General features: G+C 42.6%; 8 protein-coding genes and 1 pseudogene across 17 annotated transcripts; 3 read left to right on the top strand and 6 right to left on the bottom strand.

Annotated features, from left to right (window-relative positions):
• Nucleotides 1-6,852: 6,852 nt before the first annotated feature.
• On the bottom strand, nt 6,853-29,595 carry LOC115166303 (5'-nucleotidase domain-containing protein 2-like). The gene is made up of 14 exons (XM_029720185.1): nt 29,088-29,595; nt 28,384-28,568; nt 28,196-28,270; nt 28,008-28,063; nt 27,780-27,873; nt 27,139-27,267; nt 15,714-15,774; nt 14,907-15,009; nt 12,252-12,353; nt 12,022-12,103; nt 8,869-8,955; nt 8,528-8,668; nt 8,187-8,251; nt 6,853-8,034 (listed from the first exon to the last, which is right to left on the bottom strand). The coding sequence occupies exons 1-14, from the start codon at nt 29,437-29,439 to the stop codon at nt 7,773-7,775; spliced, it is 1,794 nt and encodes a 597-aa protein (XP_029576045.1). The 5' UTR covers nt 29,440-29,595; the 3' UTR covers nt 6,853-7,772.
• Nucleotides 29,596-30,366: 771 nt separating this feature from the next.
• LOC115166302 (coiled-coil domain-containing protein 22) lies at nt 30,367-38,922 on the bottom strand. Its single transcript, XM_029720184.1, has 15 exons — nt 38,520-38,922; nt 37,829-38,006; nt 37,070-37,202; nt 36,767-36,873; nt 36,360-36,444; nt 34,531-34,700; nt 34,201-34,413; nt 33,870-34,061; nt 33,496-33,732; nt 33,268-33,369; nt 33,043-33,150; nt 32,814-32,909; nt 32,612-32,671; nt 32,400-32,474; nt 30,367-32,254 (listed from the first exon to the last, which is right to left on the bottom strand). Exons 1-15 carry the CDS (start codon nt 38,567-38,569, stop codon nt 32,141-32,143), a joined length of 1,920 nt encoding a protein of 639 aa, XP_029576044.1. The 5' UTR covers nt 38,570-38,922; the 3' UTR covers nt 30,367-32,140.
• A 4,051-nt stretch (nt 38,923-42,973) lies between these two features.
• On the top strand, nt 42,974-72,071 carry LOC115166301 (sodium-coupled neutral amino acid transporter 3). Its single transcript, XM_029720183.1, has 16 exons — nt 42,974-43,173; nt 47,185-47,307; nt 48,544-48,619; nt 48,750-48,865; nt 49,768-49,841; nt 51,827-51,919; nt 52,493-52,574; nt 62,756-62,838; nt 63,006-63,064; nt 64,538-64,663; nt 68,212-68,291; nt 68,517-68,617; nt 68,776-68,900; nt 69,690-69,834; nt 70,086-70,189; nt 70,434-72,071. Exons 2-16 carry the CDS (start codon nt 47,249-47,251, stop codon nt 70,536-70,538), a joined length of 1,428 nt encoding a protein of 475 aa, XP_029576043.1. The 5' UTR covers nt 42,974-43,173; nt 47,185-47,248; the 3' UTR covers nt 70,539-72,071.
• Nucleotides 72,072-89,388: 17,317 nt separating this feature from the next.
• On the bottom strand, nt 89,389-195,879 carry LOC115166300 (semaphorin-3F). 2 transcript variants are annotated; one of them, XM_029720181.1, is made up of 18 exons: nt 195,507-195,879; nt 142,196-142,329; nt 112,113-112,273; nt 111,683-111,745; nt 111,416-111,535; nt 109,346-109,439; nt 109,114-109,233; nt 108,626-108,771; nt 105,610-105,724; nt 105,355-105,424; nt 103,712-103,856; nt 103,062-103,284; nt 97,445-97,533; nt 97,267-97,308; nt 97,003-97,160; nt 92,039-92,106; nt 91,657-91,787; nt 89,389-91,539 (listed from the first exon to the last, which is right to left on the bottom strand). In XM_029720181.1, the coding sequence occupies exons 2-18, from the start codon at nt 142,296-142,298 to the stop codon at nt 91,138-91,140; spliced, it is 2,250 nt and encodes a 749-aa protein (XP_029576041.1). In that variant the 5' UTR covers nt 142,299-142,329; nt 195,507-195,879; the 3' UTR covers nt 89,389-91,137. The 2 variants fall into 2 exon arrangements, with proteins under 2 accessions (XP_029576041.1, XP_029576042.1); XM_029720182.1 differs by lacking the exon at nt 142,196-142,329 and having other exon boundaries at nt 195,507-195,878.
• Nucleotides 195,880-201,553: 5,674 nt separating this feature from the next.
• Nucleotides 201,554-213,384, bottom strand: LOC115166299 (forkhead box protein P1-B). Of its 5 annotated transcripts, none has more exons than XM_029720178.1 (14): nt 213,219-213,384; nt 212,541-212,600; nt 206,656-206,831; nt 205,905-205,982; nt 205,591-205,711; nt 204,404-204,590; nt 204,137-204,241; nt 203,950-204,037; nt 203,734-203,808; nt 203,405-203,570; nt 203,136-203,212; nt 202,752-202,853; nt 202,516-202,637; nt 201,554-202,338 (listed from the first exon to the last, which is right to left on the bottom strand). In XM_029720178.1, the coding sequence occupies exons 3-14, from the start codon at nt 206,818-206,820 to the stop codon at nt 202,281-202,283; spliced, it is 1,344 nt and encodes a 447-aa protein (XP_029576038.1). In that variant the 5' UTR covers nt 206,821-206,831; nt 212,541-212,600; nt 213,219-213,384; the 3' UTR covers nt 201,554-202,280. The 5 variants fall into 5 exon arrangements, with proteins under 5 accessions (XP_029576038.1, XP_029576035.1, XP_029576039.1 ...); XM_029720175.1 differs by having other exon boundaries at nt 203,405-203,573; nt 213,219-213,383; XM_029720179.1 differs by lacking the exon at nt 205,905-205,982 and having other exon boundaries at nt 203,405-203,573; nt 213,219-213,383.
• A 5,804-nt stretch (nt 213,385-219,188) lies between these two features.
• LOC115166298 (probable G-protein coupled receptor 173) lies at nt 219,189-233,612 on the top strand. The gene is made up of 2 exons (XM_029720174.1): nt 219,189-220,508; nt 228,627-233,612. The coding sequence occupies exon 2, from the start codon at nt 228,870-228,872 to the stop codon at nt 230,031-230,033; it is 1,164 nt and encodes a 387-aa protein (XP_029576034.1). The 5' UTR covers nt 219,189-220,508; nt 228,627-228,869; the 3' UTR covers nt 230,034-233,612.
• Nucleotides 233,613-238,272: 4,660 nt separating this feature from the next.
• LOC115166297 (histone-lysine N-methyltransferase SUV39H1) lies at nt 238,273-248,933 on the bottom strand. Of its 5 annotated transcripts, XM_029720173.1 has the most exons (8): nt 248,843-248,932; nt 247,815-247,960; nt 247,646-247,703; nt 247,354-247,363; nt 241,204-241,866; nt 240,389-240,535; nt 239,698-239,827; nt 238,273-238,692 (listed from the first exon to the last, which is right to left on the bottom strand). In XM_029720173.1, the coding sequence occupies exons 4-8, from the start codon at nt 247,354-247,356 to the stop codon at nt 238,559-238,561; spliced, it is 1,077 nt and encodes a 358-aa protein (XP_029576033.1). In that variant the 5' UTR covers nt 247,357-247,363; nt 247,646-247,703; nt 247,815-247,960; nt 248,843-248,932; the 3' UTR covers nt 238,273-238,558. The 5 variants fall into 5 exon arrangements, with proteins under 5 accessions (XP_029576033.1, XP_029576031.1, XP_029576028.1 ...); XM_029720171.1 differs by having other exon boundaries at nt 247,354-247,703; nt 248,843-248,933; XM_029720168.1 differs by lacking the exons at nt 247,354-247,363; nt 247,646-247,703.
• An 11,316-nt stretch (nt 248,934-260,249) lies between these two features.
• On the bottom strand, nt 260,250-270,296 carry LOC115166391 (protein-serine O-palmitoleoyltransferase porcupine-like; annotated as a pseudogene).
• Nucleotides 270,297-275,049: 4,753 nt separating this feature from the next.
• On the top strand, nt 275,050-287,482 carry LOC115166390 (myelin transcription factor 1-like). The gene is made up of 7 exons (XM_029720297.1): nt 275,050-275,180; nt 275,543-275,611; nt 276,090-276,152; nt 276,275-276,358; nt 276,530-276,754; nt 277,841-278,101; nt 287,380-287,482. Exons 2-7 carry the CDS (start codon nt 275,586-275,588, stop codon nt 287,480-287,482), a joined length of 762 nt encoding a protein of 253 aa, XP_029576157.1. The 5' UTR covers nt 275,050-275,180; nt 275,543-275,585.
• Nucleotides 287,483-288,358: the final 876 nt, after the last annotated feature.

Genomic DNA, 288,358 nt, shown 5'->3' with positions numbered 1-288,358 from the left:
CATGTTGCCATATCTGATGTTTGCCATTAGAGAGGTTCCTCAAGCCTCGCTGGGGTTTTCTCCCTTCGAGCTGGTATATGGGAGGCACCCCCGGGGAATCTTAGACATTGCCCGGGAAACCTGGGAACACCAATCCACCCCGTATACTAGTGTCATAGAGCACGTCACGGCAATGCAAAACAGGATAGCCACAGTCATGCCCATCGTCAGAGAGCACATGAGACAAGCACAAGAGCACCAGCGGCACACTTATAACCGGCAGGCTACCCTGAGGGAATTTCAACCGGGAGATAAGGTGTTAGTGCTGATCCCCACGGTAGAGTGCAAACTACTAGCCACATGGAAAGGACCATATGAAGTACTGGAGAGAATAGGAGAAGTTAATTATCGGATCCGACAGCCAGGTCGACGGCCCCAGGAACAGATCTATCACATAAACCTGTTAAAAGCATGGAGAGAGAGAGAAACACTAATGGTCACGTACCCCACACACACTCAGGAGACAGCTGAAGTAAATATTTCACCTACTTTGTCCCCAGCACAAGTACAGGAAGTAAAGACCCTGATCCAGAAAAACAGAGATGTGTTTTCAGAAGTACCCGGCCGAACTGAGGTTACAGCTCATGATATCGTTTCCCTACCAGGGAGAAAAGTGAGCATGAGGCCATATCGGGTACCCGAGGCTCGACAGGCAGCGATTAGAGCAGAGACGGAGAAAATGTTGACAGCTGGAGTGATCGAAGAGTCACATAGTGAGTGGTCTAGCCCAATTGTGATGGTCTCCAAGCCCGATGGGTCTTTGCGGTTCTGTAACGACTTTCGGAAGGTAAATGAAATCTCCAAGTTTGATGCCTACCCCATGCCCAGAGTAGACGAACTACTGGAGAAAATTGGTAAAGCTCGGTACATTACGACCCTGGACCTGACAAAAGGGTACTGGCAAATTCCTCTGACCCCCAGGGCCAAAGAAAAGACAGCATTTGCAACCCCTGACGGTTTGTTTCAATACACCGTCATGCCATTCGGCCTACACGGGGCCCCAGCCACCTTTCAACGGCTCATGGACAAAGTCCTAAAACCGCACCAAGCATACGCCGCAGCTTATTTAGATGACGTGGGGATCTACAGCCCAGATTGGGAATCCCACTTACCCCGGGTACAGGCGGTGTTAGACGCCCTTAGAAAGGCAGGGCTCACGGCGAACCCTGCCAAGTGTTATGTGGGGTTAGAGGAAACGGAGTATCTGGGATACACCGTGGGAAGAGGATTAATCAAACCCCAACGTAAGAAGGTGGAGGCAATTAGAGAATGGCCGAAACCAGTAAATAAGAAGCAGGTTCGAGCCTTCCTAGGGCTGACCGGGTACTACCGGAAGTTCATCCCAAGTTATGCCACAGTGGCCGCCCCACTCACCGACATGACTAGAGCCAGAGGGCCAAACATGGTCAAGTGGGATGAAAGGGCCACCAAAGCATTTAGGACATTACAGGAGGCCCTCTGCTGTAATCCAGTGCTGGTGGTACCAGACTTTGAGAGAGAGTTTGTGGTTCAGACGGATGCTTCAGAGGTCGGCTTGGGAGCAGTGCTGTCCCAAGAGGTAGAAGGGGTGGAACACCCCATCCTGTTTTTAAGCAGGAAGCTGGAACCACGGGAAACCAACTACTCAGTTGTTGAGAAAGAGGCGCTGGCAGTAAAGTGGGCTCTGGAAAGCCTGAAATACTACCTGCTGGGGCGCCACTTCACCCTCATCAGTGACCATGCACCACTCACCTGGATGCATAGGGCTAAAGAGAAGAACGCTCGGGTGATGCGGTGGTTTTTGAGTCTCCAACCGTTTCACTTTGACTTGAAACACAGAGCAGGAAAGGAAATGGGAAATGTGGATGGGTTATCCCGCATGCACGCATATTTTGCTGCGGTAGCCCGACCTAGGGGGTCGGATCTAGGTGGGGAGATGTGTGGCAAAGAAGGGGGTCGAGTGATAAATGGCAGATATGTGAGGGCAGAACTAATAAACGGGCTCTGCCCGATCACTAAAATGGCCACCCCGATCAGAACTACAGATCACAAAATGGCCGACTGCCAAAACTACAATTCCCAGAAGCAAGGGGAACCCTCAGAAGGTGGAGCCGACCCACAGATAAAAGGTCAAGAAAAACCAGGAAGAGGGAGAGAGAGCGGGAAGGATCTATGAACCATAGAGAGAGAGACATTCTACATTGGCTGGATTTTACCGTGTACGAGCTGGACTGTTTTGGACTTACCTGTTGGCGTTTAGACCCGGACCTACCGAGAACCAGATTTGTGTACCGAACCCTGCTATCCTTGACCTTACCTGCGGCCTGGGTGGACCAGGACAGAGAAACAAACATACAGGTACTGTCATGTTCGAAAGAACTTTAATTCTGGGCTGACTTTGGTGACAGTTTCTCACTTAATTTGTGACAAACGCTCCTAGCTTTGAAGAGGTTTGCCACAATATATATATATATATATATTATAAAATTATTATATATATAAAAATATTTTTGCCTGTTTCAACATTTCCCTTAAATTCGCAAAAGGCTGAATGAATGTCACCAGAGAAAGCATCCAAGAGAGCAAAACAGCTCTACTCGTCTCTGTATGTGTTGGCCGTCTATCTAATGCTGTCTGGTCCAAAATAGTATTAGATTGTTGCCGCCCATAGCATTGAATGCAAGGGAAGCCTGTAAGCATTTGGCCTCCCTTGATAAAAAAAAACTTTAAAAAAATAGTAGCCAATCAGTGTTGAGCTAAACTGAGTTAGCTCAACTTTGAATGGTCCTGGCGCACCCAAAAAAAGTGTCTAGGGAAGCCAGTTTTGATTTGGCTTCACTCCAATCACATCACATAGATTGTATTGATAGAAACTCATTATGCATCTCTTTGTGTTGTTGTCCTCCGGTGGTTAGCTAGCTAAAATTGTCCCTTTCCTAAATTAGCCATGAATGGCGATGGGGATTTGGACTTGTAGTTTTACTTAATTCTCCGTACTGGCCAATGATTATAACAGCGATTCTGATCCAACCATGAATTCATACATTGTTGTTCTGCCCCTGGCCTGAGAGAGGATGGAAGTTCAATATGTAGCTAGATGTAGGCTAGAAGGCTCATGCTAGCTAATGTTTCCCTTGAAAGGAAGGTATATTAGCCAGGTAGTTTAGGACAACAAAAAAAGTGTGTACTGTATGACAGAGTGATATACTCTTTTGTCAACATGAAAGAGGAGGATGGCATTGACATTTCCCTACAAGTAGCATGAGTCAACATGTTGTTTTTCTACTTGCACGCTCACACACACACAAATCAGAACCATGGACAGCCACATCATATTTAGCTTACATTGACTGGAGTAAATTGTTTTTGGTATCTTTTAGTTGTCATTGTATTAGACTAAGCATAGGTGATTTGATGATATTGAAATGTTTAAGTTGAAATGGTGCTGGAATAGTGGAGGCAGCTCCTGTTTTCTATGCGACTTGCAGTAACTCTCTGTGGTTCTAAATCAATAGTTTAGTGGTCTGAAAATGTCGGAAACATTAACTTGCTTGACCATGCTGTAGGTTATGTAACGGTTTGTTACATGCAATATGCTTTGTGGACTTCACTGGACATAGGTTGCTCTCCGGTTTTGTATGAAACAAAGGTGTGGTTGAATTTATTCTGCCACTCTCTTCTTATTGTCTCTGCCTTAGGCTTATAGATCAGGGTCGCAATGCATATGAACTAACTTAGAGCAAACAACTCAATTATCACAACACATACAGTACCAGTCAAAAGTTTGGACACACCTACTCTGAAGGCAGTCATCAATGACCTTGAACCACAGAAGGTATTTGCATTATCTGGTGACAGACAATGCTGTGAACATGAAGGCTGCTTGGTCTAAACTGGAAGAGTCCTACCCTCACATCACACCCATTGGCTGTGCTGCTCATGCATTGAATCTGCTCCTCGAGGACATCATGGCACTGAAAACAATGAAAACACTCTACAAGAGAGACAAGGAAATGGTTAGGTATGTGAAGGGTCATCAAGTTATAGCAGCAATCTACCTCACCAAGCAAAGTGAGAAGAATAAGAGCACCACATTGAAGCTGCCCAGCAACACCCGTTGGGGTGGTGTTGTCATCATGTTTGACAGTCTCCTGGAAGGGAAAGAGTCTCTCCACAAAATGGCCATATCACAGTCTGCTTATATGGACAGACCCATCAAGAGGATCCTCCTGGATGATGTATTTTGGGAGAGAGGGGTAAGCAGCCTGAAACTCCTGAAACCTATAGCAGTAGCCATTGCATGGATTGAGGAAGACAATGCCATCCTGTCTGATGTTCAGACTCTGTTTGTAGATGTAAGAGAAGAAATCCATACTGCCCTGCCAACTTCACTGTTGCTCCAAGCAGAGGAAACTGCAGTTCTGAAATACATCAAAAAGTGTGAAGAATTCTGCCTGAAGCCCATACACGCCACAGCGTACATGTTGGACCCCAAGTATGCTGGCAAGAGCATCCTGTCTGGTGCAGAGATCAACAAGGCCTATGGTGTCATCACTTCTGTGTCTCACCACCTTGGCCTGGATGAATGCAAGGTTCTTGGCAGTCTGGCGAAGTACACTTCCAAGCAAGGGCTTTGGGATGGAGATGCAATATGGCAGTCATGCCAACATATCTCATCTGGTGGAAGGGACTTTGTGGATCTGAGGCTCTTTCCCCTGTTGCCTCCATCATCCTCCAAATCCCACCGACATCAGCCGCCTCAGAGCGCAACTGGTCCTTGTTTGGGAACATACACTCACATCAAAACACGCAACAGGCAGACCAATACAAGGGTTGAAAAATTGGTGGCCATCTGGGCAAAAAAATAAATTTTTTGAGCCTGACAATGAGCCATCCTCAAGGTTGGAAAGTGACAGTGAAGATGAGGCCTCAGAGTCTGATGTTTAAGAGGTGGACATTGAGGTCCAGGAGAAGACATGGAAGCCTGAGAGGAAGACAACCAAAGCTTTAGTTTCTAGACTATCATTTTATAGAGGTATGTTGAAAACATTTTTGGGAGATGCGATGGATCATTGGATCATTCAATATTCCCTTTTGTTGTTCAGTGAAATCATCCCATGTGAAGAGTCAACTCATTTAATTAAACTTCAATTCGTACCTAAAGTTTTATTTTATTTCTATTGTTAGGATTTAATCACTTGCAATTATGTCTACTGATAAGGTAAAAGGTTTACGTTTGTCTCCATATATGATAAATATATCCAATGCAAAAAACATCTACATTTAAATGGTATTAATAATAATTTGCATATATTCCCGTTAAGTCCCACGGAAAGTTTCCACCTCTGAATATTCCCCGAAATGTGCAACCTAGGTGGTATTAAGTCAGAACAGTAGGTAAAGTTATTACGGTGAGGCACCTGGGCTACTATCGTCTTACTACAGAACATTCACTTAGTATTACTTTCTTAGCTACAGTATACATATTATTACATAATTTGTGCAGCAGCATACAATACATTTTTTTGGACTCACCTTGTGCTGTGCTCATTTGAACAGGAAGGTGGAGCAGCAGTCCTTCGTGGGGAAATTTTGTCATCAAACTTTGTCATCAAAGTCTGGCATTCTCTGGATTTATGGTGCTTTCAAGACACAAAAACAAGGTTGAAAAAATTCCCGAGTTGGATGACCGTTCAAAACGTATTTTCCCAGTCAGAGCTCAAGTTCCCAGTTGTCTTGAACTCACTGAAGTTAGATTTCCCAGTTCCGAGTTTCAAGTTGAGCGCAGCAGAAGTCAGCACGGCCAATGTTGAATGTTTATCCTTTTAAGCTTGGAAAAGAGACCCTTAAACCCAAACTTGTGACCACACACCCACTCCACTGAATAGCAGACTAGTGATTGATTTGCAATGCTTGCAGTTCGCCACTGATTCTTTCCAAACCACTCATTGTTGAATTTGCGATTTCCAACTTGTGTAATGTTTATGTCCAATGGCCGATGACCACCAACACATTCTATTATTTATTTTCATATGACAAGGATTAAAGAGCTTTTGCCATTAGATTGTTGACTTGATTCATAATGACTGCTAGCTAAGATTTTGAAAGTATGATGTTGACATGATCAGTCCAATCAAAGTTACTGTAGATATAACGTGATTTGATGTAATTTTATCTGTGGCCAATGATCTATTTTATTTAACTATGCAAGTCAGTTAAGAAAAAAGTTCATATTTACAATGAAGGCCGACTCTTGTGATACAGCCTGGAATCGAACCGGGGTCTATAGTGATGCAGTGCCTTAGACCGCTGCGCCACTCGGGAGCCATGGGGCCTTCTTGGATGGGCACTTCTAATGTAACTATGGCAGCACCTAAGGGGCTTGAATTTTCAAGCTCCATCATTAGATATGGCAGAACACTGAGCCAATCACGGCGCAACTAGAAAACATTACCCAATCACGGCGCAACTCGAGAACATTACCCAATCACGGCGCTCCGTATTTTCCACTGGCTGCCCCACCACCACAGAAAGCACTATGCTGAAACACCTGTATTTGGGAGCTGCCTTACTCAAGAAAGCAAAAAATAGACCATGTTTGTATGCAGCTTTATTAACTCAATTATTATATATATATATATATATATATATATTTACAATGTTTGCAAAGTGATGTGACACGTATTATCAAAAATAACATGCAAAATAGGCAAAAAGGGTGGGTCTTAAACAGGTGGGGCTCTCACCTGCCCTGAATGACGGGTCGCCACTGGCTGTCCCACAGAGACAGACAGACTGACAGCCAGGAGCAAATATATAAACCATTACCACACATTTGTCAGCTAAATTACACTTTTATTTTGTATCACTTAACTCTCGTTCATAAGAGGGAGATACAACAATAAAAATAGGGTGTTTCAGCAGTCATATTTGGTACTCTTAACTTGTTTATTACTTTGAAGTGACACAAATGGATAATTAAGCTTTTAAGCAACAAAAGATGTGATATTTCATTTGAGACTTAAAGTTTTGTAGTATAAAGGACTTGCATTAGCCTATATTGTATTATTGACAAAGAAAAACATGTAACTATTTGTTATTTTAAAGTGTTAACTCATGGTTACAAAAATGCCACTGATTCAAGAATGACCCAAAATAGATGTCTAGTGACTGCAACAACTTAGCTTGCCCTGAACCATACTGCAGTGTGAATGGTCATACTCAAATACAATAACAGCCAGGACTATACACCAATAAACTTAAGATCCATTACTCATAACTCAAACTGATGTCATAAGATCAGTCTGTTACAGTGAAGAGGCTACATGGTTAAAATGAGAGAAAAAAAAGTGTAATCAAGTAACAGATATCCACACCATATACAAACAGTTATTGTTCAAATTGTTTTGGTTTTAATTACAAGTTGCAACCTCAACTTAACTAACCTAAAAAGTAACTAAACTATATTGGGTAACTTGAATAGCCAGATATTCAGTTATTTTACTATTACTGTATGCTGGTTCAGAGGGGTTGGGTTAAATACGGAAGACACATTTCGGGTTGAATGCATTCAGTTGTGACTGACTAGGTATCCCCTTTTCCCTTCCTTTTCACTTTACCTACTGGCATACAACAAACCAGGAGGTGGCACTCATGATCTGTGTACCATGCCCCAATTCTCCTTACTCCCGGCATAGCTTCAGTTCCTGCCCCTTTATATCAAGTTTGAGGTTTGTGAAACCTCGGAGCGGCCCTCAGCGGATGTGAGCCATCTCCTCCAGAAAGGGAGTCTTCATGCAGCCAGTGCAAAGCTGGTCCATCCACAGGGGCGCCTCGTGCTGCAGGGGGGTGCGACGAGGGTAGAAAGTGTAGGAGAGGTCGTAGTTGAGCAGACAGCTGATGGATGCCATGTAGAGGTCAGAGAAGCGACACAGGCGACGGGAGAAGAAGGTGGGGTTGTGGCAGGTGCGGAAAATGCTGCCAAAGTGAGGGTTGAACAGGTTCTTGGTCACAGCTCTGAGGGGGAAAATGAAAGAATGGGCTGAAGGAAGTTCATAGGTCTGTACGAAGCTTGCCAAGTCAAAATTACACTGAATCCTTAAGGTCTGACTAGCTGTCCGACGGTTTTGATAAATTATACTTAATTTATCTACTATAACTAGACTCACCGAAGCTCTTCTCTTTCCTTCAACCAATCCTGTAGAACTTCCTTTGACTTTGGATCTCGATGCATCTGCACAGGTTCAATAAAAAATGTTTTACTTTCATCTCAACATTCAAGAAAAACATGGTGTCAAGTGTCTCCATTCTCAATTGCATGGCTGGTGGGTAGCAAAATCATAATATTAGTTTGTTGTAGTCATGTTTTTTTGCGTGGGTACAATTGATTGGGAATACATCCCATAAAGGCAAGGGACCCGTCATGGTAAATGCAAGACGTGTAACTTAACCTATTGCTTTGATCTCACAGTTCGCTGAGTTCTATGTGGTAAAATGCCCAATAGTGTACCTGCATGCGTTCCAGCAGACCGGTGAGTGCCTGCAGCCAGGTGAGGCTTTGTGCATACTGCTCCGTATTCACCACCCTGGTCTCCATCTCCAGCTCTGGTACTATGGCCCCCGTCCGCCAGCCGTGACGCAGCATCAGGTCCTGCAGGAGAGCATGAGTAGTCAGCCCAGTACAACGATTAGCCACAGCATGCCACAAGTTATTACATTGTAAGCACAACAATGCGAGGCACAGTCCTTAAAACAAAATCAATTCATGTGTGCATTTCTTGTGTTCTGAAATCACATTTACACTGCCTGTATCAGTAACCAAAAATTCTGACATAATATAGTATGACTCACTGCCAAGTCACTGTACAGATGATCTCCAAAGTAGAGCACCTTGGATCCCCTCCATCCTGTGAGCCTGAGAAAGTCAAACAGGTTGCCCTACAACAAGGAGACAGCATAATAAATGTCACTAGGAAAGATGATTAAAAGGTCCAATGCAGCCGTTTTGATCTCAATATCAAATCATTTCTGGGTAGCAATTAAGTACCTTTCTGTGATTGTTAAAAAATAAAAATTGTAATTTTTTTATTTTTTTTTTAGCTTTTTAGCAAAGAGCAATTTCTCAAGAAAGAATTTAGATTGACCACTCCGAGACAGTCCTGAGTGGGGAGGGGAAAACGAGAAAATAAATTACGTATTGGCAGAAAGGTTTGGAACACATTCTAATTGGTATGAACTAATTTAAATCGCCTGGCCTACCAGGCAGGCCAAAACCCCATCCCACCAAAAACAGGCAAAAATTTCAGGTGGTCTTTTAAGACAGCTCTTACACTAAAAGGGCATTATCATAATAGTATTCCAATCTCATAGTGTGGACATATACACTGAGTGCAAAAAAACATTAAGGACACCTTCTCTATCGATGACAGACTGACCAAGTGAATCCAGGTGAAAGCTTTGATCCCTTATTGATGTCACTTGTTAAATCAACTTCTATCAGTGTAGATGAAGGGGAGGAGACAGGTTAAAGGATTGTTAATCCTTGAGACAATTGAGACATGGATTGTATGTGTGCCATTCAGTGGGTGAATGGGCAAGGCAAAAGATTTAAGTGCCGTCGAACGGGGTATGGTAGTTGGTGCCAGGTGCACTGGTTTGTGCTGTGTTATTCATAATTAACAGTTGTGTGTGTGTATCAAGAATGGTCCACCACCCAAAAGACATCCAGCCAACTTGACACAACTGTGGGAAGCATTGCAGTCAATATGGACCAGCATCTCTGTGGAACGCTTTCAACACCTTGTAGAGTCCATGCCCTGACAAAATGAGGCTGTTCTGAGGGCAAAAGGGTGGGGGGGTGGAACTCAATATTAGGAAGGTGTCCTTAAAATGTTTTGTACACTCAGTGTATATGAAACACGCATTTTTGACTACACTGGGCCTTTAAGTTGTAATGCTTGAAGTAAAAACAGAGGAGGAAATAAGGCAAAAAAAAGACTGTGGATTGGCAGAACTAATGACTAATGACAATTAATATAAAGATGTGTTCTTCCACCAAATTCTGCTGAGGCCTTAGCAGCGGACAACTATTGGCCTTGACTGTGGGTCAATCTGCCAATGATGTTGGCAGTGCTCTTAGGGAGAGAGGAAAAGTACTGCATGGTTACCATGTCCTACTGTGGCAATTAGGGTTGCAAAGCTACTGGTAATTTACCAAAGTTAACAGAATTAACAGGTAATCTATGTCAATCTATGGTAACTTCAGTAATTTATACTTGGAAAAACTAAAAAGTGTTCATATATAGTATAATTTTTTTTAATCTGTGTCCATGTGTTTCTAGTGGTATGGTTCAGGAGGAACTATTTATTTTTTTCCCAACTGCCACTAGTTTGGTGCAAAAACATTTACAACAAAGACATATTGACATAGTAAAATAAATGTGTGTAAAAAATTAAGGATATTTCATGCTGAAACCCTCATATTAAAACACCAATGGTATTCACTAAGTTGATAGTTTATATTTAGGATAATGCTTTACAGTTCTGTCATTCAAATGTTTAGTTTAAAATCATCTTATTTGGTTATTTTAGATTTACATGTGACAAGACCACACAGAGGGCCAGAGATAGTCTGAAGTACCCAAAAAGGCCACACAAGATATAATCTGATAAAAAACAAATAAAAACTTAAATGTCACCCAAATTCTGGTAGTTTACAGGTAAACTTTGTTATTGTCCAGTAATATACCCTCCATTTGCAACCCTAGAGGCAATACATGTCACAGCATCAAAATATAATCCACTTTTCACTAAACCTGATCCATTTTCAGCTACAACAGGGATCTAACTTCAAGGACTAACATCTTTGTGTAGACTTTGTAAGACCAGCATTACTCAGACTAGGGACATCTGATTCAGGTTTCAGGTTGATTAAATAGTAACTTGTGATGTGTGGAACTTTAGTCCAATAGTCTTGCAGCACCAAGGTTGTGGGTTCGATTCCCATGGGGGACCAGTGCGCAAAAGTACGTAAAATGTATGCACTCACTACTGTAAGTCGCGATGGATAAGAGCATCAGCTAAATGACTAAAATGTAATGCCATTCCATTCATGTCATTCATTTCCCACAGTAAAAGGATAAATGCGACATTGACATTGTGAATCTCACAAATTACCACTATCTGGAACGCAAGTAGTCAATGCTGGTAAGTCCTGCAACTGAGTTAGTCACTTTGCAATTCAAAGTTCATAATTTACAAGATGGCATAGAACTTTGGCCCACACTCTCATGTATCATTTTGTGTATATATACAGTGAATTTGAAAGTATTTAGACCCCATTACTTTCTCCACATTTTGTTACATTACAGTCTTATTCTAAAATGAAATAGTTTTTTTTCCTCATCAGCAGCACCATGCTGTGGGGAGGTTTTTCAGCGGCAGAGACCGGGAGACTAGTCAGGATTGAGGGAAAGATGAACAAAGCAAAGTACAGAGAGATCCTTGATGAAAACCTGCTCCAGAGCGCTCAGGACCTCAGACTGGGACCAAGGTTCACCTTCCAACAGGACAACGACCCTAAGCACACAGCCAAGACAACGCAGGAGTGGCTTCGCGTCAAGTCTCTGAATGTCTTTGAGTGGCCCAGCCAGAACCCGGACTTGATCGAAAATCTCTGGAGAGATGTAAAAACAGCTGTGCAGCGACGCTCCCCATCCAACCTAACAGAGCTTGAGGATCTGCAGAGAATGGGAGAAACTTCCCAAATACAGATGTGCCAAGCTTGTAGCGTCACACCTGATATTTCAGGGGGGTTTTCTTAATATATTTGCTAAAATCTAATTTATGCTTTGTCATTATGGGGTATTGTGTGTAGATTGAGGGAAACACATTTGATTTAATTCATTTTAGAATAAGGCTGTAACGTAACAAAATGTGGAAAAGGTCAAGAGGTCTGAATACACTGTATAAAGTAATATTTCTGGGTAATGTCTCCGCTCCTACCTGTTTGTAGATCTGGCCCTTATCCAAGCTCTTGATCTTGTCCCACTGAAGGTCCCCGTTGCCATCCAAACGTCTGAAAGGTCTGCAAGTAGAAAATATGATCAGGTCACACAATGACCTGAACAGTATGTAGAATGCTCTCATTTTCTGTACATTTGTGTAAAGACCAAGGTTATAGAATTTAGACACTTCTTGGTTGGGAGTATGAAGATATAGAGTATCAGGCTTACTTGCCACAGTTGTTGAAGAAGTGTGGTTTGTCAGCTTGAACAATGACAACATCAAAAAAGTCCCTCCAGTCCTTTCCTACCATGTATTTCATCCCTTTGTCTCTAAATAAAATCAGGAAAGCAGCTGGTTAGTGAACCATGGAATGTACAGTTACTGTTCAGAGCTGAAAGTGCCCACAGATGGCACATCAATAAGGTTAACAAATTTTACAAATAAAAGCAAAGCTTCCCCCGAAAGTCAATTGAATTAAAATGTCCAAAATTATATAACCTAATTAACCTACTCCTGTGTATGCAGAAATAAATAAAACCATTCAAAATAGGCTACTACACCAGAAAGCATGATTTGGCCACAGAGGAACATTAGCTTCTTTAAAATAAAAAAAAATAAGCTGTGGATTGTTTAAGTCACATTGCCTAAAGTCTTAAGGGCCCGCAATTTGGGCAGCGTGCGCGGCAAATACCAAATAGATGATTGTCGAGTTACAACTGTCAGTGAGAGGTAGAGAGCCCCAGCCAGGCATATCGCAATATTTCAAAATACAATCGTGAGAAAATATACTTTGGAAGGCAAATGGCTATATTGCTGTAAAGAAAAGACAATAAAAATCCTCATCTGTCTTTTAGTTATCAAAATTCTCAACTTAATTGAGCGACCAGTATAGCCTATTTTGTTGGCACCAGAAGAGAGCACAGGCCATATCCCCGGTGAGTGCGCATATTCACTCTTTATCATTGTTGCCACATGAGTTTGTTTTTGGACAATCATTTCCTCCTCCAGGTTAGATGGACATTATATTGTATTTGTGTCTCATAGGCCTATTATATGGATCAGGCAACGTTTTTATTGATCTGTTTGTCAGCAGAGTAGTACACTGTAAGTTGATGTATGAAAACATTCTGCTAATGCCTCCAGTCATATTTCATGCAATTCTACTACACTTTATATGTTTATAAAAAATTCCAAATTCTTCCCGTGCAAAGAAAGGATAATCTACTATAGCATAGATCTACTCTACAACGCGCTCAGCCTTGCATTGAACAGTATTTTTTGCAAACAGTGATCGAGTTATATCATTAGCCTAAATTATGACTACCCAATCTACTCATCACATTACGAATAGTAGGCTCTCTTACATAAGTCTGCAAATGCAATGATGCATGGAATGCTTTATTATAAAAGGTGCATTTTTATGGTGAACATGAGCTTCCCCAAACAACTTGAAAGCGCACGCCGCCGCCTTTGGCTGAATGTACAGCACCAGTCAAAGGTTTGGACAACACCTACTCATTCAAGGGTTTTTCTTTATTTTTATTTTTTCTACATTGTAGAATAATAGTGACGACATCAAAACAATTAAATAACACATATGGAATCATGTTGTAACCTAAAAGTGTTAAACAAATCAGAATATATTTTATATTTGTGATTCTAAGTAGCCACCCTTTGCCTTGACAGCTTTGCACACTCTTGGCATTCTCTCAACCAGCTTCATGAGGTGGTCACCTGGAATGCATTTCAATTAACAGGTGTGCCTTAAAAGTTAATTTGTGGAATTTCTTTCCTTCTTAATGCTTTTGAAACCATCAGTTGTATTGTGACAAGGTAGGGGTGGTATACAGAAGATAGCGCTTGGTGGCTATGATGAAACTGGCTCTCATGAGGACCGCCACAGGAAAGGAAGATCCAGAGTTAAGTGAATAAGTTCATTACAGTTACCAGCCTCAAATTGCAGCCCAAATAAATGCTTCAGAGTTCAGGTAACAGACATCTCAACATCAACTGTTGAGGAGACTTTGTGAATCAGGGCTTCATAGTCTAATTGCTGCAAAGAAACCACTGCTAAAGAACACCAATAAGAAGAGGAGACTTGCTTTGGCCAAGAAACATGAGCAATGGACATTAGACCGGTGGAAATCTGTCCTTTGGTCTAATGAGTCCAAATTTGAGATTTTTGGTTCCAACCACTGTGTCTTTGAGATGCAGAGTAGGTGAACAGATGATCTCTGCATGTGTGGTTCCCACCGTGAAGCATGGAGGTGGTGGTAATGGTGCTTTGCTGGTGATACGGTCAGTGATTTATTTAGAATTTAGAACACCATTTATTTAGAATGCCATCCCATCTAGTTTGTGCTTTGTTTTTCAACAGGACAATGACCCAACACATCTCCAGGCTGTGTAAGAGCTATTTGACCAAGAAGGAGTGATGCGTGATGCATCTGATGACCTGTCCTCCACAATCACCTGACCACAACCCAATTGAGATGGTTTGGGATGAGTTGGACCGCAGAGTGAAGGAAAAGCAGCCAACAAGTGCTCAGGATATGTGGGAACTCCTTCAAGACTGTTGGAAAAGCTTTCCAGGTGAAGCTGGTTGAGAGAATGCTAAGAGCAAAGCTGTCATCAATGCAAAGGGTGGCTACTTTGAAGAATCTAAAATAACATATTTTTGCTTAACACTTTTTGGTTACTACATGATTTCATATGTGTTATTTCCTAGTTCTAATGTCTTCACTATTTTTGTACAATGTAGAAAATAGTAAAAATAAAGAAAAACCCTTGAATGAGTAGCTGTGTGCAAACTTTTGACTGGTACTGTATATATCTCTGATTTATTTAACTGTCAGTTTGATTTGGTTGATGGTGACACTTACACAAAGCTAAATGGGCTGTTGGTTATAAGGAAGAGCTTCTTGCCATGGCTGGCCAGATGGTGCAGAACTGCATATGTCTCATCTCCTCTGAGAATATATTTCTCTGTGGGAGGGAGATGAAAGGGTCAATTCAGACGGGAATATCCCCTTCCCTTGAGTATTTCTGAAGTATGTAAATATTCCACTTCCGTCAGAACGCGTTGTCCCTTGGAAGAAACTGATAGCTTTGTCCATTGGGAAACAATCATGTAGCATTTAAGCAAAATACAAAGGCATTTAAAGTAATTGTGAGACTGTGGTACAGCAGAGTATAAAGAGACATATTATACTGTCTTGAAATGCCCTCTCCTCTCAATTCCTGACAAACATGAACTCCGTAAACACATCTTTAAACAAAACGTATTAACATTATAAATTGTCAAGTGTATTGTCATTTTTTTATACACTTTAAAGTGCAAAAATATGAACATACTTTTAAGTATGTTTGCAACATTTGATCAATTATCTTGACTTAACCTTAGCAATGGTTTTGGAAGAATCAGATTTAAAATACTTAAAAGATTAGTCCTTCTTAACCTATCATAACCCCAAAACTATTATCTGCAGGGCAGTTAAATTGCTCTCCTGTTTATGTTTTCGAATACAGAGAATGAACAGTGGATCAAGACAACACTGCTTTTTATTTAGGTGATTTTAACAATGTTCCTTTTAAAAGAACCTGCAAACTGGGCATGGGTGAGATGGGGAGCATCCAATACAAACATATGAGATGTAATGTCTAAAAAAAAAAAAAACTGTACATCTCACCCAAGTCTTGCATTATCCACTTGTACATGTAGCCTTTGATATGCACCATTCCAATGGCATCCTGAGGAAAATAAAAAGAGTGTGGATAAGCTCAACTTTCACTGAGAATGTTCGTATACAGTTGTCTTGCACAAGGTCTAAAAGACATTTTAGACCTTGAGGGCTTACTTTTGTGGGCTTACTACTCCTATCTAAAAAGGACATTTAACCAGCCACATTTTTCCTCTCTTAGGAGAGATCCATTGAATGTTTGCAGAATGTGCTGTAAAGATCTAGTTATGTTCGCTATATTCATTTATAGAAATGTTTTTTTTGTAGGGGTGGTCTTAGTCACACAATTTTACATATTGGTAAGGTGCTAGGTGCAGTACTTTCAAGTAGCTGCACTCAGGACTGATTTCTGAGAACATCGGCAAGCTGTAAAACTATCGTAAATAATGCACAAATTTGATTTGTCACATATGCCGAATACAACCTTAGTGAAATGCTTACAAGCCCTTAAATCAACAGTGCAGTTAAGAAAAATACCTAAGAAAAAAAAGTAACAAATAATTAAAGAGCAGCAGTAAAATAACAAGTACCGCTACAGAGTCAAAGTGCGGGGGCACCGGCTTCGAGGTAATATATACACGTGGGTAGAGTTATTAAAGTGATTTATGCATAACTAATAAGAGAGAGTAGCAGCAGTGTAAAAGGGGGGGGGGCAATGCAAGTAGTCTGGGTAGCCATTGATTACATGTTCAGAAGACTTCTGGCTTGGGGGTAGAAGCTGTTTAGAAGCCTCCTGGACCTAGACTTAGCGCTCCGGTACCTCTTGCCGAGCGGTAGCAGAGAGAACAGTCCATGACTAGGGTGGCTGACAAGTCTTTGACAATTTTACAGCCTTCCTCTGACACCGCCTGGTATAGAGGTCCTGGATGGCAGGAAGCTTGGCCACAGTGATCTACTGGGTCGTACGCACCACCCTCTGTAGTGCCTTGCGGTCGGAGGCCGAGCAGTTGCCATACCAAGCAGTGATGCAACCAGTCAGGATGCTCTCAGTGGTGCAGCTGTAGAACCTTTTGAGGATCTGAGGACCCATGCCAAATCTTTTCAGTCTCCTGAGGAGGAATCGGTTTGGTCATGCCCTCTTCACGACTGTCTTGGCGTGCTTGGACCATGTTCGTTTTAGATGTGGACACCAAGGAACTTGAAGCTCTCAACCTGCTACACAACAGCCTCATAGATGAGAATGGGGGCGCACTTGGTCCTTCTTTTCCTGTAGTCCACAATCGTCTCCTTTATCTTGATCACGTTGAGGGAGAGGTTGTTGTCCTGGCACCACATGACCAGGTCTCTGACCTCCTCCCTATATGCTGTCTCGTTGTTGTTGGTGATCAGGCCTACCACTGTTGTGTCATCTGCAAACTTAAATGGTGTTGGAGTCGTGCCTGGCCATGCAGTCATGATTGAACAGGGAGTACAGGAGGGGACTGAGCACGCACCCGAGGGCCCCCCGTGTAAAGGATCAGCATGGCGGATGTGTTGTTACCTACCCTAACTACCTGGGGGCGGCCCGTCAGGAAGTCCAGGACCCAGTTGCAAAGGGAGGTGTTTAGTCCCAGAGTCCTTTGCTTTGTGATGAGCTTTGAGGGCACTATGGTGTTGAACGCTGAGCTGTAGTCAAAGAATAGCATTCTCACATAGGCGTTCCAAGTGTGACAGGGCAGTGTGGAGTGCAATAGAGTTTGCATCATCTGTGGATCTGTTGGGGTGGTATGCAAATTGGAGTGGGTCTAGGGTTTCTGGGCTAATGGTGTTGTGAGCCATGACCACCCTTTCAAAGCACTTCATGGCTACATGGCTACAGACATTTAGGCAGGTTACCTTAGTGTTCTTGGGCACTGCTCTGCTTGAAACATGTTGGTTTATAGACTCAGACAGGGAGAGGTTGAAAATGTCAGTAAAGACAGCAGAGTACACATCCTGGTAATCCGCCTGGCCCTGAGGCCTTGTGAATGTTGACCTGTTTAAAGGTCTTACTCACGTCGGCTGCGGAGAGCATGATCACACAATCGTCCGGACCAGTTGGTGCTCTCATGCATGTTTCAATGTTACTTGCCTCAAAGCGAGCATAGAAGTAATTTAGCTCATCTGGTAGGCTTGTGTCACTGGGCAGCTCTCGGCTGTGCTTCCCTTTGTAGTCTGTAATAGTTTGCAAGCCTTGCCACATCCAACGCTTTGCCTGTTTGATGGTTCGTCGGAGGGCATAGCGGGATTTCTTATAAGCTTCCGGGTTAAAGTCCCGCTCCTTGAAAGCGGCAGCTCTACCCTTTAGCTCAGTGCGGATGTTGCCTGTAATCCATGGCTTCTGGTTGGGTTTGTACGTACAGTCACTGTGGGGACGACGTCATCGATGCACTTATTTATGAAATCAGTGACTGATGTGGTGTACTCCTCAATGCCATCGGAAGAATCCCTGAACATATTCCAGTCTGTGCTAACAAAGCAGTCCTGTAGTTTAGCATCTGCTTCATCTGACCACTTTTTTTATTGACCGAGTCACTGGTGCTTCCTGCTTAAATTCTTGCTTGAAAGCAGGAATCAGGAGGATAGAATTATGGTCAGATTTGCCAAATGGGGGGCGAGGGAGATCTTTGTACGCGTCTCTGTGTGTGGAGTAAAGGAGTCTAGAGTTTCTCTCTCTCTGGTTGCACATTTAACATGCTGATAGAAATGAGGTAAAACAGATTTAAGTTTCCCTGCATTTAAGTCCCCGGCCACTAGGAGCGCCACCTCTGGATGAGCGTTTTTGCTTATGGCGGTATACAACTCATTGAGTGCGGTTTTAGTGCCAGCATTGGTCTGTGGTGGTATGTAGACCGCTACAAAAATATACAGATGAAAACTGTTGGTAGATAGTGTGGTCTACAGGTTATCATGAGATGCTCTACCTCAGGCGAGCAAAACCTCGAGACTTCTTTAGATGTCGTTTACCAGCTGTTGTTTACAAATATACATGGACCGTCACCCCTTGTCTTACCAGAGGCTGCTTTTCTATCCTGCCAATACAGTGTATAACCCGCCATCTGTATGTTATTCATGTTGTCATTCAGCCACAACTCGGTGAAGCATAAGATTACAGTTTAATGTCCCGTTGGTAAGATATACGTCCTTTTAGTTCATCCAATTTATTTTCCAGCGATTGTATGTTGGCCAGTAGTACGGATGGCTAGGGCAGATAAGCCACTCGTCGGCAGATCCTCCAAGGCACCCCGATCTCTTTCCACGATATCTTTTCCGTCTCTTTCTCCTGCAAATGACAGGAATGAGGGCCTGTTCGGGTGTCTGGAGTAAATCCCTCTCGTCCGACTCACTGTTCTGATTTCTGGAAGCTCTTTTCGGTCATAAGAGACGGTAGCAGGAACTTTATGTACAAAATAAGTTACAAAAAATGAAAAAAATAGCACGTTTTTTTAAGAGCCCATGAAACGACAGCCATCCTCTCAGATGCCATCAAACCGTTATCAGCGCCCAAAACCACTAGCTAGCTAAGTTCCATCTGTGTTTGTCAATGAAGCTAGCTAGTACCTAGCAGGCACATTAAGCAGCAGGCCACGTTAGCTAAATCAGCTTATCATGTCACTGACGAGTGGCAAAGAGCTTCGGTGCCGTTTTGTTTTGAACTTTCTCACTATCTATTACCGGAGTGAGAGGCTGTCTGGCAGTGTTTAAAAGTAAATCATGTTACGAAACAGGTTGTGGTGGGACACAAGGGGGCCATACTTGCCAACATTAAAAAAGTTTAGGTTTAAACTTTCTCTCAGTCTCAAAATGGGCATCAGTCAATTAAAATCATCGACGTAGTTGCATGTGATTAAATGCTGTTCCCATTACATAACCTAGCACATTATAACCTAGCACATTTACATAACCTAGCACTGTCTAGGCCCCTTACTTTTTCAATCTTTACTAACACGCCACTGGCTTTGAATAACGAATAAGGCAACGAATAAGTTAGTCCTAAATATTTCAAAAATTAAAAGCATTGTATTTGGGACAAATCATTCACTAAACCCTAAACTTCAACTAAATATTGTAATAATAAGGTGGAAATTGAACAAGTTGAAGTGACTAAACTGCTTGGAGTAACTCTGGATTGTAAACTATCATGGTAAAAACATATTTATAGAATTGTAGCTAAGATAGGGAGAAGTCTGTCCATAATAAATCGCTGCTCTACCTTCTTAACAACACTATCAACAAGGCAGGTCCTACAGGCTCTAGTTGTCGCACCTGGACTACTGTTCTGTTGTGTGGTCAGGTGCCACAAAGAGGGACTTAGGAAAATTGCAATTGGCTTTAAACAGGGCAGCACGGCTTGCCCTTGGATGTACACAGAGAGCAAACATTAATAATATGCATGTCAATCTCTCCTGGCTCAAAGTGGAGGAGAGATTGACTTCATCACTACTTGTATTTGTGAGCGGTGTTGACATATTGAAAGCACCGAGCTGTCTGTTTAAACGCTTAGCACACAGCTCAGACACCCATGCATACTCCACAAGACATGCCACCAGAGGTCTCTTCACTGTCCACAACAGACTATGGGAGGCGCACATTACTGACTACATGGAACACTATTCCACATTAGGTAACCAATGCAAACAGTAGAAATACACTTTATGGAACTGCAGGGACTGTGAAGCAACCCAAACATAGGCACATGCATACATACAGTGAGGGGAAAAAAGTATTTGATCCTCTGCTGATTTTGTACGTTTGCCCACTGACAAAGAAATGATCAGTCTATAATTTTAATGGTAGGTTTATTTGAACAGTGAGAGACAGAATAACAACAACAAAAAATCCAGAAAAACGCATGTCAAAAATGTTATAAATTGATTTGCATTTTAATGGGGGAAATAAGTATTTGACCCCCTCTCAAATCAGAAAGATTTCTAGCTCTCAGGTGTCTTTTATACAGGTTACGAGTTGAGACTAGGAGCACACTCTTAAAGGGAGTGCTCCTAATCTCAGCTTGTTACCTGTATAAAAGACACCTGTCCACAGAAGCAATCAATCAAATTACAGACTCTCCACCATGGCCAAGACCAAAGAGCTCTCCAAGGATGTCAGGGACAAGATTGTAGACCTACACAAGGCTGGAATGGGCTACAAGACCATCGCCAAGCAGCTTGGTGAGAAGGTGACAACAGTTGGTGCGATTATTCGCAAAACGAAGAAACACAAAAAGAACTGTCAATCTCCCTCGGCCTGGGGCTCCATGCAAGATCTCACCTCGTGGAGTTGCAATGATCATGAGAACGGTGAGGAATCAGCCCAGAACTACACGGGAGGATCTTGTCAATGATCTCAAGGCAGCTGGGACCATAGTCACCAAGAAAACAATTGGTAACACACTACGCCGTGAAGGACTGAAATCCTGCAGCGCCCGCAAGGTCCCCCTGCTCAAGAATACATATACATGCCCGTCTGAAGTTTGGCAATGAACATCTGAATGATTCAGAGGACAACTGGGTGAAAGTGTTGTGGTCAGATGAGACCAAAATGGAGCTCTTTGGCATCAACTCAACTCGCCGTGTTTGGAGGAAGGAGGAATGCTGCCTATGACCCCAAGAACACCATCCCCACCGTCAAACATGAAGGTGGAAACATTATGCTTTGGGGGTGTTTTTCTGCTAAGGGGACAGGACAACTTCACCGCAACGATGGACGGGGCCATGTACCGTCAAATCTTGGGTGAGAACCTTCCTCCCTCAGCCAGGGCATTGAAAATGGGTCGTGGATGGGTATTCCAGCATGACAATGACCCAAAACACACAGCCAAGGTAACAAAGGAGTGGCTCAAGAAGAAGCACATTAAGGTCCTGGAGTGGCCTAGTCAGTCTCCAGACCTTAATCCCATAGAAAATCTGTGGAGGGAGCTGAAGGTTCGAGTTGCCAAACGTCAGCCTCGAAACCTTAATGACTTGGAGAAGATCTGCAAAGAGGAGTGGGACAAAATCCCTCCTGAGATGTGTTCAAACCTGGTGGCCAATTACAAGAAACGTCTGACCTCTTATTGCCAACAAGGGTTTTGCCACCAAGCACTAAGTCATGTTTTGCAGAGGGGTCAAATACTTATTTCCCCTCACTTTACGTACATACATACATACATACATACATACATACATACATACATACATACATACATACATACATACATACATACATACATACATACATACATACATACATGTATGTGTCGTGTCTTTGGGGCACCATTAAACTGAAGACATGTTTATCAAATAACTCCCTGTAATTATTATTACGCGATTAAACTGATTAATCGTTTAACTGTAATTAACTAGGAGATCGGGGCACCAAGGAAAATATTCAGATTACAAAGTTATAATTTTCCTAATATAAAACGTTCCTATATTATAACATTATATTATATTATAGTATCTGACCGATTATCTTCTGGTTGAAATGGTGTATTCTTTACCTCGTCAGTCTCATTCCAAACATCGTAAATTGTTGTTATCTGCACGAACCCAGTCTTCACTAAGTCATCCATACATCAATTGTCTTAATCATTTATTTACTCAACTAAGTAATTCACAGAAAGCATACAAACAGTAGTTATCGTCACAAAGCAATGGGAGCGAAATGTGCCCTAGTGGGCTAAACCGGCATGGCGGCTTGTTAAACAAACAAGGGGGTTGGGGGCAGCGGAGAAGGCACAACAGAGTTCATAAATATTAACAATTGATATGCTAATCCTTTGCACATGAACGCTCGCTAATGGGCCTGAGTAACTACAGGCCCATTAGTATACTACCTGTAGTGTCGAAGGTTGTTGAAAAGTGTGTAGCAGAACAACTGATTTCCCACCTCAACAACAGCCCCTTCACATTACACTCCATGCAGTTTGGCTTCAGAGCGAAACACTCCACAGAAACAGCCAACTGCTTTCTTCTGGAAAATGTGAAGTCCAAGATGGACAAAGGGGGCGTTGTTGGGGCTGTGTTTCTGGACCTAAGGAAGGCTTTCGATACTGTTAACCATGAGATTCTCATCACAAAATTGTCCAAGTTCAACTTTTCCCCCGATGCCTTGAGATGGATGAAATCATACCTTGAAGGCAGAACTCAGTGTGTCAGAGTGAGCAATGAGCTGTCGCCCACTCTAAGCTATGATGTGGGCGTGCCCCAAGGGTCAATACTGGGGCCCCTCTTGTTCAGCCTGTACATTAATGATCTGCCTTCCGTCTGCACTGGGTCTGAAGTTCCAATGTATGCAGATGATACAGTGATATATGTGCATGCAAAGAGCAAACAACAAGCTGCACAAGAACTCACTACTGTAATGGTCCAGGTTACAAAGTGGCTCAGTGACTCGTGTTTGCATCTCAATGTGAAAAAAACTGTTTGCAAAGAGGGCAACAGATGCTACTGAGCCAGATGTCTATGTGTCAGGGGAGAAGCTCCAGGTGGTATCTGATTTTAAGTACCTTGGAATCATACTTGATTCCAACCTCTCTTTTAAAAAGCATGTGAAAAAGGTAATTCAAATAATCAAATTCAAATTCAACCTAGCTAATTTCCAATTTATACGAAATTGTTTGACCACAGAGGTAGCAAGACTGTACTTCAAATCGATGATACTCCCCCACTTAACATACTGCTTGACTAGTTGGACCCAAGCTTGCTATACAACATTAAAACCTATTCAGTCTGTCTACAAACAGGCTCTCAAAGTGCTCGATAGGAAGCCCAATAGCCATCATCACTGTTACATCCTCAGAAAGCATGAGCTCCTGAGTTGGGAAAATCTGGTGCAATACAGCGACGCATGTCTTGTATTCAAGATCCTAAATGGCCTAGCTCCCCCTCCACTCAGTACTTTTGTTAAACAGAAAATCCAAACATATGGCAGCAGATCCACAAGGTCTGCCATGAGAGGTGACTGTATAGTTCCCTTAAGGAAAAGCACCTTTAGTAAATCCGCTTTCTCTGTGAGAGCGTCCCATGTCTGGAATACACTGCCATCAGACACACATAACTGCACCACATATCACACTTTCACAAAATGCATGAAGACATGGCTAAAGGTTAATCAGATTTGTGAACATAATCCTTAGCTGTGTATTGCCGCTTTCCATGTTGTCTGTAGCTTGTGAGGTGTGGAAACACTTTGTTTTTATGGATTTTGTCTTGTTGCTTTTTGTTCTATGTTGCTCTGTCTGTATGCTACATCTTGCTTGTCCTATGTTGCTCTGTCTGTATGCTATGTCTTGCTTGTCCTATGTTACTCTGCGTGTGCTCACTGTTCTATGATTGTCTATATTGTAATTGTTTTTAATAACCTGCCCAGGGACTGCGGTTGAAGATTAGCCGGCTGGCTAAAACCGGCACTTTTACTGAAACGTTGATTAATGTGCGCTGTCCCTGTAAAAATAAAATAAACTCAAACTCATTCGGGAACAATTGCAATCAATATATATTTACGCTCAGTGTGTCGTCGGGATCCTTGTTGGAGAGTTTGGTTCTGTTGGAGGGTTTTTGTCCGCGTTCTCTCTCTCGGTTAGAATGGATCTTTCAAAGCGACATTCATTAATGTCGTTATAGAATGGATCTTTCGTCGGTCTTCGCGTTCAACGACACCGAATTTCTAGCTGCAGACTAGTAATTAATATCAAAGACTTGTTATTATTCTGTCGGTATCGATAGTCTAAAAGTTTAACCACGTGGTATGGTTAAAGTTCAGTAGAGGAATGCATGGTCAAACCTTGGCTCTCTCTTCTGAGGTAAGCTGGTCTAAAGAAAGAAATTCTGGGTGGAGGTTTTATACTGAACATAGAAAAGGCTGTCACATGACGCCTTGTCCTGTCTGTGTCCCTGGGGGCGTGCCGATGACTTAGTTAAGCTTTGAACAGAAATACAATTCTCTCACATTAACATCAATACATAGCATCTCAACATATTCCAAATAGGTTTATCCTTATTCATTACTTGTATACAACCATTTAGATGTAAGTCTCATAGCTGAGGCTAATATATAAACATTATTATGGTAATATTGCAATATGGTCTCTCATGAGTTGTACCAAGCGGACCAGTTAGTAGCTGGATTCTTCACCGATCTTTTATACCTTCTCCAGAACATAAATGTCGTTCGGTTCGCCAGTCCTGTGAGGTGGTAGAATCCTTTGTTCTCTATACGAAACCCACTCGGTCTCAAAACTGTGGCCTGTAAGGCAGGACATTCCCTTTGGAATTTACGACCGCCTTCACACAGCCTTCTGTCAGAAGTATAGAGGTCGGGGGATGGTGCATAGAAAGCCCAGAGGGCAACGTCATGACATATGTATCAAATACTTTTTTCCCCTCACTGTACGTACATACATACAAAATCAGCAGGGGATCAAATACTTTTTTCACCTCACTGTACGTACGTACGTACGTACGATCCCCTGCTGATTTTGTATGTATTTATCAAATACTTTTTTCCCCTCACCGTACATACATACATACATACATACATACATACATACATACATACATACAAACGGATTTTGTGTTGTAGATATGTGGTAGTGGAGTAGGGGCCTGAGGGCACACACTTAGTGTGTTGTGAAATCTGTTATGAATGTATTGTAATGTTTTTAAAATTGTATAACTGCCTTAATTTTGCCGGACCCCAGGAAGAGTAGCTGCTGATGGGGATCCATAATAAACAAATACATTTAGTTAGCAGTACCAATAGCTTGTGCGTCAGCCTGCAAGAGGGACTCCAACAAGAAGCTCCTAATTAATTGTATTCATAATTTACAAGATTTTTGTTGCATTTCAACACACAAACATAATTCTACATTTCAACGGGGAAAACAACTCATGTAAAATTCGAACCCTTGCCACAATCTGCAACAATTACGTGAGGCTAAGCACTCTACACAGAAAGCTATTTGACTAGTCAGTCAAACACACATGATCTAGTTGCTTTGATTATCAGAATGTACCATTAGACTTCTGTTAAGGACGCTTCATGGGTAAGTATTTGATCACGTACAATTACGTCTACGATTTTAATTGGCTGATGCGTATTTTGAGACTGACAAAAAGTTTAAACTTTTTCTAATGTTTGCAAGTATGGCCCCATGATGCTCACAAATGGCTTTGGAATTTTGGAATGTTGACACGTGGCTGTTGGGATGCAAGTGCGCATCGTCTCAATTCTCATTTTGCCCAAAACTGTGAAAGACTCGAGTGATCACTATCAAACACATCAGCAAGAGGCCACTCGATAAAGGGCTTATGGGCCAAGTATTGTCTTATCGTCGCTGTCTGACGAAAACCTCATGTCCAAAACATTATCTTTTCAGGAAATTTTTAAAAAACGACCATATTTTCCCATTAACAAAAATACATGAAACTTTAGAAGCTATTTTGAATACATTTTCTTCCTAGAGTCAGCATACATTAAGGGGTTACTGATTTGAATAAATAACATTAAAAAGCTAAAATGTTATCAGACAGCGACGATATGTAAACAAGTCTGAGGCACTGCGTCATGTGGGCTCACTGTCTCACTGCCTGTTGGTTCTGCCACACAGTTGGATAAAGAGCATTCAGCGCAGTTTTTTCTCCATGCATGACAATTGTCCCTAGGTTTTACCATCCCGTGTTAGATGGCATGATCGAAATCAAAATACAACCCTCAAATATCCAATGAATCTAGGAATGTAACAGCTTCCCTAAATCTCACAAAAATGTTTTGGAAAATACTGACTATGACCAAATTGATGATATTTACAGTTTTTGTAATTTTTTACATTAAAATCAATGTTCATTACAAATATCGACTTCAGCAGCTATTTAAACTCAATGAGAAGATAAAATGGTATGCGACTTTTGGGTTCTCAGGACACAGATGGGGAACTTTTCACTATGTCTTGACAGCATTTGAACAGAGCCCAACACACTGGTAACGTGGCAGGCACCAAAAGCTACCTCACCGACATAGATTTGTCTTTCTTTAGTTCTGCCCAACATTTTCCATTTAGACACACTAAGCATTAGTAAGTGGCTCCACTTGAAGGGGAGGGAGGGAGAGGAGGAATAAAATAGCTTTTGGCACACTGACTGACCGACACAGCATGAAAAACAAAGTTAACCCACATTCTCAACTGCCATGCACAATGGTAGACAAAAGGAAAATTCACAGACATTGACTTCGGTGCAACAACTCAGGAGTCAGGTTGCAGCAATGAACTAAGTTAGACTTTTTAGTTAAAAGCCTTGTATTTTCGGAACCAGCTATTTGCCCACATTTTAAAAACTGGTCCCACTGAATGTCATAGTCTGAATTAAAATAAAGTATTATCTTTGGATTCAAGTGCATCAGAATGTGGCTGTGTTTTGTTGCTGAATGCACTCACCGAAACATCTTTGTAGAGATGACCAGGGTCATATTCAATGTCATTGGATATGAAGTAGTCATTGGCAGCTGCCAGGAGAGTCATCTCTGGGATGGAGAAAACATCCATGAACTGCTTCATCATTGGACCCTGTAAGATAACGTTAGCCCAACGGGATAGAAGACAAACCAAGTTATACATATTCGTGCACACCAGTCAGTTAATAGATTTGTATTCCCGTAGAATAGTATGAGAACACCGACCATTTGGTTTGGAGGGTATTTAATCAAGTGGGCAAATAAACTCAACTTCTCCCAAGGCACTGAGAGAACATAGCAATAAATGAGTCAGACCATGTCTATTTCTCCAGTAGCTGGCCTAAAGTCTCCATAGGATTCTTTGTGATTAAAAGAAAGAATGTGGTGTAGAGCAGGTCACGGACATGGTAAAACTTGTCTTATAGTTACTGCCATTGCAACTAGAATGAATTGCAATTGTGAACTATTGCACTTTAAAGCTCATCGCTTTTACATGCTTTTTCAACATTTAGGCCTATAGGTCAACTATGTTTATGCACAATCTCCGATCCTTGTCTTTCATCTAGCTCATCTGTTCAGGAAGATACAGGCAAGTGTTGTCGAAGAATGTGGTGAAGTAGTGACCTTTCCATAGAAGCCACTGACTTCCTGAAGAGGGACATGGTGAGTTCCACCGTAGAGCTCCAAAACCTCGTCATCTGGAACAGGCTTCAGACCCCTGTGGGAATTAACATCTCTTTCACTATGGTCTCTTGACTACAGTATTTAATCCATGACATAGCAATAGCAAAGAGTATTGTTATTAGAAAAAAAACGTTTGTTTTCTATATATTCACCTAGCAAGTAACTTACCTGTATACAGTCCCCAGCTGGATGTAATGGAAGGCATCTATTTTCATCAACAGTCCCTGCATGGAAAACCATTTTATTTGTTCAACTACCATTTCACTCTCGTAAAAAAAAAAATATTACAGCTAATTTCAAACTTTCCTGTTGAATGTTTATACTATAAGCTTTTATACAGCAAAAAAAGCACTTACCTTCTGAATGTCATAGTGGAGACCACGTGCAGCGAAGTTGGGAATATAGTCATACTTGCTAATGCCCTCTGGATACTGTTAGGGGAGTTAAAAGTAATCATTTAACAAATTCAAATCAAACAAATGTGCATCATGAACATTTGTATGAGAATATGAGGTAAACAGCATCGCATTTCAATCAAACAAACCTTGTAGTGTTTGACAAGGAAGTCTCGAGCTGTATTGTAGATCATTGTATCAAGAGTGTTGGAGTACAGAGCGAGTGTGTAATCATAATCAAAGCCATAGATGTCCACTTCATCCAAGTCAACCTCATTGTTGGCATAGATGGTGGAGGGGTTCAGTAAGTTACATACACCTGGAGGAATCAGATCTGCAGAAAAGGAGGGGGGAGACATTAAACAAAATACCAAATCTACCATGATCAGTCTTCATGAATAGTCTTCAATGCATTGTGTGGGTAAACTGAAGTCTGGACAATTTTGGGCAGTAGGGGCCTTTAGCTAAAAATGGCCAGATGTATTTCATTAGGTTATGAACATTTCACTCACAGTTAGCACATCCTTCAGAGATTATTACAGGCATAATAATTGGAATGGGAGGGGGGTGTTAATATAAAAGACTAGGTTATTGGTCAACCTTATTCTAATCGAGGGGGGAATTTTGTTACTAAAATGACAAATGAGAGGTTGAAAAGTTTCCAGAGTGTAGCAATAATAAGATGATATGGCAGGAGTCTAACATTTGTCAACTGACAACCAACAATCTATCTGGTATGGATGGAAAAACAGTATTGACAAAAGGGAAATGGGTTAGTGATTATACAGTTTCAGTTGGCAAAAAAACTAACATATTTTAGGCAAACTTTAACATTTACATAAAAACATCTTACCGTGCACAAGCCGTTTCATTTCATTATACCTTGACCAAAGGTAAGTCTTGGAGTCAATCTTGAGCCCTGTAGTGAATGCCCTTTCAGACAAGGTAGGCGACACCTTCTGTTTGTTGCCCGCTACGTGTCTGTGATTTGCGGGTGATGGAGAAGTTGGGATGGCTGTGGACCGTGCAGGCTGGATTAAATCTGATCCACAACTTTGTTCATTTTCGAAGCATTCACCTATTTGGGTGGTCGGACCTGTAGATGCCACGCTACCACAAGAAGCCACATAAACTTTGCAAAGCGACGTAGACTTACTTGTCTGCCATAACGCATGGCTAAACGTTCTTATTTTTTGACAGGACATGAGTACTTGGCATTTATCAGAGTATCTTTAGAACGTTATCTCACTCCAAAAAAAATATGTAATGGATAGCCTACAACAGCCAGAGTCTGGTGCACAAGTAAGATCCAGTGCATATTAGACACTCCCATTGCCGGACAGATGTTGGGGCGGAGTCAGCTCTCTCGCTTCGCCTCTTCCTCTGTGGTCTCAACATCCTCATCGAATCACGCGCCGTGAGACGATGACTGATTTCACGTTCAGCCTATGGTGGGAAAGAACGCAGTCTTCCCAAAATGTTTTTCCATATGCACAGTTCGACCTACGCCTGCTACGTGACTGATCTAAGCCTCCAGCTGGCAGAAATATCTCATGTTTTATTTCATGGATTAAATATTTATAAAACCTGGGAACCATAATTTGATTAAATCTAGGTTTTATTCTAATAATCGTATTTTAATAAAATTGTCTGTGGTGAAAAAGTTTGGTAAAAATTAGCGTTACATGTTATTAGACGCCAATGGATTCAGCAAGTGGTTTCCCGCATTAACAAGTTACACATTGTACGGTTGGTAGCCCATCTAGTGAATATTACGAGATCAACCATGTCCAGCAATGGCATGTGTCAATTGTAACTGCATGACTACAGTTTGGAACACATCAATTTATATTAAAATATGAAAAATATATTAATACATGCAACTCAATATTGCAAGTACATTCTTGAAAATAACAGTGTGATGGATCCAAGAGAGGTACATGTGTGGATATACTAATGATTGATAATGGATATTTGTGCCTGATGCAAATGTTCCAAAAACAAGAAGCCTTGTTTACATGTGTTATGTGAGTTTTGTGATCTGATCCAGGTGATGCATCTACCCAGCCACTGTCCACATTATGAACAGATTAGCTGGTGTCTCCCTGCATGCACATTTTTGACAGATATTCTTTCAAAACAATATGAATGTATTTATTTTAAGACAATTGCTGATGCCATAAGTCAATGGTGCTCAGTGTCAATGATCTTAGAGGCCAGTATGATGATTTAGTTTGACCATCAGGATCTGTTAACACTTGACTGATATCCAGACACAATGGCGGTGCTTACACAGGCAGCATAATTATTTTTTCCCTAATTGGCATTTTGACCAATCAGATGAGCTCTTTTGTTAATAAACGGGTAAAAGATCAGAATTGGACTGCCTGTGTGAACACAGCCAATGCGTGCCTGACCACCTCCTGAGGTGATCAGGAAGATCTGATCACAAAGAGATCACAATGTGTCTTTTAATCGTCTACACCCGTCAAAAAAATGTGGCACAATTAGAACGTTGACAAGATCCGGACAAAGGACACATGTTGGCACCAGGTATAAACAGAGCTAAAGAGCCAGTACAACAGGCATTCCCACAGAATACAAACGTGACGCAAAGGACATTTCAGCATTTCAACATTAACTAAACCTTAACGTGTGAAAGAAAACACAACATAGCGCAGGACTTTCATTTAAATGTTAATTTGCTGCTGACTAACATTTTTGTGTCATTTTTATACAAGTTTTGCATGAATCATTGTCAATCAATGTAGTTTATTTGTTATCTAATCTTGACCCTTTCAGGAGCTCAATGCCCAAAAGGTGAGGCAATTTACCCTAAGCCAAATAAGAGAGACAAAAGCAGCATTTGATTTCAAGGCATGAGAATTACCTAGAAAGGACAAACCTAGTAATCTCCTTATCGATTCCAGTTTGTAAGACAAAATATGACATGGATTTCTTTCTGCACAAGTCAACAGTATCATAGGCCATACCTAGCCCTTCATTTGTCTGTGGAATGGGAGGGGCAAAATGAAGAAATTCACCTTAACACATGGAACTGCATTGCATTTCAAAGTAGTATCAAGATTACTTGAAGTATTGTACATTTAAAAAAAAGCTTAAAGCTGGTCATTTGTACAGCAACCATTACTCAGGGGGATTGTGATGGTGCATGTTACTTCTGAAACATGGTGCACTTTGAGGGTACATAGGCCTGACATTTTCAAAGCACACTAACCTCACCAGAATCGCTTACAGGTTTACTAGTCTAGGACTGGATGACATTCAAACGACCTCGTGAGTTCTAAATCAATCATTCATTTCCAATGACTGGTCTAAGAATGTAGGTAATGATTGATGTACTCAAATGAATAGGGACGTAAATCAGTGCTTGTGTAATTGTACCTCGATCATCAAGACATTCACTTGATGGGTCAATCAGAACTACTGCAATTGAGATAAGATCTACTACACATTTCTAATAGAAAGTATGAGAGCATAATTTGTACAGAACCTATTTTTTGATTGTGTGGAATCAATATGGAACCAGTATGGGACACCAGGGATGCAAGGCAAGTATAATTAATTCATCACTGTTTTATGCATCACACATCTCTTTTCTACATCCTGCATGGATTTTGATCAGCCAAGGTTTGTGCATAAAAAATTAAGTATTTTCAGTACAAAATTCAATCTCCCCTCCCCCATATGCTGTCAGTGCTCCCAGAAGGCAAAACCAAAGGTGACGTTGGACGAAGGAAAGCGTTGAAAGTCTTGAGAAGAGATGGAGTGTGCTTTCTTGGTTCCACAGGACAGGCAGTCTCGAGGGCATGCTACCTACCGGTCAGTTTGACCAGCAGACAAGTCAGGAGGCCACTACGGTGCATCATGCTGAGGAGGGTCACGTCAGGCCTCTCTGATCTTGGCAGCCAGAGCAGAGTTCTCCTGGCGAATGGCTTTGTAGTCCTCCAGGATCTTCTCCAGGTTGCTTACAGTCTTTTTACCATTCTCTGTTTCAATCTATGGAGAGAAGGGAACTTTAAAAGTTTGCTATACCAAGTCAGACCTATATCGCTATGCCAAATAAAATCACAAACTATGACTTATGTTGTACAGTAGCAGTGCAAGTTAGTGGTTTGGTATAAAATAAGAGGTCCATATATACCAGTTCCTCCAGGTCTCTGATCTCTCTCATGATTGTGCCAGTGTCCTCAATAGTTTGGATCAACTGAGTGCAGTTCTATACCAGGAAAGAGAATCAAGTCACAACTAACCAATATAGTTATAAGGCCCTAAAATTACCACTCTGCACCACACCCAAGGATATACACATTGCTCTTCAGTTTCTAAAGTTATATTCTGCCAACAAGCTCTTACCTCATGCAAGGCTGCCAGGTACTTGTAGGATTTGCGGACAGACTCGTCTTTCTTCGCATCCTGCACAGTATGAGGAAAAGTATGATTAGACAATTGAAGAAAACTGTGGTATAGAGAACAATTGAAATAAAATTATCAGGTATTCCGTTGACCTCTAATTGAAAAAAGTAAAATCATGGAGTTCTCTTGCTAGGTGCTCTACCTTGAAGACCAGCTCATCAGTCACAGCGAACGTTCGGTCCAGTTTTCCAGTCAGGCTGTTAATCTCTTTCTGTAGCTCTTTAGTGTCAGACAGAGTCTACAGAGAAAAAGGGGACACACAAATACCATACTTATAATCACTCTGCTCAGATTAAAATTTAGTTTTAATTACTTTGTTTTTAAGGAGATACTCAGGACTGTATTGATGCGAGGTGTCTCAGACAGTGTACCTTTGTAATTTCTTCCTTCTGTTTCCGGATGTTGCCAACGATCTCCAGGATCCTCGCAGTGTATGCTGAGCGGGAGATATCTTTGGGGAGATTCTCAAACTCTGTTATCTGAAGGAGTAATCCAATTTCCCAAAGCTGGTGTTAGACATAATGTTTGGACAGGAACCAAATTAATACACATTGTGGAAGTAAATCATCGCAAATACATTTAATTAGTTCTAATACCAGTTGTTTATAGAGTCCCTCCTTCTTCTTGGCCTCCTCCGCAGATTGACTGATTTTTTCGTGAAGCTCTTTGATTTCAGATAGCTTTCGGGAGGACTCCACCTAGAGAAAAGAATGGAAGTTGAATTAAGAGTTTCTTTCTGTCACACACACACACACACACACACACACACACACACACACACACACACACACACACTTGGGGATATCTAAGGAGATGAACGCTACCTCTTGGTTGCTGCAGAGCTCCTTGAGCCTGCGGTGCTCGTCGATAAGTGGAGCTCTGTGTTTCTCCCACTGGGCGGCCAGGTTGACCACTCGCTCGGCACTTCCCTCCACTAGGGCCTGCAGCTTGGCCAGGTTGTTCTCCCCGTCTGGCAGCAGATATATGGTCTGCTTCTTTACCCGCACAGAGTCCTCCTCCTCCGTGTTGCTCAGCTCCTTCTGCTTCAGCTCATCTGACACCTGCACACAGACAAGAGACAAGTGTCGCAGGGTGACCACATTTTACACGTCATAGTTCATTCCACTGTGGTAACTCTGGTCCGAGGTCTACTTAAATACACAGTTTGTCTATTTTGAATAAGAGAGGCTCCAATTACCTGATGTATGGACACAGTGAGCTGCCTCATGTCTCCGCCCACCTCCTCTAGGCTGAGGGAGAGCTGCTGGAGCTGCTGCTGCAGGGAGGCCAGCTCCTCCTGCTGTCGGGCCTGCAAGTCCTCCTCCGACTGATGTGAGCTGGGGAGGGAGTTGGCCGCTGCTGCCATCTGCTTGGCAGCTTTCTCAGGCTCCTGACAAACACACACAGAGAGAGGCATGGACCGGTTAGAGAGAAACAAAGGCTGGATTCAGATTGGAAATCAAAAGGGGGAACATTTGGAGATCTTGCTCAATGTCTTTGGAGCAGGCTTTGTTTAACCCTTTATTCACCTCTGTGAAAGTTAATTTTTCAGTGTGGGTGAAGCGGGTGCCCTTGGCGAGGATGTCACCAATGAGGGGAGAGCCCCCGAAGGACTGCAGCAGCTCTGGGAGGTCAGAGCCCGACCCGTGGGCACCGAGGGTGTCCGGGCGGGTCTGGGCCGCAGTGCGCAGTTGCTCTTCGATGCGCTTCTGCAGACGGGCACGCTTCCTGGAGCGATATTCCTGGGTGGACACGAGGAGACAGGAGTTCACAGACGAAAACACTGCATTGAACACAGAAATATTATTATTGTTCTCAAATTCAAGTCAAAAACTTAAACTATCCCTTAAAGAGCATACCTCGGGTGTGAGGCGGGAGAGGAGGCCTTGGCTGTTCCACTCGTTCTCCCACTCCTGGGTGGCACTGAGCTCCCCTGCATGCTGCTCCAGCAGGGAGGCCGGCACGGAGGCATGCTGCGACGGCTGGGCAGTTACAGGGGGAAGGAAGTCCCTGTGGTAGTCATTTTCCTCTGAAGAGGGGGAGAAAAGAATGACGTGGTATACTGGTATTGAACTGTCACCATATGCTCTCATTTCAGTGGCAAAGAAGATCTTGTACCAAGCCTAATGGAACACCTGCTTATGTACAGTACCAGTCAAAGGTTTGGACACACCTACTCATTCAAGGTTTTTCTTTGTTTTTATTATTTTCTACATTGTAGAATAACAGTGAAGACATCAAAACTATGAAATAACACTTTGCACACTCTTGGCATTCTCTCAACCAGCTTCTTGAGGTAGTCACCTGGAATACTTTTCAATTAACAGGTATGCCTTGTTAAAAGTTCCTTTGTGGAATTTCTTTCCTTCTTAATGCGTTTGAGCCAATCAGTTGTTTTGTGACAAGGTAGGCATGGTATACAGAAGATGGTCTTTTACCAAATAGGGCTAAGTCCATATTATGACAAGAACAGCTCAAATAAGCAAAGAGAAATGACAGTCCATCATTACCTTAAAACATGAATGTCAGTCAATCCGGAAAATGTCAAGAACTTTGAAAGTTTCTTCAAGTGCAGTCAACAACAAAAAAAGTGCTATGATGAAACTGGCTCTCATGAGGACCGCTACAGGAAAGGAAGACCCAGAGTTACCTCTGCTGCAGAGGATAAGTTCATTAGAGCTACCAGCCTCAGAAATTTCAGCACAAATAAATGCCTTACAGAGTTCAAGTAAGATATCAACATCAACTGTTCAGAGGAGACTGCGGGAATCAGGCCTTCATGGTCTAATTGCTGCAAAGAAACCACTACTAAAGGACACCAATAAGAAGAAGAGACTTGCTTGGGCCAAGAAACACGAGCAATGGACATTAGACAGATGGAAATCTGTCCTTTGATCTGATGAGTCCAAATTTGAGATTTTTGGTTCCAACTGCCATGTCTTTGTGAGATGCAGATGATCTCCGCATGAGTGGTTCCCACCGTGAAGCATGGAGGAGGTGGTGTAATGGTGTGGGGTGCTTTGCTGGAGACACTGTCAGTGATTTATTTAGAATTCAAGGCACACAACTAGCATGACTACCACAGCATTCTGCAGCGATACGCCATCCCAACTGGTTTGCGCTTAGTGGGACTATCATTTGTCTTTCAACAGGACAATGACCCAACACGTCGCCAGGCTGTGTAAGGGCTATTTGACCAAGAAGGAGAGTGATGAGTGCTGCATCTGATGACCTGGCCTCCACAATCACCCAACCTCAACCCAATTGAGATGGTTTGGGATGAGTTGGACCGCAGTGTGAAGGAAAAGCAGCCAACAAGTGCTCAGCATGTGAGAACTCCTTCAAGACTGTTGGAAAAGCAGTCCAGGTGAAGCTGGTTGAGAGAATGCCAAGAGCAAAGCTGTCATCAAGGCAAAGGGTGGCTACTTCGAAGAATCTAAAATATGTTTAACACTTTGTTGGTTACTACATGATTCCACGTGTTATTTCATAGTTTTGATGTCTTCACTATTATTCTACAATGTAGAAAATAGTAAAAATGAAGAAAAACCCTTGAATGAGTAGGTGTGTCCAAACTGTTGACTTGTACTGTATATAGGCTACTCATTCAGAATCCTGGAAGAATTGGATTACAGAATGATATGCAATGACAGTAAGTTAAGAGGGCTCTGTGTATTCTGGGGTTTACCTTTCAATTGCTTTTTCCCAGGAACTTTGAGGCAGTGGGGTAAACTAAGGGTCTGAGAGTGGAAACTGTGGGACGGTCCTGGGTTCTAAAAAGAAACGTGAAGTGAGAACACATACAATAAGAGGGAACACTGTTGACACAAAGACGCATAAATTCAAATAGGAAGTGTGTATAGATTCAAATTGAAAGTTTGTAGTTCTGGGGAATATTGACTTGAGTAAATATCCATATAGTCATGAAAAACAGGATGAACATGAAAGTCATTATTGCCTCACTACTTTCACTAAACAGCCTTGAAATCTAGCTTACTTCATGATCTAGGAAACCCAAAGTTATTTGTCAGTGTATATTAAACTTAGCAGGCCACGTCATTGATAATTCTTTGTGGCATAGCTAGCAGGACGTACCTGTGTTTTACAGAGGAGGGGTAGTCTGCAGGATGGAGAGAGCCAGGGCAAGGCCAGCTGAGCTTTAATCTGGGCAGCTATGGATTTCTGGAGGAGGGCCGATTTACCTGTTAGGGGGTACAATGTATGAGACAAATACTTTCAGATAATTGTCATTTTAGAAGTTCAAACATTCAATGTCTTTTTATTGATCAGATTACAGTTCAGAAAATAAAACCAATTTATAAGGGGAGAACTAAAGCTAAGGGATGAATGGTATTTATTAATGACAAAAAGTACAATGGTGGGACATTGAGTACGTACCTGCTGGTTGGTCCGAGGCCTCAGCACTTTCTCTGGGCAGCTTCTCCACTAGGAACATGAGCAGGGAGCGGATCTCTGGCTCATTGCTGTACAGAAAGGTCTGGTAGCCAATCTCTCCCTTGTAGCCAAGGTCCTGCAAATAAACGCATGTCAACCTCGTTATGGAGTCTGTTCATACACAGGTCATTGACCTTAGCATAATGCCTCACCCTCACCCTTTAGAACATGAGGGTCATTCCAGGTAAGAAATGTCTGAGATTTCCATGAATCCAATGATGTAGCCTACTTCACAAAATGATCAAACCAAATGTATTCACACTTGGCAGATTCTAAACCTTGTAAGTAAACTGTTAATCTCAGGAGATCACGCAAGCAATTGGGATATTCAATAGAGTCAAGCAAGCGAGGAAACAAAAACAGTTCAAAACTATGCTCAATGAGATGGAATGGCATTAGTCTGTATGACATGATTTCACATTGTAGCAGGTCAAATTGGTTGCTGAATGACTTCTATTCAGACATCAGTGGTCCAGAATGCATGCATGTAGTTGGGACCATGAAAAACTGAGCTTGATCTAATGACAGTAAATTCATTTCAGAATACAAAAAAAACCCTGGATTGAGTGTCATGCAAAGGGAGTATAGGTCAAATGGGTACATCATTAAGTCATGCATGGTTATCCATTTACAGCCAACAAAAGTGAGCCCCATTTCACAACAGGAGGGGGAGCACTATGACTATCCCTTTCGACCTCTCACCTGACAGGCCTGTGCCAGGCTCATGCCCACACGGAAGCGGGCAGACATGCCTGGGGGTAAGGAGGGGGACAGTCCGCTTCCCAGGGCCGGGTCGATCACTCGCAGACATTTCACCACCGCCTCCACTATCAGCTCACTGGTGAAGTGCTTCACACTCTGCACATCCTTCCCCACGTCCCTGTGCAAACAGACACAGCATGAGGTGCAGGTGCACAGGGTTAACTTCCCACTTGTGTCACACACACTTCTCACTAGTCATGTGATCAGCCGGTTACAAATTTTCAAATTACATTCAACGTTCTGTGGTGTAACTAACATGCAAAAAAAGAAAGATATAGACGAATTCTGCTCATTACACTACCGAACATATTTTATTATTGGCAGAGTGAAAAGCAAACAACTAGCTGTTAGAACAAAATAAGCACATTTTAAACGTTTGGATGAATGTAGCCATGATTTGCGCTCTACACTTCAACACACGTTCACAAGGAAAATATTAGCTGATAACTTATTGGCTCTGGTGAGTGAATGTAGATCTGGGTATCAGCGGCTATCAAATCAAAGACAAGAGCTAGCTTAACTCACTACAGTAGACACATAAGCTAGCAAACGTCAGCTAACTAAATTGCTAGCTAGCAACAACAGGTTATTGATAATGTTAGAAACTAACTTTAGCTAGCTAGATACTTACGTGCCAGTCTGTCTAAGCGAGTGAATTAAAATCTTATCAACTTCATCCATCACTGTAAGAAGTGCCTTGCAATTCCTTTAGAAAAAAATCTTCCCCTAAATTACATATAATTAGGCTCTGTTGGCTAGCTAGAAAGCGGTTTAACAGGCTTTTCCATTGGAAAAAGCTAGCTAGCGAGCCTGTGTTAGCTGGCGAACTAGCTAAGCTAACGTTATCACTCCACAGCGCATGAACAAAAGGCACTGGCTATTTCAGCAACTGTTCCATTTAAAAAATGCTGTGTGTTTCCCTAAATGTCTCGCAAATTGCTTTTCATTTTACGAAAGCTAGCTAACTAACACATTCGTGTAATCTAAAAATGGTGCATCTCTAAACTAAAGGCAGGAAGTCGTATGGGAGGAGTACATGGTAGCAGTGCTTTATGGGATGCTGAGTTTCAACAATCTTCTGCAAGTGTTGGGACAAAAAACTGGAGAGCTGGGCAAGTAAAACTCTGATTCCCAGCAAGCCCCTTAAGCAAGTCGCTTACCGACAACCCATGACTGGCAACTGCCATTTGGCACGTGCATTTTAGAAATTGTATTATTTTAGACGTGTGCCTGTTTTCAATGGGATGTTTGTTAATAGGACTTGTCAATCACACTTTAAATATTGTACAACTTATTTCGGACGTATTATTATTTGATACAACATTTTTTGTACACTGTTTAAAGGGGCAATCTGCATATGCTACATCAATTTTTGTATTTATAAACTAATGATATGTACCAATTAATACTTGAAGAATATAATTTATAAATGCTTCATGAGCTTAGTTCAACTATCATAACCCATCATAACCCAAAATATAAGCTTGTTTTACTCCAAACTTTGTAAACAAAGTATACGTAAACAAACACTATACAGCCTCAAAACATGGTTAAAACTACAATTTTGATATCATGGATAGTCAGCCCTTACATCCATAGCTCTATCTATGAATTTGAGAGTGGTTACATTTCTCCAGCCCCATCCCTCAGCCTTTTACCGAAACAGGGGTGGGGAGATCACTTTGTTTGATATTGTTTCAGCTGCTGATTGCCCCTTTAAGATAGAAACATAATTCAAACTTTAAAATGTGTAGACTGGTCAGGACCAGTGTGCTTGTATACCATTTTTTGATAACATTCATACTTTTTGTCCTTCATCCACATTAATGGGATTTCTTTAACATTCTAAAGCTCCCATTGTTGAAAACTCCCGTGAATTCCAACATTCTATTTGACACAAATCAGCTACTTTGACCACTTTCCCAACAACTTATGAAATCTTGGTCTACTTCCTGCTTTTCAAATCTGAAATCAGAACAGTATACCAATCAAACGATGCAGCTGTTTTTGTAACCACATCAAATAGGGGCGTCAGGTAACATGGAGGTTAGGAGCGTTGGGCTAGTAACTGAAAGGTTGCTGGGTCCAATCCCTGAGCAAGGCAAATAACCGTAATTGCTCCATGGTCGCCATCAATAATGGCTGATCCCCTGGCTGTGACCCCAAAGGGGAAGTGGGATATGTAGAAACACATTTCCATTTCACACCTCACACTTGTACAGGTTACCCATTTGTACATACAGTGAAACAGGACTATATAAGCACACTCTAATTATATTTATTAGAACTACATTTCATCTCAACTTTTACAAACAACTGAACTTTCTTTCTTTCTCAACAACTTACATAAAAACCTACCTACCTATTCACTATTACACTATTACTGCTACAAGTACTTCTGGGCTACTTACTATTAAACAAGTCAACATTTTTCAACACTAACAAACTTCTAAACTTCTTCCACTATTGCTCTCCCCAAATAATAGCCAAAAACTTTTCTAATTCCTTGTTAGTAAAAGTCTACTAATCTGAACAGTTATTTGTGATGAAATATGGGATCTAACTGCCCCACACTCCTAAGTAATAAGGTTACTAAGTAGTCTATCAAAGTAATCAGACAAGCTATTTTAATATATTTAACTATGACTATATTTCACTGCTTCACTTAAAGGGGGCAATCTGTGATTGTTACATCCATTTTTGGACTTTTAAATTGGTGATATATACCCATTGATTCTTGAAGAATATAACTTATTAGTGCTGAGTGATTAGTGTTTTTTGAGGTCGGTTCTGTTTTGGAAAAATAATAAAACATTTGATTTCGGTTTCGATAATAAATACATTATGAAATTGAAATCATTTTAGAGCTATTTAATTTAAATTCCAAAGCCAAATATTGAGAACATTAATTTGCCAAACATTGAAAACATTCCATTGTCTAACAACACAAAATAAAACAATTATTAAAAGCCCAATGATGGTAGTGACTGTCCATTACTGCATACTTATTAACCATCATTTATTCACATTGCCATACTTTCATAAAATATTTCAGTTGTGTATATAACTTTTTCTTATTTGATGACATTATTATTTCATTTCCTAAAGTCATCATCTCATCTCTGCTCAGGCAGTAGCAGCCAGCCAGATAACCATATAACTGTAACGAGGGTCGTATAAAGGGGTCCAAGGCGCGGCGTGTAGAGTGCTCATATTTACTTTGATGAAGACACTAAACAGAAAACAACAAAAACGACAGCCAACAGTTCCGTCAGGTAATACTTACAAAACGGAAAACAACTACCCACAAAACCCCATAGACAAACCCCAACTTAAATATGATCTCCAATTAGAGACAACACGAACCAGCTGCCTCTAATTGGAGATCATCAAAACCTAGAACTAGAAAAACAAGAACAAAACATACAAACAAAAAACATAGACTGCCCACCCATATCACACCCTGACCTAAATAGAAAAACACAGCTCTCCTAGGTCAGAGCGTGACAGTAACGTTATCTCTGTTTCTCTCAATTGAGTCATCCTATTTAGCTAGGCTATTAGCTAGCTGGTAGATTCCTATGCTGCAGAGCCGTCTGACAAAATCAGTCTAGTAGTTCTTCAAAGTAGATAAAGCATGCTTTCAAGATTTGCTTATTACCAACTACTATTCAGTGTTTAATAGTCACATGTACCGGGTTGCAGGTGTGATTGCAGGGTACAGTGAAAATCTTATGCTTCGAACTCCAACATGCAGGACTAAGTTAAATACAATAATGAAAATGGTATTAAAAAACAACAATATACAAAGAAATAGCACTCTACACATAATAACAACTGTGGCAGTGATGAAAAAATACATGTCCATTGGGGTGGAGGTATACTACAACTATCAATCAGGTAGAGCTACCTCAGGAACTGTCTCTATCCATCCCTCATGTTGTTGTGTTGTGTACATTCTCCTCTCATGCTGTCTCATGTGGTCTGTGTCAAAGATTATGGATGTACTGACAAGATACATGTCTCTCTGCCCTAACAATGGGAGACTACAAAGCGGCTCGGTGGGCTGTCTAGCTCCCACCTATCCTTTCTTTGGATTGGTGGATACATGTTGACGTCAACTGCCTGTATTCAATGGAGAGCGATGCTGCGCTACTAGCCTCATGCCATGAATATGCATAGCCATCTCGAGACAAGTCCGATACAAAAATACATTCTCAAAGTTTCCCAGGATGTCACGTGTCCTACTTATATCAGTACACTCGCAACAACTTAAGCGTTACGACATATCTATTCGATCAAATAAACCTTACACAGCAAATAAGCCATACAGAATATGTTCTGTATACACTGCTTTATTGCACAGAAAAGGGGGGTCAGAGGGTGTTGTATGTGCTGCCATATACTTTCCCTTTTTTCAGGCACATTTGTTTCCCTCACTCACTCAGAAACTCAGCCTTGGTACAGTATCATATAAATAGCTTAATACTAGATACAGTAACAGAGGGAAGTTGCCACCATCGCAATTGGATGAATTAAAAAAATATATACAGAGCTATCTAGATAGATTCACATTCACACAAGACATAGTCAACATATGAATATGTCCCTCAAGGTTTTTAATTTGTACAAAGAGCCCTCTTATTGTTTCTCAGTTTTAGAAAGGCAATGTCTATCCACCTTTCCAACCCAGCGTCACATGTTGGCACTTATTTGTGGGTCGTCTGTTGGCCGAATGCACTGTTACTCTCATAGTGGTGCTTTGTGGGTTATCTTTCCCTTCCAATGTATTTCTCATGGGGGGCTGAACTCATTCCACTGAGCCAGGCTGAGATTGATCACATCACCATATTTATTTCAAATATTGCATTTTTTTTGAGGAGAGGGCATGTGAGAATACAGTCTTCTGATAAGACAAGTCAATGCCTCTTCCAAATGTGATGGAATCCCAATGGAGCAATTCGCCTGAGTTGTTGTGAGAATATGCCCCTGCATGCCTGTTTTTGACAGCAGAGAGGAGTGGCCATGTGTGACATCACAAGAAACTTGAGACCATCATTTTGAACAGCCCTCCCTTTCAGTGCTTTTTCCTATACATGTGCTCGCACCCAAACGTCTCCCTTTCCCCTAAGCAGACACCCTCTGTTCTTTCTTCTTGTCTCCAAACTCAGGCCAATTACAACTGAGAAAAACAACACCTTGGTCAAGAAAACATATATTTTTCTCAGGACACCCTTCACTATCTCTCTGTCGTCATTGAAACTATACATTTTCTGCATTAGAAGGTAAGAGAACCCAGTCCTTTTTTCTTCTCTATGTATTGCTATGCCACGTGTGGGTCATATGAAGTACTTTACAAGAAGGGTTAAATACTATGGGAATTTCCCTGATCCACATCAGTAAGGTTTGTTCTGAGGTAGCGTTTGTGGAATTTGTCATTATCAGTTGAACTACTTGATTTTCTTGACTTACACAACATATTGAAGTACTAAGTCTTTTTTTCATTATTCATGATTGGGAATGTTTTCCTGGCCAGTTTCATGTGTGGATTTTGACTGTTTTTGGTTGTCAGCTTTTGCAGCTTTCAAAAGCTCTTTTATTTCTACCAATATGGATTGAGTAGGTGGGTGGAAGACTGGTCTGAATATGCCCATTTGGAAAGGTTACAGACAGACACTGTGTGATAGGTCGAGTGAGCTCATGAGAGATCGGACACCAACTGACAGTCAATTCAGTGGCCACTGTCTCTTTCTTTGTGTGTCTGACACTGTATTCAGAAAATTGCTCAGAATAGCAGTTGACTGTTTTTTAATGTGAATCATACAACCCAACACAACAGTATCTTGGATCTTCGTCTGTAAATGCAAAACCCCTTTGACCGAAACGTCACAGAATGTTTTTAACTATGGATCTATAATAAACTCTATTGTTATAATGGAGAGAGTGTCTACTGGACACTAGTGTCTAATGGAGTGCCTTCGAATATAGTTGTTTGAGCACAAAACCCCCTTTTCCTCTTTGTCTATAAATACAAGAATCAGTTGATTCTACTGTACCATTGGAGACCTTAATTTATAGCTCTTCCTCAAATAGAATTGACAGAATCTCATACATTGTTTATTTACCCAGTCAATTTTCTTATCCACTAGCCTCGATGTCAAATGTACAACTACACCTAACTCCAGGACTATTGCTAAAGCATAACAACCTATTAATCGGCCAATGGAAAGCAAGAAAAAAGATTAAGGTTATTACATATTATGTAATGTATACACCGCTTTATTGCACAGAAAAGGGAGATCAGAGGGTGTTTTATGTGCTGCACTCTGCTGCCATATACTTTCCTTATTTGCAGGCACATTTGTTTCCCTCACTCACTCAGAAACTCAGCCTTGGTACAGTATCATATAAATAGTTTAATACTAGATGCAGTAACAGAGGGAAGTTGCCACCATCACAATTGGATGAAAAGCGACAGAGCTATCTAGATAGATTCACATTCACACAAGACATAGTCAACATATGAATATGTCCCTCAAGGTTTTTAATTTGTACAAAGAGCCCTCTTATTGTTTCTCAGTTTTAGAAAGGCAATGTCTATCCACCTTTCCAAACTAGCGTCACATGTTGGCACTTATTTGTGAGTCCTCTGTTGGCCGAATGCACGATTCAACAGGCTATACAGGACTTTTTCTTCCCATTACAGATTAGGCTATGTGTTTTCTGTTAGGTCAGTCAATAATAATAATACATCAGATCAGAAATCTAGCTAGTTTTCTTTTTTAGCGAAATCTTAAAACAGACATTTTATCGGAAATGATAGATGGTTTCCATACCACTCTAATTTTAGACCATTGCATTTTTTTTAACCTGAGATCACACAATTGATTTAAACTATCAGACATCTTTCTTCCCTCCGAGATGATTTCCTGGCTGTATTGGTGGCCGACCACTATGGCTTCCTAAAATATCCAACATAAACATCAGAAAAAGACTACATTTCAACGAAAGAGCCTTGCGATGTAAATAATGCATACAAAAATAGATGGTGTGTCTGCGCGCTTGCGTGTCTAGGTGTGTGTGCATGTGTGTGAATGGGTCACCAGTGCATGTATGTGTGTGTTTGTTTGTAGTTGTGGTCGTTGGGTGTTGATTTCAACAGAGACATTTTGTGTTGCTGCGAAGTGAGAACCGAGCAGAAAGGCATATTCTGGAGTTTGATTCCCAAAACACAATGCAAGTATGGGCTTGCCCGACAGTTCCCGTTCACTCGCAACAAGGTGCCTGTCATAAAAAAAGTATTTGGGTTACGTAAAAAAAAATGTTTCCAGGGGCTCTTAATGTATTGGAATAAATATAGGGAGTAGGGAGAGATTTAGCAAGGAGAAAAATCCCACACGTAACGTAGCAATGTCGAAATGTGAAAAGGAAGAGCGACAGAGAAAGGAATGTTTGTAGGAAATGATTGTAGGAATGGTTGTAGGAACAGCAGACCAACACCTACTGTACTCTAGTCTGCAGGAACCAATGGGAGCTGAACACTACCAGAATTTATGTTAGGGAGTTATTTCTTTCCACTGAACTGGTGTGATTTCACATGTGGCTTTTCTAAATGCTGTTGGGTATTATTGATATAGAAACTAGAGTTGGCCCAAAGGGTAGAATTTATGTACAATTTACCCATATCAAAGTACTGGACACTTAGTATGGGTCATTATCAGCAGGCACATTCTGAGGGATCATCCAATGTATTAGGGTATGTAGGGTGCCCGCTACCTGAACCACCTTTGAAAAGCGTGTGATGCATCATGTGATGTCAGAGTGAGTCGAACCATTATCAAAATCGCGTTTGACATGATCGGTTACAAGGCTGAGATCTCCAGCAACTGGTGGGGAGTTGCAGCTGGTAAAAACCTGGACTTGCTCCAAACTGCAACTTGGGAGCCAGTGAGCCACGTATCCATCTCAGGGGTTAGGAAAAATTCTGGCGTGCATATAAATGTGAATTCCAACGTCCCACATCACTTGTGTTATAAAACACACCTCCCTAGGGTCATTGGATTCAGCAGCGCAACACAGTTTGTAAGAAGCAGTAATGTTTTCTATGGTAAAGGTCAAACAGAAAAGCTTACTTTCAAAAGCACTATCCAAGATATTTAGGTTTTACTTTCATGCTGTAATAAAATAGACAGAAATGTTGTGTGGGGTAGCAAAGAACATTAGTTATGAGTTAATCATAGGACTACATTTTGAAAGTTTTGTTTTCTTTGGCTAGTCAGACCATATGTTTCTGAATGAAAAGACTATTGTCTGTAAATACAGCACACTGAGAACAAAAGTAGCCTAGCTATGAAATGATAAAATACAACATTGCCTCAGCTGTGAGCCAACACAACTCACTAGGCTTGATAAAGGGCCACATGCCTTATCTTCTTGTATAATTATTTTGTCAATGTATCAGAAGGCGATATGTAAGCAGCCTCGTATGACACTATTTGTTCAACAAATTGCAATATTTATTGTTTGCCAATTTCGTCTGCACTGACATCAAATCACAGCTGGTACCTTAGCATAGGGCTGGTATCTTACCCTATGGTAGCCCTGCAGTGGAGAGGGACAAGAGTGAAATGCAAATCGATTTAAAAAGAGACGAATGGCACTCTGGATAAATAAAATCTAGATAAATAACAGTGGACAACAAAGTCTGTGTTCACAACGAAGTCTGTGATGACAACACAGTGCTTCCAGGTGTTGGTAATGGATACTGTTATTACGTTTGTTAGCCTCTTCTATTGGAAGGAATTCTATTGGAAGGATTTCAAAAGTAGTCAGGCGTCTCATTACTGGCATTGCAACCTGAGCTGTCAAATGAAATGACACATGCAAGGAGAGAGTGGTGCTATAGATTCCACTGGTGGGAAGCAGACATGTGGTCCCATAGTGACAGCAGACACCTTGACAATTCCCACAGTTACCCTAGAGCAGGGCTCTCCAACCCTTTTCCTGGAGAGCTACCGTCCTGTAGGTTTTCGCTCCAACCCTAATTAGCTGGTTGATAAGCTGAATCAGAATAGTTACAACTGGGGTTGGAGTGAAAACCTACTCGAGGGTAGCTCTCCAGGAACAGGGTTGGAGAGCCCTGCACTAGAGTCTAGGCTTTGCGACGTGCAAATTCCCCAAACCGTTTTCATTGAAGGTCAAACCTGACTGTACATTTTTTTGTCTATCATCTTGAATGACATGCAAACAATAATTTGCTCATTTATCTAAGGTCCATCCTCTTCGCTTTGTTTCAGATTGGAATTCTAGCCAGTAAAGAACCATAAGTCACCCACCCGTCTTTGTATCAGCTAAAACAATATGGAACTCCAAAAGCTATCAAATGGCCTCCACCATGGCTTTGTCCCTTTCGAAGATGGGTATGTGTCCTCTTTGACTGCACATATTGCTACCTGGCATGCATGATAATATCTTTCCCCCAGTTGTGTGCATGATAGTATTTTTTTGTGTATTTGTGTTTGTTTTCTGACAAAGAAGACTATTACCACCCTATATTTACACTCAGTGGCCAGTTTATTAGGTACACCACCCATTCATGAAAATTGTTCGCTGCTACGGAGAGTGAGTCACATGGCCATGGCTTGCTATATAAAGCAGGCAGACATGCATCAAGGCATTCAGTTACTGTTCGATTGAACATTAGAATGGGTAAAACAAGTGACCTACGCGACATTGAGCGTGGTATGATTGTCGGTGCCAGGCGCGCCGGTTCCATTATCTCAGAAACAGCTGTCCTCCTGGGCTTTTCATGCATGAGAGTGTCTAGGGTTTACCAAGAATGGTGCGACAAACAAAAAACATCCAGTCAGCGGCAGTCCTGTGGGCGGAAACAGCTCGTTGATGAGAGGTTGGGGGAAAAGCATGCAAGCTAACAGGAGGGCCACAAACAGGCAAATAACGACGTAGTACAACAGCGGTGTGCAGAACGACAGGCTGGTCCTTGTCATGGATGGGCTATTGTAGCAGACGACCACACCGGGTTCCACTCCTATCAGCTAAAAACAAGAAGAAGTGGGTCCAGTGGGCACATGGTCACCAACACTGGACAATTGAGGAGTGGAAAAACATTGCCTGGTCCTATGAATCCCATTTCCTGTTGCGTCATGCTGATGATAGAGTCAGGATTTGGCTTAAGCTACACCAGTCCATGGCTCCATCCTGTCTGGTTTCAACGGTATAGGCTGGTGGTGATGGTGTAATGGTGTGGAGAATGTTTTCTGGCACACGTTAGGTCCCTTGATATCAATTGAGCAAAGTTTCCATGCCCCGAAGGATTCAGATTGTTCAGGAGACAAAGGGGGGTCCGACCCGGTACTAGATGGGTGTACCTAATAAACTGGCCTCGGAGTGTATATTATATAAACCTGGAAAAATGCCTGTGAAAATGTACTTTTTGTAAATATTTGTTTTTACATCTCACAGTTTTTACATTTATGCATTTTAAACATTTAAATGGATACAGTAGATTTTCATGGACGGCATTTTCAAGCACACCAATGGATTATAATGACGCTTGGCTGATTTTGGACATTTATAAAAATGAGTGTTATTTAACCTCAGTGTTTTCTATTTCCTTGGTTTGATTGACATAATAGCATCCCGCAGGCAGAAGAGGAAGAGGAGATGTTACCACGTAAGAGTGATGGGACCAAGAAGCCCCAGTTTACAGATGTGAGCATGAAGAACTATGGCCACAGCTCTGGAGCCGACAGTCATCGTTTTTATGCTGAGATGTCATGTCATGAAATGTCATTATGAGGAGTTATAACAACTGACATTCATGTATTTGTATCCTTGGCAGTTTGAGGGAAAAACCTCTTTCGGAATGTCCGTCTTTAACCTAAGTAACGCCATCATGGGAAGTGGAATTCTGGGATTGTCATACGCCATGTCAAACACAGGCATCGTTCTCTTTATGTGAGTACAGCAGCAGTGTGCCGTGTCCCTATGTGATTCACTGAAGTGACAACAGACAACCCACTGGGCAAAGACGTCAATTCAACGATTATTCCACGTCGGTTCAACGTAATTTGTTGAAATGACGTGGAAACAACGTTGATTCGACCAGTGTGTGCTCAGTGGGAAATTAGTACACACACACCCACCAAGTTAAATATTAACTTGCCAGGTAAAGATTTGGGGGGAAGGATTATTTATCTCGTGTTTCTTCTTGTCAAAAGGTCACAGATGCAGCTACTCCCACTATGGTTTGATACACACTGTTACTGCATAATGCGTTGCAACAATGTTACCAAAACAGTACAGTGGAAAGCTGACAAAAATGTAATAAAAAATAGTCAATATAATGTTTGACATTTATGGTCTTTGAATGGTTAAAATAACAGTGGAGAAGAGTGGTGTGTGTTGGTGTGTCCATATGTAATTTTGATGGTGAGATTTGAGACACATGCAACTTCTAAATCAAATTTCAGGAGTTAAATATAGCTTAGAGTTGGCAGATGAATCATAGCTTGAGTGTGGGCAAACCACATATATGGCTCCCAAGCATGCTTTGCACTTTGGGTTTCTCACATTCATGTCAGGGTCAGGCAGGAGTCAATTTTTTTTGGAATGCTTTTGAATAAGTAATTTGAGCATTGTCGTTATCAAGTTGCTATCACAGGAGGCCAGTTTCTTCTTCTTTTTTCTTCTTCTTTTTTCTTCTTCACTGTTTCATTTTGTTTACTTCGTAGTAAACTGTTTGATTCATCTGTGAAGAGGTCAGCTACTCATTATTTTAACATTGGATGAAACCACATGAAATCAATTATGTTGTTTACCATTCCAAAATGTCTAAGTCAGTTGTTTGTGCTCCGCAGAATCCTGTTGATATGTATCGCCTGTCTGTCCAGCTACTCGGTTCACCTTCTCCTTAAGAGTGCTGGAGTTGTGGGTGAGTATGTGTCACTAAGGACCAGCCCATGGAATCAAAGGCAAATTAGTAGCTGAATCATAGAGTGTATCATAACAAGATGAGAAAAGTAAACTTTCTGTGAACAAACTTTCCCTTCACATCTGGACCATTGAAAAACCTGTTGTTTTAACCCTTCACAAAAATACAGTGGGGGGAAAAAGTATTTGATCCCCTGCTGATTTTGTATGTTTGCCCACTGATAATGAAAGGATCAGTCTATAATTTTAATGGTAGGTTTATTTGAACAGTGAGAGACAGAATAACAACAAAAATGCAGAAAAACGCATTTCAAAAATGTTATAGACTGATTTGCATTTTAATGAGAAAAATAAGTATTTGACCCCCTCTCAATCAGAAAGATTTCTGGCTCCCAGGTGTCTTTTATACAGGTAACGAGCTGAGATTAGGAGCACACTCTTAAAGGGAGTGCTCCTAATCTCAGCTTGTTACCTGTATAAAAGACACCTGTCCACAGAAGCAATCAATCAATCAGATTCCAAACTCTCCACCATGGCCAAGACCAAAGAGCTCTCCAAGGATGTCAGAGACAAGATTGTAGACCTACACAAGGCTGGAATGGGCTACAAGACTATCGCCAAGCAGCTTGGTGAGAAGGTGACAACATTTGGTGCGATTATTCGCAAATGGAAGAAATACAAAAGAACTGTCAATATCCCTCGGCCTGGGGCTCCATGCAAGATCTCACCTTGTGGAGTTGCAATGATCATGAGAACGGTGAGGAATCAGCCCAGAACTACACAGGAGGATCTTGTCAATGATCTCAAGGCAGCTGGGACCATTGTCACCAAGAAAACTATTGGTAACACTACACTGTGAAGGACTGAAATCCTGCAGCGCCCGCAAGGTCCCCCTGCTCAAGAATACATATACATGCCCGTCTGAAGTTTGCCAATTAACATCTGAATGATTCAGAGGACAACTGGTGAAAGTGTTGTGGTCAGATGAGACCAAAATGGAGCTCTTTGGCATCAACTCAACTCGCCGTGTTTGGAGGAGGAGGAATGCTGCCTATGACCTCAAGAACACCATCTCCACCGTCAAACATGGAGGTGGAAACATTATGCTTTGGGGGTGTTTTTCTGCTAAGGGGACAGGACAACTTCACTGCATCATTTGACGGGGCCATGTACTGTCGAATCTTGGGTGAGAACCTCCTTCCCTCAGCCAGGGCATTGAAAATGGGTCGTGGATGGGTATTCCAGCATGACAATGACCCAAAACACACGGCCAAGGCAACAAAGGAGTAGCTCAAGAAGAAGCACATTAAGGTCCTGGAGTGGCCTAGCCAGTCTCCAGACCTTAATCCCATAGAAAATCTGTGGAGGGAGCTGAAGGTTCGAGTTGCCAAACGTCAGCCTCGAAACCTTAATGACTTGGAGAAGATCTGCAAAGAGGAGTGGGACAAAATCCCTCCTGAGATGTGTGCAAACCTGGTGGCCAACTACAAGAAACATCTGACCTCTGTGATTGTCAACAAGAGTTTTGCTACCAAGTACTAAGTCATGTTTTGCAGAGGGGTCAAATACTTATTTCCCTCATTAAAATGGAAATCATTTTGTAACATTTTTGACATGCGTTTTTCTGGATTTTTTTGTTGTTATTCTGTCTCTCACTGTTCATATAAACCTACCATTAAAATTATAGACTGATCATTTCTTTGTAAGTGGGCAAACGTACAAAATCAGCAGGGGATCAAATACTTTTTTCCCCCACTGTACATAGCTTTTTTATAGAGAAAACTATAGTAGGGATCCACTATATGAACCAAGCTGTCTGTAAATTACTAGTTGTGGGTTGGATTTCCTGCTGGGGTCACATATACTAAAATGTGTGCACTATCTGTTGTAAGTTGCTTTAGATGAAAGTGTATTCTTATGACATGACAGATAGATTCTGTTCCAATTCTACTCTTTCACAGACTAATGTCCCTTTTGTTGGTTCAGGTATTCGTGCGTATGAACAGCTGGGTTTCCGTGCTTTTGGACACCCGGGAAAAATAGCAGCGGGAGTCATTATAACCTTTCATAACATCGGCGGTAAGTGGATAGGGGGGCCATAGACTCATGCTGCTGACGCCAAATCCTGACTCTTCCATTAACATGACACAACAGGAATCGGAATTTGTCGGATCAGGCAATGTTTTTCCACTCCTTAATTGTCCAATGTTGGTGATCGTGTGCCCACTGGAGCTACTTGTTGTTTTTAGCTGATAGGAGTGGAAGGTGGTATGGTCGTTCAGTGGTGGAAAAATACCCAATTGTCATACTTGAGTAAAAGTAAAGATACCTTAATAGAAAATGTCTGTAGGAGCGAACCATTTGTGTGAACGGGTGATGTACCTAACATGGATATACACTGAGTGTATATCCATGTACAGTACTTCCACTAACACATAGTATCTGTTTTGAAAATAACCACAGTGACACATAGAAATGCACTCCTGGCTTTGCGACACTCATGGATTTCATGGCTCATAAAGTTTTAATGGTTCAGGACAGAACTTTTTCCTCCAATGTTTGTGTTTTACACACAGGTAAATGGGCTTTGTATGTCGGTTTTATTTTGAAAATAGAAGTTAACAACTCTGAAATATGTTTAATCCCCTCCAGCAATGTCCAGTTACCTCTTCATTGTGAAGTATGAGTTACCTCTGGTCATTCAAGCCTTCCTGGGCTTGTCATCGAACACTGGGTAAGTTGAGCAGCACATTTCTTTTTTTGTTTAAAAATAATCTTTATTTAAGTTTTTCAGCAATAAGGCCCGTGTGGTATATGGCCAATATACCATGACTAAGGGCTGTTCTTAGGCACGACCCATTGGCCATATACCACAAACCCCCAAGGTGCCTTATTGCTATTATAAACGAGTTACCAATGTAATTAGAGCAGTAAAAGAAATGTTTTGTCATACCCGTGGTATACAGACTGATATACCATGGCTGTCAGCCAATCAGCATTCAGGGCTTGAACCACCCAGTTTATAATCATAAATAATTCACACAAATTCAAATAAACTTTCACATCAATGCATTTGAGTTCATAATTACATAACGTGATGTACAGATTTAATGGAAGTTTTTTGGAGTCCATCGCATTTCTTATTTATTTATTCCATTTTTATTTGTAAAAAAATAAATATAAATAGTGTTTGAGCAAAAAAAAATGTTTTATAGACTTATAGGCATCTTGTCTTCCAAATTGTACTTTTCACAATGCATTGTCCACAATTATTGTCCACAATATTTGTTTAGTAATGTCAATGCATAATATTGTCCACCATACTTCTTTAGTAATGTCATCCATGTGAATATCGAAGACGGACTTGGGATTTATACATAGGCCTACATCATAATTCTCAACAGATTCCATATTTCTTTAGTTTTGTAGTATTTCACTAAAAGGTGTTACATTTTCTTCATCATGACAAAACAATTCCACTTTACTACAGCACGCACTGGTAAACGTCGTACTGAAATCAACCAGGCAGGATCACTGACATTTTCTGACAGTTGTGCACAGAGTAGATTTTTTAAGACATTATTTTGTATCTGCATGGAAGCCCATTCCCGCCACCCACATATATTTTATCTAACTACGAGTTATGAGATAGTAAGTCATAATTATGAGATAGTAAGTCATAATTATGAGATAGTAAGTCATAACTATGAGATAGTAAGTAATTATTATGAGATACAGTCGGAAGTTTACATACACTTAGGTTGGAGTCATTAAAACTAGTTTTTCAACCACTCCACAAATTTCTTGTTAACAAACTATAGTTTTGGAAAGTCGGTTAGGACATCTACTTTGTGCATGACATAAGTCATTTTTGCAACAATTGTTTACAGACAGATTATTTCACTTATAATTCGCTGTATCACAATTCTAGTGGGTCAGAAGTTTACATACACTAAGTTGACTGTGCCTTTAAACAGCTTGGAAAATTCCTGTCATGGCTTTAGAAGCTTCTGATAGGCTAATTGACATCATTTGAGTCAATTGGAGGTGTACCTGTGGATGTATTTCAAGGCCTACCTTCAAACTCAGTGCCTCTTGATTTTCCCATGATGTCAAGCAAAAAGAAATCAGCCAAGACCGCAGAAAAAAAATGTGTAGACCTCCACAAGTCTGGTTCATCCTTGGGAGCAATTTCCAAATGCCTGAAGGTACCACGTTCGTCTGTACAAACAATAGCACGCAACTATAAACAACTAACAACATGGGACCACACAGCTGTCATACCGCTCAGAATGTACTTTGGTGTGAAAAGTGCAAGTCAATCCCAGAACAACAGCAAAGGACCTTGAGGATGCTGGAGGAAACAGGTACAAACGTATCTATATCCACAGTAAAACAAGTCCTATATCGACATAACCTGACAGGCCACTCAGCAAGGAAGAAGCCTCTGCTCCAAAACCGCCATTAAAAAGCCAGACTACAGTTTGCAACTGCACATGGGGACAAAGATCATAATTTTTGGAGAAATGTCCTTTGGTCTGATGAAACAAAACAGAACTGTTTGGCCATAATGACCATCGTTATGTTTGGAGGAAAAAGGGGGTGGCTTGCAAGCCGAAGAACACCATCCCAGCTGTGAAGAACGGGGGTGAAAAACTGAGTTTAAATGTATTTAGCTAAGGTGTATGTAAACTTCCGACTTCAACTGTATGTAAGTCATAACAATGAGATGGTAAGTCATTATTATGGACATTGAATAGTCCTGTAGGTCGACTGCAGGGCAATCTGGGATTCAAACATGAACGGCATTATCATTAAAGCATTATCCCCACACTTTATTTGGTAAACAGCTGAGAAATGGGTCCGGAGAAATGTAACTACTCTCAAATACATAGACGCAAGGACTCTCTCATATGGATTTTGATTTCATGGACGGACCATCCATGAGATCCAAATGATAGTTTTAACAATGTTTTGAAGCTATACAGTGTTTGTTTACAATTACATGAAATGAAGTTAAAACAAGCTTATATTTTGGATTCTGATGGAGTAAGACCATTGCTCATGAGGGATTTCTAAATTGCTTTCTTCAAGAATCAATGTCTATATATAAGTCCAAAAATGGATGTACTAGTCCCAAATTGCCCCGTTAATGGATTGAATTGAATTAATGAATTAAATCTGATGTCAACCAGATATCATCAAACAGGCACCAACTCACATCAAAAAAAATTATTCAATCCATAATATTGAACATTATCACCACAAACTCGCTCAGTCTCTCTCACACGCACACGCACACATACACATGATTCATGTGATACTGATTGCCTAAACGTGTCTCATAATAATGACTTAGTAACTCATAATTATGACTTAGCATCTAATGATTATGAGTTACTATCTCATAATAATGACTTACTATCTTATAATTAAGACTTGCTATCTCATAACTCGTTCTTGTTTAGGTGGTGGGAACAGGCTTCCATATAGGTATGCCACTTCAGAACCATATAATTAATCAGATATCACTTTGTAAATGGACTGTTCAAGTTAATATTTAAATGTCTGAAATTGTCTGAGATATCCAATCAATACGTTCTGTCACCGTATTAAAATCACCACATATACTATAATTACTGAATCGAAATTGAGCTCATGTGCATCCTGTTTCCATTGATCATCCTTGAGATGTTTCTACAACTTGATTGGAGTCCACCTGTGGTACATTCAATTGATTGGACATGATCTGGAAAGGCACACACCTCTAAAAATAAGGTCATACAGTTGACAGTGAATGTCAGAGCAAAAACGAAGCCATGAGGATGAAGGAATTGTCCGTAGAGCTCCGAGACACGATTGTTTTGAGGCACAGATCTGGGGAAGGGTACCAAAACATTTCGGCAGCATTGAAGGTCCCCATGAACACAGTGGCCTCCATCATCCTTAAATGGAAGAAGTTTGGAACCACCAAGACTCTTCCTTGAGCCAAACTAAGCAATCGGGGGAGAAGGGCCTTGGTCAGGGAGGTGACCAAGAACCCAATGATCACTCATTGGGTTCACTCATTGAGTTCCTCTGTGGAGATGGGAGAACCTTCCAGAACCTTCCAGAAGGACAACCATCTCTGCAGCACTCCACCAATCAGGCCTTTATGGTTGAGTGGCCAGACGGAAGCCACTCCTCAGTAAAAGCCACATAACAGCCCGCTTGGAGTTTGCCAAAAGGCTCTAAAGGACTCTCAGACCATGAGAAACAAGATTCTCTGGTCTGATGAAACCAAGATTGAAGTCTTTGGCCTGAATGCCAAGCGTCACGTCTGGAGGAAACCTAGCACCATCCCTATGGTGAAGCATGGTTGTGGCAGCATCATCATGCTGTGGGGATGTTTTTCAGCAGCAGGGACTGGGAGACTAGTCAGAATCGAGGGGAAAGATGAACGGAGCAAAGTACAGAGAGATCCTTGATGAAAACCTGCTCCAGAGCTCTCAGGACCTCAGACTGGGGCGAAGGTTCACCTTCCAGCAGGACAACGACCCTAAGCACACAGCCAAGACAATGCAGAAGTGGTTTCGGGACAAGTCTCTGAATGTCCTTGACCACATGTCCTTGACCATGTCCTTGACCACTCCCAGCCATAGCCCGGACTTGAACCCGATCTAACATCTCTGGAGAGACCTGAAAAAAGCTGTGCAGTGACGCTACCCATCAAACCTGACAGAGCTTGAGGGGATCTGCAAAGAAGAATGGGAGAAACTCCCCAAATACAGGTGTGCCAAGCTTGTAGCGTCATACCCAAGAAGACTCAAGGCTGTAGTCGCTGCCAAAGGTGCTTCAACAAAGTACTGAGTAAAGGGTCTGAATACTTATGTAAATGTAATATTTCAGACTATTTGTTTTTATAAATTTGCTAACATTTCTAAAAACATGTTTTTGCTTTGTCATTATGGGGTATTGTGTGTAGATTGATGAGGGGGAAAAACATTTAATCAATTTTAGAATAAGGCTGTAACGTAACAAAATGTTGAAAAAAATGAATCTTATTTGCATCAGATGCTGTGTATACATTTATCACTCTTATTTTCGTTCCTCTAAAGAAGCACTCCAATATCAAATCATCACTGTCTGCAAAGTCTGTTTTTCTAAATTATTTTTGATTATTTACCTTCTACTGGGGACTTGGTTTCTCAGCCTGGTCTCATAGACTAGACGTAACATAGTAAATGTTAATCCAAGACACTGAAATTAGTATGAAACTGTGAGCTACGTTTGGTATGGTTACATAAGACAGAAGGTTATTAAAGGCAAAAAACGAAAGTAGGGTTATTGGTAGGGGTGGATAGCTAACATTAGCCACAACAAATTGTAATTCGTAACATATCATACATTTTGCAAATTTGTAACATATTGTACGTATTACAATTCACAACATATTGTACGAAGTGTAATTTGTAACATATCATACGAAATGGATGATGGACATCCACAAATTAATACAGACCATACGAAATGTAACATATTATACTAATTGGAGTGTCTCAGATTTACTTTTACTATGTTCCATCTACCCCTGAGTCCAGGTTGGGTTTCTCATCTTTCTTCTTAACTTGGTTTTAGATTGAGAAGTGAGAAGTGAGAACGGTGTTTGAGCGGTGTGGGGAACTAGCTCTGGGGGGGGAACTAGCTCTGGGGGGGGAGGGAGCTCTGGGGGGGGAACTAGCTCTGGGGGGGAACTAGCTCTGGGGGGGAACTAGCTCTGGGGGGGAACTAGCTCTGGGGGGGGAACTAGCTCTGGGGGGGGAACTAGCTCTGGGGGGGAACTAGCTCTGGGGGGGAACTAGCTCTGGGGGGGAACTAGCTCTGGGGGGGGAGGGAGCTCTGGGGGGGAACTAGCTCTGGGGGGGAACTAGCTCTGGGGGGGAACTAGCTCTGGGGGGGAGGGAGCTCTGGGGGGGAACTAGCTCTGGGGGGGGAACAAGCTCTGGGGGGGGGGGGAGCTCTGGGGGGGAGGGAGCTCGGGGGGGGAACTAGCTCTGGGGGGGGGAGGGAGCTCTGGGGGGGGAGGGAGCTCTGGGGGGGATCTAGCTCTGGGGGGGAACTAGCTCTGGGGGGGAGGGAGCTCTGGGGGGGAACTAGCTCTGGGGGGGGACTAGCTCTGGGGGGGAACTAGCTCTGGGGGGGGGAACTAGCTCTGGGGGGGGAGGGAGCTCTGGGGGGGAGGGAGCTCTGGGGGGGAACTAGCTCTGGGGGGGGAACTAGCTCTGGGGGGGGGAGGGAGCTCTGGGGGGGAACTAGCTCTGGGGGGGGAGGGAGCTCTGGGGGGGGAGGGAGCTCTGGGGGGGAGGGAGCTCTGGGGGGGAACTAGCTCTGGGGGGGAACTAGCTCTGGGGGGGAGGGAGCTCTGGGGGGGAACTAGCTCTGGGGGGGAGGGAGCTCTGGGGGGGGAACTAGCTCTGGGGGGGAACTAGCTCTGGGGGGGGGACTAGCTCTGGGGGGGGGAGGGAGCTCTGGGGGGGGAACTAGCTCTGGGGGGGGGAGGGAGCTCTGGGGGGGAACTAGCTCTGGGGGGGAGGGAGCTCTGGGGGGGAGGGGGCTCTGGGGGGGAACTAGCTCTGGGGGGGAACTAGCTCTGGGGGGGAACTAGCTCTGGGGGGGGGAGGGAGCTCTGGGGGGGAACTAGCTCTGGGGGGGAGGGAGCTCTGGGGGGGGAACTAGCTCTGGGGGGGAACTAGCTCTGGGGGGGGAGGGAGCTCTGGGGGGGGAGGGAGCTCTGGGGGGGAACTAGCTCTGGGGGGGGAGGGAGCTCTGGGGGGGAGGGAGCTCTGGGGGGGGAACTAGCTCTGGGGGGGAACTAGCTCTGGGGGGGAGGGAGCTCTGGGGGGGAACTAGCTCTGGGGGGGGACTAGCTCTGGGGGGGGAACTAGCTCTGGGGGGGAACTAGCTCTGGGGGGGGACTAGCTCTGGGGGGGGAACTAGCTCTGGGGGGGAACTAGCTCTGGGGGGGGGAACTAGCTCTGGGGGGGGAGGGAGCTCTGGGGGGGGGGGAGCTCTGGGGGGGAACTAGCTCTGGGGGGGGAACTAGCTCTGGGGGGGAACTAGCTCTGGGGGGGGAACTAGCTCTGGGGGGGAGGGAGCTCTGGGGGGGAACTAGCTCTGGGGGGGGAGGGAGCTCTGGGGGGGGGGGAGCTCTGGGGGGGGAACTAGCTCTGGGGGGGAACTAGCTCTGGGGGGGAGGGAGCTCTGGGGGGGAGGGAGCTCTGGGGGGGAACTAGCTCTGGGGGGGAGGGAGCTCTGGGGGGGGAACTAGCTCTGGGGGGGAACTAGCTCTGGGGGGGGAACTAGCTCTGGGGGGGGTAGGGAGCTCTGGGGGGGGAACTAGCTCTGGGGGGGGGGGGAACTAGCTCTGGGGGGGAACTAGCTCTGGGGGGGAGGGAGCTCTGGGGGGGAGGGAGCTCTGGGGGGAACTAGCTCTGGGGGGGAACTAGCTCTGGGTGGGGAACTAGCTCTGGGGGGGGGAGGGAGCTCTGGGGGGGGAGGGAGCTCTGGGGGGGAACTAGCTCTGGGGGGGGAGGGAGCTCTGGGGGGGGAGGGAGCTCTGGGGGGGGAGGGAGCTCTGGGGGGGGAACTAGCTCTGGGGGGGAACTAGCTCTGGGGGGGAGGGAGCTCTGGGGGGGAACTAGCTCTGGGGGGGAACTAGCTCTGGGGGGGGAACTAGCTCTGGGGGGGAACTAGCTCTGGGGGGGGAACTAGCTCTGGGGGGGAACTAGCTCTGGGGGGGGAGGGAGCTCTGGGGGGGGAACTAGCTCTGGGGGGGAACTAGCTCGGGGGGGGAGGGAGCTCTGGGGGGGAACTAGCTCTGGGGGGGAACTAGCTCTGGGGGGGGAACTAGCTCTGGGGGGAACTAGCTCTGGGGGGGGAACTAGCTCTGGGGGGGAACTAGCTCTGGGGGGGGAGGGAGCTCTGGGGGGGGGAGGGAGCTCTGGGGGGGGAGGGAGCTCTGGGGGGGGGAACTAGCTCTGGGGGGGAACTAGCTCTGGGGGGGAGGGAGCTCTGGGGGGGAACTAGCTCTGGGGGGGAACTAGCTCTGGGGGGGAACTAGCTCTGGGGGGGAGGGAGCTCTGGGGGGGGAACTAGCTCTGGGGGGGGAACTAGCTCTGGGGGGGGAACTAGCTCTGGGGGGGGGAGGGAGCTCTGGGGGGGGAACTAGCTCTGGGGGGGGGAGGGAGCTCTGGGGGGGAACTAGCTCTGGGGGGGAGGGAGCTCTGGGGGGGAACTAGCTCTGGGGGGGGAACTAGCTCTGGGGGGGGGATGGAGCTCTGGGGGGGAACTAGCTCTGGGGGGGGAGGGAGCTCTGGGGGGGGGAGGGAGCTCTGGGGGGGAACTAGCTCTGGGGGGGAGGGAGCTCTGGGGGGGGAGGGAGCTCTGGGGGGGGAGGGAGCTCTGGGGGGGAACTAGCTCTGGGGGGGAACTAGCTCTGGGGGGGGAGGGAGCTCTGGGGGGGAACTAGCTCTGGGGGGGAGGGAGCTCTGGGGGGGAACTAGCTCTGGGGGGGGAACTAGCTCTGGGGGGGAACTAGCTCTGGGGGGGGAACTAGCTCTGGGGGGGGAACTAGCTCTGGGGGGGGGGAGGGAGCTCTGGGGGGGGAACTAGCTCTGGGGGGGGGAGGGAGCTCTGGGGGGGAACTAGCTCTGGGGGGGGAGGGAGCTCTGGGGGGGGAACTAGCTCTGGGGGGGGAACTAGCTCTGGGGGGGAGGGAGCTCTGGGGGGGGAACTAGCTCTTGGGGGGGAACTAGCTCTGGGGGGGAGGGAGCTCTGGGGGGGAACTAGCTCTGGGGGGGGAACTAGCTCTGGGGGGGAGGGAGCTCGGGGGGGGGAACTAGCTCTGGGGGGGAACTAGCTCTGGGGGGGGAACTAGCTCTGGGGGGGAGGGAGCTCTGGGGGGGGACTAGCTCTGGGGGGGGACTAGCTCTGGGGGGGGAACTAGCTCTGGGGGAGAACTAGCTCTGGGGGGGAACTAGCTCTGGGGGGGAACTAGCTCTGGGGGGGAGGGAGCTCTGGGGGGGAACTAGCTCTGGGGGTGAGGGAGCTCTGGGGGGGGAACTAGCTCTGGGGGGGAACTAGCTCTGGGGGGGAGGGAGCTCTGGGGGGGGAACTAGCTCTGGGGGGGGAGGGAGCTCTGGGGGGGGAACTAGCTCTGGGGGGGAACTAGCTCTGGGGGGGAGGGAGCTCTGGGGGGGAACTAGCTCTGGGGGGGGAACTAGCTCTGGGGGGGGAGGGAGCTCTGGGGGGGAACTAGCTCTGGGGGGGGAGGGAGCTCTGGGGGGGAACTAGCTCTGGGGGGGAGGGAGCTCTGGGGGGGGAACTTGCTCTGGGGGGGAGGGAGCTCTGGGGGGGGGAGGGAGCTCTGGGGGGGGAACCAGCTCTGGGGGGGAACTAGCTCTGGGGGGGGAACTAGCTCTGGGGGGGGAACTAGCTCTGGGGGGGAGGGAGCTCTGGGGGGGAGGGATCGTCCTCTTCTCTCTCTCTTTTCGGGGGTTGGGTAATTAGTACTGAAGTCTGACTCGCTCGTGTCCTCAAAGGACTTCCTCACTCTCTCTATGGCTGAACTCGCCGACACCTTTCTCGTAGATCTGGTCGCCTTCACTCTTGGATTCAGCTCCCTCGGCTTCTCTCTCATTCACTGGCACCTGTCTCTCAGCTGCGCTCGGACCTGTCGAGCGATGGAACTCGTTGTCGGGGTCGGTGTCTCTGTCTCTAGTCTCCTCTTCTGGCTCTTCCTCTGGGCTGGATTGTGGACCAACCCTCACTTTGTAGGCATAAGACTGGGGACACGAAGAAGTCAAGGCCCTCTTTTACACACAGGGTGCACTTGCTTGTAGACTCCCTGGATTTGTGTCTAAGATCTCCACATCTCCAACACTTCACCTCTGGGCATTCCTTGCCCTGATGGTCTAGGGAGATTGAGTTACGGATTGTTATCAAATGCCCACTTGTTGTTTCGCGCACGCGCACTTTGTACTTGCGTACTCCATACCATATCCCAAACTTATCCACAGGTTTCAATGAAGGTTGTAAAACAGTGAAGTACCTGTTTAGAAACATTTCGACATTGTGATCTGGAACTCTTCCCGTCCAGAACTTTCAAAGACCATCTTGACGTCCAGCTCTTTCCATTTTGTGGCTGCCTCTTGGGCTGACTGGACTTCTAGAAAGCAACGTAATGGGGGTTGTTTCTCTAAATTTCTCCTGTTCGGCAGCGCAATGATATAGTAAATATTGAGATCAAATGTTTCAAATGTGGTGACAGTACAGAATGTCACCTTTTATTTGAGAGTATTTTCATACATATCTGTTTTACTGTTTAGAAATGAAAGCACTTTATGTATCTAGTCTGAAGGTGTCATAAGTATTTGGACAAAGTCACTTATATGTGTACTGGTATTAAAGTAGTAAAACGTTTAGCATTTGATCCCATATTCCTAGCACACAATGACTATATCAATCGTGTATTGTTTTGGTTGTGTTTCAGATTATGTTGTGCCCAATAGAAATTTATGGTAAATAATGTATTGTGTCATTTTGGAGTCACTTTTATTGTAAATAAGAATGTAATATATTTCTGAACACATCTACATTAATGTGGATGCTACCACGATTACGGATAATCTTGAATGAATCGTGAATAATGATGAGTGAGAAAGTTACAGAGGCATAAATATTATCCCCCCCCCCCCAAAAAATGCAAACCTCCCCTGTTATTGGTAATGGTGAGAGGTTAGTAAAAGCCAATCTATTTCTCCCTTAGATTAAATCAATTGCCCCTAAACAGTATGTTTTCTACATTGCCTTAATGAAACTAGAAGTAACTAACTTTTGTGTCTGGCTGTGTTTTTTCATTTTTATGTTTTAAACTAGAGAGTGGTTCCTGAACGGGAATTACCTCATCATCATCGTCAGTGTGTGCATCATCCTTCCACTTGCCCTGATGAGACAACTGGGTATGTGACTGATCTCATCATGACCTCAATGTCTGTCAGTCATTCAATCAGCACCTGTGTATCTGTTTAGGACCTATTTTATGTCAGGAACAGACGAAACCAAACGTTGTCAGCTGGGCTGTGGGATGGTTGTTGTTGTAGTAACAATCCTTGACGGCATCTTTCAGGGTATTTGGGTTACACCAGTGGCTTCTCCCTCACCTGCATGGTCTTCTTCCTTTCCTCGGTGAGTGACTTTTTGATGACATCTGACGACAGATGTCTATATTGTATTATTATATTACACTATATATTATACCAACAATCATACAGTTCAATGTTATATACTAATACTGCATATGCTTTTCACCATTTTGGGAAATTAAATTCCTCCTGGTGATTGTCTGTTTTTAGTGATTCTTTACCCTTGTTAATGTGCTAGATGTGTTCATAGCTTTTGTGTTCACAGCTTATCATAGGACATGACTAACGACTGTGATTCTAATGTGCCCTCGATAATTTATGAGGAGATATTTTTATCTTGCCACTCTACCTCACATGACATTTCATGTGAGCTCCTTTTTCCTATACTCACTGCCAGCCAGGCCTTGTTGGTTAAATTTGCTAACAACATAGATACAGGTGTAGGATCTTAATTTGAGCCAGTTTGCTACTGCTGGAAAATACTGCACCAACAGGAAATGTGAAGTATTAATGTGGATTATAGTGAATGAACATTTTTGTGGGAGTTGATACATTTTTCATAAGGGAAAATCTAGTCTGAAAATTCAAAGTGGAAGTTACAAATGTCAGAAGCCTTTTTAAACCTCAAGTTTTACATTTCCTGCATTGCAAATTGAGATCCTACATCTGTACGTTAACCTTCTGAAGTAGGTAATTATCTAATTATGTTGACATACAAGGAAAAAGGGGGGCAACATTATAAATGAACCATATTTGTCCCAATAATTATTTAGATATTGTCAAATGTAAAATCTATAGCTCAACAATTTGATACTATTCATGTAATGAAGGGAGAAAAAGTTGTAGATTCACACGAAGAGCGCAGTAGGTGTTTATTTCACCTTCGCAGAATACAGGAATCATGGCCATACACAGGTAGGTGAATCAAAACTAGGACAGAAGGCTGTAACTGGTTCTCACAAACGAGCTAGGGAAAAGGCTTAGTAGAGTCAAAATGAACAAGACCTCACAAAGGCACAAACAGAATGAACTGAACTAAATAAGGAGATGATGAGACCAGGTGAGTAACTAACACAGGTGAAATCAATGAACACAAATGAAAGACAGGGCTACGTTCAAGAACACAATGAAACAGAACACAAGGTTGACTAAGAAAATAAATACAGAACCTCACAATTCAAGGTTGCTTGAATAATTGAGCACAATCCTAGATTACACTATTGTGCATGTTGCTGGTGCAGTTCTGGGCATTAACAAGATACTTTTTAAAATGCCTTGCTGCAGAAAGGTACATTAATAATGTAACAAATTCGATTGTTGAACTTGGTACATTAATAATGTAACAAATTCTATCGTTGAACTTGATCAATTAGCAGAAGGAGGAATGAGGCTTGGGACAGGAATTCACAAATTAACCAGAGATATAGTATGTCATCATGGTTGTCAGCGATAGAGGGTCAAGCTGTTTCGCTGACTATCTTCTTTCTTTCTTTCTTTCTTTCTTTCTATCTCAAAGGTCATATACAAGAAGTTCAACATCCCCTGCCCCCTGGTGCCATATGGCAGAAATCACACAACAATCATCAACACCACCGTGGAAGAGGGACAGTGCGAAGGCAGAATGTTCACCATCAACCAGGAGGTTAGGAAATTAAGTGTTTACGGCACTGCTACACAAATATCAGTTCAAATATCATTTTTTGTGTTTATTCTAGAGGTCGACCGATTAATCTGAATGGCCGATTAATTAGGGCCGATTTCAAGTTTTCATAACAATCGGTAATCAGTATTTTTGGCCACCGATTTGCCAATAAAAAAATATATATATTATTACTATTATTTATTTTTTACACCTTTATTTACCTAGGCAAGTCAGATTAAGAACACATTCTTATTTTCAATGACGGCCTAGGAACGGGGGTTATCTGCCTTGTTCAGGGGGGATTCGGGGATTCGTTTTTGCAACCTTCTGGTTACTAGTCCAACGCTCTAACCACCTGCCTTACATTGCACTCCACGAGGAGCCTGCATGGCAGCTGACTAACTGTCACGCGAGGGCAGCAAGAAGCCAAGGTAAGTTGCTAGCTAGCATTAATCTTATAAAAAACTATCAGTCTTAACATAATCACTAGTTAACTACACATGGTTGATGATATTACTAGTTTATCTAACATGTCCTGCGTTGCATATAATCGATGTGGTGCCTGTTAATTTCTCATCGAATCACAGCCTACTTCGACAAACGGGTGATGATATAACAAGCGCATTTGCGAAAAAAGCACTGTCGTTGTACCAATGTAACTAACCATAAACATCAATGCCTTTCTTTAAAATCAATACACAAGTATATATTTTTAAACCTGCATATTTAGTTAATATTGCCTGCTAACATGAAATTGTGTCACTTCTCTTGCGTTCATTGCCTGGCTCATTGCGAACTAATTTGCCAGAATTGTACTTAATTATGACATAACATTGAAGGTTGTGCAATGTAACAGGAATATTTAGACTTAGGGATGCCACCCGTTAGATAAAATACGGACCGGTTCCGTATTTCACTGAAAGAAAAATACTTTTTTTTTTCAAGATGATAGTTTCCGGATTCGACCATATTAATGACCTAAGGCTCATATTTCTGTGTGTTTATTATATTATAATTAAGTCTATGATTTGATAGAGCAGTCTGACTGAGCGGTGGTAGGCACCAGCAGGCTCGTAAGCATTCATTCAAACAGCACTTTCGTGCATTTTGCCAGCAGCTCTTCGCAATGCATTGCGCTGTTTATGACTTCAAGCCTGTCAACTCCCGAGATTAGGCTGGTGTAACCGATGTGAAATGGCTAGCTAGTTAGCGGGTGCGCGCTAATAGCGTTTCAAATGTCACTCGCTCTGAGACTTGGAGTAGTTGTTCCCCTTGCTCTGCATGGGTAACGCTGCTTCGAGGGGTGGCTGTTGTCGATGTGTTCCTGGTTTGAGCCCAGGTAGGAGCGAGGAGAGGGACGGAAGCTATACTGTTACACTGGCAATACTAAAGTGCCTATAAGAACATCCAATAGTCAAAGGTATATGAAATACAAATCATATAGAGAGAAATAGTCCTATAATTCCTATAATAACTACAACCTAAACCTTCTTACCTGGGAATATTGAAGACTCATGTTAAAAAGAACCACCAGCTTTCATATGTTCCCATGTTCTGAGCAAGGCACTTAAACGTTAGCTTTCTTACATGGCACATATTGCACTTTTACTTTCTTCTCCAACACTTTGTTTTTGCATTATTTAAACCAAATTGAACATGTTTCATTATTTATTTGAGGCTAAATTGATTTTATTGGTGTATTATATTAAGTTAAAATAAGTGTTCATTCAGTATTGTTGTAATTGTCATTATTACAAATAAATAAATAAAAATCGGCCGATTAATCTGTATCGGCTTTCTGGCCCTCCAATAATCGGTATCGGTATCGGCGTTGAAAAATCATAATCGATCGACCTCTAGTTTATTCCACATCACCTCTGCTCTTAGGTTCTTACTGTGTTAAGACCACATAAGGTTAGGAGCTATTTGCAGTTGGAGCAGAGGTCATTCAATATTATAATGACATGATATCATTTTACTGCCAGGCAGGGCTGGGTAGGTTACTTTCTAAATTTAATCCATTAGTTACTTGTTACCTGTCCAAAATTGTAATCAGTAATGTAGCTTTTGGATTACCCAAACTCAGTATCGTAATCTGATTACATTCAGTTACTTTTAGATTACTTTCCCCTTTAGAAGAAGACAATTACAGTTGCCCATGCAGTATGTTACCAATTAAATGATATTTATTGCAGGATAAATCAATGTTAAAGTTTACATAGCTGGCCATATAGGGATGTTCAATTTTACTTTATGGGTTGATTATGTATGCTTATTCTAACCCATCGCTTTCTACTACATATAATACAGTAAAATTATATATTTACATTAAAAACCAAAGTCTATCAGAATTCCTGTCATTCCAATAAATGTTTTACCCCTTGATCTTCAAGAATAGGACTTGGAAATATGGAAGTATAGATTAGCCAAATGGTTTTACCTGAGCATGACCCCAAAACTAAGGACTTATTAGCCAGCCCTACTCTGTTGTTTATGATTGTGTTGTCATGGAGGACTGATTGGGCTCATTGATTCGAGTTGAAAAATAAATGCTGGAATGGCATGCTTTGAGCCATACTGAAAAGTGCTAATTACATGTGAAAAATGAATGCCATATGCTGCATTTGCTATAGGCCTATTGTTTACCTTTTTGGTGGTGACAATTTGATATCTTGATCATATGCAGCTGTTTAAATGGCAAATCCACAGATGAAACAATAACAAAACGGTCGCCCCGCCTCTGTTTTGGTAAAAAGCTGAGGGATGGGCCTGGAGAAATGTAACCACTCTCAGATTAATAGACAGAGCTATGGATGCAAGGACTGACCATCCATGATATAAAACATATTGTTTTAACCATGTTATGAGGCTATACAGTGTTTGTTTACATTTACAATGTTTACAAACATTGGAGTAATACAAGCTTATATTTTGGGTTCTCATGGAGTGTGACAGTTGAACTAAGCTACAGAGGCATTTATAAGTTATATTCTTCAAGAATCAATGGATATATATACAGTACCAGTCAAAAGTTTGGACACATCTACTCAATGAATGGTTTTTCTTTATTTTTACTATTTTCTACATTGTAGAATAATAGTGAAGACATCAAAACTATGAAATAACACATTTGGAATCATGTAGTAACCAAAAAAGTGTTAAACAAATTCTTCAAAGTAGCCACCCTTTGCCTTGATGACAGCTTTGCACACTCTTGGCATTCTTTCATTGAGAAAACAGAGAAGTGTCAAAGATTTTTTTCCACAAACATCCTTTCTGAATTTAAAAGTAATCCTTGAAGTAATCATCTAGTTTTTCCAAAAGTATCTGTAATTGGTGGTAACGTTGCTGGTAACGTAATGGATTACAGTTACCGTTTTTTGGTAATCCATTTCTCCCCAACCCTGCTGCCGGGACAAGTGCTTGTCCATGTGTTTTGAGGTGGAGCAGACCCAGTGTGGCACAATTATCCACACAGTCTTGTGAGTTTCCTCAAACACTCCTCATGCAACGCCTCTAATTTTAGTTACCCTTTATATGGTTTTCAGACGGCGTATACCATCCCCATCTTAGCGTTCGCCTTTGTTTGTCACCCCGAGGTGCTTCCCATCTACACTGAACTGAAAAAGTAAGTCGATAAAACTCCCAATTAGCTCCCTTCATAAACACCATAGCATGTTGGGATGACAGCCTTTATCTTTCTTTACTGATACTCATTTGCAGTACAATACATACGCATGTACCTACACCTGTTGGCTTTTGATTCAATCAAGGGTAATTTTTATGTAATAAATGTAATATCATTACTGTACCTCATTAATTGAAAAAGAAACTGCTTTCTTTTCCACCAAAGTGCCACCAAGCGGCGTATGCAGGATATTGCTAATGTGTCCATCATGGGCATGTTCGTCATGTACCTCCTCACCGCTGTTTTTGGTTACCTCACCTTCTACGGTAAGACCAGGGCTTTAAGAGGGCTTTAGTTGTATACAATCTACAGAAAAAAATTATTTTAGTATTTCAAATGATACTCAATTTGTGTGTGTGCATGTGTGCATGCGTGTTTGTGTGCGTGCGTGTGTATGCGTGTTTGCGTATATATGTTTATGTAGTGAACACAGAATCTGAGCTCCTGCACACCTACAGCAAAGTGGACCCTCTGGACACACTTATCCTGTGTGTGCGTGTGGCCGTACTGGTGGCAGTCACCCTTACTGTCCCTGTGGTTCTCTTCCCTGTAAGAGCCTCCTCTCATAAGCTCTAATTACATACTCAAATTACTGTATTTCTAAGGACACTTCAAGTGGTTTGCATTTCAAACATTGTTTGCATTTTAAAACCAACATAGCCTTGATATACAGGTAACTGCCAAAATAAAGGAAACACCAACATACATTGTCTTAGTAGGGTGTTGCCAGAACAGCTTCAATACGCATAGATTCCGCAACTGTCTGGAACTCTATTGAATGAGAAATTCCATAATTTGGTGTTTTGTTGATGGTGGTGGAAAACGCTGTCTCAGGCGCCGCTCCAGAATCTTTCATAAGAGTTCAATTTGATTGAGATCTAGTGACTGACGCGCGCGCGCACACACACACACACACACACACACACTCTCCCTATGCTCCTTTGAGACCCCTCTTTCAAAGTCACTGAGATCTCTTATTCTAGCTATGGTAGCCAAAATAATGGGCAACTAGGCATTTTTGAACATGACCCTAAGCATGATGGGATGTTAATATGCTTAATTAACTCAAGAACCACACCTGTGTGAAAGCACCTGCTTTTAATATAATTTGTATCCTTCATTTACTCAATTGTTTCCTTTATTTTGGCAGTTACTTTTATATCCATTTCCCTCTAAATGTTAACCTACTGTGTCACACAGAATTGCTGATGCCGGATTGTACATTCTACATTCTGTTCATTTAGATTGACTTTAAACATACCTCATAACTTGACAGCCATGTTTGAAGTTTTACCGTAGACACTCCTCTGAGTCTTCTCTGTTGTGTATGGTTTCCAGATTCGCAGAGCCATTCTCCAGCTCCTGTTCCCAGCGAAACCCTTCCACTGGGCACGCCACATCACCATCGCCCTGTGTCTCCTCTTCGTGGTCAATGTGCTCGTGATCCTTGTGCCCAACATCCGAGACATCTTTGGCATCATTGGTGAGACTTATATATTCATGAATATAGACTACTACAGTTCTTGCCGTCCAGCCTGCGATGCTCATTCTCTCCATACTCACAAACCAACCAGACACACTGTACCATGTTTCATCATCATCATCATCATCATCATCATCATCCTTATTAACACTATGGGAAGGAACACCTTCATATTGACATTATATATTACAAATGCCTCATACAAGAGTACTTACCAGTGGAACAACTCATTGTCTCCTTTATCTGTCCAGGGGCCACCACTGCACCTAGCCTGATCTTCATCCTCCCAGGATTATTCTACATTCGCATTGTTCCCACTGAACAAGAACCAATGAAGTCAAGACCAAAGATCACGGTAGGTCTTCACATCATTCATAAATTTTCCTTCCATTGTCTAGACACGTTTGTTAAAACTCTCCACACAATCCCCAGGTTTTGGCACCATATAGCATGACCTTTTTGCTACGGTTTGGAGTGGGTGGGTGGTATCACAATGGGTGCTAGTAAAAACATCCTAAACCCGGGTTTGGGTAGAGATTTTTAACAACATGAATGACTTTAAGGCGAATTCCAACAACTCTTTATCTGGCTGGTTTCAGGCTGCCTGTTTCACAGCCATGGGCTTCATCTTCATGTCTATGAGCCTGACGTTCATCATCATCGACTGGACAACCGGAGAGAAACGAGCTGGAGGTGGACATTAGACCACATCCATTGACGATAAGGGTCCGAACGCCACACAGCAGCACGCCCTGTCGCCGTGCCACTTCTCAATCCCGTCTGGATTGTAAGAAGGATCAAACACCGTCGAAAGGCTGGACCCACATGATCATGAGTCTTACCATACCACAACGCTGGTAAGACCATTTCCCCACCAATTCAAATCAAATGGACATGCTACACGTCAATGGAGGCAAGTCTTTGAGGAACCCAGCGATGTCACTTTCTTTGTGGTAGGAGTTCTAGGCAGTGTCGGAGGAGCTGACGAGGGTGTTGCCTGTGGAAACCCCTAAACCACTACTTTCTGCCTGTGTAAAAAGCCATTTAAAAAGTGACAGAGATAGAAGAGGGGAGGGGTTCATTTTCTCTATGCAAGGGGACTTGATCTCTTGAACAGTCAGTCCTTAGCTACCCAACTGCCAAACAATTCACCCCAGGTTCGTTTCTCGATCAAATATCGGTTTAATCAACCAGCTTTAAGGAGAAGAGAAGAAAATGTTCTTCTAAAAGGGATTTACTTTTATGACATTACCCTGTCTGTGAACCCCTAGATTTGGTTGTTGAACATCATTTCAGCAACATTTGTTGAGGTAATTGACCAAGTTGTGGGACTGGTAGTGTCCAGTTTTTTTCTCAGAAGCTGCAGACCATTATAAACCAAATGAGCCAAGAATTATAAATTAAACACTTTTCAGTATGGTTTACCTATTTATATTTTATCATGTTGCTTCGTGCCAAATAATGTATTTACTCAAATGTTCCAGTTATCATGGAGAAACCAGTCTTTTCTGTATCTCTATTAGAATGAGAAAGATATAGTTAATATTTTTAGCTATCTAATTTCATCATTCTGTAGAATCAGTCTCTTCAAGATATTGCAAGTTTGGCTTTGAAATCTTTTGGACACTATGTCTTCAATTTGGTATCCATCTAGTCTTCACCACAATATTCAGAACAATGCAATTACACGTTTCAAAACACATAATGAGCATACTGAACAAAACAACTGTGAACCCAAAATACTTTGTACAGTATAATTATCATACGTTCTCCTTTTGTGAAAAAGTTTTATGCTGGTGTTATGCAAATAGGGAATCCGCAATAATGTCTCTGTATATTTGACATCCAACAAAGCAATGAGGCAATAATGAAGAAGCGAGTGCCATACAAACTGAATGATGTCTAATTTGACATGTACAGTCTGTGCATATTTTCAGTTCATGTCCCTGCTTATAATGATTTATATAGTGGAGACTGAGGTAAAGCTATTGAATAAGGTCAAATATTGACAAACAAGCAATAGACAATGTGGAGCAAGAGGATCTCGGAGCCCATTTGGGTGGCTGAATGCTTGTTTAGGAAGGACAAGGCTGAGTGTCTTGGAGACATCGTTACAAAAAGGTGATAGCTTTTTGTAATGTCACCAGCCTACTATCTGTTGCTAAGCACATTTGTGTTTGACATGGCACCATTGTCAATTATATTCTATTTTCAATAAAGACGAATGGTTGTCAGTATTTATTGAGATGTCTTTACTGTGATCTGCATGCTCTATGTCTTTTGCTTTTCACAACATTCACAAATGATTGACAAATGAAATTGTAATTCTCATTCAGCATGCAGACAATAATAATTAAAGAGGAACTCCAACCACAATCAAGTATTTAAAGTTAGATTATTGGTTATAGACATGCTGATTGGTTTTGCTCTTAAGATTTACTGGTCAGTAAAACAAACTTTTAGAACTAGGCTGAAAGGAAGTGGTGAACATAATGAAATCAATGCTAAATGAAATTGATTCCTCATAAAGAACATGAGTGACATCATTCACACTAGATAACATATACCCATTTAATAAATATTCACAATATGACTACTTCTCACAAACCAGCCCCATATTTCAGAATTTCCTCAGGAAGTGTAGCAAAAATTAGAAAGTCTGGAGTTACTCTATGGTTTCCCATTTTTTGCCAATGCAATTAACTATGAAGTACAAAGAATAAGCCAGGCAGCCAACCAGGATAAATAGTGTACAGACACTTACTACTACATTTGTGTTTCTTGAGGAGCAGGTACTTTTCTGAGGCGGCTGGCGTGCCAGTGTGATCCATTGCTCAGGATGAAGGTGGCAGACCCCAGTCGTCGACTGACCTACATTGGGTCCGACCAGAATGAGGCCATTTTGTTGCACCGCTGAGGTCATCGGGCTCAGACCCAGTCTGACACTTCTTCACTCTGTGCGCCTTGTCGAAACGCTGTTTCATTGCTCTTTGGTGCCTGGTCACTGCCTGCTTTCCTTGGGTGCGCCTAGTCGCCGGTTCTGCTACTCTCTATGTTCTGAGTCTGTCCAGTGGCAGTTCCATCTCACGACCTAGCATGAGAATTGCCGAGGAGACCTGTGTTGTTGTTGTGTTTGCTTGCTCTGTAGTACATTAGCGTTTGGTTCAAAGCAGTTTGGAACGTGCACCCCTGGACCAGGTGCGCTCTGATGCTGTTCTTCAGCATTTGGTTGAAGCTTTCCAACCCTCCATTAACTTGTTGGTTGTGGTAGGCCGTGCGGATGTGTTTGATTCCCTTGTTGCTGAGATTGGAGGAGAACTCGACAGAGGTTAGCTGGGGTCCATTGTCCGTGGTGAGTGTGAGGGGTAGGCCCCACCTTGTGAACAGGCTGTTTAGGATGTCCACGATGGCCTGTGTTATGACAGTTCCGACAGGAACCACTTCTGGCCACTTAGAGTGGAGGTCATATGCCACCACCAGGAAGTCCTGACGGTGAGGGACTGCGTGCCCATGGATCTCGGCACAGATGTCCAGCTGGAGGGTGCGGACTTTCCTGTTTTCCCACTGAGGAGGCATGCAGCACAATCCCTGACCAAGGCTTCAATGTCGTGGTCGATGCCTGGCCACCACACAAGGTCTCAACATCCCTGCTTGACCTTCACTATGCCCAAGTGATCCTCATGCGCCATTGACAGAACACACACACGCAGGCCACTCGGGACAACAGTGCTAAACCCTCGAGAGACTTCTTCCCAGCAAGAAAGTTTGTGCTCACCCTGGCAAAAGTCGCCAGCTCTTCCGGCACACATGCTGGCCATCCAGTGCATATGTAGGTGTGCAGGGCAGACAGTGTGGGATCCTGTTCTGATGCTTGCTTCAGCTCCTCCAGTGAGATGGCTGACTGAAGGGGAGCGTAGAGCATTTGTACGAGCACTGTTTCATTGTCGTCTGGCAAGACAGTCGGAGTAGGAGCATCAAAGGAGCGTGAGAGGAGGTCTGCCACCACGTTATCCCTCCCCGGAGTGAACTTCAGCTGATGGTCATAGTGTCTGAGGCAGTCGGCCCATCTGTGCAGCCGAAGTGGCTTGTGGCCAGTTCCTGATGCTGACAATAGCGTTGTGAGGAACTGGTGGTCGGTTCGGAGCGTGAACAGCCGGCGGTATAGGTAGAGGTGCCACCTTTTGCACGCCCAGACACAGGCCAGTGCTTCTCGTTCGCCCACAGAGTACCGTTGTTCTGTGGGGCTCAGAGCCCTTGAGGCGAAAGTGACGGGCCTCTCAATGCCATTCTACAGCTGTGAGAGGACAGTTCCTAGTGCTCCAGTTGAGGCGTCACAGGTGACAGTGGTGGGGCAGACGGGGTCAAAGTGAGCCAAAACTGGGGCTGTGGTGAGCTGGCTTTTCAGTGAGTGGACCGCGTCTGAGCAGGCTGCTATCCAGGCCCATGGCTCGTCCTTCTTGAGGAGCTGGCACAGGGGCGCTGTGGTCTTAGAGTAGTGGGGCAGAAACCGGAGGTAGTAGGCTGTCATGCCCAAGAATGAGGCCACCTGGGAGGCTGAGGTCGGTTCTGGGCTGCGGAGGATGGGTTCAATGTTCAACATGAGTGGGGCAATACCTTTGGCCGAAAGGCAGAAACCCACAAACTCAACGGCTGGAGCTGCAAAGGTGCCCTTTCCACCATTCCGGGTCAGGTTGCTCCGCAGTAGAGCACTGAATACTCTCTGGAGTCGATGGTCATGGAGGTCAGGGCCGTGGACCACGATGTCATCCAGATAGACTGCCACCCTGGGTATTCCAGCGAGGATGGTGCTCATCACCTTCTGGAAGCAGCTGGGGGTGGAGCTAAGTCCAAAAGGCATGCGTGTATATCTGAACACACCAGCATGTGTGACAAAAGCTGTGAGGTCTCTGCTGGCTGGGTAGAGGGGCACCTGAAGATAACCCTGACGCAGGTCGAGCTTCGTGAAGACCGTGGAGCCATGAAATTGTGAGGTCAGCTCCTCAGCTGTAGGCAAGGGGTACTTATCCGGGACAACAGCCTTGTTCATAGCACGGAGATCCACACCGGTCCGGATTCCACCTGACTTTTTGGTTGCGATGACCAAGTTTGAAATCCAGGGGGCAGCGTTGACTGGCTCAATGATGCCTGCCTCCAACTGTGACTGGAGATCGTTTGTGATGTCATCATGCAGTGCAAAGGGAATGTGCCGCAGGGGCTGCATGACTGCGGTCACGTCCGGGTTCACTAGGGGCCTGTGAATAAAAGCTGTGAGGCAGTCCATCAAACAGAGTTGGCCAGTTCTGTAGCCATGTGCCGGTAACTTGGTGGATAGCTGACCCACTGTCATCTCTCAGTGTGAACCCCAAGCCTGTGAAGAGGTCGAGGCCCACAAGGTAGGCTCCCTGCTTTGCAACATGAAATGACAGGTGCTTGGCACCATAGTACACTGGGACCTGGAGGGTGCCTGCAATGTCTATCTTGAATCTACCATACCCACACAGGGCAGTGGAGGGCTGTTGGAGTGGTAGGTGACTGAAAAAATTGTAGTAGGTTTCAAGGTTGAGCAACGACACCGCAGCACCAGTATCCAGTAGCAAAGGCAAACCCTCCTCGCCCAGCTGCACGGTGCATGTCTTGAATGACACATGGTTAGTGGAGAAGGTAATGGATTTCAGTGTGTTCATGTTGAGAGCGAGATGAAAATAAGGGCCTGTTCTGGGTGGAACTAATAGCTGGGGCAGAACGACACACTTTAGCAAAGTGATTGTATTTTGAACAGTTCTTGCATATTTTCCCATGGGTTGGGCAGTTTGAAGCCCTTGAATTGTGAGAGCTAGCCCCACAGTTGCCACAGCTACTTCTGTTTGTTTGTCTGTGTGCCTGCTGCACGGGCATGCCGGTGTCTGTGTCCATGCAGCTATCGACGTGAGAGGGTGTGCGCAGCGCGTGATCGTTGTAGTGCACATGCTTGGGCTGAAGCTGCTGTGTGAGAATGGCTAGGGCCGAGTGTATGCTGCAGAGCTGTCTGTTGGCATAGTAGAGCATTCCAAAGCTGCTTCAACCTTGAGTGCTATTTTAATACCTCCGTCAAGTTGTAAATTATCCGATTCCAAAAGTAGTTTCTCCCTTGTCTTTTCCCATAAAGTCCCCTCTATCAGCTGTTCCCTGATGATCTCGTTCTGAAGTGTCCCGTAGTTACAAGAGCTAGCCAAATCCCTCAGATTAGCCACGTAGCTTTGAATGGACTCACCTGGGCGTTGGTGTCTTTTCCGTAACCGGTAGCGTCTGAGGAGCACTCGCTCTTTCCTGGCAAAGTGGTTCCGTAGGCTGACTGCAGCGGTGAATGTAGGAGCCAATCCAAGCGCTCTGAAAATCCTGTCTCTCTGTACCGAGGCAGTGACGGAGCAGTGCTGTCCTCCGCTAGTCGGAGACTGTGGAAAAGTCCATAGCTTCGAGATAAGTGTTAAAACTTTCAAGCCAGTTATTCCACGGGACTGGAGGTTCGCCAGGCATGTGTCGGAATGGTGCTGGTGGTGGTGAGCTGAATTCAGCCATCTTCGTCGCCAATGTTATATCTACCTTAGCTGTCAAAGAACGCACATCTGCACAGTTTCACATTGCAGATCACTTTCTCGTTTAATGACATGTGCCACTCATCCTGACAACCCATTAATCCGTAAAGCAGCACACTGTCGTAAAACCATAACAACCTACAGTATGACAAACAGCACGTCGTACCATACATAACACTGGACATGCAGATAAATTAAAGTCAGATCAATTAAAAGGATGTACAGTACAATGTCATCTCTTATATGCTCCCATTCAAGTCTGAGTGTGCCTTCAGTGTACAGGGGCAGTCAAAGAATCTATTTTTTCGAAATGATTTTTCCCCAACCAAAAGCAATGTTTGAGTGACAATCATACAATATGCAGGTATTACACCCCTGTAGTTGGAAATCAATCAATGGAGATGTTATGCTACAGGCCTGTCAGGTGGGCCTTAATCCTGCCAGTGAACACGAGGCCAAGACGTTCTGAGTCACTGTCAACCAGAGGGCTAATCGTCAAGGTTAGTTAGTTTAAAACCTAACTAATTCTATATCTAACTAATCTAACTAATATCTGCACCTTCAATAAATGCTGTTTTCCATGCAGATAGAAGAGGACTACCGCAATTACCTCCACAAAATAGTAAGTTATGCCAATTAAGTTACAATCAACATACACGCCCTCATCAACATCACCAACCACTACGTTTTACCATCTCCACATAAAATTTGTAAAATCGTAGAGGCAAAAAAACATTTATTTTAATTTATTTTTTAAATAGGTTGCCACTGCATAAGCTTTCCATAAGACTTTGTTTGTGGGCCACCAGCCCCTGCAATACATCCTGGGTGTCACGTATCCTCCCTCTCCGGTGCTCTAGGTTACCAGGCTGCTCATTATTACGCACAACTGTAACCATTGTTACACGCACCAGCGCCTCATTAGACTCACCTAGACTTCATCACCTTCCTGATTACCTTCCCTATAACTGGCACTCCCTTTGGTTCCTTCCCCAGGCGTTATTGTTTCTGTTTCATGTCTGCTCGTGTTTCTTGTTTGGGCCATGGAACACAGGAGTGATGGTTGCTGTTAATGGGCCTCTGTACGCCTATGTAGATATTCCATAAAATAATCTGCCGATTCCAGCTACAATAGTCATTTACAGCATTAACAATGTCTACACTTTATTTCTGATCAATTTGATGTTCTTTTAATGTACAAAAAAAATGTGCATACGAACATTAATCCTGAACCTGGGAACAGAGCAGGGGGACAGACAGATATAGGGGAGGTAATGCTGATGCGTGTGACGAGGGAAGGCAGGTGTGCGTAGTGATGGTGGCAGGAGTACGTAATGCTGGGGACCCTGGAGCCTTCGAGGGACAGGGAGGGGGAGCGGGAGCGGGAGCAGGCTTGACAAAAGTAGATGCTTTTTCAATTTGGAACCGGTAGGTTCGCTAGACCTTATTCATGGTTTGCACGTGTAACAGTGTAGGTTCCGTCCCTCTCTTCGCCCCAACCCGGGCTCGAACCAGGGACCCTTGCACACATCAACAACTGACACCCACCGAAGCACCGTTACCCATCGCGCCACAAAAGCCACGGCCCTTGCAACGCAAGGGGAAACCCTACTTCAAGTCTCAGAGCGAGTGACGTCACTGATTGAAACGCTATTAGCGCGCATCACCGCTAACTAACTAGCCATTTCACATCGGTTACACTCACCCCCCCCCTTGACCTCCTCCTTTTCAGCAGCAACCAATGATCCGGGTCAACAGCATCAATGTAACAGTGTAGGTTCCGTCCCTCTCTTCGCCCCAACCCGGGCTCGAACCATCAACAACTGACACCCACCGAAGCATCGTTACCCATCGCGCCACAAAAGCCGCGGCCCTTGTAACGCAAGGGGATACCCTACTTCAAGTCTCAGAGCGAGTGACGTCACCGATTGAAACGCTATTAGCGCGCACCACCGCTAACTAACTAGCCATTTCACATCGGTTACACACATAAACATAATGGAGTTATTAGGGAATTAAGTCAAGGTCAGAATATGGCGTATCTGTAGACACACCTCTGCCACACCTTCATTTATTTGATCTACATCCCAAATGAATAGCGAGTAAATAGCATGCTATTCTCATGCTTAAGTTCAAGGTTAAAGTACACGTAGAGAGAAAAGTCCATAAAAAAATTACGTTCCATTTACGCACGCTTAACTTTGGTCGGAATCGGGCACCTAAAGCATAAATTGTAGCATAGCTGAGAGGTTATCTACAGTAGGGCTGGGCAATATATCATATATACCGATATACATACTGTTATGGATTTTTACAATACCATCTTAAGGTATTTTTATACAGTGATAAATAAATGAAAAGTTCAACAAGTTGTCAGTTTTGTCCTAGTTTGGTTGAGAATAAACCAACAGAATGGAGAGAGTCTATTAAAATGGCTTAGAATTCATTTGCTGCCATTATAGGGTCATGCACTACTCATCAAACATATTAAGAACTTGTATTATTTAGAAACTGAATAATAAATACCGTCAAATACCGCCATACCTTCAAAAATGTATCTGATATATTGGCTATATCACCCAGCCCTAGTCTATAGCCATCAATGCCTGCTTTCTCTTGAAAACAAGAAGTAAAGTTAACCAACATTAACTCATAGGTCACTTCAATTGCAACTCAAAGTTATGAACACATGTATTCTACAGAAATACATTATGTCTTACAGGAATACATTAGAGCCATGAACATGTGTTGCTAACTGCTAATTATCTGATTGTAGACCCACAACCTGGACCCTGACCTGAAGAACTTGTTATCCAGCGCTGGGATCAGTGAAGACCACCTGATCAACGCAGAGATCTCCAGACTAATCTATGTTTCGATCAGTCTTGGGGGCTAGATGCCGTCAAAGAGGAGATGAGACAAGGTTGTAAACTAATGTATTCAAAGTATTCAAATATTGAAATAACTCAAATACACAGACAAGTGCATTTTCAAATATTTAAATACTTAATGCATTTGAATCCAGGTCTGTTTTGTCTTAGGGGTATTTGAAATGTATTTGGGAACAAGTGACTGAACATTTCAGGTAGTATTTATTGGAAATTATTAGAAAATACTTTCAAATACTTCAAATAAAAGATACCCTTTCAAATACGACATCATCCCAGACACACTAGACCCAATCCAATTCACATACCACGCATACAACAGATCCACAGATGATGCAATCTCAAGAGGGGAAATAACTATGTGAGAATGCTGTTCATAGACTACAGCTCAGCATTCAACACCATAGTCCCCTCCAAGCTCATCCGCCATGCTGACCCTCAACACAATCCCATCAGAGGTATGTACTTAGTCACCTCCTGTACTCCCTGTTCACCCACGACTGTGTGGCCAGGCACGACTTCAACACCATCATCAAGTTTGCTTACGACATGACGGTGGTAGGACTGATCGCCGATGCCGATGAGACAGTCTACAGGGAGGTCAGAGACGTAGCAGTGTGGTGCCAGGACAACAACCTCTTCCTCAACATCAGTAAGACCAAGGAGCTGATCGTGGACTATAAGAGAAAGAGGTGAGAGCACGGTCCCATCCACATCGAAAAGGCTATTGTGAAGTCGGTCGCGAGCTTCAAGTCCCTTGGTGTCCACACAGTGGAGGCTGCTGGGTGGATGACGGCTTATAATAATAGCTAGAACAGAGAAAATTAAATGGCATCAAACACATTGTGTTGTGTTGTGTAGTGGCTTTGCTGGCAAGCGCACCCCCCCCCCCCCCCCCCCCAATTTTCTTTTTGTTGCCCTACCAAGATTTACAAGCTAAAATCTCCACTGGTCATAGCAAGTTTGATTTCTAAAATGGTTATTATTGTAATTCTGGCTTCTCAAACCAATGTGGACGTTACTGAGACTCTGATGTGTCTCTGAATGGATATCATGTTTATAGATCTGACAGAGTTGGGGGTGTCACCATATTAATAAAGAACAACTTGAATGTTGCTGTGTGTATTACCACCTCTGTACTCAAGCAGAATGTCTTGTCCTAAATGTGGGCCTTGGTAATGATTCCCAACTAACATTAGTGGGAGTTTATCGCCCATCCTCGGCCCTCTCAATCGCTCTAAGCAAATTGTCTAACAATGCTGAATCTGAATGTTGATGCCAGATAGACTGAAATATATTTGTACTGAGCTAAATTTGACTCAACTGATAATTAAACCAACCCAACTTAAAACATGCTGAAAAATCTACTATTTTTGGATATTATTCTGACAAACGCCCCTAACAAGTATACAGACAATGACATCTTTGCTAACAAGCTCAGTGACCATTGTAAAATTGTCTGCATTAGAGATACTAGCTTACCTATATTGTATCCGCCCATTATTACAAAGATTATTTTTTAAATTACTTTCAATTAGCAATATTTCATATAGGACCTGGCGTTGTATGATTGGGAGGGTGTGTCCTTTATCTTTGATTCAGATCAGGCCCTTACATTTTTTTGTTCTTTGTTTAAGTCGGTTGCAGATAAGAATGCCCCATATAAAAGATTAAGGGAAAGGACAGATCTAACCCATGGTTCACGCATGAATTGTCTGAAAGAGTTCATGAAAAAATTTTAGCTTGGGCTAAGGCTAGATTGACTGATTCTAGATCTGACTGGCAGTCCTTCAGACATTTGAGAAATAGATGTCTTACTCTGGTTAGAAAATCAAAGTCAACATACAGTACTTCTTGAATTGTGTATATGAGAGTGCTGGAATTCCAGCTAAATTCTAGAAAGCGGTAAGATCTTTTAAACAAAACTCCACCCCCTCATTAACTGGCCCAGCAGGTTATGACAGCCTCTGGTCCCATAAGAGAAAAAAAGGACATTTGTGGTTCTTCTAATAACCATGTTGTCTCAGCTGGCCACCTATTTGAAAGAATAGTTTCCAAAAATACCTCAAGTTCTACTAGAGGGAGTCCTTTATTCACCTCTAAACATAGTAGAGAATAAGGCACTTCCAGACACTCACTTTTTTTTCTCCATTTCAACCATTTTATGTCAATGACATACTAAGTGCCTTGTAAAAAATGTATGTAAAAAAATCCACAGGAGTTGATACGTTTGGTCCCTTTCTACTGCAGATTTCTGACCCCATCATTGTAGACCTTTTCACCCACATTTTTTTATTTAACTATTTATTCTGGTCCCTAAGATCTAAAAGGCGGCGCATGTCCTCCCCATTCACAAAGGTGGGGTCTCTTCTAAACTACACTGAAAAATATAAACGCAACATGTAAAGTGCTGGTCCCATGTTTCATGAACTGGAATAAAAGATCACAGAAGTTTTCCATACACACAAAAAGCTTATTTCTCTCAAATTTTGGGAATAAATTTGTTTACATTCCTGTTAGTGAGCATTTTCTCCTTCCTCAAGATTATCCATCCACCTGACAGGTGTGGCATGTCGAGAAGCAGATTTAACAGCATGAACATTAAACAGGTGCAACTTGTGCTGGGGACAATAAAAGGCCACTCTAAACTTTGTCACACAACACAATGCCACAGACGTCTCAAGTTTTAAAAGGAGCATGCAATTGGCATACTGACTACAGGAATATCCACCAGAGCTGTTGCCCTCCGAGGCCCACCCATGGCTGCGCCCCTGCCCAGTCATGTGAAATCCATAGATTAGGGCCCAATGAATTTATATTGACTGATTTCCTTACATGAACTGTAACTCAGCAAAATCTTTGAAATTGTTGCATTCATATATTTGTACAGTATAAATAACTACCGCCAAATTTCTAAACTATCTTGCCTTGCAAAAATATTAGAATCACTGGCAAACTCAGCTAAGAATTATATTCTCAATGTGCACCAGCTTGGTTTTAGACATGGACATACAGTGCCTTCAGAAAGCATTAATTAGACAGGTGATGAGCTGTGCCTGGTTTTCTCCAGACATAGCGCTTTGCATACAGGCCAAAGAGTTCAATTTTTGTCTTATGGCTTATGCTCGCAGAGTCTTTCACGTGCCTATTTGCAAACTCCAGGTTGTGTTATCATGTGCCCTTTTCTCGAGAGTGATTTCCGTCTAGCCAATCACCCATAAAGCTCAAATTGGGGAAGTACTGTAGAGACTGCTGTCCTTCTGGCAGGTTCTCCCATCTCAGCCAAGGAACTCTGTAGTTCTGTCAGAGTGGTCATTGGGTTCTTGGTCACCTCCCTGACCAAGGTCCTTCTTGCCCGGTTGCTCAGTTTGGTCGGACGGCCAGCTCTAGGCAGTGTCTGGGTAGTTCCATATTTTCTATCTCTGCGATCTACGGCCAGTTCCTTGGACGCCATAGTATAGCCTAGTTTCTGCTCTGAAATGTACTGTCAAATGTGGGACCTTATATAGACAGGTGTGTTTCTTTCTAAATCATGTCCAAACAATTGAATTGGCCACAGGTGGACTCCAATCAAGTTGTAGCAACATCTCAAGGATGATAAAGGAAATTGGATGCATCTGAGCTCAATTTGGAGTGTTATACAGTAGCAAAGGGGTGTTGTGTGTTTCTAGGGTATTGTGGGGTACTGTGTGTAGATAGTTGAGAAAATAATCTATTTATTCAATTTTGAATTCAGGCTGTATGGCAACAAAATGTGGAATAAGTCAAGGGGTAGGAATATATTCATTTTTTATTAATTTGTAAACATTTCTAAAAACATAATTCCACTGACATAATGGGGTATTTTGTTAGGCCAGTGACACAAAATCTCTTAATCCATTTTAAATTCAGGCTGAAACACAACAAAATGTGGAATAAGTAAAAGGGTGTGAATACTTTCTGAAGGCACAGTAGCACAGTTTCAGCAGATTCACTTGTCTTAAATGATGTTAAATTGTTTAGATCCCTGTGCTGCCATATTTATAGGCCTATCCAAGGCCTTTCATACTGTCAAAGATTCCCTACTGATTCAAAGGCTGCCTGCAATGGGCCTCAACCAGGCGTCTTGCAAGTGGTTTGGGAACTATCTGTCAGACAGGACACAAAGTGTGCTTTCTGGTGGTGTCAAGTTACCTTGATATTACTGAAGGTGTCCCGCAGAGGTCGATTTTTGGACCTGTCCTCTTTACTATTTATATTAATAATATTTGACTATCTGCCAAAACCTGTAACATTCATCTGTATGCAGATGACACTTATGTAAGCTATTGCCCCTACTGCTGACCAGGCTACGCTAGAGCTGCAATTTGATTTTGTTGCCTTGCAGAAAGCCCTTTTGATTTAAAATTGGTACTTTTTATGTGAAGAGCTAAATGTATGTTTTCTAATTCTCGTAGGAATATTTCAGATGGTTTTATGCATAAGATGGGCCTCTCATCGAGCAGGTTCCTGCATATAAATATCTGGGCTTCTGGATTGACAATTATTATTTGTTTTAATTACATACGAATGAGCTAGTTAAAAAGCTGATATTTAAAGTACGCTTCTTTTATTGAATTATGTTGATTTGTGAATTGTTTGTTCTCAGGGCAGCATTGAGAATGAGACCCTGGTCTCAATTGGGCTCCTCTGAATAAATACAAGTTTAAAAAAAATATATAATAAAGAAACGTTACTGTATAAGAAAATAATATGAGCCCCCCCTGGTGGAGCAGATGTCTAATCATGTTTAGTGTGTGTGTGTGCTGCTCTAATTTAAGAGTATGAAACGAGACTTAATTCCACCATTCCTCAATCTTGATACACAATTACATTAATCTGTACTGAAATATTTAGAAAAGCTGAAACATATAATAATAAACAAATATGTATTACAACCACATCAATTTAAACTAACACAAACACATCTACTAGTACAAAGAAAAAGCACACTTGTAGTCAACGTAGCTCAATAACAAACACAAACACAAAAAACCAGCAAAACAAAGAACCGCTAAATACACAGTATTCCTTCTGAGAGGGGTTGACTTGTTCTAATGCTGGCTTCGTGTGGGAATTGGCAAACGGGGAAGTCCGACATGATTGGGTGCATTCGACTTTGCAGGCGACTTTAAAGCCGAGGCGAGACTTAGTCATATGCAAATCACCTTGCATCATAAATAACTACTCAATATTATTTATAGATCAGTCAGTCGGTCACAATTTTAGCAACCAGGAAATAGCGGAGCGATTTCTGCATAGTGCATCTTTAAGGGGTATGCTGTAGATTGATAATAACACCACCAAAGTACGTTGAATCGCTAAACTAGCTAACATTGATAATAATGAAGTTTGCTAGCATTGACAACAAACTACTAGTAGCTACATTATGCATATTGATAAGGTTGTAATTGTCAAAACTGTATTTGTTGTCAGGTCAGTGGTGAAACGTCACAACCCGGCAACAAAATGTTATCCGAGTGTCCTTGTAATTCCAATTTGGAGGGTCATTCAAGTGAAATTTCCCAGTGGGAACAAGGAGCTTCCGATAACTCTGATAGCACGCGAATGCCACAGTGGACTTTCCTGCTGGGGTCAGTCATTGTGGTTTGCATATAAGCCAATCTTGATTGGCTAACTGGTTATTTTATTTCACCTTTATTTAACCAGGTAGGCCAGTTGAGAACTAGTTCTCATTTACAACTGCGACCTGGCCAAGATAAAGCAAAGCAGTGCGACACAAACAACAACAGAGTTACACATGGAATAAACAAACATACCATCAATAATACACGTATGTGCAGTAGGGAGTAGAAAAGGCCGCTGTAATATTTCACGTGAATATTCAAAAATCTGCTTAAAACAATATGCACATTTTCCCACCAGAGATGTTTCCATCAAACAAACTTTTTGCAGATAAAAGACTTTGCGTGATGACGTTGTAAGCGTAAAAAATATTTTTGCCGTTAAATTCCCATGTACCGAATGCAAAATAGGTTTCCATCGCATTTTCAACTCTACTGATGGTTATATCACAACAACTGTTGGGTTATATAGCAAATGTACGCACTGTTTTATGAGATTGGAGAACACATTATGTAGGTATGGTCTTAGACCATTCCTCCATACATAATCATTCCAGATCTTTGATATTCTTCATCTGCATTTATGGACTGCCCATTTCAATTCAAACCACATGTTTTTAATAGGGTGTTCAAGTCCGGATACTGAGATGGGTTTTGAAAATCAGTAGTTGTGTTATTTATTTTATACACTCTTTTTTTCCTCAGCTTTATCAAGGGTGGCAATAATTTGGGACCTGACCAAATCAGACAGAGTTATTCGAATTGTAACAAAACGTAATACACATGTTCAAAACGCTGTCAATCTCAACATATTGAGTCTTGACAGCGTTTTGAACATGTGTATTAAGTTTTGTTACAATACGAACTGTATGTGTAACAGTGTAGGTTCCGTCCCTCTCTTCGCCCCAACCCGGGCTCGAACCAGGGACCCTTGCACACATCAACAACTGACACCCACCGAAGCACCATTACCCATCGCGCCACAAAAGCCACGGCCCTTGCAGTGCAAGGGGAAACCCTACTTCAAGTCTCAGAGCGAGTGACGTCACTGATTGAAACGCTATTAGCGCGCACCACCGCTAACTAACTAGCCATTTCACATCGGTTACATGTGCAAGCACATTTAGATTGACCACAGGGTGGCACTATAACTGGCACATATTTACAGTGCCTTTAGAAAGTATTCACAACCCTTGACTTTTTTCACATTTTGTGTTAGAACCTGAACGTAAAATTGATTACATAAAACATTTCAGTGACTGGCCTCCACGCAATACCCCATAATGTCAAAGTGGAATTATGTTTTTCTGAATTTTTACAAATTAAAAAAGTAAGAAATAAAAGTAACAAATAATGAAAGAGCAGCAGTAAAATAACAATAGTGGGGCTATATACCTGTACCGGTACAGAGTCAATGTGCTGGGGCACCGGTTAGTCGAGGTAATTGAGGTAATATGTACATGTACGTAGTTATTAAAGTGACTATGCATAGATAATAACAGAGAGTAGCAGCAGCGTAAAAGAACGGGCGGAGGGGGCAATGCATATAGTCTGGGGTAGCCATTTGATTAGATGTTCAGGAGTCTTATGGCTTGGGGGTAGAAGCTGTTTCGAAGCCTCTTGGACCTAGACATGTCGCTCCGGTACCGCTTGCCGTGCGGTAGCAGAGAGAACAGTCTATGACTAGGGTGGCTGGAGTCTTTGACAATTTTTAGGGCCTTCCTCTGACACCGCTTGGTATAGAGGTCCTGGATGGCAGGAAGCTTGGCCCTGGTGATGTACTGGGCTGTACACACTACCCTCCGTAGTGCCTTACGGTCGGAGGCTGAGCAGTTGCCATACCAGGCAGTGATGCAACCAGTCAGGATGCTCTCGATGGTGCAGCTGTAGAACCTTTTGAGGATTTGAGGACCCATGCTAAATCTTTTCAGTCTCCTGAGGGGGAATAGACTGTCTTGGTGTGCTTGGACCATGTTAGTTTGTTGGTGATGTGGATGCCAAGGAACTTGAAGCTCTCAACCTGCTCCACTACAGCCCCGTTCGACGAGAATGAGGGCGTGTTCAGTTCTCCTTTTCCTGTAGTCCACAATCATCTCCTTTCTCTTGTGGTGTACTCCTCAATGCCATCCCGGAACATATTCTAGTCTGTGCTAGTAAAACAGTCCTGTAGCTTAGCATTTGCTTCATCTGACCACTTTTTTTATTGACCGAAGTCACTGGTGCTTCCTGATTTAATTTTTGCTTGTAAGCAGGAATCAGGATAGAATTATGGTCAGATTTGCCAAATGCGGGGCGAGGGAGAGCATTGTACGCGTCTCTGTGTGTGGAGTAAAGGTGGTCTAGAGTTTTTTTCCCCTCTGGTTGCACATTTAACATGCTGATATAAATTACGTAAAACGGATTCCCTGCATTAAAGTCCCTGGCCACAAGGAGCGCCACCTCTGGATGAGCGTTTTCCTGTTTGCTTATGACGGCATTCAGCTCACTGAGTACAGTTTTAATGCCAGCATTGGTCTGTGGTGGTATGTTGACAGCTGGGAAAAATACAGACAAAATCTCTCTAGTTAGATAGTGTGGTCAACAGCTTATCATGAGATACTCTACCTCAGGCGAGCAAAACCTTGAGACTTCCTTAGATATCGTGCACCAGCTGTTGTTTACAAATATACATAGATTGCCACCCCTTATCTTACCAGAGGCTGCGGTTCTATCCTGCCGATACAGTGTATAACCTGCCAGCTGTACGTTATTCATGTCGTTGTTCAGCCACAACTCAGTGAAACATAAGATATTACAGTTTTTAATGTCCCGTTGGTAGGATATATGTGCTTTAAATTCGTCCAATTTATTATCCAGTGATTGTACATTGGTCAATAGTACAGATGGCAAAGGCAGATTAGCCACTCATAATCTGATCCTCACAAGGCACCCCGATCTCCTTCCGCAAAATCTGTCTTTTTCTCCTGCGAATGACGGGGATGAGGGCCTGTTCGGGTGTCTGGAGTAAATCCCTCTCGTCTGACTCATTAAAGGAAAATTCTTCGTCCAATTCAAGGTGAGTAATCTCTGTTCTGATGTCCAGAAGCTCTTTTTGGTCATAAGAGATGGTAGCAGCAACATTATGTTCAAAATAAGTTACAAACAATGCAAAAAAACGAACAAAATAGCATGGATGGATGGTGTATCAAAACACCCAGTCACTACAAAGATACAGTTGTCCTTCCTAACTCGGTTGCCAGAAAGGAAGGAAACCGCTCAGGAATTTCACCATGAGGCCAATGGTGACTTTAAAACAGAGTTTAATGGCTGTGATAGGAGAACACTGAGGATGGATCAACAACATTGTTACCCCACAATACTAACCTAATTGACAGAGTGAAAAGGACGCCTGTACAGAATAAAATATTCCGAAACATGCATTCTGTTTGCAACAAGGCATTAAAGTAATACTGCAAACAATGTGGCAAAGCAATTCACTTTTTGTCCTGAATACAAAGTGTTATGTATGTTTGGGAAAAAGTCAATACAGCTGATTACTGAGTACTACTCTCCTTATTTTCAAGCATAGTGGTGGTTGCATCATGTTATGGGTATGCTTATAATCGTTATGGACAAGATAGTTTTTCAGGATAAAAAATAAATGGAATGGAACTAAGCACAGGCCAAATCCTTGAGGAAAACTTGGTTCAGTCTGCTTTTCACCAGACACTGGGAGATGAATTCACCTTTTATCAGGACAATAACATAAAACAGAAGGCCAAATCTACAATGGAGTTGCTTACCAAGAAGAGTGTTCCTGAGGGACCAAGGTACAGTTTAGACTTAAATCTACTTTACAATCTATGGCAAGACCTGAAAATGAGTTGTCTAGCAATGATCAAAAAACTATTTTACAGAGCTTGAAGAATTTTGAAAAGAATAATGGGCAAATGTTGCACAATCCAGTTGTGAAAAGCTCTTAGAGACTTACCCAGAAAGACTCACAGCTGTAATCGCTGCCAAAGGTGCTTCCACAATGTATTGACTCAGGGGTGTGAATACTTATGTAAATGAGATATTTCTGTATTTCATTTTCAATAAATGTGCAAACAATTCTAAAAACATTTTCCCATTTGTCATTATGGGGTATTGTGTGTGGATGGGTGAGTAAATATATATATTTTGAATTCAGGCTGTAACAACAAAATGTGGAATAAGGGGTATGAATGCTTTTTTGAAGGAACTGCATATCTCTTGATCTGTTTGACTCAGTCATGGAATTTGGCACATATGCTCAGGGACGTAAGTATAGCTAACCTGTAGAGTGGTTCTGTTTGGCCGCATGGTGGCGCTGTTGGGCCATAGCTTGACCCCCACCATGGCTGCTTGCAATTATATTTTGATTTACTCATGTCAATCTTGTGGGGTCGTGAATCAGCTCACAAACATTTTTACCTGCTCTAGAAGGAATATGGCATCGTGTGTTACTTTGTTTTGTTTGAGTGATTTTTGTTTTGGTAGAAATTATATTCCAGAAAAGAGAGAGGTAGACATTTCTGGATTCAAACTCTATAGCTAAGAAAAGGCAAAGAAGCCACCGTGAAGCCACAAACAATGTGAATATAGTGCAAAATATGTTAAATAGAACAAATTTTCATTCAAATAAGAGTATTCTTTGGCTTCAGAGTTGAGTAATCTGTTAGAGCGTTCCTGTCCATAACAATTTATTAATTCAAATCTTTCTACTTTTAGTTTCCAAAAAGGTCTACCTTTTTTCCTCAAATCCTCTTTCTGTTAATACTGGTCCTGTATATCACATGATGATAATAATAATCTCCCCTTCCCGATCCCAGCCCTCACACCCCACCCACCAAAGTGCAGAACAGGAATATCTACAGTCTCAAAATAAATATGTTTCATGGCGTCGGTGAGAGGGAGTGCAGTGGATTCATGAAAAGTCCAAACCTAACATAGATCTCTGTGAGATCTAAAAGTCCATATGAATGCACTGTACACACGTAGTACGTGACATAAGGTCACTCCTGTCTCCATTTATTTTCTCACTGCAATAATCAACAGCTAATGAATCTCTTTTTCTGAATGAATCGTTCCAAACCAAACTTGCTCTATTTACATGTACATTTTTTAATCCCTCTATAGTCTTGGCTGGAGAATGGAACAGTGTTTGGTCCAAAATATTGTCTCTGCCTAACACACTGTTGAAGTGCTGAGCAGAAAGAAGCACAAGGTCGGAGACTTTGATAGCTTTTTAACTGACGCTAATGGTTTTGTATCCAGTTGTATTGGGAAAATATATATATATGCATAAACCCAAAGAGTCCAACAAATAAAAGACGTAGAGACTCATTTGGTCAGTTTCTTCCTGCTAACAAATACGTTTGGTTAAATTAAGCAGGAGTTTCTGATTATCCACATTTTTTTGTGACACGTCATTTTAAAAATACAATCAAAACATTGCAAATTTGCTAAAATTGATCACCTCATTGTTATATCAGAATCTTAAGAAACGGCGGATGAAAAACGGAGCCGTGTTCTTTCTGATTTGACATTGGCAGGATTCTACTGTAACAATATTTCGAATGGAAACACAATACACATAATAATATAAAAATTGCCCATGTTTCATCAATTAATTTTAACTAATGTTTGAAATACTGATTTTTGAAAATGTTGGATTCAGGTGAACAAATGGATTGTAAAAGTATGGTTTTACAATGATTCATATGATAGGGTCTCCCTATCGCCTAACTACCATGGTGCTGGCTAGACAACTCTTGTGTACACTAACAATCCTCTGCAGTTTCTAAAACTGCTTATACTGAGTGAGATATACTATAACATAAGTAGCAATCCAATTGATAATACCCAGGCTTATAGGATCAGGGATTATATTCAGGTTACTAGTTACTAATTTGGACTGAATAGGGCAGTTCATTTGCTAAATAATCGGAAGATTTTTAGGACCAAACCCTCTGTGCGTGTAACTCCAATTTGACCTCAACTCTCATTGACATCAATAGATAATTTACAAGAAAGCACATAGCTATGTGCACTGATCTAAAGTCAGAATTGGGCCCATGGAGACTAACCCTGAATGGGAATGGGATGAACAATACACATAACAACAACATCAACATCACAACATGAGTGAGTGACTCTGCACGTAACCAGTGTGGAGGGCCACTGTGACCCTCCAGGACCTGGCCCGGGCCCCATCGAAGGAGAGGGGAGAGAAGGGGACTAGGAGAGGATAGGGCCCCCTGGGGCTGGCTCTGGCTGGCTCTTGACATGCCTCTTGTTGGTGCGTTTTGTGGGAAGGTTGGGGCTGAACTGCTGCCAGTAGGACTGACAGTACTGGTTGATGAGGCGGATCTCCGGCTGGGAGGAGAACTGCGGTGGCAGAGTTTGAGGCGGGGGCGGTGGGTGCGGGTGGTGATGGGGGTTCTGGTCCTCCGGGGGGGCATCTAGGGAGGTGAGGGCCTCCACTATCTCCCGGTCCAGGATGCGGAGGGCCACGCGGACCACCGTGTGCTTGAAGTTGTTCTCAGTGGCCAGGCAGTGGTACAGCCCCCTGTCAGCGTGGCTCAGAGACTTGAGCAAGATGCCATGAGCTGTCTTCAGCACCTCTCCGTCTCGGCTCAGCTGGGGGAAGGGGAGAGAAGGGATAAGGAACATCAGCGTGAGCGAAAAGGAGAAGACAACATTATCTACAGCCATCATACAAAAGTTAACTTAATGATCCGTTAGGCCTTGTCTTACCACTTTCCTCCTGCCGTCTGGTTTCTGGTAGAGCCATTTGACTGTCGCTTGTGGAGATCTAGGTTGGCACTCCAGGAACGTACTGCTCCCCTCCACCCCAAACTGCACCGTTTCACTGAGACGCTTCTCCACTGAAGGAGATAGAATCAGAGAAATAAAGTGAAGTATCGATTATGGCATAATCTGAATAAAAGGCCTTTTGACTCCATTTGACCCATTAACAGTGGTTAACTCCTTTGTGAGATTGTGTTGCGAGACCATTGTATGCAGAAAAGAATTATACTCCTTTTACAAAAATCTATTCGCCAGACCAGGCTTTCAGATACACTCTATATAAGATGTAAGGGAGATATTGTTCAGTGCTTTGGCCGTGATCACGTACCTTTTGCATTGAACCCTCTGCACTGCCGCAACGGGTTTCCATGCTTAATATCCTGTCTTCTGTTTCGCCTGTGAACAAGTATAGGAACAGTGAATTACACTCTATACATTATCACAACTTTGACTTATGCCTGAAACCCGGTAAGCAGTTTGGATGGAATTACTTCAGCTAAACTAATATCATGACTGTCCTGTGAGGATCCAAATAGGTCAGATCAGCTTGGCAATAGATAACTTCAGCCAGACCCCTCTCACCCACATAGGGGGGAGATAGGAGCTGGTGGGAGGTTGACAGTTCACACCCTGTTGTAAATCAAGGATTAGAATATTCAGTTATCTCCCTCTCCAAATTCACACAGGAATGTGCCTTTGTTTCACAGACATTTTCTAGCCGAAACTCTTAACACATTCTAAAGTGAATACTGGAACAACATTTCTAACATAGAACTTGGGGAATGGTCAAAGGCGATCTAAAGAATAATAATAATGCCATTTTGGTTGTTATTTTGTGATGTCATTACAAATTCTATAAAAGGAAATACTGTAACTTGAAAAGTATATACACAACATGTACAAAGTTTCCATCCTCTACATTGTGTATGAAATGTGAAAAATTGTGTTTTTTTAAGAGAGGGATGTGATCTTAGAAACTATAAGAGGAAATTGCTCCTATAACTTTGTATAAGTAAGTAGTCACCACCCCCTTGAGTGAGGTCAGAAAGCGTGTCAGCCTCACGAACTGCCTCTTTTGAAGAACTGTATAAAATGATGGGTTAAGTATTAACCTATCAGACCAGAGATACATCTCCAGTTGAAGTCGTAAGTTTAAATGTATTTGGATAAGTTGTATGTAAACTCAGTTTTTCACAATTCCTGACATTTAATCACATTTAAATTTCAATTCCCTGTCTTAGGTCAGTTAGGATCACCACTTTATTTTAAGAATGTGAAATGTCAGAATAATAGTAGAGAGAATGATTCATTTCTTTCATCACATTTCCAGTGGGTCAGAAGTTTACATACACCCAATTAGTATTTGGTAGCATTGCCTTTAAATTGTTTAACTTTGGTCAAATGTTTTGGGTAGCCTTCCACAAGCTTCCCACAATAAGTTGGGTGAATTTTGGCCCATTCCTCCTGACAGAGCTGGTGTAACTGAGTCAGGTTTGTAGGCCTCCTTGCGCGCACACACTTTTTCAGTTCTGCCCACAAATCTTCTATAGGATTGAGGTCAGGGCTTTGTGATGGCCCCTCCAATACCTTGACTTTGTTGTCCTTAAGCCATTTTTTCACAACTTTGGAAGTATGCTTGGAGTCATTGTCCATTTGGAAGACCCATTTGCGACCAAGCTTTAACCTCACTAGGGCATGTGGGACGCTAGAAAAATGGGTGTCTGATTATTTATGGCTGGGTACTCTGCTGACATAATCTAATGTTTTGCTTTCGTTGTAAAGCCTTTTTGAAATCGGACAGTGTGGTTAGATTAACGAGAGTCTTGTCTTTAAAATGGTGTAAAATAGTCATATGTTTGAGAAATTGAAGTAATAGCATTTCTAAGGTATTTCAATAACGCGCCACGGGATTCAACTGGCTGTTGAGTAGGTGGGACGCAAGCGTCCCACCTAGCCCAGAGAGGTTAAAGGCACAGTCAACTTAGTGTATGTAAACTTCTGACCCACTGGAATTGTGATACAATGAGTTATGAGTGAAATAATCTGTCTGTAAACAATTGTTGGAAAAATTACTTGTCATGCACAAAGTAGATGTCCTAACTGACTTGCCAAAACTATAGTTTGTTAACAAGAAATTTGTGGAATGGTTGAAAAACGAGTTTTAATCACTTCAACCTAAGTGTATGTAAACTTCCGACTTCAACTGTAGCTGCAGCTCACGTCCAAAGTGGTTCGAACTCAATCTCAACACGAGGTAGAGGCAATAAAGTCACCTCCCCGACAATCACTAGTATGATAAGCTGTCCTAAGTAAAGTATCTAGAAAATTGAACTTAAGTGGGACCATTATCCTACTCTTCTCAAATCACTGTAGAACGCTAATCTCATCACCCCAATGGGAACCATTGACGCGGCTGGCTAGCCTATCTTCAGGAGCGAATGGAAGGGAAATCAACTCTGTAGTTCTGTTCAGGACTACACGACGAACCATGACATTTACACGTAAATACATTAATTTCTTACTACAAAAGTGTGGCGGTTCGTGTAAAGTATGTGATTACTGTGAGAGCAGTTTCTAAATGTACCAAAGTATTATGTCTCTGTTCCTCTGCACCCCTCTCTCCATCTCTTTTGTAACAAGCCGCCATATTGTGTCAGTCCGCTAGGGACCTTGTCGTATGTATTAAGTGTGTATGTTTATCCTGAGTTACCATTTAGATAGCTAGTAAATAAATAATAATTTGTGTAGTACTGAATCATAATTAAGGCTGGTGTTTTTGAAGATGCAGGAGGTTACGACTGTTCAGAATGATGATATGATACGAGGTTATGATTAATGAGTTTACTGCTTATGGATGTAATAGGTAAAGACCTTTAAAGTTTAATTTGGAAGATGGTAACTCTTTAAAGAACTACTCTCGTGGTGCCCCAAATTCCTAATGAGTTAATTGTTACATTATTAATTTAAATTGGGTAACAATTAAACATAGGTGATTCGATAAATAACAGTCATCAGATTAATTAAAGTCACAACACTAATAAAGAACATAAAATACATTCAGAAAGTAGGTACACCCATCTACACAGAATATCCCATAATCACTAAGTGAAAATATGTTTTTAGAAATGTATTGAAAATTAAATACAGAAATATTGAATTTACATACAGTACCAGTCAAAAGTTTGGACACACCTACACATTCAAAGGTTTTTCTTTATTTTTACTATTTTCTACATTGTAGAATAATAGTGAAGACATCAAAACTATGAAATAATACATATGGAATCATGTAGTATCCTAAAACGAATTAAAATCTAAATATATTTTATATTTGAGATTCTTCAAAGTAGCCACCCTTTGCACACTCTTGGCAACCAGCTTCTAGAGGTAGTCACCTGGAATGTATTTTAATTAATATATTTTCTTCTTAATGCGTTTGAGCCAGTCAGTTGTGTTGTGACAAGGTAGGGGTGGTATAGAGAAGATAGCCCTATTTGGTAAAATACCAAGCCCATATTATGGCAAAATACCAAGCCCATATTATGGCAAGAACAGCTCAAATAAGCAAAGAGAAATATCAGCCCATCATTACTTAGAGACATGAAGATCAGACAATGCGGAAAATGTTCAGTTGCAAAAACCGTCAAGCACTATGATGAAACTGGCTCTCATGAGGACTGCCACAGGAAAGGAAGACCCAGTTACCTCTGCTGCTGAGGATAAGTTCATCAGAGTTAACTGCACCTTAGATTGCAGCCCAAATAAATGCTTCACAGAGTTCAAGTAACACACACATCTCAACCAACTGTTCAGAGGAGACTGTGTGAATCAGGCCTTCATGGTCTAATTGCTGCAAAGAAACCACTACTAAAGGACACCAATAAGAAAAAGGGACTTGCATGGGCCAAGAAACACCAGCAATGGAAATTTGTCCTTTGGTCTGATGAGTCCAAATTTGAGATTTTTGGTTCCAACCGCCGTGTCTTTGGGAGATGCAGAGTAGGTGAACGGATTATCTCTGCATGTGTGGTTCCCATCGTGAAGCATGGAGGAGGAGTTGTGATGGTGTGGGGGTGCTTTGCTGATGACACTTAGTGATTTTTTTTTGAATTCAAGGCACACTTAACCAGCATGGCTACCACAGCATTCTGCAGCGATACGCCATCCCATCTGGTTTGTGCTTAGTGGAACTATCATTTGTTTTTCAACAGGACAATGACCCAAAACACACCTAACAGGCTGTGTAAGGGCTATTTGACCAAGAAGGAGAGTGACGGATTGCTGCATCAGATGACCTGGCCTCCACAATCACCCAACCTCAACCCAATTGAGATGGTTTGGGACGAGTTGGACAACTGTCTCTATAGCACTTCACTAATCTGGGCTTTATGGGAGAGCGGCCAAACGGAAGCAACTCTCGAGACAAAGGCACATGACAGCACGCCTGGAGTTTGCAAAGAGGCAAGTGAAAGACTGAGAGCATAAGGCAAAAGATTTAGTGGTCTGCTGAGACAATATTTTAACTTTTTGGCCTGAATGTAAAGCGATATGTCTGGAGAAAACCCATCACCCATCTAATACCATCCCTACCGTGAAGCATGGTGGTGGCAGAATAATGCTATGGGGGATGCATTTCAGCGGCAGGGCCTGGGAGACTGGTAAGGATAGAGGGAACAGTGAATGGAACCAAATAAAGGCCAATCCTTGATGAGAACCTGCTTCAGAGTGAAAATGACCTTAGACTGGGGCAAAGATTTACTATCCAACAGGACAATGACCCCAAGCATACAGCCAAAGCAATGCTGGAATGGCTTCAGAACAAGGATGTGAAAGTCCTTGAGTTGCCCAGCAAAAGACCAGACTTGAAACCCATGGAAAATCTATGGAAAGACTTTAAGATTACTGTTCACCGCCGCTCTCCATCTAACTTAACAGAGCTTGAAAAAATCTGCAAGAACGAATAGGAGAAAATCCCCAAATCCAGATGTGCAAAGCTGATACAGACGACTCAAAGCTGTAATCGCCGCCAAAGGTGCTTCTACAAAGTATTGACTAAGGGCTGTGAATACTTATGTAAATTAGATATTTCTGTATTTCATTTTCAATAAATTAGCAAAAATTTCTAAAAACATGTTGTTTTCACTGTGTGTAGATGGGTGAGAAAAAACATTATTTAATACATTTTGAATTCAGGCCGTAACATAACAAAATGTGGAATAAGTCAAGGAGTATGAATACTTTCTGAAGGTACTCTATTATGTAACCCCCTCATTTGGTGCTAAGGTGCCTCACCTCTTGGTGGAGGGGCTAAAGGCGGCGCATGTCTCCCCGTCCCAGGCACAGTAAGGGTCTCTGGCCAGGCAGCAGTCTGAACAGGCCTTCCCATAGACGCCACACCTGTGCAGGGACAACTGGGTAAGCCCCCTCTCTGACGACACATACAGCTGTTGCTGTGGGTCAGAAGGGAAGAGGAAGGACTATCAGAGGCATACAAACAACAGCAACACAACAACAGCAGTAATCATAGATGAACAAGTGATAATTAATGAAACCTACCCTTTTTGATGATAACTTCATAGTCTTAATAGGAGCTGGAGTCTGCAAAAAAGAACAACAAATAGGGGTTAGGAGAAGATAATACTGCAGAATGAAGCTTTTGGCTTGTCCCATCTCCCTTCTTGTATTAATTCATACTAGACAGTGATTTACATGAAATAGTAATGATTGTCATTACCCTGAACATTTCCACTTCCTCTAATGTGAGTTCTTCTGTTGTGCTAGTGTCTTTAGGAAGTACTATCACCTTTTGGACTGTCCCACGATCTACAAAAAGAGGGGAGAGCGGTTCATAGTGTACATAGTACCACAGCCTAAATATCCTAGAAACATATTCAGAGAAGGTATGTGTGAAATGTAAAAATATGTAAAAAATCTAACCATTTTTTTTTCATCGTTTAAACGTTAAATAAAATATCATAAAATGGCGAAATTCATAATCTAGATATGGTTCTGCGTGTGACCGCTAGGGGGCAATGCAGTTCAATCTACAGCAGCCCTCGTCACTAGTTATCACAGCCACAATGTCCGCCTATTTCTACATTTCTCTTCTTAAATATGTGATTTTAACCCTAACCACACTGTTAACCTTATGCCTAAACCAAACGTTAAATTAAGACCAAAAACATTTTTATTTTATGATATAGTCCATTTTTACTTTGTGGCAGTGGTTATTAGTGGAAACCCAGCCAGACAGCGATTACTTTACAGCCGTCCCCCACCCACTCAGCAACGATGGTATTAATGCCATTTTTGGTTCTCCGTTGTCAGTACGTACTTTATGTCCCACTTCTCATCAATGTGATGGCTTGTTGCAGTGATGTATGAGAGCGTGTTCATAAATGTCCAACAATCTGTTGTTAACGCCACGTATGGTGTTTGAGAGCTCTCCATCAGGGCCATCACGGTTCTTCGACATGGCATCTTGTAGTCTGGTTCTAGATATGCCATTAGGGTATTGAAGCCGACATCCTCTACCATTCCCTCATTAAAATGCAAATCAATTTATAACATTTTTGACATGCGTTTTTCTGCATTTTTTTGTTGTTATTCTGTCTCTCACTGTTCAAATAAACCTACCATTAAAATTATAGACTGATCATTTCTTTGTCAGTGGCAAACGTACAAAATCAGCAGGGGATCAAATACTTTTTTCCCTCACTGTATCTGATTTGGATCATATGTGACCTTGTCATCTGCTGTTCGGATGGCCATGATTGTACGCTCTGACTGCTCTTTTTTTAATTGGTAAGCAAGCAATCTGCTAGGCCTATTGCTATACCCATGGTATTGCTGTTTAGTAACTATACTCTCCCGAGTATAGTCCAAATTTAGTTTGGGTTTGGCTGCTTTAAGTTGACTCCGTATCAGATATGTTTTTGTCAATTATGAATGGAACATGCTTATGGATAAGTATGGCTGAGCCTCTACTGTTTGATTTGAGAGATGGGAAATACACCTGTCCCACCCAAGCTCTGCAGAGTTTAGCATGTTCGGTAACACAGAGGCTTGTCTCTCGTAATAGCACAATGTCTGCTTTTTCCTTTTTGAGAGCACATAAACTCAGCAAAAAAAGAAACGTCCCTTTTTCAGGACCCTGTCTTTCAAAGATAATTCGTAAAAATCCAAATGCTTTCACATATCTTAATTGTAAAGGGTTTAAACACTGTTTCCCATGCTTGTTCAATGAACCATAAACAATTAATGAACATGCACCTGTGGAACGGTCGTTAAGACACTAACAGCTTACAGACGGTAGGCAATTAAGGTCACAGTTATGAAAACTTAGGACACTAAAGAGGCCTTTCTACTGACTCTGAAAAACACCAAAAGAAAGATGCCCAGGGTCCCTGCTCATCTGCATGAATGTGCCATAGGCATGCTGCAAGGAGGCATGAGGACGGCAGATGTGGCCAGGGCAATAAATTGCAATGTCCGTACTGTGAGACGCCTAAGACAGCGCTACAGGGAGACAGGATGGATAGCTGATCGTCCTCGCAGTGGCAGGCCACGTGTAACAACACCTGCACAGGATTGGTACATCCGAACATCACACCTGCAGGACAGGTACAGGATGGCAACAACAACTGCCCGAGTTACACCAGGAACGCACAATCTCTCCATCAGTGCTCAGACTGTCCGCAATAGGCTGAGAGAGGCTGGACTGAGGGCTTGTAGGCCTGTTGTAAGGCAGGTCCTCAACAGACATCACTATGCAACAATCATTATGCAACAATGGGCACCTATGGGCACAAACCCACCGTCGCTGGACCAGACAGGACTGGCAAAAAGTGCTCTCCACTGACGAGTCACCGTTTTGTCTCACCAGGGGTGATGGTCGGATTTGAGTTTATCGTCGAAGGAATGAGCGTTACACTGAGGCCTGTTCTCTGGAGCGGGATCGATTTGGAGGTGGAGGGTCGGTCATGGTCTGGGGCGGTGTGTCACAGCATCATCGGACTGAGCTTGTTGTCATTGCAGGCAATCTCAATGCTGTGCGTTACAGGGAAGACATCCTCCTCCCTCATGTGGTACCCTTCCAGCAGGCTCATTCCGACATCACCCTCCAGCATGACAATGCCAGCAGCCATACTGCTCGCTCTGTGCGTGATTTCCTGCAAGACAGTAATAGCAGTGTTCTGCCATGACCAGCGAAGAGCCCGGGTCTCAATCCCATTGAGCACGTCTGGGACCTGTTGGATCGGAGGCTGAGGGCTAAGGCCATTCCCCCCAGAAATGTCCGGGAACTTGCAGGTGCCTTGGTGGAAGAGTGGCGTAACATCTCACAGCAAGAACTGGCAAATATGCAGTCCATGAGGAGGAGATGCTCTGCAGTACTTAATGCAGATGGTGGACACACCAGATACTGACTGTTACTTTTGATTTTGACACCCCCTTTGTTCAGGGACACATTATTCCATTTCTGTTAGTCACATGTCTGTGGAACTTGTTCAGTTTATGTCTCAGTTGTTGAATCTTAATATGTTCATACAAATACTTACACATGTTAAGTTTGCTGAAAATACACGCAGTTGACAGTGAGAGGACGTTTCTTTTTTTGCTGAGTTTAGTATCTTTTTCCGTCTTATTGCATGACCTAACTCATGCCAGTTCCATGTCAGTAGATTTAAGATACGAGTCAACGTCATCGAACAGTAATCGAACTCTAGTGCAAGTCATCTCTGGGTATAGGTGGATAATAGTTACAGCTGCGATCACATAAAAGAAAAAGAAACGGTGTACATAAAATAACAATCTCTGAACACCCCAGCCGAGTTCCCAAACAACTCAACATATCCTGTTGGATCTGTTAAACCCATGCTCAGTCACAATTCTGTGTTCCGAAAAATGGGAACAGTTCGCAATGCACAACGTCTCCCAAGAGAGAAGAAAATAGCTCATCCTCTCCGCCTCGCATTAAGTGACAACGTAGCCCCCGTCCATACCATAGTAAAAAAGAAAGGGGGAAATGAAGTAAATAAAATCAATAGCCCATCCTACAAATTCATCCCCCAAAGGACATAGGCCAAATCGTTTGGACTAAATAAAACAGAAATGAGGGACCAAATCCCTAAGAGGGATCTATAGGATAAGTTGTTTGTTATTAGTAAAATTAAATATCAACAGGATAAGGCGGTCATAACCATAGGCATAACATTGACACACTGAGCCTCTCGTTAGGTCTGTAGATGTGTCGTAATTGATAGGCTATCAATGGTGAAGGCCTATGTGAAAATTATAAATACAAATTAAAAAAGTAGGCTATAGGCATAATATAAATTTACAATATCTGATCACTTTGTCTGCCAATTAGCGTATATGTTCTACAGACAAGATAACAGGCGGAAAATTGTTAATTTTCTCACTTGACATAAAAGGGGAAATAAAAGTAGGCTAAAACGTTAGTAGGCCTAGGTTAGGCTATAGGGCTTATCCCTCTCTCAGCTAGATGAAAATAAATGTCACGATCGGCATAATGATTGGACCAAGGCGCAGCGTGAGTAGCGTTCCACATCTTTATTATAACGTGAAACTTCAGGAAAATACAAAAACAATAAATGATCAAACAAACGTGAAGACAGTGAAGTGCAAATAGGCACCTACACAAAAACAAGATCCCACAAAACACAGTCTGGAAATGGCTGCATAAATATGATCCCCAATCAGAGACAACGCTAAACAGCTGCCTCTGATTGGGAACCATACCAAGCACACCAACATAGAAATAAACAACATAGAACACCCCCAGTCACGCCCTGACCTACTATACCATAGAGAACCAAGGGCTCTCTATGGTCAGGGCGTGACAATAAATTACAAATAAACGGCTATAATGACATTTAGCGGGGCGGGTGGGTCTTTGGATGGCGGCTATATGTTGTCTTACCTCCATTAGTAATATCAGTAATCGCTTTTAGTCATTGGTCCATTTCTCAATTGGCAGGATTGTCCTTCAAAAAATGTTTTACCTCTTCGGGAGTTTTGAAGTGTCGCAGGGCTCCTTGGTGAAGAATCCTGAGATCGTTTGGGTATTTGAATCCCCTGAAGATGCCTCGGTCAATGAAGTGTTTCTTCACCTCGTCAAACTCTCGGCGCTTTTGGTGTATTCCAGCTGACAGGTCCTGGTGTAAAGTGAGTTTGGCATTTCCCACTGTAATGGTGTTGATTTTTGCCCCCTGTAGGACTCGTTCCTTGTCGATGAATCTCAGGAAATGTATGGTGATTTGGCGCAGTGGTTGTCTGTCTGCTGGTGGGGGCCTCAGTACTAGGTGAGTGCACTCGAGTTCTATGGGCCTGTCGGTGGACAGGTGGAGCCACTCAGGGCCAGGTTTAATAGAACCCAGTTATTCCTTCGCCCCCTATTTTCCAGGTCTTCTGTTTTCTCTTCCAGATGCTCGATTCTATTTTTAGCAGATGCTTTTGTTTTGATGGCATCTGCCAATGAGTTTTCCATGGATTGGATTCGTCCCTCTTTCTCATCCAGGCGCCCCACGTTGATGGTTATCTTGTTGTCAATGTCAGGCAAAGCGTTTTCCAGGGTTATCACCTTTCCCCCTATCGCACTGAGCTGAGAGTTAATGCCATCTAATTTGATGTTGAGTTCTGTAAATTGGTATCTCAGCTCAGAAGGAGGACGAGGTTAGCAGTTGGGCCTCGGGAAGGGACGGGTCCTCTTGCTCCTGGCTCTATCTTTTTCTGAGGCTATCTGTTTCTTGGAGGCTTTTTCCGCGGCTATTGCTCGAGCCCAGCTAAAAATGTCACACGTAATGTTGCTTTTTGTAGCCATCCATTGGCTTTTTTGACTAAAGCTAATGGGGTTTAACTTGAAGTGGAGGTAAGATTAAGAGTTTGAAATTACTTGTGCGTAGCTCTCAGTTCATACAGCTATCTTGTTCAAGGGTCACGTGATCCCCCAAAATTTGTTTCAACTTTTAAATGTCACACCCCTAATACAGTGTTGAAAGGAAACTATTCACTGAGAGCTAACTTGAGGTACATGAGCATGATTTGATCATGATCAAATTATTTCTATGATCAAGGCATTATTTACCCAGTTCCAGCTGTACACACACTTCAATTTAGGATTTGACTGAATCTGGGGCCATATGTATCAAGCATCTCAGATTAGAAATGCTGATCTAGGATCAGATCCCCACTGTCCATGTAATCTTATTCATTGTGATCTAAAAAGGCAAAACTGATCCTAAATCAGCGCTCAAACTCTTGAGATACATACAGCCCCTGATGTTCCCCCTCAGAAAAAAAGGAGGAAGAACCTAGATAGCATGACTCACCTGTGCCCAGAAAGAGCACCTCATACCTCCCGTCCACAGCATCCACCAGGTCCACCACGATGGAGGTGAATCGGTAGTCCACCCCTGTTCGGACCACCAGGGGGCGCTTGTGTATGGTGTAGACAGGGTGGTACATGAGGGGGTGCGCCCTCACAAAGTTCACTGCCTCATCCGAAAACTCCTTGGTGGAGCGGAGGCCCGGGGTGAACGTTCCTCCTGGACACTGTAGACGAAGAGGACAGAGAGCTCTGGTTGAACTGGGTCATGTTCAGTGGCACCAAAAAGAAGAAAACCATCTGAAACAGAGAAGAACTACTGTATCTGGACTTGGCCAATCAGAACGGCATGTTTCATTTTCCATTGCACAACGTTTTGCTACGGTGTACATCAATCAATTCGGCCGTCATGTAGCTCAACATGTTCTTGTGTGTTGGATCATGGGAATGATGTGATTTTGACCACTCCAAGACACTGACAGTTTGACACATTGTTTCTTTTGATTGTTTGTTGATCTAGATTTGACTCTATGATCAATAGCAACTTCAAAGCTATCCATAATGTGTTTGTTTATTAGGCTACTGTCTACTAGTCAAATGATCTACCATTCATTTTCGACATTCCTGGAGGCATTTGGTCCTGAGTGTACGTACCGTTCCAGGGCGAGGGTAGGGGATCTTTCCAGTGTAGGGGGTCCACTGGTAGTTGTGTCCATGCTTGTGTGAGAAGGGTCCATTGAAGACATTGCGAATGTCGGACATAGAGTACACACACACGGCTGAGCCCTTAAACACAGACCTGAGGAAAGAGGTGGAAAGGTGGTGGAAGAGAGTCATCATAATAAACTATCCCAGTGGTGTGTATTCATGGATGCCAAGGGAAGAAAGGCTTCCGAGCAAGCGAAACAGCGCCCCTCTGTCTCTGTATGTGTAGCCCATCTATCTGATGATGTCTGGTCAAAAAGAGTATGACATTGTTGCCGTCCGTAGCATTGAATGCAAAAGAAGCCAACGAGCATTTGGCCTCCCTTGATAATTAAAAAATAATAATAATAGCCAATCAGCGTTGAGTTAAACTGAGTGAGCTCAACTGAGGATGGTCATGGTGCACCAGAAAAAAGTGTCAAGGGAAGAGTGTCAAGGGACTTGTGGTTTTATTTAATTATCCGTACTAGCCAATGATTATAACAGCGATTCTGATTCAACCCTAAATTCATAAATTGTGCCCCTGGCCTGAGAAGATGGAAGTTCAATATGAAGCTAAATGTAGGCTAGTAGGCTAATTTTAACTAGCTGGCTCATCATTGCCCATGAAAGGAAGTTAGGCTAGAGAGTATGCATTTTAGCCAGGTAGCCTAGGACAACAAAAACTAAAAGTGTGTACTGTATGACTGAGTCATAGACTGTTTCAGCAACATGGAAGAGAGGAGGATGGCATTGGTGTTTCTCTACAAGTAGGGTGAGTCAAGTTTTTCCTACTTTCACGCACGCACGCACACACAGGCACACACACACACACGCGCACGCACGCACGCACGCACGCACGCACGCACGCACGCACACACACACACACACACACACACACACACACACACACACACAGAAATCAGTTCCATGGACAGCCACATCATATTTAGCTTACGTTAATTGGACTGATTCAGAGGGGTTGGGTTAAATGCGGAAGGCACATTTCAGTTGAATGCATTCAGTTATACAACTGACTAGGTATCCCCCTTTCCCTTTCCCTAAACTGTTTTTGGTTTATTTTAGTTGTAACTGTTTAGACGAAGCATAGGTGATTTGATGATGATGAAATATTTAAATTGATTTGGTGCTGGAATAGTGGAGGAAACTCCTGTTTTCTTTGATACTTGCGGTAACTCTCTGTGGTTCTAAATCAATAGTTGTTCAGTAGTCTGAAAATGTTGGAAACATTAACTTGCTTGAACTGTTTGTTACATGCAATATGCTTTGTGGACTTCACAGGACAGATGTTGCTCTCCGGTTTTGTGATAAAACAAAGGTGTGGTTACATTTATTAAGGAATATAAACTAACAGGTTGTAGGGCAAACAACACAACTATCACAACACATGCAATATGGCTTTTTCCCCCTGGCTTGGCTTCCCCAGTGATTTTACCCACACACCGCTACTGAACTACCCCAAGGTTCTATAACTTCATTTGTGGAGAACTACTGGGTGGGCAGGCTTTTGTTTTAGCCCGACACTAACAAAGGACATAGAATGTATGGTTGTGTAAAAAAAACATTTTGGAATGATTCAAGTGATATATTACCCCGCAGTGGAAAAGACAGCGTACACGACAGGATTGCGTTCGTCTTGTGTTGGCTGAATGAAGACATCCTCTGATGGGAAGCAAGTTGACAAAGGTGTTAACAGTGCCTTTTCTATAAACAACTGTCAAAATAAGACTAAGCCTCCAATTCAATCAAAGCGTAAACATTCTGAACATTTTGCTTTATCTGCAACTGATTGAATTGCAGCCTACTGTACAGTATGTCAATGCCACAGGAATGAAAAGCAGTCTCACTCAGCTCATCGAAATAGGTCTCCACACCATCACTGCCTATCACTGAGCACACCAGCCGAGCCTTCAGGAAGGTCGTCCACTTGTTGACCAGTGACCTCTGACCCCCATCATCATTCTGGGAAGGTGAAACAAAGTTAGGGGGAATTTACATAAAATGGTAGATCATTCAATATCATCACCACAACCACTTTGCTTTCTAGTGTCCAATGGTTGTGCGTTTAGTAGGAACGAAATGGGAGAAAATTATTTGAAACTGAGGTATTACCCTATAACTTGGGGAAGACGGGCTCATAGTATCGGCTGGAGCAGAATAAATGGAATGGTATCAAACACATCAAACACATGATTTCCATGTGGAAATCAACCATTCCATTCACTCCATTCCAGCCATTATTATGAGCCGTCCTCCCCTTCAGCAGCCTCCTGTGGTGTGTGTGTATGTCACGTCCTGACCAGCAGAGGGAGTAGTTGTTTAGTATTTTTGGTCAGGACGTGGCAGAAGTACTGTGTTGTATGTGTTTTTCTGGTATTTCTGTTTCTATGTTGGTCTGTGTGGCTCCCGATCAGGGACAGCTGGTTATCGTTGTTCCTGATTGGGAGTCATATATTAGGAGTGTGTTTGTCACCTGGTTTTTGTGGGTTGTTTTATTTCGCACTGCTGTATGTAAGTACATAGCCTGTGAAACTGTCTAGTCGTTCATGTTTATTGTTTTGTCCGTGTCCATCATATTTAAATAAAATGATGTGGAGCACGCAAGCCGCTGCGTATTGGTCAGATAATGATTTCTAAATATCTTCAGATGAAGGTGAAGATTGTGACAGAACAACCCACCAAACCAAGACCAAGCAGCGGAGAAAGGAGCGGCAGGTTGAGGATATGGACTATCATGAGAGATGGAGTTGGGAACAGATTCTGGCCGGAGAGGGCCTGTGGAGGAAGGCTGGTGAGGACCGGGAACGCTACCGGGGAACACGACTGGCGAGGAAGCCGGAGAGGCACCCCCAATAATTTTTTTGGGGGGGTCACACGGGTAGTTTGGCTAGGCCAAGGAAGAGCCATAAGCCAGCTACCCGTGAGTATGTGGAGGAGCGTATGGAGTGGAGGGCGCTGTGTTTTGCTGAGGTGCGCACTATCTCGCCCATATGCACGCACAGGCCGGTGCGCGCTATTCCAGCCCCTCGCAGATGCCGTGCTAGAGTGGGCATCCAGCCTGGTAGGAGGATGTCTGCGCAGCGCGTCTGGTCACCGGTAAGCCTCCTCGGACCAGGCTACCCTACGCCCGCTCTACGCACGGTAACCATCAAGCCCCTGCACAGCCCAGTTCGCCCTGTACCAGCACCCCGCTCATGCAGGGCTGCTAGTTCCATCCAGCCAGGACGGGTTGTGCAGGAGGTGCGGTCAAGGCCACCTGTGCGCCTCCATGGCCCAGTCTTTCCGGTTCCCGCCTCTCGTGCTGACCCGGAAGTGAGTACCTCCAGTCTGGCACGACCAGTACCAGCACCACGGATCAAGCTTCCCATGGGTCAGCCTAGTCCTAGTCAGCCTGTTCCCGCTCCTTGCACTAGCCATGGGGTGCTTGGTTTAAAACTGGCAGTTCCAGCACCACGCATTAGGCTTATAGTGCATAATAGTAGTTCCTCTCGGCCGGTTCCTGCTTCCCGCACTAGCCCTAGGGTGCGTGTCTTCAGCCTGGTACCTCCTCTACCAGCCCCACGCATCAGGCTTCCAGTGCGTCAGCCCAGCCTCGAGAGTTCGGCAACAGTGTGCAGTCCAGAGTATCCGGCAACAGTGTGCAGTCCAGAGTATCCGGCAAAAGTGTCCAGTCCAGAGTATCCGGCAACAGTGTGCAGTCCAGAGTATCCGGCAACAGTGTGCAGTCCAGAGTATCCGGCACCAGTGTGCAGTCCAGAGTATCCGGCAAAAGTGTCCAGTCCGGAACCGAGGGAGTCTGCCTGCGACCCGGAACCGAGGGAGTCTGCCTGCGACCCGGAACCGAGGGAGTCTGCCTGCGACCCGGAACCGAGGGAGTCTGCCTGCGACCCGGAACCGAGGGAGTCTGCCTGCGACCCGGAACCGGGGGAGTCTGCCTGCGACCCGGAACCGGGGGAGTCTGCCTGCGACCCGGAACCGGGGGAGTCTGCCTGCGACCTGCAACCGAGGGAGTCTGCCTGCGACCCGCAACCGAGGGAGTCTGTCAGTGATCCGGAACCAAGTGAGTCTGTATGGGATCCGGAACTGAATAAGTGTTTGATTAACTGTGAACTAAATGAGTCTGCCTACAGCATTAAACGGAATGAGTCTGCCTACGACCTGGAACTGAGTGAGTCTGACTACGGTCCGGAGCCAAGCAAGTCTGTCTACAGTCTGGAGGGCAGTAGGCCCGAACCAGAGCCACCTCCAGGATAGGTGGGTTGGGGAGGGGGGGTGTAGCACAAGTGCCGTCGTTGACGGCAGCCACCCTCCCTTCCCTCCCTTTTTTTTTGTTTAGGGGGTATTTGGTTTTGTTTTTTGTTGTGGTATTGGGGATTTTTTGTGGTTTCTTTTTTAGGTGCATTCGGGGTATGCACTTTTAGGGGGGGGATACTGTCACGTCCTGACCAGCAGAGGGAGTAGTTGTTTAGTATTTTTGGTCAGGACGTGGCAGAAGTACTGTGTTGTATGTGTTTTTCTGGTATTTCTGTTTCTATGTTGGTCTGTGTGGCTCCCGATCAGGGACAGCTGGTTATCGTTGTTCCTGATTGGGAGTCATATATTAGGAGTGTGTTTGTCACCTGGTTTTTGTGGGTTGTTTTATTTCGCACTGCTGTATGTAAGTACATAGCCTGTGAAACTGTCTAGTCGTTCATGTTTATTGTTTTGTCCGTGTCCATCATATTTAAATAAAATGATGTGAAGCACGCAAGCCGCTGCGTATTGGTCAGATAATGATTTCTAAATATCTTCAGATGAAGGTGAAGATTGTGACAGTGTATGTGTGTTTGTGAGGTCAGGAGGGGATATACGAGGGTCTCTCACCAGGCATACTCGGCCCACCCTGGCCAGGACACTGGGGCTGCCCCCCCCAGCCGAATCCAGGCTCTTCTCCCGAAAGAAGAAGTAGAGCTTATCATCGTTCCTCTCCGAGCTGTCAGGAATCTGCTGGATCTTCACAAACACAGGCTCTGGAGATGGAGACAGAGAGACTAGTCAATTTGAGAAAAGAGGGTAATAGAGAATGAGAGCGACAGAGAGAGAGAGAGAGATTATTATTATTTATCCTGTTACCAGTCACCTTCTCCTAATCCCTGCCTACATGTACATACAGTATCTACCTCAACTACTCCAGTATCCCTGCAGATTGTAATTTGGTACTGCACTTTTGGGAAGGGCTTGCAAGGTAAGCATTTCGCTGTATTTGTGCAAGTGACAAATGAAAGAGAGAGAGAGAGGTGTGGCCGACTTTTTCTCAGGGCAAAATTGTCATGAGTTGCTCAGTGTCACCTGTGGGTCAGGAGCAAGCTTACCATTCAGCCAGCGGGAGTCATATTGCTCAGTCCTGACGGCAGGTCTGTCCCCCAGGGTTCTGAAGATGGCCGGGTCCGTGCCCATGAAGTCAACGTGGACCCCTGCATACAGATTCCCATCTAACAAAGAGGGAACAAAAGAGGAAGATGGATGATGATGATGGCTATTGGTATTGTAAGTGAGAACTGTGGGGGGGAACTGTTATAATGAACAGACAAGAAGAGGTCTCACTGATAAGGGCCACAGCATTCTCCTGCCGCGGGTCGTAGGAACATTTCCCTTTCCCTGAGTCCACATAGCCAGGGACCAGCCTGAACAGGTACTCCTGCACACAGAGGACAATACATGGATGTAGGCATGTTTCAGACCTGGGTTCAGATACTATTTTAGGTACTTCAATTACTTTTTAATACATTTCAAAACTAATATTTAGATAACCTTTATTTGAAAAAACAAATTGTTGAATATTGGAATGCATTTCAAAATACCATTTGGAAAGTGTTGGCATGTATTTACAATTACTTAAAAATACATATCGTTGGATGTATTTGGAAAACAAAATAGTTGTGAATGTACATAGTAGTTTAATTTCATGACCGCAGTCGATTTCCACGTGACCATTAAGTCATGGTAACTGGGCTTCTCCAAAACTGCGCTCTGATGCCACGGATGGTCAATAGTAGCCTACCAAACTTGCTAATGGACTGGTGCTCAGCGCTCCATTGTCTCTCTAATCACACTGACATCAATGCAAATGCAATAGAAAAACAAATCAATCACTTCATGAGAGCCTTGGCATTCAGAGTTTGAGCGGAATAGGATCACCTGGTGTGCAGCGAGAGCCAGCTCCTCATAGCTGTTTGATGCATAGAATGAAATGAGTGTTCCCATAAGCCTATGTTGCACAACATTTCTATAGGCTATTCTATGCAAGAAAACAGAGATTTACTGGCCTCTTTTAAAAAGAGCAGGTCACATCAGCTTTCTATAGGCTAGGCCTGTCACGTCCTGACCAGTAAAGGGGTTATTTGTTATTGTAGTTTGGTCAGGACGTGGCAGAGGGGTGTTTGTTTTATGTGGTTCGGGGTTTGTTGGGATATGTGTTTATGTAAAGGGGTGTTTGTTTAGAGTATTCCGGGGTTTTTGGTTATTTTCTATGTTTTGTATTTCTATGCTGAACCGCGGGAAAAGCCTCTTGCATTCGCTATTCAATGACATGGATTTTATTCCCCTGTTCCGACAGGTGCGTGATAATGGCCCATATTATCACTCATGAATGATGCCCACCGTGTGCTGTCTAAGGCAATGCATTTTTTGGGGGACTTTTTCTAATCATAGTCACACGCAGCCTACCCAATATGCCTATATGTTTTGATGAGGGTTGTAATCACAACTAAAGTGGCCAAATAACTCTAAGCATAGCCTATAGGCCTAGGACCCCTCGAGCAGAGTCGGAGAGCCCATAGCCTACAGAGCCTAGTGAAACGTGTTATTATAAGCACAATCAGGTGTGAAAACAGAGTTTTGACTGGACACTATTTAAAATAAGTTAAGCACATTAATCACTGGCCTAACACAGTTTATCTGGACCCCCACAAGATCCGAGTTCTTTTTACTATATTTTACTATCCTGTGCAAATGTTGATTTGTGGTAGTGGGAGACAATGTTGGAGGCTTTGGAAATGACTCCGTTGTGGTTATCTGCAGATTTAAAGTCATTTTTAATAGTGAGCTGTATTGTGTCAGAAAAGCATCTTTCCTCTTCTTCTTCTTTGGATGTCGTCTTCAAAATTAGCAAAGGCAACAACCATATTATTTGCATTAGCGGTGACCACGGTGTTGATTTTGGTTGAGATCTTGTAGTGATCCAAGAGTTCCTCATATGTACTGACAATGCATTGTCCAGTATGGCTGCCTTTGAACTGTTTACATGCCAGCATAACACTGTAAAGAGTTCAATCCTGTAGGAAGTGTCCTGCCTTTTAGCTCAACTTTTGGAGCAGGGTATTTGAAATATGTTTGGGGAAAAGATATTTGAAAAGTGTTTCAAATAGTATTCCAGGAAAGTATTTGAAAATACTTTCAAATACAATTTGGTAGACTGTGGTTTTTACAAATAACCATTCAAATACTAAAATAAAAGTAATTATTTTATGTTGTGTATTAAAAAATACTCAAATACACACAAAAAAGTATCTTAAATAACAAATACTCAAATACATGCATTTGAACCCAGATCTGGCATGTTTGTGTGTGCATCTGTCTGCGCACGTGCATGTGCATGTTTGTTTGTGTCCGTACCTCTGCTCTCCATCCTCTATTGATGAAGGTGCAGATGGGCTTGTAGGCCCCTGTGCCACAGGTGTACAGGTGTGTGCGATTCCAGGGTTCGATCAGACGCACAAAGTTTGCACACTCCCCCTGATTAGGACAAAGAGGGAACAGAGTTACAATCAATACACTTGACATACTGTGCATATTTACTGTACTACAATAACAACAACAACAGTATTTGTGTAGCTCTTTTTAGACATTAAAGCTAATGGTCAAGACATAAAGGACACTAACCTGCCCACCCTTTCCAGTCATTCTACACTCTCCTTTCCTCTGGGTAGTGGCAGGCCAGTGAATCTGAAGGAAGAAGGGTAGAAAATGCAACATTTCAGATCAGGTGCATTGTATGATTTTCTTTGTATAGACATTACATATTCTAAGCCTTAAAAAAGGACATCATAAAGGCTCATACATGCTTATAATAGATCATAATAAAATAAAAGCATTATACCTGTGGACGTCAAGTGTGACTTTTATTTGCACTCATAGGCGTACAGATGGCTACAGTGGCTGAATATGTCATAAAATGTAATAAAACACCAGAATGGATGCTGGCAACTTGACTCCAGGGCGGCCATCTTCGTCAGAGAAATCTTATCAGGTAATATATGTATCTGTCTCTATGGAATTTTATCATAGGAGTCATCATAGTGTTTGCTCTTACTATTAGGGGCTCCTTGTTGATGTTGTGCATGTCCAGAGTCACCAGGTACTCCCGGCAGCCCAGGTAGAGACGGCCCTGGTCTTGGTCCATGTGCAGGATGCGGTAGTCACTGGTGTTGAAGGAGAAGGAGAAAGGCCGCGCCGTCCGCGTCTCTATCAGCTCTGGACAAGCACACACACACACACACACACACACACACACACACACACACACACACACACACAGGTATGCAGAGAGAGACAGACAAACAGACAGACAGAGAGGAGAGAGAAAGAGAGAGAAACAAAGACAGGTGTCATTAATTTGGATCAGAATACATTTGGGGACAGGATATACCTGGGACTTGGCTTGAGAAGCACGAAAGCTGGAATCCTTCATGGTGAAATTGCCACGTCCACTTGGGATATTACAACAATAAAGAAGTTACTGCAAACAACGAACACCTCGAACATAATTGCACACGCGATAAAACAGCAGCATACAGTGCCTTCAGAAAGTATTCAGACCCCTTTACTTTTTCCACATTTTGTTACGTTACAGCCTTATTCAAAAATGTATTAAATTGTTTTTTCCCCTCATCAATCTACACACAATACCCCATAACGACAAAGCAAAACCACGTTTTTAGACATTTTTGCTAATTTATAAAGAAAAAAACCTGATATCTAATTTACATAATTATTCAGACCCTTTACTCAGTACTTTGTTGAAACACCTTTGGCAGCGATTACAGCATCGGATCTTCTTTGGTATGACGCTACAAGCTTGGCACACCTGTATTTGGGGAGTTTCTCCCATTCTTCACTGCAGATCCTCTCAAGCTCTGTCAGGTTGGATAGGGAGTGCTGCTGCACAGCTATTTTCAGGTCTCTCCAGAGATAGTCGATCGGGTTATAAAGCCTTTTTTACATCAGCAGATGTCACAAAGTGCTATAAAGAAATCCAGCCTAAAACCCCAAACAGCAAGCAATGCAGATGTAGATGCACGGTGGCTAGGAAAAACTCCCTAGAATGGCAGGAACCTAGGAAGAAACCTAGAGAGGAACCAGACTCTGAGGGGTGGTCAGTCCTCTTCTGGCTGTGCCGGGTGGAGATTATAAAAGTACATTGCCATTTAAAGGCCAGATTGTTCTTCAAGATGTTCAAACGTTCATAGATGACCAGCATGGTCAAATAATAATCACAGTGGTTGTAGAGGGTGCACCAGGTCAGTACCTCAGGAGTAATTGTCAGTTGGCTTTTCATAGCCGAGTATTCAGAGGTCGAGACAGCAGGTGCAGTAGAGAGACTCGAAAACAGTAGGTCCGGGACAAGGTAGCAAGTCCGGTAAACAGGTCAGGGTTCCCTAGCCGCAGGCAGAACAGTTGAAACTGGAGCAGCAGCATGACCAGGTGGACTGGGGACAGCCAGGAGTCATCAGGCCAGGTAGTCCCGAGGCATGATCAAAGGGCTCAGGTCCTCCGGGAAGGGAGGGAGAGAGAATTAGAGGGAGCATACTTAAATTCACAGGGGACATCAGATAAAACAGGAGAATTACACCAGATATAACAGACTGACCCTAGCCCTCCGACACATAAACTATTGCAGCATAGATACTGGAGACTGAGACAGGGGTGGGTCGGGGGACACTGTGGCCCCGTCCGACGATACCCCTGGACAGGGCCAACCAGGCAGGATATAACCCCACCCACTTTGCCAAAGCTCAGCCCCTACACTACTAGAGGGATATCAACAGACAACCAACTTACTACCCTGAGACAAGGCTGAGTATAGCCCATGAAGATCTCCTCCACCAGACGAGCGCAAAACTGGACAAGAAGATCACGTCTGTGACTCAACCCACTCAAGTGACACACACCCCTCCTAGGAACGGCATGGAGGAGCACTAGTAAGCCAGTGACTCCGTAATAGGGTCAGAGGCAGAGAATCTCAGTGGAGAGAAGGGAGCCGGCCAGGCAGAGACAGCAAGGGCAGTTCGTCGCTCCAGTGCCTTGCCATTCACCTTCACACCCCTGGGCCAGACTACACTTAATCATAGGACCTACTGAAGAGATGAGACTTCAGTGAAGACTTAAAGGTTGAGACCGAGTCTGTCTCTCACATGGATAGGCAAATTGAGCTCTATAGGAGAAAGCCCTGCCTTCAGCTCTTTGCTTAGAAATTCTAGGGACAATAAGGAGGCCTGTGTCTTGTGACCGTAGCATACATGTGTAGGTATGTACGGCAGGACTAAATCGGAGAGATAGGTAGGAGCAAGCCCATGTAATGCTTTGTAGGTTAGCAGTAAAACCTTTAAATCAGCCCTAGCCTTAACAGGAAGCCAATGTAGAAGCAAGCACTGGAGTAATATGATCACATTTTTTGGTTCTAGTCAGGATTCTAGCAGCCGTGTGTAGCCCGAGAGTAGAGAATTGCAATAGTATACTCTAAAAGTGACATTTACATTTTAGTCATTTAGCAGACGCTCTTATCCAGAGCGACTTACAGTAGTGAATGCATACATTTCATTAAAAAAAAATCCCGTACTGGTCCCCATGGGAATTAAACCCACAACCCTAGTGTTGCAAACACCATGCTCTATCCATTGAGCCACACGGGACCAAGGATTAGAAAAAAGCAAGGATTAGCTTTTCTGCATAATTTTTAGACCAAAAGTTTCCGATTTTTGCAATGGAAAAAAGCTGTCCTTGAAATATTCTTGACATGTTCGTCAAAGTTTTATTTGAGACGACTGTACAAACATCAAGATTAATTGTCAGATCCAACAGCAGATCTCTTTGTTTCTTGGGACCTAGAACTAGCATCTCTGTTTTGTCCGAATCCATTTCCTTATTTCTGAAACACAGGCTTCCAGGGTAGGCAATTTTGGTGCTTCAGCATGTTTCATCGAAATGTAAAGCTGTGTGTTGTACGCATAGCAGTGAAAGTTGACATTGTGTTTCCGAATGACATCACCAAAGATAGAATATATAGTGAATACAATAGTGGTCCTAAAACGGAACCTTGAGGAATGCCAAAACTTACAATTGATTTGTCAGAGGACAAAATATCCACAGAGACAAACTGTTATCTTTCCAACAGATAAGATCTAAACCAGGCAAGAACTTGTTCGTGTAGACCAATTAGGGTTTCTAATCTCTCCAAAAGAATGTGGTGATCAATGGTGTCAAAAGCAGCACTAAGTTCTAGGAGCACAAGGACAGATGCAGAGCCTTGGTCTGACGCCATTAAAAGGTAATTTACCACCTTCACTAGTGCAGTCTCAGTGCTATGATGGGGTATAAAACCAGACTAAAGCATTTCATATACATTATTTGTCTTCAGGAAGGCAGTATGTTGCCTAAAGCTTCTTCAAATTTTTGGAGAGGAAATGGAGATTCGATATAGACCGATAGTTTTTTACATTTTCCGGGTCAAGGTTTGGCTTTTTCAAGAGAGGCTTTATTACTGCCACTTTTAGTGAGTTTGGTACACATGTTCCTTGTCTCTGTGCTGTTGTGCTGTTTGTTGCTACTTGGCCAAATGCCAAACCTTTCAGTTTTTACTTTTAATACATTTACCAACATCTTCGTGTTTTCCTTGCGCAACTTTTTTCATTCAACTTTTTCACCCCGGACACTTTATTTGGACATGGTTCTACAGGACCTCCACCAGCCGAAAAAGCAAAGTAGTAACATTAACACTATGCTATCTAACTGCAGTCGCTGTATTCATAATATACAGGAGAACTATCGTCTTATTGTGAGGAAAGCCATGTTGCAAGCACAGCTTCAGATGCAATCGTTAGGCAAGGGCAATTAAAATGTAGGAAAGGACAAAACAGCGTCTGTGCCAGCAGTAAGTACAGATAGTAGTATAAATCCCCCCGCACAGTCCCTGCAGCCAGACAATTTTCTCAAGCCTTCTGGAAAGAAATGCTCTCGGCATGCTCAACCGGTGTTGCTCATTCAGCCGACAAACTTTCAACCGGTTCTCCCCATTAACTAGTATGTGTCTGTTAACTAGTATTTATGTGTCTGACCTTTGTAATAGCGGGTCCATCCAAGATTTGTAGCAGACACCAATCGCACTCTAAGCGAGAATCATACACAGAGAAAAAGGAGCCAATTTCAGCTGTTTCTCTTAAATACGGGTAACAGCCAATCTGTCTCTACAGGAACCTTTTTTTTACGGATGAGAAGTCTTTATTTACGTTTCTGAACTTCGTAATAGCGGGTTCATCCAAGATTTGTAGCAGACACCAATCGCACTCTAAGTGAGAATCATACACAGAGTAAAAAGAGCCCATTTCAGCTGCTTCTCTTAAATCGTGCTTAAATGTACCATTGGCTGTGTTTCAGTAAAGACACATTCGGAGAATTGTGTTGAAGGTTTTCACTTAGACTGGTCTTTTTTAACTTGTTATGGATAGGGGGCAGTATTTTCACGGCCGGATAAAAAACGTACCGATTCAATCTGGTTATTACTCCTGCCCAGAAACTAGAATATGCATATAATTAGTAGCTTTGGATAGAAAACACTCCAAAGTTTCTAAAACTGTTTGAATGGTGTCTGTGAGTATAACAGAACTCAAATGGCAGGCCAAAACCTGAGAAGATTCTGTACAGGAAGTACCCTGTCTGACCATTTCTTGGCCTTCTTTGTCATCTCTATCCAAAACAAAGGATCTCTGCTGTAACGTGACACTTTCTAAGGCTCCCATAGGCTCTCAGAAGGCGCCAGAACGTTGAATGATGACTCTGCTGTCCCAGGCTGAAAAACAGTAGCGCATTTGGATAGTGGTCGATCTGAGAACAATGAGACGGGCGCACGCGTGCACGAGACGACTCCATTTTCAACTTTGAGTCTTTGAATGAAAACAGGGTTTCCCGGTCGGAATATTATCGCTATTTTACGAGAAAAATCGCATAAAAATGTATTTTAAACAGCATTTGACATGCTTCGAAGTACGGTAATGGAATATTTTGAAATTTTTTGTCACGATACGCGCCGGGCGCGTCACCCTTCATTACCCTTCGGATAGTGTCTTGAACACACGAACAAAACGCCGCTATTTGGAGATAACTATGGATTATTTGGAACCAAACCAACATTTGTTGTTGAAGTAGAAGTCCTGGGAGTGCATTCTGACGAAGAACAGCAAAGGTAATCCAATTTTTCTTATAGTAAATCTGAGTTTGGTGAGTACCAAACTTGGTGGGTGTCAAATTAGCTAGCCCGTGATGGGGAGCTATCTACTCAGAATATTGCAAAATGTGCTTTCACCGAAAAGCTATTTTAAAATCGGACACCGCGATTGCATAAATGAGTTCTGTATCTATAATTCTTAAAATAATTGTTGTGTTTTTTGTGAACGTTTATCGTGAGTAATTTAGTAAATTCACCAGATGACACTCCCATTCATCAGATGACACTCCCAGGACTCAATGTTACAAAATACATGTATGTTTTGTTCGATAAAGTTTATATTTATATCCATAAACCCCATTTTACATTGGCGCGTGATGTTAAGAAAATGTATTCCCACCAAAACCTCCGGTGAATGAGCACATCAATTTACAAAAATACTCAACATAAATGTTGATAAACTTTACAACAGTTATTGAAAGAATTATAGATAAACTACTCCTTAATTCAACCGCTGTGTCAGATTTTAAAATAGCTTTTCCGCGAAAGCACATTTTTCAATATTCTGAGTACAGAGCTCAGCCATCAAAGCAAGCTATACAGTTACCCGCCAAGTTCTGGAGTCAGAATTAGTATTATAAATCTTCCCTTACCTTTGCTGATCTTCGTCGGAATGCACTCTCAGGACTCCCACTTCCACAAGAAATGTTATTTTTGTTCGAAATACTCCATATTTATGTCCAAATACCTCCGTTTTGTTCGCGTGTTCAGGTCACTAATCCAAAGGCATAACGCGAGAGCGCAGAACCAGAGACGAAAAGTCAAATAGTTCCATTACCGTTCATAGAAACATGTCAAACGATGTTTACAATCAATCCTTAGGGTCTTTTTAACATAAAACGTTGATAATATTCCAACCGGACAATAGCGTATTCATTACAGAGGAAAAAGAAGGAGAGGCGCGCCAACGCGCCTGCGCAGTAAACAACTCACTGGTCCCGGCAGTCCACTGAGCTCCTATTCTCTGCCCAGTAACAGGAGATGCATGAAACAAGTTTCTAAAGGCTGTTGACAGCCAATGGAAGCCTTAGGAAGTGCATAATGACCCCACAGACACTGTAGTTTGAATAGGGATTAGATAGAAGAACTACAACTCACTTCCTGGTTGGATTTTTTCTCAGGTTTTTGCCTGCCATATGAGTTCTGTTATACTCACAGACATCATTCAAACAGTTTTAGAAACTTCCGAGTGTTTTCTATCCAAATCTACTAATAATATGCATATCCTACTTTCTGAGCCCGAGTAGTAGGCAGTTTAATTTGGGCATGTCATTCATCCGAATTTCCGAATACTGCCCCCTGTCACTAAAAAGTTAAGCAACGAGTCGAAGTCAAAGGCCCAGCCTTCTCAGGTCTCTCCTCCACCCGTTACGGAGTCTGAGCTGCCGAAGCCTCCCACCATTAGCTCTGACAAATTGAAAACCCTAGTCATTGGCGACTCCATTACCCGCAATATTAGACTTAAAAATAATTATCCAGCGATCATACCCTGTTTACCAGGGGGCAGGGCAACCGACGTAAAGGCTAATCTGAAGATGATGCTGGCTAAGGCTAAAACTGGTGTGTAGAGAGTATAGGGATATTGTTATCCACATCGGCACCAGTTAGTGGGAGTGATGAGCTCTCCAGCAGAGTCTAACAACTCAATCGCTGGTTGAAAACGTTTTTTTTGCTCCTCCCAAAAGATAGAATTTGTAGATAATTGGCCCTCTTTCTGGGACTCACCCACAAACAGGACCAAGCCTGGCCTGTTGAGGAGTGACAGACTCCATCCTAGCTGGAGGGGTGCTCTCATCTTATCTATGAACATAGACAGGGCTCTAACTCCTCTAGCTCCACAATGAGAAAGGGTGCAGGCCAGGCAGCATTAGCCACCCTACCAGCTTAGTGGAGTCTGCCACTAGCACAGTCAGTGTAGTCAGCTCAGCTATCCCCATTGAGACTGTGTCTGTGCCTCGATCTAGGTTGAGCAAAACAAAACATGGCGGTGTTCACCTTAGCAATCTCACTGGAATAAAGACCTTCTCCATTCCTGTCATTATTGAAAGAGATTGTGATATCTCACATCTCAAAATAGGGTTACTTAATGTTAGATCCCTCACTTCCAAGGCAGTCATAGTCAATTAACTAATCACTGATCATAATCTTGATGTGATTGGCCTGACTGAAACATGGCTCAAGCCTGAGGAATTTACTGTGTTAAATGAGGCCTCTCCTCCTGGTTACACGGGTGACTATAACCCATGCGCATCCCGCATTTATGACAGCAAATTTCAATTTACAAAAAAAAGCACTGTGTTTTTGTCTTTTGAGCTTCTAGTCATGAAATCTATGCAGCTTACTCAATCACTTTTTATAGCCAATATTTACAGGCCTCCTGGGCCATATACATCGTTCTTCACTGAGTTCCCTGAATTCCTATTGGACCTTGTAGTCATGGCAGATAATATTATACTTTTTGGTGACTCTAATATTCACATAGAAAAGTCCACAGACCCACCCCAAAAGGCTTTCGGAGCCATCACCGACTCAATGGGTTTTGTCCAACATGTCTCCGGACCTAGTCATTGCCACAGTCATACCCAGATCTAGTTTTGTCCAGTGAAATAAATATTGTGGATCTAAATGTTTTTCCTCATAATCCTGGACTATCGGACCACCATTTTATTATGTTTGCAATCGCAACAAATAATCTGCTCAGACCCCAACCAAGGATCATCAAAAGTCGTGCTATAAGTTCTCGGACAACCCAAGGATTCCTAGATGCCCTTCCAGACTCCCTCCACCTACCAAAAAATCGGTTAACCCACTAACTGAGGATCTTAATTTAACCTTGTGTGATACCCTAGATGCAGTCGTACCCCTAAAAACAAAAAACATTTTTCACAAGAAATTTGCTCCCTGGTATACAGAAAATACAGAGCCCTGAAGCAAACTTCCAGAACATTGGAACGGAAATGGCGCTCCACCAAACTGGAAGTCTTCCGACTTGCTTGGAAAGACAGTACCGTGCAATATCAAAGAACCCTGCTCGATCATCCTATATTTTTCCAACATAATTGAGGAGAATAAGAACAATCCAAAATGTATTTTTGATACTGTCACAAAGATAACTAAAAATCAGCATTCAACAAGAGAGGAGAGCTTTCACTTCAGCAGTGATAAATTCATGAATTTCTTCGATGAAAAGATCATGATCATTAGAAAGCAAATTATGGACTCTTTGAATCTGCTTATTTCTCCAAAGCTCAGTTGTTCTGAGTCTGCACAGAACTGCCAGGACATAGGATCAATGGAGACACTCAACTTTTTTAATCCTGTATCTCTTGACACATTCACGAAAATAGTCATGGCCTCTAAATCGTCAAGCTGCATACTGGACCCTATTCCAACTAAACTACTGAAAGAGCTACTTCATGTGTTTGGCCATCCTATGTTGAACAAAATAAATGGCATATCTCTCTCTTGTGTCTCTCTAATAGGCCTAAGCTTCTCTTTGTCCTTTATATATATTTTTTCAATATTAATATAATATATTGGATGTCTAGGCCTATGTATGCAGTGCCATGATGCGTTTAGTTCTTAAATGTCTGACAGCTGAACAGTGAGGTGGACAAAAGTTGTTTAAGGAAAGTAAAAACCAAAGAAACAATAGGCTATGACGTTTTGAATATGCTACACATCGAAACACAATTAATTGTAATTTGTTACAGGCTATTTTTAAGGTCATAACTGTGTCTCATCTGGCCAGGTCGGAGGTTTCTTTCTCCCTCTCTTTCTACTCTCAGATCTGAACGGGTCTCTCGGATCCGAATGGGCATGAATCTGTTTTTACACAGGGCTTTTCGGAACGCGTCTGAATGTACTAGGGTCCATTCGGAAGGTGTGTCTGTCCACATTTTTCTTTATGCCAAGGGTCCATTTCGGAACAGGTCCACCTTCTTGGACCCGTGAAGACCTCTATGGCCAAGGCCCCTAAGCAGGTGGAGAGATGAAAGATGGAGTCAGCTGTCTCTCAACCAAGGCCTAAACTGCGTGCTTTAGTTTGTGTGTTCATGTCTCTTTGTGTGTCTGTCAAGTCTCTTATTGTCTCTATTAGTTTGGGTTCTAGCTCAGAGTTTACTGGCCTGCCACAATGGGGATGGATACCATGCCACAATTCAAAGGAATGTGTTTTATGATCAACCGTCTAATATACCACTGGATAATGGCACCGCTCTATTGGACGGACAATTTCAATCCTCACATTCATGTGACCTACAGGTAGAGCAGCTTGTTGACTTTAGACATAAATCTCTGGTTATGAGAGTGTGACGACAACGCCGCCCTCCAACTATATGAGAGCGCGCCCTAGTTTGGCTATTGGGCCTTGGGGGGAGCAGTGACACAGACCATATCTATAAATTGCTCACGTTAGCCTCATACCAGACACACTTTGATCTCACGAGGTATTACTGCCCTTCCAACTGCTAACCTGTCTGGGCTCGGTCTGAAACGTTAAATACATAAAAATAGCTTGAGCCGTAGTGGTGTGAAGGTCACGGACGTACACTATCCAAGGTTCTGGGAACAAGCTTTGGGCGATGCTCAATGTAGAGAATCTTTTTTTACCTTTTCTTTTGAAAGATACCTACTGTTAACCTACATTGAAGCAGGACCTTCTTTTAGCTCAACTAAGTGCCACAAAAAGACTAATAATTTGTGCTTGAAAAAAAAAAAGAAGATACATCTTTTGTAGTAGACATGCATATCTTTATGGCAGATAATGTCTTCATGAAGGACCATACACTTACAAGGGTCTCTGCATACCCTTGGTGTGTGTGTATGTGTGTAGTCTATGTGTGTGTAGACATCAAAGAAGAGATTGGGCAGCAGAGAGGGGCATGTGAATGTCTTTGGTGCCGTTATCTGGCCCTCTAACTAGGTGGCGAAGTTTGGTCGTCTGTCTGTCTCTCTTGCAGCTGTGTGACTGATCTGCAAACAATCTGTAGAATTCCGTCAGTCACCGCTCTGCGGAGCGCCTGGTATTCTGTCCCCTCGGTGTGCGTAGGTAGGCAGGGGGAGTGGCAAGGCAGCACGCTTCTATTCTCAGGACTTCTCTCATCCCATTATAAGTGGCTTTATCCCGAAAATCCACTATCTTTGGGCAAGGGTAGGACAGAGGGCTGACTGTTTGATAAAGGACACACCTACTGGCCATAAAGGTCAGGACTATTGGGGCCCTGTGAGGCTCTTTCTACACTGTGTGGGGAATGGAAGGCTGTTGAGATGTACTTACTTACAATATGCTGGATATGCATACACTACCTTGAACTACAGTATATCATAATACTACAATCGCCTAAGAGTAGTATCATGAAATGTCATGCAAAGGTCATGCAAAATTGGCGACTTAAATTACATTTATTGAGTGCTATTGAGTCTGACACATAGTTTCTGCTGGTTTGTGATAAGAGGATAGGGGAAAAAAATGGGCTTATAAATTATTTAACTTTCCATAGCATTGTTCCATTTGTAAAGCCATGACAATCTCACAATTTAACGATTCGGTTCCATTATTAAACTTTAATCCAACGTTATCTTAGCCACATTGATCTGTAGGAACAAGAGTTCAATAACTAGAGTAGCCTACATTTCCAAACCGGATCATTCTGGATCACACTCTCATAGTGACCTTTAACCTTTCCATCTCACGACCTCCATCTGTTAGATGATAAATTAGCTTTTTCCCGTGGCAAAGAAAAAATAAGGTGGAAAGTACAGTGCCTAGTGAAAATCTTTACAGCCCTTGCACAGTCTTCATATTTTACTGCCAAAAAATAAATATAAAAAAGGACATTTCATTTTTTCCCCTAAAGATCTACACAACCTACTCCACATTTTTTCAAAGTGAAAAAACATTGTAGAACATTTCCCAAATTAATCATTTTAAAAAATCGAACAAAGATGTCTTGGTTGAGGATGTCTTCACACCCCTGAATTAATACTTGGTGGAAGTAACTGTCAATCATTTGGAATAAGATTCTACCAACTTTGCACAACTCTTAGGGCAGCATATAAGATTGTGGTGGCAGCATCATGTTATGGGTATGAAGACATCTTAGAGCAGCTTTAAAGGAAGAGGCCATTGTGTTAAGTCATGCTGAAGCCGGTGTCCTCCACCTCTGGTCCTCTCTGCCACAGTGGAGCAACCCCACTGACTCTTATATTAGCACAATTCACTTACTGCCATCCCTCGTTAGCAGATCTAGCTAATACTGTAACTAGCGACGTATTTGTGACTTCAAAACAGAAACACGCCTGTGTTTGAGGGACACAAGAGATTATGCAGAGTGTAATGCAAAAATGTATTAATTCATCCAATTAATAATGGAACAAATATGTTTATCTTTTAACCAACAGCTTTACATGATGTGAGAATAATGAGGACCACCTAATGCTACTGTATTGGCCTACTGTAGGACGTCAGCAATATCCTAAATCTGAGGTTAACCGTGATGAGATGCTTAACCTGCTGAATCAAATTTGGGGTTGTATTCAGTCTTTTCCCCTCCCTTTTAATTTACACACAGTGTAGACTTGATTAGAAGTTGTGTGCAGGCACTGGGTGTTTGGGGTATAGTAGTAGTATTTCAGGCCTTGCAAATCAAATCAAATCACACAAAAAATGCGTTAGTCACATGCGCCGAATACAACAGGTGTAGTAGACCTTACAGGGAAATGCTTACTTACAAGCCCATAACCAACAATGCTTTAAGAAGTTAAGAAAAACAATTAAAATAAGTGTTAAGTAAAAAATAGATAAGTAAAACATTGAAAATAAAAGTAACAAATAATTAAACAGTAGCAGTAAAATAACAAGCAAAGCTACATACAGGGGGTACCGGTACAGAGTCAATTTGCGGGAGCACTGGTTAGTCGAGGTAATTAAGGTAATATGTACACGTAGGTAGAGTTAAAGTGACTACGCATAGATTATAAACAGAGAGTAGCAGCAGCATAAAAGAGGGGTCTGGGTAGCCCTTTGATTAGCTGTTCAGGAATCTTATGGCTTGGGGGTAGAAGCTGTTAAGAAGCCTTTTGTACCTCGACTTGGTGCTCCGGTACCGCTTGCCGTGGCTGGAGTCTTTGACAATTTTTAGGGCCTTACTCTGACACCGCCTGATATAGAGGTCCTGGATGGCAGGAAGCTTGACCCCAGTGATGTACTGGGCCGTTCGCACTACCCTCTGTAGTGCCTTGCGGTTGGAGGCCGAGCAGTTGCCATACCAGGCAGTGATGCAACCAGTCAGGATGCTCTCGATGGTGCAGCTGTATAACCTTTTGAGGATCTGAGGAACCATGCTAAATCTTTTCAGTCTCCTGAGGGGGAATAGGTTTTGTCGTGCCCTCTTCATGACTGTCTTGGTGTATTTGGACCATGATAGTTTGTTGGTGATGTGGACACCAAGGAACTTGAAGCTCTCAACTTGTTCCACTCCAGCCCCGTCGATGAGAATGGGGGCGTGCTCTGTCCTCTTTTTCTTGTAGTCCACAATCATCTCCTTTGTCTTGATCACGTTGAGAGAGAGGTTGTTGTTGTATTTCAGGCCTTGCATGCATTGAAACAGAGTATGTGAGTGGAGTGAGGAGTGATGAGTGGCTTCCGTCTGGCCATTCTACCATAAAGGCCTGATTGGTGGAGTGCTGCAGAGATGGTTGTGCTTCTGGGAGGTTCTCCCATCTCCACAGAGGAACTCTGGAGCTCTGTCAGAGTGACCATCGGGTTCTTGGTCACCTCCCTTACCAAGGCCCTTCTCCCCCGATTGCTCAGTTTGGCCAGGCAGCCAGCTCCAGTAAGAGTCTTGGAGGTTCCAAACGATTTCCATTTAAGAATGTTGGAGGCCACTGTGTTCTTGGAGACCTTCAATGCTGCAGAAAATGTTTGGTACCCTTCCCCAGATCTGTGCCTCGACATAATCATGTCTCGGAGGTCTATGGATAATTGTGGGATCTTATATAGACAGGTGTGAGCCTTTCCAAATCATGTCCATTCAATTGAATGTACCACAAGTGGACTCCAATCAAATTGTAGAAACATCTCAAGGATTATCAATGAAAACAGGATTCACATTTCCTAAAAACCTTTTTTCGCTTTTTCATTATGGGATATTGTGTGTAGATTGATGAGGGATTTTTTTAAAAAATCGGTATTAGAATAAAGGCTGTAACGTAGCAGTGCATTTCCGAATGCACTGTATATGCTGTTTAATATAACATGTAGCCTTTTTGAAATTATGTTTCCTTCTTACATTCCCCTTTTCATGTTTATTCAAATACTTTTCATTCAAATCCATAAGGTTGGTTTCAATACTTAAAAACAAAATTGGTAGGTCCAGGTAGTCCCAAAAATAGATGGGTGTTAGTTAAATTGAGATTTTAATGAATGGAGTGAATTTGGAACAGCAGTTAATTTTCCTGTGAGCGCGGAGAGGTTTTTACGCTGCTCTGCACTGAATCAACACCAAAGAATGTACGAGTTCCCACTTGAGGGAGACAGCGATGTTTGGGGGGGAATTCCTTCTTTACCACAGTGGAATCTAGTTTTGTTTGTTTTTGTTCGTTTTGGCTGTGATGGCTGTGTGTGTGTCACTGTGCCATGGCCAAAAAAGCTACCAGACAGTCTTGTAATATAATTTATTAGTGAGGTACAAAAAGTGGTCACATTTTCCACTTGCAACATTAACTAAGCTATAAGAATCAGGACTGCCCACAAATACAGTTAACAAAACTAGGCCCATGCCTAGTCATCTACAGTGCCTTGAAAGATTATTTGCCCCCTTTCAAATTTTCTCTGCTTTTGCATATATTTTATATTGAATGTTATCAGATCTTCAACCAAAACCTAATATTAGATAAAGGGAACCTGAGTGAACAAATAACACAACAATTACATGCATGTCATTTATTTCATAAACAAAGTTATGCAACACCCAATGCCCCTTTGTGAAAAAGTAATTGCCCCCTTACACTCAATAACTGGTTGTGTCACCTTTAGTTGCAATGACTCCAACCAAACACTTCCTGTAGTCCAAAAAGTTATACCTTTGAATCACCTGTCCATAGAACATTCTTCCAAGAGCCTTGATAATCACTCAGGCGCTCCCAGGTGCTTTTTGGCAAACTTGGGTCAACTTTTTGGATGACATGGGTCCCATTATGCCTGGTGCAAACCCAACACTGCATTCCACAGTAAGAACCTCATACCAACGGTCAAGCATAGTGGTGGTAGTGTGATGGTTTGGGGATGCTTTGCTGCCTCAGGACGACGACTTGTCTTAATAGAAGGAACCATGAATTTTGCTCTGCATCAGAGAATTCTACAGGAGAATGTCAGGCCATCCGTCTGTGAGCTGAAGCTGAAGCGCAGCTGGGTCATGCAGCAAGACAATGATCCAAAACACACAATCAAGTCTACATGAAAATGGCTAAAAAGCAACACATTTCACGTTTTGGAATGGCCTAGTCAAAGTCCAGACCTAATCCAAATTGAGATGTTGTGGCAAGACTTGAAATGAGCAGTTCATGCTTGAAAACCCACAAATGTCGCTGAGTTAAAGCAGTTCTGCATGCAAGACGGGGACAAAATTCCTCCACAGCAATGTGAGAGACAGATCAACAGCTACAGGAAGCATTTGGTTGCAGTCGTTGCAGCTAAAGGTGACAACCAGTTGAGTGTAAGGGGGCAATTACTTTTTCACACAGTATTGGATGTTGCATAACTTTGTTAATTAAATAAATAAAATAAGTATCAATTTTTTTGTTATTTGTAAAAATAGAGAAAATCAGAAAGGGGGCAAATACTTTTTCACTGTACTGTATTTGCACTTACAGAAGTAATGTCAAGTTCTCTAATTGTACAGCCATTAGGTAACCACATTATGTTACCTATTATCTGAATCTAGGTAGATTGACAGACAACTTTGTATAAAAAAGCTAACAATCAAACTCTGCAGTACTTTAGTAGATTCTATACCAGAGGTGTGGACTCGAGTCACATGACTTGGACTCGAGTCAGACTCGAGTCAAAAATATGATGACTTGCAACTCGACTTTGACTTTAACACCAATGACTCGTGACTTGACTTGGACTTGAGCCTTTTGACTCAACCTGACTTGATACCCTCCCCAAGCCCAAATATGAAATATTATGCTATTACAAAAAGTGTGCAGCACATCAACTCTTCATTTAACGGATTACAGTTTGAATCGAACAGCAGCCAATCAAATTGTCCGTGGCAGTGCAGAGGAACGTCAGTGGGTGAATTCAGATGGAGCCCTTGGAATGATGATACCCAAAATGATCCTTTTCGGATATAAAAACGATGCTGTATCAACAAAAAACGGATTGCAACTTGCAAAACATGCCGGAAGAATATTACAGACGGAGGCGCAACAATTTCCAATTTTGTTCGACATTTGAAGCTGCACAAAGAACGGTAAATCATGGTGAATATAGCCGACAGCTATCCATCACACGAGGTTGTGTGTTTATGAGTGTGTGTAACTTGTTTCTTTTTGCTGGCTTGTGATGTCTGGAGCCTGTATTGTTATGTGCGCTCCTCACTGCTTGCCTAGATTAGACTTGCAGATTGACTCGCTACCGCGCTGTTTGGAGCTGGAAAAGATCAAATGAGCACATTTGTGGCAGAGTGCCTCCTAGAATGGTTGTGTACTCTTCCTAACCTGCTGATTACGGCGAGTGCTTGAACCTCTGATTGTGTTTATGCTTCACACAAATCCCACCATCCCCCTCTCTGCTGTCCTCCGCAGTTTTGAGCTTTCTCCATTGATAATGAATGAAGAACGGCAGCTTATTTCATCTGAGGGACCGCATTCAGTTACAGTTTTCCGGATAGAAATGCAATATATAGATCTGTACTCGATTCTCTATTCTACACGGCAAAGGCTGTTGTAGGTGATGTATTTCTATGCAACCACCTGACACGACCCGACCCAGCCTACCACGCCTCTCCCGCTGTCACAGAGAGAGAGAGAGAGGGGGGGGGTCTTTCTCATGGCTACCCATGTATTTCCATGGAAATATAACGTTTATTTGGAAAGTAATAAATATATAGATATTTTTAAAAGCATTCATAATTTGCATAAATGTAATATACTAACTATTACTCTTGTTAAAAATATGAAATGGCATTACACTTGGTGAAGAGCACATTATGACTTGTTTAGGACTTGAAACTTGACTTGATACTTGACGGTCTTGACTTGAGACTTGACTCAGACTTGCCTGTCTTGACTTGGGACTTGACTTGGGACTTGAGTGCTAAGACTTGAGACTTACTTGTGACTTGTAAAACAATGACTTGGTCCCACCTCTGCTTTATACCCAATGAAGGCCTAAATGGCTATTGTTATTGTTAACTTTCTTGCTTATAATAAAGTTTGCCAGAAGTGTTTCAGTGTTCTTTTTTCTATGAAAACAACTCAATGATTCTAATGAGTTTTCCAAGTGTAGTATTTAATTATCTCTCATTAGCAGATTGGGCTGACTTCTAACTAGAGAATTTTAATGAAGATCATTTTTGGACCTTTTTTGGATCATCCATAGAGGTCTCACCTAAGGACTGCCGCCCAAAGTATATATGGGACCGGCTATGGGAGCCTCAGCTTCTCTGACCTGGACTAACCGGACGACATGGCAATCTTGGCAGAGCTCATGGACATTTTACATCCTACCCTTGAGATCATGAGCCATCTCCCAACTGTCCACGCTCAAGAGGAAGACAAGAGCCAGGTGATCCAACCATTTGGAGGACGACCTACACAACTTGGGACTCAACACCACATCAGCCTGAGACCTGGCCGTTATGAAAATGAAATAAATGTTGCGGTATCCCTGGAGATCTACCCCGGGGATTGGTGATAAGAAGGTACGTGCCGCAAAGTTGGCTCTCTTTGCTGGAAGTACCCGGGCTGGGCAACCTGACGCTGATGGCACCAAGTAGGGGTAATTAGGGGAGACTGCCAAAACGCCGTGTAAGCCACATAAAGGGAGCACCATGGCACATCGCGAGGTGTGAGAAGGACCGAGCCGACCTTAAGTTATTTTGTTGTTATGTTTATTTTTGTTGCCTAGTAAAGTTGTTGTTTTCTGACTAGAACCTCCCTGTCTCTGTTTCCATCTCTGTGCGCTCAACCCAACACCCCATGGTTTACCACATATGGTGGAGAATATGGGCAACTCAGTAGCTTTGGGTGCTGTGGGGTCAAGCGTACAGCGATTACCATGGAGGAACTGGTGGCTCAGTTTATCATCAGCCAGCAGAAGCAACAGGCTCTCCAGGAGCAAGCGCTGGAGGAGCAGTGCCAACAAAACCTCAGACTGGTAGCAGAGGTAGCCCAGTTGAAAGGTGGTATGGCTCAGGAGTCTAGCCCGAATCAGTTCCTGGTCAAGCTAATGGAGTAAGATGACGTGGATACCTATGCGCCGCCTTCGAGAAGACGGCGCAGAGGGAAGGATAGCCAAGTGGGCCAGCCTTTTGGCACCCTACCTCTCCGGGAAGGCCCAGAAGGCCAACTTTCACTTGAACGCCGACCAGGCAGAAAATTATGAGGGACTCAAACGTGAGATCCTGAGCCGTTATAGATTCAGCCTCGCACGCCGTGCACAACTGGTCCACAACTGGGCCTTTGACTCCACCTTCTCTCCCCACACTCAGATGAGCGACCTGGTGCGCCTTACCAAGGGCTGGCTACTGACCGACGTAATGTCCCTCCCGATGATCGATAAGGTCGTGCTGGAACGGTACCTTCGGGCCCTCCCCTATGAGATGAAGAAGGCGGCAAGCATGCAGAGCCCCCAAAGCCTGGAGGATTTGCTGACCATGGTGGAAACCCACCAGAACACCCAGCATCTGCTGAAAAGGGGCCTGGGCAGAGAGAACGGACGCGGGGAGGGGGAAGAAAAGCACTGAGAGAGGTGAGGGGCTGAAGGGGGCCCGGACGGAACCAGCCGTGAAGCAGGAGGGCGACCCGAACCGACGACGGCGTCCGCTGCTAGACCTAGATCAGAGGAGCTGCTATGAGTGCGGTGAGCCGGCACACACCGAGATGGCCCCTTCGATGGTTCCAGTATGAATTGATGGTGTCGACATCAGCGCTCTGAACCTGGCCTAACTGCATTGGCTCACACGAGAGGGGAAAGACAAACTGGGGGATGAGGAGACAACGGTGTCCTGGGGACAGAGAGCGGTTCCCAACCGTGCCGGTGTGATAACCCCAAGGGGGGAGTGCCAGATGCGCGTGGGGGCCATTGCTAACCTGCCCGTGCCCATTCTCCTCGGTAGAGATTGGCCTCTCTTCCAGGCACTGCGCATGAGGTAGGAAGGAGAGGAAAATGGAGGGTCACCTGCGCAACCCAAGCCCCGCTGTGAGCGATTTCCACTGGGCCCAAGTCGGACCAGGAGGAGGGAGACGACCCTGCGCCGGGAAGCGAGCCATCGTCCGAGGAGGACCTCAGGCTCCCCTTTATGGAGGTGGAGGCACCAGACAGGCCGCCCGACACGGGAATCCTCACGGGCCAGTTCGGGACGGCCCAGTTAGAGGACCTCAGCCTCCCGAATGCGAGGAGCCAGGTGATCAAGGTGGATGGTACGCTGTTACCCGGGGTAAGTGAGTGGCACTACCCATACTTCGCCATCAAGCATAATTTATTGTATCAGGTAGTAAAGCACAATGGGGAGACGAAAGACTTGTCACTCATACCCACCCAGTATGTTAGTACTGTCTTGCAGCTCGCCCACCCCCACCTGCTCGGGGCACACCTGGGGATAGGAAATCGGTTCTACTGGCCCGGAGTCAAGCGCACCATGGAGGACTACTGTCATACCTGCCTGGAGTGCCAGATCACATCCCTGAGGGCACATTACAGAAACCCTTTGGTTCCCTTGCCCATTATAGGGGTGCTGTTTGAGCTGGTGGTGATGGATCTGGTGGGTCAGTTGGTGAAGACCGTGAGGGGACACCAATACATCCTGGTAATCGTGGATTACGCCACCTGGTATCCGGAGGCGATCCCGTTACACATGGAGGCAGCGAAAGGTATCGCACGGGAGCTCTTCCATCTATTCAGTCGGGTGGGTATTCCGTGGGAAATCTTGACGGACCAGGGCACCGCATTCATATCTCGTGTAATGAAAGAGGCGCCTGCAATCTTTTACGAATCAAACAGGTGAGGACCAGTGTGTACCATCCACAAACGGACGGTCTAGTCGAATGCTTCAATAAGACCCTAAAGCAGATGCTGAAAAAGGTAACTGAGCGAGATGGGAGGAACTGGGACCAGCTGCTGCTGCACCTGATGTTCTCGGAGTGCGAGGTACCCCAAGCGTCCACTGGGTTCTCCCCCTCTTGTATGGCCATCGGCACCGCAGACTGATGGACTTAGCCAAAGAGGTCTGGGAGAACCAACCAATCCCCCTTCGCAGCATGGTGGAAAACTTGGAGGAGATGAGGATGAAGTCGATTTGGCCAGTGGTGAGGGAGCACATGGACCAGGCGCAATGAAAAAGGTACTGGTGCTGATCCCCACCATGGAGAGCAAATTCCTGGCTACGTGGTATAGGCCCTACGACATTGTCGAGCGGGTAGGCGACGTCAAATATTATGTCCGCCAATCGGGGCAGAAAAAACCCTTCAGCTTCACCACGTGAACCTAGTGAAGAGGTGGCACATACGAGGCGCTGTGTGCAACGTGGAACCGGCCACCACAGAGCCCACCCTCTGTCGAAGTTTCCATGGGGGAAGACCTAAGCCCGACCAAACGACAAGCGCTCCGACAGTTGGTCCAGTGGAATACGGCCGTGTTCTCCGAGGCGCCGGGAGGAAAGGATCTTGTGGAACATTATATCAAATCAAATTTTATTTGTCACATGTGCCAAATACATTTCACCTTACAGTGAAATGCTTACTTACAAGCCCTTAACCAACAATGCAGTTCTAAGAAAAAAAAAGAAAAAATAAAGTTACAAATAATTAAAGAGCAGCAGTAAAATAACAACAGTGAGGCTATATACAGGGGGTACCGGTACAGAGTCAATGTACGCAGGCACCGGTTAGTTGAGGTAATTGAGGTAATATGTACAAGTAGGTAGAGTTATTAAAGTGACTATGCATAGATAATACACAGACAGTAGCAGCAGCGTAAAAGAGGGGGGGGCAATGCAAATAGTCTGGGTAGCCCTTTGATTAGATGTTCAGGAGTCTTATGGCTTGGGGGTAGAGGCTGTTTAGAAGCCTCTTGGACCTAGACATGGCACTCCGTTACCGCTTGCCAAGCGGTAGCAGAGAGAACAGTCTATGACTAGGGTGGCAAGAGTCTTTGACAATTCTTAGGGAATTCCTCTGACACCGCCTACTATAGAGGATGGCAGGAAGCTTGGCCCCAGTGATGTACTGGGCCATACACACTACCCTCTGTAGTGCCTTGCCAGGCAGTGATGCAACCAGTCAGGATGCTCTCGATGGTGCAGCTGTAGAATCTTTTGAGGATCTGAGGACCCATGCCAAATCTTTTCAGTCTCCTGAGGGGGAATAGGCTTTGTCGTGCCCTCTTCACGACTATCTTTGTGTGGTTGGACCATGTTAGTTTATTGGTGATGTGGACACCAAGGAACTTGAAGCTCTCAACCTGCTCCACTGCAGCCCCGTCGATGAGAATGGGGGCGTGCTTGGTCTTCCTTTTCCTGTAGTCCACAATCATCTCCTTTGTCTTCATCACGCTGAGGGAGAGGATGCTGTCCTGGCACCACACGGCCAGGTCTCTGACCTCCTCCCTATAGACTGTCACATTGTTGTCTGTGATCAGGCCTCGGGCCTACCACTGTTGTGTCATCGGCAAAGTTAATGATGGTGTTGGAGTCGTGACTGGCCGTGCAGTCATGAGTGAACAGGGAGTACAGGGGGGGACTGAGCACGCACCTCTGAGGGGCCCCCGTGTTGACGATCGCGTGGCGGATGTGTTGTTACCTACCCTTACCACCAGGGGTGGCCCGTTAGGAAGTCCAGGATCCAGTTGCAAAGGGAGGTGCTTAGTCCCAGGGTCCTTAGCTTAGTGATGTGCTTTGAGGGCACTATGGTGTTGAACACTGAGCTGTAGTCAATGAATAGCATTCTCACATAGGTGTTCCTTTTGTCCAGGTGTGAAAGGGCAGTAGAGATTGCATAATCTGTAGATCAGTTGGGGCGGTATGCAAATTGGAGTGGGTCTAGGGTTTTTGGGATAATGGTGTTGATGTGAGCCATGACCAGCCTTTCAAAGCACTTCATGGCTACAGACATGAGTGCTACGGATCGGTAGTCATTTAGGCAGGTTACCTTAGTGTTCTTGGGCACAGGGACTATGGTGGTCTGCTTGAAACATGTTGGTATTTGTAACGCCCTGGCCATAGAGAGGGGTTTTGTTCTTTATATTGGTTAGGCCAGGGTGTTACATTGGGTGGGCGTTCTATGTCCCTTTTTCTATGTTTTTGTATTTCTTTGTTTTGGGCCGTGTGTGGCTCCCAATCAGGCACAGCTGAAGTTCGTTGTTGCTGATTGGGAGTCACACATAAGGAGCATGTTTTTCCTTTGGGTTTTGTGGGTAATTGTTTCTGTGTAGTGTTTGCACCTGACAGGACTGTTTGGCTGTCGGTTTTTTTGTTTTGTTTTGTATAGTGTTCTTTCTATTATTAAATGCAATGATGAACACTAACTCCGCTGCACCTTGGTCTACTCTCTCTCACGACAGCCGTTACAGTATTACAGACTCAGACAGGGAGAGGTTAAAAATGTCAGTGACACTTGCCAGTTGGTCAGCGCATGCTCGGAGTACACATCCTGGTTATCTGTCTGGTCCTGCGGCCTTGTGAATGTTGACCTGTTTAAAGGTCTTACTCACATCGGCTACGGAGAGCGTAATCACAGTCGTCCGGAACAGCTCGACGCGAGCATAGAAGTAATTTAACTTGTCTTGAAGGCTTGTGTTACTGAGCAGCTCGTGGCTGTCCTTCTCTTTGTAGTCTGTAATAGTTTGCAAGCCCTGCCACATCCGACCAGCGCCGGAGCCGGTGTAGTACAATTTGATCTTAGTCCTGTATTGACGCTTTGCCTGTTTGATGGTTAGTCAGAGGTCATAGCGGGATTTCCACACACATCCGGCAGAAAAAGTGCGTAAACAGCCATATCGGATACCAGAAGCCCGGAGGGCGGTGGTCCAGTGGGAATTGACGACAATGCTAGAGATGGGGGTACTGGAGGAGTCCCACAGTGAGTGGTCTAGCCCTATAGTGCCGGTACCAAAACCAGATGGAACCGTCTGCTTCTGCAACGACTTCCGGGGCCTGAATGAGGTCAGGAAAGTCGACGCATACCCCATGCCCCGGGTGGACGAACTGATTGACCGCTTGGGGAAGGTGAGATACGTCAGCACCCTTCCCCTGACATTAGGGATACTGTCAGGTGCCCACTGGCAGCAGCCTCCCAGGAGAAGACGGACTTCTACACCCAGGGTGGGCTATACCACTACCAGGTTTTTCCTTTGGGGCTCCACATGGCCCCAGCGACCTTCCAGTGACTCATGGACCGCATCCTGCGCCCGCACCCTGCGTCCGCTGCTGCTTATTTGGATGATTTAATTGTGCACAGAGACAGTAGGGAGTTCCATTTCTCTGTAGGTTACAGGCAGTGGTGGATGCACTAAGGGATGCGGGGCTGACCGCAAACCCCAACAAGTGCAAGCTGGGCTACGCCGAGGTGGAGTACCTGGGATATTGAATCGGGCGGGGAAATGTGAAGCCCCAAGAAGAAAAACTCAAGAGGCAGGTGAAGTCGTACTTGGGGTTAGCAGGCTACTACAGGCTACTACTATTTGTACCTAACTTTGCCACAATAGCTTCTCCCCTCACAGACCTAACGAAGGCACGCCTACCGCAGACAGTGCGATGGATGGAGGACACAGTGGCAGCGTTCCAAGCCCTGAAAGACGCACTATGTTCGCACCCGCTATTCGTCACCCCAGACTTCTCAAAAAACCTCCTGGTCCAGACAGACGCGTATGACTTAGCGGTAGGGGCCGTTTCTTTTTTTTCGGAACAAACAGCTGACTGAAGACGGGACGGCCTGGCATTTGTGAGGTTGAGTCCGTTTCTACGATAACATGGACTCTTAACAAAATTTGTTGCCTCTTGCTGAAATTTGCAAGGTGTTGTAGCAAACGATTATGCCACCATTGACTTGAATGAGGGTGCCCGTTCTATTCATTCTATTTATATGGCAGCACATGCAGTCAGGAGCGAAGGAAAGCAGAAAATGTGCATCCCAAAAAATATTTTGTCTGGCCAATTACCGTCATCCAAAATCCCATGACCTTTACAGCCATAGGTGGTACAATCCTAAGAGCTAGCGAAGAGTCAGTGATTGAATGAATGAATGAGTGAGTGAGTGAGTGAGTGAGTGAGTGAGTGAGTGAGTGAGTGAGTGAGTGAGTGAGTGAGTGATAAGGCGTCTTACAGATAATGTTTTTGGACATCCCAGATAACTGATTTAGAATATCCATAGGGGTCTCATGCTATACCTGGTACTAGTCTGGGCACTAGGCACTTATTAGCTTCCAGGCATATAGGGGCTCCTTGTGGAAACGTTCTTTATCTGACTTCTGGTGTGTGCCCTATTGCTAATGACTGGCTCAACAGTGTACCACTGGCCCCCCTGACAGGGGTCCCTTAGTTTTCAATCATTAGAAGCACTTGGAACTGTTTTAATGTCAGTTAGCCAAGTGCTGGCAGGTGGCCAGCTCTTTAGACAGAGACTGTTATTACCACAAGGGTCCTTCAAGGGGTTGACTTTTTACAAAGCAATGTGGCCAGCTGAAACGCTCACTGTTGCGTCAATCAAAATAAGCGTTCTATAAAAAATAAGCGTTCAGATATCGATGGAAAAACCATCAAACACCAAGGATGAAGAAGAGAGTAAGTATGCTGCTAGTGCTTCTGTTTCAACAGAGGCAGAACGGGAGGACAAAGAGTGGACCAGACAAGTTGGTAGAAGGGTTTAAGGAGATACGGGACAATATACGGGACAAAAGGTTGTTTTCCAAATGGATATTTGATGCATCCTTCCAATTATTCAATTATTTTCTGTATGTGAGGTTTTTGTCTTCTCTGCCTGTAATACTAGGTTTCAGAATATGATCATGGGTGTGAATTTAATTGTGCCACTACAGTCATTAAACTGATTCAGACACAGTGCAGGATAAACCAACTGAGACGGCGGTAGCTTCTGCAATCTGCTTTGATAGAGTACGTCTGGAACAAGATGACAGGCCCCGCTCTCCATAATAGACAAGTCTGTCTTGCATGTTGAAGCAGGTTGTTGGAGCTAGGCCCTCGCATTTTTCAGGGGGTTTCCCTGTGCGTTTGCTGAGCTAAACACAGCAACAATGGCAGGCTATTTCTGACAGACTCTCTCTCCGAAGAGGAATCTGTTTCACTGTCACCTACGCACACATAACCCAGGACAGCCCACCATCCCGTCACCGCTCTCTCCTTCACAGTGACACCTCTCCTCTTCCCTCCCTCAATACCCACACCCATGTCTGTCTCCATTTCTCATTCTCACCACTCTTTCTCTTCCTCACACTCTCTCTCTCTCGCTCTCTACAGTACATACCCACAAAATGTACATCTCGCTCCCTTTCCCTCTAGCATATATTTTATTCTCTCCATGCCTGTATCTCAAACTCTCTTTCCTTCTCCATCTACACCAGACTTCTCCTCTTCCTTCCTCACCCCTCCATTCTGTGTGGTTCTAGTGTTACATGGTGAGCTTAGACCTCCTGAGATGTGGGCACCACCAGTGTCCCCCTCTGCCCTGGCAGAGGGCCAACAGATCCTGTACCCCCTCCCCTGCACAGAGGGTAGCAAGGTGTCCTTTTGTGTCACATATAGCAAATTCAGAGTGAGACGCAGGCACACACACATGCACACAGAGCTCCACAGAGACATCGTCAGGAAGGAAGAGTGATATACACTATATATACACTACCGGTCAAATGTTTTAGAACACCTACTAAGGGTTTTTCTTTATATTTACTATGTTCTACATTGTAGAATAATAGTGAAGACATCAAAACTATGAAATAACACATATGGAATCATGTAGTAACTAGAGGTCGACCGATTATGATTTTTCAACGCCGATACCGATTATTGGAGGACCCCAAAAAATCGCTGCCGATTAATCGGCCGATTTATTTATTTATTTGTAATAATAACAATTACAACAATACTTATTTTATTTTAACTTAATATAATACATAAATACTACCAATTTAGCCTCAAATAAATAATGAAACATGTTCAATTTGGTTTAAATAATGCAAAAACAAAGTGTTGGAGAAGAAAGTAAAAGTGCAATATGTGCCATGTAAGAAAGCTAACGTTTAAGTTCCTTGCTCAGAACATATGAAAGCTGGTGGTTCCTTTTAACATGAGTCTTCAATATTCCCAGGTAAGAAGTTTTAGGTTGTAGTTATTATAGGAATTATAGGACTATTTCTCTCTATACAATTTGTATTTCATATACCTTTGACTATTGGATGTTCTTATAGGCACTTTAGTATTGCCAGTGTAACAGTATAGCTTCCGTCCCTCTCCTCGCTCCTACCTGGGCTCAAACCAGGAACACATGGACAACAGCCACCCTCGAAGCAGCGTTACCCATGTAGAGCAAGGGGAACAACCACTCCCAAGTCTCAGAGCGAGTGACGTTTGAAACGCTATTAGCATGCACCCAGCTAACTAGCTAGCCATTTCACATCGGTTACACCAGCCTAATCTTGGGAGTTGATAGGCTTGAAGTCATAAACAGCGCAATGCTTGAAGAATTGTGAAGAGCTGCTGGCAAACGCACGAAGGTGCTGTTTGAATGAATGCTTACGAGCCTGCTGGTGCCTACCATCGCTCAGTCAGACTGCTCTATCAAATATCAAATCATAGACTTAATTATAATATAATAACACACAGAAATACGAGCCTTTGGTCATTAATATAGTCAAATCCGAAAACTATCATTTCGAAAACGAAACGTTTATTATTTCAGTGAAATACGGAATCGTTCCGTATTTTATCTAACGGGTGGCATCCCTAAGTCGAAATATTCCTGTTACATTGCACAACCTTCAATGTTATGTCATAATTATGTACAATTCTGGCAAATTAATTACGGCCTTTGTTAGGAATAAATGGACTTCACAGTTCGCAATGAGCCAGGCGGCCCAAACTGCTGTATATACCCTGACTGCTTGCACAGAACGCAAGAGAAGTGACACAACTCCCCTAGTTACAAGAAATTCATGTTAGCAGGCAATATTAACTAAATATGCTGGTTTAAAAATATATACTTGTGTATTGATTTTAAAGAAAGGCATTGATGTTTATGGTTAGGTACATTGGTGCAACGACAGTGCTTTTTTTGCAAATGCGCTTGTTAAATCATCACCCATTTGTCGAAGTAGGCTGTGATTCGATGAGAAATTAACAGGCACCGCATCGATTAAATGCAACGCAGGACACGTTAGATAAACTAGTAATATCATCAACCATGTGTAGTTAACTAGTGATTATGTTAAGATTGATAGTTTTTTATAAGATCAGTTTAACCTGTTGGGGATAGGGGGCAGTATTTACACGGCCGGATAAAAAACGCACCCGATTTAATCTGGTTATTACTACTGCCCAGAAACTAGAATATGCATATAATTATTGGCTTTGGATAGAAAACACCCTAAAGTTTCTAAAACTGTTTGAATGGTGTCTGTGAGTATAACAGAACTCATATGGCAGGCAAAAACCTGAGAAGATTCCAAACAGGAAGTACTCTCTCTGACCATTCCTTGGGCTTCTTGGCTCTGTTTATTGAACATTTAGGATCTTTGCTGTAACACTTCCTACGGCTCCCATAGGCTCTCAGAACCCGGGAAAAAGCTAAATGATGTAATTCCAGCCGCTGGCTGAAAAACTTTAGCGCGTTTGGATGGTGGTCGATCAGAGGGCCATCAGACTGAGGCTCGTGCACGAGGGGATCCCATGCTTTTACTTTCTCTCTCTTTGAACGTAAACACGCTTTCCCGGTCGGAATATTATCGCTTTTTTACGAGAAAAATGGCATAAAAATTGATTTTAAACAGCGGTTGACATGCTTCGAAGTATGGTAATGGAATATTTAGACATTTTTTGTCACGAAACGCGTCAGGCGCGTAACCCTTATTTACCCTTTCGGATAGTGTCTTGAACGCACGAACAAAACGCTGCTATTTGGATATAACAATGGATTATTTGGGACCAAACCAACATTTGTTATTGAAGTAGAAGTCCTGGGAGTGCATTCTGACGAAGAACAGCAAAGGTAATAACATTTTTCTTATAGTAAATCTGACTTTGGTGAGTACTAAACTTGCTGGGTGTCTAAATAGCTAGCCCTGTGATGCCGGGCTATCTACTTAGAATATTGCAAAATGTGCTTTCACCGAAAAGTTATTTTAAAATCGGACATGGTGAGTGCATATAGGAGTTCTGTATCTATAATTCTTAAAATAATTGTTATGTTTTTTGTGAACGTTTATCGTGAGTAATTTAGTAAATTCACCGGAAGTGTTCGGTGGGAATGCTAGTCACATGCTAGTCACATGCTAATGTAAAAAGCTGGTTTTTGATTTAAATATGAAATTGATTGAACAGACATGCATGTATTGTATAACATAATGTCCTAAGATTGTCATCTGATGAAGATCATCAAAGGTTAGTGCTGCATTTAGCTGTGGTTTGGGTTTATGTGACATTATATGCTAGCTTGAAAAATGGGTGTCTGATTATTTATGGCTGGGTACTCTGCTGACATAATCTAATGTTTTGCTTTCGTTGTAAAGCCTTTTTGAAATCGGACAGTGTGGTTAGATTAACGAGAGTCTTGTCTTTAAAATGGTGTAAAATAGTCATATGTTTGAGAAATTGAAGTAATAGCATTTCTAAGCTATTTGAATAACGCGGCACGGGATTCCACTGGCTGTTGAGTAGGTGGGACGCTTGCCCAGAGAGGTTAATGCTAGCTAGCAACTTACCTTGGCTTCTTGCTGCCGTTGCGTAACAGGTAGTCAGCCTGCCACGCAGGCTCCTCGTGGAGTGCAATGTAAGGCAGGTGGTTAGAGCGTTGGACTAGTAACCGGAAGGTTGCAAAAACGAATCCCCGAGTTGACAAGGTAAAAATCTGTTGTTCTGCCACTGAACAAGGCAGTTAACCCCCGTTCCTAGGCCGTCATTGAAAATAAGAATGTGTTCTTAATCTGACTTGCCTAGTTAAATAAAGGTGTAAAAAAAATATATATATCAAAAATAAAAAAAATCGGCAAATCGGTGGCCAAAAATACCGATTACCGGTTGTTATGGAAACTTGAAATCGGCCCTAATTAATCGGTCATTCCGATTAATCGGTCGACCTCTAGTAGTAACCAAAATAGTGTTAAACAAATCAAAATATACTTTACATTTGAGATTCTTCAAATAGCCACCCTTTGCCTTGATGACAGCTTTGCACACTCTTGGCATTCTCTCAACCAGCTTCACCTGGAATGCTTTTCCAGCAGTCTTGAAGGAGTTCCCACATATGCTGAGCACTTGTTGGCTGCTTTTCCTGCGGTCCGACTCATCCCAAACCATCTCAATTTGGTTGAGGTCGGGGGATTGTGGAGGCCAGATCATCTGATGCAGCACTCCATCGCTCTCCTTCTTGGTAAAATAGCCCTTACACAGCCTGGAGGTGTGTTGGGTCATTGTCCTGTTGAAAAACAAATGATAGTCCCACTAAGCCCAAACCAGATGGGACGGAGTATCGCTGCAGAATGCTGTGGTAGCCATGCTGGTTAAGTGTGCCTTGTAATCTAAATAAATCACAGGCAGTGTCACCAGCAAAGCACCCTCACACCATAACACCTCCTCCTCCATGCTTTACGGTGGGAAATACACATGCAGAGATCATCCGTTCACCCACACGCGTCTCGCAAAGACACAGAGGTTGGAAACAAAAATTTGGACTCATCAGACCAAAGGACAGATTTCTTGGCCCAAGCAAGTCTCTTCTTATTATTGGTGTCCTTTAGTAGTGGTTTCTTTGCAGCAATTCGACCATGAAGGCCTGATTCTCCTCTGAACAGTTGATGTTGAGATGTGTCTGTTACTTGAACTCTATGAAGCATTTATTTGGGCTGCAATTTCTGAGGCTGGTAACTCTAATGAACTTATCCTCTGCAGCAAAGGTAACTCTGGGTCTTCCATTCCTGTGGCGGTCCTCATGAGAGCCAGTTCCATCATAGATGGTTTTTGCGACAGCACTTGAATTTGATTTGATTTGTTTAACACTTTTTTGGCTACTACATGATTCCATGTGTTATTTCATAGTTTTGATGTCTTTCCTATTATTCTACAATGTAGAAAATAGTACAAATAAAGAAAAACCGTTGAATGAGTAAGTGTTCTAAAACCTTTGACCCGTAGTGTATATGAGAAAGAGTCTTTATTGTCAATATCGAAGAAAGGTATCCTTTTGCTTTTGGGCCACAATGCACGTCAACATTTGGGGTTCTAAATTACATTGTGTTCAAAGGGTGCCTGCTTTAATTTTATAATAGTTTTTTGGTGAATAAAGTGAAATTGATGTATTTTATTGGAAGACTTATGTCGCTCTCAAGACCCCAGCTCTGAAGTCTCACATAAAACTAAAATTGAAAGATTACACTGACTGTAATTGTCTTAAGAGTTGGGGAAAGTTGCTGTTGAACACTCACATAAAATTAGTAAGGTAAGGCTCACCTTTGTATGACAAATGCACTCTGGGAGCAGTCCGTGCATTGGCATGGCAACTGTAGACACATAAACTCAGTAGAAAGAGGAGGAGGGCTTGGGTGGTCTCCATAGCAACGACAGCAGTGTTAACCTTTGGAGTCCTACAAAGGGGACAGGTAAAAGCAGTACAGATTAACTGAACATCACTTAAAACCGTCATATCATTGCAACCATTTAGAGAGACTTCGACATAGAGGCCTTCACGAGTCCAAAAAGTTAGAGCCATTCCAAAATGCTCCAGGGTCTTTTTTTACATTCGAACCCGATACGCATGAATACATTTTTTAAATATATAGACCAGTTCCAAATGGACCATAGGACAACTAGAACCATTCCGTACAGACCTCGTCGGATCCAGACCCTTTCCGATCAGAGCCGAGTGACAGAAGCAGCAGAAAGGGCAATTTTTTTGTTACTTTATTAACCAGAGGTGATAAAGCGTGAGGGAGAGGAGGTAGAGAGAGGTGACGCTCTAGCAGGGGGCTCACCAGACTGGAGAGACATGCAGGAGGCCTGGCTCTGGGAGCAGGCACAGGACTCCCCAGGCTGGGGAGACATGCAGGAGGCCTGGCTCTGGGAGCAGGCACAGGACGCACCAGGCTGGGGAGACTTGCAGGAGGCCTGGCTCTGGGCGCAGGCACAGGACTCACCAGGCTGGGGAGACTTGCAGGAGGCCTGGCTCTGGAAGCAGGCACAGGATAGACCGGGTCCTGGAGACGCACTGGAGGTCTGGAGCACACGGCCTGCACAACCCGTCCTGGCTCGATGCCCACTCTAGCATGGCACTTGCGGGGGGCTGGCCTAAAGCGCACCGGGCAATGAGCGCACACTGGAGACACACCGTGCGCTTCACAGCATAACACGGTGCCTGACCAGTACCACGCTGCTTCCGGTAAGCACGGGGAGCTGGCTCAGGTCTCCAACCTGACTCTGCCACACTCCCCGTGTGCCCCCCAAAAATGTTTTTGGGGGGGCTGCCTCTCGGGCTTCCTTGCCAGCCGTGTTCCCTCATACCGTTGCCGTTGGTCCTTTTCTCCTGCTGCCTCCGCTCTTCTGAGTGCCTCTACCTGTTCCCATGGGAGGTGATCCCTGCCGACCAGGATCTCTTCCCAAGTGTAGGATCCCTTCCGTCCAGGATGTCCTCCCATGTCCAGTCCTCCTCTCCACGCTGCTTGGTCCGCTTGTGGTGGGTGGTTCTGTAACGGCTGTTGTCTTTTGTTTAGTTGTAAAGTGTTCTCATTTTCCATTAAATTTCATGATGAGCACTAACCACGCTGTGCCTTGGTCTACTCCATTCAACAGCCGGTACAGAGTGTGAGCTATTATACAATCTCTCTCTCTCTCTCTACTGCAGCAGTCGCGTTCGGATCGTTATGGGTCCTTCCGGACAAGTCAGTTAAAATTACACATACCTGAGACCCGTGACCCGTTACATTATTTAGAATTCTGGGTCAGGACCCGCTCGGGTCCCTGATCGAGTCTCAGTTATTCGGGTACAGGTGGATCCGTAAAGCTATCTCCCTCCCACCACTGAAATAGCCCTTGCACAGAAAAGTGTAGTTTTGAGAAGTTAAAAATAACTTCCAGTCCGTTGAAATGTCCCATTCACACTGAAATCACCCACTCAAAAGCCTTGACCCTGAAATGTCCCATTCACACTGAAATCACCCACTCAAAAGCCTTGACCCTGAAATGTCCCATTCACACTGAAATCACCCACTCAAAAGCCTTGACCCTGAAATGTCCCATTCACACTGAAATCACCCACTCAAAAGCCTTGACCCTGAAATGTCCCATTCACACTGAAATCACCCACTCAAAAGCCTTGACCCTGAAATGTCCCATTCACACTGAAATCACCCACTCAAAAGCCTTGACCCTGAAATGTCCCATTCACACTGAAATCACCCACTCAAAAGCCTTGACCCTGAAATGTCCCATTCACACTGAAATCACCCACTCAAAAGCCTTGACCCTGAAATGTCCCATTCACACTGAAATCACCCACTCAAAAGCCTTGACCCTGAAATGTCCCATTCACACTGAAATCACCCACTCAAAAGCCTTGACCCTGAAATGTCCCATTCACACTGAAATCACCCACTCAAAAGCCTTGACCCTGAAATGTCCCATTCACACTGAAATCACCCACTCAAAAGCCTTGACCCTGAAATGTCCCATTCACACTGAAATCACCCACTCAAAAGCCTTGACCCTGAAATGTCCCATTCACACTGAAATCACCCACTCAAAAGCCTTGACCCTGAAATGTCCCATTCACACTGAAATCACCCACTCAAAAGCCTTGACCCTGAAATGTCCCATTCACACTGAAATCACCCACTCAAAAGCCTTGACCCTGAAATGTCCCATTCACACTGAAATCACCCACTCAAAAGCCTTGACCCTGAAATGTCCCATTCACACTGAAATCACCCACTCAAAAGCCTTGACCCTGAAATGTCCCATTCACACTGAAATCACCCACTCAAAAGCCTTGACCCTGAAATGTCCCATTCACACTGAAATCACCCACTCAAAAGCCTTGACCCTGAAATGTCCCATTCACACTGAAATCACCCACTCAAAAGCCTTGACCCTGAAATGTCCCATTCACACTGAAATCACCCACTCAAAAGCCTTGACCCTGAAATGTCCCATTCACACTGAAATCACCCACTCAAAAGCCTTGACCCTGAAATGTCCCATTCACACTGAAATCACCCACTCAAAAGCCTTGACCCTGAAATGTCCCATTCACACTGAAATCACCCACTCAAAAGCCTTGACCCTGAAATGTCCCATTCACACTGAAATCACCCACTCAAAAGCCTTGACCCTGAAATGTCCCATTCACACTGAAATCACCCACTCAAAAGCCTTGACCCTGAAATGTCCCATTCACACTGAAATCACCCACTCAAAAGCCTTGACCCTGAAATGTCCCATTCACACTGAAATCACCCACTCAAAAGCCTTGACCCTGAAATGTCCCATTCACACTGAAATCACCCACTCAAAAGCCTTGACCCTGAAATGTCCCATTCACACTGAAATCACCCACTCAAAAGCCTTGACCCTGAAATGTCCCATTCACACTGAAATCACCCACTCAAAAGCCTTGACCCTGAAATGTCCCATTCACACTGAAATCACCCACTCAAAAGCCTTGACCCTGAAATGTCCCATTCACACTGAAATCACCCACTCAAAAGCCTTGACCCTGAAATGTCCCATTCACACTGAAATCACCCACTCAAAAGCCTTGACCCTGAAATGTCCCATTCACACTGAAATCACCCACTCAAAAGCCTTGACCCTGAAATGTCCCATTCACACTGAAATCACCCACTCAAAAGCCTTGACCCTGAAATGTCCCATTCACACTGAAATCACCCACTCAAAAGCCTTGACCCTGAAATGTCCCATTCACACTGAAATCACCCACTCAAAAGCCTTGACCCTGAAATGTCCCATTCACACTGAAATCACCCACTCAAAAGCCTTGACCCTGAAATGTCCCATTCACACTGAAATCACCCACTCAAAAGCCTTGACCCTGAAATGTCCCATTCACACTGAAATCACCCACTCAAAAGCCTTGACCCTGAAATGTCCCATTCACACTGAAATCACCCACTCAAAAGCCTTGACCCTGAAATGTCCCATTCACACTGAAATCACCCACTCAAAAGCCTTGACCCTGAAATGTCCCATTCACACTGAAATCACCCACTCAAAAGCCTTGACCCTGAAAATAATCTGTTTGCAGGTCAGTGAGCATCAAAGCTTTCAGAGGTGAGACTAAAATGTCCTCATTACTGAGATATAACATTAGCATGTCAATAGCTACAAATTCTAATTTCACACTATCAATAACAAGACAAGAAAAAAGAGTGCACTTACAACTACCATCTGATGCAGAAATATTGGGAACTAGTAAACATTAGGTGCCGGTTTCCCTGACACAGATTTAGCTAAATCCTGGACTAAAAAGCACATTCAGTGAAGATTCCTCATTGAGAATGTTTTTTGTTGTCCAGGACAAGGCCTAATACTGTGTCTGGGAAACCCGCCCTAAGAAAGCTATCCTATTAAAGGGCAACTGAACGTACAGTAATAAGCAACTTCGCCTATGTGGCATCATATGAGTCAAAAACATTTCCTCTAGTGTAAAAATTGACTACAAAGAGTAAATAGGATCATTTCGGTCAGTGATAAAGTCAGTCTCATCCAAAACTGAGACCTGTCTTGCTTTAAATCTGAAACTTTTTTACAAAGAGACTGTCTAAAAGCAAGAGAACCACCAATAAGGATCACACACACACTCCCTCACTAGGTAGGCCTCGAAATCAAATGTAAATCCTGTCTATTTAAGTTAGGGCGTGGGTGCTGTACTTTATTTCCCCAAATTCCCCAAGATTAATGACGGGTTATCATAACTGTAACATAAACAGCTGACACAACACAAAGATGAACGGTTTAAAGAAGCAGTTGGCAATCCTATCACCTCTGACCAGATGTTGAATCGGCGCAAACAGCCACCGTTCGTAGTCACCCAGCAGGTGATCACTTACACAACATGGCCACTATGCTGATTTCAGCCCTTCATTGACACGGTGGGTCTGAGCTGTTACCTTTAATGATAATATTGCTTTTCTCTGTCAACATGCTTACAGTGTAATTGGAAAGTATTCAGACCCCTTCAGTTTTTTCACATTTTGTTACGTTACAATCTTACTCTAAATGTTAAAAAAAAATCCTTATCAATCTACACACAACACCCCATATTGACAAAGCGAAAACAGGTTTATAGACATTGTTGCAAATGTATTAAAAATAAAAAACAGTAATACCTTATTTACATACAGTTGAAGTCGGAAGTTTATATACACCTTAGCCAAATACATTTAAACTCAGTTTTTCACAATTCCTGACATTTAATCCAAGTAAAAATTCCCTGTCTTGGGTCAGTTAGGATCACCACTTTATTTTAAGAATGTGAAATGTCTGAATAATATTAGAGAGAATGATTTATTTCAGCTTTTATTTCTTTCATCACATTCCCAGTGGGTCAGAAGTTTACATACACTCAATAGTATTTGGTAGCATTGCCGTTAAATTGTTTAACTTGGGTCAAACGTTTCGGGTAGCCTTCCACAAGCTTCCCACAATAAGTTGGGTGAATTTTGGCCCATTCCTCCTGACAGAGTTGGTGTAACTGAATCAGGTTTGTAGGCATCCTTGCTCGCACAAGCTTTTTCAGTTCTGCCCACAAATGTTCTATAGGATTGAGGTCAGGGCTTTGTGATGGCCACTCCAATACCTTGACTTTGTTGTCCTTAAGCCATTTTGCCAAAACTTTGGAAGTATCCTTAGGGTCATTGTCCATTTGGAAGACCCATTTGCGACCAAGCTTTAACTTCCTGTCTGATGTCTTGAGATGTTGCTTCCATATATCCACATTATTTTCCTACCTCATGATGCCATCTGTTTTGTGAAAATGCACCAGTCCCTCCTGCAGCAAAGCACCCCCACAACACGATGCTGCCACCCCCGTGCTTCACAGTTAGGATGGTGTTCTTCAGTTTGCAAGCCTCCCCCTTTTTCCTCCAAACATAACGATAGTCATTATGGCTGTTACGGATACAGGTATCCTGTGTATGTGTCCTGTGCGTGTGTTTCTTTTCTCTCCTTCTCCTCCTCACAGGTGACAATCATCCTTCCCCAATCAGTCATCAATCAGTCGCTAATCAGAAGACACCTGCCCCTTTTCTCAAACCCTATCACATCCCCGTTCCATTGGTTTAAAACCCCAGTCAATCTCTCTCTATGTGAGCTCGATCTCTCTGTGTTAAATCTCTCTCTTTCTCTCTCTCTCTCTCTCTCTCTGAATACAGATCGCTCATTTGTTTTGCCCATACATATCACTTTATCCGTCAGCCTGTGAGTATTGTTTTTGTTAAAATTTTGACTGTTTGTTTGTTGGTGGGAAAAGGGGGTACCAAGACAAGTCGCCCATGGGCATACATTATCCGTAGGAATACTTTGTCTAAGTACCCTAGTTAGAACTGGGCTGACCACCCACTGTATTTTTGGTTAGTTAGCTAGCTGTTATTGAAATAGGCTAGTCTAGTTTAGGGGTGTTTTTGGATTATTGTTTCTTTCCTTGGGTCCAGCTCAGCCCCTTTTCTCACACCCCTTTACCGTGTGTTTAAAGAAATAAACCATTAGTGTTTGACGGTAAGTTGTAAGTTGTCTGTGGTTATTAGTTCTGACTGTTTCTTTTCACTATTATGATTTGCATGAGTTATGTTACAGGTCTCGTTTCCATCCCCCCTAGACTGCAGGGCCAAAGGGATTCGTAACAATGGCCAAACAGTTCTATTTTTGTTTCATCACACCAGAGGACATTTCTCCAAAAAGTAAGATATTTGTCCCCATGTGCAGTTGCAAACCATAGTCTGGCTTTTTTATGGTGGTTTTGGAGCAGTGGCTTCTTCCTTGCTGAGCTGACTTTCACGTTATGTCGATATAGGACTCGTTTTACTGTGGATATAGATACTTTTGTGCCTGTTTCCTCCAGCATCTTCACAAGGTCCTTTGCTGTTGTTCTGGGATTGATTTGCACTTTTTGCACCACAGTACATTCATCTCTAGGAGACAGAACGCGTCTCCTTCCTGAGCGGTATGACGGCTTCGTGGTCCCATGGTGTTTATACTTGCGTACTGTTGTTTGTACAGATTATCATTTTCTGGAATTTTCCAAGCTGTTTAAAGGCACAGTCAACTTAGTGTATGTAAACTTCTGACCCACTGGAATTGTGACACAGTGAATGATGAGTGAAATAACCTGTCTGTAAACAATTGTTGGAAAAATTACTTGTGTCATGCACAAAGTAGATGTCCTAACTGACTTGCCAAAACTATAGTTTGTTCACAAGAAATGTGTGGAGTGGTTGAAAAACAAGTTTTAATGACACCAACCTAAGTGTATGTAAACTTCTGACTTGAACTGTAGTTTTTTTCCCTCATCAATCCACACACAATAGCCCAAAATAAAAAACCAAACCTCTACGGAGCTCTACGGACAATTCCTAATGACCTAATGGCTTGGTATAGACAGGTGATATAGACAGGTTTTTTTTTTTTTAAATAGGGTCTGAATACTTACACTACTACTACTGGTCAAAGGTTTTAGAACACCTACTCATTCAAGGGTTTTTCCTAATTTTTCCTATTTTCTACATTGTAGAATAATAGTTGAGACATCAAAACTATGAAATGACACATGGAATCATGTAGTAACCAAAAAAGTGTTAAACAAATAAAAATATATTTTATATTTGAGATTCTTCAAATAGCCACCCTTTGCCTTGATGACAGCTTTGCACACTCTTGGCATTGAGTGGATACTGTGACAGTACACCTCCCCTGACGCGCGGCTCCCGCAGCGCGCCGACGCCGGCCTCGGGGACGGCCCGGAGGGCGAGGCGCCGGCCGGTCCGGACGGAGACGATGGAACTCCTGGAGCATAGTGGGATCCAAAATGTCCCTCACCGGAACCCAGCACCTCTCCTCCGGACCGTACTCCTCCCAGTCCACGAGGTACTGCAGGCCCCCTACCCAGAGTCCAGGATGGCCCGGACAGTGTACGCTGGGGCCCCCCTGATGTCCAGGGGGGGCGGAGGGACCTCCCGCACCTCAGCGTCCTGTAGTGGACCACCGGCCTGAGGAGAGACACATGAAACGAGGGGTTAATACGGTAGTATGATGGGAGTTGCAACCTATAACACACCTCGTTTATTCTCCTCAGGACTTTGAACGGCCCCACAAATCGCGGACCCAGCTTCCGGCAGGGCAGGCGGAGGGGCAGGTTCCGGGTCGAGAGCCAGACTCTGTCCCCCGGATTATAAACGGGAGCCTCACTGCGGTGGCGGTCAGCGCTCTCTTTCTGTCGACCTATCGCTCGCCTCAGGCATTCCTGGACAGCCCTCCAGGTCTCTTGAGAGCGCTGTACCCATTCCTCCACCGCAGGAGCCTCCGTCTGGCTCTGCTGCCAGGGCACCAGGACCGGCTGATAACCTAACACTACCTGGAAAGGTGACAGGTTAGTAGAGGAGTGGCGCTGAGAGTTCTGGGCCATCTCGGCCCATGGCACGAACCTCGCCCACTCCCCTGGCCGGTCCTGGCAATACGACCGCAGGAACCTGCCCACATCCTGGTTAATGCGCTCAACCTGCCCATTACTCTCGGAGTGAAAACCCGAGGTCAGGCTGACCGAGACCCCCAGCCTCTCCATAAACGGCCTCCACACCCTGGAAGTAAACTGGGGACCCCGATCAGATACGATGTCCTCGGGCACCCCGTAGTGCCGGAAGACATGGGTGAATAGGGCCTCCGCGGTCCGTAGGGCCGTAGGAAGACCGGGTAATGGGAGCAGACGGCAGGACTTCGAGAACCGATCCACAACAACCAGGATGGTAGTGTTCCCCTGAGATGGCGGGAGATCCGTAAGGAAATCCACCGAGAGGTGAGACCAAGGTCGTTGTGGAACGGGGAGGGGCTGTAATTTCCCCCGAGGCAGGTGCCTAGGAGCCTTGCACTGGGCGCACACCGAACAAGAAGAGACATAGTGTCTTACATCCTCAGCCAAGGTGGGCCACCAGTACTTTCCTTTCAGGCCTCGCACTGTCCGTTCCACTCCAGGATGACCCGAGGAGGGTAGAGTGTGAGCCCATCGGATCAGGCGATCGCGAACACCAAGCGGAACGAACTTCAGACCCGCGGGACATTGAGGGGGAGTGGGTTCCGACCTGAACCGCCCGCTCAATGTCCGCATCCACCTCCCATACCACCGGTGCCACTAGACAGAACGCCGGGAGTATGGCAGTCGGATCAATGGTCCGCTCCTCGGAGTCGTAGAGACGCAACAGTGCGTCGGCCTTCCGGTTCCGAGACCCCGGAATGTAGGAAAGGGTGAATTGGAACCTCGTAAAGAACATGGCCCATCTGGCCTAACGAGGATTAAGTCTCCTCACTGCTCAGATGTACTCCAGGTTACGGTGGTCGGTCCAGATGAGAAAAGGGTGACGTGCCCCCTCAAGCCAATGTCTCCACACTGTCAAAGCTTTGACCACGGCCAACAACTCCCTGTCCCCCACGTCATAGTTGCGCTCCGCCGGACTCAGCTTCTTAGAAAAGAATGCACAGGGGCGGAGCTTCGGAGGAGCGCCCGAGCGCTGCGACAGCACTGCTCCGACCCCAGCCTCGGACGCGTCCACCTCTACTATGAATGGCAAAGAGGGATCCTGATGCGCCAGCACCGGAGCGTCGGTAAACAGAACCTTCAGACAACGGAAGGCTCTGTCCGCCTCTGCCGACCAACGTAGTCGCACCGGACCCCCTTCATCAGTGAGGTAATGGGAGCTGCCACCTGACCAAAACCCCGGATAAACCTCCGGTAATAATTGGCGAACCCCAAGAACCGCTGCACCTCCTTCACCGTGGTAGGGGTCGGCCAATTACGCACGGCCGTAACGCAATCACATTCCATCACCACCCCTGTGGTGGAAATGCAATATCCTAGGAAAGAGACGTCTCGTTTGGAGAACTCACATTTCTCAGCCTTGACGTATAGGTTATGCTCCAGCAGCCGCCCTAGCACTTTGCGCACCAGAGCCACATGCGCGGCGCGTGTGGCGGAGTAGATCAGAATGTCATCGATGTACACCACTACACCCTGTCCGAGCATGTCTCTGAGAACCTCGTCCACAAGGATTCGAAGACAGCAGGAGCATTTTTCAACCCATACGGCATGACGAGGTACTCATAATGGCCAGATGTGGTACTAAATGCGGTTTTCCACTCGTCTCCCCCTCGGATACGCACCAGGTTATACGCGCTCCTGAGATCTAGTTTGGTGAAGAAGCACGCCCCGTGAAATGACTCCACCGCCGTAGCAATGAGAGGTAGCGGGTAACTGAACCCCACTGTGATCGAATTTAGACCTCTATAGTCAATGCACGGGCGCAGACCTCCCTCCTTCTTCTTCACAAAAAAGAAGCTCAAGGAGACAGGGGATTTAGATGGCCGAATGTATCCCTGTCTCAAGGACTCAGCGACATATGTTTCCATAGCCACTGTCTCCTCCTGAGACAGAGAATACACGTGGCTTTTAGGAAGGACCGCGTCAGCCTGGAGGTTCGTCTTACTGAAGGCGATAGCCAAATCGGCATATTCAGAGGGAATGTGCACAGTAGAGACTTGGTCTGGACTCTCCACCGTGGTTGCACCTATGGAAACTCCTATACATCTACCTGAGCACTCCCTCGACCACCCCTTAAGAGCCCTCTGTCCCCACGAAATCTGAGGGTTGTGAGTGGCTAGCCAGGGGATACCCAGTACCACTGGAAACGCCGGGGAGTCAATGAGGAAGAGGCTGATACGTTCCACATGACCCCCCCACGTCGCCATAACCAGTGGTACAGTAGCCTACCCCACTTGGCCGGACCCTAGTGGTCGACTGTCTAAGGCGTGCACAGGGAAGGGGTGGTCCAGCTGAACCAGGGGAATCCCTAACCTTTTAGCGACCCCACGGTCCATAAAACTCCCAGCTGCACCTGAATCGACTAGTGCCTTATACTGGAAGTGAGGGGAAAAATCAGGAAAACAAACTGAAATGTACAGATGGTCGACAGGGGGCTCTGGGTGTGGCTGGTGCTGACTCACCTGGGGGGTCGATGAAGTGCTCCGCCTGCCATCCGAACTCCTGGGGGGATCCCTCCAGCACCGGTCCGCAGTGTGTCCTCTGCGCCCGCAATGGGTGCAGGAGAGGCCCCTCCCCCCGGTCCTCCTTGATGCAGCTCCTCCTATCTCCATGGGCTGTGGAGCAGGAGGGCTGGGAGGTGGAACGAACAGGCCCCGACTGGAACGTCCCCGGGCAGCCAGCAGGTTGTCCAGTCTGATGGATAAATCCACCAGCTGGTCCAGTGTGATGGCGTGGTCCCTGCAGGCCAGCTCCCGGCGGACATCCTCTCGGAGACTGCAGCAATAAGAATCCATCAGGGCCCGCTCATTCCACCCCGACCCCGCGGCGAGAGTCCTGAACTCCAGAGCGAAGTCCTGAGCACTCCTCGTCCCCTGTCTTAAGTGAAACAATCGCTCACCCGCCGCCCTGCCCTCCGGGGGATGATCGAATACCGCCCGGAAGCGGCGGGTGAACTCCGGGTAGTCACCCCAAGCCGAGTCTGGGCCATCCCAAACCGCGTTGGCCCATTCCAGGGCTCTACCCGTAAGACAAGAGACGAGGGCGCTCACCTTTTCTTCGTCGGTATGGAGAGGGGCGAACGGTCGCCAGGTAGAGTTCAATCTGTAGTAAAAACCCCTTACATCCCGTAGCTGTCCCGTCAAACTCCGTCGGTGGCGTAATCCGGATGCCGCTCGCGCCCGCTTCAGGTGGGGTTTGTAGAGGCGCCGGCTGAGGAACCGGAGCTGGTCTGGTGATTGAAGCCCCTCTCTCCCAGTTCTCCAATCTGGCCAGCACTTGGTCCATCGCCGAGCCCAGGCGGTGGAGGAGGTTGGAGTGCTGTGACACCTGTTCGGCCACTGACGGTGCTTCCGCTCCTGCTGACTCCATATTTTATTTGGTGCGGGATTCTGTCACGGTTCCGTAAGGCAGGAGGAAAAGACAGAGTCAAACACAGGAGACGTAGTCCAGTTGTGCCGTAGAACGGTATATTTATTTCACCGAAAAAAAACACTCGGCGTAACACAAGGGCATAGGGTGTGCCCAGAGACCACACGGGAACACAGTTAACCCCGAGAAAACAAAGATACGCACGGGGCGCAGCCCGGCAAATATAACATTCCTCTAGCGAGAAGCCGCTGGGGAAAAATGTGCAAAAAAACACAAACGTTCACAGACCTGCCCGCTGACGAATAAACAATCCCGCACAAAACACAAACCACAAGGAACAAACTAAATACCCCCCCACTAATTACAGAAACGGAAACAGGTGCGGACTTAAACAGACAAAACACAACGAACACAGAACATAGATCGGTGGCAGCTAGTAGACCGGCGACGATGACCGCCGAGCGCCGCCCGGCCGAGGAGGGGCACCATTTTCTGTGGATACTGTGACAATGTGGAAAAAGTCAAGGGGTTTGAATACTTTCCGAATGCACTGTATATGAGCCCAAGCCTAAAAAAAAAAAAAAAATGGAATTAAAATAATGATTGTGCTGTTATACAATACATAGCCTAATATCCTACCACATATTACGCACAGCAGAAAAACATTAACAAAACATACATTTAAGATGTATTTGTTACAAAATTAAACAAATACAAAATTAAACTAATTCTGGTAATCGCCTTTAAGTGTGGACTGGATTATTATTCATACTGGATGGACTGGTTACCTTATGCTACGCTCCAAACTTTCTATCCATGAGTCTGAGAGAAAATGTTTAGGCCTAGGCGATGCTATTGGTTCATTGATTGTGCAGGGCGGCTTACAGAGTTAGCCTACGATTGTAGTGAATTTCTATTTGATTTTGAATTGCCTAGTAATAGGGAATCTTAGATATTTTATAATGAATAGGCTGACACATTACCTTTAGCTACAGAATATCTCATGCTTTTCCATCTCCTCCTTTCTTTCCGTCATTTCTTTCTTGAGTGCAAAGATAGGGGCTGGCAACAGTTTAATTAAATATGTTTTGTTGTGGGGCCTCCCGAGTGGCGCAGCAGTCTAAGGCACTGCATCGTAGTGCTAGCTGCGTCTCTACAGATCCTGGTTCGATACCGGGCTGTGTCACAGCCGGCCACGACCGGTAGAACCATGAGGCGGCGCACAATTGGTCCAGCGTTGTTAGGGGAGGGTTTGGCCGGCTGGGATGTCCTTGTCCCATCGCGCTCTAGCGACTCCTGTGGTGGGCCGGGCGCACGCACGCTGACACAGTTGCCATGTGTACAGTGTTTCCTCCAACACATTGGTGTGGCTGGCTTCCGGGTTAAGCGAGCATTGGGTCAAGAAGCAATTCAGATTGGCGGGGTCGTGTTTCGGAGGAAGCACAGCTCTCGACCTTCGCCTCTCCCGAGTCCGTATGGGAGTTGCAGCGATGGGACAAGACTGTTACTACCAATTGGATATCATGAAAATGGGGGTAAAATATGTTTCCTTGTGAAAACATGTTACTATCAATGTTCCTGAACAGATTTCACTTGCTTTCCCAAATTATATACTGGGTAGCTGCAGGAACATGGTTGGAGAGGCCATGGCATACAGAGTTTGGGCAGAATGTCACTTGTTGTGCAGCAAGGCTGCATGCTCCTCAAACAGTGGTTGATGCATGAAGTGAAATAAGTGTTCTTATAAGCCCAGATATTTCTATATGCAATCCCGTGTGAAAGCAGAGTTTTGATGCTTGCCACTAAAAAGAGCAAGATCCCATCTGATACTATATTTAGGCCTATTTCTCAGCTGCTCCACTATAAAACCAGAGTAGCCTACCCGACATGATTTAAACAGCCTCCATTCACTACTCCAGTGATGTGTCTTTTTTCCCCTGTCCCTGTTCCTATCCGTTTGATAATGGGCCATTCTAAATATATATTAGTAAAGGCAAGAGTAAATTGGGAATAGTCCAATGGGTGAAAATATGATCGCTTGATGAGAGAACAGGGTGTGCAGTCCAAGGCCAGGAACAGAGAGCAAGCATTTTTGAGACTTTTTCAAATAGTCAATAGCCTATAGTCACATCATGCAGTTTTGATTTCTAAGACATTCTAAGGTTTGAGTCATTCACAACTAAATTAGCCAAATAACTCTAAATCTAGCGTATAGAACCTGTTTCAAATGATCACTTTTACACTCAACATAGCCACTTCATATGCACACTCGCTCCGGAATAGAAAAATATCCTTATATATTTTATTCAATTATATTATCTTATTCCATTATATTATTCTTATTATAAAATCATATAACATGAAATAATGGCATGGGACTTATTAACATATCTTGTCTGCTAAATTAACTAGCCTACAGCCTATGGAATGACTTATAGCCAGATAACATAGGACGACTACATTTTGTTCATATCATTGTTTCTTTAGACCTGCCTAAAAAAAAAATTATGAATTTATTGTGATGGTGTATATTAAATGAATTTTAAATATAGATGTTCCAAAGGCGCACATCAGTGGCTTGCATGCTTGGAGGGACTGGAGATGCTAAATGTGTTTATGTTAATTAATGGTCAATTGGTTTCTTGAAGAGGGGCGGAACTCTGGACATCTTGAAATCAGTGGTCAGGGATGAGTTGATGAGGGAAGTGAGGAATAGGAGAAGATCTCCAGAGATGGTCTGGAGAAGGGAGGAGGGGATGGGGTCAAGTTGGCAGATTGTTGGGAGGCTGGACATCACTAGTCGCAGGTTTTTAACTGGAGAGAGGAGAGAAAGAAGTCAAGATGTAGGGTCGTTCTGTGTGAGTTGGATCAGTGGGCTCTGTGAATGAGGAGCGGATGTCGTCAACCTTATTTTCAAAGTGGTTGACAAAGTTTTCCGCAGAGGGAGGAGGGAAGGGGATGAGGTGGAGGATTAAGAAGGGAGGACAAAGTGGAGAAGAGTTTCCCAGGGTTGGAGGCAGACGCTTGGAATTTAGAGTGATAGGAAGTGGCTTTAGCACTGATACAGAGGAAGAGGAGGGAGTGGAAGGATAATAGGTCCTCCAAAGTTTTGTTTTCCTCCATTCAGCTGCCCGGAGCCCTGTTCTGTTAGCACGCCATTCAGCCACGGAGCGGGAGGGGAAGGTCGAGCCGGCCGGGAGGAAAGGAGACAGTGAGAGTCAAAGGATGTGGAAAGGGAGGAGAGTAGGGTCGAACAGGCAGAGTCAGGAGGCAGGAGGGGAAAAGGATTTTGAAGAAGGAAGAGAGGATAGGATAGATGAGGACAGAGTAGTGGGAGAGAGAGCGAAGATTGCGAAGGCACAAATCAAATCAAAGTTTATTGGTCGCAGACACAGATTTGCAGATGTTATCGCAGGTGCAGATAAATGCTTATGTTTCTAGCTCCAACAGTGCACTAATATATAATATAAAAATTAGAAATAAAAAAATATCAGAAAGAGTCCGGAATATAAATATATATATAAATGGTGTGTATAGCAGTGGAGGCTACTGAGAGGGGGACGGCTCATAATAATGGCTGGAACGGAGCGAATGAAATGGCATCAAACAATTGGAAACCATGTGTTTGATGTATTTGATACCATTCCACTCCAGCCATTACCACAAATCCGTCCTCCCCAATTAAGGTGCCACCAACCTCCTGTGGTGTATAGACAGTATGGACAGTACATTAATAGAAAGGTGTGTGTGTGTGTGTGTGTGTGTGTGTGTGTGTGTGTGTGTGTGTGTGTGTGTGTGTGTGTGTGTGTGTATAGCAGTAGTTATATAGGATGACCAGAATACAGGCGCTGTTGCGCCTTCTTCACCACGCTGCCAGTGTAGAGGGATCATTTCAGGTCCTCAGTGATGTGCTGAGTAACTTGAAGCTTTTGAACCTCTCTACTGCTCTCTTGGCTGTTGCCTGTAGTCCATGATCATCTCCTTTGTTTTGTTAACGTTGAGGGAGAGGTTATTTTCCTGCCACCACTCCGCCAGGGTTCTCACCTCCTCCATGTAGGCTGTCTCGTCGTTGTTGGTAATCAGGCCTACAACTGTTGTGACGTCAGAAAACTTGATGATTGAGTTGGAGACGTGCATAGCCATGAAGCCATGTGTTAACAGGGAGTACAAGAGGGGGCTGAGCACACACCACTGTGGGGCCAACGTGTTGAGGATTTGGCCTAAATGCCAAGCGTCACATCTGGAGGAAACCTGGCACCATCCCTACGGTGAAGCATGGTGGTGGCGGCTTCATGCTGAGGGGAGGTTTTCAGCAGCAGGAAATGGGAGACTAGTCAGGATCGAGGGAAAGATGAACAGAGCAAGCTCCAGAGAGATCGTTGATGAAAACCTGCTCCAGGGCGCTCAGGACCTCAGACTGGGGTGAAGGTTCCCCTTCGAACAGGACAATGACCCTAAGCACACAGCCAAGACAATGCAGGAGTGGCTTCGGGACATGTCTCTGAATGTCCTTGAGTGGCCCAGCCAGAGCCCGGACTTGAACCCTATCGAACATCTCTGGAGTGACTTGAAAATAGCTGTGCAGCAACGCTCCCCATCCAACTTGACAGAGCTTGAGAGGATCTGCAGAAAAGAATGGGAGAAACTCCCCAAATACAGGTGTGCTAAGTTTGTAGCATCATACCTACTGTAAGAAGACTAGAGGCTGTAATTGCTGCAAAAGGTGCTTCAACAAAGTACTGAGTTAACCTTTCTGGCGCAGGCGTTCCGCTAGCGACCCACCTCGACAACATCCGGTGAAAATTCAAAATACAGAAATAGTCATAATAAACATTCATAAAAATACAAGTGTTATACATCTGCTTAAAGATTAACTTCTTGCTAATCCAGCCGCTTTGTCAGATTTCAAAAAGGCTTTACGGCGAAAGCATACCATGCGATTATCTGAGGACAGCACCTCGCTTACAAAAGCATACAAACATTTTCCAACCAAGAAGAGGAGTCTCGAAAGTCAGAAATAGTGATAAAATTAATCACTTACCTTTGAAGATCTTCATCTGGTTGCAGTCACAAGAGTCCCAGCTACACAATAAATGTTTGTTTGTTTGATAAAGTCCATCTTTATATCCCAAAAACTCAGTTTTGTTATAATTAATCCTCAGGTTGTAAATTGTCTAAATAATCAATAATATTTCAACCGGACAATAGGGTATTCAATAGAAAGGAAAAACGACAAAGGGCACGCACTCGGTCACGCACGCAAACCAGCACTGCATGATTCTACAGTCCACTGACAGAAAGGTCTCATTCGTCTTCATTTTTCAGAAAACAAGCCTGAAACAATGTCTAAAGACTGTTGACATCTAGTGGAAGCCATAGGAACTGCAATCTGGGTCCTAACCCATTAGATACTCTATAGCATTCAATTAAACTACCCACATCAAAAAAATCCCACTTCCTGGATGGATTTTCCTCAGGTTTTTGCCTGCCATATCAGTTCTGTTATACTCACAGACATTATTTTAACCGTTTTTGAAACTTTAGTGTTTTCTATGCATATCCTAGCTTCTGGGCCTGAGTAACAGGCAGTTTACTTTGGGTACGCTTCTCATCCAGAGGTCGAAATACTGCCAAGCCATAAGAAGTTTTAAGGGTCTAAATACTTACGCAAATGTGATATTTTTCATTTTTTTTATACATTTGCAAACATTTCTAAAAACCTATTTTTGCTTCATCATTATGGGGTATTGTGTGTAGATTGATGAGGGGAAAAAACGATTAGAATAAGGCTGTAACGTAACAAAATGTGGAAAAAGTCAAGGGGTCTGAATACTTTCCGAATGCACTGTATATCTGGACAACTGTAATTTGATCCAGAATGCACTAAGTATACAAACTTTAATTTGACCCAGAATGCACTAAGAATACAAACATCTCAGAAGTTCACCACAGGTGAAACAAAGACTAAAGAGTTTGCACAAGAGAGCAGAAGTTTACCCAGGACTTTGAGTGTTTAGTGTCCATAAAGAATGTTGATACATTTCCAAAAGCCACCATTCATAGTAATCCTCCTGCTCTTGGTTTCTCTGTTTTGTATAACCAGGCTTATGGAGGTAATTTTCTCATAAAGGCACATTCCTGGAAGGAGAACTGTGGATATGGATGGTAAAAATAAAAGCATACAATAAGTGGTTCATAAGGCTTTTGGATCCTTCCTGCAGATTTCAAGTGCAGATTAAGAGCTGGTTGAAGTAACAGATTGCATATGGTTTTCTAGGGCACATGGTCACAGGGGAAATGGAAGGAGGTGCCCAAGAGGCCATCTCTTGTGTGTCACCATGCATACTGCATCTCCAACAGTACAGGGCCCATAGAGATAAAACTAGTGTTCGATCTCTATGACTGGGCCCTTATTTCCCCTCCCATTCTTTGCCACATCATTCATTCATGAAAGTATATTGATGAAGACTGGGATCATATCAAATGGGGTTCTCCGTGCTTCAGCAAACAATAGATTCACAGAAGAGGGGTTCAACAACCAAGACAGAAGTTAAAAAAGAATGGCTTGCCCAGGAAACTCTTCCAACTGTACCTATGTGTTTCCATCTGGAATAAAGTCTGAGACAAACATGATTATCTCATCTCTGACTGGTGTTTTGAGTACTCTAACGCTAGGAACCTTGAATTAGTCAAACTGTAGAAATTGTTACTGTATTTCACTGCCTCCAAGTCAAATAGCATCAGTTTAAATAAATCGAATCAAAATGATATGTCCTGTGATCCCTCTGAGGGTTTCCATCTTTGATTTGATCATGTGGACGTCGAGCATTCCACAAGTCAACTTAATTAAACACAATAAAAAGACAAAGGCTGGAATTAAACATTGCATATTTTCCTCACTGTGACTCAGACTAGAAGTGTTACACAGTTCAGCAAGCTTGGCCTTGAGTTTTAGCCTAAAGTTCTCTGGTTTTGTCTACCCTAACATCAATCAAGTGAAGCTCCTGAACGCTAAGGGAATGCATGCCACAGACACTGACCATAGAAGAAACCTTGTAGGAGCCTGGCAGTCATGGCTAGTCAGTCTAGTATTTAGCTGGGGGAATGTGACTTCGGATCATGTGAGTGCTTGGCCAGCGATTAGTGCCTGATGTTGGTCTGTGGTCATCCCTACACTCTTAGAAAAAAGGGTTCCAAAAGGGTTCTTCGTCTGGGGGTTCCATGTAGAATCCTCTTTGTAAATAGCACCTTTTTTTCAAAAAGTGTAGGGCTGTTACGGTGACCATATTGTGGTCATGACCACAGTTAAATTCCACGTAACCGTTTAGTCATGGTAACTAGGCTTCTCCAAAACTGCCCTCTGATGCTGCTGATGGTCATTAGTAGCCCACTAAACTTGCTAACTGCCAGTCGCTAATGTTCTGGTACACAACAATTGCTTGTCCCTCTAATCACTCTGACATCAATGCAAATCAAATCAGAAATCAAATCAAACACTATAAAGGCCCATGAGACATGAGCTCATGTTGCGCAACATTTCTATAGGCTTTGCAATTGTGACAAAACAGAGCTTTGATGGCCTCTATTAAAAAGAGTAGGATCCCATCAGCATTCTATAGGCTAAGCCTACTATATTTATTTCTCAACTCTCCTAATATTAAGTACATTGCTTCACTTTACAACATGAGTATAGCCTACCTGGCTGACATGAAAATGAACAGTGGGAAAAGCGTCCTCCATATGCTAATTAAGTGCATAGATGACGTGTTTTTTTCCCCCTGCACCTGTTCCGACAGGTGCATGATAACGGTCCATTTTAAATCAAAACTAATTTCACACATATATTATTTACTATTTGTAAAGACAATATTAAATTAAGAAAAGTCTGACGGGTGACAATATCACTTGTGAATGATGTCTTATCACTTGTGAATGATGCCCAGCATGTGCAGTAAGGCAAGAAACAGCACGTCTTTTTTTGCAAGTTTTTCGAATCATTTAGCATAGCCCCATAGGACTATATGTTTTGATAAGGTTTATATCACAACTAAAGTGGAAAAATAACTCAAAACATAGTCTATAGGCCTAGGACCTGTGGAACACAGTTAGAGAGCACATAGCCTACAGAGCCTAGTGAAACGTGTTCTTATTAGCCTAGTCATTGCGAAATCGCATGTAAAAGCAGAGTTTTGACTGGCCACCATTTAAAAGAGGATCCCAGCTTTCAGCTTCTGCTATATTTATTGCTCAATTCTTAAAATTAAACACATTATTCCACAATGACTGACCTTCATGTCTTAAAGTAATGATGGACTGTGGTTTCTCTTTGCTTATTTGAGCTGTTCTTGTCATAATATGGACTTGGTCTTTTACCAAATAGGGCTATCTTGTGTATACCCCCCCCCTCCCCCCACCTTGTCACAACACAACTGACTGGCTCAAATTCATTAAGGAAAGAAATTCCACAAATTAACTTTTAACAAGGCATACCTGTTAATTGAAATGCATTCCAGGTGACTACCTCATGAAGCTGGTTGAGAGAATGCCAAGAGTGTGCAAAGCTGTCATCAAGGCAAAGGGTGGTTACTTTGAAGAATCTCAAATATAAAATATATTTTGATTTGTTTAACCTCTCTGGGCCAGTGGGACGCTTGCATCCCACCTACTCAACAGCCAGTGTAATCCCGTGGCGCGATATTCAAATTCCACGTAACCGTTTAGTCATGGTAACTAGGCTTCTCCAAAACTGCCCTCTGATGCTGCTGATGGTCATTAGTAGCCCACTAAACTTGCTAACTGCCAGTCGCTAATGTTCTGGTACACAACAATTGCTTGTCCCTCTAATCACTCTGACATCAATGCAAATCAAATCAGAAATCAAATCAAACACTATAAAGGCCCATACTTCAATTTCTCAAACATATTACTATTTTACACCATTTTAAAGACAAGACTCTCGTTAATCTAACCACACTGTCCGATTTCAAAAAGGCTTTACAACGAAAGCAAAACATTAGATGATGTCAGGAGAGTACCCAGCCAGAAATAATCAGACACCCATTTTTCAAGCTAGCATATAATGTCACATAAACCCAAACCACAGCTAAATGCAGCACTAACCTTTGATGATCTTCATCAGATGACAATCCTAGGACATTATGTTATACAATACATGCATGTTTTGTTCAATCAAGTTCATATTTATATCAAAAACCAGCTTTTTACATTAGCATGTGACTAGCATGTGACTAGCATTCCCACCGAACACTTCCGGTGAATTTACTAAATTACTCACGATAAACGTTCACAAAGAACATAACAATTATTTTAAGAATTATAGATACAGAACTCCTTTATGCACTTGCTATGTCCGATTTTAAAATAGCTTTTCGGTGAAAGCACATTTTGCAATATTCTGAGTAGATAGCCCGGCCATCACAGGCTAGCTATTTTGACACCCACCAAGTGTGGTACTCACCAAACTCCGATTTACTATTAGAAAAGTTTGATTACCTTTGCTGTTCTTCATCAGAATGCACTCCCAGGACTTCTACTTCAATAACAAATGTTGGTTTGGTTCCAAATAATCCATAGTTATATCCAAATAGCGGCGTTTTGTTCGTGCGTTCAAGACACTATCCGAAGGGTAAAGAAGGGTGACGCGCCCGACGCGTTTCGTGACAAAAAAATTCAAAATATTCCATTACCGTACTTCGAAGCATGTCAAACGCTGTTTAAAATCATCTCTCTCGTTGTTTTCGTTCAAAGAGAGAGAAAGTAAACATGGTGTCGGCTCGTGCACGCGCCTCCAGTCTCATTGTCCTCAGATCGACCACTTACCAAATGCGCTAATGTTTTTCAGCCATGGCCTGCAAAGCCACCATTCATCGTTCTGGCGCCTTCTGAGAGCCTATGGGAGCATTAGAAAATGTCACGTTATGCCAGAGATCCCCTGTTTTGGTTAGAGATGATCAAGAATGGCAAGAAAAAGTCAGAGAGAGCGCTTCCTGTTTGGAATCTTCTCAGGTTTTGGCCTGCCAAATGAGTTCTGTTATACTCACAGACACCATTCAAACAGTTTTAGAAACTTTAGGGTGTTTTCTATCCAAATCAAACAATTATATGCATATTCTAGTTACTGGGCAGGAGTAGTAACCAGATTAAATCGGGTACGTTTTTTATCCGGCCGTGCAAATACTGCCCCCTATCCCCAACAGGTTAACACTTTTTTGGTTACTACATGATTCCATGTGTTATTTCATAGTTTTGATGTCATCACTACAATGTAGAAAATAGTAAAAATAAAGAAACTCTTGAATAAGTAGGTGTGTCCAAACTTTTGACTGGTACTGTATATTCCTCATATTATAATATAAAATAAGTAAATGGAATTCTAAGCAAATCTTGTCTGCTAAATTAACTAGTGTAGCCCACAGCCATATGGCATAGCCAGATCAGGGCCTAACATAAGGACAACTCAGAATATGCTATTCTGTTCTTCTGAAAAAGGCTACATTTTCTTCGTATCATGTTTCTGTAGACTAAAATAAATAATGTATTTATTGTGATGGTGTAGGCTATATTAAATGGATTTATTTGACTTTTTAAAATATTGTCTGCATCAATGGCTTGTAGACTATGTGTGGCAGCCAGGAAATTCTAAAAGTGTTTATGTTAATTAACAGTAAATTACCGTGAGACCGGTAGTTAATTGCGTGACAATCACCGTCTGACAAAATTTCATGACCGCTACAGCCCTAGTCGTCCCCATGCAGCACCTCTCCACACGTGCCGGCTGGGGGACAGGGCTGTCAACGTGAGAGCTCATTAGCACGGCCTCTTGGAAAGAAAGCTGTGACAGGCTTGGAGGGCGACCCCAGGAGGGACAGTGACCGCCAGCGCGGGTCATGTTTCCACATCGTCTACAAAAAAACCTACGAATTATTTACCCAAGCCCAACCCTTGCCGTTGGTGCCATCTCCTGCAACACCGGGTGGGTCTCTCTCTCTGTCTTTCTGTCTCTCATTCTCTCTCTATCTCTGGAATGGCAACAGCACATGCCATATATAGTGCCTTCAGAGAGTATTCATACCCTTTGACTTATTGCACATTTTGTTGTGTTACAGCCTGAAATCTAAATTGATTAAATATATACAAAAAATTACACATCTACACACAATACCCCATAATGACAAAGCTAAAACATGTTTTTAGAAATGTTTGCAAATGTATTGAAAATTAAATACAGAAATGTCTCATTTACATATCTCATAAGTATTCACACCCCTGAGTCAATACATGTTTGAATCACCTTTGGCAGCGATTACAGCTGTATATTTCTGGGTACGTCTCAAAGAGCTTTTGCACACCTGGCATGTACAATATTTGCACATTATTATTTTCAAAATTCTTCAACCTATGTCAAATTAGTTGTTGATCATTGCTAGACAACCATTTTCAAGTCTTGCCATATATCTTCAAGCATATTGTCAAATGTGCTCCCTCTCCGGCCTCTAGGTCACCAGGCTGCTCGTTAGGGCGCACACGTGTCACCAGCGTTTGTGTTTCTTGTTTTGTTCATTTATTTATTAAATGTATTCACTCCCTGAACTTGCTTTCTAAGCGTACATCGTTACACATATTTAAGTCAAAACTGTAACTTGACCACTCAGGAGCATTCACTGTCTTTTTGGTAAGAAACTCAAGTGTAGATTTGGCCTTCTGTTTTAGGTTATTGTCCTGCTGAAAGGTGAATTCATCGCCCAGTGTCTGGTGGAAAGCAGCCTGAACCAGGTTTTCCTATAGGATTTTGCCTGTGCTTAGCTACAATCCATTTCTTTTTATCCTGAAAAACTCCCCAGTCCTTAACGATTACAAGCATACCCATAACATGATGCAGCCACCACTTTGCTTGAAAATATGGAGAGTGGTACTCACTAATGTGTTGTATGTTTGAGGCAAATCCAATAACACTTTGTATTCAGGACAAAAAGTGAATTGCTTTGCCACATTTTTTGCAATATTACTTTAGTGTCTCGTTACAGACAGAATGCTTGTTTTGGAATATTTTTTTATTCTGTACAGGCTTCCTTCTTTTCACTATGTCAATTAGGTTAGTATTGTGGAGTAACTGCACTGTGTTGATCCATCCTCAGTTTTCTCCTATTACATCCATTAAAACTCTGAAACTGTTTTAAAATCACCATTAGCCTCATGGTGAAATCCCTGAGCCGTTTCCTTCCTCTCCGGCAATTGAGTTAGGAAGGTGCCTGTAGCTTTGTAGTGACTGGGAGTATTGCTACAGCAACCAAAGTGTAATTAATAACTTCACCATGCTCAAATGGATATTCAATGTGAGACTTTTTTTTATTTCTACTCATCTACCAATAGGTTCCTTTCTTAGCGAGGCATTGGAAAACCTCCTTGGTCTTTGTGGTTGAATCGGTGTTTTGAAATTCACTGCTCGACTGAGGTACCTTACAGATAATTATATGTGTTGGGTACAGAGATTTAAGCACTATTATTGCACACAGACTGAGTCCATTCAACTTCTTATGTGACATGTTAAGCACATTTTTACTCCTAAACTTATTTAGGAATACCAAAATAAAGGGGTTGAAAACTTATCAACTTTTAGCTTTTCATTTTTAATTAATTTTCAAAAAATCTAAAACATAAATCCCTTTTGACATTATGGGGTATTGTGTGTATGGGGCCAATGACAAAAAATCTCAATTTAATATTTTGAAATTCAGGCTGTAACACAAAATTTTTTGGAAAAAGTCAAGAGGTGTGAATACTTTCTGAAGGCAATGTAGATCATAGAATAATGAAAGTCAATCAAATACCCCTGTGAAACTTTTACTACTACAATGCTGTATCACCTATCATGATCCGTACAACATTGAAGATGGCGCCGATAGATAAGAGCTGTGTTCGAATTCTCATACTAACATACTGTATACTACATACCTAATGAGTACGTACTACATACTATTAGTTCATTTTAGTATTCTGTAAACAAACGGTATCCTTTCAGTTGAGCGTACTAGCGCTACGCCTGCCTACTGGAAGTTGATGCTGTTGCTTTGCAACCTCTTGCTAGCTTGTTAGCATAACAAATTACTAGCTAGACATTTCGGTGTGTTCATAAATTCAATCTGGAGTGCCAAAGTGCGCTTTGGGAATTCGTAAATTCAGAGCATTGCCATATTGTCCGTTTGTAAATTCAGAGCGTTTCCCTCTCGGAGCGTTCAAAGCCCATACTGGAAGCTCTGGCCAAGGTGTAGGGTTGATCCGAGCGTACTGACCGTCACAACAGTCAGAACGCCTCCCCCATTTCTCCTTCACCGAAATCCAGATAGTTGATGTTCTGAAAGAGCTGCAAAATCTGGACCCCTACAAGTCAGCTGGGCTAGACAATCTGGACCCTCTCTTTCTACATTTATCCACCGCAATTGTTGCAACCCCTACTACTAGCCTGTTCAACCTCTCTTTCGTATCGTCTGAGATCCCTAAAGATTGGAAAACTGCCGCGGTCATCCCCCTCTTCAAAGGGGGAGGCACTCTAGACCCATACTGTTACAGACCTACAGTTGAAGTCGGAAGTTTATATACACCTTAGCCAAATACATTTAAACTCAGTTTTTCACAATTCCTGACATTTAATCCTAGTAAAAATTCCCTGTCTTCATTCAGTTAGGATCACCACTTTATTTTAAGAATGTGAAATGTCTGAATAATAGTAGAGAGAATGATTTCTTTCATCTTTTATTTCTTTCATCACATTCCCAGTGGGTCAGAAGTTTACATACACTCAATTAGTATTTGGTAGCATTGCCTTTAAATTGTTTAACTTGGGTCAAATGTTTCGGGTAGCCTTCCACAAGCTTCCCACAATAAGTTGGGTGAATTTTGGCTCATTCCTCCTGACAGAGCTGGTGTAACTGAGTCAGGTTTGTAGGCCTCCTTGCTCGCACCCGCTTTTTCAGTTCTGCCCACACATTTTCTATAGGATTGAGGTCAGGGCTTTGTGATGGCTACTCCAATACCTTGACTTTGTTGTCCTTAAGCCATTTTGCCACAACTTTGGAAGTATGCTAGGGGTCATTGTCCATTTGGAAGACCCATTTGCAACCAAGCTTTAACTTCCTGACTGATGTTTTGAGATGTTGCTTCAATATATCCACATAATTGTCCTTCCTCGTGATGCCATCTATTTTGTGAAGTGCACCAGTCCCTCCTGCAGCAAAGCACCCCCACAACATGACGCTGCCACCCCCGTGCTTCACGGTTGGGATGGTATTCTTCGGCTTGCAAGCCTCCCCCTTTTTCCTCCAAACATAACTATGGTCATTATGGCCAAAAAGTTATATTTTTGTTTCATCAGACCAGGGGACATTTCTCCAAAAAGTACAATATTTGTCCCCATGTGCAGTTGCAAACCGTAGCCTGGCTTTTTTACGGTGGTTTTGGAGCAGTAGCTTCTTCCTTGCTGAGCGGCCTGAGTTTGAAGGTAGGTCTTGAAATACATCCACAGGTACACCTCCAATTGACTCAAATGATGTCAATTAGCCCATCAGAAGCTTCTAAAGCCATGACATACTTTTCTGGAATTTTCTAAGCTGTTTAAAGGCACAGTCAACTTAGTGTATGTAAACTTCTGACCCACTGGAATTGCGATACAGTGAATTATAAGTGAAATAATCTGTCTGTAAACAATTGTTGGAAAAATGACTTGTGTCATGCACGAAGTAGATGTCGTAACCGACTTGACAAAACTATAGTTTGTTAACAAGAAATTTGTGGAGTGTTTGAAAAATGAATTTTAATGACTTCAACCTAAGTGTATGTAAACTTCTGACTTCAACTGTATATCTATTCTACCCTGCCTTTCTAAAGTCTTCGAAAACCAGGTTAATAAACAGATCACCGACCATTTCGAATCCCACCGTACCTTCTCCGCAATGCAATCTGGTTTCCTCGCGGGTCATGGGTGCACCTCAGCCACGCTCAAGGTCCTAAACGATATCATAACCGCCATCGATAAAAGACAATACTGTGCAGCCGTCTTCATCGACCTGGCCAAGGCTTTCAACTCTGTCAATCACCATATTCTTATCGGCAGACTCACCAGACTTGGTTTCTCAAATGACTGCCTCGCCTGGTTCACTAACTACTTCTCAGATAGAGTTCAGTGTGTCAAATCGGAGGGCCTGTTGTCCGGACCTCTGGCAGTCTCTATGGGGGTGCCACAGGGTTCAATTGTCAGGCCGACTCTTTTCTCTGTATACATCAATGATGTCGCTCTTGCTGCTGGTGATTCTCTGATCCACCTCTACGCAGACGACACCATTCTGTATACTTCTGGCCCTTCTTTGGATACTGTGTTAACAAACCTCCAGACTAGCTTCAATGCCATACAACACTCCTTCCGTGGCCTCAAACTGCTCTTAAATATAAGTAAAACTAAATGCATGCTCTCCAACCGATCGCTGCCCGCATCCGCCTGCCCGTCTAGCACCACTACGGTTCTGACTTAGAATATGTGGACAACTACAAATACCTAGGTGTCTGTGTGACTCTAAACTCTCCTTCCACACTCACATTAAGCATCTCCAATCAAAAATGAAATCTAGAATCGGCTTCCTATTCCAAAACAAAGCATCCTTCACTCATGCTGCCAAACATACCCTCGTAAAATGTACTATCCTACCAATCCTTGACTTCGGCGATGTCATTTACAAAATAGCCTCCAACACTCTACTCAGCAAATTGGATGTAGTCTATCACAGTGCCATCCGTTTTGTCACCAAAGCCACATATATTACCCACCACTGCGACCTGTATGCTCTCATTGGCTGGCCCTCGCTTCATATTTGTCGCCAAACCCACTGGCTCCAGGTCATCTATAAGTCTTTGCTAGTTAAAGACCCGCCTTATCTCAGCTCACTGGTCACCATAGCAGCACCCACCCGTAGCAAGTGCTCCAGCAGATAAATTTCACTGGTGATCCCCAAAGCCAACTCCTCCTTTGGCTGCCTTTCCTTCCAGTTCTCTGCTGCCAATGACTGGAACGAATTGCAAAAATCACTGAAGCTGGAGTCTTATATCTCCCTCACTAACTTTAAGCATCAGCTGTCAGAGCAGCTTACCGATCATTGTACCTGTACACAGCCCATCTGTAAATAGCCCACCCAACTACCTCATCCCTATTTTGCTATTTATTTTTTTGCTCCTTTGCACCCCAGTATCTCTACTTGCACATTCATCTTCTGCACTATCTATCACTCCAGTGTTTAATTACTAAATTGTAAGTTTTTCGCCACTATGGCCTATTTATTGCCTTACCTCCCTAATCTTACTACATTTGCACACACTGTGTATAGATTTTTCTATTGTGTTATTGACTGTATGTTTGTTTATCCCATGTGTAACTCTGTTTTGATTCTGTCGCACTGCTTTGCTTTATCTTGGCCAGGTCGCAGTTGTAAATGAGAACTTGTTCTCAACTGGCCTACCTGGTTAAATAATGGTGAAATATAAAATAAAAATAAAAAAGCACACAAACCTATTTCCCCTCAGGAAACTAAAAAGATTTGGCAAAAAAAAGTCCTCTGCATTTTACTCATCCTCCTCTCCAAGTTGGTAGGCCTGATCACCGACAACGACGAGACAGCCTATAGGGAGGAGGTCAGAGACCTGGCCGGGTGGTGCCAGAATAACAACCTATCCATCAACGTAACCAAGACTAAGGAGATGATTGTGGACTACAGGAAAAGGAGCCCCGAGCACGCCCCCATTCTCATCGACGGGGCTGTAGTGGAGCAGGTTGAGAGCTTCAAGTTCCTTGGTGTCCACATCAACAACAAACTAGAATGGTCCAAACACACCAAGACGTGAAGAGGGCACGACAAAGCCTATTCCCCAACAGGAAACTAAAAAGATTTGGCATGGGTCCTGAGATCCTCAAAAGATTCTAAAGCTGCAACATCACAAGCATCCTGACCGGTTGCATCACCGCCTGGTACGACAACTGCTCGGCCTCCGACCGCAAGGCTCTACAGATGGTAGTGCGTACGGCCCATTACATCACTGGGGCTAAGATGCCTGCCATCCAGGACCTCTACCGCAGGCGGTGTCAGAGGAAGGCCCTAAAAATTGTCAAAGACCCCAGTCATTGACTATTCTCTCTACTACCGCATGGCAAGCGGTTCTTGCCATGCGGTAGGAGCAAAAGGCTTCTCAACAGCTTTTACCCCCAAGCCATAAGACTCCTGAACAGGTAATCAAATGGCTACCCAGACTATTTGCATTGTGTGTGTCCCCCTCCCAACTCAACCCCTCTTTTACGATGCTGCTACTCTCTGTTTATCATATATGCATAGTCACTTTAACCATACCTACATGTACACACTACCTCAATTAGCCCGACTAACCAGTGCCTGTATAAAGTCTTGCTACTGTTATAGCCTCGCTATTGTTATTTTTATTTTTACTGTTGTTTTTATTTCTTTACTTATCTATTGTTCACCTAAAACCTATTTTTTACTTAAAAATTACACTGTTGGTTAGTAAGCATTTCACTGTAAGGTCTACACCTAATTGTATTTGGCGCACGTGACAAATAAACTTTGATTTGATTTGAAGCTAACTGGTTAGCTACTTCCATACACAAATAAGAGAACACCTCACTCTGACCATTTTACTCGCCTTAGCAGAGCTGGTTAGGCTGTTGTCATGTTATCCAGAGCATTGGTGACTGTAACTGTGCTGCTAGCAACAATTTAATTATGCTTTTTTGACGGACGTTTACTGACACCGGCCATATTCAATAGGTGTTGAGCGTTCGGAAATTCAGCAGTTATTCTGCGCTCTGGCACACTCAGACGAGAGTGCTCTGAAATCGGAGTAGATAGCCAGAGCGAATTTATGTCCATTGAGAACGCACAACGACTATACCACTTAGCTAAGAATGACGTGAATAATCAAGTCATTAAACGATGGGTAGTTAGTTAGATAGCATATAGTTAATATACTGGCAAGTTCAATGTATTATTAGCCAACTAACATTAGGTAGCTAGCTAACTAGCTAGCTAACCTACTGCTGTAATGATATGCTATGCGGTTCGTAAGGATAGCGTAGCCAACAAATTGTCAGCCAATGTGTAGCGTAACTTATTTGAAAAGTAATTACTTTATTACATTGCTCAACATTTTCTTAACATTTGTCATAATTAGTTAAAGCAATGAATTTGTATCCGCTCTCGTCAGACTTCGGCTGCATATTTTCCGCCATTTTCTTCAAATCTACAACTTTCCTGAACTGACCCTTTGTTTTTACCCCCCAAGGCAATTCCACTTATCCCAGAGACTGCTCCAAGATGCCGCTAGCAGAGATGAGGTATTCAGAGTGGCCTTTTAGTCTGACTCAGGAGGAGTGCATACCATCCACCACGAGCTCAGGGCGAGGATCTTCTTCCAGAGAGACATCAGGGACTGTAACATACTCTGTTTCACGGAATCATAGCTCAATCCTGATATACCAGCCAGCCAGCTGGGTTGTCAGTACATCGCATAGACAGGAATAAAGACCTCTCCGGGAAAAAGAAAGGTGGAGGTGTATGTTTCATGATTAACTACTTATGGTGTGATTGTGGTAACGTACAGAAACTCAAGTCCTTTTGTTCACCAGATCTAGAATACATCACAACAAAATGCCGACCGCATTACCTCCCGAGAGAATTCGCTTCGGTCATCGTCACAGCTGTGTATATTCCCCGTCAAGCCAATACCATGACGGCTCTCAAGGAACTACACTGGACTTTGTGTAAACTGGAAACCGCATATCCTGAGGCCGCATTTATTGTAGCTGGGGACTTTAATAAAGCAAATATTATAAAAAAAACGGTACCCAAGTTTTATCAACACATTGACTGTGCCACTCGCGTATCAAAAACTACAAATACCTAGGTGTCTGGTTAGACTGTAAACTCTCCTTCCAGACTCACATCAAGCATCTCCAATCCAAAGTTAAATCTAGAATTGGCTTCCAATTTTGCAACAACGCATCCTTCACTCATGCTGCCAAACATACCCTTGTAAAACTGACCATCCTACTGATCCTCGACTTCGGCGATGTCATTTACAAAATAGCCTCCAATACCCTACTGAATAAACTGGATGCAGTCTATCACAGTGCCATCCGTTTTGTCATCAAAGCCCCATATACTACCCACCACTGTGACCTGTACGCTCTCGTTGGCTGGCCCTCACTTCATACTCGTCGCCAAACCCACTGGCTCCAGGTCATCTACAAGACCCTGCTAGGTAAAGTCCCGCCTTATCTCAGCTCGCTGGTCACCATAGCAGCACCCACCTGTAGCACGTGCTCCAGCAGGTATATCTCTCTGGTCACCCCCAAAACCAATTCCTCCTTCGGCCGCCTCTTCTTCCAGTTCTCTGCTGCCAATGACTGGAACGAACTACAAAAATCTCTGAAACTGGAAACACTTATCTCCCTCACTAGCTTTAAGCACCAGCTGTCAGAGCAGCTTACAGATCACTGCACCTCTTCATTGCTCATCTATAATTTAGCCCAAACAACTACCTCTTCCCCTACTGTATTTATTTATTTTGCTCCTTTGCACCCCATTATTTATATTTCTACTTTGCACTTTCTTCCACTGGAAATCTACCATTGCAGTGTTTTACTTGCTATATTGTATTTACTTTGCCACCATGGCCTTTTTTTGCCTTTACCTCCCTTATCTCACCTCATTTGCTCACATTGTATATAGACTTATTTTTCTACTGTATTATTGACTGTATGTTTGTTTTACTCCATGTGTAACTCTGTGTTGTTGTATGTGTCAAACTGCTTTGCTTTATCTTGGCCAGGTCGCAATTGTAAATGATAACTTGCTCTCAACTAGCCTACCTGGTTAAATAAAGGTGAAATAAATACACATTTAAAAAGAGGGCCTCCGACTCACAGAAGGAATATTTTGTTCACAGACTATGTCAATGCCTCCCCTCCACCTGCGGATGCACCGTAGTCTTGAGACATTTAACCAATCATGACTCAAATTTTTCCACATCACGAGAACAGTCTGTTCATTGAGCTATGACGCCGTGCATCCAAAGCATACATATTTTGTTGGAGGGAGTTGTGTCTCCTGTTACTCTCTTGTCTCTTTTGTCACTTTAGGCTCCATGTGTTTTGACTTCATTGCATAAATCAAGAGCCCAGTGTTCAAGAACCCAATTATGTGTTTGAGGAGGTGCGTGCTGCCACCCGATGGTCTGTCTGGAGGGTCCTACAGTGGGTGTGTTGTGGCTCCTCTCCAGTAGCAGCTGTAACCAGGCTCCCTCCACACTGGTCTAGGGTCCAATGTGTAATCCAGGCCAAGTGGTGAACGTTGGAGTTGACCGTTAAGCTCTTGCACTCCTAAATACTGGATTCAGCACCTCCCTTCAAAAGCTGTTAAGACCCTGCTGTCTTATCTGCTCCTATTTGAAGTCCTTCACTTCCATGACTATGTCTCCCTCTGTAGCGCCACAACAGGCCTGTCAGCAAGCACAAGACTCAAGGCAAGTAGTAGGTGAGAGACAAATTAATTTGTTACTTTTCGAGAAGAAATAACTACAAACATTTAAAAGTTGGCGTGTGTGAGCCTCAGCTAAGCAAACCAAACTTTTATCTGTCTGAATAACTAATGTCTGCTTTCTCATTTTTCGTATTTTGTCTCAAGTTGTTTTCCTCTTGCAATATGTGTTTTGGAAATGTATTTTGCTTTTTCTGTTATTGCATGGAGTTTAAAAAAAATGTCTGCTTTGTCTGTAATGTCGTCACCTGTCTGCTTTGCTGCACAGTTATTGCCCTATCTCGGTCAGGTCATTATTGTGAAAGAGAATGTTTTCTCAATGACTTACCAGGTTAAATGAAGATTAAATAAAAATTGAAGATCCAGTCTCCTTCAAAGTGTTACTGGCAGCATAGCCTCATTTTCTAGGCTATTTCACAAGGAAAGTGTCACACTTTGCAAACTCAGCGAATATAAGGAATGAGAAGCATACATTTTCGACAACAACAAAAAGCTTGGTAGCTGCGGTAGTCATCACAATTGAAATGTTTCAGAAATGCTACAATATATATTACATATGTATTTTACTAATTTAAAAGCCACTCTTATCCAGAGCGACTAACAATTAGTGCGTTCATCTTAAATAGGAATGGAAACACTAGGGTTTAGAACACCAGCTAACTGTAAATCGCCATATTGGCATTGTTGCATCACTGGCAGAAGAGTTTTGGAATTCCTGAATTTACTGAGACCATGACCTCTGCATGCACTAATGAGAATAATTTGCTAGTGTCAAACCATACTCTGTATGAAAACATGATACCTATTTTGAAAGCTGAGAAACATCCCTTTCAAATGATATGACATTCAATAGCACCACATACAGTGCCTTCCGAAAGTATTCAGACCCCTTGACTTTTTCCACTTTGTTACGTTACAGCCTTATTCTAAAATTGATTACATTTTGCAAATGTATATAAAAACGATTGGATATAAAAGCGATGACAACCAGGAATACGTCTTTCCAGTCCGGGGCCCGCTGCGAGGGTCCCCAGTCCGTGGTCGGCGGGCAGGAGATCACGCTCTAGGGGGGTGAGCCAGTGGTGGAGCGGGGTCTGCGTCCCGCTCCAGAGCCTCCACGGCAGAGAAATGCCCACCCAGACCCTCCCCTATAGGTACAGGTTTTGCGGCCGGAGTCCGCACCTTTGGGGGGGGATCAGGGTGTGATTTGGGTGGGCATTCTATGTCCGTGTTTCTATGTTTGGGATTTCTTTGTTTCGGCCGGGTATGACTCTCAATCAGGAACAGCTGTATATCGTTGTTGCTGATTGGGAGTCATACTTAGGCAGCCTGTTTTTCCTTTGGGTTTTGTGGGTAGATGTTTTCTGTATAGCTACTTTGCCTTATGGAACTGTGTAGTCGTTGTTTTGTTTATTTTGTAAGTATTCACTTTTCTTAATATTAAAAAGATGAGCATTCATATTCCAACGTCGTTTTAGAGAATTCGGCAGTACGTCCAACCGCCTCACAACAGCAGACTACGTGTAACTACACCAGCCCAGGACCTCCACATCTGGCTTCTTCACCTGCGGGATCATCTGAAACCAGCCACCCGGACAGCTGATGAAACTGTGTGTTTGCACAACCACAGAATTTGTGCCCAGAATTTGAGAAACAATCTAAGGGAATCTCATCTGTGCTCGTCGTTCTCACCAGGGACTTGACCTGACCGCAGTTCGGCATTGTCACCGATTTAAGTGGGCAAATGCTCATCTTCGATGGCCACTGGCATGCTGGAGAAGTGTGCTCTTCACAGATGAATAACAGTTTCAGCTGTACCGGGCAGATGGCAGAAAGCATGCATACTCACCAGACATGTCACCCATTGAGCATGTTTGCGATGCTCTGGATCAACGTGTACAACAGTGTGATCCAGTTCCTGCCAACAACTAGCAACATCGCACAGCAATTGAAGCAGAGTGAGAGAACATTCCACAGGCCACAATAAATGAACTGATTAAGACAAGTGATGGTCACACCAGATACTGACTGGTTTTCTGATCCACGCCCCTACCTTTTTTTTAAGATATCTGTGACCAACAAATGAATCCTACAGACGAAGAACCATATATGTGACAATTTTTCCATTTTAAGATAATCAGTTATTTTTATATTATTAATTGTATGTACCACATTAGGTGTTTTATGGTTGACAAATAATTCACCATACTCATATCTTCCAACAACAATTGATATTTTTTTGTTATTTCAAAAAATACTTCTTTTATTGCTGTTTTAATTTTTAGAATGTGGAAGAACAGTATATCTCCAGCGATGATTTCAGTTTGTGGAAGAACAGTATATGTGACATTTTGCATGACACTTGTAAGATGTCCTTTTTTAACACCTGATATGATGTTTTAAGTACTTTCAAGTACAGATGCCCTTCATGTAAATAACTTAAATGCAATATATAGTTAATTAATTTGTATGGAGGTTCATTTAAAGGTGGTCTATCAACTTTAGCACTGATGACTTTTCTTAAAAGTTGAGTCATGAAATCTTAGTCTCATTTAAAATGAAGCCCTCAATGTGAACATACCATAGAATAACTACAAAAATAGAATACAATTAAATTAATTCAATCAAAAGAAGCACAACTTGTACATATCAAATATGGATCGATGTGATGTGCCAATATGCATGTCCATTATGCAGGTCCCTAAGGTCAATATTACAAAACGTTCAGAAAACCATTCTCTTTGCGTTTAACACTATGATCAGCAATTAAGTTTTGAATTGCGTTAAACCCATGCTAAAGGCAAGAAATGTCCTTCTGTACTGAGGTGACAGCAGTAAATAAGTTAACTGCTTAGAGTTAATGCTAAATGTGGTGACAGAGAGATGTACTGTATATTGTAATGAATAAAAAAAGGGAATCATTAGGATATTTTATTGTTAGAACAACATGTTGCATGTTGATGGGATGTTAGTAAACTATTTTCTGTGCAATACCTGTGACTTTTAACCACCTCACTGAGGTGATCTGTAGTCCAGCTGGTCGCTTGAGGACAGAATCTGGAAGGTGCCTGAAGTCTTCACATTGCATCCTCATCACCTTGAATGGTTTCGTTGGTTGTGCTTCAAGTATCATCTTTGAAACATCATCAGGTGTATGAAGGACTGACTCCTTGCACCTCTTCTCGATGGTGGCAAAAGATCGATCACAAGGAAGAAAAGAATGACCAGAGACCATGAACTTCTGCTCAACTTGGGTAAAGTAACCCACAGAGACAAGCATCGACATCAGATTGAGCATCCGCCAGTTGTTATTCTGCCCACAGCATCTGTCACTGAAGATGATCAACTTGTGCACCTCTGGTTTGGTGAGTGGCGTGAATTTTGTCTTCACCCACTTCAATATGCAGCTTGCTACCTAAATGAACCCTCGGTGTGCAATCCCCTCATGCCAAACACACATGTATGCAGGATCTTCTTTTCCAAGTTCCTGGATGCAAAGGTTAAAATTTGACAGCTGCCGCTGATAGTAGACATTGGAGTGGGTCAGATTAGGGGTGTACATCACCCCCTATAGATCCACAGAAATGACATGGCAGTCAGCATTGGCTTTAGCCCACTCAGTGTCACTTTGAAGCTGTGTGTAGAGGCCTTTTCGGCTTTTCGATGGTGCAACTCACTTTCAACTGCAATCTTCCTCTTCTCCTCTTCAGATGTTGCTGCTGACATCTTAGTGAAGAATGCCTCACATTTGCCACAGGTGTCACTCCTGGGTTGGCCGAAATTGAGACTGCTGTTTGAAAATGTCCCTATAAACCCAGAATTTTGCAGTTGATGTGGTATTCTTCTCTTTGTAGAACATATACATTTATTGATAGTAAAACATATACTGTAGCACATTCAGGGTATTGCTTGATCAGGACCCCCATCTTTCACACACACTCCCAACCTATACACAGAATGAGTTTGTATTGCACCATTGTGTAACACTGCACTTTTAGAGTTAACGTTAATGTACGTATCATTACTGTCAAAGTTAAACTATGCAAGTGTTCAATATAGCTATTATAATAGGAGTTTTGTCCTATTTCTAACCTGTTCTAAGCCGGAGAGAATCAACGCTTGTTGTTTCTCGTATGGGACAGTGTAGAAACTGTTGAACAGATGCAGCTTGCGCTCATCAGTCAACTTTCCACAATCCTTTCTGCACGTCGTGGAACACGCTCTTCCCTGCAGGATACAGTGTAACGTTACATATAACTAGCTAGCTACTGTAGCCATGTCGAATCATCCGGTGGATGGACAAAAAGTAGCTAGCTATGTTTCTTCTATAATCTAGCAATAACATTTGTAACGATAGTGTATAAATTAGTAGCCAACGAACTTTAGCTAATATATTTTCTCTATAGTTACAAATTAGACAACCCAGAACATACATGTTAGTTACTGTACTCTATAGCTAGCTAGCTTGATTGTTTGATATACAGTTCTTCCACATACCTCTTTTGGACAGCTTTTCACATTTTTTTCTTGACCCTTACGATTTGTATAGGGTTTTCCCGCATTCCGTAAGATCTTCCTTTGCCTGTCTTTCCATTCTTTTAGTTTTGTTTTACGTTTCTTTCCCACATTTCGGCGATTTTCATCAGCAACAGAAAAGGTGTGCGCTTATCCGTCCATTCTGAGTGGTGCACATAAACGGTTATTCCACGAGAGCCTATCTTTAAATTTAAACATATTGTTAATTAGCGCGTGGAAAGCTTGTGAAACCGGTTCACTATAGAAAAAGGGTGTCCAATAATGATTTTTCATGTATATCTCTTTTTTTTGAAAAATGTCACATATACGGTTCTTCGTCTGTAGGATTCAAATGTACAGTTGAAGTCGGAAGTTTACATACACTTAGGAGTCATTAAAACTTGTTTTTCAACCATTCCACAAATTTCTTGTTGACAAACTATAGTTTTGGCAAGTCTGTTAGGACATCTACTTTGTGCATGACACAAGTCATTTTTCCAACAATTGTTTACAGACAGATTATTTCACTTATAATTCACTGTATCACAATTCCAGTGGGTCAGAAGTTTACATAAACTAAGTTGACTGTGCCTTTAAACAGCTTGGAAAATTCCAGAAAATGATGTCATGGCTTTAGAAGCTTCTGATAGGCTAATTGACATCATTTGAGTCACAGGTGTACCTGTGGATGTATTTCAAGGCCTACCTTCAAAGTCAATGCCTCTTTGCTTGACATCATGGGAAAATCAAAAGAAATCAGCCAAGACCTCAGAAAAGAATTGTAGACCTCCACACGTCTGGTTCATCCTTGGGAGCAATTTCCAAACATCTGAAGGTACGACGTTCATCTGTACAAACAATAGTACGCAAGTATAAACACCATGGGACCACGCAGCCGTCATACCGCTCAGGAAGAAGACACGTTCTGTCTCCTAGAGATGAACGTGCTTTGGTGTGAAAAGTACAAATCAATCCCAGAACAACAGCAAAGGACCTTGTGAAGATGCTGGAGGAAACGGGTACAAAAGTATCTATAGCCACAGTAAAACGAGTCCTATATCAACATAACCTGAAAGGCCACTTAGCAAGGAAGAAGCCACTGCTCCAAAACCGCCATTAAAAAAGCCAGACTACAGTTTGCAAATGCACATGGGGACAAAGATTGTACTTTTTGGAGAAATGTCCTCTAGTCTGATGAAACAAAATAGAACTGTTTGGCCATAATGACCATCGTTATGTTTGGAGGAAAAAGGGGGAGGCTTGCAAGCCGAAGAATACCATCCCAACCGTGAAGCACGGGGGTGGCAGCGTCATGTTGTGGGGGTGCTTTGCTGCATGAGGGACTGGTGCACTTCACAAAATAGATGGCATCATAAGGAAAGGACAATTATGTGGATATATGGAAGCAACATCTCAAAACATCAGACAGGAATTTAAAGCTTGGTCGCAAATGGGTCTTCCAAATGGACAATGACCCCAAGCATACTTCCAAAGTTGTAGCAAAATGGCTTAAGGACAACAAAGTCAAGGTATTGGAGTGGCCATCACAAAGCCCTGACCTGAGCAAGGAGGCCTAGAAACTTGACTCAGTTACACCAGCTCTTTCTGGAGGAATGGGCCAAAATTCACCCAACTTATTGTGGGAAGCTTGTGGAAGGCTACCTGACACGTTTGACCCTGTCACGTCCTGACCAGCAGATGGAGCTAGTGTTTTAGTTTTGGGGTCAGGACGTGGCATGTTTGTGTTGGGAATGTTTGTGTGGATGATTGGGACTTCCAATTGAAGGCAGGTGTGTATAGTTGCCTTTGATTGGAAGTCCTATATAGGTGTGTGTGTTTTTCTTTGGGGTTGTGGGTGGTTGTTCTTGCACTGCGTTTGCATAGCCTGTGAGACTGTCCTTGTTGTGAGTATCATTTATTGTTTTGTTTTCCGGTGGATGCTTTGCCTTTTACCAATTAAAATAAACATGAGTGTCCACACTTCCGCTGCGCCTTGGTCCTTCTCTCTCAGATACGACATATTCAACGACAAGTATGACATATTCTGTGACAGAACCACCCACCTACACAGGACCAAGCAGCGGAAGAAGGCTGGCGAGGACTGGGAGACACGACGGGTAAGGGAGACCGAGAGGCACCCCCAAGAATTTTTTAGGGGGCGGCACAAGGGCTGTGTGACGGGGCAGGAGCTGCCCGCCAGTCAACAGTCGCCAGAGCTGCCCGCCAGTCAACAGTCGTCAGAGCTGCCCGCCAGTCAACAGTCGTCAGAGCTGCCCGCCAGTCAACAGTCGTCAGAGCTGCCCGCCAGTCAACAGTCGTCAGAGCTGCCCGCCAGTCAACAGTCGCCAGAGAGGCCAGACTGCCCTGAACTGCCGGAGTGGCCAGACTGCCCTGAACTGCCGGAGTGTCCAGACTGCACTGAACTGCCGGAGTGGCCAGACTGCACTGAACTGCCGGAGTGGCCAGACTGCACTGAACTGCCGGAGTGGCCAGACTGCACTGAACTGCCGGAGTGGCCAGACTGCCCTGAACTGCCGGAGTGGCCAGACTGCCCTGAACTGCCGGAGCGGCCAGACTGCCCAGACTGTCCCGAGCTGCCAGACTGCCCAGACTGTCCCGAGCTGCCAGACTGCCCAGACTGCCCAGAGCTGCCAGACTGCCCTGACAGCCTGGAACGGCCAGAACCGGAGCCACCTCCAGGATAGGTGGGTTGGGGAGGGAGGGTGTAGCACAGTGCCGTCGGTGACGGCAGCCATCCTCCATTCCCTCCCTTATTGTTTAGGGGTTATTGTTTATGGGTTTTTTGTTGGTGTTTTTCTGTTGGTAGGTGCATTCCGGGGACTGCACCTTGAGGGGGGGGTACTGTCACGTCCTGACCAGCAGATGGAGCTAGTGTTTTAGTTTTGGGGTCAGGACATGGCATGTTTGTGTTGGGAATGTTTGTGTGGATGATTGGGACTTCCAATTGAAGGCAGGTGTGTATAGTTGCCTTTGATTGGAAGTCCTATATAGGTGTGTGTGTTTTTCTTTGGGGTTGTGGGTGGTTGTTCTTGCACTGCGTTTGCATAGCCTGTGAGACTGTCCTTGTTGTGAGTATCATTTATTGTTTTGTTTTCCGGTGGATGCTTTGCCTTTTACCAATTAAAAGAAACATGAGTGTCCACACTTCCGCTGCGCCTTGGTCCTTCTCTCTCAGATACGACATATTCAACGACAAGTATGACATTTTCTGTGACAGACCCAAGTTAAACAATTTAAAGGCAATGCTACCAAATACTAATTGAGGGTATGTAAACTTCTTACCCACTGGGAATGTGATGAAAGAAATAAAAGCTGAAATAAATAATCTCTACTATTATTCAGACATTTCACATTCTTAAAATAAAGAGGTGATCCTAACTGACCCAAGACAGGGAATTTATACTAGTATTAAATGTCAGGAATTGTGAAAAACTGCATTTAAATGTATTTGGCTAAGGTGTATGTAAACTTCCGACTTCAACTGTATATCTGTATTCCCAGTCACGTGAAATTCATAAATAAGGGCCTAATGAACTTATTTCAATTGACTGATTTCTTTATATGAACTGTAAATCAGTCAAATATTTTCAATTGTTGCATTTTTCATTTACAGTACCAGTCAAAAGTGTTTTTTTTTTGTTTTTTTACTATTTACATTGTAGAATAATAGTGAAGACATCAAAACTATGAAATAACACATATGGAATCATGTATTAACCAAAAAAGTGTTAAACAAATGAAAATATATTTTATGTTTGAGATTCTTCAATGTAGCCACCCTTTGCCTTGATGACAGCTTTGCACAATCTTGGCATTCTCTCAACCAGCTTCTTGAGGAATGCTTTTCCAACAGTCTTGAAGGAGTTCCCACATATGCTGAGCACTTGTTGGCTGCTTTTCCTTCACTCTGCGGTCCAACTCATCCCAAACGATCTCAATTGGGTTGAGGTCGGATGATTGTGGAGGCCAGGTCATCTGATGCAGCACTCCATCATTCTCCTTCCTGGACAAATAGCCCTAGCACAGCCTGGAGGTGTGTTGGGTCATTGTCCTGTTGAAAAACAAATGATAATCCCACTAAGCGCAAACCAGATGGGATGGCGTATCGCTGCAGAATGCTGTGATAGCCATGCTGGTTAAGTGTGCCTTGAATACTAAATAAATCATTGACAGTGTCACCAGCAAAGCACCCCTACACCATCCCACCTCCTCCTCCATGCTTCACGGTGGGAACCACACATGCAGAGATAATCTGTTCACCTACTCCTCGTCTCACAAAGACACGGCGGTTGGAACCAAAAATCTAAAATTTGGACTCATCAGACCAAGGGACAGATTTCCACCGGTTTAATGTCCATTGCTCGTGTTTCTTGTCCCAAGCAAGTCTCTTCTTCTTATTGGTGTCCTTTAGTAGTGATTTCTTTGCAACAATTCGACCATGAAGGCCTGATTCACGCAGTCTCCTCTGAACAGTTGATGTTGAGATGTGTCTGTTACTTGAACTCCGTGAAGCATTTATTTGGGCTGCAATCTGAACTAATGAACTTATCCTCTGCAGCAGAGGTCACTCTGGGTCTTCCTTTCCTGTGGCAGTCCTCATGAGAGCCAGTTTCATCATAGCGCTTGATGGTTTTTGCAACTGCACTTGAAGAATCTTTCAAAGTTCTTGAAATTTTCAGGATTGACTGACCTTCATGTCTTAAAGCAATGATGGACTGTCGTTTCTCTTTGCTTATTTGAGCTGTTCTTGCCATAATATGGACTTGGTCTTTTACCAAATAGGGCTATCTTCTGTATAACACCCTACCTTGTCACAACAGAACTGATGGGCTCAAACGCTTTAACAAATTCACTTTTAACAAAGCACACCTGTTAATTGAAATGCATTCCGAGGACAACCTCATGAAGCAGGTTGAGAGAATGCCAAGAGTGTGCAAAGCTGTCATCCTACTTCGAAGAATCTCAAATGTTAAATATATTTTGAGATATTTAACACTTTTTTGCTTACTACATGATTCCATACATGTTAATTCATAGTTTTGATGTCTTCACTGTTATTTTACAATGTAGAAATAGTAAAAATAAAGAAAAACCTGTGAATGAGTAGGTGTGTCCAAACTGTTGACTGGTACTGTATATTTTTGTTCAGTGCATCTAGCAAGCTGGGCAATAGTCCTTGAAATGTTGCCAGTCATTCAGGTGTAACCAGAGCCATATGTGTTAGTGAGCATGTTTGTTCTGCTGCGTCCAAGCCCACTCTCTGACAAAATTATTTCCAGACACTCACTGGGCAAAGTAAACACAATATCACAGTACCTGACTACAAAACTACTGGCAGCAACAACAAAAAATGTATTCAGAAGATAAATTAGCATCTGCTTTTGTTTGGGTCACCTAAACATCAAAAGAACTCCAAAGATAGTCTCAAACACTGTTAGCAAACAAACTCAAGCTGTTTCCCTGAATCTAGATGGACAGGGAGCGACAAGACAGGGATGCCCCCTGCTCTCCCCCTTATGTGATAGAACAAAAGTGGAGCTTTTGCGTCACCCCACATTTATGCAGTCCATCGACCCTCCCCCGCCTGTCTCTGTTGGTAATCCAGCCCCCCAGGTCTCAATCCCTTGAAGCGGAGGTCCTGTGTGTTGTAATGGTACAACATGAGCGAGGCAGCATTAGAGAGCTATTTTGCCGAGAGGAAAAAAAGAAAGGGTGATCTATGGACACCCTCCCATCACATTCCAACACCTGTTTCAAATGGGCTTGCTCTTTTGATTTAAACAAACACTGGATTCTTTTGTAATTACCACTATGTCTTGCCCTTCTATTTATCCCCAACAGCTGTTTTCCAGCATTGGATTGGCTTATGAAAGAACATTGTTTATTTGTTTTATTTTTTACATGCATGTTTGTTTTTGCCAGACCAAAATCCTGGCTTAACAGATCTTCAGTAATGTTGCCATTATTAGATATAGATTTCACACACATTACAGTCCAATACAGTCAAGGCTGCACTGCACATCCAGAATTCTATGTTCAGTAGAACATGCTTTATCAGAATCAGAACTTAGAAAATGCAACACTGAACTCTAAAGTAGAAGTAGAAGAATCCAAGACAACAAGCACTTCAGTCTCCGGGCCAAGAGACCAGTGAGACCAGAGACCAGTGAGCAAATGAAAGTGAGACACAGAGACACCAGTCATGATAAATGCCTCTCTAGAGTCCTACTATCGCTGGCTACATCTTCACTCTGTAAAAAGATTTAAGAATGGTGCATTGGGTTCCCAAAATTCACTTCAGTCAAAGTACAGTGGATATAGTAGGCATAGCACCAGGCCCTCCATGCCGCTACTCCATGCTTGTCTGAAAAAGACTGGCTCTATTTCTGGCAGGGGGCCAATAATCTTCAGAATGGAGGCTTAATACCCCGCGGGTTGACAGCTGCATGGATTAGCTCCCTTTGCCCGCTGTCAATGACGCCCCTGTATTGTGCCATTCCCTGTAAAAGCGGCACCAGATTTAGGAAGAAGGGTAAAGGAAAGGAGAGGGAGGGGGGTTAACAGTCAGGTGCTTCTGCTTTTGAAGTCTTGGTGACATGCACAAGTGCTTTGTGCTGGCAGTATACAGTATTTATATGCTATTAATAGTATATAATCAGTCTGATACTACCTCTCAATGTCAGTGGGCGTACACTGATAATAAAAGAGAACTCTGCCCTTCCTCACCAGAGAGCTACTTGTCTTTTTCATTGAGTGCCACATTGGGTGTTTCTCAATATGCATACTACCGTGCTCCACACTCTCATGCTCCAAGCGCATTCTCCGAGGATGTTCTCTTGAGTACGTTCTTGTGAGGACGAGAGTGTGGAGAACGCATAAAACATTTAATTTGAGAAGCACTCGCACTCCCCTTACTGTATTAACTCACGCTGCATCTCCCCATTCACTAAACCTTCTTCTAGCCAGGACAATGGCAACAATAGAGACGAAACAAAATATACACAAAGCAAATGTTTTACTTCATAATTATCAGCTAGATATGTTAATCGTAGTCTAGCTAGACAGATAGCTCGTTAAACTGGCAAAAATGACCTAAAACGAATGTTATGTAAGGTAGATGTCAATTCTTTGTGGGTAGCTAACTAAAAATAATTTGTGGCTAGCTAGCTAGCCAGTTAGTCCTATTGACTTACTATGGACTTACCAATTCACTGAACCTTCCTTCTTCTAGCCAGGACAATGGCAATAGAGACGAAACAAGATATACACAAAGCAAACATTTTACTTCATAACTATCAGCTAGCTATATGTGAAAACAGACAGAAATGACCTAAAACCAATTTTATCAAAGGTAGATGTCAATTATTCGTGTGTAGCTAGCTAACAATTATTTGTGGCTATCTGGATAGCTAACAGTAGTAGCTAGCCAGTTAGCTCTATTGACTTAGTATGGGATTATGACCTACGCACACTATAGTGCGCATTTTAGGCAGGTAACCATGCCACAAATAACACAGCATGTACTATTAACATATTAAGATAAAATATTGTAGTCAAGCAACACATGAGATGTGAATAGGCAACATTTCATTCCTAAATCGGGAGTGTATTTTCTCTCACTTCAGCACATTAACTTCAAGAAAATGTGCAAAATTTTTACGTGATTGTGTAATATTTCTTTGAATACTTTCCGTTGACGCTTGCATTGATGCATGCTTCAAAAAATGTATAAACGGAGTACGCATTCGAGAAGTGCCCTCCGTACTCCGTTGAGCATACTTTGATTTGGACTAATTCTCCGACCCTCCCTTACACTAATTTGCATGCTCGGAGCACAGTAGTATGCATTTTGAGAAACACCCAATGTCTTTGATGTGGTGAGGTCAAATTTGTGGGTACAAAAATAGTACTTCAGATCAGGCCCTACACCCAAACAAGGGCACTGCGTTCATCCACCTCTGGGTTGCTGGCCCCCCTACCTCTGAGGAAGCACGGTTCCCGCTCAGCCCAGTCCAAACTGTTCGCTGCTCTGGCACCCCAATGGTGGAACAAGCTCCCTCACGACGCCAGGACAGCGGAATCAATCACCACCTTCCGTAGACACCTGAAACCCCACCTCTTTAAGGAATACCTGGGATAGGATAAAGTAATCCTTCTAACCCCCCCCCCCTAAAAGATATAGATGTACTATTGTAAAGTGGTTGTTCCACTGGATATCATAAAGTGAATGCACCAATTTGTAAGTCGCTCTGGATAAGAGCGTCTGCTAAATGACTTAAATGTAAATGTAAATGTACATTTACATTTTAGTCATTTAGCAGATGCTCTTATCCAGAGAGACTTACAGTTAGTGCATTCATCTTAAGATAGCTAGGTGGGACAACCACATATCACAATCATAGTAAGTACATTTTTCTTCAATAAAGTACTGTGGCAAAGAAGGGGGTCGAGTGATAAATGGCAGATATGTGAGGGCAGAACTAATAAACGGGCTCTGCCCGATCACTAAAATGGCCACCCTGATCAGAACTACAGATCACAAAATGGCCGACTGCCAAAACTACAATTCCCAGAAGCAAGGGGAACCCTCAGAAGGTGGAGCCGACCCACAGATAAAAGGTCAAGAAAAACCAGGAAGAGAGAGAGAGGGCGGGAAGGATCTATGAACCATAGAGAGAGAGACATTCTACATTGGCTGGATTTACCGTGTACGAGCTGGACTGTTTTGGACTTACCTGTTGGCGTTTAGACCTGGACCTACCGAGAACCAGATTTGTGTACCGAACCCTGCTATCCTTGACCTTACCTGCGGCCTGGGTGGACCAGGACAGAGAAACAAACATACAGGTACTGTCATGTTCGAAAGAACTTTAATTCTGGGCTGACTTTGGTGACAGTTTCTCACTTAATTTGTGACAAACGCTCCTAGCTTTGAAGAGGTTTGCCACACGTGGTGGAGAATGTGGGCACTGGATTAACCATACCGCTGGTTAGGTAGAAGAAAAAAAAATTATAATAATTAAAAAAAAAAAAAGTTTAGTTAGCACTCCAAAGGGGAGTCAGGTTTTTTTTTTTGTGGCTTTGTTTGGTTAGGACAGTTTTTTCAGGAAAATGAGTATGGAGGGAGCCATACAGGCCCTGTTACAAGCGGTGGCCGCCCAACAAGAGGCAACTAGAGCTCAACAAATAGCTCATCAGGATGCAATGCAAATGTATCAGGACACGTTACAGGTCCAGCACCACACCAACCAGCTGCTCAGAGAAGAGCAAGAGAGAAACACCCGGGAGTTAAGAGAAGGCCTAAAGGGGCTAGCGGACCAAATTGGGGCTCAGTTACCAGCTGCAAATACCCAAAGGTGGGCCAATCATTTTCTTCAAAAAATGACAGCGCAGGATGATGTGGAAGCATATCTTACCACCTTCGAAAGGACGGCAGAGAGGGAGAAGTGGCCGAAAGAAGAATGGGCAGGGCTTCTGGCACCATACCTGGCAGGGGATGCTCAAAAAGCATATTTTGACCTGGAGTTGAAGGATGCACAGGATTACGATAAACTCAAGGGAGAGATTCTGACTAGACTGGGAGTGACCGATACCGTGAGGGCACACCGCTTCCACCAGTGGTCCTACAGACCGGGACAACCCCCCCGAACACAGATGTTCGATTTGATTCACCTGGCACGGAAATGGTTGCGACCGGAGACCCGTTCGTCCGCCGAGGTCGTCGAGACCATCGTACTCAACCAGTTTCAGCGAGGTCTACCCCAAGAAGTGCGACGATGGGTTGGCCAGAACGAGGTACTTTCCGCCGACCATCTCGTGGGCCTGGTTGAACGGTATTGTACGGCAGGAACAGCTGAGCAGGCGCAGGAGGAAAGATTCCCATTCCCCAGGCCTGGGCGAACCAGCGGACAGGTTAAGACTGTGCCAACAGGGGGAGGGGGAGGAGAGCAGCGTGGGGCCATGAGGAAAGAATCAGAATCGGGCCGAGACACTAAGGGAAAAACCGGAAACCGGGACTGGGGGTCGAGGAGGTCTCCCCCCCGGAACCCTATTATCTGTTACAATTGTAATCGACCGGGACATATTGCAGCCTACTGCCCTATTAAAGAAGAGCCAATGCAATGTAACCTCGGTGAAAAAGAAGATGAGATATGGTATGCATGTCCCGTGGTAACCACTGTACTTGAAAGATCAAGTTCTGGGCTGACTTTGGTGACAGTTTCCCACTTAATTTGTGACAAACGCTCCTAGCTTTGAAGAGGTTTGCCACAGTACATAAAAAGTCAAGTGTGAGTGTTATTTAGCTATGGGATTATTTAAGATACTCTTTGAAGAGGTAGGGTTTCAGAAGAGGGTAAGGGACTCTGCTGTTGTAGCTTCAGGGGGGAGCTGGTTCCATCATTAGGGTGCAAGGACAGAGAAGAGCTTGGACAGGGCTGAGCGGGAGCTGCCCCCCCCGCAGGGCTGGGAGGGCCAAGAGACCAGAGCTGGCACAATGTCTGGAGTAATGAAAAAACATTTAATTCCAAAGTTGGCATCATACAGCCTAGTATATTATAAGCCTTCTTATAAGACATTATAAATGCACATATGTGGTTATTACAAGTAATGCAGTATTATACTATACCTCTCTGCTTTATGTAAAGTTTGACTTACCACAATAACAATGTCATTAGTATATCACCTTCAAACATGCAATGCAAAGTGATTTACAAAAACAAGTACAATAGACAACTGAGACATTACACATAGTTATTACTAGGGTTTCAGAGTAGGGATTCATATTTCTCAGTGAACCTACGAATGTTCAATCCCTGCAATAAAGCATATATTTCCATCAATAAAGCTTGTAAATGCAGAGATTCCCCCTAAATTGAAAATTACATTTAAAAGCATAATACCATTATTATACATCATGTGCCACTGTAAATTACACCATCCAAAATATATTTTGTCCATTTACTGCAAGATGTCAGCCAGATTTCTCTTCTCTCCCTTTCTTCTTACATTGTCACCTGTCTGTCACCTGTCTATCTATGTCTATCTAATTCACAGGTATTCTTGGAGATGTTATGGCAATCTCTTTTTAAGAGATAAGACTAAGATAAAAGTTAAAGGTAAATCTCAAATAAAAATAGAGCTATTATGCAAATCCTTAGGAGTCGGACAAACAGGACTTAGGAGCTGTCCAATTATACATAGTAGCAATGAAAACTGTCACTCAACCAACCTTTGCCAGGTGACTGTGCCAGGACTCAAGGATAAGTCACAGTTGGATAGGTGGTGTTGTAAAATGAAATGAATCCACACTGGAGTATGAGAGCCTACATAGCCTGTTTCTATTTCAAAGAGTAGGGGAGATAAAGTTTTAGGAAACAGAATGGCGGTCAACAGAAATGAGTCAAGCAAGGCTCAAGATGAGAGATGGAGTATAAACTATACGGACAGGCAGGCTAAAGAAAGGTACAAGTTATCGGTTCAGATAAGAGGAATACAGTATGTACACAGAAGTGCATATGAACAAGAGAGATGATATGATCATACAGAGATGGATTTTTTGAAACGCTCGTTATGAAAATAATGCATATTAAAAGCTTCAGAGAGCCTTTCCTTAATCATACGCTTGATTTATTTAATACCCTTTAATACTCCTATAATCTTTTCTCTTCAAACTCACTGTGACCGAAGTTCCGTCATTAATAGTACATCCCAATAACCTACTGTATGATTTCTTTCATGTTTTCTGTCATGTTTTCTAAATCTTACCATACCAACCTTACCATATTGATATATTTCTAAAGGCAAAGAAAATGATAGAATGATGCCGAATCCAACAAGGGATATTGAGAAAAAGAATGAAATAATCACAATAATGAATTGACACAATTATTCAACTTGGAATAATGTGATCAAAACTTAAAGTTAATTCCACAAGTAGGAGCAAAAACAAACAACTGCCAGCTTCATGATATGCACATGTGTGATAGGCATGCAGAATCCTATAGGAGCTGTCTGCTACATTACAGTGTAAGCATTTGAAGCTAATCTCTGACTACTCGACCGAGACATTAACATTTGGGAATAATGTAACTGTAACCAGCTTGGTGCGTTGTCAGATGGTGAATATGAGAGGAATAAATCATTTGGGACACAACCATGGCAGTTTGAAAGTGCACGGTTTTCAGTATTTCTTCCCACGTGAATAGATTTAATTAGCCATTTTACTATTGTAAAAATACACTCAATTAACAGAGTTTATATGGTTACTGTGCAGTTAATGGTACTGTATGTTTGTAGTGGTGACTACAACGTAAATGCTGGACCATAATCTGCCTTTTCACCACTCACAGACCTTTTCCCTGGATTGCACGTGTTAGCAAATCTACCATAACTTTCTTTTTCCCCGTTTTCATTCATACACTTAAAATGCAAAACCATTCTATGATTTCACTAAAGAGATGTCCTAGTGTCAATCCTTTAATATTTCAACCATGGCTGTAAAGGGCGAAAACCACTGAGAGCTTTTCCCTGTTTTTCCCTCATGTATTTGTCGAGGCCCTCGCTCCTACCACAACGCTAGACCACTTTTTGACGCACTAAAAAAAAGGAGGAGCAGTAAGTGTAGAATATATATTTCCATGTCAGAAATTACAGTGTGTCCACGCTTGTGTTTTTTCAGCTTCATGTCATTTGTTCATAAAGTCTTAGTGTAGACTTACCAGTGTCATGTGGGATAGTGTGCAGGTAGGGGAAACACTTGCAGCATGACCACGGGTCACAGGACCACAAAACTTGTGAACAACTAGTAGGCCTACACTGAACACATCCTGCATTTATCTCTTAGATTAAACACTACACAAACAACACTATGAGAGTGGGCCCTATTCTAATAATAGTCTAGCTAAGAGGATAATATGTTCTGACATTATTTGAGCATGGGCAGATAGCATAGGGGTGAATCAAATAGCATAGGGGTAAATCAGATAGCATAGGGGTGAATCAGATAGCATAGGGGTAAATCAGATAGCATAGGGGTAAATCAGATAGCATAGGGGTAAATCAGATAGCATAGGGGGGAATCAGATAGCATAGGGGGGAATCAGATAGCATAGGGGGGAATCAGATAGCATAGGGGGGAATCAGATAGCATAGGGGGGAATCAGATAGCATAGGGGGGAATCAGATAGCATAGGGGGGAATCAGATAGCATAGGGGGGAATCAGATAGCATAGGGGCGAATCAGATAGCATAGGGGCGAATCAGATAGCATAGGGGCGAATCAGATAGCATAGGGGCGAATCAGATAGCATAGGGGCGAATCAGATAGCATAGGGGTGAATCAGATAGCATAGGGGTGAATCCATTTGAATTCAATCACTTTTTGACAGCACCCCTTTTGATTTGAATGAAACCTTCCATACATATTTGCCCATTCTGCTAAGAAAGTGACTTTTGGACCTGAATGCCAAAACGTTCAAGAGATAAAGGTGCTCAAAGTTGACCAGTATGCGAAATGGGTCAACTATGAGCACCTTTGTCACCTGAATGTTTTGGCATTTAGGTCCAAAACGTAGAGCCCGACCGATTTATCAATATTATACTTTTATAGATGTATTTGTATCTGTGTTTAATCCTCCAAAAATGACCGATATAAGATGCGGAGAAAATGCTAGGGGAAAAAGCTGTTCATAGAATTATACTTTTCTTTGCATTTCATTATTTACACGGTGTCTAGTGTAAATAATCTCTTTACATGGCTGTAAGCCTATCTTGTCTACAGCAAGACTGGACACTATCACCCAACGCAACTATAAAAAGATACACAAATGCTGTAAAATAATTCTGAACTTCTATTTCTAGACCTTGCGATAGCATTTGGTTGTAGGGTTTGGTTCCCTCAAATATGAGAGTAATTCACACCTTTCTAACTAAGTCGAGAGAAGCTTGCCAGCTCAATAAAGTAAACAAAATGTGCACTGGCCATATACTGTTATGTGAAGTGTAACAAGTAAGCAAGTGCCACACTAAGAAAGTTCAAATCTTAACGTTGTGATATGTATGGTCTTTGAGAAGGGTATTCCTCAAGCTTTGTCATTCAAACATTTTCAGAGACACTTAAAAACATAGGTTACAAAGTAGCGCTTCATAGCTTCGTTTTGGTGTATTTGTTGCCACTTGTCAGGGACTGGTCCAAATGTAAGTTTTGCCAACCCCATCTACCCAGCTAAATAGCTGTGTGAGAGTACTTGATGCCGTTCACTGAGGGTTAGTACTATCCGGGAGGCCATTCCTTCTCTCGCTAGAACAAAAGCGGAACCTGCTGCAAGCCGAACCGGTACCTACGAACCTACCGATTCAACTTGTAGAATTGCAATGCTTGTCAGTGGCCAACAACTTGACTTTGAGCCAATCAGAGAGCACAAACTCCCACCTGGGACAGAAGAGGGCATTTTCTCCGTAGGTTACATCCATGGATGAGCCAGTCACACTTCATATGCAATGTAGGCTATGGGATGGCAGCTACCTAAGTGCAAAGATGCAATGCACACAACATGAAATACTTCCTCCAAGCTAGCTAACCACTGTAGCTACTGTAGTATTGACATAATTAAATCACAATGGATTAGCTAGTTTCTATGAAACAGCTGCCTGTATTAGCTGCCGAGTTAGTGCAGTGTCCTTAGCTAGCTAGCTATGTTGTGCTAGCTAGGGAAAATGCTAGCGTTAGCTAGCGAGCTAAACATTTGGCTATGGGCTGGCACTGGCAGTAGGGGATTATGGAGAGTGAATTAAATTGTTTCTTCATCATCTTGCTAGGTAGTTATCTAGCTGTGGCCATCTGGCTAGTATCAAAAATGGTTTTCTACAAAATAGCAGCCTTAGCGCAGAAAGCTTAGAATCTAGACCATAAGCAATACGCACGGATATGCATTGCCAAACAACGCTACTGCCACCTTCTGGTTTGGAGTATTTTAACAAGGCTGAGTGGCTGACGACTTCCAAGGTCTTTGCTGTGTGAACACAAAAGAGATTGACAGATGGACAAACGTTTGCCAATCCTACCGGTGTGTCTGAGCATTTACCGTAACCATTTTTAAATGTCAACTTCAAATGGGAAATGGACATCCCAAGGATCCAGGGGGGCGCAAAGACCATTCACTGAGGCAATGCTTGGGGCAAGAGGCATCGCTGTGCCAGCTGTAAATTTAGTGATTGCTGTTTTTCCTTTCAAGTGACAACTACCAGAATGCAGTGGCTACAGCCTTACAATCGATGAAAACATACCTAAATATCAATATATTGAAAATGTGTCCTATGTCGTTGTTTTCCAGCTGGCTAGCATGAGGCAGTTCAGTCTTCAGATGCACGTTATTTGCTGGAATCTGCAGTTTATTCTCCTTTCACTAGAGTAACACACTGTTTTTCAATTTAAAAAATGTGTCTTTCTGGTGCACCTAAATATATTGGCAAATATATCACTTATCGGTTAATATTTCCACTCTAAAATCGGTATCGGATCCAAAAATCCCGTATCGGTGGGGCTCTACCAAAAAGTCACATTCTGACCACTTCTTCCATGAGCAAACATGTATGGAAAGTTATGTTTAAATTAAAAGGGATGCTGTCAAAAAGTGATTGAATTCAAATGGATTTACCCCTAGGTCATAAAAAGTGTTGTGCTTTTAACTTAAAATACATTATGCAGAAGCTCTTCAGCCTGGAAAGCAGAGTATGAATTATACATAGGCCCACTATGTGGGAAACATATAATGTGCATTTTGAAACCTCATCTCTGGTCCTCAAAAAGTTGGCTCAGGAGTTTGTAACGAAAATAAGAAATAATCAACTCAGGCAGAAGTTTGCCTGCCATGTGGGGAGTGATTTTATTCCAACATTATCAATCAGATCAGTAAACCAAAAATGAGATGATGGAGAGCCTAATAAAAGCCCCATCAGGAAAGTAGGCATATTTGCAAATGTGGAATGAGGAAACATCAGAGCATGTGGAATCATTTGCCATAATTTTATCATTTTGAGAGAGGCTGATGGGGCAAAAACTCTTACGTTGAACCACGTTTTTAATAAAGCATTTATAACCTCGTTATTGCTAATGTCTTTATAGCTGCTTCATAAATAAATCATTCATAAGCAAACGCATGCTAGGATGGTAAGGGTTTTGGAACATTTGGCAAAGCAGTACACGTAGCCTTCACCTTTTTATATATCACAGTTTCTGTAGTATGACTTGACTAAGACATTATTTCTGAGTCCTGAGGATGTTATGAGTTATAACGTTACCTATAAAGCTTTAGAAATTGTTGGACTCCTTGTAGCCTATAGCGCAAGCCTAGCGCGCTCTAACTGCGACTGAAGATGCCACAGGCCAATATGCACTACACAATGGTATTGAAAGAAAAGAAGACTCGTTTTCAAGACAACAATTGGCCTTTCTCTGTGACACAAAGGTGCTCTAAAAATTAATTTGTATTTAACTCACTTGAAATGCAGGTTGGCTCTGCTGGCGATGTCGATGGACAGTAGACTAGATTTCACATTCCGTGGCGTTGAGTAAACTTCCAAACTAAAAGTAGAAAATGTGTATCTCTGTATGCAACTTGTAATTCAGCTTCGCTGCTTTGTTAAGGTTTCGCAAGTTGTCAAAAAGTTTTTCCTCTAATTCTGGTCAATAGGAATTACGTGATGCTTTAGAAATCTCTTACGTTTCCATTTACCAGTAAATCCTCCTCTGAAAACTCCGGAATGACAAATCCGGGCAATATTAGAATTTTGCGTTAAATTAGTGCTGGCAGGTGTTATGAGCTTGTTCTTCTTCCTCCAACGCTCTCTGAGCTCTACTGTTGAAGGCGCTTGTCTCATTCTTGCTACCTCTGACCAAGCCAACCATGTCACAGTTAACTACCTCAATGCCAGGCAGAGCAGAGTGTGAATAGGAACAGCCACTTTTTTTCCTCTAGCAAGACCAATGTGAGATGTTCTTTCTGTCCTGTTTTTATTTGCATTTCAGAACTGAACTATATTGAATGATATTTAAATACAATATGAGTAAGAATCAGAAACGAAAACTTAATCCAGTTTCATTTTTAAATGTGAAATACTTTTTTATTGACCAAATTGACAATTACAATTGCAATTGCAATGTCAATTGGTCTACCAAACAATTTAAATAGGTAGCCTAGTTCCCTATGGTAGCCTCCTGTCTAAGTAAGACATCGCTCTGCTTAAGATTTGGTTAGGCGAGTGTTTTCCGTAAAACTGTAAAACAAGTGTAAATAGTTGAGCCAGTACTATGCTATGTGGTGTTCACTACCGATTTGGAACTGAATCCTGTAATGGACAAGTCACTTCCTCAAAAAGGAAAGCTTAGTTCCCAGTGGACATTACTTCCCAGAACAGTATAGTGTCAATGAGTCATCATTAGCATGTAGAGAGTATACGGAATTTCCTGAAGTAGACCCACGGTGCCCAGGTGGACCTAGAAAGGACACCCTTTGGTCACAATGAGGATGAATCATCATTCCTTTTTGTCATTGTAGATTAACACAGTTGACATCAAGGGACCACCCACATTTGTCTTTGCCTTTCAGTTACTCACTAAGGAAGATTTTTCACTGAGATCTTGCTCCATAGTGTTTAAGGTTAGCTACCATTTTGCACAATGGCCAATGGAGACAACTGATTTGTTTTGGGAGTTTACAGGCAGGTGAGGAATGGCTTTGCTGTGATGTGAATACCTGTCTTATCCACCCCTCATGGTTGCCCGTTCTCCACTCGCCTGTTGTATGCCACCAAGCTGCAGGAATCGCTGAAATTCCCAGACACTGGAATTACCCCACGCTGCCACATGAACAATGACAGCAGCAACATCTTTCTTAAATTGCACAGCATGAACTCAGTGGCCATGCCAGCTTGTCTCCCTCCTCCCTTTCTCCTTCATTGTCATCTCCATCTAAATTCCTTAATGCATTTTGTTCTGAGTCAGTGTATCCCTGAAAGTGTAGGGATAGAAATATAGACACATCTTAGAGGAGATCATCCTGATGTTTCATAGAGCAATAGCTACAGTTTGACTGATGATGGCGCTGTGACATTGTGTGATCCCTAGGTCAACTGGCCCAAAGGAAATGTAGTGTGACTAACACCTGCCTTTATTCATATTTTGGGATGACAGAGAATAATGGAGAATTTTACTTCAATTGAACTGCAATGACAGCTAAACTCTCTTCCTTTACTAAGCTGATTATTGTGTTTTGTTAAGATTGAGTGTTTTGGTATGATAAATCATCATGAATTATAAACCATAGCCCTGGTTGTACTTAGGGTGAAAAACCAACGCTGGGTGATTCCAGTACCTTGGGTTGATCTAGACACCAGTGTAATTTACATTCAGGGTGTGTGTGACAGAGTTTCCTGAGCTGGAAATTAATAATATCCCTTACGAGATGTTAAACAGGATACAGGTCCAGGAGTTGAGATCCCACCTCTATGTGTGGGTGTTCTCTCACAAACTTGCTGCCTCAATACCGAAAAAATCACCAAATCAAAATCAAATCAAATTTATTTATATAGCCCTTCGTACATCAGCTGAAATCTCAAAGTGCTGTACAGAAACCCAGCCTAAAACCCCAAACAGCAAGCAATGCATGTGAAAGAAGCACGGTGGCTAGGAAAAACTCCCTAGGAAAAACTCCCTAGAAAGGCCAAAAACCTAGGAAGAAACCTAGAGAGGAACCAGGCTATGAGGGGTGGCCAGTCCTCTTCTGGCTGTGCCGGGTGGATATTATAACAGAACATGGTCAAGATGTTAAAATGTTCATAAATGACCAGCATGGTCAAATAATAATAATCATAGTAGTTGTCGAGGGTGCAACAAGCACGTCCGGTGAACAGGTCAGGGTTCCGTAGCCGCAGGCAGAACAGTTGAAACTGGAGCAGCAGCATGGCCAGGTGGACTGGGGACAGCAAGGAGTCAACACCACCTGGTGTTGAACCAACCTTCTATGTGCTTTAGCCAAATACGCTAAAATATCAAACTTTTCTGTGAATATGTATTGTGGACATGCCATACCCTGTTGTTGTTGGCCTCCACAAGCCTTAGTTCTCTGAGTTTGAATAACCAGTGGGTGACAGGAAATACCAGTGGTGGAATAAGTATCCAATTGTTATACCTCAGTAAAAGTATGGATACCTTAATCGAAAACGACTCAGGTAAAAGTAAAAGTTACCCAGTAAAATAATACTTCAGTAAAAGTAAAAAATGATTTGGTTTAAATATACTTAAGTATCAAAAGTAAAATGTAATTGCTAAAATAAATAATAAAAAATGCCCTATATTAAGCAAAGCAGACAGCACCATTTTCTTGTTTTTAAAATGTATGTATAGCCAGGGGCACACTCCAACACTCCAACATTATTTATAAAAGATTAATTTGTGTTTAGTGAGTCCGCCAGGCCAGAGGCAGTAGGGATGACCACATGTTTTCTCTTGATAAATGCGTGATATTGACAATTTTCTTGTCTTGCTAATCATTCAAAATGTACTTTTGGTTGTCAGGGAAAATGTATGGAATAAAAAGTACAATATTTTCTTTAAGAATGTAGTGAAGTAAAAGTAAAAGTTCTCATATAAATAGTAAAGTAAAATACAGATACTCAAAAAAACTACTTAAGTAGTACTTTAAAGTATTTTTACTTAAGTACTTTACACCACTGCATTTTAGCCATAACAGAACCATAACTTGCTCAATAGGCAAGTTGTTGGACATATTTCCTCCAAAGCATACTAATGATAGTACTCAGGCTGCAGAGATGGAATCTGTCCAATGAAAGTATAAATCTATCACTCCTTAGTGTACTGTAAGTGCAGGAAACTGCAAACAAATATGTTTCTGGTAATGCTTTAACTCATCAATGATGTATGCTCTTTTCATTTGGCACAGATCATTCTCCAAGATAGCTCTTCAAAAGTAGTGAGACAGATCAGCTCAAATTTATCTGGATTACTGTAATGGTTTATTGCATATAGTTATAGTTTTATTGACATTCAGTAGGTTATCAGGGATGGGAATGTTTGGAAAACAGCTAAAACAAATCATTGTCAACAGGCTTAAAAAAAACATATTGGGAAAAATCTTCTTGTGCAAGCATATACAATAATTCCAAAGTACATTTTTTGGGGGAGAAAACATCCATAACATTTAGACATGGATGAAGGCCGTTAACATCTAGTTGTTCAAGTTACCACAACAGACTTAATTTACCCAACTCAAAAGATGCCAGTGTTGTTTCTTTGAACGTTAACAACCTCTCACCCTAGCGGAATGGTGGTGTTGGTGGTGGTGTGTGTGTGCGTGCGTGCGTGGAGGGGGGATATTGGGGCGGATAGCATTTAGGCAATGGGACATGGAGTGTTGGATCAAGCCATTCATCTGGTTTGCATAACTCTGTCATATCCAAGGAGATGGGGCTACGCGTCATTCTGCTCTCTACTAGAATCTGTGTGTGTGTGTGTGTGTGTGCGTGCATGCGTGGGTGCGTGTGTGTGTGTGAATATGCCGATGTGCTGGTGAGGAAGGGGGTTGTCTGTCGTTGTGGTTGTGTGTGCGTGTGTATTTGAGTCAATGAGTGTAGATGCATAGCTATGTGCAGCTCTGCTGTGTGAAATCACAGACAATAGTATTGTTGTTCACAAAAGCATGTTTAGTGCCGAAATGGGACAATTTAATTGCAATAGCCAAGAACGGGTGGGCATGTAAATCCACCCAAGGGATTAACCTTAAATGTAGTATAAACTGTCCCTCTGTGTCACCTGTTGTCAAGCACATCACAATTCATTTTTCTTTTATTATTTTATCTGAGGCTATGAGATATGTTTCAAAGTCACAAGGGTGTTGCGTCTCTCTTTTGACTGCTAAGGATGTTCAAGGGGTGTGTTTAATGTGTTTCCACCTTGCTGAAGGACTTTAATCATGCTCTGAGTAATTATACTTTATACAGCCCGCCAGCAGGAGACAGAGAAATGGGTGAACTCATGCAAGTTATCATCTGTCTCCCCCCAGGCTGCTCCATTCAAATGTCATGGCATCAAAGTGGTGGAAAGTTCTGGGCTGTCAGACGGCATCAGAAGCTTGTCATGGCCTCCGGTGGGACAACCCCATCCAGTGAAATGGAAACCAGCTTTCTGTTCATGTTCTCTGTTTAGATACACCGTCTTCTCTCTCAAAGATTGAGTGGCACCATCACAGAGGAATCACTTATGGGAAGACACAGACAATGCCATTTCTCTGAACTAAATCCTTTGAATTTATATTTTGCAATCATTATAGGAATTCATATCAGACATGATATATATATATATAACAGGATTAAAAAATGTATAGATTGGGTTCAAGTGTGTAAGCTGGGCTTGGAGGGCTGTGATACTCGTCTGGGACCTTTGAAACCATAATTCCCAACAGCAGAACACTGAGAGCTGGAAAAGGACTACAACTCTGCCAAGACTGCAGCCACCAGGTCATACAGTATTTCTGAGCTGTGACAGAATGATAACAGAACCAAATTGTTGTATCCAAAGGGTACACTTATCCATTTATACACAAACATACCCGCCGATGAAGTGCTAGCTTGCAAAATCAGTATTTTATTATGATCCTTTTGAACGTTACGTTGCTATACAGGTCAGAACAGGTCAGAATGTGAATCTGATGTATCTATGTATCTGTTATGATTAAAAATGTGAATCATGATATGAAATCAATTTGTTCTTGATTTACAGGTGAACACTTTTATATGTTAGTGGTTGCCTTGAACAGGCAATTGCTAGTTATTATTTATGACTATGCCCTGAAATGTGTAATCAAGGTCTGAAAAGTGGAAATGTGTCATATTTACTGTACTCTCTCTGTCTTGTCCTGTCAAAAATACCTTGCCTGAGGTCCTTTTCTGAGAGCTAGCAGGTTTGTGGATGTGAGATTGTCAGTGAGAGAGACGAGGCAGACACTTTACAGACTTTAAACAAATATGGGGGTAATTTGCATATTGGGGGGGTGCATTTTCTCTCTCTGGAAGAGAGAAAAGGAATGTGCAAAAACACCACCCCTCATATGGAATTACAGTTAAATGGTTTTAGTATACTTTTGAACTTGGAAAGCACATACACATGCATTAACTTCAGTGGATCTGGTCCAGACTGAGGTTTGCTCATATCAAACAGTCTCATGCTTACCCATGCACACCAGATAAAGACATGTCCTTTAGAAAAGTAACTCTGGATATAAATTACCGGATAACCCTTTCTAGCGAAAGTCTGGTTCACACAGAAGGACAACCGCTGGGTCTGCGGCACAACGGATTAATAGCAGTGGAACAAGAAAAACACAATAGAGATGTTTAGAAACCAAATGCTACTGTATAGACAATATTTAGCTTGATGTCAATGGAATGTTAGATCCATTGTTTTGATGAGATATCAGAGTCATACTATTTCCTTTAAAGGATAGATTGATTAGACAGATCACATCCACAAGATATAATCAAAGATACATTTAATTGCATATTTTTTTTTGTACACAATGTAAAATTGTACTTGCTTGCTGTAACACCCCACTGGGCACACCATTTAATTTCAACGTGGACATTTGGGTAATATTTGGTAGAAACGTTGATCAATGAGATTTAAACCTTTATTCACCTACTCAATAAATCAGCCAGAAGTTTGTTGGCTGACTTATTGATTGATGATCTGACATTATTTCAAAGGTACAAATTCATTATATTTCATACGAGGTTTGTCTATGTTGAAAATGTATTAAAATGTTGACATAATCCTATGGTTGAAATTCCACCCTCAAAACAACAGTTTACAATGATTAGCCCAGTGGGATAGAGCATACTGTATGTAGCCAACACAACAAAACAATTGTTTACCTTTTCACTAAGTTTTGATTGACAAATGATTGCTAAGTATATATTGTTCTTTCAAATGCTGCAAAACGTAAAGCCATTCCAGCTGTATACACATCTTCATGATAAGAGAGTCTAGAGGCAAAAGAGTCCTGGGCTGTGCTATGTTGTAGCACCATCTGCTGCTGAACAAAGAAGGTGATGATGGGTTCTGTAGATACTGTAGACCAGGACTGGTCAACCCTCGAGGAGGGCTTTTTCTCCAGCCCTGTTAAAAAATACCTGATTCAGTCATAGGTCCTAGTGACTTCCTTTTCCAGTAGTTTTTCATTCACTGAAGGGGTGGCTATGTTCAAGGTTCCTCTGGACGAAATAAGGAGTAGGGTGCCAGCCATTTCACATGATGATCCCTGAAAGGATGGTTCATATTATTACAATATAATTTTTTTTAAAACATGCCTTTGTTAATGGGTGGGTTAAGCTGTGTTTTATTAACAGGGTTAACAATAGCACCCTCACTTGTTGAGTTGGAATGAAGCTGCAAAACTAAGAATGAATCAAGACATCCAGAGCGTAGGTCTGTCTACCTGTGGTATTTTTGTCCCTTTCTCCTTTGATATTCCATTTCATCCACTGTCCAGACGGCCCCCTTGCCTCCCTCCACTCGCACAAAACACTTGTGGAGGCTAAGATTATGACGGACAGCGTTCTGTGGCGGCAAATGAATACAACTTGTGTAAGGAGTTCAGGAGCTATTATTGCTCAAGACTCAAATATAGGACTCATATGAAAGTGAGCATAATGATCCAAGGAGAAGCCTAACCTTCCATGTGGCCGTGTTGTGTCGGAAGTAGAAGAACATGGTGGTGAACCAGTTGTAGATGTCATTCAGAGAGCGCTGCTTGTCTGGAGACTCCAGTATAGACTGCAGACAGACATGGTGGACATTCACAATATGCTTGTGCAATTGAAACAACTCACATGAGGTCTAGACATATTGCTACACATGTAGTCCAATACAACAGATTTTATATCAATGTCACACTTGTCGCTGTCTTGCAGTCCAACAAGGACGCATGAACTACCGAGCAAACTGTGTGTTCCTCAGCCACTCAGCCAGACTCTCGACAGTCGACCTTTTCCTTTTCTCAAGTGCTCCTTTTACACAAGTGTTCAGAGAGACTACTGTCTAAATCAGACAACTCACCCATCTTATCATGCAGGCGTAGGTGTACAGTGGTCTAATGTTGTTGTATTTGTAACACTCAACACTCGGGATAAGATCTGTGGGACGGCCAACGAAAGGAAACATAACAGGTCTTCAGTTTGGATCAGATTCCGCAGCAACGCGAAAGGCAACATCACCAAAACAAACAAGCAAAACACTTGTAGGAATGCACTCAGAGTGGCAGTCAGGATCAAAATGGAGTGGAACTCCCTCAGGCGTAAGAAGAGCGGGAGGGGGGGCAGTGTTACCTGGCCGTAGGTGGTGGGGAGCAGCAGAGGGCCAATACTCATGCTGAACCAGCTCCTCTGGCTCTTTAGTGGTGCAGCGTGACACTCCATCTGGCACCCGGGCCGGGGCTGGGTTCTGGGGCAGGCCTAGTGACAGGCTGTGCCTGTAGGGCCAGTCTGAAGCTGCCTTCTGACAGGGAGAGAGACCATGACCCAACAACACAGACATTCAACAAGGACAAGTTGGGGTACATAGAAATTGTCTTAAAAAGTGCAGGATAATGGACAATGGCCGGTTACTATAGTCACTTGAGGGAATTAGCCAAAAGAGGGAAGCCTTGAGAAGTTACCAAGGCAGTTGATTTGTGTCCAGATAGGTGCAGATGTAGTTGCATTGCGAAGAGTTTCTGTTTTTCCACAGTCAGCTAAAAAAGGGAGAATGTTCATTAAGGGCCGCATTTTCACTTAGTTGGAGTTGGAGCTTTACAACCTTTCTCGGTTGTCTGTGTTCACTAGTTGCAGTTTTTCTGTAAAACTCTATAATATGTAAAACTACAGGAACAAACCTGGGTCTCCATGTATTGCACCATGTCTTGTTGTACCCTCCACTGTGCAATGCTTCTGTCTCCATGGCCATGGTCAGAGTTGAGGTGTCTGGAAACACCATAAAGAGCATCACAGTCATGACTATAAACAACAGCGCCACAACTGTATCACAATGACTAATTAAATATACTGGTGCTCATTACTTACTTCAAAAAACGGGGAAATTCTTCAAATACTGCATCGCAGCCAGGCCAGCAGCAGAGTCCGTTGAGAAACAGAGCACTGGACCCCTCTAAGGTTGGGTGACCTGCCCTGCAGAATGAGGGGAGGAATATTACAAACTTAGGACTTAACGCAATCAATCAAAACAACCTGGCATTGTTTATGCAGTTTCTGTTCATGTCACATGCGTGCGCACAAGCTTAGATGCACGTACATGCACACAGACACACACACACGCGCGCGGGAACTCACTCATGTTGCCTGGTGATGATGGAGCTCTGCTTAGGACTGGCTGTCCTCAGGGGAGAGGGGTGACGAGATGGCCCAGGAGAGTGCTCAGAGTGTGGGGGAGAGGACTGTCCACGGCTCCCTGTGTCCACCTCCACCTTGCACAGTGAGATGGGCTGAGCTGAACCGGCCTCTGTTAGAGTGCATGGTGCTGGAGAAGCAGAAGGTAGAGAAAAATGTATCTTTATGGAGAAAGACCTAGATACACTTTCCATTAACCTCCTTTGAATAATGTACAGTATAATGGCTGTATGGAACATATGGAATGACACCATACTTTTAAAGCCGCTAGTGTTTCCATTCAAAAGTGTGACTGTACACACACATTATAGGGTGAGGGAAAAAGGAAAATGTTTTGACAATGATTTAATGGTTCAGTTGTGAATGTAAGGATGCTGCAGCGTGTCAGTCCAAGTGGACAGAAGTGTACTATGGGGTTGGCTATGGATTCTATACATCCATTATACACTTGAGGGTCATGGACAGTGTTTCTACTGTAGGTCTTTCTCCATAAAGAGCTGTTTTATAGAGAGCAATAATAATGGCGTCTTTTAGTAAGCACTAACACCGCCATGGTCCGTGGAACAAAGCCTAAGGGGAAATGAATGGAGTTTTATATGTCTGTGGTAAACACAGGCTTAGGAGATCTTATTCGTTTTGTTCTATGAGATCATCTTCATCAGCTAACGTCACTTTTTGTGCATTTTGAAGCATTTACTGTATGTAATGAAAAGAAGCACATGAAGGCTTCATAATTCATAAAGGTCATGTTAACTGACTGATATTATCCCATAGAATAAAATGTATAAGATCTCCTAAGCCTGTGTCAACCTCAGACCTTACTTTCTAAGTTTATCCCAAAACCCTATTCTTTCCCCATTCATTTTCCCCATAAGAACGGCTGAACGAACCAGAGGTAACTCATATATAGATTTTTCTATTGTGTTATTGACTGTACGTTTGTTTATCCCATGTGTAACTCTGTGTTGTTGTTTTTGTCGCACTGCTTTGCTTTATCTTGGCCAGGTCGCAGTTGTAAATGAGAACTTGTTCTCAACTGGCCTACCTGGTTAAATAAAGGTGAAATAAAAATACATAAAAAACATGTGTACGCAAGGGGGCTGCAGAGAGTCAGTCAGAGCAAAGCGTACCCTGCGGTCGTACGTGGGCAGCCTGGACACCCTGGCGTAGAACAGAGGGTCTGTGCTGGCTCAACTGGGGGCACAGAGACACCCGTTGCAGGAACGGTCTCCCCTCCTCCTCACTGGAACACTGGGGAGGACATGGAACAAGACACTTACAGTACCCCCTTTCACCAGCAGGGAGTTCTCCGAGCAAATACAAGCAACTTTCTGGTGCTGATGTTTGTGAAACTGAAACAATAATGTATGGGTTACATGTATCTCAGGTCAGAATAGGGCATCGAAGCGCGTTATAATAGGAGGTATAAGAAGGAATATCATACCTGCTGTAACAATATGCTTTGGAGCTGAGATGAGTCCATAAGTGGACCTCCATGTCTAATCATCAATGGGAAGCCCATCTATGAATAATGTACATTTATTTATATCATTCCTCTCACTATAAGGACAACAAATTTTCCATGTAATGAAAATAGAAATATTTCCTCCAAGCTAGAATCCTTAGTTGCAACATTAATGTTTGGACTTAACAATTACCCATTGATTCTTGAAGACAATAACTTATAAAGGCCTGAGAAGCTTAGTTCAACTGTCGCACCCCATCAGAACACAAAATAAAAGTTTGTTTTCCTTCAATGTTTGTAAACAAAGTAAATGTAAACAACTACTGTATAGCCTCAAAACATGGTTAAAACTGTAATTTTGATATCATGGATGGCCAGTCCTTGCATCCATAGCATAGTCTATGAATTTGAGAGTGGTTCCATTTCTTTAGGCCCATCCCTCAGCTTTTTATCGAAACAGAGGTTGGGTGTGGCTTAGTTATTTTTATGGATTCTAGCTTTAATAGTCTTAAATTAGTATTATTATACAAAAAAATTGTAGACCAAAAAACAAATGTAGACCAAAAAACAAATGAAAAAGCAAATGGTATGAAACCAATTGATGTACCCTTTAGCTTGAGCTCTTAACTTTCAATTAATGTTTATTTTAGTATTCATTATGTATTATTATTTTTCTCTGTAAATTTGGCTCAAATTTTGCTTGAAACCACAGTAACAGTTCAACCAGTACCTGCGTAACAGAGGTACGAGCACAGAGCTGAGGTGAGGCAGAATCTTTGGGCTGGGTACGTGCGTCTGGCTCCTCTCCCTGTTCACCCCGCCGCTCTCGCTGCTGCTGATGTCGCCCACTGTTCAGTCGCCCACTCCTCAACCTCTCACTCTCAGTCTGTGGCATCCCTGGGCCTGCTGCAGAAGAGCAGAAATGGATGGTTAGTGCTAAGTGCATGTCACCCCTAGGAATGCAGGGGTGGTGGTGGATAAAGGTAGACTCTCACACTGCAAATGTGTAGACAACATAAACAATCGTAAATAAACACACATCGCAATAGATCATCTCCACACAGGGCACCAATTGTGTAGGCATGCTCCTATTTGTAAGGATATGTTGTATTCAGTCCAGCACATTGTTCAATGTATGACATTAAAACAACATATTGCTACAATATAATATAATAAGAGGAGAGAGAGAGAGAGAGAAAGAGAGAAAGGAGAGAGTGAGGGGGGATACAAATTTGCTCTTTGGTAAATGTTAGACAGCTACAGGTTTGGAGGCATGGTATCTTTGTTCCTTTATCAGACATAATGAAAGGGAGAGGAGTTCAAACACAGTCTGGGCTGAGAGATTTTGTGGTTGTGCACAGGTGCAACCTTTGACTACACAGACAGCGGAGGGTACAGAGATGAAGCTGATAGCAGCAGGTATCTCAGAAATATAGCACAGGAAAGAGGGAAAGGGAGAGGGTGCTCCAATTCTTTTCTCCCCTCGTACCCCTGGTACTGGTACTGTTTCAGTGGCATTCACCTTGTATTTAGAAGGAAATAATGTGGTATCAATGGCTACGCTATTGTGCTTAGTATACTTGAAAGAACTACTTGGTACCAAAATCTGTTAAAACTCCCAAAGACAAACATGTCATTTCTAGGTAATTATGTAAATATCTGGTCATTTCTGCACCGTAAAATAAAGTCCTACCCAAGAGGATCTAAAGGCAACCTCATAGAACTCTATACCTCAAATGTTTAAAAGTCTATGGGTGACCACTGTGTACATTCGCAAATGCACACTCTCACCCAGGAAGAGGAAACAGGAATTCAGTAGAAAGAGAAAGAGAAAGTACTGAAGCTCTTTGTGGCTTCTCACTTTTATCTCTACTTCACTAGCAAAACCAAACATGTCTTCTTTACAGAAAGCTCAGATCAAAGCAAAGTATTTGTTGTAATGCAAAGTGACAATTGAATCAAGTCACATAAAACAGGCATTAAATGAATAAGCACATCTTTTGGATTTGGAACTGAGAGCTACAGTACATGTTTATGTCACACAGGTTTGTAGGGTGTGATTTGATGAATGGACGTGCTACAATGACATTACAAGTAGAAGATTGTGATATATTAACACTTCTTTCAACACTTCTCTCAACTGAGGACAATTACGTTCAGCTTTTACTATAGTCTAGGACTGGGTTTCATTATCAAAATGCTATATTTACAATCAACTACATATGGAAAATTATTAATTCTGTATCATATTGAAACTTTTTTCTCAGTGAGTTTTCTTATTACTCACTATGCTTCCATATCTAAAATATCTGTCTGATCTTGGCGCTTTGGAAGGAACCTGTGGGTGATATCGATTTGTAGATTCGCTTTCTTTGACCTATAACACTACAGTAGGGGAGGAAGGAATTTATAAGCAGAGTAATCATTCTTTTTGATCTTTGATCCACAAAGGACAGTATTAAACAGAATTTGATTTTCCCCCCCAATATTATATTATGTTCAATTTATAATATGATTTCTTCTGATTCAACTTTTCTTTTTGAATGAGGAGAAAAATGTATATAAAAATAGATTAGAGTATATACTATACTGTAGTGGTGACTTAGAGACAGTTACATTAACATTTATGTCCAAAATTATTGAATTAATCTAAATGGCAAAATCAGCATGAAGACTAACTTTCAATTTGATGGTCATTTAATACCAGTCCTACAGACAATTTAAAAAAAACATTGCTGTTTATATTACAAAGTTAGGATGTTTCTTGAACATTTATGTCCAACTTCTGTATTTCCAGAGTTTGCAAAATGTGGGGCAAAAAGGTGAACTCAGCTCCATCATTCATTGAATCAGATGGCTCATTCATCACAAAACCCACTGATATTGCCAACTACTTGAATAGTTGTTTTATTGGCATGATAAGCCAATTTAGGCATGACATGCCAACAACAAACCCTGAACCTACTCATCCATTAATAAATTACCATATTAGGAAATACAAACGTTGTAATTTTGAATTCCGTAAAGTGAGTGTGGAAGAGGTGAAAAAATAATTGTCTAACTTCTCAAATGTAACATTTCATCCTGTGATAAGAGTCACTGACTCAAAGCCACAAGAAGGTAGAACATATTTCAAACGTTGCTTGTAAGGGGGCGGTAGTTGCAGAAATGTTGGGTCTGACAATTTGGATGGAAAATCACTGAGGAGGATAACGGACAATATTGACACTCCTATTCGCCATCTCTTCAATCTAAGCCTACAGGAAAGTGTGTGCCCTCAGGCCTGGAGGGAAGAAAAAGTCATTCCGCTACCCAAGAATAGCAAAGAACCTTTTACTGGCTCAAACAGCTGACCAATCAGCCTGCTACCAATCCTTAGTAAACTTTTGGAAAAAATTGTGTTTGACCAGATACAATGCTATTACAGAGTAAACAAATCAACAATTGACTTTCAGCATACTTATAGGGAAGGGCACTCAACATTTACGACACTTACACAAATCACTGATGATTGGCTGAAAGAAATTGATAATAAGAAGCTTGTGGTTGCTGTTTTGTTTGACGTCAGTGCAGCTTTTGACATTGTCGATCATAATCTGCTGCTGGAAAAAGACATGGGTTATGGCTTTACATCCCCTGCTATATCATGGATCGAGAACTACCTGTATAACAGAACACAGAGTGTGTTCTTTAATGGAAGCCTCTCCAACATAATCCAGGTAGAGTTGGGCATTCCCCAGGTCAGTTGTCTAGGCCCTTACATTTTTCAATCTTCACCAATGACCTGTCACTGGCACTGAGTAAAGCCTGTGAGTCTATGTATGCTGATGGCTCATCATTATAAACGTCAGCTACCACAGCAAGTAAAATCACTTAACAAAAAGCTGCAGTCAGTTTTAGAATGGCCTGTGCTATCTGCGATCCTTGAGACGTCCCTACCCCATTAAAGTTGACATTTTAAATGGTTAAGTTAAGGGTTAAGGTTAGAGTTAGAGTTAAAGTTAGGGTTAGGGTTAGGATTAGGGTAAGGATAGGAGTTAAGGTTAGGGTTAGGAATGTCCCAAAGATCCCAGATAGCACTGACAAGTAAAAAGCTAGAACTAAATATTAAAAAAACTATAAGCATTGTATTTGGGCCAACATTCACAAAATCCTGAACCTCAACTAAATCTTCTAATGAATAATGTGAAAATTTAGCAAGTTTAGGAGACTAAACTGCTTGGTGTAACCTTGGATTGTTAACTGTCATGGTTAAAACACATTTATGCAACAGTAGCTAAGATGGGGAGAGGTTGTCTGCCTGTAATAAAGTGCTGCTCTGCTTTCTTGACATTCCTATCAACAAAACAAGTCCTACAGGCCCTAGTTTTATCGCACCTGGACTACTGCCCAGTCATATGGTCAAGTGCCACAAATAGGGACATCGGCAAATTACACTTGACCCAGAACAGAGCAGCACGGTTGGCCCTTAAGTGTACATGGAGAACTAACAACAATGGCATGCATGTCAATCTCTGCTGTCTCAAAGTAGAGGAGAGACTGACTGCATCACTACTTGTCTTTGCGAGAGGTACTGACATGTTGAAAGCACAGAGCTGTCTGTTCAAACCAGCACACAGCTCAGAAGCCCACGCATACCCCACACAACATGTCACAAGGGGTCTTTTCACAGTTCCCAAGTCCAGAACAGACTCTGGGAAACGCACAGTACTACACAGAGCCATGATTACATGGAACTCTATTCCACATAAAGTAACTCATGCAAGCAGTAAAATCTGATTTTAAAAAACCCCAAATAAAACCACCTTATGGAACAAGGTGGACTGTAAAGAGACACACACACACACACACACAGGCACACACACGCTAGCACACTCACTCTACACACATACATTGTAATATTGTTGTATGGTGGTATTATACATTTTGTATTGTAGATATGTAGTGGTGTAATACTTTTATATGATGTACTGTTTTAGTTTTTTGTTTTTTGTGTAATGTAAGTGCCATTATGTGTTTGGACTCCAGGAAGAGCAGCTGCTGCCTTGGCAATCCCTAATAGTACAAATACAATGAAATACAAATAAAAAGCAATTGATATAGAACTACTACTCATGATTAATAATGTCACATTAGTGTGCAGCGTAAATCCAGCTACAACAAGTGAAGGGTGTAAATGCTGGAGTGAGAAGATCCCACACCCTACAATCATGTCACACTGACTCAGAGCTTCCATTTATAACTATGACTAGTACATCACTTTTGGCTTTTGCCAGAATTTGACCTACATGTTTTATTCTATAAACTACAATACAACAAAAAATGCGCATGTATTAATCTGTTCATCCTAATCTGATTTTTCAATTAGGTTAACTGAATAAAAACCTAATCTACCTGGAATATTTTGGTGATTTGCAGATTAAATGCATGTTGTGATTGTAGTGTAAGCCTCAATACTTACATTTTTATATTGACCAAAAAATATTCATAGAGAGAAAATGCTTTCTCACAGATCAAAAGTAACAGAATTGAAAGACCAAAGTATAACAGTGTAATTCCTGTAAAGTGATTCATCGAAAATATTACCATATTCCATCAATTGCTTTTTTGTGGTAACAAAGTTCAGATATTGACAACCTTCAGAAAAATCTGAATGTATGATAATTTTGATGACACAGCAACATACTGGTACACATTCTTGACATAAGTAAAAAAAAAATCCCAGTATCCTTTAATGATAAAAGACAAATTTTGGACAAGCCCCCAGATTCATCACAAATTACCTTTTTGCATCATGAAACTTCGATCCACTAACAGTTCATCATGTTATAAATATCAGGTCTTGGGTCTAAACCCAAATCATTTTAAGAATTACTTTTACAATGAGATTTTTTCACCAGTTATTTCCTTGAATATACGGAATTCAAATGAATCTACCCTAACCGTGATAGACATCATACCAAAGTCGTTTCAGTTTTGTGAATGAATGTGCCCAGTGTTAGAATTGTGTCGACTGGATTGTCATTGAATAATCCATTCAATGAGAAGTTAAAAGTAATCTTGAACATAATGTTTAAAAAATGTGTAGAAGGAAAGATTGGATTGTTTTATCCTATATGATTACTGATGTTTTGAATACTTACTTTTACACCAGTTAACACCTTTTAACAGGTTCCTCACTAAAGCAGTCATTACAAACTAAGTTATTTTCTTAGTTGTGTTTATTTAATATTAAGACCTATCATTCCCCTTTCACAAAACATGCCCTTTTCACCCTTTTGGTATATGCCTACAATCTGTGTCACCCAACTGATATACAATATTGATATTGATACTTTGTAGGTGCATGATCATTAGACTACACTATAAAATAGCTCATACACCACAGCTACAAACAATCCACCATTACAGATTACACCAAACCAGATTACACCATGGTCTTGAGTTTTGCGTACTGTACGTACCTCTGGGGGACACGCACTCCAAATTGGGAGACACTTGTCCACTGAATTATCTCCCTTCTGATACACAGAATGGTTGCCAACTCTTGCTGAAAGCAAAGAAGTACATTCCTAAAATGTAAAGGTCACAAGTTAAAACAGAACGTTTTCTCACCTTACACCTTCCGTATCTCCTGCTCGCTTTCTGTCTTCCTGTTCTTAAGAGGATGAGATGCTAGAAAATGAAAAAAAAAAGCTAACAAATGTCAGAGAGAGGGGGGTAGTATTCCACAAGTGATGTTTGAAGTCTATTATGTTTAAAAGAACACAGACTACCAGCAATATCCACTGTAACGGTGAAACAGGTTATGGTAAAAGCAAAGAAATGTTGAAAAATAAATTTGTATTAAAATAGGTTTATAAATATAAAAATGTTTATGAAAAGTATATTTCTTTGATGATATAAAACAATTATATTTGATTTCAGCATGAATTATTAATTTGTTAGGCAAGTAGACCAAAACCTATCAGCATGTTTTGTCTAAGGTACAAATAAACGTTAACACTGACGCTAATCTCCTCCAATAGTATCTTATTTTTGCATTTTTCCAACACATCGTATTCAGGTAACTTCCACAATAGCTACATTTTAAAAAATCTTGATACAGACTAAACGTAATCATGCGGCCTTGTATAATTTCACTGTGTGTCAACACAATGGATCGCCACGACGAGTAGAATTGTCGACATAACGTTGCGTAATCGCAATAACATGCTCAAATAAAGAGAAATCACTCGGATTACAGAGAGCATGAATAATGCAAAATCATGATCCCCTTCATTCAACACTCACCTGAAAATGTAGCAATGTGTGAGAGAGGGAACAGATGCGTGAAATGTGTGCTTGCAGAATCCAGTCTGTATTTATACCTGGAAGTTACAGTAGGAAAAAAAGTTTGCGCCTGCCATCGAAATGGAAATGTCCTACATAACTGTGACTTTTTTGACACAAATAAGCTTAAGTGACTTACCCTACCCTCAATAGTCTGAAGCACAACCTATTTCAGAACAAATAAATGCTACAAGCCACAATGGCAGTGCACAGAAATTGTTTGTTTTGTGATTGTTGATTAGGTGATCCACCGTATTGTACTGAATTAGTATAAATTCAATGAATCTGGGTTGTCTGTGTTAGCTGGCTTGTCTGTGTTAGCTGGGTTGTCTGTGTTAGCCCGGTGGTCTGAAACCTAGGCATTAGCTTGGGGAGTTTTCGCAAGTCTTCAGGACCTCCTCTCCCTCTCCACAATGACCCCAGCAGCTAATAGGCATCAACTGCATGACTGGCACCGATAGGACCGACTCGGTTGCAGCCCTGGTCGTCTGCGCACCACAAAATTGTGTTGGCTCACTGAGCTAAAGTTTGGGAAGCTAGCGCAAGTCTTTAGGTTTCCGACAAAGTTACTCAACATGCAAACATGGCTCATTGAACCACCTCTGTTACAAAGGCAATGCCCCACCATGACCCTGAGGGGCCTACACAGTCTGCAGTGATATCGGCAGGCTCTAAACCCTACAATTACCCAACACATTCTCCAAACCACATTGCTAAATAACTTTCCATCGCTAAAATACTTTTCTAGCTCTCCTTTCACCCCTGTTTAAGTCTTGGACTGGCTATGCTGAGGAGTGCGATTTCTCATGTGTACCAAGACACATTCACTTGAAACTTGTATTCTCGTGTGAATGTAACACACATCTGAGGGAAAACAATGAAATGATGCACTTTCTCACCGACCTCATTCTGCGGAGGAACAGAGAAAGGACACAGACTGCTCCGTCTTTTACCACATATTCTGTCATCCCTGACCACACACACTGTAATGATACTTGCTGACAAGACGTTCAAAAAGTCATATGTTGTCAATTTGCATCCTTACATCTTTGGATGTAATTCATCATGAAATACATTTTTTTGTCTGTGACTCAACTTTTCCTTGTGTGTGAGGATCTCTAGAAGAAGCAGAAGAGTGGTGACAGGGGGCTAGAGCGGGCGGTTGCTGACCACAGGTGAGGATCTCTAGAAGAAGCAGAAGAGTGGTGACAGGGGGCTAGAGCGGGCGGTTGCTGACCACAGGTGAGGATCTCTAGAAGAAGCAGAAGAGTGGTGACAGGGGGCTAGAGCGGGCGGTTGCTGACCACAGGTGAGGATCTCTAGAAGAAGCAGAAGAGTGGTGACAGGGGGCTAGAGCGGGCGGTTGCTGACCACAGGTGAGGATCTCTAGAAGAAGCAGAAGAGTGGTGACAGGGGGTGGTTGCTGACCACAGGTGTGTCCTAATCGTGACTAGCTGAAGTAAGATTTTAAAAAATCGTTATGACATGTATGCTCAAATGGTTAATAGCATGAGCAGTATATGAAAATATCAACATTACAATTGTGATAATGACATCAAAAGGTGTATTTCTTGTGAGAAATGGATTTGTTTTGCTGTTGTTGTGTCTACTGTACTTATTTTATTTTGTAATAAAGATAATAATCATCATTATCATTAATACTAGCATCACCACCAAAAATTGTTAACAAGGCATTTTACAGAGGAAACATTAACATAACCAACGAAAAATAGTCCATTACGCAACGGGAAAGCCCGCGCGAGGTAAAGTATGACATTCTAAGCAGGTGTAAAACACTTTGTTCTGAAGAGTTATTTTTCAGGTTCTCAAAGGTCATCTATCTAAAATACACCACAGAACGTTGCAAGGAAGCGGTCTGCTTGAGCATCTCAATTTCCTTTTTAATCTTAACAAACATTCCCCTTATTAGATAACAACTGTACACAGGCTTTCACAAAAACCTTTGTGGGGTTGTTTTTCATAACTTTTCTCAATTAATGTCATGATGTGTTTTTGAAAATCAGAATTATTTGGCCACATTCACTTACAGTGTATTAAACTACTCAGTTTAGTATTTAGTATTTGGTCAGTTTAGTATTTGGTCTGATATTCCTTGAACACAAGGACTTGTGACTCCACAAACTTGTTGGATGCATTTGCGGTTTGTTTTGGTTGTGTTTTGGATTATGTTTTGCCCAACAGGAACTGAGTTTGTAGAGTCACTTTGCCATTTTGGAGTCACTTTTATTGTAAGAAAATAAGATGTTTCTAAACACTTCTACATTTATGTGGATGCATGATTATGGATAATCATGAATGTATCATGAATGATGATGCGTGAGAAGGTTACAGAGGCACAAAGGACATACCCCCCCAAAAGTGCTTACCTCCTCTATTATTGGTAATGGTGAGAGATTTTGTGGTAGCCTCTGTAACTTTCTCACTCATCATTATTCTAGATTCATTCATGATTTGTTTAATCATGGCATTATCAGCATTAATTTAGAAGTGGTCAGAAACATCTTATCTAATCACTTAGAAAGAAAATGACTCCAGTCATCATTCACCATTCACTTACTATTGCATTACCATTAAAAAAAATGTTAAAACATTTTAGTAATTTATCAGACGCACTTATTCAGAGCAACTCATTCATCTTAAGATAGATGTGGTTGTCTCACCTAGCTAAGATAAAGCTAGTACATTTTTTCTCAATAAAGTAGCTACAGCGCCTTTAGAAAGTAGTCACAGCCCTTGACATTTTTTATATTTTGATGTGTTACAGCCTGAATTTGAAATTGATTAAATTGAGATTTTGTGACACTGGCCTACACACAATACCCCATAATGTCAAAGTGGAATTATATTATAAATTCATTAAAACTGAAAAGCTGAAATGTCTTGAGTAAATAATTATTCAACCCCTTTGATATAACAAGCCTAAATAGTTCAGGAGTAAAAGTTCAGGAGTAAAAATGTGCTTAAAATTCACATAATAAGTTGCATGGACTCACTCTGTGTGCAATAATAGTGTTTAACATTATTTGAATGACAACCTCATCTCTGTACCCCACACATACAAATATTCTGTAAGGTCCCTCAGTTGAGTAGTGAATTTCAAACACAGATTCAATCACAAAGACCAGGGATTTTTTCCAATGCCTCGCAAATAAAGTGCACCTGTTGGTAGATGGGTAAAAATGTAAAACGCAGACATTGAATATCCTTTTGAGCATGGTGGTTATTAATTACACTTTGGATGGTGCATCAATACAATCAGTCACTACAAAGATACAGGTGTCCTTCCTAACTTAGTTGCCGGAGAGGAAGGACACCACTCAGGGAATTCCCCATGAGGCCAATGGTGACTTTAAAAGAGTTACAGAGTTTAATGGCTGTGACAGGAGAACACTAAGGATGGATCAGCATTGTAAAACTAACCTAAATGACAGAGTGAAAAGAAGGAAGCATGTACAGAATAATATTCCAAAACATGCATCCTGTTTGCAACAAAGCGCTAAAGTAAAACTGCAAGAAATGTGGCAATGAAATTAACTTTATGCCCTGAATACAAAGCATTATGTTTGGGGAGAATCCAACCCAACACATCACTGAGTACCACTCTTCATATTTTCAAGCATGATGGTGGCTGCATCATGTTATGGGTATGCTTGTCATCAGCAAGGACTGGGGAGTTTTTCAGGATAAAAATGGAATGGAGCTAAGCACAGGTAAAATCCTTCAAGCAAAACCTGGTTCAGTCTGCTTTCCACCAGGCACTGGGAGATGAATTCCCCTTTCAAGAGGACAATAACCTAAAACACAAGGCCAAATCTACACTGGAGTTGCTTACCAAGAATGTTCCTAAGTGGCCGAGTTACAGTTTTGACTTAAATCTACTTGAAAATCTATGGCAAGACCTGAAAATGTTTGTCTAGCAATGATCAACAACCAATTTGACAGAGCTTGAAGAATTTTGAAAAGAATAATGGGCAAATGTTGCACAATCCAGGAGTTGAAAGCTCTTAGAGACTTACCCAGAAAGACTCACAGCTGTAATTCTTGCCAAAAGTGTTTCTAAAAAGTATTGACTCAGGGATTACTGATGTAAATGAGATATTTCTGTATTTCATTTTCAATACATTTGCAAACATTTCTAAAAACATGTTTTCACTTTGTCATTATGGATTATTATGTGTAGATGGGTGACAAAAACATAGATTTAATCCATTTGAATTCAGGCTGTAACACAACAAAATGTGGAATAAGTCAGTGTAAGGAGTGTATGTTAATTCATCATCACAAATCTATTATTTGAAAAACCAATAGTTTATTTGCAGTCCCTGGTTACATGTTGAAACTAAAGCAACAAAATACATCGAAAATTACTGATATATATCTATTGATATCACAAAATAAAGATAAAGAAAGTAATAATGCGTTGTAAAAATCCATTGATGCTTTATGCAGGAAAATACCACCAATTAATTACATCTATTGGTAATGAATGAAACATTTTTTCAAGGCTTTGACTGAGAATGCAGATTGACCAAATGTTGATTTGTTTTGTCCTTATTTCAGAACTCAGCCTAGTTGTATAACTCTCATCAAATTTCAGTTAGTTAACGTTAAAGTTAGATAATTATGCTTTTCTTGGTAATACTCATATGTGGTTCAGCCTGTACGGACCATTGAGTAATGCAGATGGATTTGAGACTTTTTAGTTCCAGTATACAGTATAATAATCTTGAGGTCATATAATACCGTTATTTTAAAACAATCCTGATCAGTCAATGGTAAACATTACACGACATCTTTCAGTAATTGATATTGTCGTTGAATATAAACACGAGTCTGGCCCTTCATTCTAGAGAATTTACCCATCAGTTACCTTCATGTGGGCTTCATTCAGACAACGCTGTAGTAGTTATACCAACAGATGGCACCATAAACCTGTGAGCACAAGGCTATCGAGAGAGCTGGACCATCTCTGTTAAAGAGAAAGTTCACCCAAATTACAGATTTACCAAATCGTATTACCAAAGTAGTGTAAAAACCTACAGAATCTGCTATCCATAGTTTTGGTATGATTACTACTATATAGCTTAATATTAGTACCGTAACATATAAAACAATGGGGGGTAATAACCACTGTTTATTGGGTCGCAGACTCCCAGGTCCATACACATCAGAGACTGTAGGTTCCCAGACTAATCCATATGATATTCAGCTCTTTTTTATGGTCCTTTGAGCCAGATAGAAAAAGTTGTCTAGGAATCATAACCAGGAGGGACAGGTTGTAGTTCACTCTGCCTCCAAGATCAAACTTATGACCAGGCTTCCCGGTTGGGGGTGCACATTATGCCTCACTTGCCATATACACAATGGCAAGAAGAGGACACTGACAGAAAAGTCCAGTTCCTAGAAGTCCATTGGTATTTAATATATTCACCATTTCCTGCGATAATGACCTTGGATGAACAAGCTAATACTCTACAGTTTTATATTATTTCACGGCCCCATAGAACAAAGCAAAAACCGCCAATGGGTTGTTGTTCTAATTTTGGGGAGAGTTACTCTGTGTCCCGCTCTCTTTCCTGAACATTTCCCTTTGTCAGGAGATGCCATCTGCTCCCTTGGCTTCCAGCGGTTTGGACAGCTGTTAAGGCAGGCATGAGGGCACTCGGCACAGTCTTGTGTCATGCCGAGACAAAACAACTTTTTACCAGGGATTTAGAGCAGGATTAAATGATTGGGCACCAAGAGCCTTACATGGGAGGTGATTTACATCACTGCATTTTATGTCAATACCAACATCACCTGGTGAAGCCATGTGGCCTGATGCATCCATGATGCAGTCTGACCTTCTCTAATATTATGGAGGTATGTGTAGACATGATGATGATTATGATGATAAGGATGAGGGTGAGGATGACGATGGTGATAATGGGCAGATAATGATGATGATGATGATTCATCAAGTAAAAAAACATGACCTCACAACAGATAGTCATGTAAACTGAATCACGATGAGGTGTTCTCAAACAGAAATAGCAGTGGACCTGACTTTTTCTTTAGCTTTCTACAACGGCAGCTGTTGCTTCAGTCTGAAGTTCTGTGACTGATTGTGTATATCACACACATTCATTTTTACAACAGAACGCTGCACAACGCGCCTATCCTCTGCCGAAATATCCCGAATCTTGCCTCGCCGATTCCAAAGGGAGCCGAGGGAGAACCGATGCTCAGCGCATAGACGAGAGCCGCTGTTTCCAATTCACCATCGCTTTAACAGCCCTATCACGTTGGTCATTTTCCTAGTTTCCATTATTTAAACAATGACCGAGGCTGGATTCCGAACGACTTGACATGTCCGTGAAAGATATGGTATTTGGGGATTTATCACCGCAAACAAGGATTTTTTTCAATCTCATTAAAGACCAAACAAGGCGGGTACATGTTTAAATATATAGGGCGCCTACAGGCACAGTGTAGGCTACATATTTTCACATAAGAGCTGTACTCTCTGAACGGAGAGTCCGCATATACATTTAGTTGGATATGCAAAAGGATGTATTACCACTAAAAAGATAAAGACAGCTCTTTGCGCTGGAGACTAGAATGGTCGAAAAAAGGCGTCTGTGTTTTTGATGGAGCAAGATCAGTAGACCCTCAATAAAAGTGTCTTGTGCTGGAGCCTAATAGGACCACCGTTATTTTCAGAATGTAGATGTAGTTACCAGTGACAGGATCCAGTTGATGACATTCACCGAGATATAAGTATTTGAAAAGAGCCAACATTGTCAGCAATTCGAATTTACTCATTTGTTCTATTCTGCCAGTGTGATGGGAATTTATTGCTGAACATTGGGAGAGCTTTATGGAAAACCTGAAGACATGACATGCACACGAAAAAAGAGGAAACGATCCTTTTTGTTCTTTAAAACCTGTGTTTATTTAAGAAGTCTGCAAAAAGCGACATTATTTTTGCATTAAGATCTGGCCGATTCTATGGAGGTGACAATACCCTGTATTAATTATTTAATCTATTCTTTATGTTTTCAGTAATTTATCATTGTGGATTATATTTGGAATTGACGCTCGTTTTGTTGAACCCTCTATGCCATTTACTGTTGCTTTACTTGCTTTTGAATCCTTATATATATATATAATGTGGACCGCAACAAGCTCCCCAAACGGCCTAGAATAAAACCGTAAGCCTTTGTCTCGAGGACAAGTATAATACATGAGGTAAGATTTCCTTTCACCTTCCTATGCCATTTTTTTGTTTCTGTGGTTTTGTAAGTACTCCTAGGCCTCACATTGCCATGTTTTTTCCCTCAGGTACCTGGTTAATTCGTTGAAACACTTGTGAAACCCCTTTTTGTGCCTACAACATAGCCTATACTGTTATGATTCAGGCAGCCCCATGACGCATGCCACAGACAAACTGTGGGCTACACGTAGGCCCTTCTAATCTTCTTGTTATTATACACACACACACCACTGCAGATTTGAGTGGCCTTTATGTGATCTAGGCCCAATGGTAAATTATAACAGGGAACCGCATTATGGACACAGGCAGGGAGGTAGACGAGGCTATATCAATCGGTGGCTGTATATTATTCACTGAGCGAATGTCCATTATGACAGCATCGATACTGGCTATCTACCCATTTGCAAATGCGATGCAACTGGGGTGTTGGGGTACCGTCATCAGCCCTCTTTGATTAATTATCATAAACATCAACAACTGTTCGTGAATTTTGACAGGATCGGAGCTGGTTGAACACTTCACATGACACAGCCTACAATATGCTCTAGGCCTATACGCAATTGTTTATGCATTTCTTTGGATTCAAACATGACGCGTCAAGCACAACACTACCTATTGTTCACAATTGTAATTAAATAATATTTTCCCCTAGCCCCGGATGCGTTTATTCATATTCTAATATCGTTGTTTATAATTGCATTCGGTCGGTGTTGAACAGTGTCAGAGTGATTCCGGAACCTTTGGTTGGTGAATTCCGCGTCGCCTCCCACGGCGACCACGGCAGCGGTACTCGATTGCTGTTGCTATCCAGTTCTTGACAATGGCTCAGCCCTCTATCACCAACCAACTCCCATTTCTCCAGGCCCCTCCCTTCATGAGCCATGGTATTCCCATGAAGCTCTTGGGATACGACCTAAATATCCCTATCCTATATATTCATTTAGCAATCAAAATGAATATACACTTGACGATGTAATCTTCCTTCGTCAATGTCTTTGTTTTACTGCAGGCCTATTTTCCATCGTTTGAACACTTTTCCCACTCACCTGTTTGTAGAAAGGGGTGTGGTATCATTTGACACTTCACATGATGTGATTATGGTCATGTAGAGATGTACTGCATGTATTCTATTTTAGCATTCACTACAGTTACATTTGTGAAATACTATAATTTACAACAGGCACTGTGGCACCTGATATATCATGTTAGTAGATAGATCAACAATAGATAGATACAGTCGCTGAAGTCTGAAGCACTGCTGAAGCACTGCCTTCACATTTTGCTGCCTTACAACGAAATCTTAAAAGGTAATAATACAATGTCTCCCAACACAGTTTGAGCAATTTTGACAAAAACGATAGATATACAGTATGTTGCAAATGTGCTTCCACCAAATATTAACTCTGTGGTGTGAAGACGTCAGCAATCAAGGCCAAATATTAACTCTGTGGTGTGAAGACGTCAGCAATCAAGGCCAAATATTAACTCTGTGGTGTGAAGACGTCAGCAATCATGGCATCTTCGTTTTTTTTTAATTAATTTGAAAGGTATTCCATAATTTTTCTTCCACTTTGGAAATGTGGAGTAGGTTGTGTACATCAGTAGATGTAATTTTAAGGCAGCAAACAGACATTTTCAAGTCTTGCCATAGACTTTTAAGTCGATTTGAGTCAAAACTGTAACTAGGCCACTTGGTAAGCAACGCCAGTGTATATTTGGCCTTGTGTTTTAGGTTATTATCCTGCTGGAAGGTGAATATGTCTCCTGGTGTCTGTTGGAAAGCAGACTGAACCAACAAATTCACCTTTCTGCAGAACAATGACCTAAACCATAAGGCCAAATATACACTGGAGTTGCTTACCAAGACAACATTAAATGTTCCTGAGTGGCCTAGTTACAGTTTTGATCCAAATCATTTTAAAAGTCTATGCCATCTACCAACAGGTGCCCTTCTTTGCGAGGCATTGAAAAACATCCCTGGTCATTGTGGTTAAATCTGTTTTTGAAATTCACTGCTTGACTGAAGGACCTTACAGATAATTGTATGTGTGGGGTACAGAGATGAGGTGGTCATTCAAAAATCATGTTAAACACTATTATTGCACACAGTGTGAGTCTATGCAATTTATTATGTGACTTTTTAAGCACATGTTTACTCTAGAACTTATTTAGGCTTGTCATAACAAAGGGCTTGAATACTTATTGACTCAAGACATTTCAGCTTTTCATTTGTAATAAATTTTTTATTTACAAAAATGGGCTATTCTATGTAGGCCAGTGCCACAAAATCTCAATTTAATCAATTTTAAATTTAGGCTGTAACACAACAAAATGTGGAAAAAGTCAAGGGGCGTGAATAATTTCTGAAGGCGCTGTATGTCTTCAAAATAGCATTCACAAATTTACATTTGTGGAACACTAAAGGTAGATAGAGTTAGATCAACAATAGCTATGTACAGTTTAAGTCAGAAGTTTACATACACCTTAGCCAAATACATTTAAACTCAGTTTTTCACAATTCCTGACATTTAATCCAAGTAAAAATTCCCTGTTTTAGGTCAGTTAGGATTACCACTTTATTTTAAGAATGTGATATGTCAGAATAATAGTAGAGAGAATTATTTATTTCAGCTTTTATTTCTTTCATCACATTCCAAGTGGGTCAGAAGTTTACATACGCTCAATTAGTATTTGGTAGCATTGCCTTTAAATTGTTTAACTTGGGTCAAACGCTTCAGGTAGCCTTCCACAAGCTTCCCACAATAAGTTGGGTGAATTTTGTCCCATTCCTCCTGACAGAGCTGGTGTAACTGAGTCAGGTTTGTAGACCTCCTTGCTCCCACAAGCATTTTCAGTTCTGCCCACAAATGTTCTATAGGATTGAGGTCAGGGCTTTGTGATGGCCACTCCAATACCTTGACTTTGTTGTCCTTAAGCCATTTTTCCACAACTTTGGAAGTATGCGTGGGGTCATTGTCCATTTGGAAGACCCATTTGCGACCAAACTTTAACTTCCTGACTGATGTCTTGAGATGTTGCTTCAATATATCTACATTATTTTCCTCCCTCATGATGCCATCTATTCTGTGAAGTGCACCAGTCCCTCCTGCAACAAAGCACCCCCACAACATGATGCTGCCACCCCCGTGCTTCACGGTTAGGATGGTGTTAATCGGCTTGCAAGCCTCCCCTTTTTCTTCCAAACATATGACCAAACAGTTCTATTTTTGTTTCATCAGACCAGAGGACATTTCTCCAAAAAGTACAATCTTTGCCCCCATGTGCAGTTGCAAACCGTAGTATGGCTTTTTTTTATGGCAGTTTAGGAGCAGTGGCTTCTTCCTTGCTGAGCGGCCTTTCAGGTTATGTCGATATAGGACTCATTTTATTGTGGATATAGATACTTTTGTACCTGTTTCCTCCAGCATCTTCACAAAGTCCTTTTGTGGGATTGATTCGCACTGTTCGCAAAGTACGTTCATCTCTAGGAGACAGAACGCGTCTCCTTCCTGAGCGGTATGACGGCTGTGTGGTCCCATGGTGTTTATACTTCCGTACTATTCTTTGTACAGATGAATGTGGTACCTTCAGGCGTTTGCAAATTGCTCCCAAGGATGAACCAGACTTGTGGAGGTTTACCATTTTTTTCTCAGGTCTTGGCTGATTTCTTTCGATTTTCCCATGATGTCAAGCAAAGAGGCACTGAGTTTGAAGGTAGGCCTTGAAATACATCCACACGTACACCTCCAATTAACTCAAATGATGTCAATTAGCTTATCAGAAGCTTCTAAAGCCATGACATTTTCTGCAATTTTCCAAGCTGTTTATAGGCACAGTCAACTTAGTGTATGTAAACTTCTGACCCACTGGAATTGTGATACAGTGAATTATAAGTGAAATAATCTGTCTGTAAACAATTGTTGGAAAAATGACTTGTGCCATGCACAAAGTAGATGTCCTAACCGACTTGCCAAAACTATAGTTTGTTAACAAGAAATTTGTGGAGTGGTTGAAAAACTAGTTTTAATGACTCCAACCTAAGTGTATGTAAACTTACGACTTCAACTGTATGTGGTTGAGGGTCCCTTGTCTGTGTCAATAGTAGAAACTCACATTTGTTATAGCCTAATATTTGGTAAATTAATAGAGGAATAATTTTTATAGTAGCCTACACTATTGGTGCCTCCCATTCAAGCACCACCATCTTTGTAGGCCTATGTCCTATGATGTTTGAATGAATTAGTCTGTTCCAGAGCATTATATTGAGATAAATAATCTATAATCCAAATATAAGGCTCTGGGCTATTACATGTGATATCATGTGACATGGACCTTGGTGGCTAGAATATTAGAATAGGCTGTAAGAAGGCCTACTGTTGGTAATACGCAACAAAGCCTGATGACATCATTTTAGAGACGTAAACAAGTAGTATATGGATGAGAAATAGGTATATGAATAGATGATCAGATATATGCAGAAAGATATTTGTTTGACTTGAAGAATGGGGTAGGCCTAGTTAAGGTATCCTTTCATTAACTAGCAACACAAACCTGTGACATTGCTTTAAAAAAAACTATCGCAAGTCCATTGAGTGTAATTCTCATGACTGATTTGGTAAGCCATTTTAAAAGAATTTCTGAAATATTATAACACAGCAAGAAATTAACACTAGATCCTTACATATGAGAGATTGTGCATGAAAGGCAATTAACAAGAATGTAGGCCCCGTTTTTGCCGTATTGAAATTGCCATATTGAAATTGGTTTAATGTACATTTAGCTAGGTATTTCAGTTCTTATTCATTAGTAGTTGTGGCCAAATATATTGGCACCCTTGCACCTTTGCTAAATAATTCCCTAGTTCTTCTACAATAAGTTAAAATTGAAAAAGAAGAGGATAAGACTGTGAGGTTGCTTTGCTGCCTCTGGTATTGGGGTCCTTGAATGTGCGCAAGGCATCATGATATCATAGATTATTAGGTGTTTTGAGTCCAATGTTTCTACACAGTGTCCAAAAACTGGGTCTCCATTGGAGGCTGTGGTCTTCCAGTAGGACAACGAGCCCAAACACACATCAAAAGAGCATCCAGGAATGACCAGCAAATAGTCCAGCTCTGAATCACTTCCAAAACCTATGGCGAGATCTGAAAACAGCAGTTGGTGGAGGGCAGCCCTCAAATACTGAAGTAGAGCAGTTTGCTGCTGAAGGGCGGGCCAAATTGCCAGTAGAAAGGTGCAGAAAGCTCAATGATGGCTACAAGAAGAGTTTGTCTGCAGTTATCTTGACCGTAGGCTGTGCAACCAAGTACTAGCTCCGGAGTGCCAGTCATTCTGTCCTTGCCATTGTCTGTATTTTCTAAATTAAAATTGTATACAATTGGTTCTGAAATGTTGAAAATCCAATAACAAGGTGTGGAGACTTTTTTATTTCTGTTTAAACTTATTTTAGAAGAAATAGGAAACTATTTAAGAAAAGTGCAAGGGTGCCAATACATTTGACCGCAACTGTTTCGGTATTACTGTTCAATAACATGGGTGTTATTTTGGATGAAGGAGGACTGGGGTCACCAAGGAACACTGGGATACGAGGAACTGCGGTAGCGTTTTATAATATGCAACACCAGGGTTGTGGGTTCAATTCCCACGGGGGGCCAGTACGAATAAAATTTTTTTTAATGAAATGTATGCACTCACTACTGTAAGTCGCTCTGGATAAGAGCATCTGCTAAATGACTAAAATGTAAATAATAACTAAGGTATGTTTAGAAATTATTCACAATGTGTATAATGATTGTACTCTATAAATTATTAATGTTTATTAAGAAGGTTATTCTAAAGTGTTATCATATACTGTGAGAACTAGCTATCGGTGCCAAATTCAGGCCATAATATTCATTTGAAAATACTTACCAAGTATTTAACTGGTTATTCTGTCAAAGCAAATGTTGCCAAAACTATTATGATGGCAACACACTAACAGCCTTTTACACATTTCATAAATGGACAAAAGATACGGAACGTGGCAAGCTACATTTGCCGTTGTATTACAAGGCACAAGAAAATATAGACTAGAACTTAATTGTCCATCCAAGGATGGAAATTTTTGTCTTTGGTATCATCAGTGAACTATGAGCATGACACACCATACTCTACATAAACACATACAGGGGGTATATAATAATAATAATAAATACATACAGCAGGCTTATACACATTCATACCTGACCTCTAACCTAATTGTACCTTTGGATACATGTGCAATGTGTACAGAGTAGCTAATACAACATGTTTCTGCTCCGATTCATGTTCTCCACTAATAACTGAACGCAACTTAGTTTATCGTGTGTTACTTTCATTGGCCTTCTCATATGGTATGCGTGCCTCAGAAAAAAATGAAACCATCAGTATTCTCCACACAATCTTCTAGACATTTTGGGCTGGTTTCCCAGACAAAGTTTAAGCCTAGTCCTTGATTTAAAAGCATGCTCACTCGAGAATCTCCATTTAATTCACTTTTTAGTCCTGGACTAGGCTTAAACTGTGTCTGGGAAACCGACACTTTAAGTTTAGTGTCAGTATGTCACTGCTGGAAGGACTGTGTTGGTGGGTGTCTTTTTTGTTGCTGATCATATCTGAAACTTTCAAATGCCCCCACCATTCCTCACAACAGTTCTTACAGTCTTATACACACACACGCACACACACAAACGCACGCACAGCATAAGGCAGAGTGGTCCTGTAGCTTAGCAACAAGCTGCTGTAATTACTGTGACAGAAATACATTAGTATGCTTGCGCTGAAACAATGGGCCTGAGCCCTTCTCTCTTTTTGGCTCATACTCCATAATCATCACCTGTGCATTCCCCGATCACTCTCGAAGCGTTCATCAATACAAATGAGGGTGGTGGCATGGTCAATACAGATTGACTCCCCTCACACACACACACACCTACGCATGCACACTACTGAGCTATCAGACATACTGTATATCTCATGTGTCACTGTGCAATGCAACCTCTTTTGAAAATGCCTCGTCAGTGGTCCCCAAAGTGACTGCACCTATGAGGCCTCAGCAAGCAAATCCCGTTTGTTTTTCCTCCCCGATCTGCTTCACACACACCAACCCTCATACACACAGAGAACCCCCTCACCACACACTCTCTCTCCCTCTCTCACACACACACACACACACACACACACACACACACACACACACACACACACACACACACACACACACACACACACACACACACACACACACACACACACACACACACACACACACAGAAAAAGGATATAAGTTGTTGTAGCCTAGCAACAAGCGAGGTAATTACCGTGACAGACTAGTTGCTGGCATGCCATGTAGCGTGTGGAGAAAACAGCTGATCTGATTGGTGCTAAGGGGGAAAGAGAAGCTGTTCCACAGCATGCTACAGCAGATGCCTATGTGAGCCCTGTTTCGCTCATTGGAAAAACAATTGATTGATTCTGTGGGACAAATTATTTGCGTAATACTGAGGATGATGTTTTCAGACTTGAACGTCTTTCTCCACTATTATGACAATGGATTCTGTATTACGTTTGAAGATAGGGTCTTTAGCACAATGTGATCATGTTGTTTACAACAACAGGCAGAACTTTATTTTGGGATAAACCCAGATGGGACAGACTTAACTAATTTTTCATCTTTATGTGAAAAACATATGTTCTTATTACCATGTACTTTGTCTGTAATTATAGGTAGTTACATGGTTGGGGAGAATGGCCACATTTCTTTCACATTTCATACTCTTACCTAACTGCATCATGGCCTAGCGCAGTTAGGTAATCACTGGATATAAATGTAGACCTTTCTGATAAAAAAACAACTGCTGCTTTTGCAGTTCAGCTAAGGCCAATGCTGGAATCATAAAAGCAATGTATTGTAATATTAGAAAAGCCTCAAGTCACACACGTGAAGTCACACCTCTCATATTTAACCTTGTACGGTATATTCCCTGCAAATGCTTACACTGTATTATCCCCCAGTGATGTCAGACCAGGATGCCCATCCAAACTTAATGCTTATTGTTCATACTTCCTGTTTACAGGCGCTGACGCTGTAAGAACAAGAGGCACGGAGGGGTAGCGCTACAGGAAACGAGGGGCTCAGTGCAAAATGGGGCAATGCAGAGTGAAGCACTCCGGTTCCATGTGAGCTCCAGAGAAGAGGCAACCACGAGGACGAACGAAAGGGCAGCTGGAGGAGGAGGAGGTGGCGGTGGAGGAGGAGAGGGAGAAGGAAGAGGGGTGGATTTCAGGAGAAAAGAGGGCTTGACACGGGAGCCAAAGGGATGGCCAATGGCAACGAGAGCAGCGAGGGGCTTGGCGGTCCCATGGCTGCTGTGGTGGCCACGACGGGAGGAATGGCAGTCGGGGGCCCATCGTCGGCCGTGTCCACATACATCAAACTGGTCCTACTGGGTCTGATCATCTGCATCAGCCTGGTGGGCAACCTGGTGGTGTCTCTGCTGGTCCTCAGGGACCGGGCCCTGCACAAGGCCCCCTACTACTTCCTGTTGGACCTGTGCCTGGCCGACACCATCCGTTCGGCTGTCTGCTTCCCCTTCGTGCTGGTGTCCATTAAGAACGGCTCGGCCTGGACCTACAGCGTGCTCAGCTGCAAGGTGGTGGCCTTCATGGCCGTGCTCTTCTGCTTCCATGCTGCCTTCATGCTCTTTTGCATCAGCGTGACACGTTACATGGCCATCGCCCACCACCGCTTCTACTCCAAGCGCATGACCTTCTGGACGTGCGTGGCGGTGGTGTGCATGGTGTGGACGCTGTCAGTGGCCATGGCCTTCCCACCCGTCTTTGATGTGGGCACCTACAAGTTCATCCGTGAGGAGGACCAGTGCATCTTCGAGCACCGCTACTTCAAGGCCAACGACACACTGGGCTTTATGCTGATGCTGGCCGTGCTGATCCTGGCCACGCACGTGGTCTACATGAAACTGCTGCTCTTCGAGTACAAGCACCGCAAGATGAAGCCTGTCCAGATGGTGCCAGCCATCAGCCAAAACTGGACCTTCCACGGGCCCGGCGCTACCGGCCAGGCGGCAGCCAACTGGATCGCAGGCTTCGGCCGGGGCCCCATGCCACCCACCCTGCTGGGCATACGGCAGAACTTGCACAACCAGAACCGGCGCCTGCTGGGCATGGAGGAGTTCAAGGCGGAGAAGCAGCTTGGCAGGATGTTCTACGTGATCACCCTGTTGTTCCTGGTGCTGTGGTCGCCCTACATAGTGGCCTGCTACTGGCGGGTGTTTGTCAAGGCGTGCACTATACCGCACCGATACCTCTCCACCACCGTATGGATGAGCTTTGCCCAGGCAGGGGTCAACCCCATCGTCTGCTTCTTCCTCAACAAGGACCTGAAGAAGGGGCTCCTGGCCCACCTGCCAGCCTGCTGTAGGACTAAACCTCATCTGCCCCGAGAGCCTTACTTTGTCATGTGAGGGGGACGGTGGGTGGTTGTTACCTGGGGAGGGTGTGGAGGGGCGGTGGCAGGGATGTCTGTGAGCGGTTAGGATGGCATGAGGGTCCATTTTAGTTGTTGTGGCCTTTGATTCAGTGCAAGATGCTTTAAAAGCAGTGGGTTCAATCGGGAACTGACGAAGTGGTGAGAATTTCAGAATTTCATTTCACCTCCGTGTGATGTATCTGGGTTTCTCCTTGTCAGAGGCGAGCAGAGGCATTTCAAACTCATTTGGAATGTTATAAATTGTTTTAAAATTACTTATTGAGGGAGTATTACACACAGTAAGAGGCATGTGGTTGCTGCAGTGTAGAAACAATGAAACCAATTGTTGGTCTAAAATTATTATAGGAAGGATGTATTATTTCATCATTCTATTATCAAACCAAAAACACCTTTGACACCAGCATATAGATTTGGCATCATTTGAGATCAGTTACATTGCTAACTGACATTAAAAAAAAATGTCTTTCCTTTTTTATAAAGGGTCTTGGTCAGGAAACAAATTTAAGAGAGGGATTCCTTCTACACACAGACAGAATACGAGACTAAACCAAGAACTCAAACAGTCTATCTCAGATGCATGTTTGTATTCTTAGTTTTAATGTGGAACCTATGAAACTGGTAGACAGTCTTTAAACAAGAGATCATCCTGGGCCTGCTATTGTGAAAGAGAATGAAGTGAGGGTGACAATATTTCTGTAGGTTGTGGTCATATTGCTCAGTCACTCCCTCGTCTGTTCTCTCAGACCAAAAATATCAGATGGTCCTCTGAAAATTTGCTAGTGAATGACTAATAGGAGAGTGTGCTAGCACTGCTTCCTTCATTCATCTGCTTGAATCAAAAGGCATCAGTAACACAGTCAAACAGAGAAATTATGAGTTTTGTACAAATAGCATATTCAGACACTGTTGGCTTCATTTGGAGTTTATTTGGGGTTTCTATTACATTCTAATTTGGTCTAACACTTCAGATGAGTACACTATTGGATATGGGAAAATGTTAAAAGAGCTGCCATCAAGAACAGTTTGATCTTGTGTTCATTAGCGTTTAATAACAGAAATGAGCAGATAATAATTGTGAAGTGCTAATAGGCAGACAGAATTATGAAACGCATGATTTCTGAGGATAACTTAAACAGACCAATCAGTGACAAACTGAGAACTTGAGACCACTTTATAAAAAAATATATATATTTGATAAATTGACAGAAAATGCTACATGATCTTGCCAAATTCCTTTTGCTGTAGGTGGTATTGTTGCAGATGATTGAACCCTGGAAACCTTTTTCATCAATCTGAAATTGTTTAAAAAGACAGTTGATAGAAAATGTTCATAAAACCTCAACCAGAATGTTTAGATCTTCAGATAGGATAAAGTTATTTATCTTTGATGACATCATCACTTCACATGAAGGTCTTTGTAGAGAGGTGGGGGAAAATTCAGCCCATTTATATTTTTGCACACATTTGAGGAATTGATGATAAATCAATCGTTTTTTTCTTAACACGATTTAGACTTGAACCATAATGCTAACTAAGTGTAGGCCGGGACACAGAGATTGTAATATCTTAAGTGAATGTCAAGCAGAGGTCTGGAACATGATACTATCCCTTCGTGGGTACAAATGTACGTTTATTTTAGTTTTCAAAATGCTCTAATGTTATCTGCAAACAATAACAACAACAAAAACTAACAATAACAATGAAGCTACAGATAATCGAATTGTTATTTCTATTATCTGCATTATGGCCTTACTCTCTCGCTCTCTCTCTCAAAAAAAGGTTTGTTTATAACCAATGCAAGAAAGAGTTGACAGCTGTATGCCTCTATGTGTTGAAGTAATAAAGATAAAGCGATTATTCCAACTAATGGGGAAACACAACACTGTGTAATTAATTACTTTCGGAGGACACATCTCTCCCCCTCGCAACCTTAAAAAAAACACCAGTCAAAAACTTTTACAAGGATGGTAATAAAGAAAAAACACTTGCAAATTGTAACACAGGAGTGTGCAATTGTGTGTAAAGGACAGAGGAAACTTTAATCCAACATCGACAATTAATGGATTTAACAAAAGCCCTTCCTGGATTATTGTGGATTTCTTTTAGACTTTTTGTTGTTGTTTCTTCTCTTATCAGTCAGTGGGAGGGGGTGGGGTTGATGGGATGAGGCTGGTGTTGTGTATTGATCTGTGAAAACAAGGATTAAAAAAATATGTGTGGATTTTGGGGTTGGTTGTTGTTGGGGAGGGAAGGAGGGAGACCTGGAGTGATTTTTTTGATAAGCAGAAATACCTGACAGTGCTTTTTTAGTTGCTTCAGGCACACTATCTTTTGTAAATTATCTATGACCTCCGTACTATTTAATGTGTATTATATGGACAATGGACTGACTTGGAATTGAGGGGGGTAAAGAAGGGGGTTCCTGGTCATCGCATTTTTACCACACGTGCGTGTGAGTGTTTCTGTACGCAAGTATGAATGTGCGTATGTTTAGAGGCTAGAGGGACGAAAACAAAGGACGTGGGAAATAGGAATGGCCCGAAATTTAGCATTTTGAAATGTCACTCCTGAAAATGCTTATTCAGTCTTTTTCATCCTCAGCCTGTTCCTGACACAGAGAATTGAATGTGCTAAAACCAATGAGGTTCATTCAAAAATCTGAGGCGAGTGTCTTCTTAAACCATTCAACTGCAGAGCCTCAAGAGGTAGCCTATAACATTTTATACACATGCAGTTCCTCTAAATTGGACTACAGAGCCTTCTATCTCAATGGAGATTCTGTTCTTGCGTACATGTATGGGAATATGAAGGGTGAAGTCCGTTTGAGATTGTGTCTTGGGGCGAGTGGTTCTATCCACATAGCTTCTATGATTATTGCACTCTTATTAATTTCCAATGTGTCTCAGTGAAAGGAATAACTTTTATACATGATCTTGGCTTGGGGTTTAAATTTGAAATACACTGAGTTATGTTGGTCATAGAACTAACATTCTAATACTTTCCGTATTTCTAATTTCTGCCTCTTCTGTAGTGTTTTGACTTTGTAAAAGCCCAAAGCCAGCCAAAACCCAATTTGACATCTGAATGTCTTATTTAATAACTCACTGATTTTACAGTGTGGCTGTAGTTATTATGACCCTGTATGTGGAGAGAATACATACATACCCATGTTATGGATAAAACAAATTTAAAGACAGAAAAAGCTGTCTCAGACACATGTGCAACCACAGTGTTATTATACATTAAATCTATGAAAAGACAGACTCATAAGGATAGTCCTGTATGTCTCTGAATAGTGGAACAAATCCTGAATCTCAGAACTGAAATACTTTTTGACTTTACCCTTTAAGCTGAACCACAAAATGTCAAAGCTCACAAAAAAATCTGCAGTTGAATATCAAATCTAAAATAGCAGAGGTTTGAAGGATACCTATGTAAATGTCTTTGGGCACCTAAATATCTTGGAAGTCAGAGGGTGTGGTTTCCATATATTTTCTGTATTATATAAAAAATAAAAACTGCCTGAGCTGTTAAGCATGTCTCTGGCCATTTATGATTTTTGTCATTGGTTTTTGTAATGAAAAATTCATTTCCTTTGAAACTATTGACAAATTGCAATGACTAAACGTAACACATTCCTTATGTGCAGCAGATAAGGACACACTATCTAAAAGTTAGGAGCAAGTAATAAAGTTATTCTATGCTGGGAATGCAAACGTAAGACACCCAAATTCGCCAACCAGTGGTGGAGACATGACTCCGGTTATAAAACATTGTCAGCTACAGGTAACGGTAAAGTAAAGGAAACCCCAACATAAAGTATCTTAATAGGGGATTGGTCCACCACGAGCAAGAACAGCTTCAATGCACCTTGACATAGACCCTACAAGTATCTGGAACTCTATTGGAGGGATGCGACAAATTCAATCATTTGGGTGTTTTGTTGATGGTGGTGGAAAACACTGTCTCAGGCGCCGCTCCAGAATCTCCCATAAATGTTCAATTGGGTTGAGATCTGGTGACTGAGACGGACATGGCATATGGTTTACATTGTTTTCATGCTCATCAAACCATTCAGCGACCACTCGTGCCCTGTGAATGAGGGCATCGCCATGATAGCCAAAATAATGGCGTGCCCAGCATTTTTATAAATGATTATACTAAGCTTGATGGGACGTTAATTGCTTAATAATTAACTCAGGAACCACACCTGTGTGGAAGCACCTGCTTTCAATACACTTTGAATCCCTCATTTACTCAAGTGTTTCCATTATTTTGGCAGTTACCTTTATGTTGCACCTCACCTGGGGTATTATTGATAACATTTATTGTGGGGATTGGACTCACAATTGTTTTTAGCCCACGCAACAGAAAGAGGACATAACCCCACTCCAAATGTATGATGTCAAAGGGTTACAAGATACTATCTTGTACAGTTAATACATTTAAAGGCAGTAAATATACTGTCTTCCTTTTCCATGCCTTGTTATTCATCTTCATAAGGTCACCAAGTTGCAAAGAGTTTACAAAGCCCCAGATTAGCTCACTTGTGGAAAGGTTGAAAAGAGGCTCATGATCATCTTGCAGAACCGTAACATTAAGTTTCAACTTGTGATGCCATCTTTCCTTTATACTAACTTTCAGCATCAAACTTGCAAAGCTTCCCCACAAATGTATACTGAACAAAAATATAAAAAGCAACATGTAAAGTGTTGGTCCTAGGTTTCATGAGCTGAAATAAAAGATCCCAGAAGTGTTCCATACACACGAAAAGCTTATTTCTCTCAAATTATTTTGCACAATTTTGTTTACATCCCCCCAACATCACAAGTTTTGAGGGAGCGTGCAATTGGCATGGTGACTGCAGGAATGTCCACCTGAGCTCTTGCCAGATAATTTAATGTTAATTTGACTACCATAAGCCAACCTCCGTCGTTTTAGAGAATTTGGCAGTACGTCCAACTGGCCTCAGAACCGCAGACCACGTGTAACCCCGCCAACCCAGGACCTCAACCTCTGACTTCTTCAACTGCGGGATGGTCTGAGACCAGCCATCCAGACAGCTGATGAAACTGTGGGTTTGCACAACTAAATCATTTCTAAACTGTACGAAACTGTCTCAGGGAAGCTCATCTGCGTGCTCGTCGTCCTCACCAGGGTCATGACCTGATTGCAGTTCGGCCTCATAACAGACTTCAGTGGGAAAATGTTCCCCTTTTATGGCCACTGGAGAAGTGTGCTCTTCACGGATGAATACTGGTTTCAGCTGACTGGGCAGATGGCAGACATGTGGGTGAGCGCTTTGATGTCAAAGTTGTGAACAGAGTGCCCCATGGTGGTGGTGGGGTTATGGTATGGGGAGGCATAAGCTACGGACAAAGAACACAATTGCATTTTAGCGATGGAAATTTAAATACAGAGATACCTTGACGAGATCCGGAAGCCCATTGTCGTGTCATTCATCCACCACCATAACCTCATGCTTCAGCATGATAATGCATAGCCCCATGTCGCAAGGATCTGTACACAATTCCTGGAAGCGGAAAATGTCCCAGTTCTTCCATGGCCTGCATACTCACCAGACATGTCACCCATTAAGCATGTTTGGGATGCTCTGGATTGACGTGTACGACAGCGTGTACCAATTCCCACCAAACTCCAGCTATTTCGCACAGCCATTGAAGAGTGGGACAACATCCCACGGGCCACAATCAACACCATGATCAACTCTATGTGAAGATGTACATGAGGCAAATGGTGGTCACACCAGATACTGACTGGTTTTCTGATCCACAGACCTACCTTTTTTATTTTAAGGCATCTGTGACCAACAGATGCATATTTGTATTCACAGTCATGTGAAATCTATAGATTAGGGAATTTATCTATTAGATTATGAATTTATTTCAATTGACTGATTTCCTTATATGAACTGTAACACAGTCAAATCTGAAATTATTCCACGACATTTAAATTTGTTCAGTGTATTTTAATTTGATGCTATCCCACATGCTGTAGATGAAATCGTCATACTTCAATATGACCAAAGTAAAAAATCTTGAATATCTTTCTAATGGGTCAGAGAATTAATGTGTTATACTGTATATCCTCATTCATCATTGTTGATGAGCAACCTGAAAACAACGCTCTAGTCAGCTTATTCATATAATCAAATCCCTGTTCTCACACATGGCCGTTCCACACTAGGGCCATCTGGGTGCTTTGGCTTATGCTCCATTTCCTTCGCCTTGTGTTTCTTTGCCTGTGCTTAGCGCTGCTGATCCTCCATAAATCCAGCAAATTCAAGGGTTTCAGCATACATCTAACCTACCCTGGCGCTGCCACCCACGGGTCCCCTGCTGCCCCAGGCTCTGGTGCTCCATCACACTATCTGACCTCCAAAGGAAAGCAAATGTGTCAGAGCACTGAGATCGTTAGCTATCAGGGAATATCGTTAGCTATCAGGGAGCAGCCTCCGGACTCTAGACATGTCAATAAATAAAAAATATGGTGTGTATTGGTAAAATTGCATTGACTTTGGGGGGGGGGGGGGCATGTGCTGCGCTCACTAATGCCAGTTACTGCCTATGCAGCCATGACTAAAGAGCTCCAGTACATATCCTTGAGCCAAGAGCAGAGGCAGCTGTGGCCTGGTGATTTCATCTGAGAGTGGGAGGTGAGAACAGGCAGAGTGGAGGGGACAAGGACAGTGTGTGTCATGTGTGTGGGTAACATACAGTGAGTAACAAGCACTACTCTTTACTGAAAGACAATACAGGTATTGCTGTCTAAATGTCTACCAAGAGATATGGCATATTTTTGCCATTTGAGCTGTTGCAAATACTTACGCTGCATTTCCACAGGCAGCCCAATTCTAAAATGTTCCCAATTATTGGCAAAATAGCTGATCTGATTGGTCAAAAGACCAATTAGTGAGAAAAAATATCAGCATTGGACTTTTTTTAAACGCAGCCATAACGTCAGGACAAGTATAAAAGGAAAGTGTACATTTCAGTTGTTGGATATTGCCAGTAAAATCATGCATTGATCTGAAGTCATAGGAATGCAGTTACACCATCTAGTGGTGTTGTGGTTGTACTAAAATGTATTGTAGTACAACTACATTTCGCGTCAGGTAAAACATTTACTTACATTGTTTTTGCTGGCTGCAAACCTTAACATTATTACATTGATAAAATGTAATGTGAAAAACACAACTGTGTTGTTTACTTTGGCTATCAGGACTACATGAAAAGTTAAATGACTAAATACAAAGGATATTTTCCATCTGCTTCACACAAAAATAGGTTAAAAGCATGGAGTGCGGTTTCATGGTACTGCTTGCTTGCCCTGAATTGCAGGACAACAAAATGGGAGCATCAGAATGGAATCATTCACATTTAAGAAAAAGTAGGCTGATTGAAAACCAAGAAGCACCGGGACAGTTTGGGGGTAAACTAATTCATACCTTATTTTAAGACAAGAATATACACCACTACTTGCAAGAAGTGTGAAAGAATTGCACTTACCGGTAATTGTAAGTGCAATTGAAAGCATATCAGTATAAAAGTGTAAATACACCTATTAATTACATTACTTTCCACCAACAAGGCTTGAAGCTGACCCGATTGGCCAAAAGACCAATAAGTGGGAAAATATCAGAACTTGTCTGCCTGTGTACACAGCCTACAAACTTTTGAATTCTCAAACATTGAAAAAAATTGACAACAATGCACTACAGATATACACTGAGTGAACAAAACACTAAGAACATTTCTAATATTGAGTTGCACCCCTCAATTCGTCAGGGCAGGGACTCTACAAGATGTCGAACACGTTCCACAGGGATGCTGCCCCATGTTGACTCCAATGCTTGCCACAGTTGTGTCAAGTTGGCTGGATGTCCTTTGGGTGGTGGACCATTGTTGATATACAGAGGAAACTGTTGCACATGAAACGCTGGCACCTACTACCATACCCCGTTCAAAGGCACTTAAATCTTTTGTCCTGCCCATTCATCCTCTGAATGGCACACAAACACATCTCAATTGTCTCAAGGCTTAAAAAAGTATTTCTTTAACCCGTCTCCTCCCCTTCATCTACACTGATTGCAGTGGATTTAACAATTGACATGAATAAGGGATCATAGCTTTCACCAGGTCAGTCTATGTCATGGAAAGAGCAGGTGTTGTTAATGTTTTATACACGCAGTGTAGAATCTCTGAAGAAATTTTAAAAAAACACAGATTTGTGGATGTAGATCATATTGTTCATTGTTTCACTAAAATCGTCAACCAACATACTAGATATGTTTGGGGACATAAAAAAGAAATCACCATATCAGTTTTGATATCACCCATGCGCCAATGTGGCTTGAAAGTTAATGAAAGTAAAATACAAAGACAAATCAAAATTAATGTAAACGCTGTACAACTTTCAGAATTCCCGAAAATATATGATGTGTCTGTTGTAGCTTTGATGTTCCGTTTCCAATCTATATCAGAAGAGATACTTTCGACATGTGTCAGATCCACACCTGCACTCCACCCGAATCCGCTTTTTGGGAGAGCTTGGGAGTCCCGCTAAACTGAAATTGGAGTCCATCCTTGTGCTCTCTGCATCAACTGGATCAACTGCAACGACATTGTCAAGAGCCAAATTCAGCAAAGATAGCCAACACAACTGAGAAACGTGTTATGGTTATCTCATCTGCACCACATAATTGTCAAACTGTTTAACAAGCCAAATATGAAAAGCAGTATTGCCCGAGCATCAAACACTAAAAAGCAAAACAAAGTTTAACGTTGGAATTTCCAGTGCATTATACAATTTCAAGGTGTGTTACTAAAAAGACAAGAGGGTTTGCACTTGCCTACGTAGCCCTGAAAGGACTGAGTAGGTAATTTGACACATTTGGTGTCCATTGCCCAAACCCACCTATGTAGTTAGTCAATGTAGCTAGTAAGTTAACGGCAATGTCTACTAGCAGCAATGGGTGATGCTAAAATGACAGAGCCCATTCATTTTCAATGGAAGGAAAATGACGCCTAAATGAGCCAGGTGAAATGTGCAAAGCAAAGAAAGCGATGCACATTTTTTGGGGAAAGCTGGACTCCAGCGATATTGAGGCAAGATTGACAATTGAGGCTCACAATAGCTTCCTGCCGGTGCTGTATCGGAGGTTGATAAATTCACTACCTATCACGCTGTGGGCCTGCTGCCCGAAAGAAACACCCACATGGTGATCAACTGTTAAAAATCAAGTGACTTTCAGTTGATATCAACTGTTAGTCACAGCAGCTGTATTATCTGCCTTAAAAGGGATACGGCAGGATTCAGTTTTCTTCCACTTACCCAGTCAAATTAACTCGTGGATACAATTTATAGGTCTATGAGTGTAGTATGAAGAAAGTTAGAGCTGGTTTCTTGAGCCAATGCAAACTAGCGTTAGCGCAATGACTTCAAAGTACACACGCAGAGAGAAAAAATACGCTATCCAGGAGTTCATCCGACTCTGGGTAAGAAGAAAAAAAAAAAACAGCTTGAAAAACAGCTTGATTGCCAATATCTCCCAGTATCCCTTTAAAGTTTAAAATGTCACGTTAGGGTCATATTAGGCAGTGGAACATCACACTTACTTTGCATCTTGTAGTCAAAAGTGAGCTCTTCTCCTGCCCTGATGGAGCGTGTTGAAAATAATGCTATCCTCGGGAGCCTCTGATCCAGGTTGTCTATAAACACATTGTATACTTGCAGGTTGGGGTTGCACTGCAAAACAGAGACAAGACAACTTAAAAGTAAGCTATTTAAAAAAAAAAGGTCCAATGTAGCAGTTTTTATCTCAATATCAAATCTATTCTGGGTAACAATTAAGTAGCTCACTGTGATTGTTTTCAATACAAAAAGGTAGAAATGCCCATTTTTTACTGCACTGGGCCTTTAAGGTCAAAGCATATCTACAGCAATCAATGCTATATTTCAGAATAGCCGAACGCTTATAATACATTTCACAAAAAACACAATTATATTATGATTTTCATTGGGAGAAAAGAAATCTTTGTTCACTATAAATCTTATTCAGTTATAAAAATTTGGTGCACTTCTTGTTCCGTATGCGAAAGCATATTACAGTGCAATACAAGAACACGTCCATGGGAACTCAAGTGGCATTTTGAACGGCTTCTATTCTGCTGTGTCTACGATGCGTCTGCTTTCACTTGCGCATAGAATACCACAATATACTACTACCGAAAGTTACGACATTGTGCTTTGGCTATTCTGCAGGTATGTTTTTTGAAAGGTTAACCTGTATGATAATGTACCACTCACACTGTGGTTGACAAAGTGGGAGATGTTGCCATGGTTAGCGGCATCCACCGTATAAACATCCTCCACGTAGTCCAGGTCAAACAGGTAGGTGGCGCCTTGCCGGTCGTACAGGTGTCCTCTCTTCTCCGCCTCGTCCGATGTGATGATCTGACGGAGGCAGACGAACACACCACTTTAGCAACTGCTCACAAACACCTTGAATGGAAAGTTAAAGTAAGCTTCCGTTGAAAAAGCAGACTCAGACACATACATTTGTCTAATGTCCTTTGTCCATTACTCAAATCCAGGCGTCTGAGACTGTGGGCCACCCTTCAGAGAACATCAAGACAACACCCCCCCATTGCAACTATTTATTTTTCAGTTGTAATGAATCTGTTCGAGAACCACTATTTTTGGCCACTCCAATTCATTATTTATAGTAGCTAGCAATCTGATTTCTTTTACATTCTATTACAAGGCATGTCATTGCCCCTTTAAGACATCTGTTGCGCCGTTACACCTAAAGCAGGCGCCACAAGTGTAATTTTAGGAGTTGAGAAATAAACATTGTAGCACTGGAAAGCTGGGATCAAATTATTATTATTTTTTTTTAATGTAGCCATCAAAACTTATTTTAATTGACAAATGTAAAAATAACCTTATAAAACCTTAAAAATATATTAAACTCTGGTGCTTCCCTAGGGAGGCATGCCTCACACTTTAATCCAATTTTAACATTCGCTTCGTGACAGAATAGCTAATTCCGGTAAATGCAGCGGACATGATCGGCCAATACTTTTTACCCCAAATATTGGCCAATACTTTATACTACTTACCTCTCCAACGTACTCCATGACAAAGGTGTTTTTTTTGATGTGCTGTAGTGCACGCACGCCCCAGCCTCGGCCGTTCCCAGTTTTGAAGATGCACAGGTCGAACTGAATGCCCTTCTGGACCAAGCGGTTGGAGCAGTCAGGCCCGCAGCTGCAGCGGGCGTTACACTCGTAGATGGGCTCCCCGGCCCGCACTCGCACCTGGCCCTTGTCAGTGTAGGCCAGGCGGTGGAGGGAGGCCCCGGGGCAGCAGCCGCCGACCGGATCACTAAAGCAGTCCTTACACTCACAGCCCACGGCCATCTCGTTGAGCACGATGCCCTCACCCACCTTATAATTAGTGATGTAGGTGAAGTCCCTGGGCGGGCCGTCCAGGTCCACCTCGTTCAGGACAAAGATGCGGCCCGGGTGGTTACGAGTCTTGTTCAGGTCGGCTTCCCAGCACTGGAGCCTCTTGCGGAGCTTGGCTTTCTGCACCAGGGTCCAGGCCACGTCCTTGTCCAGCCGCTTGGGGCAGGTGGTCCGTCTCCTCTGCCGCCTCAGCTCACACTCCATGTCCTCGTGGAACTGCGTGATTAGCTTCCTGCACTTTAGGTTTTTGCGGGGCTCCCAGGTGTTGCTCGACTCGGGGTAGCCCTTCCATTTAACCAGGTAGAACTCCTGCTCCTGAATCACAAATGGAGACATGACATGGGTTGCATATTATGGCACAAAATATTAAACATTTTATACATTATACATATAGTCCATTCTAAAAGTATTCAGACCACTTGACTTCTTCCACATTGTTATGTTACAGCCTTATTCTAAAATGGATGAAATTGGTATTTTTCCTCAATCTACACACAATATCTCATAATGACAAAGCAAAACCAGATTTTGAGAAATGTTTGCAAATTCATAAAATAAAAAAACTGAAATATCACATAGGTATTCAGTCCCTTTACTCAGTACTTTGTTGAAACACCTTTGGCAGCGATTACAGCCTCGAGTCTTCCTGGGTATGACGCTACAAGCCTGGCACACCTGTATTTGGGAAGTTTCTCCATTCTTCTCTGCAGATCCTCTCAAGCCCTGTCAGGTTTGATGGGGAGTGTTGCTGCAGAGCTAAACTTAGCAAAAAAAAGAAACATCCTCTAACTGTCAACTGTGTTTATTTTGAGCAAACTTAACATGTGTAAAGTCAGCCCCCACCCTCTGATCCAACAGTTCCCAGACGTGCTCAATGGGATTGAGATCCGGGCTCTTCGCTGGCCATGGCAGAACACTGACAGTCCTGTCTTGCAGGAAATCACGCACAGAACGAGCAGTATGGCTGGTGGCATTGTCATGCTGGAGGGTCATGTCAGGATGAGCCTGCAGGGAGGGTACCACATGCAGGAGGAGGATGTCTTCCCTGTAACGCACAGCGTTGAGATTGCCTGCAATGACAAGCTCAGTCCAATGATGCTGTGACACTGCCCCAGACCATGACGGACCCTCCACCTCCAAATCGATCCCGCTCAAGAGTACAGGCCTTGGTGTATCGCTCATTCCTTCGACAAGAAACGCAAATCCAACCATCACCCCGGGTGAGACAAAACCACGAATCATCAGTGAAGAGCACTTTTTGCCAGTCCTGTCTGGTCCAGCGACAGTGGGTTTGTGCCCATAGGTGACGTTGTTGCCATCCTGTACCTGTCCTGCAGGTGTGATGTTCCGATCCTGTGCAGGTGTTGTTACACGTGGTCTGCCACTGCGAGGACGATCAGCTGTCAGTTCTGTCTCACTGTAGCGCTGTCTTATGCGTCTCACAGTACGGACATTGCAATTTATTGCCCTGGCCACATCTGCAGTCCTAATGCCTCATTGCAGCATGCCTAAGGCACGTTCACACAGATGAGCAGGGACCCTGGGCATCTTTCTTTTGGTGTTTTTCAGAGTCAGTAGAAAGGCCTCTTTAGTGTCCTAAGTTTTCATAACTGTGACCGTAATTGCCTACCGTCTGTAAGCTGTTAGTGTCTTAATGACTGTTCCACATGTGCATGTTCATTAATTGTTTAGGGTTATTTGGATTTTGGTTATTTGGATTTTTATTAATTATCTTTGAGACAGGGTCCTGAAAAAGGGGCGTTTCTTTTTTTGCCGAGTTTATTTTCAGGTGTTTGATCAGGTTCAAGTCCGGGCACTGGGTACTTTGCTCCATTCCTCTTTCCCTCGATCCTGACTAGTCTCCTAATCCCTGCTGCTGAAAAACATCCCCCCAGCATGCTGCTGCCACCAATATGCTTCACCGCAGGGATGGTGCCAGGTGTCCTCCAGACATGACGCTTGGCATTCAGGCCAAAGAGTTCAATCTTGGTTTCATCAGAAAATCTTATCTCATGGTCTGAGAGTCCTTTAGGTGCCTTTTGGCAAACTCCAAGCAGGCTGTCAAATGCCTTTTACTGATGAGTGGCTTCCGTCTGGCCACTCTACCATAAAAGACCTGATTGGTGGAGTGCTGCAGAGCTGGTTGTCCTTCTGTAAGGTTCTCCCATCTCAACAGATGAACTCTTAAGCTCTGTCAGAGTGACCGTTGGGTTCTTGGTTACCTCGCTGACCAAGGTCACTTTCCCCTGATTTCCCTGAGCTGGCCGCCCATCTAAAATGAGCAGCGTCTTCGTGGTTCCAAACTTCTTCCATTTAAGAATGATGAGGCCACTGTTCTTAGGGACCTTCAATGCTGCAGAAATGTGTTGGTACCCTTCCCCAGATCTGTGCTGCTCTATAGACAATTCCTTCAACCTCATGGCTTGGTTTTTGCTCTGACATGCACTGTCAACTGTGAGACCTTAAATAGAAAGTTGTGAGCCTTTCCAAACATGTCCAATTAATTGAATTTACCACAGGTGGACTCCCAATCAAGTTGTAGAAACATCTCAAGGATGATCAATGGAAACAGAAGGCACCTGAGCATACCCAATTTTGAGTCACATAGCAAAGGGTCTGAAAACTTACGTAAATAATGTATTTTGTTTTTAATACATTTGCAAAAAAAATCTCAAAACTTATTCTCTTTGGCATTATGGGGTAGTGTGTGTAGATTGACTTTTTTTTATTTTATCAATTTTAGAATAAGGCTGTAACCTAACAAAATGTGGAAAAAGTCAAGGGCAGGGAGGAAAACTGGTGAGGGCCCAAAAAAGTTACTTTTTTTTTGCACCGAAACATGCAAAACATGACAGCTTTGCGCACTCTTGGCATTCTCTCAACCAGCTTCTTGAGGTAGTCACCTGGAATGCATTTCAATTAACAGGTGTGCCTTATTAAAATTTATTTTGGGGAATTTCTTTGCTTCTGAATGCGTTTCAGCTAATCAGTTGTGTTGTGACAAGGTAGGTTTGGTATACAGAAGATGATATTTTACCAAATAGCTAAGTCCATATTACGGCAAGAACAGCTCCAATAAGCAATGAGAAATGACAGTCCATCATTACTTTAAGACATGAAGGTCAGTCAATATGGAACATTTCAAGAACTTTGAAAGTTTCTTCAAGTGCAGTCGCAAAAACCATCAAGTACTATGATGAAACTGGCTCTCATGAGGACCGCCACAGGAAAGGAAGACCCAGAGTTACCTCTGCTGCAGAGAATAAATTCATTAGAGTAAACTGCACCTCAGATTGCAGCCCAAATAAATGCTTCAAAGAGTTCAAGAAACAGACACATCAACATCAACTGTTCAGAGGAGACTGCATGAATCAGGCCTTCATGGTTGAATTGCTGCAAAGAAACCACTACTAAAGGAGGCCAATAAGAAGACACTTGCTTGGGCCAAGACAAACGAGCAATGGACATTAGACCGGTGGAAATCTGTCCTTTGGTCTGATGAGTCCAAATTTGAGATTTTTGGTTCCAACCTCTGTGTCTTTGTGAGATGCAGAGTAGGTAAACGGATGATCGCTGCATGTGTGGTTCCCACCGTGAAGCATAGAGGAGGTGGTGTGATGGTGTGGGGGTGCTTGGCTGGTGACACTGTCAGTGATTTATTTACAATTCAAGGCACCCTTAAACAGAATGGCTACCACAGCATTCTGCAGCAATACGCCATCCCATCTGGTTTGCGCTCAGTGGGACTATCATTTGTTTTTCAACAGGACAACGACCCAACACACCTCCAGGCTGTGTAAGGGCTATTTGACCAAGAAGAAGAGTGATGGAGTGCTGCATCAGATGACCTGGCCTCCACAATCACCCAACCTCAACCCAATTGAGATGGTTTGGGATGAGTTGGACCGCAAGTTGAAGGAAAAGCAGCCAACAAGTGCTCAGCATATGTGGGAACTCCTTCAAGCCTGTTGGAAATGCATTCCATGTGAAGGTGGTTGAGAGAATGCCAAGAGTGTGCAAAGCTGTCATCAAGGCAAAGGGTGGCTACTTTGAAGAATATAAAATATATTTTGATTTGCTTAACACTTTTTTGGTTACTACATGATTCCATGTGTTACTTAATAGTTTTGATGTCCACTATTATTCTACAATGCAGAAAATAGTAAAAATAAAGAAAAACCCTAATGACTGTCTGTCCACATTTTTGACTGGTACTGTATATACGTTCATATTTTATAAAAGAGCAGACCTGCCAACCCTGTCCAACTTTTTAGAGTACCAGACCCGAGCAGCAAATTGGAGATTCAAGTCGCTGTTCGCTAGAAGAGTCTGGTGTTTCAGCATATGTAAAAGGTGCCTATTGTACTTCTTTGCAGCGCACATCATTTCAGTTTTTCAAAATTTATATTTATAAAATCTTAAATCTAGTGCAAAGGCATTTTAGAAGCATTGCCTCTATAGCTAATACCAGACACTCACTCATTCTTCATCGCAGTCTTCTAAACTCCCGACTCCATTTAATGCCAAGATTTTAATATTTATTTTTGATTATGCTTTTTGTGACGTGGATCATAATTACAGTTAGTCTATCAGGTCCTCGTAACGCTACATGGAAAATACAATCAATGGGACGCAGAATTAAATGTAAATCACACAAATACGACCAGTTATTTTTCGTATTTGCATTTAATTTCTTTCACTCGCAAATGCGAGTGAACTGCTGGTACTTTAGAGCCCAATGAATGTCCATCTTATGTTCGCTAACGTTAGCTTTAAACAATCAGTGTTTACCTTTCCACAACACACGGAGTCGAAAAGGGATTTGGCGTTGTGTTTACGTACTGCTGACAGTCGTCAAACTCAGCATCACAACAAACAGAAGGGGCAGACACGGGGTAGCTACGTCCAATAATGATGTATTCATCTCCATGTCTGTTGACACAAACGCCATACATGTCTGTGTGTTGCAGCTCGCGAATCGGGATGTTAGATTTACTCAGTGGATTTATTTTTTATTAAAATGTTAAAAAATACAAATCAGGTCCTATTCATTTCTGCGCACTTTTAACTCTTGTACATGGACAGAGAATTTCGTAGTTGGTACGCAAAATTCGTGCATCTTGGCAGGTCTGAAAGTGCTTTTTGCATATACAGTTCCCCAAGTTGCTGACAGTTGGTTAGCCCAAGATGTACTGTTAAGGAGTGTTGATTAACTGACTCCTTTATTGTCCAAGGACCTTTATATGTTATGTTCAAAGGTAAACTGGGTCTGGCAGCCAAAACAGCTAAGTACCCCATCTAAATGTGAATCTATTCTCAATTGCGATAATGTTCTAGAACCATAAAGCCCTCTACTTTCATAACACATCAAAATAGTTTATAAAATATATACATACTGTACACTGTTTTAACACAGTTGCAGCCAACAGGACATCACTTTCTGGCATCCTTCTTCCATTACACCCAGGTGTTCAGAGACCCTAGATAGCTAATTAGAACAGGTGGTCGCCTGTTGGAAATATGACCGTGTGGTGGGCCATGTTAAAAGGTGAATAGTAATTAGTAGACAGAGCGTCGGGACAGCATCTGGGAATATCCCCCGGACTGCAGATATGTTAATAGACGGTGTATGTTTAGTATTAGGCTACCGTCTATGAATGGGCTAACAGTTGGCCACACACAAACACAGATTAGGGCTGGGAATTGCCATGGAACTCTCAATACAATATTATCACAATGCTTAGGTGCCGATTCGATATTGTTATTTTATTGCGATACAACAGTTCCAAACATATTACTCACCATATGTCTGCTGCAGAGGGACAAGAGAGAGACATGATAAAACGATTTTAGATCAGTCATGGCAATAAGTGTTGAAAACAAACTGGCTTCCTATTTAAAAAGATTGAGAACAAGATATGAAGGAAAAATACTGGTGTTTTGGTGCAGGTACAGCCAACTAGCTCAGAAATAATATTGCAATGTTTTCAAAATGAAATGATATCAAAAATATCCTGATTTGTAACTATCGATTTTTCCCCCCCCCATCACTAATAGAGATCCTATTAAACTACATCATTATATGATCACATACCTCTAGCTGTAAATTCTGACTGATGATCTGTTTCCATGGACTGCTTTATGGACTGTGGCTTTAAGAAACCAAAAGTTAAAAGGAATCACCAACTGAAGGTTGCAATTCTTGAGATAACTCTAGGACTTGCCTCAGCCTTCATAGTCCCTTAGAGAATGAATTCACTCACCTTAGACGTCTTGTAGTCACAGAGGTACTCAACCTCATAGTCATCGATGTTGTGCTTGTTCACCCGTAGCTGTTTACAATGGAGCCTTTCCTGGCGGCAGACTGCCTGCAGATCGTCCAAAGACAGCTTGCAGGATACGCTACAACCTGCAATTGTAGCCACCATGTTTAGCTAGCTAAGTTACAAATAAACGAGAAAAAAAAAGATATTCAGCTTGAGTATTCTTATTTTGTAATTGCAGACACTGCCAGACAGTTTGAAGACAGGCAGAAACTGCTCATCCAATAGAAATCCCTGATATCGCTTGTTGGCGATGTCATGGCGAAGTTGCCTAGTTAAGCTCATGCGCAGAAACACGTCACCGGGTCTAACGGTTGATTCGTGCCGAACGGCGCATGCGCAAGACGTCAACTCAGAGGCACGCCTTCGATGTAGTCGTTTTTGGACGAAAATGAAAGCGTGTCAGTGTCACGAGATTGGATTAATAAAATGTTCAACTACTTAAGACATTCATTCGAATCCAGGTTGTGTCTTTAGATTGAGACAATTAACAACTAAGGAGGAATTCTTCACTTCTCAAACCCCCAGCCTGGTCTACTTGGTCTGTTTCGCTAGCGTTCCTGGAAGTCTCGCGATGTTTCGCCTCTGGTTTCATAAACTGGTTCTACAGAATACGGTCTGTGTTTTGGCGCGCGAAATTACGCGTCCTAATGACACGCAGCTTGCTAACTACCTAGTTCTTGGGCTACGTTACTTAGCTAGTAGTTACTCCATATCCGCATGCCTTCGTTTGGCTTTTTAAAAGTTAACGGTATCAACTACAAGCTGTTAGTATTAAAAAAATACCACACAATCCACATGCGCAGATATAACTGCCTACTCATTCGTTCTTGCTTTAACCTGGTCAGGTATTCTACGACAAGCGTGTGATAAAGGTCGCGGAATTAAGTGTACGATTTTGATTTCAAACAGCCACAATATGCCAAAAACACAAACATTTATACGTATTAACTTCCCACTCTCCTTACCTTCCAACTCTTCCGCCATGTTTACTGCGCCGCCAAAATTGAACAATCCTTCGATTGGGGGAAAAGACTTTCGAGGAAGCAGCTGTTCTATGCTGTTGATTGGATGCAGCATATTCTAGCGGTATTTCTATTGGAGCACAAAAAGCTCTGCGACTGCAAAACTTTACAAATATATAATCCTTTTGCAAGGTATGGAAAAATAATACACATTCTCACTAATGTTCAGCGAATATTGGGGGGGGGGGGATATCCTTATTTATTAAATCAATCATTTGAAATGTGTAACACTAGAGGGTGCAGTAGACACCATTTCCAAATTGTCTCCACTACATGCATGGGAGTTAAAATCAAAATTATATTGGTTAGCAGATGTAATTGCGAGTGAAATGCTTGTGCTTCGAGTTTCTGACAGTGCAGCAATATAACAAGTAATCTAACAATTCCACAACAATTTTTTATTTCACCTTTATTTAACCAGGTAGGCAAGTTGAGAACAAGTTCTCATTTACAATTGCGATTTGGCCAAGATAAAGCAAAGCAGTTCGACAACACAGAGTTACACATGGAGTAAAACAAACATGCAGTCAATAATACAGTAGAAAAATAAGTCTATATACAAATGTGAGCAAATGAGGTGAGATAAGGGAAGTAAAGGCAAAAAAGGCCATGGTGGCAAAGTAAATACAGTATAGCAAGTAAAACACTGGAATGGTAGATTTGTAGTAGAAGAAAGTGCAAAGTAGAAATAAATAATGGGGTGCAAAGGAGCAAAATAAATAAATACAGTAGGGGAAGAGGTAGTTGTTTGGGCTATTTATAGATGGGCTATGTACAGGTGCAGTGATCTGTAAGCTGCTCTGACAGCTGGTGCTTAAAGCTAGTGAGGGAGACAAGTGTTTCCCGTTTGAGATTTTTGTAGTTCGTTCCAGTCATTGGCAGCAGAGAACTGGAAGGAGAGACGGCCAAAGGAGGAATTGGCTTTGGGGGTGACCAGAGAGATATACCTGCTGGAGCGCGTGCTACAGGTGGGTGCTGCTATGGTGACCAGTGAGCGGAGATAAGGGGGGACTTTACCTAGCAGGGTTTTGTAGATGACCTGGAGCCAGTGGGTTTGGCGACGATTATGAAGCGAAGGCCAGACAACGAGAGCGTACAGGTCGCAGTGGTGGGTAGTATATGGGGCTTTGGTGACAAAACGGATGGCACTGTGATAGACTGCATCCAGTTTGTTGAGTAGGCTATTGGAGGCTATTTTGTAAATGACATCGCCGAAGTCAAGGATCGGTAGGATGGTCAGTTTTACGAGGGTATGTTTGGCAGCATGAGTGAAGGATGCTAATTCTAGATTTAACTTTGGATTGGAGATGCTTGATGTGAGTCTGGAAGGAGAGTTTACAGTCTAACCAGACACCTAGGTATTTGTAGTTGTCCACATATACTAAGTCAGAACCGTCCAGAGTAGTGATGCTGGACAGGCGGGCAGGTGCAGGCAGCGATCGGTTGAAGAGCATGCATTTAGTTTTACTTGTATTTAGGAGCAGTTGGAGGCCACGGAAGGAGAGTTGTATGGCATTGAAGCTCGTCTGGAGGGTTGTTAACACAGTGTCCAAAGAAGGGCCAGAAGTATACAGAATGGTGTCGTCTGCGTAGAGGTGCATCAGAGACTCACAAGCAACAAGAGCGACATCATTGATGTATACAGAGAAAAGAGTTGGCCCAAGAATTGAACCCTGTGGCACCCCCATAGAGACTGCCAGAGGTCCGGACAACAGACCCTCCGATTTGACACACTGAAGTCTATCAGAGAAGTAGTTGGTGAACCAGGCGATGCAATCATTTGAGAAACCAAGGCTATTGAGTCTGCTGATGAGGATGTGGTGATTGACAGAGTCGAAAGCTTTGGCCAGGTCAATGAATACGGCAGCACAGTATTGTTTCTTATCGATGGCGGTTACGATTTCGTTTAGGACCTTGAGCGTGGCTGAGGTGCACCCATGACCAGCTCTGAAACCAGATTGCATAGCGGAGAAGGTGCGGTGGGATTCGAAATGGTCGGTAATCTGTTTGTTGACTTGGCTTTCGAAGACCTTAGAAAGGCAGGGTAGGATGGATATAGGTCTGTAGCAATTTGGGTCAAGAGTGTCCCCTCCTTTGAAGAGGGGGATGACAGCAGCTGCTTACCAATCTATGGGAATCTCAGACGACACGAAAGAGAGGTTGAACAGGCTAGTAATAGGGGTTGCAATAATTTCGGCAGATCATTTTAGAAAGGGTCCAGATTGTCTAACCCGGCTGATTTGTAGGGGTCCAGATTTTGTAGCTCTTTCAGAACATCAGCTGAATGGATTTGGGAGAAGGAGAAATGGGGAAGGCTTGGGCGAGTAGCTGTGGGGGGGTGCAGTGCTGTTGACTGCAGTAGGGGTAGCCAGGTGGAAAGCATGGCCAGCCGTAGAAAAATGCTTATTGAAATTCTCAATTATAGTGGGCTTATCGGTGGTGACAGAGTTTCCTATCCTCAGTGCAGTGGGCAGTTGGGAGGTGGTGTTCTTATTCTCCATGGACTTTACAATGTCCCAGAACTTTTTTTAATTTGTGTTGCAGGAAGCAAATTTCTGCTTGAAAAAGCTAGCTAATATATAATATAGCTAATATACACAAATATAAGTAAAGGAATATATAAATATATGGATGAGCAATGACCAAGTGGCTTAGGCAAGATGCAATAGAAGGTATAAAATACATATGAGATGAGTAATGCAATATATGTAAACATTATTAAAGTGACTAGTGATCCATTTATTAAAATGGCCAATGATTTCAAGTCTGTATGTAGGCAGCAGCCTCTCTGTGTGTGATGGCTGTTTAACAGGCAGTGGCTCGGGTGGTTGTTGTCCTCTGATCTTTTTGGCCTTCCTGTGACATCAGGTGCTGTAGGTGTTCTGGAGGGCAGGTAGTTTGCCCCCGGTGATGCACAACCCTTTGGAGAGCCCTGCGGTTGTGGGCGGTGCAGTTACCGTACCAGGCGGTGATACAGCCCGACAGGACGCTCTCAATTGTGCATCTGTAGAAGTCTGCGAGGGTTTTAGGTGACAAGCCAAATTTCTTCAGCCTCCTGAGGTTGAAGAGGCGCTGTTGCACCTTCTTCACCACACTTTGTGTGGGTGGACCATTTCAGTTTAGCCAAAGCAGTGCTTGATTTAGGATGAAAGTAGTGCAAGAGCTGTCTTTTTCCAAGTCTGTCTGTCTAGACTATGGTCACCAAAATTCGCAAATTACATTATGCTATAGAGACCTCTGATTAAATCAATGTTAAGGGTTCATACACATTTTATGACTTTTAACCAAATGTTCATGACTATTATAGCCTACATGAAAAAGTAAGCACCATTGAAGGCTACTGCGTCTGATCCCATGTAGGCCTACCATCTCCTGCCGTTGTGCCCTTGATCAAGGCAAGGCACTTAAACCCCCCCCCCCCCCCCCCCAAAGTAGAACTGCACTGTTAGTCACATGTTGTCAACCCTCTATCTGGATAGCTCCTGGGTGTGCAGGCTTGGCTTTTGATCCAGCCCTGAAACACCCAAGTCTGCTTATCAAGGTCCTGTTGAGTAGATTATGTTTAAGCTACAATGTCGTTAGAGCAGGGCTTGAACAAAAGCCTGCACACCCAGTAGCTTTCCTGGAGGATGGTTGCCACCCTTGATATAAAATATTGCATTACAACAAATATTTGTTGTATCTTTATAAAATGATTCACTCATTGTTTATATATAAGGCAAAAAATAATGTTTAAGGGGAGATCTATGCACAGCACGTTATTTGTCAATTCTGATATTTTTAGAATATTTTTTACATTGTCGCAATTATGACTATTGTTTAGTCATAAAAACATAAATCACTGCTTTCCAACGGTGCAGATTTATTTAGGTCAGTGGAAAGGCGACAACTACTTTAATGATTAGTTAACTTGTAGCAGTTAACTATAGCTGTTTTGAATTGTCTATCTAGATACTATCATTATTTTATACCTGCAGCTGAAATGTTGAACTCTCCTCTCAGGCAACGGCCCACTTGCACTGGCACACACAGATACGAACTGAAGAGTCACTCCGATAATGGTTGATATGTAGATTTTTAAGTGATCGATAATATTTAAGTGCATCTAAATGAATTACATTAACAAAAAGTATGACACTAATTTCCATTACAAACCCTAATTTGACAACTTGGAACAGCACATCATGCCCATTCAGGTTGGCGCCTTTTCAATCTGCACAATCTCGAACAGCCTACTGTCATGCACAGATTCACAGCCTAGCTGCAAATAAACTTGAGCAAAACCGAATCAGAAAATGAATGCCCACTCCCCATACCTCCACTCTGGGGCACGTCATAATACCCATAAAACCCCTTACGGGAAAAACAAATGGTGGAAAAATGATTGGAACCATTTCCCTGTTTGACCGCTAGGTTTTATGGGTATTATCATAGCCGCGAGAACTAAACTCAGCAAAAAAAACGTCCTCGCTGTCAACTGCGTTTATTTTCAGCAAACGTGTAAATATTTGTATGAACATAAGATTCAACAACTGAGACAAACTGAACAAGTTCCACAGACATGTGACTAAGAGAAATTGAATAATGTGTCCCTGAACAAAGGGGGGGTCAAAATCAAAAGTAACAGTCAGTATCTGGTGTGGCCACCATCTGCATTAAGTACTGCAGTGCATCTCCTCATGGACTGCACCAGATTTGCCAGTTCTTGCTGTGAGATGTTACCCCACTTCCACCAAGGCACCTGCAAGTTCCTGGACATTTCTGGTGGGAATGGCCCTAGCTCTCACCCTTTGATCCAACAGGTCCCAGACGTGCTCAATGGGATTGAGATCCGGGCTCTTTGCTGGCCATGGCAGAACACTGACATTCCTGTCTTGCAGGAAATCACGCACAGAACGAGCAGTATGGCTGGTGGCATTGTCATACTGGAGGGTGATGTCGGAATGAGCCTGCTGGAAGGGTACCACATGAGGGAAGAGGATGTCTTTCCTGTAACGCATAGGGCTGAGATTGCCTGCAATGAATGACAACAAGCTCAGTCCGACGATGCTGTGACACACCGCCCCAGACCATGACGGACCCTCCACCTCGATCCCGCTCCAGAGTACAGGCCTCGGTGTAACACTCATTCCTTCGACGATAAATGCAAATCCGACTATCACCCCTGGTGAGACAAAACCGCAACTCGTCAGTGAAGAGCACTTTTTGCCAGTCCTGTCTGGTCCAGCGACAGTGGGTTTGTGCCCATAGGCGATGTTGTTGCCGGTGATGTCTGGTGAGGACCTGCCTTAACTCGGGCAGTTGTTGTTGCCATCCTGTACCTGTCCCACAGGTGTGATGTTCGGATGTACCGATCCTGTGCAGGTGTTGTTACACGTGGTCTGCCAATGCGAGGACGATCAGCTGTCCGTCCTGTCTCCCTGTAGCGCTGTCTTAGGAGTCTCACAGTACGGACATTGCAATTTATTGCCCTGGCCACATCTGCAGTCCTCATTCCTCCTTGCAGAATGCCTAAGGCACATTCACGCAGATGAGCAGGGACCCTGGGCATCTTTCTTTTGGTGTTTTTCAGAGTCAGTAGAAAGGCCTCTTTAGTGTCATAAGTTTTCATAATTGTGACCTTAATTGCATACCGCCAGTAAGCTGTTAGTGTCTTAACAACTGTTCCACAGGTGCATGTTCATTAATTGTTTATGGTTCATTGAACAAGCATGGGAAACAGTCTTTAAACCCTTTACAATGAAGATCTGTGAAGTTATTTGGATTTTTACAACTTATCTTTGAAAGACAGGGTCCTGAAAAAGTGATGTTTATTTATTTGCTGAGTTTAGTTTGGGGAATAGGGGTTCTGCAAATGTTATCAAAGTGTGTGGGGGGGGGCACCCTCAGTACCCCTACTTCCCGTGGATATGGGTATTATGACTCATACTGTGGTACTCCATTGCTATTCAATGCAGATCTGGTACGCAATTCCCCAAAAAGTAGAAGTGCCGGTACAGCACTCCGGCCCAAGTCTGAGTCAGAGTTAACTACTTAAACTATTTTTTACGTTATAGTTTACAATATGAGACCCATCTTTGGTATTAATGCACTTCAGAGGGAAGGCTAGGCCAGAGGCGTACTGTGTGTGTGGTTTGAGAAGCTCATGGAGCAAATACCATCTACTCCAAGGAACAGATTCTATTAGTGCTTACTTTGTATTCAATATTACATGAAATGTACCCATTAAGGTAATCAAATTCATTTCAAACTACAAAGGTTTATTGTAAGTTTTGAGAGAATGCATGAGAGACTGATGAATACCTCTGAAAGTATTGTGCAATAGGCTTAAAAAAAAATTTGTGGCTTTTTGAGATAACATTGCACAACAAAATGTACTGAGCATGCACGATATAAAATGTAGGCAAGCATTATGGGTAGGAAATCATCTTCTTCATTCAGCTGAGGAATGAATAAATGCATGATCTCAGTCAATATACATAAAAATAAAAACTGGGTAAGGTACTACCCCAAGCGGTGTGTTGTCTCTTCCATTTCCTGGAGGTGACCCATGTTAACTCATTGACTTATTAACCACGGACTCACCTGGTTAAATTAAGGACAGAGAATGGTTATAATGCAAATATGTCTTGCAGTATATGCTTGCCACTCACATGTCCATAGTCATACTGCTCATCTGTCCAGAGGACCAGAGTGACAAAGAACAGGATGGTTCTGACCACAGACAGTTGAAGCACAGCAGCCATCATCCATCCCAGGCTGGTCCTATGGAGGGGTAGTGGGGTGAAGCAAATACGGCGATATATTGTGTATTTATCATTAATACGATACAGCCGCTAATGGCGACTATATTGTGCATTTACCTATATTGTGTATCTATCATTATCACGGTACGGCAATATCTTATGAATCTATCATTATCGCGATATAGATGTGCACACTGGGGAGGAGGACATCCATTAGTAAAAGTACCTGTTAGTCGCTATCATAGGGAGGCAACAGCAGGGAATGGATCTGGAGACACCTGCTCTCCAGCTAAGATCTCCAGCATGCGGGCCTTTCCCCCAAAGAAGTCTGTGATGAGTCCCATAAACTTTAGCAGAGTGATTGAGTGGTACCTTGAGAGAAAAGGACAGACGGCAAGCTAGTTCGTTTTACTTGAGGTTTTAGCACAGAATGATGTGAATAATGTTTCCGTCAACTAAGTTCGTACGCAAACATAGTGATGGTGAAAAATTGGTTTTACTCGATACTTACAGAGAAGCTATGAAATTACAAAGTGAGGAGGAGCGAGGAACATACAGCGCAATGATGGAGGTTAAGCCAAAGACCTGACCGAAAGAGAATGAGTGAAGTTGGACAACATTTACAAATACTTATCTGAATTTCTTTTAAAATGTGTGGCAAAAAGGAGGTGTCCCTTTACCGGGTACATGCCCAGTATCCACAGGTAGAGGCACCGGCGTCTGGAGGAGGGCACGTGACGCAAGAAGAAGCCCACCTCTTCTAGGAACAGGGCCAGAATGATCACAGCAAAACCGGCAGGAATGATAAACAACCAAAGCTCATCCTTGACCACTGAGGACAAACACACAATACATGGACTAGTGGTGGGACAGATCATATACAACAGACTAGAAGGGCTGGTGTAGCAGAGGATGACTAAGTTACTATTCAGAATATAAGACAGCAAACACTAATATTGCAGATAGACAAAGCATTAAAAAAATCATTGTGTAGTTTTGGGCATTTTTTCACTTTCTGGTGCTTTCAAGCACAGAGCTATCACACAGAACCTGTGTGTCAGATCCAATGAACAAACATAATCTCTGGCCTGTCAATAACATAACCCATATAGTTTGTGTGAATGCATAAAAGCAGGTCTTACCACTGAACAACTCCCATGACAGTGGGATCTCCGGATGTGTACCAAGCTCACTAAAAGTGGCAGTAATAAAGCCTCTCTTGAAAAAGCCGAATCTTGACCCAGAAATTATAAAAAACTATCGGCCTATATCGAATCTTCCATTCCTCTCAAAAATTTTAGAAAAAGTTGTTGCGCAGCAACTCACTGCCTTCCTGAAGACAAACAATGTATACGAAACGCTTCAGTCTGGTTTTAGACCCCATCATAGCACTGAGACTGCACTTGTGAAGGTGGTAAATGACCTTTTAATGACGTCAGACCGAGGCTCTGCATCTGTCCTCATGCTCCTAGATCTTAGTGCCGCTTTTGATACCATCGATCACCACATTCTTTTGGAGAGATTGGAAACCCAAATTGGTCTACATGGACAAGTTCTGGCCTGGTTTAGATCTTATCTGTCGGAAAGATATCAGTTTGTCTCTGTGAATGGTTCGTCCTCTGACAAATCAATTGTAAATTTCGGTGTTCCTCAAGGTTCCGTTCTAGGACCACTATTGTTTTCACTATATATTTTACCTCTTGGGGATGTCATTCGAAAACATAATGTTAAATTTCACTGCTATGCGGACGACACACAGCTGTACATTTCAATGAAACATGGTGAAGCCCCAAAATTGCTCTCGCTAGAAGCCTGTGTTTCAGACATAAGGAAGTGGATGGCTGCAAATTTTCTACTTTTAAACTCGGACAAAACAGAGATGCTTGTCCTAGGTCCCAAGAAACAAAGAGATCTTCTGTTGAATCTGACAATTAATCTGGATGGTTGTACAGTCGTCTCAAATAAAACTGTGAAGGACCTCGGCGTTACTCTGGACCCTGATCTCTCTTTTGAAGAACATATCAAGACTGCTTCAAGGACAGCTTTTTTCCATCTACGTAACATTGCAAAAATCAGAAACTTTCTGTCCAAAAATGACGCAGAAAAATTAATCCATGCTTTTGTTACTTCTAGGCTCGACTACTGCAATGCTCTACTTTCCGGCTACCCGGATAAAGCACTAAACAAACTTCAGTTAGTGCTAAATACGGCTGCTAGAATCCTGACTAGAACCAAAAAATTTGATCATATTACTCCAGTGCTTGCTTCCCTACACTGGCTTCCTGTTAAGGCAAGGGCTGATTTCAAGGTTTTACTGCTAACCTACAAAGCATTACATGGGCTTGCTCCTACCTATCTTTCCGATTTGGTCCTGCCGTACATACCTACACGTACGCTACGGTCACAAGACGCAGGCCTCCTAATTGTCCCTAGAATTTCTAAGCAAACGGCTGGAGGTAGGGCTTTCTCCTATAGAGCTCCATTTTTATGGAATGGTCTGCCTACCCATGTGAGAGACGCAGACTCAGTCTCAACCTTTAAGTCTTTACTGAAGACTTATCTCTTCAGTAGGTCCTATGATTAAGTATAGTCTGGCCCAGGAGTGTGAAGGTGAACGGAAAGGCTGGAGCAACGAACCGCCCTTGCTGTCTCTGCCTTGTCGGTTCCCCTCTTCCCACTGGGATTCTCTGCCTCTAACCCTTTTACAGGGGCTGAGTCACTGACTTACTGGTGTTCTTCCATGCCGTCCATGGGAGGGGTGCGTCACTTGAGTAGGTTGAACCACTGACGTGGTCTTCCTGTCTGGGTTGGCGCCCCCCCCTTGGGTTGTGCCGTGGCGGACATCTTTGTGGGCTATACTCGGCCTTGTCTTCGGACGGTAAGTTGGTGGTTGTAGATATCCCTCTAGTGGTGTGGGGGCTGTGCTTTGGCAAAGTGGGTGGGGTTATATCCTGCCTGTTTGGCCCTGTCCGGGGGTATCATCGGATGGGGCCACAGTGTCTTCTGATCCCTCCTGTCTCAGCCTCCAGTATTTATGCTGCAGTAGTTTATGTGTCGGGGGGCTAGGGTCAGTCTGTTACATCTGGAGTATTCTCTTGTCTTATCCGGTGTCCTGTGTGAATGTAAATATGCTCCCTCTAATTCTCTCTTTCTTTCTTTCTTTCTCTCGGAGGACCTGAGCCCTAGGACTACCTGGCATGATGACTCCTTGCTGTCCCCAGTCCACCTGGCCATGCTGCTGCTCCAGTTTCAACTGTTCTGCCTGCGGCTACGGAACCCTGACCTGTTCACCGGACGTGCTTGTTGCACCCTCGACAATTACTATGATTATTATTATTTGACCATGCTGGTCATTTACGAACATTTTAACATCTTGACCATGTTCTGTTATAATATCCACCCGGCACAGCCAGAAGAGGACTGGCCACCCCTCATAGCCTGGTTCCTCTCTAGGTTTCTTCCTAGGTTTTTGGCCTTTCTCAGGAGTTTTTCCTAGGGAGTTTTTCCCAGCCACCGTGCTTCTTTCACATGCATTGCTTGCTGTTTGGGGTTTTAGGCTGGGTTTCTGTACAGCACTTTGAGATTTCAGCTGATGTACGAAGGGCTATATAAATAAATTTGATTTGATTTGATTTGATCTCTGCTCCTAACCAGCTGCAGTTGTCTCCTCTCATCTTCTCTGGGAGTACAGTTCCTACTACCAACAAACATCAAACGCCAGACTTATGAATAGAACAGAATCTAGAGTAGGCTTTCTATAAAACCAGATATGTCACATTTTATGAGGGACAATTAAATTGAAACTAACTGACCTATAGAAAGACTGATTGTTTTTCTGTTCTCCGAAGACGGACACTTGGTGAGTGTCGTCAGTTCCGTGTTGTGGTGGCATCGTCTGAACGATTCGTTTCCGATAGCAGTGAGTAATCATTGCCTAAACACAGGTAAACCGACAGGTAGGGAGCCAAGTCCACTCTGGAATGTGTCAACTTGTGTTGTTTCTGAACCGACCATGAGGGGGATCCAAACAAGCTACGTGGTGAAAATATTGTCTGAGACAAGAAATTATAGTAAATAGTCTTTGTGCGTGACACTTAATTGTTATAATCATAGTACTCTTAAATACTTAAGATTAAAGCTGCAATATGTAACTTTTTGGGCAACCTGACCAAATTCACACAGAAATGTGAGTTATAGATCTGTCCTTCTCATTGAAAGAAAGTCTAAGAAGCTGTAGATCTGTTCTATTTCTGTGCTTCTGACTTTGCATCTTTTACTTTCAGTTTTGTACACCAGCTTCAAACAGCTGAAAATAAAATATTTTAGGTTATGGAAAAGATATTTCACAGCGGTTTAGATGGTACAATGATTCTCTACTCTATATGTGCTTGTTTTGTCACAACCTGAAATTAGGTGAACTATTAGAATTTTAGCAACCAGGAAATGGCGGAGCAACTTCTACAGTGCAGCTTCATCTTCTTGATGTACTAACCATAATATTCATGTGGCATTTTAAATTATTAAATTTGCAGCAAAAGACTGTACAATACTTTGCAATCTGCCTGAGCCTTGATGAATAAATACTGCAACTAGGTGGTGTGTTTTACCACCCATCATCAAATAAACCCTTCATTTATTCATGTGTAAGTAGGCCAACAGAACTAGAAAAAAAAGAATTGCCTTTAGTAGAAAAACAGATACAGTAGAAAAAAAGTACCTCCATTGAGAACATAATGTATTATATAAACATCACTGGCCAAATATACTGTATAATGAAAAAATATATATTTCATAGTGCTACTGATACACAAATATTCCTATAGCACTGTGTGTGATCAAACTACAAAGTCCTGAAAGAACAGTAGCCTTTACAGAAACCACTGATGAATCTTCAGTCTACTGCTGGTTCTCAATCTCAACAGTGTGATACATCATAGCATTGAACTAGTGAGTGACTGGTTCTTTAGTGTTTACCAAACAAACGAATACAGCAAGACCCCCGGTAAACAAAGCAGCATTCTTCCAATCATGATGGAGTGGGACAATCATCCTGGCCCCACACTAAGCTACTCCATGTCCATTAAGTCTTCACCCACACCAGCCCATACAAGGTAAGATGGCTCACCTGTGAGCTAAGGGTTATTTTTTAACCAGGCTATTGTCTTCTGTTCAGTCCAGACCTTCCGTCAAATGAGATCACTGAATGGGGCGGTAGAATACCCAGCAGGCAAAGACCAGCCAGTGGCTGGCCCAGCTCAACTCTGACCACTTCTGAATGGTGTGGTTGGCCACATAACCCTGAGGAGGAAGAGGACGACAATGGTGACTACATTTGTATAAGTAATACATTCATGCAGTTCATGGAGACCACTGTTAATTATTATGTTCTCCATTAACTTGGCCCCAGGCAGCAGTAGCAGTTCTTTGGTGTGTCTTGCCTCCTGTGCAGCCAAGTTTTCTATGTCAGCGTCAAACAGGGAGCCCAGGTATGTCAGATCGAAGATGGCCATGGCACTGAAGGTCATGTTGATCCCATAGCTCCTACAAGAGAAGCAGACCATTCACTACACCAGGGCTGTGTTCTGACTCCCCAACTTTCTCCATGCTATGTGCACTAGCTAGCTCACTCCCCCCCACTTGGACCAATTCAATATAAGTGATAAGATGGCGCCGAAGAACACGGCTGACGTTTTACATTCTCCCAACTAATTGTGCAATTTTTTTGTGTTTTCTGTAACTTATTTTTTAACTTTATTTTGTACATAATGTTACTGCTACCGTCTCTTATGACCGAAAATAACTTCTGGACATCAGAAAAGCGATTACTTAACGCTAACTGGAAGAAACTTTTTTCTTTAACGAGTCCGACGAGAAGGATATCCTGCTTTCAATGGAACAGGCCCAGATCCACGTCTCTTGCGTGAAGAAAAAAACGCAGGAGAAGGGGACACAGATCGGGGATCCTTTTGAGAATCCGGAGGCGAACGAGTAAACTCCCAATGCCTTCCATTTTTCTTGCTATTGTGCAATCGTCAGAAAATAAAATTGATGACCTACTATTAAGATTATCCTACCAACGGGACATTAAAAACTAACATCTTGTGTTTCACCGAGACGTGGCTGAACGAAGAAACTGACAATATAGAGCTGGCGGAATTTTCAATGCACCGGCAGAACAGAGACGCTACCTCTGGTAATACGAGGGGTGGGAGTGTGTGTCTTTTTGTCAATAACAGCTGGTGCGCGATGTCTAATATTAAAGAAGTCCAGAGGTATTGTTCGCCTGAGGTAGAGTACCTCATGATAAGCTGTAGACCACACAATCTACCAAGAGAGTTCTAATCTGTATTACTCGTAGCCGTCTATTTACCACCACAAAGCGAAGCTGGAACTAAGACCACTCTTAACCAACTCTATAAGGCCATAAGCAAAGAAGAAAATTGTTAACCAGAAGCGGTGCTCCTAGTAGCCGGGGAGTTTAATGCAGGCAAACTTAAATCAGTGCAACCAGGGGAAAAAAAAGAAAATCCTATACCACCTTTACTCCACACACAAATGCATACAAAGCTGTCCCCCACCCTCCATTTGGCAAATCTGACCACAATTCTATCCTCCTCATTCCTGATTACAAGCAAAAACTAAAGCAGGAAGTACCAGTGACTCGCTCAATACGGAAGTGGTCAGATGACGCGGATGCTACACTCCATGACTGTTTTGCTAGCACAAACTGGAATATGTTCCGGGATTCATCCAATGGCGTTGAGGAATACACCACCTCAGTCATCGGCTTCATCAATAAGTGCATCGATGATGTCGTCCCCACAGTGACTGTACGTACATATCCCAACCAGAAGCCATGGATACAGGCAACATCCGCATCGAGCAAAAGGCTGGACCTGCCGCTTTCAAGGAGCGGGAGACTAATCTCTCAGACGAACCATCAAACAAGAAAAGCGTCAATACAGGATTAAGATTGAATCGTACTACAACGGCTACACCGGCTCTGACGCGCATCGGACGTGGAAGGGCTTGAAAACTATTACAGACTACAACGGGAAACCCAGACGCGAGCTGCCCAGTGACGCGAGCCTACCAGATGAGCTAAATGCCTTTTATGCTCGCTTCGAGGCAAGCAACACTGAAGCATGCATGAGAGCACCTGCTGTTCTGGATGACTGTATGATCACGCTCGCCAAAGCCAATGTGAACAAAACCTTTAAACAGGTCAACATTCACAAAGCCGCTGGGCCAGAGGGATTACCAGGACGTGTACTCAAAGCATGTGCGGACCAACTGTCAAGTGTTTTCAACCTCTCCCTGACCAAGTCTGTAATACCTACATGTTTCAAGCAGACCACCATAGTCCCTGTGCCCAAGGAAGCGAAGGTAACCTGCCTAAATGATTACCGCCCCGTAGCACTCATGTCGGTAGTCATGAAGTGCTTTGAAAGGATGGTCATGGCTCACATCAACAGCAACCTCCCGGAAACCCTAGACCCACTCCAATTCGCATACCGCCCCAACAGATGACGCAATCTCAATCGCACTCCACACCGCCCTTTCTCACCTGGACAAAAGGAGCACCTATGTGAGAATGCTGTTCGACTACAGCTCAGCTTTCAACACCATAGGGCCCACAAAGCTCATCACCAAGCTAAGGAACCTGGGACTAAACACCTCCCTCTGCAACTGGATCCTGGACTTCCTGACGGCCGCCCCCAGGTGGTAAGGGTAGGCAACAACATGTCTGCTACGCTGATCCTTAACATTGGAGCCCCTCGGGGGGGTGTACTTAGTCCCCTCCTGTATTCCCTGTTCACCCACGACTGCGTGGCCAAACACGACTTCGTTGGTGACACATCAACAAACTATCTTGGTCCAAACATACCAACACAGTCTCCCCCTCAGGAGACTGAAAAGATTTGGCATGGGCCCCCAGATCCTCAAAAGGTTCTACAGCTGCACCATCGAGAGCATCCTGACCGATTGAGTCACCGCCTGGTATGGCAACTGCTCAGCATCTGACCGTAAGGCGCTACAGAGAAGTGCAAATGGCCCAGTACATCACTGGGGCCAAGCTTCCTGCCATCCAGGACCTATATAATAGGCGGTGTCAGAGAAAAGCCCATAAAATTGTCAGAGACTCCAGTCACCCAAGTTAGACTTTTCTCTGCTACCACACGGCAAGCGGTAACAGAGCGCCAAGTCTAGGATCAAAAGGATCCTCAACAGCTTCTACCCCCAAGCCATTAGACTGCTGAACAATTTATAAAAATCGCCACCGGACAATTTACATTGACTCCCCCCCGTACACTGCTGCTACTCACTGTTTGTTACCTATGCATAGTCACTTCGCCCCCACCTACATGTACAGATTACCTCAACTAGCCTGTACACTGACTCGGTACCGGTGCCCCCTTATTATAGCCTCGTTATTGTTATTGTTATTCTTATTGTGTTACTTTTTATTTTAGCCTACTTGGTAAATATCTTCTTCTTGAACTACACTGTTGGTTAAGGGCTTGTAAGTAAGCATTTCACGGTCAAGTCTACACTTGTTGTATTCAGCGCATGTGGCAAATAAAGTTTGATTTGAATATGCAATTAACAATAGGGTCTCTTATGGAGTGCACTGTCAAAATATGAAACACAAACATGGGTGTTAAACAGTCCTGGATGTGACAAGCATGTACCTTCTGGTGATTATGGCGGCAATCAGTGGGACACTGTTTGGACAGGATACAGGCACTAAAAATGGCTGCCAGCCTCTCCCTCAGAACTGACAGAAGATGGAAAGACAACAAAGGTGATGCCAATGCAAAACCAGTAAGCAGGTGAATGTGAAAAGCAGATAGAAGTAACTTTACCATGTTCCACATAAGTGATGAAGCCAGCAGCACGGCCCCAAGATGGAAACTCAGGCCCTAGAAGAAACAAAATGTCAGATTGGCTTCACAACAGAGGAAGCAGCTCAACCAACACTTCACTTTGGCCTCAGCCAGAGGGATCAGGCAGGGACATTTTCAAAATCGGATAAAATCATACTAAAAACACAGAGCAGTATTCAAGTGCGATGATGACCTTTGAGTCAACACGTAAGATGAATTCACTGAGTTGGTTGACTCATACTCACATGTAGCAAGGCACTGGCTGTGTAAGTCACAATGATGGAAGGAAATGTGCCAAGTTTCAACGCATTTTTGAAAACATCTGTATAACAAAATGGGGGAAAGACACAGTAAACAGTTGACATTTTAATATGGCAAAAACATTCTAACCTGGTTTGGTTCAACAGGGCCTATAATTCTAACATTTCTATCTAATCTAGAGGTTGACCATTTAAAAATCGGCATGGCCGATTAATTAGGGCCGATTTCAAGTTTTCATAACAATCGGTAATCTGCATTTTTGGACGCCAATTATGGCCGATTACATTGCACTCCACGAGGAGACTGCGTGGCAGGCTGACCACCTGTTACGTGAGTGCAGCAAGGAGCCAAGGTAAGTTGCTAGCTAGCATTAAACTTATCTTAACATAATCACTAGTTAACTACATATGGTTGATGATATTACTAGTTTATCTAGCTTGTCCTGCTTTGCAAATAATCAATGTGGTGCCTATTAATTTATCATCGAATCACAGCCTACTTTGCCAAACGGGTGATTTAGCAAGCGCATTCGCGACAAAAGCACCGTCATTGCATTTTTACATTTACGTCATTTAGCAGACGCTCTTATCCAGAGAAATTGTGTCACTTCTCGTGTTCTGTACAAGCAGAGTCAGTGTATATACCGCCTGGCTCGTTGCGAACTGTGTGAAGACCATTTCTTCCTAACAAAGACTGAAATTAATTTGCCAGAATTTGACATAACATTGAAGGTTGTGCAATGTAAGAGCAATATTTAGACTTATGGATGCCACCCGTTCAATAAAATACGTAACGGTTCCGTATTTCACTGAACGAATAAACATTTTTGAAATGATCGTTTCCGGATTTGACCATATTAATGACCTAAGGCTCGTATTTCTGTGTGTTTATTATATTAAGTCTATGATTTGATAGAGCAGTCTGACTGAGCGGTGGTAGGCAGCAGCAGGCTCGTAAGCATTCATTAAAACAGCACTTTCCTGCGTTTGCCAGCAGCTCTTCGCAATGCTTGAAGCACAGCGCGGTTTATGATTTCAAGCCTATCAACTTCCGAGATCAGGCTGGAAGTACTATAGTGCCTATAAGAACATCCAATAGTCAAAGGTATATGAAATACAAATGATATAGAGAGAAATAGTTATTATAGAACTACAACCTAAAACTTCTTAACTGGGAATATTGAAGACTCATGTTAAAAGGAACCACCAGCTTTCATATGTTCTCATGTTCTGAGCAAGGAACTTAAGTGTTAGCTTTTTTTACATGGCACATATTGCACTTTTACTTTCTTCGCAAAAAGAAAGTGTTGGAGTTACTTAAACCAAATTGAACGCGTTTCATTATTTGAGACTAAATTGATGTTTATTTATGCATTATATTAAGTTAAAATAAAAAATAAAAAAGTGTTCATTCAGTATTGTTGTAATTGTCATTACTACAAAATATATAAATAAATAAGCCGATTAATCGTATCGGTGTTTTTTTGGTCCTCCAATAATCTGTATCGGCATTGAAAAATCATAAATCAGTCGACCTCTAATCTAATCGGTTCATAATAAATTGAGTTGTAATGATGCTTACATATGTTGAGCCAGCGAGACATGGGGATGTTCCAGGAGGTCACCACTAGCACCATGGACCTGGGCAACTCCACATTGAGAGCCTTAACCACTTTCAGATCCCTAAAGACACATTTTGTGCATGCATGGATATGCACATGCAAACACACATTACTTACCTAAACTAATATTACAATAGGCACATACACGTCGCATTACTATGCAATCACAATATTGCAATTATAAACATACACTTAGTTAAAAAGGGCAAATTGATAATATACTGACTGAACCATAGATTCTATGTATTGAACTCCCCATTTAACATTGTCTTCAGTAAAACGTACTCCTGCTAGCACAGTTGTACTTTCGCTAAGGTGGCCAACAAAGTAGTTACTGAAGTGGAAGGATACAGCATTCTCATAGGCGTGGAGCCACCTGCACACAGGGGGAAAACAGACAAGATTGCTCTAAGATACTGTTTATAGCCTTTTCTCATTTCAGCAATAGCATTATGCACTGATGCCATCTTGAAGTGTGATCTACTAGGCTAGGACTTAACTACTGCTACTACCAGCGTTTGTCTAAAAGAACTTTCTTCGTCACAATAACCCTTACCTTGCTTTTGTGCCTCTTGGAAGCAGAGAAAGTAAAATAAAATGGAAATCACTAACAAAGTTGTTCTACATTCACATGTCGAAACAGCCCAGACAGAGATGGCATGACCAAGGAATTTCTCAGTGAAATGTGCACTCACGTGCGCAGTCCTCTGCCCCCGTGGATTGGAATGAAATAGGGGAAGAGGTATGGGGCGATGCAGTTGGATATCACCAAGCATACCTGGCATTTGACCCAGCTCACTGAAAACTTCTGGAGCCAGGCCAAACTCTAGCGGACAGAAAGACCATGTAAAAAAATGATGATTTTAGCAGCCATTTTGACTTAAGCAGCTAGATTGATCTAAATATAGTGAAAAGTGGTGACAACTTTTTGCACAAGCGCAAACAATTAGTAAATATGGACCAATATGTTATAGGCCTATATGCGAAATGTTAACTCAGGTACTATCCAGGCATCTAGTTAGATTTTTTTCAACAAGTTCACTGAGCAAATTTTTTTTCGCCTCTTCAGCTGTGGCTTACCAGCTTGTGGCTCTCAATGGCCTCTTTGTAGCTTGAGTAGCTGACCCAGGGCCCAAAGACGACAGTGCCCACAAAGAGAATGTAGCCTGTGAACTCCAGAGGATTGGGAACAGCAGGCACGGTGCCTCTGTCCAGGTCAAAAGCCAGAGAAATGCCCTTCATGGCCACCACCATCTGAGAACCTGGGGAATTGCGGATGACAGGCAAAGCACGCACAGTGGTTCCATCAGCATGCGCTCGAATTCAATGCAACAGGAGGGTGCCTGTGCCTGTGGCTAAAATCATACTTGTCTCACACTGCCTTGCCATCCAATCATTCAACATTGTTCAATGTATTAAATGATGTGTTTTCAAATGTAATGCTTCATAGAAATTCAGGAAAATAAGTTCAGATTTGGTAACAAATATTGTCTTTGCAGGACATTTACCTCTAATTTTATGCCAGGTCACTGTGTCAATCATACGCAGCTCTCTGTAAGAAAACAATATGAGAAAACAGTTAAGTGGAGGATGGTGCCAGCACCAATGCCTATCATACAGCATTAACTATAGACGGAGTTAATTACCCCATGAGTAGATATATGAGGATGGTGGTGGAGAGTAAGATTCCTCGGCTGCTGAAGTAGCGGTTGAGGAACAAGGCAGAGAAGCAGAGCAGACTGAGCAGTAACACCACACCATGGACTGCTCAAAGAACAGGTAGAGGGCATATAGACCCGCTGCCACTGAGCCCAGGTGTTTCACAGAGAACGAGAGACCTACTGGAGGACAGGCAATACTAAATACCGGTATACCAGGCCAGCACCAAAGGTTTTTGTAGGAATTGGGCTGCTTATAGGTCTCGGTATGGGACTTCTTTATCTGTCATCATTACATGTGTCCCATACACAACAGATGGCTTCATGGCAAAGTATAAATTACATGACTCAGTCTTTGGTCGCGTTCCCCCTGCTTAGATGTTGCATGCATCAACCAATGGTCACGTGCCACTTCATTTACTGTGCCATTGAGCACCAGACTGCTATAACACAGGTATTTTATTTATCAGCTAAACACATCCTATTCAGGCGTTGTCAAATCTGCCATGCGTCAGCAATGCCTGGGCAGAGGAACTGTATCACCAAAGTTGGACACATCATCTGTGTTATCCCCATTAGCCACTAATAAATAAATAAATAATTTAAAAAAGGTATGTGGACACCCCTTCAAATTTGTGTATTCGGCTATTTCAACCACACCCGTTGCTGACAGGTGTATAAAATCGAGCACAATCTCCATAGACATTGTCAGTAGAATGGCCTTACTGAAGAGCTCAGTGACTTTCAACGTGGCACCGTCATAGGATGCCACCTTTCCAACAAGTCAGCTCATCAAATTTCTGCCATGCTAGAGCTGCCCTAGTCAACTGTAAGTGCGGTTATTGTCAAGTGGAAACGTCTAGGAGCAACAACGGCTCAGCCGCGAAGTGGTAGGCCACAGCTCACAGAACAGGACCGCCAAATGCTGAAGTGCGTAAAAATCCTCTGTCCTTGGTTGCAGAGCTTACTACCGAGTTCCAAACTGCCTCTGGAAGCAAATGTTCCAACATCTAGTGGAAAGCCTTCCCAGAAGAGTGGAGGCTGTTATAGCGGCAAGGGGGGGGACCAACTCCATATTAATGCCCATAATTTTTGAATGAGATGTTCAACGTGCAGCTGTCCACATACACTACATGACCAAAAGTATCATGTTATTGGTCAAGTGAACTCACCCAGCCTACAGAGGAGTCGACAGAGCAGCAGAAGCTGCCAGACCTGTTCTATTCCCTGCTGGGAAGTAGGCAGAACACAGCTCTCCCCTAGCTCCTGGAAGAACTCTATCCTGCTTAACTCCATGGTGTAGCCTCAACTATGCCTGGCTCTCACTGGAGAAACATGAAAACAATGTAGCTGTAAGTGAGTGATCAATGTTGAAGCCACAATATGGCACAGCGGTTTAAGGCACTGCATCTCAGTGCTAGAGGCGTCACTACAGACACTCTGGTTCAAATCCAGACTGTATCACAACTGGCCGTGATTGGAGTCCCATTGGGCGGCGCACAATTGGTCCAGCGTCATCCGGGTTTGGCCGGTGTAGGTCGTCATTGTAAATAAGAATTTGTTCTTAACTGACTTCCCTAGTTAAATAAAGGTCAAATAAAAGGTCAAATAAAAAATAAAGTGTAAGATTTCCTACTGTTCAATTGTCAATGTAATTTCAATTAATGCCCCAGCTTTCTTGTTTATAACTTATTATGCATTATAAGTTGGTATAGTCCCAAAATGTGGCAATTCTTTACATTGTATACAGCACATCCATGCATTTACATAAAAGTTCCTTGTCTGTCACGAATGCTGAATAAAGTTATATTTGAACTTACTCTGCCGATTGTCCGTGGGGTGGGTCCTTCAGCTGGTTGAAAGTTTAAACAAAATATACACAGGAAAGTATTATTAAACCGAATTCAAAACATGGGTCTCTGTGTGTGGCAATCACGATGTGTTTGCTCATAACCTAAGGCATGTGCAAAAGAGAAGTACATGTACGCGATGCATGCATACAAACCGAAGTCTTTACATGGTTTTGCACATGTGCCAGGTGATAGACATTTCAACCGCAGTACCTGCACTCTGAAAAATTGGTTCAATTATAATTTCCTGTGGATATTTTCTCTACAGCTGAAGGACCAACCGCACAGACAACCGGTAGATAATTGGTAGTAGTCTGATCTATTAGGCAAGATACCTCATCCCCATATTATTACTTACCCTCTTGCACATCATCTTCACATCTATCACTCCAGTATTAATGCTAAATTGTAATTATTTTCGCCTCTAGGGCCTATTTATTGCCTACCTCCCTACATTTGCACACACGTTTCTATTTTCTATTGTGTTATTGACTGTACGTTTGTTTATGTGTAACTCGGTGTTGTTTTTGTCGCACTGCTTTGCTTTATCTTGGCCAGGTCGCAGTTGTAAATGAGAACTTGTTCTCAACTGGCCTACCTGGCTAAATAAAGGTGAAATAAAAATACATACAACTGCCCCTATAGATTGTATAATCATGTGCTACTCCATGATTTAGTGTTGTCAATAATGTACAATGCGAGTCAATTTTCCCAGCCACAATCCTGTTACAAAAGTGTCAGGGTCAAACTGTTGAAATTAAAAGATTGTTCCTCTAAAAACGTGGTCATTTTTAACTAGATTTTTTCCTGTTATGCCAGTGGTTGCGGGGTTGGCAAAAATAGCAAACTTACTCTGATTTGGAGCATATTTCTCGAGATAATGTTGCAAGGCAGAGGCAGCAACCCATTGAAAAGTAACGTAACCTAGCTAGTAGAGATTTAGTCGTGCCAACTCTCGATATCTGGACACGGGTTTAAAGAAACGCCAACTTTAACTTAACTAACTTTAAACTTGAATGAGTTGTCTAACGTGGCGAGCGATTGACTATAAAACATGCAGACGCAGTGGAGTGCTAGGTTAGCTAGCCAGCACACCTGAAAAGTTTTCACTTGTCGTACTCGTCCTGTAGCCTATATAAATTACTACGACAGCAATGTCTCCTGAACACGAATCCATTTTATAATAAACATCTTAAAAAAAATGTTTTTGAAATGATGCAAAACATTTGTTTTTCGACTCTTCACAATCGTTTACCGTACACTGGCTACACTGTCCAACACCGGACAGTGTGTGAAATCATAGAACAGCAACAAGGTTTTAAAATCCCAAACCGCCCCCACCAACTCTCTCCGAGGGCCCTCCGTTGTCACGTGTTGCCGATGAAACTGCGGGTAACTTCAAGAGTGGCGAGGGCATCAATACATCTCGAAGGGATCAATAAACTCAAACTTCAGTCGTGACTTGCAATTCATGTTCCACTTTTAAATAATAAAACGAGCATGCATTCAACATGAACAAGTCCCCCTCTCGTTGTACAATATATAATCCTCAGTAACAGTTAAACATTTAATTTGGGAGGTATTTCATCCGTTACATATGTCTCGAAATCAGACATAAGCAAATGCACGTGGTATATAATAAGGCACACCTCCATTTTTGTCGGCACTAACTCCTCCATGGTTAGTTGGACAAAGCCTATGGGAAAATGAATGGAGTTTTGTAGGGTTTAATTTAGGGATGCATATATCAGTGAACATATCAGAATCGGACGATTTTAGCTAAAAATGCCAACAACGGCTAAAAATGCCAACATTTGATATCAGCCCGATGTCTAGTTTAACAGCGATGTGCAAAACCGATGTCAAAGCTGACGTGCACATGTAACAGTATAGCTTCAGTACCTCTCCTCAACCTGGGCTTGAACCAGGGACCCTCTGCACACATCAACAACTGACACGCCACGAAGCATCATTACCCATCGCGCCACAAAAGCCACGGCCCTTGCAGAGCAAGGGGAACAACTACTTCAGGTCTTAGAGCGAGTGACGTCACCAGATTGAAACGCTATTAGCGCGCACCACCGCTAACGAACTAGCCATTTCACATCGGTTACACATACCTATATAACATGAGGTAATGACGCCATGTAAAATTTTGCACTACACGTGCAACACAGCCTTCCTAACCTAGCCCACAATGTCTGCTGTGTGGATAGAGCAGTCAACAAGTCGAGCAGTCATTTGAAAGAGTAAGAACATTTTCAGCGAGACAACTCAAAAGGCAAAATCCATTAACGGCAAGCTAATGGAATTCATTGCCCTTGACAATCAACTGTTCTCTGTCGTGGGTGAGGTTGGCTTTCGCTGACTGGTCTGGTATACACTACCAAGTGCGCTATTTTTCAGATGTTGCCCTACCGGAGTTAAGCAGTAATAGCATCGCTGCGATTAGCTTCACGACTGAAATTTGCACCAGCTATATCAGCCCCATGAGCATGCTGAGTCTGACAGCACAGTGGGTCGTCAAGGATTTCGTACTGAGGAAAGTCGTATTGCATGCTCATGAATGTGCTGGTTGTCATACCGCTGCTGCCATTTCAATGGCATTTGAGAACATGTTTGAAACTTGGAAACATGAACACACTAGCTAGCTCCATTCGAACAACTGACTCGAGAAATAAGCTCAAACTGCGCCTGCAGCAGACGTGATACCCTCTGTCATGGCATTGAAACGCCTGCTCCAAAAAACTGCCAACACAGGCTATGAACAAGCGATTCGGTGGCATTCTCTCTTTACTGTGTCGCCACCATGTTTGATGCTATGTAGAAGGACCGCTACTTCGATGCAGACAAGAAACTGGGTTTACGTGAAATGTTACATACACAGCTGGACAAGATGGAAACGGACACAGTGACAGTGCGCACCGAGGAAGAGAGGCCACGGACAGACAGAGCTGAAACTTCACTGCTTGACATGTATGATGAAATCCTAGTTGAGAATGAAACGACTGAACAAATAAACAACAAAACAACACAGCAAGTAAGTGAAAGAAATAGGTTTTGATTATGTTTTACTGGTAATGGGGACATACGTAAATGCCAACAAAATACATTTGTGTGTGTGTGTTTGTAACATTTATTTAACTAGGTAAGTCAGTTAAGAATAAATTCTTATTTACAATGACAGCCTACCTCGATAAAACCCGGACGATGCTGGGCCAATTGTGCGCCACCCTGTGGGACTCCCAATCACGTCCGGATGTGATACAGCCTGGATTCAAACCAGGGACTGTAGTGATGCCTCCTGCACTGAGATGCAGTGCCTTAGACCACTACATCCATGTGTGTGTTTTAACGATTTAACTGTACTAAAATGCTTAAAAGGCTGCTAAAATGTTAAACATAATTTATCGGTATCGTTTTCTTTGACAAGGAAAATAATGGATATCGGTATCGGCCAAAAATGTCATATCAGTGCATCACTAGTTTAATTAAACTCTGAAAATAAGGTCCGTGGTAAACACAGGCTTAAGAGATCATATACATTTTGTTCTATGAGATAATCTTCATAAGCTAACTTCACTTTTAGTGAATTTTAAAGCATTTATGTAAACAAAAAAAGTTAGTAAAGGCCTCATAATTCACAAAGGTAATGTGAACTGACTGATATTATCTCATAGAACAAAATGTATAAGATCTCCTAAACCTGTGTTAACCCCAGACCTTATTTTTTGTGTTTATCCCAACACCCTATTCTTTCTACACTGAACACGTTTACATGCACACCAATATTATTTGGGATACTTAAGTAGCTTATTCTGTTTTTGAGTTGACGCATATAAACGTCATATCCCGTTTACAATAACCAGAAGAAGCTTGTATCTTGGTTATGAGAAACCCTGATAAGATGCCTGGCATATAATGATCTAAGACGGGATACCGTGGCATGTAAACATCTTATCCTGTTTACTGTTTTTGCAGTCTGCACAGGCTCAGTTTTGCATATATGGATCTTGTGTGATGATGTTTTCATCTGATTGTCAAACAAATCCCTTCAAAAAGTAGTTCACCTGTGCAGTTCGATCCACCATAATAATTTGGCCTACTATAATTAATTTACTATCATTTAAATTAAGTTTCTGCTTGTAATTTCCGACATTTGGTAGGCCATTTGTTGTCAACTATAGTTTAATACATGCAGCTTCTATTCTGTCATAACTTGTTGCCCCAGAAGACTAAATAATGTAGTGATCAACAGAATAATGTCTTAAATCGATAGAATGAATGCATTAGTAATCTAGTTAACAATGGTAAAGTTGCCTGTTTTGTTTAGGGACTGGGGATAAAACGCAGAAAGATTGGTCCAATGCAAATGTCCAAATGTCATCAGTTTGACCATTTTAAGGAAATGAAAAGCTGAGAAAACCTTAACCATAAGGTGGTATATTTACTGGGTAGTCTGTGATACCTAAGAGGAAACCGAATAACATGTATCCAATCAAATTCATAATCACAAAGATCAAATCATAACAATCATTCATTATTAACATAATTAGGTAATTCAGCAATTCAGTTCAATAACAAGTCAATAGGAATCATCCTTGAGTCATTTAGGCTCGTAACTATTCATCATAATCATGAGAAGAATAATACAAATAATTAAATCAGTGATCGGTTATTCAATCTATAATTCGCCATCAGTTTGATATCAGAATTGATCAGTTCAGCAAACAATTATGTTTCATATTTCACCCTTTACATACACTAAGTTGACTGTGCCTTTAAACAGCTTGGAAAATTCCAGAAAATTATGTCTTTAGAAGCCTCTGATAGGCTAATTGACATCATTTGAGTAAATTGGAGGTGTACCTGTGGATGTATTTCAAGGCCTACATTCAAACTCAGTGCCTCTTTGCTTGACATCATGGGAAAATCAAAAGAAATCAGCCAAGACCTCAGAAAAAAAAGTGTAGACCTCCACAAGTCTGGTTCATCCTTGGGAGCAATTTCCAAACGCCAAAAGGTACCACGTTCATCTGTACAAACAATAGTTTGTACTATTAAATTTCTATCTATGGAGTACTCTAATCTCAAGGCTGACACATAACTATTATAAAGGACATAGTTCAAAGTAGTACTGCCATCCACCCTCACGCTGTTTTCAATTAATTAATTAATTTCCAATTATCTCCAGATGTCCCACCCCAGGTTGTGATGGCAGTGGGCACATCACTGGAAACTACGCTTCTCATCGGAGGTATGACACAGCCCCACTCCCCTGCATTTGAACCAATGCAGTCGGTAGCGCTGTTTCACATTTTCCGTCTTACAACTACATACAACTGCATTTATAGTGTTTTTCAGGCACTGATTCTGAATGTCAACTAATCTACACATCTGCATTACAAATCCAGAACTTTCAATAATGACTATACTCTATTGCTCTCTTATCCTGTGCTACGATGAATCCCGTAAACAATATTCATTGTTATGATTGGGATCGAGCCCTTTCCTTTATTCTGCCCCTTATTAAATGACTTCACAATATCCTCTCCATCACTCTCCTTCCCTCTCTCTCTCTCCGCCTCTTTCTCTCTCTATATTTTCCATTTCTTCCAGTCTGTCAGGCTGTCCTCTTGCTGATAAGTCTCTTCGGACCCTAATGGCTGCCCACTCTGCTGAACTTAAGTATGTCTGTGCTTGTATTCCCCCTTCCATCCTTCCTTCCTTCCAACCCAGGGGTAACTCTGCTCATGGAGTGCTGCATGTGTGTGCAGGCATTAGTTCCAGTTCAGCTCCAACACATCTACAAACCTAACTGTTGTCTGACTTGAAGATCATGATTAGTCAAGGATTTGAATTAGGTGTGTTAGTGCTGGGCTGAAATAAAAGCCTGCACACACTGTGGCCCTCCTGGACCAGAGATCCCTATCCCTGTTCTAACCCTACTTTATACTGACATGACTGAACCCTGCTGATCTTTGTATTGTCACCACAATGTGCAGGGATGCGTCTTCCTCTGCTGCGATCTCCTGTATCAAACAAATTGCTATCCTATAGAGAAAGAGTGTTAGCTACTTTTATGAGAAACGCTTTCATATGTTCTTTACATTTGCAATGCTATGCTCACATGACTTGTGCTGACCTCTGTCTGGTTGACCCCCAGGTGTCCGACCCCTGGATGCGATGGATCAGGTCACATCACTGGAAACTACGCCTCCCATAGAAGGTACACACAGATAGTTTATTGCTTTTGTTTCTATTTTTATTTCATCCTAGACAATCCTACTGCAAGATAGTCTAAAAAGGACTGTATTTGAATCCTTATTTTCCTCTCTATGTCTCTGTCAGTTTGTCTGGATGCCCTCGTGCAAAGAAAGGTGCTGTCAAGACAACACCCACCAAGGACGACAAGGAAGACTCTGAGCTTTTAAGGTTGGTCCACGACAAACCATTTGTTTTCTTTTCTTTACGATCCACAAAATGGATTGCCCTTTATTTGGCCCACTAGCTCTCAAACGAAATACTGATTGCTTTCCTCTCTCTCTCTCGCTCTCCTTTCTCCTCTCCTTCATTGTCGACCCTGGCTTCCCCCCCCTCCATTAGTAGATGCCCGGTGCCCGGCTGTGACAGCCTGGGCCACATCAGTGGGAAGTATGCCACCCACCGCAGTGCCTACGGTTGCCCCCTGGCAGCGCGGCGTCAGAAGGAGGGGCTCCTCAATGGCTCTCCTTTCTCCTGGAAGGCCTTTAAGACTGAGGGACCCACCTGTCCCACCCCCGGCTGTGATGGATCAGGACACGCCAATGGCAGCTTCCTCACACACCGCAGGTATTACGCTCAATCAAATTCAAATAAAGGTTTTTGTTTGTGTTCTTACAAACACAATACAAACAGCTGGGCCTAAACATTAAATATTAGTAACCTACAGTGCCTTCAGAAAGTATTCATACCCCTTGACCTGGGTATGTCTGTATCAGCTTTGCACATCTGGATTTGGGGATTTTCTCCCATTCTTCCTTGCAAATTTTCTCAACCTCTGTTAAAATATATGGGGAGTGGTGGTGAACAGCAATATTCAAGTCTTTCCACTGATTTTCAATGAGATTCAAGTCTGGGCTTTGGCTGGGCCATTCAAGAACCTACATATTCTTGTTCTGAAGCCATTCCAGCGTTGCTTTGGCTGTATACTTGGGGTCATTGTCCTGTTGGAATGTACATCTTTGCCCCCAGTCGTAAATCGTTTGCACTCTGAAACAAGTTCTCATCAAGCATTTGCCTGTATTTGGCTCCATTCATTGTTTATTTTATCCTTACCAGTCTCCCAGTCCCTGCCACTGAAAAGCATCCCCATAGCATGATGTCACCACCATGCTTCACAGTAGGGATGGTGTTAGACAGATGATGAGCTGTGCCTGTTTTTTTCCAGATATAGCGCTTCGCATTCAGGCCAAAGAGTTCTATTACATCATCTTTTGCCTTGTGCTTTCAGTCTTTCACGTGTCTTTTTGCAAACTCCAGGCGTGTGGTCATGAGCATTTTTCTCAGGAGTGGCTTCTGTTTGGCCACTTTCCCATAAAGCCCAGACTGGTAAAGTACTGTAGAGACTGCTGTCCTTCTGGCAGGTTCTCCCATCTCAGCCAAGGAACTCTGTAGTTCTGTCAGAGTGGTCACTGGGTTCTTGGTCACCTCCCTGACCAAGGTTCTTCTTGCCCGGGTGCTCAGTTTGATCATTCGGACAGCTCTAGGCCGATTTTATCTAGACAGGTTTTTAAAGCATGGCAAAACATATTGTGTAAAGAGAACTGATAGCATATTCAAATAAAATAAACTAACTAGTAGTTAGTCACATTGGCCCTATTCTAGCAGCGCTCCATCACCAACCTCATTTATCTTTTCCTCTTCTGTTGTTCACAGTCTCTCTGGTTGTCCCAGAGCCTCCGCTAATAAGAAGAGAAGCAGGTTTCCTGGAGACGAGTACATTACAGCAAAGTTCAGGGCCAGCGATGGTAAGTCTGGACATAACTTAAAAGCTTCATCTGACAGTAAAAAAATCTATATTAAAAAAAATCAACCCATCTTCTTTCGAGGACAAAAATTGCTTTTTTTGTTTATACAGATTTTTTGTTACATTTTACATATTACATTTTACATACTACATAAATACTTTTATATACAGCATTTACCTGACAAAGATATTTATATAAAGATATTTACAGTTGAAGTCGGAAGTTTACATACACTTAGGTTGGAGTCATTAAAACTCGTCTTTCAACCAATTAACAAACTATAGTTTGGGCAAGTCGGTTAGGACATCTACTTTGTGCATGACACAAGTCATTTTTCCAAAAATTGTTTACAGACAGATTATTTCACTTACAACTGTATCACAATTCCAGTGGGTCAGAAGTTTACATACACTAAGTTGACTGTGCCTTTAAACAGCTTGGAAAATTCCAGAAAATTATGTCTTTAGAAGCCTCTGATAGGCTAATTGACATCATTTGAGTAAATTGGAGGTGTACCTGTGGATGTATTTCAAGGCCTACATTCAAACTCAGTGCCTCTTTGCTTGACATCATGGGAAAATCAAAAGAAATCAGCCAAGACCTCAGAAAAAAAAGTGTAGACCTCCACAAGTCTGGTTCATCCTTGGGAGCAATTTCCAAATGCCAAAAGGTACCACGTTCATCTGTACAAACAATAGTACGCAAGTATAAACACCATGGGACCACGCAGCCATCATTACCGCTCAGAAAGGAGACGCGTTCTGTCTCCTAGAGATGAACGTACTTTGGTGCGAAAAGTGCAAATCAATCCCAGAACAACAGCAAAGGACCTTATGAAGATGCTGGAGGAAACAGGTACAAAAGTAACTATATCCTGTAACGCCCTGGCCATAGAGAGGGGTTTTTGTTCTTTATTTTGGTTAGGCCAGGGTGTTACATTGGGTGGGCGTTCTATGTGCATTTTTCTATGTTGGTTTGTTTCATTGATTTTGGCCGTGTGGCTTCCAATCATGCACAGCTGTAGAGTGTTGTTGCTGATTGGGAGTCACACATAAGGAGCATGTTTTTCCTTTGGGTTTTGTGGGTAATTGTTTCTGTGTAGTGTTTGCACCTGACAGGACTGTTTGGCTGTCGGTTTTCTTGTTTTGTATAGTGTTCTTTCTATTATTAAATATTTCAATGATGAACACTAACTCCGCTGCACCTTGGTCTACTCTCTCTCACGACAGCCGTTACATATCCACAGTAAAACGAGTCCTATATCGACATAACCTGAAAGGCCGCTCAAACCGCCATAAAAAAAGCCAGACTACGGTTTGCAACTACACATAGGGACAAAGATCATACTTTTTGGAGAAATGTCCTCTGGTCTGATGAAACAAAAATAGAACTGTTTGGCATAATGACCATCGTTATGTTTGGAGGAAAAAGGGGGAGGCTTGCAAGCCAAAGAACACCATCCCAACCGTGAAGCACGGGGGTGGCGGCATCATGTTGTAGGGGTGCTTTGCTGCAGGAAGGACTGGTGCACTTCACAAAATAGATGGCATCATGAGGGAGGAAAATTATGTGGATATATTGAAGCAACATCTAAAGGCATCAGTCTGGAAGTTAAAGCTTGGTCGCAAATGGGTCTTCCAAATGGACAATGACCCCAAGCATACTTCCAAAGTTGTGGAAAAATGGCTTAAGGACAACAAAGTCAAGGTATTAGAGTGGCCACCACAAAGCCCTGACCTTAATCCTATAGAACATTTTTGGGCAGAACTGAAAAAGTGTGTGCGAGCAAACCTGACTCAGTTACACCAGCTCTGTCAGGAGGAATGGGCCAAAATGAACCCAACTTTTTGTGGGAAGCTTGTGGAAGGCTACCCGAAACATTTGACCCAAGTGAAACAATTTAAAGGCAATGCTACCAAATAATAATTGAGTGCATGTAAACTTCTGACCCACTGGGAATGTGATGAAAGAATAAAAGCTTCCCTCATGCCCCTTTTCGTGATGGTGCTAGCAGCCACATGAGTGAGTGAGTGCTACCAACCGGCTACTGACCTGAACATTAAGTTAGCCAAGACCAACAACACAAACAGACTCTACAGCTACAAGTAGTGAGTGGAGTTACAAACAGACTATACTAAACAAGTTAAATGTCCTACCTGTGATTAAATGTTTATCACACACATAGCTACTTGTAGCCTACTTGGACATCAGGTCCCCACTCTCCCATGCCGAATAGCCTGAAGCCACAGGGCTCTTATCGCAGGCTTTATTTCCCTATGTGAGAGCATTGCGAACCATAGGTCAGGATTTTTCACATTGAACAACAGCATCTTTTTTCTGAACATCAAGAGGAAGTTGGCTCTTTTACACAGGGGGTCAATGAGTTTATGTTTTGTGGGCCGAGGGGTTTATACCCATAAAACCTAGCGGTCAAACAGGGAAATGGTTCCAATCGTTTTTCCACCATTCATTTTTCCATTGGGGATTGTAGAAACACTTCAAATAAAGGCTGTTTCATCTAGGCTTACCCTGGAATGACGTTTTGATAACCGTGTAAATCTCTCTAGGACAAGGTGACTTTACATTGTCCTGTTGAAACAAATGATAGTCCCACTAAGTGCAAACCAGATGGGATGGTGTATCGCTGCAGAATGCTGTGGTAGCCATGCTGGTAAAGTGTGCCTTGAATTCTAAATAAATCACTGACAGTGTGACCAGCAAAGCACCATCACACCTCCTCCTCCATGCCACACGGTGGGAACCACACATGCGGAGATAATCCGTTCACCTACTCTGCTTCTCACGAAGACACGGCGGTTGGAACCAAAAATCTCAAAGGACAGATTACCACCGTCCTAATGTCCATTGCTCGTGTTTCTTGGCCCAAGCAAGTCTCTTCTTCTTATTGGTGTCCTTTAGTAGTGGTTTCTTTGCAGAAATTCGACCACCAAGGCCTGATTCACGCAGTCTCCTCTGAACAGTTGATGTTGAGATGTGTCTGTTACTTGAACTCTGTGAAGCATTTACTTGGGCTGCAATCTGAGGTGCAGTTTACTCTAATGAACTCGTCCTCTGCAGCAGAGGTAACTCTGGGTCTTCCTTTCCTGTGGTGGTCCTCATGAGAGCTAGTTTCATCATAGCTTTGATGGTTTTTGCGACTGCACTTGAAGAAACGTTCAAGTGCAGTTGCTATTTGACCAAGAAGGAGAGTGATGGAGTGCTGCATCAGATGACCTGGCCTCTACAATCACTCGACCACAATCTAATTGAGATGGTTTGGGATGAGTTGGACCGCAGAGTGAAGGAAAAACAGCCAACAAGTGCTCAGCATATGTGGGAACTCCTTCAAGACTGTTGGAAAAGTATTCCTCATGAAGCTGGTTGAGAGAATGCCAAGAGTGTGCAAAGCTGTCATCAAGGCAAAGGGTGGCTACTTTGAGGAATCTTAAATATAAAATATATTTTGATTTGTTCAACACTTGTTTGGGTTACTACATGATTTCATATGTGTTATTTCCTAGTTTTGGTATATTCACTATTATTCTACAAAGTAGTAAAAATAAAGAAAAACCCTTGTATCCAAACTTTTGACTGGTACTGTGCATTGATACCCACACATGCAATCAGAGCCGGCCCTAGCCTTTTGGGGGTCCTAAACAAAAATGGTAGTTAAAGAGTTAATTTCCTGCAATTCTACACATTTTGCCACGGGGCGTAGAGAAAAATGATCTGTTTTACAACTGATTTCCTGCAATTCTACACATTTTTCCGTAGGGTGGAGAGAAATGTTTCCAGTTTTTAATATGATATCTAAGTAAGAGTGACTAACAAAATCATTGTGGGGGGTAATTCGACCATGATTAATACAAGTTTAGAAGGCTGGCTAGGCTAATTTACAAATCATTGTGGGGTGTAATTCGACCATGATTACTACAAGTTTAGAAGGCTGGCTAGGCTAATTTACAAATCATTGTGGGGTGTAATTCGACCATGATTACTACAACTTTAGAAGGCTGGCTAGGCTAATTTACAAATCATTGTGGGGTGTAATTCGACCATGATTAATACAAGTTTAGAAGGCTGGCTAGGCTAATTTACAAATCATTGTGGGGTGTAATTCGACCATGATTACTACAAGTTTAGAAGGCTGGCTAGGCTAATTTACAAATCATTGTGGGGGGTAATTCGACCATGATTAATACAAGTTTAGAAGGCTGGCTAGGCTAATTTACAAATCATTGTGGGGGGTAATTCGACCATGATTAATACAAGTTTAGAAGGCTGGCTAGGCTAATTTACAAATCATTGTGGGGGGTAATTCGACCATGATTACTACAAGTTTAGAAGGCTGGCTAGGCTAATTTACAAATCATTGTGGGGGGTAATTCGACCATGATTACTACAAGTTTAGAAGGCTGGCTAGGCTAATTTACAAATCATTGTGGGGGGTAATTCGACCATGATTACTACAAGTTTAGAAGGCTGGCTAGGCTAATTTACAAATCATTGTGGGGGGTAATTCGACCATGATTAATACAAGTTTAGAAGGCTGGCTAGGCTAATTTACAAATCATTGTGGGGTGTAATTCGACCATGATTAATACAAGTTTAGAAGGCTGGCTAGGCTAATTTACAAATCATTGTGGGGGGTAATTCGACCATGATTACTACAAGTTTAGAAGGCTGGCTAGGCTAATTTACAAATCATTGTGGGGGGTAATTCGACCATGATTAATACAAGTTTAGAAGGCTGGCTAGGCTAATTTACAAATCATTGTGGGGGGTAATTCGACCATGATTAATACAAGTTTAGAAGGCTGGCTAGGCTAATTTACAAATCATTGTGGGGTGTAATTCGACCATGATTAATACAAGTTTAGAAGGCTGGCTAGGCTAATTTACAAATCATTGTGGGGTGTAATTCGACCATGATTACTACAAGTTTAGAAGGCTGGCTAGGCTAATTTACAAATCATTGTGGGGTGTAATTCGACCATGATTACTACAAGTTTAGAAGGCTGGCTAGGCTAATTTACAAATCATTGTGGGGTGTAATTCGACCATGATTACTACAAGTTTAGAAGGCTGGCTAGGCTAATTTACAAATCATTGTGGGGTGTAATTCGACCATGATTACTACAAGTTTAGAAGGCTGGCTAGGCTAATTTACAAATCATTGTGGGGTGTAATTCGACCATGATTACTACAAGTTTAGAAGGCTGGCTAGGCTAATTTACAAATCATTGTGGGGTGTAATTCGACCATGATTAATACAAGTTTAGAAGGCTGGCTAGGCTAATTTACAAATCATTGTGGGGTGTAATTCGACCATGATTACTACAAGTTTAGAAGGCTGGCTAGGCTAATTTACAAATCATTGTGGGGTGTAATTCGACCATGATTACTACAAGTTTAGAAGGCTGGCTAGGCTAATTTACAAATCATTGTGGGGTGTAATTCGACCATGATTACTACAAGTTTAGAAGGCTGGCTAGGCTAATTTACAAATCATTGTGGGGTGTAATTCGACCATGATTACTACAAGTTTAGAAGGCTGGCTAGGCTAATTTACAAATCATTGTGGGGTGTAATTCGACCATGATTAATACAAGTTTAGAAGGCTGGCTAGGCTAATTTACAAATCATTGTGGGGTGTAATTCGACCATGATTAATACAAGTTTAGAAGGCTGGCTAGGCTAATTTACAAATCATTGTGGGGGGTAATTCGACCATGATTAATACAAGTTTAGAAGGCTGGCTAGGCTAATTTACAAATCATTGTGGGGGGTAATTCGACCATGATTAATACAAGTTTAGAAGGCTGGCTAGGCTAATTTACAAATCATTGTGGGGGGTAATTCGACCATGATTAATACAAGTTTAGAAGGCTGGCTAGGCTAATTTACAAATCATTGTGGGGGGTAATTCGACCATGATTAATACAAGTTTAGAAGGCTGGCTAGGCTAATTTACAAATCATTGTGGGGGGTAATTCGACCATGATTACTACAAGTTTAGAAGGCTGGCTAGGCTAATTTACAAATCATTGTGGGGTGTAATTCGACCATGATTAATACAAGTTTAGAAGGCTGGCTAGGCTAATTTACAAATCATTGTGGGGGGTAATTCGACCATGATTAATACAAGTTTAGAAGGCTGGCTAGGCTAATTTACAAATCATTGTGGGGGGTAATTCGACCATGATTAATACAAGTTTAGAAGGCTGGCTAGGCTAATTTACAAATCATTGTGGGGGGTAATTCGACCATGATTAATACAAGTTTAGAAGGCTGGCTAGGCTAATTTACAAATCATTGTGGGGGGTAATTCGACCATGATTAATACAAGTTTAGAAGGCTGGCTAGGCTAATTTACAAATCATTGTGGGGGGTAATTCGACCATGATTAATACAAGTTTAGAAGGCTGGCTAGGCTAATTTACAAATCATTGTGGGGGGTAATTCGACCATGATTAATACAAGTTTAGAAGGCTGGCTAGGCTAATTTACAAATCATTGTGGGGTGTAATTCGACCATGATTAATACAAGTTTAGAAGGCTGGCTAGGCTAATTTACAAATCATTGTGGGGGGTAATTCGACCATGATTAATACAAGTTTAGAAGGCTGGCTAGGCTAATTTACAAATCATTGTGGGGGGTAATTCGACCATGATTAATACAAGTTTAGAAGGCTGGCTAGGCTAATTTACAAATCATTGTGGGGTGTAATTCGACCATGATTAATACAAGTTTAGAAGGCTGGCTAGGCTAATTTACAAATCATTGTGGGGTGTAATTCGACCATGATTAATACAAGTTTAGAAGGCTGGCTAGGCTAATTTACAAATCATTGTGGGGTGTAATTCGACCATGATTAATACAAGTTTAGAAGGCTGGCTAGGCTAATTTACAAATCATTGTGGGGTGTAATTCGACCATGATTACTACAAGTTTAGAAGGCTGGCTAGGCTAATTTACAAATCATTGTGGGGTGTAATTCGACCATGATTAATACAAGTTTAGAAGGCTGGCTAGGCTAATTTACAAATCATTGTGGGGGGTAATTCGACCATGATTAATACAAGTTTAGAAGGCTGGCTAGGCTAATTTACAAATCATTGTGGGGGGTAATTCGACCATGATTAATACAAGTTTAGAAGGCTGGCTAGGCTAATTTACAAATCATTGTGGGGTGTAATTCGACCATGATTAATACAAGTTTAGAAGGCTGGCTAGGCTAATTTACAAATCATTGTGGGGGGTAATTCGACCATGATTAATACAAGTTTAGAAGGCTGGCTAGGCTAATTTACAAATCATTGTGGGGGGTAATTCGACCATGATTAATACAAGTTTAGAAGGCTGGCTAGGCTAATTTACAAATCATTGTGGGGGGTAATTCGACCATGATTAATACAAGTTTAGAAGGCTGGCTAGGCTAATTTACAAATCATTGTGGGGTGTAATTCGACCATGATTAATACAAGTTTAGAAGGCTGGCTAGGCTAATTTACAAATCATTGTGGGGTGTAATTCGACCATGATTAATACAAGTTTAGAAGGCTGGCTAGGCTAATTTACAAATCATTGTGGGGTGTAATTCGACCATGATTAATACAAGTTTAGAAGGCTGGCTAGGCTAATTTACAAATCATTGTGGGGTGTAATTCGACCATGATTAATACAAGTTTAGAAGGCTGGCTAGGCTAATTTACAAATCATTGTGGGGTGTAATTCGACCATGATTAATACAAGTTTAGAAGGCTGGCTAGGCTAATTTACAAATCATTGTGGGGGGTAATTCGACCATGATTAATACAAGTTTAGAAGGCTGGCTAGGCTAATTTACAAATCATTGTGGGGGGTAATTCGACCATGATTAATACAAGTTTAGAAGGCTGGCTAGGCTAATTTACAAATCATTGTGGGGTGTAATTCGACCATGATTAATACAAGTTTAGAAGGCTGGCTAGGCTAATTTACAAATCATTGTGGGGGGTAATTCGACCATGATTAATACAAGTTTAGAAGGCTGGCTAGGCTAATTTACAAATCATTGTGGGGGGTAATTCGACCATGATTAATACAAGTTTAGAAGGCTGGCTAGGCTAATTTACAAATCATTGTGGGGTGTAATTCGACCATGATTACTACAAGTTTAGAAGGCTGGCTAGGCTAATTTACAAATCATTGTGGGGTGTAATTCGACCATGATTAATACAAGTTTAGAAGGCTGGCTAGGCTAATTTACAAATCATTGTGGGGGGTAATTCGACCATGATTAATACAAGTTTAGAAGGCTGGCTAGGCTAATTTACAAATCATTGTGGGGTGTAATTCGACCATGATTAATACAAGTTTAGAAGGCTGGCTAGGCTAATTTACAAATCATTGTGGGGTGTAATTCGACCATGATTAATACAAGTTTAGAAGGCTGGCTAGGCTAATTTACAAATCATTGTGGGGGGTAATTCGACCATGATTAATACAAGTTTAGAAGGCTGGCTAGGCTAATTTACAAATCATTGTGGGGGGTAATTCGACCATGATTAATACAAGTTTAGAAGGCTGGCTAGGCTAATTTACAAATCATTGTGGGGTGTAATTCGACCATGATTAATACAAGTTTAGAAGGCTGGCTAGGCTAATTTACAAATCATTGTGGGGGGTAATTCGACCATGATTAATACAAGTTTAGAAGGCTGGCTAGGCTAATTTACAAATCATTGTGGGGGGTAATTCGACCATGATTAATACAAGTTTAGAAGGCTGGCTAGGCTAATTTACAAATCATTGTGGGGTGTAATTCGACCATGATTAATACAAGTTTAGAAGGCTGGCTAGGCTAATTTACAAATCATTGTGGGGTGTAATTCGACCATGATTAATACAAGTTTAGAAGGCTGGCTAGGCTAATTTACAAATCATTGTGGGGTGTAATTCGACCATGATTAATACAAGTTTAGAAGGCTGGCTAGGCTAATTTACAAATCATTGTGGGGGGTAATTCGACCATGATTACTACAAGTTTAGAAGGCTGGCTAGGCTAATTTACAAATCATTGTGGGGGGTAATTCGACCATGATTAATACAAGTTTAGAAGGCTGGCTAGGCTAATTTACAAATCATTGTGGGGGGTAATTCGACCATGATTAATACAAGTTTAGAAGGCTGGCTAGGCTAATTTACAAATCATTGTGGGGGGTAATTCGACCATGATTACTACAAGTTTAGAAGGCTGGCTAGGCTAATTTACAAATCATTGTGGGGTGTAATTCGACCATGATTAATACAAGTTTAGAAGGCTGGCTAATTTACAAATCACATTTTTTTTAGCTGACGTGTGAGTGACTGTCAGTGACTGTCATAACAAAAGAAAAACTGCTGATGCACAACCAAATTTCCAAATTGCCCCTTGTGTATTCTATTTCTTTAACTCCCAACAGTAAGTTGAGACCCAGACTGAGTCTGGGGGAATTGGTCCACGGGCCTACAAAAGTCGGGCCGCTCTGCCAGTTCCCCATCCCTGCCCTACATGACAACCTGTGAGTTATGGACTGCCACTTTTTTCAAACTAATGTTACCTTTACCTGTATGTACCATTTTACCTGTGTGTACCATACCGACAGCACTGGCGGTCTTTCCAGAAAATTATTATTTTAAATGTGTAGATATCATTTTGTTGATGGATAATTCTTGTGTGTTGTGTTTTAGTGAACATTTTTAATTTGTTTCAAATAATTCAGTCTTAGATGCTATTGATACTATGTAATGTTGCCTTATTGAAATAAAACTTAACTCACATTTTTCCCTTCATAGCAGATTATGAAATGTCTTTGCATTAAATGTTTTATTTAATTGTGCACTGCACTACCAACCTAAGAAACAACGAAAAACAATATTGTTAGTATGTTAACAAAAATGACTGTAAATGCATAATTTCTATACCAGTGTTCACCACTGTAAGCTTCAGACTTCAATTTTTTTGTCATAGAGAAATGAGATTGAAACTGATATAGAAGTGGAGGGAACATCATTTCCCCCTTCGTCTCCCCTTTCCTTCTTTGAGCCCTGGGCAGTATTGGTTTGTTTTCCCTTCTTTTGTTTTGTCGTTTTTTTGTCTCAGGAGTAATTCACCAGGCCTTCTGTCTTAATGCCCAGGGCCGATCCTCTTCTTCCATCTCTTCTTATTCTAGGAACATATGTCACTGAGATTAGGCAGTGCTAATTAGATGCTCCTATTGTGGCAGGTTTCTCTTTTCACTGCAGTAGTAGTGTTTGTTATAATTGTGTTGGTGGGGGAACAGTGCAAGGCTTGCTGTGCTGGCAGAAGGTTTTTATACAACTCTTAGTGAGTTTACCTACAGGTGGTCAGCCCTGTAGACCCACTCCTCTGCACATGTTTGTTTGTTCTGTGTTAAGAAC

Source organism: Salmo trutta, chromosome 28 (assembly GCF_901001165.1).
Source record: "Salmo trutta chromosome 28, fSalTru1.1, whole genome shotgun sequence".
Taxonomy (NCBI): Eukaryota; Metazoa; Chordata; class Actinopteri; order Salmoniformes; family Salmonidae; genus Salmo; species Salmo trutta.
Note: the sequence above shows the minus strand (reverse complement) of the source record. Positions and strands in the feature narration are given on the sequence as shown.

Coding starts and splice junctions, on each gene's coding strand:
- LOC115166298 (XM_029720174.1), top strand. CDS start 228,870: ATGGCCAATGGCAACGAGAGCAGCGAGGGGCTTGGCGGTCCCATGGCT.
- LOC115166297 (XM_029720168.1), bottom strand. Junction 239,828..240,388: donor CCCACTTTGTCAACCACAGT/GTGAGTGGTACA, acceptor TCTGTTTTGCAG/TGCAACCCCAACCTGCAAGT. Junction 238,693..239,697: donor TTTTGACTACAAGATGCAAA/GTAAGTGTGATG, acceptor ATGTCGTTGCAG/TTGATCCAGTTGATGCAGAG.
- LOC115166299 (XM_029720175.1), bottom strand. CDS start 206,820: ATGCCACAGACTGAGAGTGAGAGGTTGAGGAGTGGGCGACTGAACAGT. Junction 202,638..202,751: donor ACAACACGGCCACATGGAAG/GTTAGGCTTCTC, acceptor TTGCCGCCACAG/AACGCTGTCCGTCATAATCT. Junction 202,339..202,515: donor AAGGGACAAAAATACCACAG/GTAGACAGACCT, acceptor CCATCCTTTCAG/GGATCATCATGTGAAATGGC.
- LOC115166390 (XM_029720297.1), top strand. CDS start 275,586: ATGGCTGCCCACTCTGCTGAACTTAA. Junction 275,612..276,089: donor GCCCACTCTGCTGAACTTAA/GTATGTCTGTGC, acceptor GTTGACCCCCAG/GTGTCCGACCCCTGGATGCG. Junction 278,102..287,379: donor CATAAATACTTTTATATACA/GCATTTACCTGA, acceptor AACTCCCAACAG/TAAGTTGAGACCCAGACTGA.
- LOC115166301 (XM_029720183.1), top strand. CDS start 47,249: ATGGAACTCCAAAAGCTATCAAATGGCCTCCACCATGGCTTTGTCCCT. Junction 52,575..62,755: donor GGCTTGTCATCGAACACTGG/GTAAGTTGAGCA, acceptor GTTTTAAACTAG/AGAGTGGTTCCTGAACGGGA. Junction 68,292..68,516: donor ATCTACACTGAACTGAAAAA/GTAAGTCGATAA, acceptor TTTCCACCAAAG/TGCCACCAAGCGGCGTATGC.
- LOC115166303 (XM_029720185.1), bottom strand. CDS start 29,439: ATGTCCTGTCAAAAAATAAGAACGTTTAGCCATGCGTTATGGCAGACA. Junction 28,271..28,383: donor TCCTTGTCAAACACTACAAG/GTTTGTTTGATT, acceptor CTCCCCTAACAG/TATCCAGAGGGCATTAGCAA. Junction 15,010..15,713: donor GTGGATAATGCAAGACTTGG/GTGAGATGTACA, acceptor TCCCTCCCACAG/AGAAATATATTCTCAGAGGA.
- LOC115166300 (XM_029720181.1), bottom strand. CDS start 142,298: ATGGAGACCACCCAAGCCCTCCTCCTCTTTCTACTGAGTTTATGTGTC. Junction 109,234..109,345: donor GAATGCTGTGGCCCTTATCA/GTGAGACCTCTT, acceptor CCTCTTTGTTAG/ATGGGAATCTGTATGCAGGG. Junction 105,425..105,609: donor GACCTATTTCGATGAGCTGA/GTGAGACTGCTT, acceptor GCTTCCCATCAG/AGGATGTCTTCATTCAGCCA.
- LOC115166302 (XM_029720184.1), bottom strand. CDS start 38,569: ATGGATGAAGTTGATAAGATTTTAATTCACTCGCTTAGACAGACTGGC. Junction 34,414..34,530: donor TCTCCCGCCTCACACCCGAG/GTATGCTCTTTA, acceptor GTGTCCACCCAG/GAATATCGCTCCAGGAAGCG. Junction 32,672..32,813: donor CTGATGAGCTGGTCTTCAAG/GTAGAGCACCTA, acceptor CATACTGTGCAG/GATGCGAAGAAAGACGAGTC.